Below are 288358 nucleotides of genomic sequence, written 5' to 3'. Positions count from 1 at the left end.
TCGAACAGGAAGAGGTTGGCTACCAAAACCCAGGGCCTGACCATGGGCCCCATTCTGGGTCTACTTGCGCTGGCCAGCACTATTGGGATCCTGGTGGTTTACATCACCCACGTAGAAGAATCCCTCCAAACGCGGCAGTCGGCCATTTCCATGTTCTACATTTACGGCATCGTCATGCTGGTGTTCATGTGCTCCGCCAGTGCTTCAGGTCTGCTCATTTATCGAGCGGACCACATGCCTCTGGACACCAACAAGAACCCGTCCAGACAGCTGGACACAGAGCTGCTGTTTGGGTCCTCTATCGGCTCCTGGCTCATGTCCTGGTGCAGCATAGTGGCTGTGTTAGGGGCCAACAGCAGCCCTCCTTACCGCTGGACCAATCTCATGTACTCTTTGCTTATTGTGCTGGAGAAGTACATCCAGAACCCGTTCATCGTAGAGTCCCTGTACCGCCAGCAAGAGAACGGAGAGAGGGAGGACCCTGAGTTACCAGCTTCTCCGGAAATCTTCTCTGTGACGTCCTCTTTGGCCCCGCCATACAACGGCATCATCAACCGAGCCTACGAGACTCCAGACAGAAACTGTGTTACCATGGAGAATGAACAGGAGGAGAGTGGGCAGGTGTACAGATGTCCCAGGAAGCCTTCTGAGGTGCCGCTGACTGTTGGAAACAAAGTGAACGAGCCCCCAAATATAAAGAGGCAAATCCTGAAGAATATCGCTGTCTTCCTGATAATGTGCAACATTTCGGTAAGCATTTGTCAATTTAATGTAAAAGAGATTAAATTAAGTAATCAAGTAAAGTAAATTTTGGTCATTTTATTAACTTAACTGTTAATAATTAGTTGTTGTAAATCTGTAAAGAGATTTCCTTGCATTCAACATATACTCCATATACTATACAGAGTCATGGACACAGCATAAAACTGTTGAGTTACCAGGTCAAAGAGTTGGAGGAAATCAAAGCAGAGCTAAGACACACTTTCCACGCTCCATTTCTGGTAGATGTGTAAAAAGCCAACTGTTTACAAACCACTTTATAATAATATGTCAGTGTTGTGTGTACAGCTTGTTGTGCTGCCCCCAAGTGGCCAAAAAAAAGAAATCAATGAAAGTTTTTTCTTTCTTTCTTTCTTTCTTTCTTTCTTTCTTTCTTTCTTTCTTTCTTTCAGCTGTGGATTCTTCCTGCTTTTGGCTGCCGGCCGCAGTACGACAACGGGTTGGAACAGGAGACATTTGGCTTCAGCATATGGACCACAGTTCTCAATTTCGCCATTCCTTTGAACCTTTTCTACCGCATGCACTCAGTCGCCTCCCTCTTTGAGGTGTTCCGCCGGGTCTGACAGAGTAGCAGATGACTGACATTGCCAGATAAGATGCACAAAAACACTTGTCACCATCGGCTCTCGAGAGTGTCTCACAGCGCAGGTCAGCCATTCAGGAGGCAGTCTGGGTCGCACTCCAACAGACTTGAAAACAAGCTGCGGAGACAAACAAAACATAGATCCCCCGGTGTGGGGATTACAGAGGAAGACAAACCTGTTAGCCTGCGTTCCTTGAAGAATTACCTTGTACAACGAGAGGCTTATTAAAAATGGTGATGGAAAGGACCTTTGGTTTCAAGAATTTCAAAAGGGCCCATTGTACCTTTGGTTCTATAGTTGCATTTCAGTAGATTTTGCTCACTGGCTCATCATGTTAAATGTGTATGCTGTATCTGACGCTCATATTTTGTACTTTTTCATATTAGTAGCTGAAACTATATAATAGACTACTCACAGCCACTGAGATGCCTTTTAGTCTCGAACATCTAATAGTACTGTATTCAACGGAGCCACAAGTGCATTGGTGTACCACTTAACCCATATTTTATCTGCATGTGAAATGTTCCTACTGTATATGGATATGGTTCTCATTAACTTCTCTTAGTAGTCCAAGTTTAATGGAACTTTATGCAACACTTGAGCTACAAAGACACTATATTTTTAAGAATCTCTATGAGTTGGACTATAGTTCTCTGCCTATCTTGGTCATTTAAGGTTCATCATTGTCCTTTCATATGATTCTCTGTACTGTCAAGTTGAATGGTAAGTTATGTGCAAAATTATGTTACTAGGTAGCACTCTTTTGATTGTACTGGGGTAGCTGTAATTACATTATATTAAAAAAGTGAGAGGTGAGAAAACAAATCTAATGGCCAAAATATGTTTCCCCACCATACACTGGTGACAAAGACTTCATATACAATATGTCAACATGAAAACATAAAAAGATAAATGTTGTTCAAATCAGGTGCATTTACATTGTTAAGTGATATTCTTGCATTAAAATATTCCTAGGTCTATTAAACCAATACAAAATTAATGATGCTGTGATGACAGCCGCTATACCTGACCAGAGATTGTATGTTTACACATTAAAAATCAGTAATAGAAACCACCCCATAGACATACTGTATACTTGTACTGTATAATTTTATATTTTATCAATAAATAATTTCAGTCAGTTCTCAACCTGGTGCTATCCACTGTACGTGTTCTCACTAAGTGCCAACCTGTGCTATAATCCTTGTTTTTAGGTGCAAACTGCAATATGATAATAATCTTTGTAAATATTGTCATACTGATCAAAATCATCATTCATCAATGTGATATGATTTTGTTAAATTCCAATAAAATGGTGCTCATATAAAATAATATGTACGATAGTGATGAATGTATATCTTTTGCCTATTGAAATAAAGAATACTTTTTTCGACGTCTCATGTTTATTTTTCTTCAAACCGAGGACCTCTTTGCTGACTCAACTTCTGAATGGGCAGCAGTTGTTGTGCACAATTTAACCGCAAGGTGGCGCCACTTATTTGTTTTAAGCGAGTTTGATGGGAAAGTCCAAAAGCAGTTGAAGTATGGGCAACTACAGCTTGGATTATTGCGCCATCACATCTTCTTAAATGCCCACTTCTTATATAAATCTTAATAAAACATATAAAGTATTTTACATTTCCAGGAAAACAAAAGTATACATAATAATAAATGACCAAATTTCGGACAAAACATCAGATTAATTATAAATTACTAATCCATTAACCATCTAGAATTTAAGTATGGACACTAAATAAATTAAACATTTTCTGTAATTTCCCCCCCTTTAAAGCAGCAATGATATTCTAAACAATATCCTATGTTATTTGTATAATAATATATAATATTCTATGACAATTCACTGGCCAAAACATCTTTATAACGCTTGTATGTGAGGAATTAAATGTTGTGCCGGACACAAGTTGCCTTCTGACATCCAGAGATTATAGGTTACTCCAGAGAATCTGGCATCGGGCGTCTGGGGGGATTATTTTGACGTAGTGTCACAACGATTTGACAGGCACGCAGACACGTCTAAAAATATCCGTGACGTAGCAAAGCCGGAAACGGCGCTGCTGCTGTTGCTGTTACACGGACGAAGCGTAGCGCGCGCTCGGAGCTCGTGGCTCGACGTGACCGCTGAGAGTGTGAATGTGACTCACCTGTTCAGGGGAGAAACTCTGAAAAGAAGGTGAGCTCTGACCTCCAGTCAGCTGCTGCAAGATGACAAACAACCACCAGTCTAGTGATTGATTTGTCAATTTAAAAACGTGTTTGTTTTTTTTAATCCTTCTGTTTCTTTCATTAAGACGCATTAAATTACACTGTAGCTTTTCATATCAGGCTGAAATGTGTTATAAAGAGTTTTGGTGGTTTTAGTATTCACTGAAGTGCTACTTTGAGCCAGGGCAGGATGGGTAATTATGATGCTTGTAATAAAAGAATGAATCAAATTCAGGCTCATTCATTCTTTGAAAGATAGGTAGGTAGATAGATAGATAGATAGATAGATAGATAGATAGATAGATAGATAGATAGATAGAGAGAGAGAGAGAGAGAGAGAGAAAGAGAGTTACTTCTTGCTGAGGGACTATTAAGGTGTTTGCTTTTTCAGCACCATGGACAGCTCCGTCAGTGCCAGACTGCAATCTGACTTTATTTGTATAGCACTTTTCATACAAAAGAGATGCAACACAAAGTGCTTCACATAAAAAAAGGAGAAAGTAATAATAATAATAATAAAAATAGCAAAACATAGAAACAAGCAAACACCCTCCGCCCATCCCCCTCCACCCCTGACCCTCATATCCCATCCATCCTATTAAACACAAAGCACAAACTAGACCCAGTGCACCCAGTAACTGTTTATTAGCAAGTTTGTATATGTAGTCCACACTCCATTTGTCCGTCCTGTCACTGCAGTGTGCGCGTGGACAGGAAAGACTGTCTATAATTGGCAGACAGCTGATTGACTGTCTGATTCCCAGTTTGTCATAACGCACTTGGGATTTCATCAGAATGTTTAGGGCTCCCTCACACTCCTTCTCTAACGCAGTGCCATGTTGTGCGTAACACCACCCACAAAGGAGGCGTGATGCTGTGCGCGCCCGGCCCTGGTTAGTTTGGAGTGCGTTAGGCTGTAGGGACTCCCTCCTCGCCCACACTGCGCTCAGGATTCCTCGGGCTGAGAGATTCACAGAGGCAGCCAGGTCAGACGGACCGGCAAGGTTTGCAACATGTGCTCGCCACTGCTTGCTGCGTCCCAGCCCCTCAGCGCACCTGGCACGTCGCTCGGCTCGGTTTTAAGGCGATCACTTCTCTCTTTCCGTCTGCTTTGCACTCCACATCAGGCTGGCAGCCGCGCGGGTCAATGGGGACAGTACGGTGAATGGCTTCAGACTGCGCCAGTCCCCGCGCGCGGAGCAATGGACTGCAGTTTTACTTGAAGAGGCACATGGAGAACCCAGCCAAGTATCTCTCAGCGGTGCAGGGGATTGACTCTGTGCCGGCACCCCTCGGAGAGATTATGTGGAACAGCACCGAGGCGACAAAGAACGGGGGGAAGGATATGGTGGTGCGTACGGTGACAGGGTGTCTGCTGTCCCTGCTCATCCTCTGGACCTTGCTGGGGAACATCCTGGTCTGCGCCGCGGTGCTGCGCTTTCGCCACCTGCGGACCAAAGTCACCAACATTTTCATCGTCTCCTTGGCGCTATCGGATTTATTCGTGGCCGTGCTGGTGATGCCCTGGAAAGCTGTAGCAGAGGTGGCGGGTTACTGGCCGTTTGGCACTTTCTGTAACGTCTGGGTCGCTTTTGACATTATGTGCTCCACCGCCTCCATCCTCAACCTCTGCATCATCAGCGTGGATAGATACTGGGCCATCTCGAGCCCCTTCCGCTACGAGAGGAAAATGACCCAGCGAGTTGCCTTTGTTATGATCAGCATCACTTGGACGTTGTCTGTGCTCATTTCATTCATACCGGTCCAGCTGAACTGGCACAAAGCCAACGGTGACGACATGGCTGGGACGCACAACTCCTCCACGAGCCGGCAGATAGAAGAGAACTGCGACTCCAGCCTGAGCAGGGAGTATGCCATCTCCTCCTCTTTGATAAGTTTCTATATTCCCGTGGCAATAATGATTGTGACTTACACTAGAATATACCGGATCGCACAAATACAAATTAGAAGAATAGCATCCCTGGAGAGAGCGGCAGAGCACGCGCAAAGTTGCAGGACAAACAGAATAGAGTGCCAACACCACAACACCTTGAAAACGTCCATCAAACGGGAAACCAAAGTGTTCAAAACTCTCTCGGTGATTATGGGTGTCTTTGTGTGTTGCTGGCTACCTTTCTTCGTCCTAAACTGCATGGTCCCGTTCTGCGACAGACCCGCCACAGACCGGGACGCGGGTCTGCCGTGCGTAAGCGAGACCACCTTCGACGTTTTCGTGTGGTTCGGATGGACCAACTCCTCCCTGAACCCCATCATTTACGCCTTCAACGCAGAGTTCAGGAAGGCCTTTGCCAGCTTATTGGGCTGCCGCAATTTCTGCTCCAACACACAAGTGGAAACAGTTAACATCAGCAACGAGCTGGTCTCTTATAACCAGGACACCCTCATCCACAAGGAAATCGCGAACGCGTATGTCAACATGATACCAAACGTGGTTGAATGTATCGAGCATGAGGAGACTTTTGACAGGATTTCACAGTTTTCTCACAACAATGAAAACGCCACCGACTCGGTTTGTGACTTGGAGGACTGCGAGGCAGATATTAGTCTTGACAGGATGTCACCCTTTACACCCAATGGATTACACTGACTCCAACTTTGTATCTCCCCTCCTCCCGTACGTATTTGGATGTAAATGTCATTGTTCAATCACCTCCTCAGCCCCCCTCCCCAGAGGCTCCTCTCCACAAGAAGCCCACAGGTCAGGGTCTACTGAGCAGCGCCCTTTGCAGCTGCTGACTTGCTCGTGGACACTTGGAGCAGGGCGCCTGCCCCTGTGAGCCACCCTGCCACTGCTTTGCGTCATATATGACATGTGATGTTGTTGTCCTGTTCTTAAAAAGTGATGTGTAGGTGTTATTTACATGGCAAGTGAAGTCTGTTCATTTGTTCAAAGGTTCGGTGTAGTTGGAGCTGTTTACTGGAAGGCTTTACTCTCCGTGTCTCATGTCCATCCACTTGGAGAGGAAAAATGTTTGTGAAGGAATCATAATGGAAACCTTTTGCTGCTTTAAAACCTCGTGTATCCAGTGCCCGCCTTTCCACTGAGTATGAAAACTGAGGGAGGCCTTACAGACAGTGCAACCGAGATAGTTCTACTCCAAAAAATGCAGTCATTTCAGCGCCTTATCTTATTTAAGGAAGAGTTCTGTTGAAAGGAATGTGTCCTATGAAGTTACATGATGCCAAAATGCAGTATTAAAGTGTTTACCCACCCTCCTCCAGCACACCTTCTCTGCACCATATGGACTGTTATGCAGTTAGATTGAGGTTTAGATGGCTGAGGGGCTTTGATGGAGCAAAAATATGATGTAAAATGCACACAACCTAATGCTATAAACATGTAAATGTGAACCTGTTTACACTGGAATCATTAATACAAACCATCATACTAGAAACATCTTTCAGTAGTACAAAGTCTTACTTTTTTGTGCGCTTTCATTTCTCATTGAGGCCAAAACTACTGGATGGTTGTGTTTTATCAACCACAGTGGGCTCTGACTGACCTAACAAGAGAAAAGAAAGATCAAGGCTGTCCTGAACGACCAAAGATTTCAAGGAGCGAATCAATAACTCAGACACAATAAGGCTACAGCGTTATGTCAGCTAGAGGAATTGTTGCTACAGAAAGCCTACACACACACACACACACACACATACACACACACACACACGGCCACTGGGCCAACACAACTGGATGTCATACATCACCTCTCCAACACCTCTCTCTATCTTTGTACTGTACAGATGACCTGATCTGAATGTAAACTACTGTCCTTTAAACAGTGAAGTGTGTCATCATTTGTCTAATAAAATGCTGTCATGCTCAGAGGAACAGAGTGCTCTGGTTGGTATCTTCCTGAAGGTGACATTACACTGTTTCACAGATGGACAAACTTTGCAGGCTCAGAGGGTTTTCACCTTTAGTTTAACTTTCTATTCAGCGACTTTGCTCTCATGCATATACGCCTCTGACCTTCAGTCTTTTAAAACTTTATTGGCAGCTCGCCTTCTTGACAGAGAGTGACAGGAAATTTTGGCAGAGAAACGAATTCTCAGAGGCCCCCCGGGCCTTCACATTCAACATGTTAGACGAAGAGATATGTACTGACCATGAAGAGATGATGACCAACAATAAACAAACAACTACAAAGAGACACAGATGACAAAATGACACAAAATGACTAAAAAAAAGTAATGAAATCAATACAATAAACACAAAACTACTTAAAAGAGACACAAACACAAAAACGGCTAAAATTGCTAATTAATAGATACATAATGACTCAAAAATAGGCGCAAAATGACTATTAAGAGCCAGAAACCACAAGGAGACACAAATGACTACAAATAATCACAAAAAACTATGACAAGACACATAGCTACCATAAAAGGCACAAAATGACTAAAAAGGCACACAAAATAATGACAAAGAGACAACCAAAACCACAAAGAGACACAAAACCACTGAAAGATTTAGAACGACAAAAAGAGGAAAAAATAAACAAGAAAAAAAGAGGACAAACCCCAAAGTCTGTCTTGCACAATGTAAGAGAGCTGGTGGTACACTGCAGCGGGCTCAGTCTGACTCACATAGTCTCATGTTTAGGTGATGTGGATTGTATAGGTTGTGGTGGGCCGTATAGGCTGCATCTTCAGACTGACCTGTCTTCCACAGCTTCAGACAGCTGATATATTTCTTCTGACAGGGACAGAGAAGCTTTAATCCTGCTCACAAGAGACTCTCTGTATAGTAATAAGAAGAGCACACGTCTGGTCTTCACGATGGCTTCTTCTCCTTGGCCCGTATGTAGCATAATTTCTTTGAACCGATATCAATACTTTCATATAAAACCCAACTGGTACCTAAGCCAGTGAAAGACTAAGACACAATACCTCGACTCTTTGTTAAACTGCCAACAGCATCTGTCAGTTCTCTCTTTCTGTCAGATAAAAAACAAAATCCACTGTGTTGCAACTCTCTGCACTGTGTTAATCTTTAATAGGTCTCGGCACACATGGGTTAACTCACAAAATATGCAGCTTTTTTGATGCAAGTCAATACATAAATGTCTAAATATTACATTAATCTCATTTTACATGTTCTAATCCTGCTGTAATTTTATTTTCTGCTGGCTACTTCAGCATCCTCGGGCTCAAAGCTTTCTTTAAATGTAGACATGAGTGACATGTATTGGGAGTATTGTTGACAGGATTAACAATTCACTTCTTGACTGAGGGCAAACAGATACATAGTGCACCCTTAATAATGAATAAAGAAGAATAAAGCATGTGCCAATCATCTCAGCATCCCTGTCACATATATTATATCGGAATGCGATAAGGAAGAATTTGCTGCATTGTGTTCATGAACAGCATAACAAACAAGATAAATAAGCCGGGACAATATAACCCGATTTGCATTTCTATAACCGTGTACTTTCTCTGAACCCAAGTTTTCCTGTTAACTCATGCATTGCCTTCTGCTGTGTTCATTCACTGGACGTACACAAGAAGTGTTGAGAGCCTTTACTTAGAGAAGAACTTTGTATAAAGTCATTTGTGGCTCCAGATGGCTGCTGCATAAATTCTTATATATATTACCTCAGGTGATGTCACTTGGAGACTACAAATTTGAAAATTTTTGAAATATGGTGGCGTGGAGTCAGAAAGAAGTGACTTTACCAGACCTCTGCATCCCGCTACTCATCTCCCCGAGGCTAGCAACTCGACGCTACATTAGCTGCTACTAGCATAACATATCCAAACTGAGGATTTAACTGTTTGTGACTGAGTTGCTTTGTAAAGTGTAAGGTGTAAAGGTGTAAACAAATAAGAAGAATGTGTAGAATAAAAAGGACGATATCTCTGGTTTAGCAGTATCAATAGTCATTGCTATGCATTATTATAGGGATGCAATGTTAAATAAGTGGATAATTATTTCATTTAAAATTACCAGTACAACAATGTAAATAAATACTCTATTACAAGTAAAATCATGCATAAAAACATACTTAAAGGTGCAGTATGGGATTCTGGGGAAAGATAGTTTATTGCTGAGAAGAACTAATGCTTTGGGTTGTTGTTCTGCCATGTTATCAACCCAAAAAATCAGTATTTGATAACCTGATGCTCAAAAAGCCTCTATCTCGAGAAACACATACCTTTAAGTAAACGTGTAAAAGTATTACAAGCAAAGTTAAACTTCTTGTTATGTAGAAAATGCCATCTGTGAGTGATATGTTATTACACATTATAATCAAAGAATATCAACACTGAAGAGTTTGTGCTAAAGGTGAAATTAATTTAAAAGACTTAATTGTGACGCCCTTACTGTTTTATCTTGGTAACCTTCAGCAGGCTCGGGAGGATTCTCAGTTGTTTAAGCTCATCTATAAAGCTGGAAGGCCCAGGTCTGACATCTAAAATACAGCCTCTTCATTGATTTGCACCATCAAAACTTCTGACAGCACACATTTCCAAATTCTGTTGTTCATCTGTGTTTGCCTTTTTAATAAATTATACTTGTTTCAAGCAAATCTTTTGTGTGGACTCCCTTCTTGTCACATTCCCTGAGTCAGTTTGTGACATGACAGTATATACTGTCAGGATGTTTAATCCAAACAAAATACTGACAGCAGAGATTCAAGCTTAGTACTGTTATCAAACATGCTTACTATAATTTATTTTAATGGTGTATTGTTGTATATCTGACTATAATATATGAAAGGATAATTGTTGCTTTCGTGGTAATTTTACAGCATATGCCAGCAAGTTGCTGCTTATTTGCAGAGAAATAAAATCAGCTAATTTTGAGTTTAATTCCCCACAAATATACAAAAAAGAGAATACACATTCAATAATGTACCTGGAGTTTATTACAAGTATCATTTGTACTGGCTTTGTAAAACATTTGAAACACTCGTATATAAGACTAACAATGTTGTGCATTACTGTGTTTGGAAGAAACTGTCTCCAATACATTTGTTAATGAAAGGCTTTACTGAACTCATGAGCATAACTCCAAGCTCTCTGGGTGTTGTTTGTTTATTATCTGCTCTAGCTTTTCCACATTTTTGTATACAGATATGGAAATAATAATGACTCCAAATGATGTGAAATTGCATATTTTTAAATTGCAAAACAAGCAATTTCCTTGGTGGAGGACAGCTACATTTGCCCCCAAATATTTCATGCCATGAGTCTTCCACAAACTTTAAATTATCTCCTTGCAAACATAAGGGTCCTATTATGTCCTTTTTTCAGAATATGGAGTTTTTATATTTTATTTTTTGTGATAGCCTGCCAATGACTCTTATCTGGAAGAAAATGTAACGATTATTAACAATTTATTAAATAAAATCACCTGGCTGGCGTCAGTTAGTTTACGTCACATGATGACCTGCGGCAGGTGAAAGGTCATCATGTGACGTGGCCTCTGTTTTGCTAACGTGCAGCTGTGACGCAGGACGCTGCAGATACACAGCGGCAACTTCAGATGGTGAGTTTTATGTGATTGATTATCACGTTTTATTTGCAGTCTCAGCGCTACGCAGCGTCATTACGCAACATAATATCGGTCCTGACTGCTGGATCTTCTGCTAGATAGTTCGGACTCACAGTGACGATCTCCTGTATTTAACTCGTTGCTGTGCAGTGGTTGATGTTATATTATGGTTTGTCTGTACAGTAAAGCTGTTGTGTTACTGCTGATGTTTCAGTGAGCAGGGACAGAGTCTGGAGAATCATGTCGTGGTTGTTTAGTCTCCTGTTGATGTGGTGAGTCTGTGCAGGTATGCTGGTAGCTTTAAGGATTTTAAGTGAAGTTTTGCTGTATAATGAGACTATAGCTGTAATAAGACCATGCATTTGATACATACATACATTGATTGTAATTTGTTGTTGTGGACAGAACTTTAAATCTGCTTTTTGTGTTAAATCTTTTCAGTATGTAGTACTGATGTGTACAGTTGAAACCAGAAGTTTACATACACTATATAAAAAGACACATATGCTTTTTTTCATCACTGTCTGACATTAAATCAGGCAATCACTTTTCCTGTTTTAGGTCCGTTAGGACAAAAACAGCCAGATTACAGTTTTGTCAGACCACAGGACATTTCTCCAAAAATTAAGGTCTTTGTCCCTGTGTGCATTTGCAAACTGTAATTTGGCTGTTTTATGTTTCTTTTGGAGTAATGGCTTCTTCCTGGCAGAGTGGCCTTTTAGTCCATGTTGGTACAGTACTCGTTTCACTGTGGATAATGACACTCTTACCAGCTTCAGCCAGCATCTTCACAAGGTCTTTTGCTTTTGTTCTTGGATTGATATGCACATTTTGGACCAAAGCAAGTTCATCTCTGGGACACAGAGCCCGTCTCCTTCCTGAGCGCTATGATGGCTGGACATTCCCATGGTGTTCATACTTGGGTATAATTATTTGAACAGATGAATGTGGCACCTTCAGGCATCTGGAAATTGCACCCAAGGGTGAACCAGACTTTCACAATTCTCTTCCTGATATCTTGGTTGATTTCTTTTGACTTTCCCATGATGTTACACAAAGAAGTAGCATGTTTCAGGTGTGCCTTAAAATACATCCACAGGTGTGTCTCTAATTAACTCAAATGTTGTCAATAAACCTATCAGAAGCTTCCAACATGACATGACAGCATCATCTGGGCTTTCCCAAATTGTTTCAAGGCATAATGATGTTAGTGTATGTAAACTTCTGACTTTGAAGAAAGTAATAAAAAATTGTCTAAAAAAATCCATCTCTCATTATTCTGGCATTTAGCAAATAGAAATAATTTTGGTAATCCTAACGGACCTAAAACAGGAAAAGTGATTGTCTGATTTCATGACAGACAGTGAGAAAAAAAGCATATGTGTCTTTTTATATAGTTTTAGTTAGGTCATGTGTCTATAATATGTGCATCATATGAAAAACCATGTTAACGTTTCTAATTGATGTGTTGGTGATGGTGTTTTCCACAATGTTGTCATACTTCGATATTTGACTAATAAGAATGCAGTTGACTAATAACTGTCAGAGATCAGGTTTTAAGGTTTAGGATATAATTTAAATAAGTCATTGAATTATTCCCATTTTACCAGTGCCTCCTTAACTGAGTTGAGTTTAGAGTCTATTGGTGTAGTGCAGGAAGGTGTTAAGTAACCTCTGTAGGTACTGAGTCTGGACTTCTAATTATGTCAAACTTACTAATATTTTGGATTTTAAATTATATTAGCATATATTATCATAAGGGCGCAGAGCAGCTACCAGGATGTTTTAGTTTTGAGTGGAGGTAAAGAAATGTATGCTTTATTTTCCAAAATATTAACTTGATAAGCCATTAACATATGATATAATGGTGTGTATTGCTTTAGTTACTTATAATCAGTTGTTTTTGTTTACGATTATTATTATTGTTAAAAACTTACTTATCATCTCCAGTTCAAGTCAGATTAACATAAGCACTACAAATAGTCTTACTATTAAAGTTTTAAAAGTCTTAAAATATTCTTCCAAATCCCTTTTTAGAAACCGGCCCCTCGAATGTCTCTGTCCGGTCTAGACGTAGACATGGAAATGAACTGTAACTCTAAATGACACCTCCTTTAAAGTGTCTCTCTTGATGCTTTCTTCCGTCAGAAATGAGTACAATTTGTTATTTTCCTCTCTTCAGAGGCAAAATCCTCACAGCTGCTGTGGGAATCAGATTAAATGACAACGAGACAAAAGCCTGTTAACTGAAACCCTGAGGCGGTGCTTCATTGTCGCTCAACTCCCACCTCCGTCCTGTTGCTGATCACTATTCCCCTCCCACGAGATGAAAGATGGGCGAGGACGGGATGATCTGTGGATCAGGTTGTGTCACACCTGAAACGAGGTGATATCTCATCGACAACTTTTCGAACTGTAATTAAACTTGAGATCACAGACGGTGCTGCTGCAATTTTGATCAAACGTGAAAGACGGATGCTCTTTGACACTGCATTTTAAAAAGTTGGCCTCATATGGAGGATTAAATTGAAGGTCAGCATTTCAAATATCTAACACCATAACTTATGCATGCAGTTGCACGTGTACTTGCACTGAATCTGAAGTGATGACACCAAGTATTATATGCATTTTCCACATTTTATTAAAGAGGCATTTGCACGGAGGCATTTTTTGGAGCTAAATGAGCAAACAATGAGAAAGCATGCAGCATTCCCAGCAGATGAGGTGTTTACTTGTTCTCTGTGTTTTGTCCTTGCACTGTGGAGCTGATATGAAAGGTGGTTTGACCTCGATATTCAGCTGTGACAGGAGGGCTGGAGAGGAAGCGGAGGCAGGCTTAGGGGGGTTACACCATCCGTCAGGACACATTCATCAAAATCACTCTCTTCCCTGCTGCACACACAAACACATACATGCACATACAACACGCATTAAAAACACATAGATGCACTTCTCTTACGAGAGATTTTCTCAGAATCTTTTTTTCCTCTGTCTCTCTCTCTCTCTCTCACACACACACACACACACACACACACACACACATTTTGTGCTTGTTTCGCTGTCTCCTCTCAGTTCTCAGCATGCTTCCTTCCTTCTGTATCTTCAAATGATTTCAATCATCTAAGGAAAAGCACAGCGGCACTTTAGCTTCCTGTTTCCTTTACCTCTCAGAGGAGCCACACAGTGAGTGACACCACTTCAAGCTTATCGTAGTGGAGTAAATGAACCCTGTAATTACTGTAAATCAAGCTTGACCTGTATTATCAGATAGTGCACGACCGACCTGGGAATAACCTCATTAATATTAGGGTCACACGCCTACACTCCCATGTTCAACTTTACACAGTAACTTTTAAAACTCATTTTAATGAATGTGTGTTTTATTCTCATGATAAAAGACACTGTCTGACTGAGGCTGTCTTTGGACCTCATTAAGATTGCCAATATCTGTATAAGAACAATTCAGCTTTGAAGATCAGACGTTTTTGCTTTGAAACTCCTTCTTTCACCTCTCAGTGCCATCCCATCCGCTTCCTATCTCTGACGCAGTCTGTAGTGTTGAGTTACTTTCAGCGAGTTGGAACGGGGAGAAATACTGGTGTCTCTTTCCCCTAAAGGCCACCGGTCCACTCCGTATGTTAGCCCAGAGGCATGCACAATCTCTCACATGGGCAGAATAAAACCTTCTGCTCACGTAGGATACCCTTTCTGTCATATTCTCTGTTTATTTAGCTGTTAAATAATGCAACATATATATATATATATATATATGTATATGGATCCCAGCTCCAGTGTGCATTATATATAATATACATACATACATACTTCATAGAGTTTATTTGCTTCAATTTGTTACATTTTCAATAGTCAACCCATGTACAGTTACATGGCAAAAAAAAAAGAGAAAAGTCAAGGAGAGACGAGAAGGGGGTGGGGTGGGGGGTAGAGATGTGGAGAGCTACTGATCTAAGGTGGTTGCATCAAATTCACTTATAAAAGTATTCTATTATATAAAGTATTCTAAAAGTTGCACCAAGTTTTTTTTTAACCTTTTTACAGAGCCCTGAATTGTGCATCTGATTTTTCTAGCTTAAGAAACGGCATCACCTCACAAACCCAATGTGAATGGGATGGAGGTGTGGTCGATTTCCAACCAAAAAGGATAAGTTGGCGGGCTAGTAATGCTGAGAATGCTATAAAGTCTAAATTATGTTTTGATAGCCTGCTGTTGCTAGGGGTAACCCCCGAATACTGAGATAACTGGATCTGGCTCGATACTTTTTTTTTTTTTTTAATTTACAAATATAAGAGAATATATTGAAAATCTCTGACCAGGATGTGTGTAGTTTTGAGCATGTCCAAAACATGTGTCCCAGAGTGGCAGGGGCCTGATGGCATCTGATGCAGTTTGGATCTGAGCCGGGGTATATCTCGGCCAGTCTGACTCCACAGAGGTGCAGGTGGTTGAGTATCTTAAATTGAACCAATCCACACCTAACACAAATTGTGTTATGTCCTCTTTTGATAGCTCTTTGCCAGGTTTCCTCAGAAAGCTCCATGCTCAAGTCTTCACCCCACCGTTCTTTCAGATGGTGGAGAGAGTTACCTTCCATGTCCTGTAAAATACTATATAACTGAGACACACAGCCTGGTATGTGGAGCTTAAGCTTCAGACACTCATCAAGTGGGCAGGCTGGAGGTTTGTGCGGGAATGATGGAAAATATGTACGAGTGAAATTGCGTATTTGAAGGTACCTGAAGAAGTGGGACTTTGGTAGGTTGTAGCCTTTCACAAACTGGTCAAAAGAGCCAAACAGTCCATTAATGAATAGATCCCCTACACAATGAAGTCCCTTCCCAAACCAGGTCTGAAAAGCTGCATCTAACAAAGAGGGTCTAAAAAGGCGATTGGTAATAAAAGGCATTGACACCAAAGCTTGCGTAAGGCCAAAGTGCTTACGAAATTGGATCCATATACGTAAAATGCGAGTAAGTGCAGTTTAGACTTTAAAAACAACAGCAGAGAACCACCATTTAACAAACTGACATCAGTGCTGCAAGACAGTAAAAATGTACTTAAACGGCAGTAAAATAATAGTTCAATAAAAAACGAATGAAATAATTAAATTAAACTAAATTGAATAAAATTGTACAACTTAAATGAATTAAAGTCTATGAAGCTACCTTAATTAAATGCTTGACAATATATATTGTTGAGGTGATAAAATGCAAATTTGGTTGATATATCCCACATGAGCCTTGAAGTTTAAAGATTTCTTGATTTTCCGGCTTTGGGTTAGTCATAGGGAAATACATGCTGCTTGTGGTTTGTTTTAAGGTTAAAAAGATGTCATTATTATAATGTCAACGTTCACATTGTCTTAAATTTCTAGGATTATTCAAATCGAAATTATATTCTGGTCTGCATGAAATGTCCCCATAGTTGTCTCTTGTCTCTCAAGTCCTTTATGTAATTATGAGATGCCAAGTCTTAAAAACGAGATGCTCAGCTCAAGTCACAGTCTGAAGTGTCGTTTTCTTCAGTGAATACAATGTTCTCCTGTAGACATTCAATTCTACTCTGTTCCATCGTATAAAAAGTAATCACATAGGCAATGTTGAACAAAGCCAAGGCTGAAAATGGTGTGCCCAGCCCTTAATAGCCTGTCAGTGAATTGTTTCATCAGGAGCACCACTGGGCAAATTACCTGCACAGACTCGATATGAGACCGAAGGTAATGAGGCAAGAGTTATATAGTTTTATGGGGAGGATGAAATCATTTTGTGTATAAGATATAAAGAGCTCCCCGCTGACCAATAAAGGCTACAGTAGAGAGCGAAACAATACCTGAATACCTACAGAAGAGCTGCAGATCACCAACTTTTACACTGCCTGTGGGTGTTAATCAATCACCCAGAGATCTTTTTTTTAGTGACCCAGCATGACTCGACTTTTCGAGACCATCGTGTGTCAGGCAGTGATAATAGATTGCAGCGCTGCAGGAAGTTAGAGTTCATATGACGGGGTCATGTGCTTGTTTGTGGCACTCAGGAGCTGAACAGCAAGATGCCTGTTTGTCAGCACTGACTAATTGCTAATTAGGGACAGTTATTTATATAATATTTATCTAATCTGTGTCTCAAAATGCCATGCATCTTTATGAAAATAAAATGTAAAATCATCTAGATTTTTTACCCATTGAATTTTTGATTCCTCATTGGGGTATATTCTCTTCTTGTTTGTTGAAAGCAAATGCGTAAAACTAACTGGCTGTATCCTGAAGAAATTATAGGTCAGTGTTAGATAAATTTCTTAGTTAATATATCCCATAGGGTATGGTAGGGCAACAGAAAATACATTACGAAAAGGACAAAAAAGTGCTTGTTCCTATATAATTCCTGTGAGGCGTGGAACCCAAACATTTTTTTAAAAATTGGAAAAAGGAATGAAGATTTAAGAAGTTAAAGGCACTCTTAGTTTAGGATGTCCCGGCATAATAAAATGAGTATACAAGTGGAGATATACAAAGATAAAAGAATATACTTAATAAGATCCAACCATACCTTGTATGGGACAGTCAGAATGAGTGTGAACTGGGTATGAATTATAAGCTTATTAAAGAGTCAGTTGATAACAAAATGAAGGTAAAAAGCAAGTGAAAATGTAGATGTGTAAATTAGGTTTTCTTTTTTGAGGGATTCTACAGTAAAGTAAATACAAGTTTTTGTTTCGAGTTTTGTTGAGGGTGAGAGAATGTGTAAGAAAAAGCTGTAAAAATACCTGTATTACAGTTGGTACCACATAACATTTGTTGCAACACTGGAAAATAAAGATCAGAAAATGTGATAAATAAGAAAAATGTAAAGGAAAACACATGTAAAAGGGACAATAGTGGTGGATACATCAGTCATTCAGATGTTAACCATGTGTCTTGACTTGCATAGCATGAGGTGTTCACATGAACAGCAGCAGTAGAAACACGTGGACAGACATAAAAACATAACACAACAGGGTGCCCGACATGACCATAAGAGCACAAACTCCCTGCCCTCAGAACATGTCTCCTACTCCTCATCGAAGGGATCTAACCCAAATATTTCCCACATCAGCCGCCAACTTGTCAAAGGCAACGACTTTGCACTGGCAGACAGCTCATCCTCTTGGGATTAACCGCAAACAAACAGACGCTGCATTCCTGAAATGAGACAATGACAAAGGTGACAGCAATTACTGCCATGAAGTACAATGATTCATTATCATAAAAGCTATTATTCCGAAACATCCGCGTACGAGTCGTCGTCTCTGGTCTGATTTCACCTTGTGATGATGGACGAAGTTGATTTGTGAGCAAAAGACTGAGACTTTGTTACAGCTGCTTTAAAAAAGACCAAACTTAGAGCTGCTCAGTTGAGTGTTTGAAAGACAATTGGCTTTGTAAACAATATGGCAGCTTCCAGAATGATTATATGCTTGGCTGGAGTTAATAAATTAGTCCTTTGGTTCTAATATAAATCATAATTCACAAAGTGCTTGGAAGTTTTTATTTAGTTTCAGCCTCTCACACACACACACACACACACACACACACACACACTCTCTCAGTCGATCAGTTATTCTTTAGCAACATCTATTCTGGCTGCAGCAGGCTTGTTGTAAATATTTTAGCAGTCTTTTATTACCATTTGGGAGATCTGTTCATGGAACCTGCCGAGAGTATTATTTCATTATGCTTTAAAGTGGAAATATTTCATTTCAATTCAACTTTTCAATTCAATTTTTATAATTGTAGTTTGGGTTTGTACTAGCACCCAAAATACTTCAAAGATATCAAGACATTAATTTCCTTACACTCTCTTTGATAATATCCCTGTATTCATCCGCTGTCTGAAACTCTGTTTAGCACCTGTCTATTTAAACCAGCCTGCTGTCAGAGCCCATTCTGCTCTGGTTGGCTTGAGAGGAAAATATGCACACCATTAAAAAGGTAGTTCTTTAGCTGGGGGTGGAGTTGTGAGGGGGGTAAATCTGAACCGCTTGTTGAATCCCATATTTTCTGATCCAGGTAGCCCATAAAAAGAGTCACTGGCAGGCTCGGACTGGCAATCCTGCACTTCTGTTAATTGCCAACAGCAACACAGAGATGTTCTGTTACTGCCATAAACCGTATAAATAATGGACGTAGTCATCGTGTTGTCACCCATTGGTATGTGGACTGCACGTTTGAGGCATAGAGTTCAGCGTTACACTCTTCGCCATCTTGTGTCGCCATCTTTTTTTCGGAAACGGGGAGCAGACTAGACTGTAGAGGTGCGAGAGGGATCTGACGACACTGCACCATACACCTCTCTACACCGGCAACCCGACTGAGGGAAGTCGCTGCTAATTCATGTTAGCATTAACTGGGATTCTCTCTCTTTGGAGTGTCTTTTAGTCCAATAGAACAAGACAAGTGAAAATATAGTGTGAAAGGGTCAAAGTTATGACACCAAACCGGTAAACTTTTTACATTTTTTTATAACTTTATTGATACGTTGCCGTGGATATGCATTATTCTACTCTACTTCTGATGATGCCTTGTTAGTGAACTGTCAATCAAAGGTAGCCACGCCCCAAATCATACAGTTCTTTATCTTCTATTTTCTTCTAAATGGGGCCATTATTTCAACTATTAATATTGTCTTGAAGATTTTTCACAACTGATTGAGACCATAGCGTTGTCCTAAAAAAAAAATGAGGTAAGCAATCAAGTGAGAAGTTTTCTCATTTTGTATTCAAATTAATGAAGCCAAATACTTCTGCAACCTTCATCAGCACCCCCTGCTGGAATATTCGGTAGGATGCAGCTTAAGGCACTTTCTGATTTGCCTCACTGCTCAGCCCCGGAGGTTGCCGCCTGGTTACTGCACATTGATGGCAAATACCAAATCATGCAACACTTCAACTTTGTTGACTCCATTCCCCAGACTTGAGATGAAGGTTTTTGATCCACATCTGCTTTAAAAAAAAAAAAGAACTTCTTTCCTCTTCATGTACTAATATTTTGGGCTCAAAGTAGTCCTTGCTTTTACCAATGGTATTGATTGGAGAGCACTAAATACTGCAAAATCAAAGGCATTTGTGCAGTATCAGTAGCCTCAAAACCTGCCCCCAGCTGGCTGCCCTCCATCTGGACTATTTGTAATGTTTGTAGTTGTGGTGTTGCTCATTTCAGCATGCGATCATCATGCATAAAGGAACCTGAAAGTGCTTAAAAAACATATTTTTCTCCCCCCTGCAGATCTATTTGCAGGTATTTCCAATGACAAAAGAGTGAAAGATGGTGCTCTTAATAAGCCGACAATATATTCCTCCCACCACAACAGTCTGTCCTCCTGCTTATTGTGCTCTTTAGTCTCTTCCTCTGAAAAGGAACTCAGGGAAAAACATTAGGAATTACATCTTAATGGGACGTTACTGCGAAGGAAATATAATTCAAATAACATACTTGAATAATGAGGGTGCACTTTAGTGCGATGAAGAGCCAAACCCCTGCAATGGATAACCTTCTGTTTAAGATATGTTATGTGGAATTGTCAACATATTGCTTGTGTGAGTAAAGTGGAAATTGACATTGCCTTTCATTCTTTATTACAACATACATCACAATTTGAAATATGTGAATATGAAATGAGTCATTTCCCTATACGTCAATGTTTGTATGGACTTGCACATCCAGCTGACTTGCAACAATGAAGAGAAAGTTGCATATTGTTTTGCATATTCACTCTCGACAGGAACAGGTTGGCTATGATACCATCAACACTGTTGGAATAATTGTATGCCTCACAGAGCACGAGCAGCTTATTCAGAACGACATGCTGCTATTGGATTGCCGACTTTTCAACCCAGCTTTGGTGCTGATAACAAAGAGCATTTGTGCCAGCATGTTTCTCAAAGCTTCACAAATACTTTTTCCTGGTTCAACGCTCGACTCCTGAGCTGAGGTGAGCAGATGCTGCTGTACACCTCGTCTCACGCTCATAACTGAGCCAGCCGTCTGTGTGGTGGACCTCAGCTGTTACAGCTGCTCCTGAACAATCACACAGAATCCGAAGATGAACAAGCTCTGAGATGTATAGAGATCTTACAGAAACAGCCATCCTGCTAAAAACCTCACCTGCCATCAAATTCCGTTCACACACTGATTGTTTAGATCGGCGTTCTAATCAAACGACTGATTAGTCTGCAGCTTATGCCGTATGCATGCATGCAATTATAATCCTAGATATTTTCCTGCCAGTTGATAATTGCTCTTCAGTCCCACTGGACCACATTTGATGACGTCATTGTTGAATCAGGGAACCAAGCGTGCAGTTTCTAAACGCGGGAGGTTAACAATCACATTGTATCCTGTCTGTCCCCACAGAGATCGGGTAATTGCTATCAAGTTTTGATCTACTGACAAACAACTCAACATTTCCGGATGTAATTACATTAAATCCGATAACAACTGGATCGTTCATTCGTCGAAGTTCACTAGGGTGAGGTACAAAATGTAAAATCATCCAGCTGCCAACAAACAATCACAGGCAAACTACTTTCTTTTATAACATAGAACATATTATGTATAAAATACAGGTGATCTTTAAAAAAACATATATTGGAAATACTGGATATACTCCATCATTCCTTTCTCTTTCTTTAACTGAAGATGGAATAATTGACATAGTTTTTTAGAGGAAGAAGGTGCAGGTCCTCCACCACATACGTCAGAGAGGCTGTTGTGAAAGTCCTTGCTACACCTTCAAGAATATGACAAAGACAGCAGTTGAAAAAAAGTATCCTGTATTTTTTATGAAATGGTCCTGAGTATAAATAATTCAATCGGGCCTGCAGCTCTGGAGAAAATTAAATATCCGATGGGGAATAAATCTCAGAGAATCCCCTCAGAAAAATGAGCAGGGGCCTCTTTCTCATACCGTGACATCATTTGAAGCAGTGACCGGGTGGTGTAGGAGCGGACAGAGAGTGGAGGCGGTGTAACCGAATCCGTAGTGCTGTGCTGTCTCTCTGACTGCTGACCTGCGACGACACAGGAATCAGACATGTTTTATCAGTGGCACGTAGGTGGGAATTGGCCAACCCTTTGCTACCTTCTCAAACTGAGGAATCAGGTTGCGAGCTATATCAACTGACACAGCAGCAGCTATTTACACCCCTTTCCAATGTTATCACACACTTGAATGACTGTTATCAGCGGCTATCATTCCCATAAGTAAGGCCTGCTTAGGGTTGCCAACTCCCCGAAAAATAAATAAGGGACACTTCATTGGCAGGGCCGGCCGACCCGATTGCCTTCACCCATCCTGGTGTGGGGAAATTTTTTAGCCCCTTTTTTGTAAGTAAAATGATTTTTTTAACAATTTGAGTCGAACCTGAATTGAATTAGATGCATATTTTTGTGTGACATGAATACATGGAAAACAAATGATTATCCAGCAATTCACTTTAACACAAAATAACAATTAGGCTCTGTTCTTCAAAGATGTAGTGGAGTTTGCTGATAACAATTTGATTCACTCCTTTTGTTGGCTTTTAAAATGCAGCATGTATGCAATTGAATTGCCATTTTGGAATATTATAGCATTCCATAATTCCAAATTGGTTCAGTAAAAAGGCATTAAATTCATGTAATGAACACATGGGGACCTGGTCTTCAAGAATGCACTGGAGTTTGCTGATAACAAATTGATGTATTTATTTTATTGGAGCAGCATGAATACAATTGAATGGCTATTTTGGAGTCATGCAGCTGACAAACGGGCCGTAAAGTGCAATGTAATTGCGCACTAAAATTTAAAGTGCAGATGGCGTGACCACAGTACTGGAAGCATGTTGTTTCAGATCAGTCAGTCCACCATGGACTAAGGAAAAAGTGCGCCGGCACAACGTGCAGTGTGCTTTATAGATGTTATCACGCACTTTTTCCACCCAGGTGCTTCCTTTTACCCATTCTTCAGTATTTTTGCATCCTTTTCTGTTTTTTTCTCAGAGGGGTACTAGACACATTGCTGCTCGAAGGTGTAGCGCCCCGTAAAGCAGTGTCGGGCCGGCGTCTGTGTCACTTTCATCTACGCATGCTGCTTTGTTGTCTTCTGCTATCTTCTCCTCGACCAATGGGATTAGCGTATTCTGTATCATCATACTCGTGTGTGAATATGCTGTCAGCTCATTGGTCACAGAGCAGGAGGGCCTTGGAACAAGTTTACCGTAAGTTTACATATAAAGCGCCCTGTTATTAAATTTTCATTGGCATTTACTGACTATTTTTTGACTGTCACAATAATACGGGACAAAGTGCGTCCCTTTTCACCTCAATACGGGACGGGTGCTTTTGTTTCTAAATACGGGACGATTCCGTTTTTCAAGGGACGGTTGGCAACCCTAGGCCTGCTCCACCTGCTAGTAGATTGAGAAGGTTGTTATTAGTGCATGCAATGGCTGGTCGCTGAAAACTAAGCGGGTGTGCTTCAGATCTACTTATTTAAGGTTAGGGCAAACAAGTTCATGGTAAGGCCTTATCCCTCGCAATGTCCTCCTCATTGCCATACACCTTTTGTCCTCTGGGGTCCAAAATGACCCTGTCTGGTTTGGCTGTTATTTAAAGCATATAGTGTAAATTGTCTATCAATTCTGTTCCAAGCCATTACCACACATTTTTCCATTCGTTTTGGAATTTAGAGCCAACAGACCTTGTTTACGTGAAAGTATACCCTTGTATAGGGTTAACCGTTGTGTTGTCCTTGGGGTCAGAATGAAAAATATAAAAGAATATAGAATATAGAAGAACATCAAAGAGTTAAAAAATGTAAATAACTACATCTCAATGTGATGAACCCACAGAGAATTATCCCCCGACTCTGCCGTTCCCATCAGGAACAAACTGCTGTTTTTGTTCACTTTCAGCTCTCTAATAATGCTGTTTTCAGTAGAAAAGCTCTTAAACTCACCGTACAATACCTGTTCAGAACCAAAACAGCAGACAGACACAGTCAGTGACTGTGATGGAACATTTAGAGGCTACAAAGACCGATATTTCCCTGAGGAGTTGATGGAGATGAACTTAGAGGAGAGTCAATATTACGACTCCAAATGAATGCTAATGTTGCTCTTGTCTGCTGCCTGTTCAAATAGGCAACCACTAGTAATTGTACCACATCATAGCGTGTTAATGTTTTCATAGCTTGTTCTATGAAAACTCTGCTCTCAAGTGGCTGGAAAATTGCATTTTGTATGTTCAAGTACAATTTTGAGGTGCAAATTTTCTGCTACTATATGCGTCACTACATTTCAGAGGATAATATTTTTGCCTTTTGCTCCACTTTATTTATTGACAACAGCTTTTTAGATTTAGATTTCACACACAATTTGGATTAACTTTTAAAGTGCAACGTGTTGTTGAAGGTTGCCATAAGCCACGTGACACTTTGTTGTTGGCAGTTCCAGCGAGTGATTTCACCTCTAGACTTCTGAAATGTTTTTATTCAAATAAATGCTTCAGGCCCAAAGAGTTCAAACTCAAGCCTCCAAGCCTTCCCTCAAAAAAAGTTTTCACATTTTCATTCCCCATTTACATCTCAAGGACCCTCGCATTTATTGTGTGACCCTTTAAAGGGACCACAGACTAAACTACGTAAAGTCGTTAAAACTAGCTCCACCTCAAGCTGCTATAGTAAAATGTTGCTTGCATCAGTTTTTTAAGTTCACCTGTTAATTGATTTCAGTAGACAAATACGTCATTTGCCCTTCAGTAGTAGTAGTATTTTTCCCCTAAATCTTTACTGAAACTGTGATCATTAATGGAACCATTTAGACTATTTAAATAATCTTGTGTGATTTTTTTTTTTTTGTCCAGAAGTATAGGGGGGCGTGAAATGTAAGAGGATAAGTCGTTAGAAGCAGCAGAGGGAAAAAAACAAAGGAGAAGGAAATTAGATGTGAAAGAACTGTTCCAGTGTTTCCTTGTTTCTTATCCCCTATACAAATACAAATTGCATGCTCGGTAGTGCAAATCATTTCCTTGATATTACTTTGCCACAGTGCAGTTTTTCCATCAAGCTGTCAAGTGAATTTTATGTTAACTATAGATATGACAAAGAAATGTGAAGTGCATTTCCATCAGGAGGAGATGAAAGCAAATAAATAGACTCCCTGAACACCAGAAACAAACACATCGATTTAACCAACAGAGCAGTCTGAGAAGCTGATTAGTAGGTTGTTTCTCTTTAATGTCAGATAATGTAGGCCATGACACCTTCATTCAAAGACAAGAAATGCATTTAATACTACTCTAATGCAACAACTAATGGCCAAACAAACATTATATGCCCAGAATAAATGAGAGCGAGAGCCGGTTTGACATGGATGTCAGATTATGTTTCACAGAGAAACATGAGGATGTCTGATAAGAATTTTGAACCTCTGTGAGGCCCATAATACCAAGACTGTCACCATGTATCTGACAAATTAATTTAATTGCAATGTACATTTGCAGACAAATGATGTATTTCTTCTATACAGATGTATTCAGTTGTCAATCATGGCAATAACACAGTTGTATGGTTATAGTTTAATAATCTTGAAAAATGCACGTCGGTGTGACAGTTGCTCGATTCTTTTCCTGGCACACAAAGTACATAAAACATTGGATTAAATCAGGATGAAGGTGAGGGAAAATTGCAGTCAGTGCACTGCTCTTCCATATTCGAGCAGCAAATCTAATCAGAAATCCAGAGCAGAAATAGAAGTGCATGTATAGTGATGGTGTTATATTAACAATCTCAGTAGTTCGTCCCTCAAGGCCACTAAATCATACCTAATGGTCTCGAGTTTCAGGAACTGGATCCTGTCAAAATAAAAAAGTAAGAAGAAAAACAGCTTTTGGTAATAATAGTCTCTGCATTTTATTTCTTCACTTTGACTCTGAGGAAAGTGGATCTGCTTACAGAAATAGAGGGCAAACAAAACAACGTATTTTTGAGGCCAACCTGCAAGTAGGATTGCCATGGGTTCTGTTGAGAATTCTCCTATGGGATTTTTGCATTAGATTGTGGATCATTGCCGAAAATAAGCTCTGTGGCAAACGTTTCTGATGCTTACTCGTTTTGTTCAGCAGGATAATCTTCACAAATGAACACCACTTTTATTATGTTTAAAGCATTAATGCAGCCGACAGAAGTAAAAAACTAACGTTATGCTATAGTGAACTAAACCACAGTCGCATGACTTGAACGCTACTACCGCTATGCTTCAGACGATCTCTGACAAGCTAACCAGTGGTTATGAGAAGCTAGCGAATCTGTAGCCTAATTAATTGTTTATTTCCATAATCTACAATCTACAAGAGTTTGCAAGAGCACTGAACAACACAACTAGAGCTTGTGAGGTGGACTAGTGAGAGAGTTTCCATTTATGTCCAACGCGATGACATTTCATGTCCCCGACAACCACTGTAAGTCTCATTTAGCCACTTGTTAACAACTGCCTTTCAAAAGGACTCGTAAAAACTCACAAATTTCACAAAATTCACAAGTGGAGGTATTTACTTATGTATTTTATGTCGTACATCAAAATGCAAACATCTCTTAAGCTTGTGTTAACCACAGAACTTATTTCAGGCATCTGATCAAAAACCCATCAAAATCCACAATGAGTTTGAGAGGTTAGACAAACTGACAAACATCAGAAAAATACAGTATACAGTACATAAAAATATTTATAGAATAAAAAGTGCTATATACAGAAGTATGTGAAGGATGTGAGTTTGGGGTGTGCTGTCTGTCTTTTCGCCCTTATAAAACAAAAATTACAGGAGCAGAAGTGTGTATAATTGATTATTTAGTGTGTTTATCTGCCTAAATGACTGGCTAGCTCCTTAAAGCAATGAGAACTACTTCCAAAGAAAAGGGCTCAGACACACAAAACATCAAAGAACTAGCCTTGTCATCGTGTCATTCATGAAAAAGACTTAACTACGACTATTCAAACAGTTGTTGTGATATATGAATAAAACAAAGCAGAATATTTATTCCATTTTCATACCACTCTCACTCTCATTGCTATTTTTAACCAATTGCTATGATAAGAAGTTGCAGATGACAGCTGCTGATAGGATGAAAATGAAAGAGCCTTCGTGTGCCCTCTTGACTTAGGTTGTTTGCTTGCTTTCCTCACTTTGTTTTTCTTCTTGTGCATTGATGAAGCTGAAAAGCTGTTGAGAGTGATCTCTCTCTCTCTGTCTGGCTCAGCTGCCAATTCAATGTTCAATCAGCCTAAAAGCCATCAACAAGGGCCAACAAAGGCCAACTAGTGCCAATGATGCAGGACACAACATAAAAACTAAGGTCACAGATGCTCGCTGATGGCCAGACATGTGTCAGGGCCTTAAGGAGAACATCATAAACTAACTCCATTAGTCTGTGGCTACAGCATTACGAAAAATCCTGGTTCACAACTAGCGCACCAGCTGTGTAGTATCCACTGTGTGGAAGCTGGTTTTAGATGCTGTCACAGTTTAGGGTAACAGTAGCAGGTCTGTCCTTTTCTTTACTGGGGAAGTTTACTCTCCAGCAGGTGTTACAAATACAATGAATGTTATTTTTACCAAGCACATTACATAGTCCTCATAGTTAAAGTCTTTGCTCGTATAATGTCGAAAATGAATGCCAAACTAGTGTTTACAAATAGAAATGTGATATGAAAGCTTAGCAGCTTAACAGATAAGATGGAATAAAATGGCCTTGACTGCAGATTTTGACTTATTAAACCATGAGGCCTAATGAGCTCTACAGTTGAAGCACCGTTCCTTTATTTACATTTGTTTTACATGGATCATCAACTGGTGACTCAGTCCGTTAGCACAATATCATGTATGCAGGCATTAATATGTCAGTCAGAGTTTTAATCCAACTCATGTAGTGATGAAGAACTGTAGAATTTCAAGTTGTGAGTCTGCCACTTTTATGTAAACTGCATCTCTGAACTTGTAGCGGTAACTAAGTGAACCAGAGTTAGCTAATGGTCAATATTTTTTTTTCTCACTCACTAGATCCTAAGCCAAAATCTCACTTGTAAATCTGTGAACTATTAAAGTCTACTCAGTTCGCCTGTTAAGTGTTTTTCTACCTTAAAATTTGATGAATAAATAAAGCTTCTCACTTTTTTGCAAAAAACTAAATACAATTTGCCTCACCTAGGCACCTGTAGATTGCATCACTTCCTCAATATGACCCAATATGAGTCTTGTCTCACCAGCAGATCATCCAACATGCAGCATCTTCCCAGTTCTGGCTTCATTTATTTTTTCAAACATTGTACGAATTGGCGCCCTTTTGTATCTTGGATCTCTTCCGACTATCATTTCACCTCCAAAAATGAGATACTGTGCCAATTAGTTTGCAGTCCTTGTCTTTCCACGTTTTGAGTCTTATCATGAGGAGTCCATTACATTTGTCATTATAATGTACATTAAGCTTCTCTGGACAACATTAAGGTCAACATTATCTGTTTTAAACTGTGCTTTATAATTAAATTGACTTGGCAATTTGCAGTATTCACTCCTCATTCTCTTCCTGTCAGTTCAACTGTCTACACTGGGTTTCTCATCAACTGCCAATTTTTGTCAGAGAGATTCAATTATCTGGCCAATCAAAAATCTATTTCCAATCTTCACCTAGGGGGTTAAGGGATCATTACTGAACAATGGCCCTCTCTTGTATAAGGATAATCTTCTACCTTTTCTCAAGGGCACATTTGAATTAGCTGAAACCATTATCAAGAGCAGGCTGTTGGGAAGGTTAACGTGTCTTGCCCCAGAAGATTATGGCAGGATGTACAGGTACATCTCAAAAAATTATAATATTGTGAAAAAGTTCAATATTTTTTGCCAATTATTTCAGAAAGTGAAACTCATATATTATATAGTTTGACTACACATAGAGTGAAATATTTCAAGCCTCTAATTATTGTAATTTTGATGATTATGGCTTACAGATAATGAAAACACAAAACTCAGTGTCTCAGAAAATTAGAATATTACATAGGATCAATAAAAAAGGATATTTTAAACACAAATGTCAGGCTTCTGAAAGGTATGTTCATTTCTATACACTCAATATTGGTTGGGCCTCCTTTTGCTAGAATTACTGCATTAATACAGTGTGGCATGGAGGCGATTAGCCTGAGGCACTGCTGAGGTGTAACGGAAGCCCAAGTTGCTTTGGTAGCAGCCGTCAGGTTATCTGCATTGTTGGTCTGGTGTCTCTCACCTTCCTCTTGACAAAAGCCCATAGACTCCTATGGGGTTCGGGTCAGCTGAGTTTACTGGGCAGTCCAGCCCAGTAACACCATGGTCATTGAACCAGCTTTTGGTACCTTTGCCAGTGTGGGCAGGTGCCAAGTCCTGCTGGAAAATGAAATCAGCATCTCCAAAGAGCTTGTGGAAGCGTGAAGTGCTCTAAAATTTCCTGGTAGATGGCTGCTATGTTGACTGTGGACTTCAGAAAACACAGTGGACCAACACCAGCAGATGAAATGGCACCCCAAATCACCACTCTGGACTCTGGACTCTGGACTTCTAGCAACATGGATTTTGTGCCTCTCTACTCTTCCTCCAGACTCTGGGACCTTGATTTCCAAATTAAATGCAAAATTTACTTTCATATGAAAAGTAGAAGTAAACAATGTTTTTTTTAACCTAATGAAACTGCGAATGTTTTACAATGTTAACGACATGTTTCATATAACGGCATGTTGAGATCCTGTGCTAATTTTTTGAAAGGCTCCGATTAGAGAGGAGGAACAAACTACTTATGAGGTCATATTGAGTCCCCAAGAAGGGTTTTTAATACTCACCATGTTCATTTTTTCTAACCAGCCAGGTGTTTTAATTCCTAAACCCAACCGTTTTACAACATTAATAACGTATTTAAAATGACGATTGTGATTTATTTAAAACCTTTGTCACATATTAACATGTTGAAATTTTCATGTGTTAACAATATGTTTTAAACAACGATCGAAACCTAATGATTCATAGGGTATATCATACTAAATAAGAATATGTTGGGTTTAATGGCTAATTCTTCTCAGAACTAGTGAATGTTTAAAACACAGACAGTTTAATCAGACTTCTCATCCCACATTTGGCAAGAAGGTAAATAAGCATATTATCAAAAATGTTAAACTATTCCCCTAAATAAATATTTATTCAGTCATTTTACATGTGTGTGTTAGTTACTATCTTTTGTTTGTCTGGCATATTGAATCGAGGCTTTACAATCTCAACCAGTCTTTCAGTGAATCAGCATTTTGCCATGTAATTCTATAACATTTCTTCCAGGTACCAGCATTCGTTTTTAACAACTAACCCTAACCCTTAAACAAAAGCTTTAGCTTCAATGTGACCCTGAGCCTTCACGTTATCGATTAAAATCTTCCCATCTGAGAAACCGAAGGAACTTTTTTGCCCAAGTGGTTTTTAGTAACAAGTGAAACTTGAAATATCTCTATGGCAGCGGGCACACTTCAATATCATATTCACAGACCTGCCGCCTTTCTGACAGTTTGAGCTATTCCTGCTCTCCAAGGTTCTATTTTCAGTTTGAATCACCGTTTTGTCTGCATTCTCCACAATGGCTATTCTAGGTGTTACCATTGATCCTCTTGTTTTTCCATGTTGATGTTGTGTTCCTTGACATTGGATACTTTGATAAGCTTTGAGCCTTTATTCTTTCAATCCCTTTAGATTGTTTTGTCTCTGACCTACGCCAAACAATCTCCAAAGCTTTACCAGAGGTTTTTATATAATTAGATTTTTTCTGATATAACACTCAAACGAGGCTCTCACACAAGGCTAAGCCCTTTCTATCAAACAGCGAAGGTGAATAGAACATACAACTCATACATGAAATTTGAAGTAAATCCTGTTGGTTGATGGACAAACTACTTCTTTTTTAAAAGGTTTGCTTGGAGTTCTTTTTGCTTCAGTGAAATCGTTAGGAGAATTTATGTCCCATGTATTGCCTACCATGTGACTGCAATTAGGGAAACTCCCGCCCTCTACAGCAATTCCCAAGAGACACACTTGTGCTGCACAGTGACCTAACATGACACCATCCTCTTGTGTCTGTGTGTGTGTCCAATTCAAGCATGAGGATGTGTGAACAGACACACGTGTGCATGTACTGTATGTGTAAACACTTAACAGATCTTGTTTCGTGCAGCCTGTAATTAGATGAAGACTGACCCACCGTGCAACAGTGACTAATGTTCTCCAGCGTGTCGGTGGTAACACTCAATCCCAAGGAGCCAGGCGTAAATAAAGTGTCTGCATGTGTGAGAATGGGATCATGGTATCAGGGGGTTAGTATATAACAATTTATGGTCCTGGCAAATAATGTACCTCGGAAGAAACTGGGGGTTTTTAATCAGTTTACTTGGCACCATCTGAAAACAAATTTGTCTTAGTAGTTAAACATTTTGGGAAATGTTGTTTTCCTTTTGTTACTCAGAGTTGGATGAGAAAGGTGATACCACTGACAGATTTGTTGGAGCTGGAGCCAGGAGCCGATTATCTTAGCTCAGCATAAAGACTGAAGGCACACAGAAACAGTTTGCATGGCTCTGTCCAAAGTTAAAAAAAAAAGTGCCTGCCAGCACCTCTTTAGTCTATTAATGGTTTGTATATCATATATTCTGTGCACGTAATGCGTTTTGTTTTAGAGGGAGTTACATAGTGTTACTCTAAATTAAGTTTTGATGTACTTTTACTTTACTTGAGTATTTCCAATTTATGCTACTGTATTCAACTCCAGTACTTATTTTAGGGAAATATGGCATGCTTTTAGATGACGCTACACAAAAGAATAGAAGAATAAAAGAAGTAGTTTAAATGAGCTGAACTTTGACCGACTTGAGAGAACGTTTTCCTTGTTAAGTGAATTTTCCCAGTATGGAGCTCATCTTTCAGACTATTCTGACACACCTAAAAAACCTAAAAGCAGCACAAATACACAAAAAGTGTGTGTGTGTGTGTATATATATATATATATATATATATATATATATATATGTATATATGTCTATATGTATATATATATATATATATATGTGACTTTTCCTTTTATTGAATTGTTTTCAAAGTATGCCATTGTTTCTTTTACCTGAGTAAATGTGCAGAATATTTCTTTTACCACTGTTTTTTCACCACACGTCTATAGTGCATTGTTTGGGAATTCTTTCTTCGTATGTCTAAAAGAAACCCATTTGAAATAGATCTTTGTATAATCAGTAAAGACAAGAATGTACATTGCTTTTTTAATGTACTTTAAGTGACACCCCTCATCTAAAATCAATACAGGTTGATTACTCTAAACCTAAAAAAAACCCTAAAGGTAATCAATAGACTGAATAATCACCAGGCATCATAATCAGGTTTTGTTTTGTTTTGACCTTTAAAGCCTCATCACTACCAACCTAATGACCTTCAGCTGCTCAAAGATCCCTACATAACCTACAGTCAGCAAGAAGAACAACAACTGTTTACAGCTGCTGCTCTAACTGATGTGAAGGTGGTTTGTCATGTCACCTTTATCAGTCTGTTCCACATGGTTTGTCTTTACAATGGTTCAGGCGGTCTTTGTCAAGGATGACTCTCGCCTCTTCCACCCTTAAAGCAGCTACGTGTGAACATTTACTGCTTTTCTTTAGTGCTGATGCTGCTTTTCCTCCAGTGTACTCTGTCAAGTCCATTGTTTGCTGCTGCTTTTATGAGAAATGTATTTTGATGAACACCCAGGTGTGAACAGCCGTGTTTGGTAGAATATGACGATTCAGCAACAAGGTGCCGTGCTCTTATCAGCACCTTGAGAAAACTGTTGAAGAAGCAGCCATCCTGTTCTCCCACTTTGATGATTTTCAGCAAAGGTTTGTTTAAAATGTGCACATATTTGATGAAAAACTAATCAAAATCAGACAAAACATGCAGGGTTGAACATTATACTAAAGACTTAAGCACTCATGGTCACCAGACAGTTACTGTGATGATGAAACATTCAGCTGTTCACCACTAACACCAGCTTCTGTCAAAAAGCCAGCTCTCAATCACACAACGGCAGCCCCAAAAATCCAGCCTATATGTTCCTTGTTTTATATGGACATTTGTGATGTAACCATGTGCAACATCCCATTCACTGGCTTTGAAGTCCACCTCCTGTATACAATCCAACCAGAGAGGCGGCGTCATTTTCTGTCTCACTGAAAGTAGGCCACAAGTTAACGGAGAGCAGGAATATCCTGAGCGCTGTGTCTGCGGTCGTTATTTCATCTCTGCATCCTGCAGTCTTACAGGGTTACTGGTAACAGGCTGCAGGAGGCACTCCACTCAAATTACACTTGCAGAAGCATATTATTTCCCAATTGTCCACTGTAAAGATCAGATGGCCTACAAGGCAAATGAACAGCTCAAGTAAGTAACCCTGACCCACATAGCGGCCCAGAAGTGATAAGTGAACAGTGGGAATATGTGCATAAGTCTTGTGGATGAGGCATTAAAGAACAGATGAGGAGAATTCACCATCAGATTTTAAATGAATGTCCAGAAAGAGTTGATATCATGAGTCAAAGCAGGCCTGGATTTACATCATCACAGTGGTCGTCGTTTGAGGCAGGATCTGACATAAATGATTTAAGAAAGAAAGATAGAATAGTGAGAAATAAGACAAATCTTGCTGAAAACCTTTCTGTGTGTGTGTGTGTGTGTGTGTGTGTGTGTGTAGTAGTAGTCAAGCCAAATCATTTCAGTGTGGATGACATAAAGCCTCTTCAAAACCTCTTCATGCAGCTCTTCATGTGAGGGCTTTGTATTGACAGAGATAAGAACTCTCATCAGATGAAGCGTCTGGAGGGTCAGTGAAGTGTCACATCAGTCAGAGGACGTCAGCAGGACATCAGACTCAACTATATCAGTCACCAGACAAACAGCTTCAGACTAGACTGTGCTGACCTCCCTCAGGGTCAGGCCTTATCTTGCAATGTTAAATGGGACCTATTATGCTTTCCCTTATTTTTTCCCGTTGAGCAAAAACCTCAGGTTTCCCTCTGTCCATTTCCAACAGTTTTTTCTACTCTCTGCTCAAGCTGGTGTAAGCACATGCTGGGCTTCTGTTTGTCATCTGCTCCAGGCTATTTACTGCTTTGTTTACATTACATCCACTGCTACATGCTAACGTAAGGGAATTTTATAATCTAGGTGGTTTTTAATTTCTCATCAATTGTGAGTCATATTCGTGCTGGAATTAGGGCTGGGCGATATGGACCAAAAGTCATATCCCGATATATTTAGGCTGAATATTGATATACGATTTATATCCCGATATTTTTATCGCAAAGTGAGAGCAAATGTTCATTCAAAGTCAAAGCGAAATATGACATGTCACAAGTAGTTTTATTGAAATCGTCTATTTAAGTGAACATAAATACTGTATAACAACAGGAGTACCTTTTCTAAATAAAAAAAATCAAAGCTCTATAAAGTGCACATTTAAATACAAAAATATCTTAAACAAAAATAGCCTATGAAATAAAATAGGCCAGTATTTTTCTGAAATAAATATATTTCTATGAGAAATAATGAACATTACAAAATAACTAAATATGACAAACTCTAGTAAGGGCACCATGTATATATAAAGAAAGGAAAAATGTATATCAATATATGCAATATGGTCTAATTCCATATCACATTTAAAAATATATCAATATATTTTTTGTATATCGATATATATCGCCCAGCCCTAGCTGGAATACAATTCCACAAACATGAACCTGGAAATGAAGCATAATAGGTCTCCTTTAAGGAAGTGGAAAATATTTTCTGTATCCACCCTGTGTCTCAGATCTGCTCCAAAATTTGATTGGGCTCTTTGTTAGTACACGTACAAGTTTCATGAAAACTGGGCCAGTCATTTTTCTCTAATCCTGCTGAAAAGCAGACACACAAATAGACAAACTAACAAACATAACCTCCTTTGTGAAAGAAATTATGTTTGGAAATATGACATAATTCATACAATAGTTGTTCTACAGCAGAGGCTCACAAACAAGTCAGTTATGTCCCAGTTGTTTTAAAAATATTCTGTTTCTCTGTTTCCACTTGGGAACATATTGTTTTACTTTCTTCCTTTGAATGTAGTTTATTGTCAGTCTGCACATTTTTTTCATGAAGTGAGAAGTTAATATTAAAAGTACTTTTGGAAAAAACAAACAAAATGGTTACTTATCTTTAGTGCCCAGCTAATTGCATGAAAATCAATTTATTTTATAAATATATTTAATGCCTACTTTGTAGTTCAATCTCATTTATTACTTTCAGGGACTCTGGATTCATTTTCTCTTCAGGTTTTATCAGTGGATGTATATTATGAGTCTTTAGTTTTTCAGTGTGTAGGTTGCTACAGTGTGGGTAAAAATCAGTATACAGTTACTAAATGTAACATATTGTTCTGAGATAATTGGTACAAAATCAAGACAATGACCCTTACATCACAGAACACCACTTTCTTACTGCTGACAATGTTTTCTTTCAGAATCACTTTTCTGCTTTACTGATCTTAACCCCAGTCAACATCTGGCTGCTGTGCTCGTCTATGCTACACTAACAGGGAAACAGCTGTTAGAGAGTGAACTGCCTCTTCATTGCTGTAAACTAACATTGTGTTCATGTTGGCTTATTTCTTATGTACAGAAGCCCTGAAAGTCAGGGTCACGGGCCAAAAGAAAAGTTTCTCATGTATGCAGGAGGCAATACAGTCATGGAAAAAATGATTAGACCACCCTTGTTTTCTTCATTTTCTTGTTCATTTTAATGCCTGGTACAACTGAAGGTACATTTGTTTGGACAAATATAATGATAACAACAGAGTTTAATTTAAGAGCTGATATCTAACCATTTTCCATGGTTTTCTTGATAATGATTTTGGTTATTATGCCTGGCACTTTCCAGTAGGATGACATGGCACTGCCACATGGAAACCAGCATGTGATCCACTGGCGAGCAGCAGTGACAGTTCATAGACACATTATATAATATTATATATTCTCTTGTACACCATAACATCCCTTATGATGACATTTGTCTCATAAGAAGGAAATATTATTTCATGAATTGACCAGGTTCTGGCCAATTGTCAAAATAATTATTTTCTCCCTCGCTTTTCAGGGTTTCTGCACAAATGTGTCTGTTTTCTTTTATTGTTCTTCTTCTTTTAATAATAAACATAAATCTGTTTTTTGTTACACAATCCAGGCTCATAGAAAGTTTAGGGCTGGGCCTCGGACTCACACCCTGTCAATTTGTGGCAGATTAGATTATGAGAGTCTCTTTTCTGCTGTGCAGGCACACACTAACAGTGCTTAATTGCTGCTCTTTAAAAGCCAAATTTAACCACACAGTTCTAACTAATTTGAACTCTGTCTCTTAACTTTATGCTGAAGCACATTGACAGAAGTGCAACGTGTGAAGAAATGTTTTCCCAAAGCTAATCAATCACTCTGTGGTGCTAAATTGCTGTTTGCTAAGCATTAATGAGGACAACATTTCTCTTCGGGCACTACTGCATTAAGGCAGGTAACGGTGCAAAGATAAATACACACAGCTTAGCCGAGCACAGCGGGGAAAAAACATTGGAGAAAACTTGGAGGAAGAGAGAAATACAGTCCAAAATTTTGATTGACTGTTGCAGCATGTTTGGGATGCCTCTCTGCAGTAATTGTCTCTAAGAATATGTGAGAAAGAAGTTCAGCGGCAGCCTTCTTGGCAGCTCGGAGACACTTTTTTGCTCTGTGTGCTGTGAGAGATCCTTCCTGCTGCACTGAATGCAGAGTTAAGGGTGAACTGCAAATCAAACCCCTCTTTAATCTACTTGGAAAAAAAAAACCCTGAACCCACAGTATATGTGAATATGTCCACATACTCACCTTGACATTCATGCCTCTTGGCCTGTAATGGAATATTAATATTCCTCCTATCCTGGAGAATGTGCAAAATATTGAATGGTGAGGGAAGTTTATTTATTTTTGCGCCCTGAAAGGTTTATGATGTTTGTGGATTTCAGCAATAGCGCTGGGTACACTGGAGTTTCTATTAATAATGCAAACTAATTGGAATTTTATCACTGCAGTTGAATTAAAGCGACATCCGGCGATTACAGTGCCAGAGTGTCTGAGGCGAAAGAGCCAGGTGCTCTGAAAAGCCAGCCGAAGGCCAAATAAATGAGAGCGTGAATACAATTTTAATCCGTGCACGCTGATTGTGTGTGTCCTTCACAGTCGTGTCACTGGATCCCGTGGTGGAAATCTGCATTGCAAATCTGGGTGTCAAGTGTGTTCTCTTCACTATAGAGGTCAATCTCATGTTTACTGTGCAGGGTTGAAATAGCTCTCGGGCACCAAGCATGGGATAAAAGAGATGGATTTTCAGGAGGAATTTAGCCCCAAGTATCAGTCCATCTCAGAATATATTAGATAGTGTGTTTGTGTGTTATGAAAAAAACAAAAAAACATGTTAAAGTGTGGTCCAGCAGGGACAAAAATATTATTTTATTTTCCAGCTTATTTTGCTTTTGTTAATAAGAATACAAAAGGCTTGTTTGTGCCATCCTTTCAACAGTAACCCATTTTGAAATAGAGAATTGTTCCCTTGAATTCACTGTTTGATTGTGGATTGTGTAAGATCATTGTGTGGCAGCGTGTTTGCGTGTGTGTACATGTAAATCGCATGTAAAGCGACAGCAGGCATTTGGCCTTTGTTCATGGCGTTCTGAGCCAGCATATAACGCATTGTGCCAGCATAAACACATGAATAAAGTGACATAAAATTAGCATCTCACACAAAGAGACTGTAATAAATCAGAGGAGCAATTAAAAACCAAATATATGTTCGAATTCAAACCCCCAACTGTTGTTCTGTTGATATGTCTGAAATCTCAGGCTGTTTTTGCCCAACAACAGCTCATTCTTTGCTCTAACTTTAGTATTCATTGTCAGTGAGATGCCTACCACGTTAAACATTCATGAATAACATCCCATTTGATCAAAGAAACATAAATGGAATATTTTTCCTTTTGGCTTCCCTTTGTCTTCTTGTAACTCTTTGACAACTGATGCAATTTCCCCAAAAACTTATGGGATAATGAGGCAGCTGGAGTGACAAAAAGTAGCACTGAGTTTAGCTCAACAGCAAAGATCCTTTTCTTAAATGTATGATCAATAAAAAACTCAAGACTGATATTAGCATTATTTTAAAAAAGTAACACATTTAAGTTTTACTAAGGAGCTAGAGTTCATGTGAGTGAGTCTAAATTTGCGCTGTGTGCCAGCAGAGAGTGGCAGCAGTCCCATGATGAAACAAATCTCTCCACTTTCTGCCACAGTATGTGTCTTAGCAGCCCCCCGAGGAATTTTTTTGGTTCACTATGAGTTTCAGTTTGTCAGAACGTTCTTCAAAAAGCACCTAGTGGGTGTTAATCCTGCATCTCGGAATAACTTCAAGAATTAATCTCAAGAATTTGATGGACAGTCTGCAACAGTTGAGAGAAATCTCCGGCTTATTATTTTTGGTAGACTGAGCTATTATGCTTTTTTGGGTTAATACATAGACAGACAGAGAGAGAGAGAGAGAGAGAGAGACAGACAGAGAGAGATTTTCCCTCGAGTCACATGAGCACTTATTTCTGTACTAATATTTTAAATCATCTGACTGTGTTTTAGACGGACAGGTGGCTTTTAGGTATAACCTAGAAAACCATGGCCTAAATCCCTGGCTTATCATCTCCCAGAGATGCACACACACACACACACACACACACACACACACAGATCAAAAGGGCTGCATATAGTATGATGCCTGTGGTGCAAGTTTTCTCTGGTTATCGCTCGCTCTAAAGTAACCCTTCACATTTTTTTCCCTCTCACTCCAGCACCAGGAAACCGTAGAGGCCGAGGAATTATGCGCTCTGAACATTTTGTCTGAGTGTACTGCATCAATGTGACAGCTCCTTGGGATGCTGGAGGCTAGTTTGTGTCCTCTTTTTTTATCCACTGTAAGCCCTCAGCCCAACATGGTGGAACGTCATTTCATAATCGCCGTTTTCTGTTTGCTCTGAACGACTCACTTTATGCTCAGTCACACGAATGAAATCCATATTTCACACAGAAAAAGAAGCCATTTACGGCTCTGTTCTTCTGTATGCACCTGTTGTGGGTGGGAATTAAAGATTGGCCCCTTGTTAATTTATTCCAACCAGTATTGCTGTGCTCACAGACACACCTTCAGGCGTGCCTGTGGACATTTTATGGATTTGTTCTCTTTAATCACCTGGCTTTGATCCCCATGTAAGGATTAGGAAAATATGACATTTGGGAGGCGGAAAATGACTGTAGCTTTAGGCTAACAACATCAGACAATAAACTGATCGGACAGTTGTCTTTTTATAGAAATGGTCGACAAATTAAAGGGAAAAATCAGCTCAAAAGTATCTTGGGACACAGAATAAAAGCTCACAAACAGCTTTAGTGCTTGTTGGCATTAACAAGCCTCTACTCACACTGAGTCCCATGTGGAGCCTCTCACATATTCTGTAGCTCTCTCACAGTCCAATAACTAACTCACATAGTGAAATGCATTATACTAAACAGAGAGATTCACCTGGATGCTCACGCAACTCCATGCATGGGTTTACTGATTCATATTTGAATGTGGTGACCTTGAATTATATAGTTCATCATAATCAAATGCTGCTAATATTAACCCTTTGCCTACCATACAGTATGGCTGCCTGGGCCAAATGTGACATAGACGAGCGGTGCAACGTTTATGCATATCTAAAAACTGCTAGAAAAATCAGTGTGCAGCGCTATAGAGGTGCTCATGCCAGCCCATACCTCATTTTGATCACCACTGTAAAAAAGAAAAGTTATTTTCAAATGCCATAAAAAAGGTAAATTACTTTTTAATTCAAATATTTACCATGAATTGGAAGTTTGTTAAATTGATCATGTTTTTTCATGTAACTGTCAAAGTAACTGTCAGCTAAATGTAGTGGAGTAAAAAGCACAAAAAAAGTATAAAGTTACATATATGGAAATACAAATGACATTTTTTTTCCTTTTTCTGCTTACTCGAGAAAAACAGGGTTTTGTCGGGATCAGGTTGTATGTGCAGGCGTGTCTGAACATAAACATGGCGGCTGCCATTCAAAGTATTGTTTATCACAGCCACCAGAGTGTGTTTTCTTAATTTCATTACTGCACGACCCCTAGATGTTAAACCATGGTCGACATGTGAACACAGCACCGACCAGTGAAAACGTCGTTTACTACTATGAAGTTCGTATTCTGAATTGTTGAAATTAAATCCGTGTTGACTAGCGTGTGGCGATACCATGCACATGGGATCTTGTCTGCACTAAGGGGAAGCTCAGACTTGAAACAGCGCTTGCTTGGTGTGCTGACACCACGGTTTCTTTTGCTGGTTACTGTTGTTATTAACACAAGTTTGTTGATCACAATGTATCGTTCTTCATGGAAAAAATGAGATGCATCCCTAGGAGTTTTTGCGTCCTTTTCAAATTGTAATGAGTCAATCATACAGGACACAGAGTAAATACAGATATTTACTGTGTATATTATCCATATTTCCAAATACATTATTTGTAAAATATCTTACGGTTGTTTTTTGTTATTTGATCAGAATTTAAAATGTTTGGGAACTTTTGCTGCAAGACTGGAAAGTTTTTTTTTACAGAGAAAAACACCATCCATCCATAGAATATTACCTCATTTAGTGTTTTGGTGAAGGTAGTAGAGAGCACTCACATCTCTGCAAACTCACTTACATGTGACCATTTTAGCATCCAAACCCCTCACCTCACCATGCAATTACCTAATCATAGCTTCGCAACCATATCGGCACGGCAGTATTGTAAAACTGTGGATTTTCTCATGTGTATGGTCATGGCCCCCTTTTTTTTAGCCTCACACAAAAGCTAAAACTCAAGATGATAGGTGTTGGTGTTATTTTTTAAGCCAAGAAGCCTTTCTTTAGCACTTTCCTCATTACTTTGTGATTTAACATGTTACAGTAAGTGAGGAAAAACACTCTGTGGAGTCCACAGTCCACTAGGATCCTAAATGAGGACACTGCCTAAGAACCTAAAGCATTTACTACTAAACCCTTTCAATGAAGTAAATGCAAGGATTAGATATTCACTGGAATGTATTGCTTTTAAAGAAGGAATGCTAATTGGTACATAATGGATGTGCTGCTTTTGCTTATGAACTATAACATTATAAAATGCATCTCTAAAATACTTTCTATTATTATTCAGTTATCATTACTTGAATGTTTTTTCCAGCACTCCTCAAAACAACACTAGTTTTCTTAAAGTGTCCCCCAGTAGCACAAATTACCATTAGATAACTTTGAACAGCCTGTGCAGCAGAATCTAGGTGTGCCAAAGGCAAATGACTGCACAGTGGTTCCAGAGGTGCAATATTTACCCCATTACTGCTTCCACAGGATGGATATTCTTTTAGGTGATGACCCAGATAGTACAGCTGCTTCTCTTCTAAAGACTTTAACATCAGTAGATTCTACGGGGAATATTAGTGATTTGAAGGCTTATTTTTCAGAGCATTATCAGACCATACCCAGTCACCAGAATCCTTTATGGCAGAGGCTCCCAGTCTCTTTTCAGGCAGGGACCCCAGAATACATCAGGGACCCCCTCATGTCTGTCTCTTATAAATAATTGGACATCATGTCAAATATTTTTTACACATCTATAGTCTTAGTTATGTGAAAGAACAACACAAGAGTAATGTATTAGAGACATATTAGACATGTATTAAACATATTTGCAGATTGTAAGAGTTATAGCTCTGTTAAATTAGAATGCACTCTGCCTGCCTGACAGCAAGAGGGTCACAGGTTCGACTCCGGCCTGCAGCTCTTCTTTGTGGAGTTTGCAAGTTCTCCCTGTGTCAGCGGGGGTTCTCACCGGGTACTCTGGCTTCCTCCCACAGTTCAAAAATATGCAGCTTAGGTTTAATTGGTGACTCTAAATTGCCCGTAGGAGTGAATGACAGTGTGAATGGCTTGTCCGTCTCTATATGTCTGCCCAACAAGATCTCCAACCGACAAAACGACAAAAAAAATGTTTCTCAGTATCACCCATAACGACGCATATGAGCGTTTGTCAAAAAGAGCTTTTCACGGCTCACAGTACCACGGAGCATTCTTAAAATAGCACACAAGTCATTATCCCCTAAAAAACGGTTATAAAAGACAGTTTCAACAGTAAATAAATGTATGTGAATGCAGGAAGTGAAGTAGTTACGATGGTGAGCCACGGAACTTATGTAAAAAACGTAATGGAGGACAGTCTAAAACGTAAATGTGAGTCATATTTTGCTGCATGTATAAACACTTTGTACTGACGTTTTTGGGGGGAGACCAGTCTCATCAGCCCTGTGATAGTCTGGAGACCTGTCCAGGGTGTACCTTGCCTCTTGCCCAGTGTCAGCTGGGATCAGCTCCAGGTCCTCGTGATCCTCGTATGTATAATCGGTTAAGGATGATGGATGAATAAATGAATGAATATTTCTTGGACTATGAGGTCTTTCGTAAAAAATTAAATAAAATAAAACGGGGGAGATTGAGTGCCACGGACCCCACTTTCAGAATCACTGCTACACGGTGTCATTGTTTACTTGAACTTCATGTTCCTGTTTCAGATGTCATTCATCGACAGGAAAATATGCAGTTAGACATTTTGGGAAATGCCAAATTAATAAATGCCGAGCCTTGCGTAGAAATGAGCGTGCGCCCACTTTACGCTCACTTTCTGTCATACGCTCGTTTGATAAATGAGGGCCACTATGTGCTGTTTTTGAACACATGTATTCATTTCACAGGATCTCCCCATTAAGAATATTTTCTTACTTTCCTTAAAGTTGTTGTTTGTTTTTTCTGTACATCCAGAATGAACACAGCTGTAATTTTCTCATGGCCTCCATCAACAGATCTCTTTCCCGTCTGCCAGCTAAAAGCCTTCAAGCGCTGCAAAGCAATCTTTTCCCATCGCTGCAAATCCTACTCGACTGTAACATTTTTTTCACTTTGCACTCAGAGGACTTAATCGAGGTCAAGGTGCACGACTTCTAAGTGTAAAACTTCAAACGACTTCCATCTCAAGTCTCTGTGCCTTGGGCTTGTTCTAGATGAGCTCCCGATGAGACTGAAGGAGGATGTGAGTAAGAAAGTGGCCTCCAGGAATACCTGTGGGAGGAAGACCTGAGTTTAACTCGTCTTAACCGTAAACCTTCCTGCTTATTTATAGATGCCCTATTTTGGTCTTAGAACTGCAAGACAATAGGGGGGTAACAAAAAAGCATTGCAGAGGGAGCTCTTTAGACGCAGAAGAGGATTATTTCAATTTAATTATCTGTCATAAACTCTCATAAGATGCACAGTTAATTTGGAGCTGCGACAGAACAGAAATAGAAAGTGGAAACTTCAAATTTTTGGATACTTCATTGTGATGATGGATACGACATCAGAAAGAAGACAGAGCAAATGAAGGTAAAGGGGAATCTGATGCTTTATTAGTCTGCTGTCAGGCCCTTCTCTCTGAATCTTCTGACAGCAGAGCTCTTCTTCTATTTCCCTTTTTGCCAGTAGTAGACAGGATTTGTGTGCTTCGTAGCATCAATGAATCATTCTCTTCTGAGAAAAGTGAGAGGTTAACGACCTTCTTCTCTTCTCCTCTCCCACATTGTTAGCTGCAGGCATATAACTAACTGTCAATCATTCTTTGCCGAACATGAATTCCACTGACCTTGAGCAGTTTAAGCTCAGACGGAGGGTTGGACCCTGGCAGGATATGCAAGGATTTTTTTCTTTCTTAAAGAATGTTCTATTCTTCTCTCTTCACTTGTATTTAGAGTTTACTGAGGGATCTAAAGATAAACCAGGCTTATCAAAGTAGATCAATAACGGCGTTAATTTGTTAGCCAGCTCATCACTTGGGAATTTACTGGGCACTCTCATCAATGAATGGTGATTTATTCATTGCAGGGACCCCCATCATGGTTTACTGAGATGCAGGCGGGAGATGTACTGATAACAACAGCCACTGACCTGGATCATTTTCTTTTAGTCCTTATCTGCATCCACGTCTGGTCTCCACGTGATTCTGCTAAACGTGGATAGCTATATTTGGAGTCTTTCCACTTTAGGGAATGCCAACATGTTTTTTGTGGCCACCTCTTGAGCTAACATTAGCATGGGGTTGCTTTTTCTCTGCCGACCACTGCAAAAGCATGTGTAATTGCTGCTATCTTTCTTCTAGAACAAAGCCAGAAATACAGTTCATCTATTATTCATCACTGCTATAGACTCTCAAGACACCTTCCAGTAAAAGATTTTCCCTTGTACACTTTAAAACTGACATCGTGCACCAGGAGAGCTCCAGCAAAGAGAATATAAAGACTTGTGTTTCCTTTCCAGCACTGCATTCTTTAAAAGAAAAGAAAACACACTTGGACATGAAATGGCAAGACAAGAAAAGTTACATAATGAAAAAAAGTTTTATTTCGCGCAGCACGTCAGGAAGCTGTTTACAAAAGGCACTTTATTGAGTTTAGAGCAAGTACCTTCTCGTTTTTACTGTATTGGGGCCAGGTTTTAAAGAACACTCATTTTCGAGGTAAAACAATCCCAGCGAGGCCCCTGAGCTGCTTGTGTCAGCATTTCTCTGGGGTTAAGAGAAGAGACATTTCTCATTATAGCTGCGCAGGGACCAGTGAGGCAGAATTAACTGCGAGAAAGTCTTCAAATAGACCATTTATCCTGCAGCACAGTGCATAATACTAGCTATCACTTTTAAATATGTAACACTATATACAAAATGTAATACAAATAAAGGTGCAGGCGATGTTGGTCGGGAGTGCAGCTGCTGTAATGATCTCTCTGGTTGCCTTCATTCATGTCAAAATGTATTTTTCAATCTTACAATTGCCTCATGTAGCAGGACCGTGTTGAGCCCCCGCCACAGTGTTTGGTAAATGAAAACTGTTTTCCTTTAATCCCTCAGAAGGGCCAGCGACAGGCCTGAGCACCCAGAGAGACATGATGCATTTTGTTAGAACAGAACTGCTCAGTTCAGTTTACAACATTTGAGAAGAAATAGGCTGCAAAGGCCAATGCAACATAAACGCTCAATCAATACCCGACGTGGGTATTATATAAAGACTACTACCTTATAATTGGATACAACCTACCACACATCGGTAACATGACACACAAGTCAGTATTAGAAATGCAAACTGAGGTGACTGGGCGATGACCTCTTTACCTCTTGGGTCAAAGATGAAATTTTCGCCAGCAGTGCTAATATGTACCCATAAGAATATTAGAAAATAATTACCTGTTCTCTGTACCTGATATGATAGCTTTTAAGATCAAAATGTTTTTTTGAACCAGGCTGTAAACATGTTTATTTCTCCTGTAAAGTTTGGCATTATAACATTATAACTCATCCAGAAAGCAGCTGCTTGGTTGGTCTTCAATCTTCCCAAATTTGCACACACAACACCACTACTTCCCTCCCTCCACTGGTTACCAGTGGCTGCGCGGATCTGCGCTTCTGCCACAGGCTGGCCTACCTCTTCCAACAATACCTTGGTTAAGTCATGGTCGCTAATAATAATAATAATAATGATAATAAAAATGTATCTCTTCTTCTTTAGCACATTGAGTTATATAGCTTATATAGCGCTCCTGTAGCGGCTACAGATGGCTCTTAAAAGTTATGCACTTACTTGATTCCTGTGGTCTGAGGCTCGTACCATCAGGTTGAATGCACTTATTGTAAATCGCTTTGGACAAAACCGTCTGCTAAATGACATGTAATGTAAAACATGGCAGTCTATCGGAATTAAGGCGCATTTGGAGCCAGCCTCTCAAGTGGCCATTCAAGGAACTACAGTTTTATACACTTCCGCATGCTGCTTGGTGTGTGGTTAATCATTTACAGGATTTAAAACAATGTTCAGGGTAATGGTTAATGCTTAAGAGTCATATTGACTTGGAAATGTCAGTTAAACAACTGTAATCTATCTGAAATTTGCAAAAAACATTAGCCAGCATAAGCTACCCCGGGCACAGTAATGTGCAGCCCACTGCTTCTTGCATGGTGTGTGAAAAAAAGGATGGGTTAAAGGCAGAGGTTGAATTTCCCCATTGTGGGATTAATAAAGGATAAGTCTTGAATCTTGAAATCTATTGGTCATACCAGACCAAGTATGACTGCAGCAGCAAAACACCTGAAAGAAAAGTGTTGAAACTGAGGAAACACACTTGAATGGTTTGAATAAATCCCTGCAGGTAAGGAGAGCATCTGCTCTCATGAAACACAATCAGAACGTGGTGAAAAGCAATCTTGGTGATATAGTCCCTTCTTTGAAAGGAAACCCCTGCAGCAAATTCTTAGCTAGACCTTCGGGCAGGATCTATTTTCAAAGATCCCTCTGTTATTCTTCTGGAGAAGAGACATTTTGTCAATACTCTTGAGTGTCTGTGAGACTTTTATTTGCAACATCCAACACAGCAAAAAAACTTTTTTTGAGAACAGAATGGTATTTATTGGAGGAATGACCAAAATACATTGTAGAGAATTTAAAACATGTGCCTCAAAATGTCACATTTACACTCAAGTGGCTATGATGGCCATGGTAATTAGACCGGAGAAATCGGGCGCGAGAGCATGGACAGATGACATGTTTTGCCATTTAAACATGAGGATATGTTCCATTTAGCTCAAAGCAGATTTGCCTTGTATGGCTATATACTCTACATGTGCTTCAGTGTGCTACTGACAGCATTTTTCTTGAATGGGTGGATTAATGTCCTCAAACCCACAGAGGAAGTGTGGTTTCCTTGGATTGTCTACTACTACATCAACTGAATGGCCTGAAGGTAATTGTAGGCTCTTACTGAGAGGTGGTTTCACATATTTCATCTATAGCAACATCAAGACATGGAAAGACAAAATGTTAGTAAACCTTATAACATTTTGAGTTCAGAAGGCTTTTTTTTGTAAAATAAAATAAAATATATATGGTAAATGGACCTGCACTTGTTTAGCGCTTTTCTAGTCGCTTTGCGACCACTCAAAGCGCTTTACACTACAGACTGTGCTCATTCACCCTTTCACACACACATTCATACTGGTGGCAGAGGCTACCCTAAACGGTCCCACCTGCCACCATTAGGAATTCATTCACACACCGATGAACACAGCATCGGGAGCAATTTGGGGTTCAGTATCTTGCTCAAGGATACTTCGACATGTAGGCTGCGACGGTCAGGGATCGAACCACCAACCCTTCGGTTGGGGGCCAATAAATATATATACATATATATATATATACATATATATACATATATATATATATATATATATATATATATATATATATATATATATAAAATAAATTACCACAAACCTCTTAAAGCAGAGAATATGACATGGAAGAGTATCCTGCTGGATAGGAAAGACAGTACAGGGAGGAGTAATTCATACATAAGTATTCTGTTGGAGCAGCTGAGCTCACACAGGGCAGTATCAAAGACCAATATTCACCATTTCAGTCACCATTTCAAGTCCTAGGCTTTAAATCCCAAACCACATTTTATTTTTAGCAGGAAATTGTTTTTTTGAAAGGGATAATTTCTTCATATTGGGTGTAAAAATGCAAATATTAAGACTTCAAAATAAGGATTTAAAATGTTCTATTGATAATAACTTGCAAAAGACATGTTTTGAATGTTTCTGCTAATTCTTTTAAATATCTAATCGTAGACTAAAACTGTAAAATGTAAGCCTACGTAGCATATGTGCAACTCATAATAACTTCCTTGTAATTGAAACCATGTTCCTACACAATAAAACCAACAAATAAATAACTAGACTAGATCAAAACCTCGTATACGGCTGACCACGGTTGGGCAATCTGATTTTGTGGGCAATGTGTTACAGGAATAGTTAATGGTGGTGTGTATGAACTACGAATATCTTTGATATTAGTAGTTAGTATGCTTTTGTCCCTTTACATACAAACAAGTTATAATATGCTTAATGATTTAATAAACCCATCTTCTGTCACTCATGTGTCGCACAGATCAAATCCATTCAGTTAAATGTGTCAATCCACATTAAGGGACGGAGCGTGTTTTTACACATCAAGTCTATTTTTTGGCATGTTTTGTGAAGCGCTTCTTTTGCATAGTCAGCTGTTTAAATCACACAGATATCCCGCTGTATAAGTGTTTAAAACATGCACATTCCCCTCACTCGCTTCAGCGGGCAGGGAAATAAAATCAATCAATCAATAAATACAAACAAACTGTCCAAAACTTAATTTAACAAGACGGAAGAGAGCGTTACTGTGGGTTGCGGGATAGAATGTATTATAAATACCGCTCACATCCTGCTTGCAGTGGGGATTCCCAGTTCGAGGAACAATATCGCTTTTGCACCAGTCAGTGCTTGTGCCCTAATAATTACCTTTGATATGAAATTAGTGAAGTAAAAGCATCGCCCTTATGAGGCTAAGGACATTGTTTGAAAACAGGCACACACTGCAAAGGTAGAAGAGAACATTGGACGAGCAGCCTCCAGCAGCCCCGCCCCCCGAACAAAGTCAGATAACTCACTCACTCAGGCAGGGACATCCACACCCGTGTGTAGGGCTGACCTCCTGTGGTCAAACAGGGATGAAAAATGTAACTTTAAAGGTACCCCGTGGATTTTTTGACCACTAGTATTGCTATAGAGCAATGTTATCATGATAAGGTCCTGTGCATAAAGGAGCTTGACACAATCATTTGGTAACTCCAGTCATTTCAGTTAAGGGAAGGCAGCAGCGAGAGAGTGGTTTTCACTAGGGCGGAAGGATAATTAAGTGGTTTGCACACAGGTAAATGTAATTAATCTTAATCTAAATCTTAAATGCTTAATTCTTTAATGGACGCCTAATAGACTTTGCTCTGCAATGCAGAGTTCACCATCCTTAACCGACAGGCAACAATAGCAACTTCTTAAAATGTCTTTAATGGGGAAGCTCTGGCAGGTAGGTGGTTGTCAGGATGGTTGCTGCGTGGCCATGTGAAGGATCCACAGTCACATACACATTTCAGCTGAATGTTTAATGCTTTTTCACTGACTTTTACTAGTATGGATATGGTACCATGGCAAGAAAATGCACCAGCATAGAGAGGGAAGAAGGGCAAAACCTAAACTACAAACTGCTGCAAACTAAAAACCTGCAATATCTGATTGTTTCAGCCACATGGGGGAAAAGTTGTGAACACCACACTGACATATTATCACCATAGACTGTATAAAATAAGTGGGGGAGGTTGACGCTCAGTGTGGCTCCGGGCTGTTCCCTCTTGGCAGTACTTGACTTTTTCGTAAATGTCTGAGTCACTTGTTGAGCCAGCCTCAAGTGGCCATTCCAGGAACTGCAGTTTTTGACACTTTCACATTGGCTTTTCAGTTGATATTGTTTAGCAACTGTTACTCATTCACACACCCAGCACTGACGGAACAACGTTCATATTCATCACGAGTCGTGTTTTTGGTCACCTAGTTAATGAAAGTTTAATATTAATTTGTGAGAACTAAACAATGAGCCGGCTGGTGATAATTCTCTGTAGGTTCCTCGCTATAAGCTATTCCTTTCAAATTGTCAAATTATTTTCATGTTCTCATCTCATATAATGGGATTATAGTGACTGAAAATGCATATTTTTACAAAGTAATTTACCCAGTGTCGGATGTTTTAAAAGATGCATTTATCAGCGTAAATGTCTTGTTAAATCATATACTCTCAACTCAGAGAGCTGTACAAAACCAGTTACTGAGTCATTTTTTATCAAGCTCACAGAATATTGAACCCAATCATTGTCATTTTAGGCACGTAACATGCTGAAGGGATTTAGCGTGTAGACAAAGGCTAATCCAGTGTAATTACTGTGAGAGCTCCCAGTCAGATGGCGCTCCAGCAGGCAAATAATGCTCATCTGTTACAATTAGGGACTTTTAAATCAAGATGTTTTCGCATTTGGACAATTTATGATCATTATCGCTTTAATATACTTTAAACAGGATGAAATCCTTCCACTTTGTCTCAAGACAAAAGTCCATTTGGACGGGTAAAAATGAGACAGCATCTGGAGATTTCAGCAGGGAGTGTTAGTGAAAGGCTCCCAGTGACTGAACATCAGCCAGTCTATTTGTGGACCTGGAAGGAAAAGATGTGGCCCAGTTCCACATTAACCTTCTGTTTTGTAGGTTGCCGCAATCAGCAGCTGTACAGATGGTGTACTGGCACACTGTCATTTGAAACTTTTTCAAGAGATGAACGGTATTTTTCTCTCCCATTAGGCCGGCCGACCCCCACGCTGACCTACATGCATTAGCCTGTGTATAAGTGTATAATTACAATCACTACTTAAGAGTTGGTGCGTCAGGATTATTTTAGTGAATATTCCTGAATTATTTTTCATATAGAAGTGTCTTCTGCAGAAACATTGTCACTAATTAATTGCATTTAAGATGCTTATCTTCAGGAATTCACAGTGTGAGACTGATAGTGTCTGGCAGCTGAGCATTAATTAAAATTTAAGTGCTTGTTTGCATTATGTCTCAAAAGTTGATGTAAAATTAATCTAATTTTCTCTCTTCAAGTAAATACAAGCAATTAAAAAAAAACTTTAAGAACAGCAGAAGACAAGTACAATCACACTACAAGAACATTATCAGTGGACGAGATCAAACTGAAAGTCGGTCTAACCAACAGTTGAGGTTCCCAGGGTCCTTGCTTAAATTTTGAATATGTTTTTATAGAACTCTTGAAATGAAATAAGTGCCTGCTCAAAGGGTTATGTCTTGTGGTGGCCCTGAAGACAGAAATAAATAGCTCATGAGAGAAAGACGGGCCTGATGGCTGTTCCCTTAATGTAGAATGGTCTCAATGAAATGATCTTTCATATTTGCTCCCCCCTTAAAGAATGGGGCAGGAAGATTAAATTGACAATGTCAGCAAGGGTAAGGTGACTTTGCTCATCTAATGCTCATATTATTCTGTAAAATGTTTATATATCACAGAACCTAGAGAAAAAGTATGTAGTACATCTCATCTGCGGGATTGGAGCCAGTCTGCAGTGGAAATATGGATAACTGAGGTCAATTACAAAAAGCCAAAATTAACTATTAAACCACGGGGCTTCTAGAAGCTTCCACTTATTCCTATTAAAGCTGAAACACCTACTGAACATTAACTAGTCTTTTAGGACTGTTTTATGATACCATACCCACATTTCCTGTCGGCAGCAACTAACCTTAATGCAGCTAAGATCAATATTTCTACATTATCAATATTTCTACATTACTAATGGGTCATATGATTATGGGCTGATGTCACTCAAATGACAAACCTACAGAGGGGGAACACAGTAACATTTTGACACAGACAGATACAGCATTTCCTTAAGAAGTTGGTGAAGACCAAACCGGAGCTAAAATGAATGAATATTGGACTTGACACAAACTCCAAATGAGGAACTGATTGCTAAAACATTAGTCCCAACGAGTGTGAAGGTCATTGAAACACATGGGTTGCCATGGTGGCAACCCATGTGGCAACCCAATCAATCCTAAGGTATCCACGTCTAAAGCATACCCAGCTTTTTCATCTACTTTACTCTAAATTGGACCATACTTTACTAAATGAACCTCATGTAGAATTGAAGAGGACTTAACACGTGCAATCGAGACCATACACTTGTTATGAAAATGTTTACTGAGTTAATAAATCAAGTGATAAGTACGGTCATATTCCCATTGAATTACATACAAACTTCTTTTGATAGTGTCGCCCCCTGCTGATCATTAGAGAGAATGCAGGTTTTAGGCACTTCCACGTTTGCTTCACTTTACAGGCTTGGAGTTTGCTGCTTGCCCCCAACACATAGGTAGGCAATTTTTTCTACTCTCTTATCTGAACAACAGAAGTGCTTCCTAAGTTTTTGCCCCATGCTAGGGGCATTAGATCAACACGTTCTCATACCTAAATTTTACACTCACAGTTTTAAACACATGATTGACGATGTGTATGGTCGCAGTTTGCTGAGGTTTAGTAAAACAGAACTATCTGGTTAGGGTGTATACAAATATTTTTTAAATATTTGCGTTTGTTAAGCAAAAACTGTAAGTTACTCTATGTTACATACAGTATATGACATAAGTTAATGACATTATGTGTTGAGTCAACTTAAGTACATAACAACTCAACATTGACTTTTGTGTGCCCCCCTCCCTATTATATGTGGAATTTGTTGCTTATTATATTAGAACTTTATGTGATTTCTTGCTTTTCTCCTTTATTATAAATGACTACAGGTCTTACTGGTCACCGCCTATTAGCAATTATAAATATGGGATGTAATAAGCTGCTTGTACTGACATATGGGAGCTTTCTTAAGAGTAGGATTGTTCTCTTTTGTCGTGCAATGATGTTGATTATGATGATATTGTTTTTAATAACTGTGTCGTTAGGAAGATATTTTTTTCCATCATGTGAAACAGTGTTTGCAGACCACCCTCGAAGTCTGCATCTGCTCAGTTCCCCTTGCAGATTTTTGTGGATATTGTGTTTTGAGGGGGGTTTTTTTATAAAGAAAATAAGCTCTGTAGCAAATGAACCTTATTATGATTTAGGTTCATTAGGTTCAATATGATAATCATGATAATCTCCACAAACAATGTTTGAAAGATAATAATGCGTAGCTTATAATTTCACAGATGAGATATTAATGCCAGTCATTTTTTATCACAGTAGGTTCAGTATGGGCTTATATGAACTGAAATCCCCATATCAGCATACATTAAAATTCCTGCTTGGAGGAAAGCTTTTGAAATCAGGTGACAGCAGCCATAGTACAAGAATTTCTGAATTTAAGGACTACGGATGGTGATGTTCTATTTCAGCGCTCATCTGAGCCATGTCTGTGTAATCCTCCTTACTTACAATGTGTCAGCAGCTTTTGGCTGTATGAACAGGCTTTTTCTTCCTGCAGCTACAGTCCACCTGCTTCACCCCCCACTGCTCCAACTCTGAAAGTACAGGATACACAGAAATCACTTCCCCGAGCTTCAGACATTGAGTTCCTGGTGCCGTGCTGGGCTGGGCTGCTGCTCACAACAATTTAAACAGATCTGCAACATGTAATTTCCGCCTCTGGATCTCACATTTCAGCTTTTCATACTCCTCTCTACTCTTCTTTCCTGTTTTCCACGGCAGATTCTCACGGCAACAAATATAAATAAGAACCTCACAGTTTTTACATGAGGTCAAGTGATGATTAAGGGCCTGTGGTGGAATTATGTGATACCAAACATGTAGGTCATTTGTCTGTGCAAGAAAAACAACAGAGCAGGAGCCATGATTATGATGACATCACTGTGCCTAGAGGTTAGCTGCGTGAGTGAAGAGAAAGAAACAAAGATGTCAGCAGAGATTAATTCAGTAATGACAAAATGCTCAAAGTATACGTTGTTTGATTTTCATTACTACATGTCAAGACACAAGGCTTTGTTATGACAGGTGATCAAGCTGCTGAGAGCCCTTTTAAAGTTGTTTGTGCTAGAGGAAGAAAGTCCTTGATGTGACGGAGCACCAGGTATCTCTCTCAGTGTGAGTTCTGACTGTACTAGAACTGTTATTGCTTTCAAACATGACAAGAAGATTGAGAGAGCTCCTGCCTGTCTTCTACACCAGTAACTTTTGAGCTCATTTGTTTTGAGTGGTGACATTTAGGTCGGCAAGGGTCACTGTTCCAATCCAAATCAGAAATGAACTGCCACCGTCCTGCAATTCATCAGCATCTATCAGAGCACACTCTAACAATAACTCATAGAAAAACCACTCGCTCACACAGACACACACCTGCTCTAGACACGTCGCTCAAGCATCGATTCAGTTCAGCCACAGGCGTTGATTCGGTCTTTTTTTTAATGAGCTCCAGCACTCCGGTCCTGTCAGTTCTGCAGCTCTGGGACAGTGTTGACTGATTGAGACAACGGAGAAATAGAAATCAGATGTACTTATTGCAAGAGGCAGATGGGATGAAAAGACGCAACGAGAAGGAAACAAAAGTACTTAAAAATAAATTGAGGTAATGACATCACACATCTGCTGGAATCGGCTGTATTGTCAAATACTTTGGTGAGATTTATTTAAAAAATTGATGAAACAGAAAATATTGTGCATGCAGTCTGTCACGACACAGGCAAAGGCAAATTTAAAAAATAATTTATTTAACAAAGAGAATAATAATTAATCAAAACATAAACTAAAGATATGATGAGGTACCAGGTATCTGCTGCAATAAACAAACAAACAAACAAACAAATAAATAAATAAATAGATAACCAGCCAGGGGACCGTCACAAGTCACAAGAACATTTTGTGATATTTATTGTACAAAGAATGTCTATGTCAGTTTTGGTAGCATTTAGACTTACTTAGAGATAGACTGTCAATTTTAAATAAGTTGAAATATATAGTGATGGACTAATGAATTGACATGGGGCACTTTTTCACAACATAGCAGATGTGTTGAAAAATTGTTAGCTTGTTAGAACTTAGTTTGATTTTTTGTATGTTGGAATGTGAAATGTCAAAATTTAGATTTGTTGCAAGATGCCAGCCACACTTTAATCAATCATTTCCAAATTTGATGCATCATAAATCATGACACACAATTCCGTAAAGCCAGACAGGAAATGTATAGGCGTGGAGGTGGAATGTAATGCAATTTATACCTAAGCTTAGTGGCAACTTCTGAACTTCTGAACTGTTCACTGGACACGCATTTTGCAATCATGAGTTATTACAGATTTTTGGGAAGAAGAAGAAGAAGAAGAAAGTAGTGAGTGTCTCAGCTTGGGCCGCTAATTATAGTTAAAGATCATGGATCAGAGGTATGAAGTTGATGTTGCTGTCAAGAGAGGACATTGCAGCTCTCTGATTCCATGACTCTGTCATAATCTTTTTTCTTATCATAAGAATGCACCAGGAGTATTTCATCATGATAAATGAATACCTTTGTTATCTTTATAGAACAAGCTGTCAAAACTGTGTTTTTGATGCTGAAGTATGTTGTGATCACAAGAGAGGTGACATGAAAATAGAAATCTTTCATTTTGTTGTTGGAGGGAGACTGTAATTAGTTTTCATCTCCTCTCCTGTTTGCCTTGATATCAGTGAATATATACCAGCTATTCTTCATCAGCTTTCCTCATTATAACACCAGTGTGAAACAAACAGCTTGAACTCTCAGGACTCCAGTGGTGTGTACAGAGAAGGCTTCTGTCTGCCCGGTTTGAAATACAAACAACTTTAAGTACAAGTCACCTTAGTTTATTTTAAACACAAAGTTATTGACAGTTTGACTCACGGACAAGGGGAAGTGTAATTGTTATAATGGGTATTTTTAGCCATGCAAGTGGCAGAGCTCAGGGGCGGCAATGTCGGTCAGTCTACTTTGGTCCAGACAGAAATATGTCAACAACTATTGGCTGGATTGTCATGAATTTTGGTACAGATATCCATGTTGCCCGAGGGATAAATAATAATGACTTTAGGGATTCCCTGAATTTTCTGTTGTGCCTCATGAGATTCACATTTGTGGATGGCATTGGATACAAACATTCATGTTTCTCATGGGATGAATTGTAGCTTTGGTGAGCCCATCTGTAGTGCTGTCATCAGGGCAAAATGTACAATTTGTCCAGTAATTTGAGCATCACCTCTGCTGGGTTTTGTGTTTAGTACTAATTAGCAACTGTTAGCATGGTAGTACACTACAATATGCTGAACAAGTTATATTTACACAGGTTGACGAATTGATGTTATGAGTATGTTAGCGTGAGGATGTTAGCATGCTGATGCTAGCTGCGTTCATGTCCATTTGTAATTATCGTTATTACAAGGTTCTGGCTTGCAAAACACATAAATATGTAAAGTGTAAAAACCACGGCTGTCTTGAAATAGAAATTTCAATCTCTTTAGCATGTCCTGTTTAAATGAAAGTAAATTCAAATAGAAGTACAATTTAAATCATTAAAGGCAGACCGGATAATGTGCACAGGGCATTAAAACATGTCCATATAGTTAATATGATGAATGTTCAACTCTGGATGTGGACAGATGCGATGAACATGACCACAAGCCATCAAGGTCAGTGGGTGGGTTCTAGGTAATTCTGACTTTGATTGACGGTTGAACTTGACTCAATTCTTTTTTCGAGATTTTTGTCATTAGAAAAGGGATTATCTCTATCATTAGATTAGGTATTCGTCTAACGGGAGCAACATTAGTCTAAGGGTTTGTATGTTCTCCAACTAATCACTAGTCCTGTTTCCATCAATTAATTTATCTGCACATTTTTAAGATTCGCATGAGAAAAGCTTGATGGAAACATCGAAATTTGAAAATGCGCAAAAAAGTTTTTACGCATTTTCGCAAAATAGTTAATGCATTAAACTGGAAGTGGAAAAACTTTTCCAGACTAAATTCTGGCAACATTTAACTTGCATGACTCATCAGCTGTTTCCGCTCTGCCGCTTTTGCCCAATTTAATCCAATTCCTGAAGACTTCTCTTCATTTTCTCTTGTGGGTGGCCAAAGTTGTCTGATTAGCAGCCTCTTTATTGTTATTTTTTATCTCTTCTCCTTCTACTGTTTACTGATGGATTAGCCTACAGCAAAACATTACACTGCCATCTTCTGATGAAAGTATGTTTATGGAGCTTTGTTTATTTGCTCCAAAGCAGTTGATGGAAACGACCCTAATTCATATTTTTTGAATGCAACTTTTTCAAAAGTTTAGCTTAGACTAATGGAAACATCGCTACAGTTTTGCTGGACAGGATGCAGTAATGGTGTCTGCAAAATAGATAGCGGAAGGAACAAAGGCAGCCAATGGCAAGCTTATCCCAACAGTCTACATCTGGTGAGTGAGGGTAGCAATATATATGTTCACAGTTCACAGACAATACCAACAGTCCTCTCTGTGGAACTGGATAGAAAACTCAACACTCAAAACAAGCAACACTTTCACTTCCTTACCCTTTTTACAATTCCTGCCAAATCTATTGAACATTATGTGCCATGTGGCTTGGGAACTTGCGAAATAAGTAACCCAGAATAACTGTGGAGAGACCTGAAATTATCCATCTGCTGATCCATCATGATTGTTTGATTTTTTCACGCACTGTCAAGAGGAAATTTATTGCACAAAAAGTAATTGAGACAACAGCTTGTGAGTTTCTCTGGGAGGCTGCTGTTTGTCTGTTTACATGCTGTCTTAAACTTAGTTGCTGAATTGATCTCCTTTTCTTGACAAATAGATTTGTGACAACGTTTTCTATTTAAAGAGTTGTTTTCTGTGTTTCAGGAACAATATTATATAATCTATTATACTTGGTCCCTTGACATATGAATGCATTTAGAATTTGTTACATAGAAAACCATCAAAAGGTGAATATTTTCATCGCAATATTTCATCAATATTTCATAGTTGACAGTGATTCATAAAACTGCCACTTTTGTTTGATTGACACACAGGGGAGTGAATTATTATCTCACTATCTGTCCATTTCGTTCAATTTCATACAGGCTTGGTCTTCTAATGGGCTTTATGAGCTTGATCTTGACAGATTGGTGGTTCCTTTAAGATATGGCCAACCCAGACAATGTATTCTCAGCCCTCAGTTTCTCACTATATTGCAGAGCAGATGGACTTTACCTGGTACTTTGAGAAAAAAAGGATTGACTGACTGTCTTGTTCAATCAGCTCTAAGCCTGAAAACATTAGATGTGAGATGGCTCGGCTGAATACCTTTCCCCCTTCGTAAAATACGCCACGAAGAGAGAGGTGGAATTGCATCACTGCGTCTTGTGCATGTCTCGGCATACTAAGTGGAACCACACAGGCTCTCTGAGGTGCCCACAGCAGCTGTTCATCTATTACAACAATGGGGCTCATGGCATGCTCCTTCCTAAACAGTGGGTGGTACATTGACTCTGTTCAAGATCTTCACAGTTCTATGAGCAGATTGGCTGAGATTCTCTGAGCACACTTCACAGTGTTCGAGTTGGTCTTTACCTTGACTTGTAAGTTATTATCACCTTGGATGTTTCTGGAGAGGTCAGAGCTGAACTGCAGCTAAGCTTTGCCCTCCATTAGCTGATGGTCAGGAGTGAGGTTTGATAGTTTTTGACCTAGCTCATCTACAGTATGTTTGTACATCTTTTTTTGGTGCCCAGTTTTCTTTTGATTTTCTTTTGAAATCCAGTGCCAATTATTTTTTAATGGCTTCTTTCCACAATATATGGTTATGGCGGATAACATAGAGTGTAGTTTTAGTTAGGGTTGGGCAACTAGAATATTTCCATTTATTCATTATCCTTAACCGCTTATCCAATCTCGGGTCGCAGGGGGCTGGAGCCAATTCCAGCTGACATTGGGCAATAGGGGGGGGAGGGGGGGGGGGGGGGGGGGGGGGGGGGGGTAGCTGCATGTCATTGGACTGTGGGAGGAAGCCAGACGACCCGGAGTCGAACCTGCGACCCTCTTGCTGTGAGTGCAACCCTGTGTTACAACCCTGTGTAGCTCCCTTGAAGACTTGGTTATGGTTAATAAAAAGGTAAACTTTAATTGCAGATCTGGAACTGCAGTTAATTGCAACTTGTTACACAAATTTGGTGCAAAATTTGACAATTTCTGACCACTTGAATGAATTGATAGAAATGGTAAACAATTAAAAAAAAACCTTGAAATGGCCACATTAAAACAATAAAACCTTGAGGAACAACATAGAAAAATCCATGCTGTGTCATAAAGTTGGCATGTCTGTAAAGGAGAGACTTGTGGGCATCCATAGAACCAATATTCATTCATCTTGAGGGACTCTTTGAAAATGTCAGATTTTCTACAGGTCTTTTTTCTAAATTAAGATTAAATTTGTAGATATCCCTACATTATACCAATGGATTATTTAGATCTTCCCATTTGATATGGTACCAGTATTGTACCTGTGTGTCACAAGAGGTGATGAGGACGGTTTGGGACTGTTTAGACACCTCAAACTTTGGTTTGCAAAAATCATGCAATGGCAACATTTATTCTGGCGACTGGGTTGCTTATTGTTCAAATGAACAAATGTTTTCTTTCCACTTCGCTGCAGGACACTACACTACACTGCCTTCTGCACTGGCACTGAACATTAGCATTGGACGTCCGTCAAATATTGAAATAATCTCTCCAGATTCCCTGGCTGCTTTGTCTACATGATCCACTGTGTGAGGTGGATGTTGGGTTACAGAGGCTGGCAGTCATCCATGCTGAATGTAGGTTGAACCTACAGACTTGGATTAGTTGCTGGCCGGAGGTCTCTGTACAATAAGAGCAGCAGTGCTGTCTGCCACTAGCTGCATGCTCATTAGCGTGACGGCCCCCTCCTCCTTCCATCGCAGTGGTGAGAGGTGGTGTATTGCTGCCTGACTGAGTTGCCTCTCCGTGTACTGTACAAGGTCAATCAGGCATGAACTGGAGCAGCGGATCCTGCCTTCCTGCCCCAGGTTGTTGGGTCCTGGAATGGTGGCCTGTTGCCATGGTGACTGATGCATACATGTTTCCTGCTGTCTGCTTTGTTATCGAGCTCATTAGAGGGTGAAGACTCTGAAGCAGCTTACTTATGGAGCCCACTCACCCTGTCATACTGCCACCCTGTCGGTCAAGAAGCAAGCCGAATGAGATGGTATGTTTGAAAAACAGACTTTACTGAGAAGAGTGGTGGTGCCTATCGAAGCTACTTAATACACTCATAATCAGACTGAACTGCTGCCACTTTGTGACATCACTCATTCATCATTCAGGGCTTTGTTAGTAATGGTGGGGACTTTGAAGTGGATACGCTGAGGGATGGGGAGCTAGTGTAGGTTTGGAAGGATGGGGTTTAAATGAATTGGTCACATACAGTGGGTGTGCACCTTCGACATGACCTGCTGCCGGCTCGCAATTTACAGCGATTGTTTTGACGTTTGATTTATTTTCTCTATTTTGGCAATTAGGCAAGAAAACCCACTGTTAATCTATTATAACTCATATAAGGATATATTATTCTGATTATTGATAACATTTTCACACCATTTGTCTTTATATACAGTCTATAGTCCTTGCTGACACTATTTTCTGCTCCTCTCCCTGCTACACTGTGGACAAGTCGACAGACAGTGACAGAAAATTACGATTTTTTTCTGATTACAAAACAGCAAAAGAGCAGAGTTGCTTGTTGTCCAACGTAGAGAAACAAATTCTGGTATCTGGTACAGCCACTGCTCACGTAAGAATTGACTTATTTCTGGACTTTGTGGTATTTTAGCTGGCAGTGTGTTATTATTTTTTCCCATGTATTCACATTTTTAGTTTAATGAAGCGACGCCTGCGAGCTAGTTCAGGCAGGCAACTCGAGTTGCGCTTCCATACATAGGCATGCCTCACTCCTCATACATCCTCAACCAAATCACACCCTCCAATCTATCTGGCGGCCTATTTAAGGTGAGGTAATCTGCCAGCGCTCCCTCCGCATGCCTATGCTACTGCCTATGCCGCTTCCGCACCGCAGCTTCCGCATCACCGCTTCACCGCTTGCCTTCTCTCTGAAATCTAAGTTTGCGCTAAGTTCATATGCGATCATTACTTTACTTCGTGGCTGTATTGGTCGTTATGTCTTTTGCCGTCTCTGACTCTGAGAGCGAGTCTCAGACCTCCGGCGAGGAATGCGACTTTATTCCTGTAACCCAAGCTCAACCTGGCGAGTCGCACTCCGGGCTCGAAGCGGAAGCGTCTCTGCCGCGCCGCAGCTCACGCTCCAATCGCAAGCGGCTTGCCGGGTGGCCCGTGCACCGCATTCTAGAGACATTGTATGCTCGAAATATTTCAGTTCCATCTGGTCTTAATCATGAAGAGCTTTTCAATTACCTTCAGTCGCAAGAAGCTACCGCCAGTGCCCAAGAGTTCAACGGGAGCGATTGTAACACTGGCACCGCTCCTACCAAAGGCAAAGCGGCAGCAAAGAAGCGCGGCGCTTCCCAAACAGCACCTGTCAAATCGGCGATCAACGTACCTCCTAAAAGAACAAAGCGATCAGCACCCAGCACTGCCGAAGCATCAATCATGTCCTCTCTGGATGAAATGAAATCAGCACTCAACGTAATGAATGCTAGAATTCACTCTCTGGAAGAAAATGCCAACTCTGCCTTCACTGTAAACATCCCGGGTCCGTCGACGTCATCCGACGTGCCTCGCGCTGCAGCGCTTCCGGCAGACGTCACACCGCACAGGACTCTGGGAACTGCAGTCCCAGCTACACCCATGGGTTCCAGGTTCCTGCCACCTGCTGCAGCAATTCCTGATTCCCTCAGGAATCAAATTTTGTCAGGTATGCATAAAGGATTTCATAAGCAATTGAGGAATAATAATTTCAAACAAGCATAAATTAATAATCATAGTAAGAGCTTGGATGCATATATCTGCCATTGCATAAGGGCATCACATATAAATCAATAATTATTTGAATACAATAATTAATAGATAATCATATAGTTTAATGTATATACCTCTATGGGAAAAACTCTGCTTTTATTTCGACAGGCCAGGACATAAATCTGGTGAAGATTCTTTTGTGTGGCTCGGAATCGGCTGAGAAAAGATTTGTGGATTGTGGGGATTTTTCTGTTGTCCTTAAAGACAGCGATCCAAGGTTGTCAAAAACTCTTAATCTGGCTGAATTCAACGTGGCTTTCGGTGTTTTTAGAGACACAATATGCGAAGTGTACCCCCAGCGTAGAGAGGAGCTTGACACTTATTTGGCAATTATTTCGGACCTTGCCCTATCTTATGGTGGATCCCTGTTTTACGAGTACCACAAGTCCTTTTCCTCGAAGGCAGCTATGTATATCCAGAAATTTAATCAAAAACTAGATTGGTCTGTAGTTGATCTGGCCCTGATTAGCAGGAATTTCACTGGGCATAAAACTATAGCTTGTTCCATTTGTGGTTCTTTCTCTCACACCTCTTCCCTCTGTCCGAGAACTGCTCGGCAAGAGCTGTCCACTTCAAAAACTCAGCTCCAGCCAAAAAATCCAGCTCCGTTTCCTGTAGGATATCTTGCTAAGAGTCAGGTACCGTTTGCATTGAATCAAAAGTCACCTATTTGTAACAACTTCAACAATAATGTCTGTAGTTTTCCTAACTGTAAATTCATGCATGTGTGTAGCTGGTGCGGGGACAGCCATCCAAGATCTGTGTGTCCCAGGAGGCTACGTCCTGCAAAATCAGGGAAATAAACAGCAATCATCCCTCGACTCCAGTGAATGTTCCAGCGCTTTCCAAGGCTCTCTTTAATCATCCAAACAGATGCTTCGTCAACTATCTCATCACCGGGTTAATGCAAGGTTTCCTAGCAGGGCTATGCTGGCTCCCAAAAGTGACACATATTTCAAAAAATCTGCAGTCTGCTCTGAAGGAGCCAAAAGTAGTAGACGAGCTCCTGTCTAAAGAGGTTAAAAAAGGATACATGATAGGTCCGTTTACTAAATCTCCATTTTCCATTTTTAGAGTAAGCCCTATAGGTGTGGCTACCAGAAAGTATTCAGATAAAAAACGTCTCATCATCGACCTTTCAGCTCCTCACGACTCTACCATTCCAAGCATCAACAGCTTAGTCCCTCAAGAGCCTTTTTCTCTGTTCTATGCTTCTGTCGATAATGCCATCCAAATGATTAAGTCTGCTGGTGTCGGTGCATGGCTAGGGAAAGCAGACATTACTGATGCTTTTAAAGTCATGCCACTCCACCCTTCTCAGTGGCACCTTTTCGGTGTGAAATGGCGTTCCAAATTGTACTATTCCGTTAAACTGCCATTTGGTTGCCGCAGTAGTCCCCGCATTTTCGACACATTGTCCGAAGCATTATGCTGGATCCTGTATAACGCCTGTAAGCTTCCTTTCGTCTTGCATCTTTTAGATGATTTTTTAGTGGTTGACTTTCCTTCGTCCCCACCCGCTCGCAGCATATCCGAAGTTAGGAGCCTTTTTCATGAGTTAGGCGTCCCTCTTTCAGAAGAGAAAACAGTAGGTCCGTCCACACGTCTTGATTTCTTAGGCATTACCCTAGATAGCGTGCTAATGCAGGCGTCTCTGCCTCAAGACAAGCTGACTCGCATTAGAGCAGCTATTAAATTTTGGTCAGAGACAAACATCCTCTCTAAAAGAGACCTTCTATCTCTTCTAGGTCACCTTAACTTCGCTATGCGCATCATTCCTCATGGCCGCTCCTTTGTTTCACGTTTACTAGTACTGGCTAAATCTGTCCAAAATCTTAAAGATAAAGTGACGCTAGATGAAGGGTGTCGTTCAGATTTGCGCTTCTGGTCCCTGCTGTGTGACAAATGGAATGGCATTTCGTTCTTTTACAATGACCATGTCGAGTCTTCAGATTCTCTTCAGCTCTTTACCGATGCAGCTCCTTCAGTTGGTTTTGGGGGATTCTTGAATAATGAGTGGTTTGCAGAGGCATGGCCAATTGAAATTCAGTCCCTCTGCGACCACTCTAAATCCACTGCTCTTTATGAGCTGTACCCCATTGTCGTGGCATGTTTATTGTGGGGTAAGAGATGGTCTAGGAAGCAGATCATGGTGTTTTGTGACAATGCTGCTACAGTGGAGATAATCAACAAAGGTCGATCTAATGTTCCTATTGTAAACAGCCTCATGCGACGTTTAACATGGACAAGCATTCTCGATAACTTTATTTTGCGAGCGACCTTCATTCCTGGCCATGAAAATCGTGTAGCTGATGCTCTCTCTCGTTTCAAATTTCAGGAGTTCAAAGCTATGTGCCCCCAGGCCAAGCCCTCCAGCATGCCCTGCCCTCCATTCAGTCAGATGACGCTCGATTAAGTACTTTCAAGCCTCTGAAGGATCTCTTGTGTTCTGCCGAAAATTACATGAGACTTGGTTTGGCCAAAAGTACCATTAAATCCTATGATTCAGCCTGGTATTTCTTCTCTTCCTTCTGCGCCAGCCTCCTCATTAGTCCTCTACCTATAAGGATCTCTGTAATCTGTGCATTTATTGTATTTTCATTTGAGTCACGCAATATTCAAGTGCAAAGTCTTAAAGCCATGCTAGCAGGGATTCAGTTCCACATTAGATGCCAAGACCCAGCATCCCAAAGCCTTCTCGGGAATCCTTCTGTTCAGCTACTTCTCAACGGCCTTAAAAAGGCACGTCCTTCAGGCAATGACAAAAGACTGCCGTTAACTATTTCACTGGTGCATAGGTTGGTGACAAGGTTAAGGGAAGGTCGTTTTTCACCATATATTGATAAGATGTTGGAAGCAGTTCTTCTAATGGCTTTTTATGGGTTTCTAAGGTGTGGTGAATATACAACTAGATCTAATTCTTTCAACCCTCAGCATGATCTCACCTTTTCTGATCTAACTGTAGAAGAACACATGTATACAATAGCCCTGAAACATTCTAAGACTGATCGTTCCAACCAAGGTACCCAAATTATCATTGCCAGAACTAACACCTCTTTTTGTCCCTTTTCTTCTATGATGAAATACCTGAGTCATCACCTCTCGACGCATCCCTCAGCACCATTGTTCATCACTGATGGATGCAAACCTCTGTCAAGATCATGGTTCTCTTCGAAGCTGCGGGACCTATGCCTCAACTGTGGCCTACCTCCAGAACAATACACCCCTCACTCTCTAAGAATCGGCGCTGCAACAACTGCAGCACTCCATCTGCCCATCTCAACGTTGAAGTCCATGGGCCGATGGTCATCCTCCGCCTACCAACGATACATCAGGGTCAACAAGAATGAAATTTTGTCGGCTCAAAAGATCTTGAGTTCCTGCACCCCTTAACATATTTAAATAAATATTTGCAGCTACTCCCCTGCCTTTTTAATTACTGCATATCAGGTGATTTGCTGGTTGTAATGACGTCATAGTAGTGTGGGTGCTGATTATGCCTTCAGGAGCTTACCTACAGATAGTATTAGTACCAGGTCACACATGGTAAGTTCAATAGACAGCATGTTCCCCTTGCAGCCGCTGAGCTCTTGGGGAACGGCCTCACGGCGGCGGTGCCAGGTCACACATAGTAGTTTCACTAGATAGCATGTTCCCCTTGCAGCCGCTGAGCTCTTGGGGAACGGCCTCACGGCGTCGGTGCCAGGTCACACATACTAGTTTCACTAGATAGCATGTTCCCCTTGCAGCCGCTGAGCTCTTGGGTAACGGCCTCACGGCGGCGGTGCCAGGTCACACATAGTAGTTTCACTAGATAGCATGTTCCCCTTGCAGCCGCTGAGCTCTTGGGGAACGGCCTCACGGCGGCGGTGCCAGGTCACACATAGTAGTTTCACTAGATAGCATGTTCCCCTTGCAGCCGCTGAGCTCTTGGGGAACGGCCTCACGGCAGCGGTGCCAGGTCACACATAGTAGTTTCACTAGATAGCATGTTCCCCTTGCAGCCGCTGTGCTCTCGGGGAACGGCCTCACGGCGGCTGGTGCCAGGTCACACATAGGATATCAGCGCTAGGCTCTGAATCATTTGGTTTTGGGGGATTTGTACATCACTCCTCAAACCCCATGTAACTGCTGAGGAGTGATGAGGTCGGAGCCTAGACGCCAAATCTAACATGTGCATGGTCAATAAACATATTATACCTTACGTGAGTTGTTTGACTGAAATGAAGCGACGCCTGCGAGCTAGTTCAGGCAGGCAACTCGAGTTGCGCTTCCATACATAGGCATGCCTCACTCCTCATACATCCTCAACCAAATCACACCCTCCAATCTATCTGGCGGCCTATTTAAGGTGAGGTAATCTGCCAGCGCTCCCTCCGCATGCCTATGCTACTGCCTATGCCGCTTCCGCACCGCAGATTGCTTCTCAGCCCACCGCCTCCCCAGCATCCACCTGTAGGTTCCGACGGGGGGATTTGTACATCACTCCTCAAACCCCATGTAACTGCTGAGGAGTGATGAGGTCGGAGCCTAGACGCCAAATCTAACATGTGCATGGTCAATAAACATATTATACCTTACGTGAGTTGTTTGACTGAAATGTGAGTTTTGTTTCAGTCGATCCCCACTGTGTGAACTGTCTGTATTCGTATGAAACATTTAATGAGATGATTTTGTAACAAGGGGCAAGGTTTAAGAATTGAATTGGGCTGTTGCACTGTGAGTCATTTATTTTAACACTGACTCACATCACACCACACACAGTGAAGTTATAAAGGTGTACAGGAGTTAACACTGTGTCTGAGCTCCATTAAAATAATGAGAGCAAAAATCTGGAAACAAATCAGCTCATAGTTGTCAAATGACTTATGGTACTTTTTTTGTTTCAGAAAGAAAGCTATTAACAAAAAGTTTCTCTTGCTGCCACATTCATCAATGAAGGGATACTTTGTATACACCTTTTTCCATTTAGCCTGTCTAACTGTAATGAAACAGTGAAATAAATACCCTCCTCACCTGTCTCCAGCTCCCTTAGATGCTTGAACACAAACAAACAGGCAAACTCCCAGACACATCTACTGTCTCAATATTTACCCGAGGGTGTCTAAAGTACTCAAGCTCACTTGCGGTAAACTAAGACTGAGACTGAAGGAGAAAGTGGGTGCTTCAGGGCCACAGCAGCCTTCTAATGGAACTGCCAGTTGAAGGGCCCTTTAGCCAAATCACTGTTTTATTAAGTGCAAATGTCAACACAGGTCTTGAAGCTACAGTCACCACAACAAACTTCAAATTCCACGTATAAAAAATACCCCCAAACCCCTCTGCCGGGTGACAGGGTTCAAATGATCAGCTCTCAGGTCAGTCTGCTAAAGAGGATGAGAAGATGAATATACCACGCAAACAGCGCAGAGCCTCCAGACGCAGGTGTGGGAGGCAACAGGTCAGTGTTACTGTTCTGAAAGAGCAGCGCAGTAAAAGACTCCATTGTGCTGCAGAATATGAGTCAGGCACTGATTATGCTTTCATGCATTCTGCATATTAACAAGATGCAGACAGAGGAAAAAAAACAGTCATGACAAGTAACATCATGATGATTTACACACCGAAGTGAAGTTACAGATCTGACACTGGTAATTTGGATGATAAACTGATTATTGCTTGTCACTCCCCCTCCCATTACTGCTGATCAGACGGAGAAGCCAAATCCAGCAGAGTGGTGAATGCAGCAGGAAGCGAGAAACCAAACTGGGTTAATCCTGCACCGCTGAGGCAACTCTGTCAGTGCAGAAATGACTGAGTGGCAGGGATGTTGAGGAGTCTAATCTGCGAAGTGCGGAGTCTAAAATGCCTGCACACACTGAGGCGATTAAAAATATAGATAATGTCAAAATCATGCATGCAGGGAGATGAATAACCAGGTTCCAAGTAAACATTATATGCTGAATATGATCCAAACATGGATAGGAGGCTTAGCTGTGACATTAGTTTGCATGTAAATATATGAGGAAAGCATGCCAATGAATAAGTTAAAGATGAATTGCACTTATTAATCATGTTGCATCCCGTAGGCGGCATGATAAAATGCTTTTAGGTAATGGAGCATAAATAATGTTTATGGTTTTGATGACTGTACAGGGAAAGAAAAACACTCTTCTGTACTTTGCATGCACATTATGGGGTCGACTCAGACAGACAGACAGACAGACAGACAGCCAGCCTTTGGCATAATGAAGAGAGCAAACACACCTGTATTCATGTTGACATGCTGAGACAGACTATGTGGAGGGGGAGAAATCACAGAACAAAATGGCCTATTCATCACTGCAGTGACACACCTGCAGAGTAAAGAGCCAGTCTGCTGTCAGTGCACAGCACGGGAACATTGTAGATAACCTCAAGGCTCCAGGAAATCATTCACAGGCATAGTCTGAGCTAATATAATCCCGGGAGTGGGACCTGAGATGACCTTGGGTTGGACAGACAGCTTGTGTGTTACGGACATTAGACCTGACCATCTTTCCCACATAGGAGCAAGACACACAGATTTTGTGTGTTTTTGTTGTTTAGTTTTGTTTGTAGTCATACAAACCTCTGTTGTTTTGTATCAGTTTATGGTGATTTTGTGTCTCTTTTTAGTCATTTTTTAAATCTGACTCACTGGATGTAGACTGTTGGGATACGCTTGCCATTGGCCACCTATTTCAGAAAAACAACCAAGAAATACAAACATGCCAGAGTATCTTTCTCCTGATCCCAGAATGATAAATGTGCAGCCAGACCTTTCTCCAGCATTGGCACAGGGCTGTGGAGAGAGGACTAGCTATGTGAGACTAGTTGTTATGAATGTTTTGTGCTTTTGTGTCTCTTTGTGGTCATTTTGTGTCTCTGCTGTGTTTTTGTGACTCTTGTTGATTACAATATGTCTCTGTGGTCTTTTTGTATATCTTTTTGGACACTTTGTCCGACTTTGTGGCTGTTTACATCTCTTTGTGGTCTTTTTGTGTCCCTTTTATTGCTGTTTTCCACCGTCTTGTTGATATTTTGTGTCTCTTCCGTGTTACTTTGCATCTCTTTTTTGTTTCGGTTTATCTCTCTCTCTATGAACATATTTGTCTACACTCTTTTTTGTCATTTTGTGTCTGCAGTCTTTATGTGACTTTTGTTGTTTAGAATGTGTCTCTTTGTGGTCTTTTTATGTCTCTGTGGTTGCTTTATCTCAGTTGTTGGTATTTTTTGTGCTACTGCAGTCTTTTTGTGACTCTTGTTGGTTATTAGGTGTCTCTGTTGTCTTTTTGTGACTCTCCTGTCTTTTTTCCACCTTTTTGTAGATATTGTGTGTCTCTTTGGTGTTGCTTTACGTCTCTTTTGAGGCATTTTTTTTCGTTTTTTGCACTGACTAAACTATCATTTGGACCGCCACTGTAAACTTGGACCCACATAGACAATATTCCTGTTTCTTCAGCTCTCCTGACCTACTTTAGGGTTCGATAGACACACTTAATTTAGGTGGAATTAGCCTGGCAGAGATACTGGACACAACCAGTGACTGTTCAGTGTGTCATCACATCAAATGATGGCTGGTTACCACTTTTAAAATTAAATTAAACAATTGCAACCTTGGTTTTAAATAAATCTGCTAAGGGTTTGTGATTTTTATTCTTTGCACACAGAGGAATTCTAAAAGACAGTATGTGTGAAATGAAACCATCCTTCTCTTGCTTCTGTAACCTTTTGATAACTTGTAACTTTAAGAAAGCCTTGATTCTTTTAAAAAGGTTTGAAGGAACAGTTTATTGAAAAATATAAGAAGTTTCTTTGATTTATTCTTAATGCCTGATGAAAAATATTTTTACTCAAGCAGTAACTCCTTAAGATTCCACACATTTCTTTCTGCCCTCCTCAGAGCTATTGGAAGCAGACTGTACACTGCTCCTTCCACTGCACCTACTTCTTACTTTGCATAATGGGAAGTAGTTTTAACAACATTTCCTGAGAGGATATCTAAGAGGTTGGACAAACAGTAATTTATAAAACACATCATTACTCTACAGTGCTTCTAATTAAACATACGTTATTTATATCTTTGCTGCTACGAGGTCTCATAATCACCGGCCCACCAGCAATCACCAGCATATCTTTGCCAATTATCCACTGACTGATACTGCTACTCCTCAAGAGTAACACGCTGGAACACAACTGACAGCAAAACACTTCCAATTATTATTCTCAACAGTTCCCTGCCTGCTTTTCCGCCAGTTGGCGAATCTAATCTGTGGCAGCTCACCGGATATGATCAGGAATTAAACTCAAAGTCCTGACGCACTAAAATCTCTCCACCTCTCTTTTCAACAATGCTGTTTGAATACACGGACCCTGTTTATCATCACATCACACACTCCTTTGTATCCATGTGTGCCTGTAGCCCTACCAGCAGTGGACTTTAGATTGTGAGTACATCCTACTGTGGAGCAAACTGTGACTGCTATCCAACGCCACGCTTGTCTGCCTCTGTTCAGATCACCTCCTCCGCTGGCTCCCGCCATCTGGTGGGACGTAGCCTTAGCTCCTTTTTAGATTTGGAGAGGTTCCAAAAAATTGTCCCCATCAGCTTTAGTGTGCTCTCTGGGTTCTCTCTTTCTTGTTGTCTGTGTTGGGAAGTTAACCAAGACATCAGCATTAGGATTATAATCCTGCAAAATATGTCTCTCCTCGGACACACGTCTGCCCCCCTCTCATCATGAATCAGCTCAGAGAGGTCGACAAAGATGAAATCTGACCAGGGTGTATTTGCTGCAGCTCGTCTGGTTCAATAAGAGAATAATAAGCTATCAGTTTTTCATTGACACCTCAGTCTGGTCGGGCAACTTTTGAACTGGTTATAAAAACAGTTTTAAATTAGTTCTGACGCCTGTATATGACCAACATGAGCAAATAAGCCAAACCATTTCTATATAGTTAATTTAATGCCCGTCAAAGGTTCAGTTTCCTTGCTAAATCAGATGAAATGATTTCTGACAAGCAGACTGGAAGAACCTATGTCTACTTTTTCTCAAGCATAGTGTGGCAGTAAGTACAACATTATTAACTCCAGGTTAAATGAAGCAGAAGAAGATTTTTCTTTAGAGAAGTTATTTTTTATGTTATGTTTTGTGGTGAAGGCTGACACTGGGGCAGGGTCAGCAAAGAAAAAAGAAAAGAATTGACTGAAGAACATGAAAAGGCTAAAAGGGACGGTGACAGAGCACGGGCAAAGACATGAGTCAACCTTGGTCAGTGAGTCAACAGATGGAGAGAATTGTGGGATTTGAACTGGCCCTTATAGACCATTTTTTTGTAATATGTCTATTTTATTTCTGAATACCTTGTGGGACCTGGTTTTAGCTCAATATGAATTTACCTTGGAGGCTAAAACAAAGTTTACTTTGTTTCACCATCCTCATGTTACAGTTATCATTTTTTAATAGCCACAAATAGATACATGACCTCATTGTTGTGAATCCTTACTTTAAACACAGGTGGTGCTCATAGAAACCACTTTTGTTGGTCGCCAAAATCAATACACAATATAATATAATCAATACCCTTCATGAATGAGTGGAGAACAAAACAAAGAGGTAAAAGAGTAAATATTGGACATACATTTGGCTCGGAATCAATGTTGATGTTTCCATATCTGCTGGATGTGTAAATAAGCTACTGCACTCTATGTGAGATGATAATACAGTATTTCAGTGTTGTGTTAACCGCATCTTTTTTTACTACAAAAGATTGTCAAACAATCACTTAATGCAGCTTTAGGTTTAATTGTGCATACAATAATATTTTCTGCAAGACCCCTTCAGCCCAGTTATTATCCTCTTTATAACTGTTGAAGGACCTCAACAATCTAGGGTTTCTGTAATTTATATTTGTTTTATACTGTATATTAAGTTGTAAACAAAAAATAAATTCCCATTGGTTTGTTTCATTGTAATAAAAGACATAAACCAAAAAATTGCCGTAAACTAATCTTTTCTAAATATTACAGATATACAATACATATACAGAATACAAAAATGCATTGAAACAAAAGCACTGATTTTCATTTCATTGACCACATTCATTCAATAAATATGTATAAACAACTTATACTTTCAGTTTATATTCAACCAAGCCTATCTAAAATAAGTGTAGTTTGTTCAGCTAGAAGGAACTCTCCATCTTGGTGACATCTTGGACTTTTCCATTGACGCCAGGCTTAGTGGACAGAACCAGCTCCATTTCCTGGCCAGGGGAGGGGACAGGGATTTTGTTGATCTTGGCAAAGCTCTGACTGATGTCCATAAATGTTTTATTTTTGGTCTCAGGAAGGACAATATAGAGGTAGATTGATCCCAAGATGCAGACCACTACGAACACCAGGAAGGCAAAGGACTGCAGCCTCTCCTACACAAACAGAAAACACACAGGCAGGAGTTAGACTGATCCAATTGCCAAGATACAGCGTACATGTTTTTAAAGAACTCTGAAAAAGGAATGAAAATATGTCATTCAATCACCAAGAATCAACATAACGCCAAGAGTTAAAATAACTGACGGGACACAATTTCATTCCATTCATTTAGATTTTCCTATTTCAGCTTTTCAACCATTAGATGATTACTGTTCTCCCTCACATCCTGCCACTTTTCAGCTATCCTAAACTGTTGCCAACTCCAGAGAGACATCGTCTGTTTTGTCATCTGTGTGTCATGCTGGGGACACCATAATGTCCTCGCAATTTTCCCACAGACTTGTGTCGAAGGTATGCTCAAGTCAGAGGGCAAGGTCAATATATGTGTGCTTGTGTGTCGAAAAAATGTCAAAGTACCCAAAGTCTGGAAGCTAACCTTGTCCAGTGTGTTATGCCAATAATAGAGATTAGTGACAGATTTAAAAATACACACTGACTGATTACCCAGAGGGAGATTTAGAGTTGGAGAGAGGGTTTGTTTGTGTGTTTGTGTGTGTGAGAGAGAGACAGGAAGAGAGGGGAGATTTTGCATGAGGCAGACTTGACCCTCGCCAGTGTGTCACTGCGCTATAATACCTTACTCATGAGAGGACGGAACTCAAATGCAATGCTATGTAACTGGTATTAGAAATGCAGTGTCCAAACAACCATGACCTCAATGAAGAACTATTTACTGCTTTGGTTTCAGCTGTTATATCATCCCTGCTGTTAGTCTCTGACACAGTTTTTCTCTGTTGAGTGTATTTCATAATAGCACAAAAAAAAACAGAGCATCGTGCAAATGGCCTGACCCAGTTTCCTGCCACCTCTGTGACGTAACGTTCATCTGCAAAGTTAGCAAGTTCCTAAGAAAACACCGTCTTTCTCTCCCGGTTGTCATGCGAGATGAGTCATGCTACAAACAGGGCATTTCTGTGTTCACTCCGTCTGTCAATAATTACATTTTAGCAAGCTCTGTGGATTGAGGAGAATGAGACTGTCCCGTCTTTGATGCAGGGATAAGCCTTTGATCTGCTGTGGTGGCTCAGCTGGGTTCAGCTTGGTGCACACACACATACGCCCACACACCCTCAATTAGGCATGTGCATAAAGACAAAATGAGAAATATATTTTTTATCTTTGATGTTTACATGCAAGTTGCAGCCAGAGTGACATGAAAAGAAAAGATGGCACTTGGGTGTTAGGGAATCCTAAGAGGGGAGGTCACAGGATAATGTGCAGGACTGGATGGAGTAGGACAACACCGGACAGCACAGGACAATTACATTGCCATACAGGACTGTACAGTTTAGGAAAGGTCACTGCTGGATGGGACAGTATATCCTAACAGGACAGGACTGGACATAACAGTGCAAAATGAAGCAGTCTAGGAAAGAGCAATGCAAGTCAAGTTGGGACAGAACAGAACAGTGGTGGATAGGTAAGACCAATACAAGACAAGATGGGATAGACCAGTACTGTGCATGATGGGACAAGACAGAAAAGGACAGGGTGGGATGGGATAACACCAGAAATATACCATAGAACAAAACAATGCAAGACAAGACGGGATAGGACGAACCAGCAAAGGATGGGACAGAACAGGGACAGTCTAGGACAGGGTGGGTTGGTATAGGACCGAACAGTGCAGGCTAGGACAGAAAGGTATTGACGGGATAGGGCAGAGCAGAACAGAACAGCACAAAGTGGGACAGGCTAGGACAGAACAATTCAAGGCAGGACAGGATAGGTCACATCTGTGCAGGATGGAACAAGTCAAGACAGAATGGGACTAGACAGAAAAAGAAGAACCAGACGGCTAGGACAGAACAATTCAAGACAGGACTAGATAGGGCAGGAGAGTGTAGGATGGGACAGGAAGGAACAGTGTAGGACAGCACAGAAAAGGATGGGACATGGCCCAACAGTTCAGGATTGGATGAAACATGACAGAAAAGGACAGGATGGTGAAGAACATGACAGAAACATGAAGGAAAGCACAGGAAAAAAACTGTTTCAGGTAAGACGGGGCAAGGTTAGCCTGGGTATACCCAGACTGCCTTGCGCGCTCGAATTTAATTTCGAACCTCCAGACGGTCTGGCAACTAAGCCAGTTTCGTAGCCCTGTTTTAGGGATCCAATCACAGAGCGGGGAGGGACGGTGAGACGATGACGCGTACTACTCGGCACTTGGAAGCTTTCCGGATCCAACATGGCTGCTGCAGACGCGAAACTCTCTATAGCTGCAGATGGTGTTTTAAATAGTTTAGAGCGAAAGTTGAAAGGCGAAAGGTCTCTCGGCGGCTCCGCTGAGATCACCGGCGTTATGGTAGCGGGGCTATTAGCGTCGCTAGCGGCTATTAGCGCCACTAGCGGCTATTAGCGCCACTAGCGGCTAATAGCTATTAGCGGCTAATAGCTATTAGCCGCTAATAGCTATTAGCGTCGCTAGCGGCTAATAGCCCCGCTACCGCGGACAGCGGAGCTGCCGAGAGGCCCGCAGCAGCTTGTTTATTGCCCATAAAATCAGTGGATGTGTGTGGCAGAATGACATGAGGGGGAATAAAGCGTGAAAATAAATAATCTTGCAGAAAGCGAGAACTGGAGAAGCAAAGCAGCAAGCAACACTCTCTCACAGACACACACACAACAAACATCCATCTCTGTTGCTCTACTACGTCATCTGGTATAACTGATCTGATTGGCTAAGAGCTACCTACAGACGCTTTAATAGACATTCTAAGCGTCCAATAAACGGCTCTGGAGGATCGTAAACCACACCTCCTCTACGGAGAAATAAACAGCAGGTGTCCAGACCTAATCTCCAATGAGATTTGGTCTGGTGTTAGCCAGGCTAGGGCAAGGTGGTATAGGACAGAAAAATGCAGGACAGCACAGACTACGTTAAAACAATGTCATTCAGAATGGAATACTGTAGGGCAGACCAGAACGAGAAGGGATAGGACAGAAAAGTGTAGGAGGGGACAGTCTTTGACAAAACAGTGCAAGACGAGTCAGATAGCACAGCCACATTAGGACACTACAGGATGGGATTGGATAGGACAGGAAAGGATAGAACTGTGTAGGACAGGACAGCCTAAGATAGACAGACGGACCAGGACCAGATGGGACATATCACAAGGGTATGGAATAGGACAGGACAGGGGTACAAGGAAAAACACTGTTGCGGTCACTGGTTTCTGGGGCACCAGTGAGTCATCATCTGCAGCAGGGGTATAAACTGTGCTGTGGTGGTGGGGAGGTCATTTGCATGTGTGTGGGTTTTTATAGATTTGGATGAACCTTCCTCATTAGAGGCAAAATCAAGATCAGTGTAGGGGACTGAGTTGTACATAAGATCGCTCTGCAGATGTCCACCTTGGGGTGCTTAGAGATTTTATAGATTGCCATATGTCAATGCTGTCACATGTGGGAGCACAACAATGGAAAGAAATACATTAATTTAACACAACAAGCATAGATCATGATCTGATTATCCCAAATCAATAGCACATACAAAAGCATTACAAAGTCAAAGTGTACTATCGAATGGCATTGGATTAGATGGCTCATTAGAGTTTACAGATGACAACAGTGTGATGTTATCACATTACGAAAAACAGGCTTTTCCTGAAAGCAACTGGGGTAGCACATTAAATGCAAACAAGTCACTTAAAAGTTAACACTCGCCATGTTTCCATTCAAGTGGAAGCGAATTTTGGGGGAGTTTTGAATTGTAGCATTAAATAAAATGCAAATTAAGGATGTTTCCATCGACTGGCTTAGAGCAAATAAACAAAGCTTCATTAACTTACTTTGGTCAGAAGATGGCAGTGTAATGTAATACTGTAGGCTAATCCATCAGTAAACAGTAGAAGAAGTAGAGAGTAAACAACAACAAAAAGAGGTTGCTAATCGGACAACTCTGGCCACCTACAAGAGAAAAATGGAGAGAAAAGCGGAAACAGCTTCTTCTTCTTTTGGGTTTTCCAGCAGAGAGGAAGTTAAATGTTCACTATGTCAGAACTTATTCCAAAAGATAGTTTCCATCTCCTGTTTAGCGCATTAACTATTTTTCGAAAGAGACAAAAAAACAACACAAGCGAGCATGAAAACTTTTCTCATGCAAATCTTTAAATGCACATAGAAATTATTTGATGGAAACACAACTTATGACCCTCCACACCAAACAATACACTGCCACAGATAATTCTCATACATTAATTTCATATGTATCTCTAAAATATCAACTACTTTCATGCAATATCCACTATTTTTTGATATTTCAAAAGTGTTTGTTAAGTCTAAAGTAAGTATCTCGAAAGTTTCTGTTTCATTCCCTTTGGCACATATGGTGATAGACAGTTTTAGCAGGTGTTTCTTTGGATCTCACTTTTAAAAAAAAGTTGTATTGTCTGTAGTCCTTTAACTTTTTCATGTTTGTTTGGGCATAGTACATGTTAACTTGCAACACTACAGTAGCAGAGATTGAAACCAGTACTCTGCTTCACACACAAGTGAGCTAAAGAGTAACTAAACCTACCATTTTTTCCTGCTGAAACAAAACTATGTTTGTTAGTTGTGTTGTTGATTGATCCATGCCCAAACCTTGACATTTTAGCACAAAGTATTTGAATTCCGCAAATTTGATTTGCATATTGACTTCCCTCTATTGGTTGAAACCTGGCTATTGCAATTCAATTTCTATTGGCTGATCTGGAGGCAGGTTTTTATGAATGGAGGCAGCCTCCGTCAACAATGGTCAACGATGGGGCCTCCCCGTTGGCACACGCATGTCTTCCCCTCTGTCTCCCCCGTTCACACTCTCCCACCCTGTCAATAAAGCCTTAAAAAATATATCTTAAAAAAAAAAAAGGTCGACGGTCTGTTGTGTTAGCTCCCCCTACCCTCTCCACTATCCCTGCTGGTGGTTTTTCCCAGGAATGACATGGCAAACACCCAGTCTGTAATATTGCTAATGCAAGGGCTTTCATCAGTGGGCCATGGACTCAACATTCGTTAATAGATAGTAACTTGTAACTGTAATCTTTAAGATAAGTAATTTAAGCGGAAGAATTTTCTTAACCCACATCTTAAAATATCAATCCTTATTTGAAAAAAATATACATGATTTCACAGGACAGCACACTCTGTTACAGGAAATCTTGTGTTTTCTCTTCATCTTTTAATTCAGCTCTCTAAATGGGTAATTAGTCCTTTCAAAACTATGTTTGATCTGGGATTTCCTTGCAACCCCGGAGCATTACAATGCTTGACATTATCTTGGCAGAATTTGCAGATCAAAGCATAATTCAAAGCTTCAAAAGAGGGGAGGCAATACATCACTTAATCAGTTTGAAATCAGTTTAATGAAAAGTAGTCACAAATATTTATTATTGTATGATTTAAAGGTCTCATATTGTAAAAAGTAAGATTTCCATGTTTTTTTTTTAATGATACAGCAGATCTGGGTGATTTATAAATACTTTGAGAGAGTCAAAACACCTAATCCACAGAGAAATGCACACCGGACTTCCTGTAACCTTGTGATGTCACACTGTACTATAATAGTAAGTACCACTAGAGTTCTGTTTCAGTCTTTCCCTGCTGCAATGACAGTGCAGACACTGAGGGTTGTGTGTTATAATGATATCATCAAAACCAAATAAAATGGTATATTTATTTTCTGGAATTTTCCTGTTAGAAAATATCGACTAGACCTGTTTAAAGTTGTTTATTTGGCATTTATCTATTAGAACGATACATGCATTATATATAATGTAATATATAATACATATAGAAACCAAGAATTAGGGCTTTAACTATGCTCCAGTCTGCCTGCCCTCCATTCAAAGGTTTCTAAACGCACACCTGCAGAACTCAGAGTGTCACCATGTCAGTGGCCTGTCTTGGAGGTAAAGGGATGTGACAGTGTAGCAGTGTGTTGTCTGAACAGGTCAGAGCTGGTTTCAGGTGCCAGTCACTAACCAGTGAGTCACTGCTGTGATCCAGTATGTGCCTGGGAGTAAGTGAGCCCAGCAAAAACAACAAAAACAACACTGCAGAGTTTGTGGCACTTGCTGGCTAAAAATAACCATGTGTCGTTTTCTCCCGCTCCTTCCTCACCTTGGTAAGCCTTATCTCCCTGCTCTTTTCTTTGCCTTTTCAAATCCATTTCTACATGTCTCCTGTGGCATCACTCTTTGCTCTATTGTCTATCTTATTACATATTCAGCTCCACTTCCCCTTGCCCTTCCACTGACTGACACCTATTGCCACCAGTCTCATTGAACATCCATCAAATTGAAGGAGGCATCTATTTTATCATCACATTACATTGCACCTCTTTGTCTTACTATCTGTCCATGACACACTCAGGCAGACATGCTCAGATGTTCATATAAATAAATATATTAGCTCACTAGTTCCAATCAGGTATCGGGAATGAGGTGACAGTGGAGCAAGACAATGGTGAAATGCATAATTGGTGTCCTGTGGATCTGCTGGCACTCTACAGATGAGCACACCACCTTCCTGACAACACAGCGAGGCCCCTCTGATCGTTAAAACTAATGAACACTGATAAGCTTATAGGATTACACATGTCATATGTCTCTGACATGTTGAAACAGTGGACTACAAAATAACTTCTGCAATCACACTAGTATTTTTCACCCTTGTAGACAGATATCTCCTTTTTGGCAAAAGAGTTAAGAGCATTAATTAGGTACATAAAACGATGAGTTTGTAACAGAAAAGAGGACACAAAGCTGGTGGAGGGATTCGATGACACATGATACATTTTTAAATATTACACAAAATGTTATTACCAAAAAACAAGAAAAGAGAACACTGTATTAGTGAATTATGCCACAGTTAAACAATGCATAATTCTTAAAAATAAATTTGAGTAAATTTTATGTTTACACAGGAAAAGCATCTAGAACGCTCAAGCAAACCTTGTTTGTTTTTTGTTGTTTTTTTTTTTTTTACCACATTTTACTGTAAATGGATGACTGCAGTGCACAGAAATACCTGTTTGAAGTCTTTGTTTTAGTTTTTAGAAACACTAGCAACCTGGTTCCATTTCTATGCCCATTTTTGGATTAGCTGGGAGTTAGGAGGAGTCAGGCGCTGTCAAGATGGCACCACACTGAGCTTCACAGCTCATCAGAGTACGTCTACATTTTCTACAGTATGAACACCAGATTTTTTTCATCACCCACAGAACGGACAGCTTGTAGACCTTGAGGAAACATTCGCTGGACATGACGAAAAGATTGGATCAGAATCATAGACTTCACTTCACTTTTAAGCCTACTGGCTTTGGTAATCCCCTGAGCTTTCCTCTGAAATGACTATGAGTTGGCACTTGTCGTCTGGAGTAAAGTATCTTGACAACTATTCGATGGACTGCTGTGGAGCATTAACAGCACCTGGAGGTCAGCGACTTTGGTGATCTGTATTTCATCACACATGTAATTAAAACACCTATATACACTCACCAGCCACTTTATTAGCTAGCAAGGTGTACCTAATAAAGTGGTGTCCTTGCTGCTGTAGCCCATCTGCTTCAAGGATGGACATGTTGTGCATTCAGAAATGCTCTTCTGCATACCTTGGTTGTAACGAGTAGTTATTTGAGTTACTGCCTTTTCTACCATTCTCCTCTGACCTCTGACCTCTGGCAACAACAAGGCATTTTGGCCCAGAGAACTGCCGCTCACTGGATATTTATCTTTTTTTCGACTGCTGTCTGTAAACTCTAGGTTGTGTGTGAGAATCCCAGTAGATCAGCAGTTTCTGAAATACTCAGATCAGCCCGCCTGGCACCAACAACCACGGCACTTTCAAAATCACTTAAATCACATTTCTTCTACATTCTGCTTGCTTTGAGCTTCAGCATGCCGTCTTGAACATGTCTACATACCTAAATGCATTGAGTTTCTGCCATGTAAATGGCTGATTAAATAGTTGCGTTAACGAGCAGTTGAACAAGTGTACATATTAAAGTTGCACTATTGGACTGACGCCTGTGAGCTACTTCAGGCAGTAAGAGGTAACATAACACATAACATCCATGTACCATAGCAGCATTAATTTAAGAGCTGATGTCTAGACATTTTCCATGGCATTCTTGATAATGATTTTAGTTATTATCAAAAGTACTAGGAAAATGGCTAGATATTTTTTTATTAAATATCTTAATATCTTAAATTATGAAGACATTAACAAGAAAATGAAGGGAACAAAGGTTGTCTAATAATTTTTTCCATGACTGTATCTGAACAGGGGGGCTTGGTGGTGCAGTGGTTAGCACTGTCTCCTCACAGCAACAGGGTTCCTTGTCAGAATGGGTTTTCTCCAGGTTCTCTGGCTCCCACAGGCCTGTGATTAGCTCCAGATGCCTTAGTTATGATAATAAATGAATTAATAATATCTAAGTATCTAAGTATTCAAATGTAGTGTGTTTAACCTTAGTGATGAAACCTTTTCCAAATGTGCTAAAAGCTGTGTTGTTTACATTTGCTTATGGTCTTTTACATGTCCACTTTTATAGCCTCTTCAGTCTGCAGAAATGTGTCGTATGTACTTGTGGCAGAACAGCCCATACAGGATCTCCTTCAAAGTGTTGTACAGCACCACAAGTGGTCAGAAAGTCCACAGGGTACCTGTAAATGTTTGTATCTTGACAAAGGCTTTAGAAATAACACATCACCTGTTCCTCCTGTGAAAGCTGATCACAGGTCTCTGTTATGGGTTAGCTCCACAGTGTGAAAGTGTAGGTTTGTGTTGCCCATAATACTCTGATCTGTTTTCTTGTTGTGTTTTTTGTACCCGGCTCCTCTAAGAAACCACTCTCTGTATGTGTTTGACATGCCCTTTTTGGCTATTTTAGTCCACTCTTTTCCTCCCACGCATGACACACTGGTGCAGCTGACAGAAAGGACAAAATTAGGTTTGTCTGCAGGGGCTGCAGAGAAAACAGGCAGAAAACATTTGACGGAAGGTCAACCCAACGTCAGTACGATGTCCAGCACCCCGTGGGCAAAGATTCACTATAATCTCAAACTTCTGTGGTGACTTTTGTCTAACTCTGTTTCTCTCTAGTAACATGTCCTTGAAGTTCGAGCAAGAGTAACGTTGCCTTTGTGTGCATGTATGTGTGTGTGTTTGGCTAGAACAATGCATTTTATCAGTTTAAAAAAGGTTTCTGCAGCAGCAGTGAGCATGGCATTGTTTGTACTGCAAGATGCATAAATCTATCACCAGTACAGTGCTAGATGTGTTAATTGTGGTCCAAGCCCATTTCACCTTTTAGTTATTTGTTCACCATGACCATGTTTCAAACAGCTTACAAAAAGTATAATTTATGGTGGTTTAGCATTTTGTATATGACGTCAGTATTATTAGGTATGATGAGGTGTAATGTGAAAACATTGCATGTGCACTTGTGCATGAACAGAAATTAAGCTGTAACTGAGATAGGTGTACTGTAATACAACTTAATTAGAATTTCCTGTGTAGTTCCATCACATTAGCTTTATTGTTGGATACAGCATAGTGGTTTGTTAATGAATTTCCTGAGTCCCTGCTCCTGTTTTTAGAACTTAACAAGGTTACATCCTGTGCTCATGTCGTCAGTGCTTATCCTCAGCAGAGTGTGACTGTAACTGAATCCTTTTTGCAAATGCCTGCATCCAGCTGCATTGACAAGACACATAAACAGCCATGATGCTCACGGACGCACAGCTAACGCACACAAGCTGGCAAAAGCCTCCTGATTAAATAGATTCCCAGCAGAAAGAATCATTTAAGACTCATACAGGCACAAGAACTGGTGACACATACTGGGCTTCATGTAAAATGCATCTATAATCCTGTGTATGATAACCATGAACATGTGAGTGCACCAGCGCACCGAGGAGTATCTGTAAATCTTTACCTATTATATGTCTTCTGGTGCTTCAGTTCTGATTATGCAGCAAATTACACGCAATTACTCAAAGTATGATTGTTAAGCTGACACATGCAGTGTGCATGTGCAGATTTGTCGGAATTGAATTTTCTGCCTCCTGCGTGAATGTGTCAGCCAGTGATCTAGGGGGAGTAGTTGTGGAAAGATTGCTTTTCAACAAGGCAATCTTCTCTAAGTATGTCCCCAAGATCTGACTTATAAGGTATGTAATAAAGCATGCAAGCACATTATTTGTTTACCTTATGTATATATTCAATGTAATGTAATGTAATCATATTACGATTTTTCTATCTTCAGAGTATTTTATTGTTGTATTCAACACCATTGTTATGTTATAGACTGTGAAATAACTTTCATAATAATAAAAACAATATCTCTCTTTATAATTTTCTTCTCTCTGAGAGATGAAGGCCTTCAGCAAAAAATCCCACCCAGCAAACAGGTACTTTCATTACCAGTAAATTGCTGTTTGTAAGCAGATAAAAAAGCCCTGAGTTCTTTCTGTAAAGGGTGCAATGAATAAGTGAAGGAGTGCTTGAATAGGTTGAGATAACTGTAGGTTTAAGAGGGCAAGAACCTCATACATATCAGTATTTTTTTCAGCTCACATAGATTGAAATGTCAAATGCTATTAGGGTCTAATGAGGGACAAGTGGGACATTATGACCCAGGGCAAAGTTCTGTCTCTAAAAAAAGCAGCGCTGAACTATGTCATCTGCACAGAGGGCAATTATACGGCAGACAGTTGGACTTCGCTCATACTGCGAAATATAGAATTGAATATGTTAAATTTGATCTACTGTCCGGTGCATAGGTAACAATTATAGTCTAAATGGTATTTTTCAAATGTTTCCCTAAAACTTTTTCAAATACTTTCCAGATAATGACACATTGTCTTTAGTAAAGGTAAGATTCCACCGTACCAGAACAAAAACAACAAATCAGAGCCAAGTCGTCTAGTTGAGCACAGCTGTCAATCATTTCACTGACTGATTGTGAGCTGCGGTCAAACTGTCAAGTGCTAGGAAAACTGCTAGGCAGCGCTAGGCAGTGACACACTCCCCATCAGTGTCTCCCCAATGGCTAACAGAAACACCAAGCCAATTTTTTTTATCTTTCTATAAGTATCCAGTCAGGCATTTCCCCTATATACTTCCATGAGTCCAACAACAAGGCGAGTGTCTGTGGTAAATCCACATCAATCAATCAATCAATCAAACTTTATTTATATAGCGCTTTTCATACATATAAATGCAACTCAAAGTGCTCACATGTCTCTAATAACAACAGGACAGCCCAGCGTTTGTTATCTTAACAGCTGAAGTCAGTTGAACAGGTTAAGCAAAGAAAGCGTAGTGAACATCACATGCTGACATATTGACTGATTGGGTGTTTTTGTGTTTTTAGCTGAGCTAGACAAGAGTATAGTCGGTGATGCTGTTTGTTTGCTGGAAGACCTAATGTAACACTCCCAGTGCGTATTATGTGGACGACAATGCATCTGCCCCCATTTAAAAAAAAAAAAAAGCCATTTAAACACAAAGCCAATTTGGAGTCAATTTGGCCTTGTGTGCTCCAAATAATTTGGCATGCAGTTAACACAGCAGTCATAATTCTGTTTTAATGGAAAACCCAACAGACTCTGGATTGCTCGTGGGTGTGAATGTGATCATGAGCGGTTGTCCGATAGTCTGGCAACCTGTCTAGGCTGTACACCGGATTCTCTCTGGTGCCTCTGTGACCCTAGTTGGGATATGGATAATGAATGACTGAAAAATCTCAACCAATGGCCATCATTACTGGTGTCCTTATCACAGCAGTAACATGCAAAACAGCTTTAAAAGTGGAATATTAAAAAAAAAAAAAAGATATATATGTTATGTGGGACCTTGAAAGTAAAATGTAAGAGAGAAGGTGGCACTAAGACAAAGGCAATATTTAGGGTTGCTTGGAAATGTAAAAGAGGTCAAAGAAACATCTGATGAAGTCAATCACTGAGCTAGTCCTTGGGAGAAAGATGTGAGAGCACTGCAGAGGAACAGAAAGGAGGAGGACGTGAGTCGGAGAGAAAAAGAAGATATAAAATGAAAACGGCTGATGTGTAAGTGCGTGGGCAGTAAAACCAAGAGCCAGACTATTCAGATGTGACCATTTCAAACTAAATTGTTCAGTGATTTCTCATGCCTGTAATTCAATAACAACCTCTATTCCTGTCTATGGTAGCATTTACTTTATATTTACAGATAGAGCTGATGTATGCTATAGGTCAAAGTATCCATAAAAATGTCACATTGAGTCTATAAAGTGATGATTCATCGGATCGTTAATACAGATATGTGACCTGTATTCATCACCTATTGGACGAAATGAATGTCAAGCTGTGACACGCAGAGATGAAACAGATCTGTGAAAGATGATTAATGAAGCATCAGAGTACATTGCAGCCAGTTGGACAAAACTTGGTGCGGTTAGGATGAAAAGTGTACTAATTTAAGATGCCTGCTGAGACATTAGAAGACATCAAAGAGAGGAAGTACAAGGCAGTAAACACAGGATACACATACAGGTTACGGTACATTTTCCCCTCCAACAAAATTTTTTTCTCCTTCTCCTCTCCTTCGGCCCAATAAAACCCTCCGTAACGAGGAAATGCACGTCATCAGGCTCATTATCTAGTCTTCACATTCCTGCAGATAAATCCTCCAGGCTGTTTGTGGCTAGTAATTCCCTAACTTTGCATTAGTCCTGTCTTCTTCTATCCGTCTTCACAGCTCGTCCAATTAATTTACAGTAGCTCACTAAAAAGTGTTTTAGTTTCTTTCTGGAGCCAGCACTTATAGTCCCTCAATGTGTCTTGGGGGCCATGGGATTGTTTACAAAGTAAATCTACCATGAAACAAGATTTTCGTCAATAAAGTCAAGAAGCTATTATTCATGTAACTGAAATTAATTTGCAGTATGTCAATACATATGATATTAAATTATATCATAACAGATTTGAGGGAATTGTAATGTACTGGACAAGCCAGCAAGTCCTCCAACCTATGCAGCCATATATAGGTCATATATAGGTCAAATACAACCCACAGGAGAGTTCTCTAAATTATCATTCTTACTGTAGCAGATCAACACATCATGCCTAAATATAATGTTAACTGTTTTAACATGCAGTTAACATTATGAAACAGTTTGTTTAATTTAAGGACACAAAACGACATGGTTACAGTTAGGAAAAGATAGTTTGGCATAACGTAACTACTATCGGACGTGAGGTAGTTGGGATTGCCACAGTAGTTACATGAATGACCTAAAATGTGACTACAACGTAACGTAGCAACGCACTAAGGCTAAAATACATATGAAACTTAAATACCGACATTTGCTTTTGCCTTTACTGTGGACACGACGGCAGTCTTCTGGGTGAAACCAGAAGACCCATCCACCATCCCTCCTGCTAACCTGAAGCGGACTTTGCTGTTCTTTATAGAGGATGCCACAAATATGGTTCGTAATAATCTGCCGTACAAACAAGATACAGTACATAACAGGCATGCTATATGGGAATTATTAATTAATAATAAATCTTTACTCAGGAAGTATTTGTCAAAAGTTATGGTGAGTAATCTCATTGCAGCAAGCAAAATAGTTTTGATTTTTCTGGCATGATTGCCAAACAAAGGAGAGCTGTGCATGTGGTCGCACAGTAAGAAACTGTTGTATTCTGTTAAGAACAGGTAAGGCTGAGTGTTTCTTTGTTTTACATTCAAAAGTTTATTCACCGCAGTTTGGTGTAAACAAAGTCCTCCTGAAAGCACAACTCCGAAAATGCCAATAATAATAAAAGTGGAGAAAAAAATAAGGACGAAACACGGATGAGCCGCTATTTATGTACCAGAGTGCCTCAAACCAATTTAAAAGGCAAACTGTCACACTAAGAGTGCCGCGAATTGCGTTTTGTAATCATATTTTTGCAGAATTTTAATTAGATCGTCCCACATTTGGTCAATAATCTTGAATATAAATTCACAGATATGGAGGGAAAATAAAATCCAGAAATAATGAGTCCTAACAACAGGTTACATCACCTTGGCAGCTTGTATCACCCACCCTGAGGAGCAGAAGCACGGTGGCAGACCTCATGTTCAGGGCGCATCCTTTGAACCCACAGACTGTCACAGCCAGGTTTCGGCAGAGATACTGTGGGTGCAAGCTACTTTACGATAACTTTCCTCACAAACAAACTCATAATGCCTTCCTGTCTGATAGAAAATTATTTCACCGGTGGCCAGACTCTCCTCTCAGCCTCCTGCCCTCAGCTCAGCCAGAGTGACACAGTTTGTATTCAAGGCACATGGAGGAATTTAACATTCATAGTCTGTGGTCAGCCCTCTGGGGCCTGGCTTGTGAAGGGATAAATAGGATGCTGCCAGTCTGCCCACCAGCATGATGGAAACCATTCAAAGTATACTCACAAAGTGGCAAATGCTTATAATTGGTGTAACAGCAGGCAAATGATTGTTCTGATGTGTTTTTCTCCCTGCAGGATATGCCAGATGAAGGGAAAGTCTTCTCCGCTGTGCTAGGGAGACATCGTACACTCATATTCTCTAACCCCCTGGTACTGACGTCTGATCCGACCTTGATGTTGTTGTACACACTCACTCAACATCCTTTGAAATACGTGTTGAAGCTGAAGACAGCTTTGCTCTCGGTCTTGGCCAGCAAACATCAAATTGTGTCAGTCCACCAGTTTGTCTCAGAGGCAAGCTAAGCCTCCTAGTGCCAGCGGTGAGGACTTCTTCACATTTCTGCATGTCAATGACATGGTTCACCTCTGGTCTCAGTTATCTTCTGACAATTAATGTAAATAAGCGCCTATCCACTCAGTGTGTTGGTGTTAATGGACCAGGGAAAGGCTAAGCTCTGTGACTCTCCCACTGGTTTGTGGACAATGCTGGTTTGTTTTGTAGGTGTCAAAGAGAGTGAATCCTCATGGGCTGATCCTATTCTACACAGAGCAATGCCACATCTCAGAGCCAATTACCTGGGGTAGTTAATCTATATGAGGTTGTCTGTCTGGATAGTCAGGTTGGCTTCAGGACACGGGAGTTGTCCCTATCTCCTATAGACACTGAATTAATCTAGACAACAGCTTCCTGTGTGCTCTTTTCCACTGTTTGGCAGATTCTACTTGTTGTTACCCTGTACATGCATTGAAATATACTAACCAATAATCCTGCAAGGAGGCAATGAATACATTTTGTTAAAAGCACGGCTACGTATTTTCGGGGTGTTCTTTAATGTTTTGTCACATCAATTACAAATAGGCAGCAGAGGCCTGGGGCACATTAATGGGATAAGAAGACGGCACCAAAGGCCCAGGACATTTACCTTGAACTAGCTTTAATTCTTATAGAGCAAGTGGGAAATCTGCACGCTCCCTCAGACATGTCTCACTATCAGTGGTACAAGCACCCCTGTAGCAAGGGGCCACAGCTACAACAACAAGATAATACTGTGCCATCTGACCTCACAGACAGGTTTGTACTCATATTGATTCCACCTACTTGTGCTCTAATTTAAAATGTGGAATTAAACTATTGTCAAAAACTATTTTTTTCATGCATTCCTACATTAGTCTTTCATGTTTCCCTAATGTGGTTTTGCTTTTTTTCTTGACAGCTAGGTCGGGGTGTGGGAGTGATAAGGAGGAAATGGACAATTGGGGCAGAAACAGATAAGAGAATGGCAGAGATATGTCATGTATTGTATTGCTTCTTTACAATTTTCTGTTAAATCTAATCAAAACAAAAACTATGCTGCTCGATCAATATACTGTATTTAACCAACTGTGTGTTTGTATTTGGGGATAAACTTCCTTTTATTTTATTAGAGTGTGTTAAAAAAATGATGATGCTTTTCCTTTAAAATGCAGCAAACTGTGCTAATGTCCTCAGTTGCTGTTCTGAGCTGTATACCAATATTTAGAGTAATGCCATCTAATAGCACCCTGTGGGTGGAAATAAGTTTAATTTATACTTGAAATTGAATTGCTGACCTTGAATAATTGAATTGAAAAAACTGTAAGTGCTTGAATTTTTTGTTTAGTGTAAGTAACCTCACTGAAAAGGTTTAATAAAATCACATTCCTCCCCCACAATAAATATCTCTAGCATGACAACTCCTAAATATCACTTGTTGTCCTCTTGCCCTCCTGTATATCATTTTCTATTATCACTCCTACGCAAACGTACACAACCTGAATAACTGATGTTGGGAAATTCACTACCACCTAAATTAAGTGATACAAACTAATTAGTTAACTCCATATGGAGCGGAGAGAAACTCTGGGACATTTATGAAATGAAACATCATAATCTCACACTGGTCATTTTCTATAAAATGTAACACGCTTATATAAATGAGTGGACAGTAATTATACGGACACTGGGATAATTTCAGACCCAGCCTTCAGGTCTGAATGGAGAGTGAAGGATACACACTAAAAACCTGACTTCCTCATTAGTAATGCACAGGCCAGCTGACAGAGTTGCTCAGTCCCAAGAAAGGATTCTCTCAGAGCCATTCATCATCTTCCCCTTCACCTCTTTTTAAGAGTCATTTTTAATAAACCCTCTTCCCTGTTTATTTTGGCTTGCTCTGTTTCTTTTCTGTTTTCATTTTTCCACACCTGATTTCATCCAACTGGCAATTTCATCCCACAGACCATAAAACTGCTGAACTCTTCTCTCACTGGACTCTTAACTTGCACTGCACCGGTACACTTTATCTTTATACTACTTCTCCTACAGCTTGTACCTGCTCACACCACATTTTACATCTACATTTATTTTATCCTGTCTGTATTACAGTTCCGTCACTAATAAACACCTGCCTATCTCAGTTTTATATTCATATTATAAAACGTTATTCCTTTATTTTAATTTCTGCACTGTTTTAGGTTTTATGTCTTTTATAGCATTCTTGAAGGGAACCCGCAAACAAGATTTTTATTTCTGATAACTGCTCCTTTGTAATTGTTTTGCTTATGACAAAATAAAGATTTGAAACTTAAAACTGAAACAAAAGGGTCAGTGTCCTCTCATACCACCAAGCCAAAATCTAAATTGCTCAAACATGATGCTTTCAGTGCTGTAGGAAGGAGATTATAAAGTGGAAAACTCTAAAGTTAGAGGATACAAAGCGAGACAGTAAGAGGGAAAAAACCTTGCTGTGAGGCCAAAGAAAGAGAGAGGGGGGCACAGAGAGAAAGAAACAGAACTGGTAAAATGAGAGGAGGCAGCGATGTGGAGCCGCCTGGAGCAACAGTCAGGTTTTAGAAGTTGAAAGAAGACCCTGCAGTTTCTAGGAAACACATTCCAGTTCAGATAGTAATAGGCTCTTCTGTCTTAAACTACTGTAGCCCATTTATTATACTACTTATATTACTAAACTTTTTTTAAATTGCCCTCTTGACAGTCATTCTCTCCTGGGTCCCACATGAAGCACTTCAAAAAGATTCATAATATGTAACAAACAAGGGCAAGGTTACTATTAGGAAATATTTAGCAATTTAATACCAGAAAGAAGAACATTAAAAGTTTCACTCACTTCCATGTTAGCCTCTCTATCACTGCCTTTCATTGCTCAGCAAAATTTGTCATAAAAGGTTTCTTTCATCAGGTCTTTTTGAAAAGCTGAACTCTTCTAAAATAGAAGAATAACAGGTTGTACTGGCTGGAAAACCACCTGAACATATTCAGCTTTCCTGCCATGTTTCACGTTTCACTTATAACAAGTTGCTAACACGGCAGAGCAGTCAAAAAACATCCAATGAGGTAATGCCGAGAGGAGACTTTGCATGCTCCAACTAACTATAGACTAGTCTTTGCATCTGAAGGAACCAAGTTTCTGTTCCATCTGCAGACTCTAACTGGACTAATGTTGAACACTATCAAGCCACAATTACATGAGACAGATCTGCTGACTGCAACCAGCACCACCAGACTGTTGAACCATAACCCCAGGGCCCCTTGTGCTTATGTGTAAATCAAACATGCCTTTTAATCAAAAATCAAAAACAGTTTTTTACTGCATATCAACAGGCATGTTACAGACTGACATGTTGAAAACAGTTGGCTCTACCTAAAACCGGATGCTCCACATGTTTAATAATAATACAAGTAGATTTTTAGCTGTGATGAGCAACATGATCCGATAGAGATTTTTTTTTAGTATAGTATGATGGGGAGGGCTCTGTGTTACAGTAGTGAATTTAGTCATGTCTTTAACAGCTTTTAATGCAACCTATGATGCATGATGCATTCTTTGTGATCACACCTGTGCACAAGTGTGCCACAAGTGCAAGAGAGGTGTCTCTTGCGTGAGTCTGTGCATGCCAGTTGACAGCCCTTGTATTGACTAAGTCCAGCAAAAGTCTGTTTTTTCCCTGCTAACCATAAAGGCACCCCCGGTATCTGTTATTGTTGGTCAGGTCTGAAGTTGAAAGCAATGCTGACAGCTGTTTTGTAGTAATATTATTATAATTTACCAAAAAGGAACAAAAGGTAAAGTGCATGTTAAGTCAGGAACTCTCGGATCATTAAATTAGAATCATCATTGTGAAAAGCTTGTAAATTAGTTGCCGACCTTTCCAAGGACAGCCATCAGAGCTCAGTATTTGCATATAATTAGGATATAAAATACATGGTGTTATATGATAGGACTACAGAAACATCAAATAGCTAGAATGGAGAAGAGGTGGACACAGATGTAGGTGTGACAGGCTGAACAACCACTTGACAACATGGTGATAGAAAACTACTGCAGGGATTACTGAGCTGCTGACGTCTTAAATGGGCCACGAAAGGCTGAAGTGACAAATAAGATGGTGTAAACTGGGTTTAACTGAAGACTTGGTCTGTGTGTGTGTGTGTGTGTGTGTGTAAAGCTTTATTTGTGTCTCCTGTCTAACTCACTTGAATGAATGGAAACAGGAGGCCCACAGCAAAGTTGGACAGCCAGTTAACGGTGCCAGCAATCACAAAGGCAGCAGGTCTGTAGGACTGTTCAAACAGCTCGCCGGTCAGGACGAAGGGGATTCCACCTGACAGAAAAGGAAAAGACGACACCATGAGTGACAACAAACCAAACAACAGAAAGAAACAGCTTATCCGAGCATCATTCTGTGGTTTCAAACTCATAAAGTGGACAAACACTGCTCAGGTGAATATTTGTTTAATTTGGAAAAAATGTGAGAAGTGATAATATTTTCTGCCCTCTCTTCTCACATTTTGTAATGGATAGTAGTGCATGACTGGACACCATGTACCATCCTCCTGTTTATTTCTCACAACACATAATCCCTTTTATCAGAAAACTTCAGCGGGAGCTCATATTACCGTTTCATGGCCACTTATATTGCCAAGATACAATCAGCAATTTATTTGACTGAACTGAAATCTCGCATCCAAGTTTGACTTATAAAATCCAAATAAATACTTTTCAAACTTTCTTTGACTGTTTGAATACATCTGTACTTCAGAGTACTTCAAGTTGAAATAACTTAATACACAAGAAAAAGATGTAAAAAATGTCTTTCAAGTGCCACAAGCCTTTAAAATAAAATTACATTTTGAAAAAGCAAAGGAACAATTCATTTTACAAATAAAGCCATGCATTTTGTTGCTATATTTCAATAAGGATATAGTCAGAGACTCCTCCAGTCTCCCCCAGAGTACAATGTGCAGCCAACATCTCCAAACCTCCGAGAGCAGATGTTGACATTTGGATGTGTTGGTGGGCGATGACGTCAAAGGAGGAGGCAGAAATCGAAAAACTTGGCCCACTGAGTTCACATGTAAAAGGTAGTAATTCATCCTGACAGATTATTGCAAACTCAGTGGAGAACATTGGGGAGCAATTCAACACACACACACACAGTCTAAAAAGCTGCTGCTGCAGAGTAAGTCTTCATTCATCTGTCTCATTAAAAATAAAAATAAAACACTGATAGATTTATTTCCCATTTTGCCTCCTCCTGCTAATTTTGTTTTTGTTAGTTTACTTTTGAAAATGAAGCTATTTTTTGTCAACACAAACCCACAAGTCTACTAGAATATTACTTTTTTTTCATAATAGTTAATTTGGATTTAGTCTGGTTTGTCAAACAGCTGAATTCAATAACAGAAATCAGTTATTGGATAGAAAACAACTATATAAGCTGCTGTGTCTTCAAAGTCTCCTTTATATCTCACACAATTCCCAGCTGAGTCTGAAAGAAAGAGTAATTAGTTGTAGGGGAAGTTTAAAAGGACTGCGGAGGAACATTTTGGGCCTTTTTAGGTATTTTTTGGATATTTGCAAGCCCTAGAGCTCCTTTGGGGAGAGGAGCTGGGTGTTTCTTACCTCTACCTACCTAGTAACGGTAGCGTTACGGCGTTAGCGGGGCTATTAGCTATTAGCCCCGCTATTGTAACGCCGGTGATCTCGCTACGAGCTGGGGGACAGCGGAGCCCCCAGAGGCCCGCAGCAGCTTGTTTATTGCCCATAAAATCAGTGGATGTGTGTGGCAGAATGACATGAGGGGGAATAAAGCGTGAAAATAAATAATCTTGCAGAAAGCGAGAACTGGAGAAGCAAAGCAGCAAGCAACACTCTCACAGACACACACACAACAAACATCCATTTCTGTTGCTCTACTGCGTCATCTGGTATAACTGATACGATTGGCTAAGAGCTACCTACAGACGCTTTTGATAGACATTCTAAGCGCCCAATAAACGGCTCCGGAGGATCGTAAACCACACCTCCTCTACGGAGAAATGAACGGTTGGTTCCCAGACTAGATCTCATTTGAGATTAGTCTGGTGTTAGCCAGGCTAGCAATTTCCCCCTTTTCCGTTAAAATAGAGAGGGCGACCTCTTAGCCCACTGCTCTTCGATTTAGCTATTGAGCCACTGGCCCAAACTGTAAGACAGACTGCTCTCATATCTGGTGTTCTCATCGGAGAACTTGGCTTTGTCTATTTAGGAGTACACATAACAACTACTTACGGCCAGCTATACAAGTCTAATTTTCCCCCTCTTCTGGATGCATTGAAGGCTGATTTAGAACGTTGGGCTGCCCTACCTCTTTCATCGCTAGGCAGAATTGCTCTTATTAAAATGAATGTCCTACCCAGACTCCTATATCCACTGCAGATGATCCCAGTATTGTTGTCTAACAGGGTTATTAAGGTTCTTGAAGGTTTTTATTTGGAGCAAAAGAAAGCCTCGTCTGAAGATGGTTAAACTCCAGATGACTGGTGATGAAGGTGGTTTGGATGTGCCAAATGTGAGACTCTACCAGTCAGCATCACATCTCCGGGTTATATCAGAATGGTTTAAAGGTGACCCTGCCTCTGTTTGGTTTGACGTTGAATCCTCTCAGTCCAAATGTCCTCTGTGGAATCTTCTGTTTGTAAAAAGACAAGTCTGTTAGAGACCACTGCACTAACCCCATCACTTTAATTGCAGTCAAAGCCTGGAGGTCCACTCGCACCATGGAGGGTCGCCGCTCGCTTACTTCCCCTCTTACTCCTATCATAGGTGGTCCAGATTTTATCCCAGGTTGTCAGGACAGAGGCTTTAGACTGTGGCATAGCCAAGGCTTAACAAAGCTCGGGGATTTATTTAATGGTCAGACCCTTTTGTCCTTTCCTCAGCTGCAGGAGCAATATGGCCTAAGTAAAGGTGAATTCTTCAGATACTTGCAAATCCGATATTTCATCATCAAGGACACCACACTGACCACTGATTCTTCCACCTCTCATATAGAGAAGGCCCTGTCCTTAAGCATCTCCAAGAAACGCATAACTTTATTCCACAAGGCCTTGGGCTCTAGTTTTACTTTGATCTCCCAAGGCACCAAAGAGGCCTGGGAGAGGGACCTGGGTACCTCTATTGATGATGCTGACTGGTGGGAAATATCGGTTTATGCCAGGGTAATATCTGTTTGTAACTGAACCAAATCCATCCGAAATAGGATCCTACATCGCACACACATAACTCCTGCTCTTAAAAACAAGATGGCTAGTACTGTATCTCCGCTCTGTTGTAAGTGTAAATGTGATATCGGTAACTATGTTCACTGTCTCTGGAGCTGTGTGAAACTGCAGGGATATTGGTCCGGTGTTGTGGATGAGCTGTCTCTTAGTTTTGGTGTTCCAATAGATTTTAACCCGGTGTGTCTTATACTTGGACTTCCGGACTGTCATATTGAGAGTGTCAAACACAGGAGGCTGTTCAATATGTTGACTTTTGCTGCCAGAAAAAACATTTTGCTCTTCTGGATCAAGGACACTGCCCCATCCAAAAAATCGTGGCACAATCTCATTATGGACTGCATCCCCAGTGAATACATGTATGTATGCTACACTCTTCTGTGGACACTTTCTATAAAGCATGTGGCCCTTATCTGGAACATATTGGACCTGTTCTCTCATCCTCCGTACTACGAGGGTTCCCCCTAAGGACCTAGATACTATCTACCTTCCAGACTGGTTTCTCTATAACCCTGTTTTGCATTGTTTTCTACTGGTGCCTCTCTGCTATTGGGGTTTGAGGTATTGTGACTGCTTTAATGTATTGGCCACTCTTTATTTATTTTTTATTATTTTATTTTCATTTTTTTTCCCCATACATCGACTCGTACCTTGCAATGTCTTACCTGAGCTGTGTTATTGTCTGTTCTGTATATAAAATCAAAATTAAAAATATTAATAAAAAAAAAAAGAAAACAGCACACGCACACACACAGTATTAAAATGAGAAAAAAAAGAGCTTTCTACAATCACAACATTATTATGCATCCCTTGTTAGAGGGTAATACCTCCGTCTGACTTTACTTGTGCAGTTTTTACACTTTTCCTAGACACACAAGACTTATCTGGAAAGGCTTTCCAAATTTCCCCCTCGATTACAAATGCAAGAGAAATGCCACTGTTGAGAATGTAATATACAGTGACATTTTCAACCATATTTCATTAGAGGATAACCCTTCTGGCAGAATTATATGAACCCCTGCTGCAGAGGTTATGCAAGAACAAGCTGCTCAAGTTAGCCGGCCACCTTCTGCACACCTTCTGTCAGTTGTGTGAGAAAAAGAGTGGTTCGGGGCTGCTGGTGACTTGTGCAGGGCGTGCATACAGTATTTTGTGCATCCAAACACAAGGTCTATGTTGTTGTGAAGTTTTTGTGTGAATATAAAAAGTTTGAATTGATCAGTAATATTTTTACAAAACTGCAAAAACAAGATAAAAGTGATTGAAAAGAGACACGAACAAAAGGAAACATTATTCTCAGCCCAGGCACACTTGATAATATTATAAATTGTGTCTTATCTGTATTATGTGGTATCTGGCCCCTTCTGAATAAGCCGCAGCCCTACACAATTTGGTATATGGCTGTAGATAGTGTTCACTGTAGGGCAAGGCATGCTGTCAAAAGGTGTACAGTATGTAAGCAATTTACGGGAGCTGGCTCGCCATGTAGACCCATATTTCACAGTTTTCCCCACAGTGCTCTTTGCTAAAGTGAGATATACCTACCAGTTTCACCTCATTGTAAATGTTATAAAAGTAAAAAATAAATTAGTTTTGTAGCATTATGTACTTTGCATGTAGCTGTAGGCTGCCGTCTATCATTTAAAATGTGCACAAAAACATCAACAGAGGCTACAGAATTGCACACTGCATACTTCTAAATCTGTGGTTGTTGCATTTTACCCACACAGCAGGTTATTTGTTGTCACATAATTGCTTGTGAGAAGGCAGTTAATGAGCTACAAGCCACAGGAGCACTTTCATTTAAAACAGAATAAAGGACAGCATTGCTCACATTAGCCCGTAGCACCCTCTTAGATTTAACGGCTGCCATAATAAACCACCTCATTATTTAACTCAAATGAAACGAGTCTCTGTGTCTGTCTGTCTCTATCTGGCCTTCGGGTTTCTTGACAGCCGCTCATCCAATCGACTTTACACTTGGTTGGTGCATTAATAGTTCTTGAGACCTACGGGACATATTTATCAGTAGTGCATTATGTATACACTATTAGTAGGGTAGGGAATCACCAGATAACCCACTGTATGAAATTATCACGACAATTACGTAATAGTGTTTGACTTTTGTCACCTGTGCTCACCATTATGCACGGGTGCATCACAATGAAAATGTGTTGGAAAGTTGTGTCTAAACAGGTGACAAGTGCTTATGGTTTTGCCAAAAGAGTGATTGATTCAATCAGTGGGTTCAGGCAACTGAGCATTTGGTTCAGACAATAGGGTTTAGTGTTTTAGCAATTGAGAAAAACTGTAATGTGACCAATAAACATTTCTCCATGAGCTACATGCCTTTTTCAAAAATTTTTGGTGTAGTGTGTAATGACAGCTCAGCAGTTTCTCTATTTTGACCAATTAGTTCAAGATCTGACAACATTGTTTAGTTTTGAGAACAGATAAAACTATTTTGAGGTGATGGTATGGTTTTGCTAAAAGAATCAGAGGTTTTGTGAATGTTGTGTGAGAAAAGAGTTTGGTGTTTACAATCCTGAGAAAAGGACAGGAGGATTCGAAAAATGTGTTTTAGCAATTGAGAAAAACTGTAACATAAAACATCCCACTTAGCACCATCTAGTGGACTGAAAAAGCCATTTGTTTTATATTAACAAAAGTTTATATTGTAATTTTATGATTAATTATTTTATTTAATGAGGTACTGGATTTGCTTTGGGTATCGGTACAATATTGCCAAACAAAATAGTATACTATACTGTCTCTCTTTTTCTTGCCTACCTTTTTAGACCCCTTATGGTGTGTTCACTCCAAAGAAAAAGTGAATTTTCGTCTTCAAGTTTGACTGCTGGATCAATTCTGTTTTTAATTTGCTTTACTTGGTGAGACGAGCTGGTATACACAATCCCCCCATCTCTGTCCATCACCAAATTTACCACTACTGCTGTTTTTTCTCTGTTGTCCCAGATGTGTCGGCAAAAAAAAACCTTCCATAATTTCATACCATCATCCAGAGGTGCACACAGCTCGGTGAATTTCAGCATCTCCTCCTGGACCTGTGTGCTGCTACAGCAGTATGAACCTTAAAAATTGTTTTGATTTAACTGCAATAAATGGATCAGAAGGATACCAGAGTAACTATAACATGATACCGATTTACAAAAAGTCATGCCTTGTCACGTCTCTCTGCAAGGCAGAAAATCTAACCACTAAGGGGAAACAATTGCGTCACTGCAGGTGTACGAAAGCCAGTGTCTAGTGTGATGTCGTTGGGATAAGTGCTTCTTGAGAAAGCCGTGATCAGCAATAGCAGAAGCCGATCAACCAGTCCTTTATGCATGTTTTCATATCATGTTTCAGACAAGCATTACACTAGTTTCAAGAAGATGCCTTGCTGTTTCCAGTGACCAGTTAATGACTAGTGACTGTGTGTGTGTGTGTGTGTGTGTGTGTGTGTGTGTGTGTGTGTGTGTGTGTATTCATGCACGGACAGAGTTGGCTAGTTTGCCCACAGCCATTATGTTCATATTCAGAAACATTACATTTTCGGAGACGTTTTTCCTTAGTGGAACAGCAAAGCGAAATGAAAATGGCTAATCTTTTATTTTCCCACCGTTTCTGTTTGGCTAAATCCAGAACTGTGCATTATAGTGCAGACAAGGCCTGGTTAATCTCCTCACAAAGAATGTTAGAGGTGATAGGAATGTCTTCTCTTCACTTTATCGCTACAGTGCATCAGCAGAACACATGCACCACATCAGATCAACTAGTCTTTGCACTTACACTTGATATTATGACATTTATCACTTTCCCAATGCATCTAAATGATGTCTTAACCTCATGGCTCATTTCTCACCCACTCAGTTTCTTTTAAGGTCAGTTTTCATGTGAACAAAACAACAAAACCGAAAAAAGATATATTTTCAATTTCAGCTGGCTTGAAGGGAACTGGAGCGAACAGACAGCTGCAAAAGATAGCAAGGAAAAAACCTGAACATTGGAGCTTCTGATATTAGCCAAAGGTATTTCAAGAATCATCTGCAAGGATTTCCTTAAATCCCTCAAAATATGAACACATACTGTTCTGCACAAAAGTTATGAACAGGTGATGTTTTTCTCCAATTTTGTCAATTAAATAAATATATGTTAAAGTTTAAATGGCAGCAGCAGTTGTTATTGACACAGTACTGCTTAAATGGAGGTTTTTTACATTATGTACATCAAATATAACACATGCATTGCGTGGGCACCATCTGTGAGAGGGGAGCAGCTACATCCTGTTAGGAATCCTTCTTAACAAAGGAAATGCAGCTTTAATCAATAATAATGTAATACGTTTCTAATGTCGAGAGCAGGGTGAGCAAACAGCAGGACACATGAGAAAGAGATTTCTCTGGATGCAGCTACAACCACACAGAGCAGAGGACAAATCTGCTTCACACATGATGCAGGAAGGGAGGGAGGGGGGCTGCCTGCCAACATGGGTATTTTGCGCGTGTGTGTGTGTGCGTGCGTGCATGCGTGCGTGTGTGCGTGCGCGGTTTGTGAGAGTGTTCGGTTTAGATCTGTTCCGAGATAATCCGCTCAGCACAAAATAGTGTTTTCCAGGGACTTGGGCGCCTAATAATATGTGAAGCCTGTGTGTGTGTGTGTGTGTGTGTGTGTGTGTGTGTGTGGGTGTGAGACAATAGAGAGAAGAGAAAAGGTCAAGTGGAAAATAAATTGATGGTTCGAGAAATGCTCAACAATCTACATTTGTCACTTTTATTCTAAGCACCAATAAATCAGGCCTTATTGTCTTCATAATATTTCACATTGTTCCTACATATCTATGATATTATAAGGGCATGTCCAGTCTTAAAACTGAGTTGAGTGCACTTGTTGCCACAGCATGTTTCATGTCAAACCAAATGTATCTTGCTAGGGTGAGCCCAGGGACTGTACTCCACTAATTGGGCCATGTATGCTATTTGGCCAGCATATGTTTGTGGAGAGCCTCAGAGGAGACAGCATGTGTTGAATCATGTTGGATGAAAGCATGCAGGTTTGCCTTCCAGCCAAACACCACAGCAGCACACAGAAGAACATTCAAGCAGAGAAAATGAATAATTAAACGAATAGCCTGCTTTATTACTAAAATCAAACCAATAAAAATCCAACACTATTATGTAGAAATTATAAGCCTAGATTTGCATAAATATGTGCCCGCTTATATTACAACTCAAAGTGTGAGGATTTTCACCAAAACCTCATGTTTAGAGGTGGCGCTGATAAATGTATTTATTTATGTATGTTTTTCCTGCTGGGGGGATATACATATGTATAATCCATGTATAATCCATTAACCTCATAACACTGACAGCTCACTAGCTGGCCTGGGCAACATCACTGTCTCTAAGAGTTTATAAGGGGCTCAGTTTACTGGTTACATATGAAACCAGAAGACTTTAGGAATCCTTTGGTCACATGTTGTGATATCTTTAGGCAAAATTTTGGTGAAGAAAAAACTGGCATGGCCACTGACCTCAATAAATCTTAATTAATTGGTTCTTTCAATTAGCCCAAGTTTAGACATGTGTGATGCTGTTAGTCTCCATTGCAGCGTTTCATTGTTGTAAGATTTTTTTAAACTTGACCTCACTGTATAAAATTACCTTTTGTGACCTTTAGGATATTCACAGCATTATGAAACTTCACCACCACAAACAAGAGACCTAGAGCATTCACAGGATGTATGGCTTTCCTAGATATATTTAAAATAAGGTGGTTTTCTCAGCATTTCTCAGCATTTTCCAGTGCTCGCCATGAATTCATTTTTTACTTTTGATTTATGACTAGAATAACTTGACACACAGTGCAAAGCTACATCTGAAATTAATTCACGAAACTCATATTATGTACACTTCCATTGGGCATCTACTGTCGTGTCCTGAACAACTGAAACTGAAACTATAAAAAAAGGTAATTACAACTCAAACATATAAATGGTGCTTTGCTGTAACAAAGTTTGACATCCACATCACAAAAGTAGTGAAAAAGTAAAACTTTTCCCTCAAAATCAATATTTGTAGCCTGTTTGAATACTCAGAGCTAACTCTGGAAATGGATTAATTACAGTCTTTAAATCAGTAATAAAAATAACTAATCAACAGGACCATTCCTTTTCTGGGGTTTGAGAACCAGCATTAGATGATTATTTGTGGCAACAGATTTAAAAGCCCAAAAAGAGAAAATCTGAATAACATGTGCATCCCCAAATCACATAATAACCCAAATTTGATCTGACAGAAATGAAAAAAGGATTCTATTTGGTTTGGATTTGTGACAAGAGTTTATACGCTGCCTTCTGTCTCAGCTTGACCTCCTGAGACATCACATTTACTGAGGGGGTCAGCAACAGTCGACCAGTGCCAGAACCTTGATCTGTTGTGCCTCAGGCAGAGAGCCACAGATGATAAGACAGTGGTGAGAAGGCAGCACCAGAGGCCACCCCTTTTTTCACTCTCATTGGTACTGACAGGGGTTTTAACTAGCTCATCTGTGTAGTTTATCAGTGTACCAACAATCCTATTTCATGGCTGAAAGGTTAGGATTATAAACCATTATTCTGATACCCTAAACAGAAATATTAATGATTACATTTTTATTTTCTGGCACATTTCTCTCACAGCAATGAATAGTTGATGGTGTTTACCCTAATCTAAAAGGATTTTCTAGTAGCACTACCTATGCCCTTGTAGTGACTCATTTGATTTGCTCCACTGCTCACAGATGGATGCTTGCGATATTACCCAATAACAGTAGACACGCTATAAATAAATACTAATTACATAATAGGATAATACTGTCACTAGCAAAATTCTGCCCTCCCACACAAACACATGGAACATCCATGTCACACACACACTTTGACATTCATACAAAAAAACATGTGCAGTGTGTATGCGTGCAAACACACAACAAGCATACAAGGTTTGGCATGAAGTACATTTGCAGCACCATTGTATTTATTTGATTTTAGACTTCACATATTCTAAAATCATTATTTTTCTTAACAAACAGCATTTAAATAATTAGGACGTATTACAACAGGATCAGTGGTGCAAAGTAAAGTTAACTAAGTCATTTTATTTTACTCAATCACTATCTTTTTTGATAATCCTTCCTATACATGCAGAGTTCCTTTATTTTCACTCCAGAAAGTTGTCTTGAACGCTTTTTCACTGCTCATCCACTACCATGGTCTCTCCCCCCTTCCTGCCTCCTCTAGCTCTGGCTGTCTGACATAAAAACATCACTTTCGGTGCACCAGCACAGGAAAGTAACCACCGACACCAAACACCTGTGACAGGCCTAGGCTGTCTGAATGGCAGGGGCCAAAAAAAGGGCACTAGTTGCAGTAGGGCCCACAGAAAGTTTGTAGGCCAGCCTGTATGGCACTGCATCATGTCTTCTTAATTATAAGACTGGAAGGGCAACCAAGAGGGCACTTCATCATGCATTCTGTTCTGGAGGGGCACCCATGATGACTTGAGCATGTTTACTCCACTGGAAGGGCATCCTAGAGGGCAGTTCAACATGTTTTATTTACCATAGGGGCATCCAAGAAGGCATATTTGTGGTAGGCACCAAGGGGTTGGCTCACCCAGCCACTATTTTTGCGCACCAGTGAAGAGAATGCAAGGGGCTTGAATCTAACGGACATTCATGTTTATGTTAAAAGTCCTGCCTTCCGGCTTTAAAACTCCCAGAGAGAATAGCCACTTCTTATTTTGATGTGATAAAGTGTGATAAGCAGAACAACAGTTACACACTAGCGATGATAAGAGAGGGGAACTTACAATTTGAGAAACTGTGCTGACAGCCAGGTTCGATAGCAGCCGTCTCAGTGCTGCACTCACTGCACTTCATTTCAGAAGATGAATAATGTCATTACAGTGGATCAGCTTCTGTGGACCAGCACTCCGTATAAACAGAGTTATAAGTCATCCCCAGGCAAATATATGTGGATATAAAGCAAAGCTGCAGGAATCACAAGCTATGTATAAACCCATTAAGTGTTTGCTTTAGAGGTTTATGAGCTGTATAAACTGTCTGACAAACGACAGATTAGAAAACACTCATTGAGCTGGATCACATTCAGATGTGCTAACACATGTTTTGGGAGGGATGAGTAGGCTTCTACTGCCATGTTGAAATAATAATAATATTAATAATTCAACATTGCTTGGGAAAGGGACTTCTGGAATACCTTGCTTAGTCTGCTGCCCCTGCGACCCAGCCCTGGATAAGTGAAAGAAAATATATGAATGGATGGATGGATGGATGGCACTGCCATATGCCTTATGATACTATTTCAGTCTTGTTTCTCTTTTTTGTTGGTTTTGTTGGTTGTTTTTTTTGTCAGCCAGAACTCTTGTTCTATTCATCTTCATTGGCTCAGTTGTATAGAATGGTTTAGTTAATTTAGGTTCATTTGTATCTATATATTTATATCTATACATACTAAACAGTATACCAGTTCATCTAATATAATATAATAGTTTGATATATTACATACATGTTGCTCTTAAAGTCTCTTTCCATAAAATGATTGTGACAATGCGATTTATTCTTGACAGATAAAGTGTATATCTTCTCAAAACTTTATTAATCAATTTATTCCAATTTATTATTTAAACATATCACAATGCAAATTAAACCACAATTAACAGAGGACTGTGACTGAAAACAAAATGATTCCAACTTCATGGGCGACCGTGTAGTATAATTCTTTCTTCACCAAATGTTAACACTGAGCGGAAGACCTCATGGTGGTAGCCATATCTTCATCAACATGCCTATGAACAACAGAGTATACCTGACCTATTGTGGCAGAGACAAAAACTCACCAAGGGTTAACAACAGCACTCAGACCACCTTGTTTTCTCTGAGACCTGTGACAGAAAACTGACGAGAGTCCAGCTCACATTCTGCCCAGACCAGCAAAACACTGGCTGTTGAAACACTGCAGCAGTGCTCTTTCAGCCTAGAGACTGCAAATGGAAACGAGAGGAGATTGGTGTTGTATTGCCCAGAGAGCAGACTCACACACACATTCTTAGCCCTGATTAGAAACAATATTACACGGCAGCCCATGGAGACAGAAAATATCATGCTGGGTGTTTGACTTGTTGATGGTCATTTGGGCTGTGGGATAAAAAGAGAAGCCTTCAAGATCCTGTCAGCACAACGAGCGTGATAGTGGGGTTAACAGCAGATGGAAGGCCAGGATTAAAATCCACTGACAATGAGAGCAAAGCTTTCTGGGGATCATGAGACAGTAAGGCAGAAGGATAGTGTCTGAAGGACTGTTATTGAGTACATTTGGAGCTCGCAGTCACAAAGGAATAATGGTCCCACTTCAGAGGCGTCCTCCAGTATAAATGAGTGTGGAGGGTCAGGGATACTCAGTACAGGGGCAATGACAAACCTGCACTTTAATTCTTAAATTGCCCATTCAGCTTTTGTGCTGAGTTTAAAATTAGCATTCCTCTATAGTAAAAGCACTAGTGCAGCTGAAATTAATCTGAGGCAGTCGTTTGCAAAAACCAAAGTGTTTCTGCTTAATGGTCCAGAGTTTTTGAGCAATTAAAGCACATTGTAAACATGTTCCTGAGAGCACGAAAAAATAATTAATTACAATGACAAAAACAAATCTCGGATGGGGTAATATTCATCAAAGCCTAGAAAGCAGATGACGTCTAATGCCATCGGCACGTACACATGTTCACAGGTGTGGCCAGGAGATACTTATGCAAAGTCATACTGTTGTGATTTGATAGCAGGGCTGCGTTCAGCTCGCAGTAAATTTAAACTTGTAACTGATTAAATGTGGTTTGGAGTTAATTAGACTCCTATGTTCATGTTCATAATTTATATGATGCTACTGTTTACTGATAGAGTTGTGTTAAGTTACTGCAAATTGAACATTTCCTGCTGCTTCATGCACAATTAACTAGCAGGAAGCTTAAATAAGATATGCAATGTGTTTATCAGAGAGTTAATGGAACTTGGTTTGCAGTGCTATTCTTCATGCACTGTAAAGTAGAAAGATATGGACATGTCTAACCACTGATTGAAGTGGGCCAATATGCAATAGGCATTCGTACATTTTACTCTTTGGCGTACGATGACTTTATCGTACAATCTTCTCACAATCTTCACTGCTTTTATCCTGTCCTCTCTATATCAGGCTCCTTGGGTGATTTACAATAGCACTAAATACTGCAGTGTTTCACCTTTATACACTTCGCAGTGGCGTACCACCCTGCTGTAGAATTTTATGAAATTTTATGAAATGTCATGACGTTGCAGTTACACGACTCTACGGAGCTGTTTGCTCCTCTGAACTCAAACAAATGTTCCTCTGCTCTCTTTTCACCTCGATGATGAGCAACTGGAACATTGACAGGACATCAATCGCGCGCAGAGTCATGAAAACCAAATAAACAACAGTGCAAGTAGAGTATTTTCTCAGGCACAGTTGGTGGATGCCAACCACTGTAAAGTGAAGTGAGCATGCACGTTATTGTGTATTTGCTGTGCTGTGTCCTTACTCCACAGTACAGTTAGCCACCAGCTAACAACACAGGTTTGCTTCAAGGGTATAACGTATTTTATTTATAATCAATTGATTGACTCATCTAACAACACAGTTGTGTCTTCTGATATTCATAGATAACCATTTATGTGCCTCATCAAGACATTAATGTTGTTTTACCCTGCAGTGCTGTGGAAAATCATTTGCAACATGTTCTTGTCTTCAAACATTGCTGTTCAGCTTTAAAAAAAAAAAAAAAAAAGATAAACTGTTTTAGTGCCTTGTTGGTGGTTTCAAGCCTTTTTAAGGTTGTAGCCATTCAAAATGTGTAGTCTGGTGAATAAAGTGGTGCCAATTAGATGTTCAATAGGTAAAACTGGTTCAGGGGACTTCAGTTCTCAAGTGGTATATTGTGTAAAAGCTGACAGTAAACACAAGAGCAGAGACCCCAGTCTTTCTTTCCAACAAAAGAAAAATCTGCTCCAACTGGGAAATGGAGCAAGGGATGAATCCTTAAGTGAGGACACCTCAAGTATACTCTTGTAGCGAATGGCTCAGGACCCCAAGGAGAATGAATCCTTCCCTGTGGAGCACAGGCTCTTGGCAGAAGATCAATGTCACATCCATAAAAAGTGTGTGAAGAAAACTTGTTTCCTGCTTTTTAGTAAACACGTCTCAGGGGTCTGTGTACACGAGGAGAATATTACATGAGTCAGTCTCATTACAGACATCAACCATGGGCATCACAATATTTCTGGGGACGGGGAATGATAACAATCAGGACTCTGCTCCTCAGGAGGATATAATATTTTTGATTATTATTTATGGGTTTTTAATGCTTTCATGCTAATAGGTGCTTGATGTTTTCACGAATAAAAATTATGATAATTCAAACCACTTACAGTATGGCAAGATAGAGCAGCCGTAGTTTTGAGTGCTATAAAGATATTATACATATCATATGAAGTGGGAAACACAAAGATGATTAGAGGCTGAATACACACCCACGTGCAAATACATTCAGGTGTTCATAGATAATTTCTCTCTCACAATGTTTAATCCATCAGCCTTTACCTCTTTCGTTCTTCTAATTAAGTCTTGATCTAATACTGGCTGCCACACATCATCAAGTTTCACCTTGGCCTGTGTTCAGTCTCCTCTCATCACTTCTACCCTAGTACATTTTTCTTGTGGCTCCTAAAGACCAGCAGATACCTAATTTGTCACAAACATAGACAGGTTACTTAACAGGCCTACTGGATGCAGGCCAGGGGGGGCCCTTCAAGAAACACAAACAACTAAGAAAAGACACAAAACAATCAAAAAGACACCAAATGGCACAAAAGAGACACAAAGTGACTGCAAAGGGACAAAAGAAGACAGCAGAGAGACATATAATACAACAAAAAAGGTACAAATGACAACAATAAAACTCAAAATATTAATTATGAGACACAAATGACTACAAAGAGACACAAAATGACAAAACAGACACAATACAATCGCTCATTCATAAATAAAAATGCTCTTAATTAGAAAGAAAGACATAAAACTACTACAAAGAGACACAAAATTACAAAAAAAAGAACACACAACAACCACAAAAGACAAACTGACTACAATGTAAGATGATGTCTGTGAAGGAGACATGGTGGGGACTTAGGGATTTCTGTCTTCATTCGTCTCATAGTCTCATGTTCACATCTCTACACTGGTACCTCTCATTATCTTCTAACTCTCACAACTGCAAGTGTGGCTGCCCAACACGTTCCCAGGTGAAAGGTGATTCATCTTGTTCAGTGGTCTTCTGTCTTATCCTCTATGGTCTTTCTGTCAACCCCTCTCTCTTTCTTTTTCCACCTATATGGACTTCTCCCTTCCCAGGAGGATTGAGTGGATACCATCCAACTATTTGATGAGACCATAGTGTCGGCTTCACCGTGCTGTGTGCACAATGGCTACAAACTCGTATCTCTTGAAGAAAACTTCACTTGAATAAAAGGATGAACTTGAAGTTGTTGCACAATTGATGGGTTTATCCTAACTTTATATTATAATGCCCAAGCAGTACCATTATTATTACATTAGTAGAAAATGGAAACCCTTGATGCACTTCATTAAATTTAATGATTTGCTACTACATGTGCTGGTTGTGCACTAAAGAGTATACATATGATATTTATTTAATTGTTAATTGTCATCCAAAGGGACTTACAATAAATGGATTCAACTTCAGGGGAACAACCCAAAAATCAAGCAAGATCATGAACTTTATTTTATTTTTTAAGAGGCCATGGTGAAGTCTGAACCAATATATGTCAACAACCTTCCAGCCTGAAAAGTAAAATCAATGCGATAGTGCCTTAAACCTGCATTCTCTCTAATGGTCAGCAGGGGGTGACTGCACTGGTTACAAATAGAGGACAGACTGTACAAAAGTCAATGAGAAAATTATCCTACTCCCACTTGTCTTGATCCTTAAGTCTGAGTGAGAGGCAGCAGTAAATAATTTGCAAGAATGACTAAGCTTTTTCTTGCAACAATATAAAACATCCTTTAACTTTCAGAACTAATTAAGAGCATTTTTATTTATGCATGAGCATTTTATTTAAATGAGGGGACACATATTTTTATTTAAAAAAATGCGTTCAAGAAAAAAAACGGGGGAAAAAAACGATGGGAACATTTGTGTTTCGTGACCAAGCCATTTTCTAATGTTGTCACACAATTTACATGAGGACAATGAAGGGGTCAGTGTGATTTGACAGGGAGCAACAATTATCTCACTGAACAATGTGTACCTATAATGACTGCCTCAGTTGCTTTTCCAGATTTAACTCTAGACAATGTCTCATCCAAGTGAACAAAAGAATATAATTTGCATTTTATCTCACAAACAATGTTTTAATGTATGTACTGAATACAGCAAATGTTTTGTTGAAATTCTGATTATCAATTGTCAAGATGGTGAAGGAAAAACATCTGAGATTCCTCATCATGATCTCAAAAGAAACAAGCAGTACTGAACGGGCCCTCGCAGTCCACGCGTGTCGGGGCATGCTGCCGTCGGGGTGTCTGCGTTACAGGGGCCAGTCTATACCACCCCTATGAATTTCATTGCCTTAAGTCTTATAGTGTGGCCACGGTACCAAATATGAAATTAGACTGCCACCACAGTGCCACTTAGGGGCCGATCAATAAAACCTTAAAGGGTTATCCTCAGGAGGGCATTGACAATAATTGTAAATTGAAAGTAACTATGTACATTTACTCAAGTACTGGACTTGAAGTACAATTTTGAGGTACTTTTATGTACATTTCATGTAACTTTATACTTCTACTCCACTACATTTTGAGGCATATATTGTACTTTTTATTCCTCTACATTTAGCTGACAGCTTAAGTTACTTTTCAGGTCAAGATTTAAAATGAAAAACATGATACATTTAAAATTATTACCCATTTTTATAAATTAAACCACTTAAAAGTTTATTAGGTAGTTTAAATGAGCGGAGTGGAGTCATTTCACAGTGTGGTATTAGTACTTTTACTGAAGTAAAGGATCTGAATACTTCTTCCACCACTGTCCTTTTTACTTCTTTACTTCTTTTTTTTTATTATTATAATTTTTTAAATTATTATAATATTTTTTTAATTTTCTTTTTTTTAATTTCTTAAATTAAAAAATAAAAATAAAAATAAAAATAAAAATAAAAATAAAAATAAAAATAAAAATAAAAAATAAAAAATAAACCACTCCGCTCATTTAAACTACCTAATAAACTTTTAAGTGGTTTAATTTATAAAAATGGGTAATCATTTTAAATGTATCATGTTTTTCATGCCCTTTACAGTTCCAACTGTGCAAGCTGTGCATAAAATTACTCAATAAGTGATCTGAGGAAACAAACACAGATAAACATAATTTATTCTGAAGAGCATGTATGCCTTCACATTTTTCATGCATCAGTTCATTGTTCTTTTTCTGTTTTCTCTTAGTTGTGTGTCTCTTCAGCACCCTAGCACCCAGAGGGCTTATTGCCAGACAGAAATTAGTCCCAATCGCGAAGTAGCAGATCGGACATATTACCTTGTATCTTGAAAGGGGTGTATTCGGTTTCAAGTAAAAAGTTTCTGAATATTGAATATAAAAAGGTGGCAGAACAAACTTCATTTTTACTTTAATTCATATAAACCCAAGAAAGTAATATCCTGTCTATTTTTATTCCTTTCAAGCAATTCTCTGAATCGAGTGGAAAGGAGGCAGGGGTCAGACACTGTGGGTGTTTTATAGCAAAAGCAAAAAACCGACATAAAAAGTAATTTCAACTTTATATCCAAATCGTGAAGTTTTCTGTTTGCGGATCTTGTGCTTTCATCGTGTCATGGTTCGTTTACAATTGTGTCCTTGATGGCCAAAATGAGGACAGGCTCACAGTATCTTATTATTCTAATCAGGGACAGACGAAAAACAGCCCTAATTGATAAGGAAATGAGAACTGCTTCACAGAATAACTCAAACAATGCTTGGCCACATTAAATGTTCATTGACTAATGTTTTACTGACATTGCTGACCCCACTGCCTGTCCTGTTACAGCACTTAAAAGAGTCATTTTTTTTCTTTTCTTTTTTTTTTTTTTAGGAATAAATGCTGTCTTCTGCTTGAACAGTTAACTGTGACAACACTTTCTTTTCTAGCTCAATTTCAGCTTCTATTGAACCCCTAACCCCTGCTGTCTTGCTGAAGATCAGAAACTTTAAGAAGACGTAAAGGAAGTGAGACGAGGATAAAAATAAGAAGAAGGTGCAAGTTTGTAGTATACACAAAGTGAGAGAGGTTATGAGCTTTTGTAATGCTGGAAAATCTATTACAGCAAATTGCACACGACAAACCTACAACACACGGTGCTCAGTGTAAGGGGTCGCAGTATGGGTGTGAAGTTTATTTTCATCCTCAGCAACAGTCTGATCTGTTTTACAGAAGCATGTGTCACAGTGCCTTTACACTGTGCGATAACGATGATCATGGGAGTTTAGTGCATGTCTCAGGGTCTGGCATGGTTACAATAAAATCTTGGTTTCAATCTGTATCAGATTCTACCAATTCAAATCGAGGCTGTCAGATTGTGTGATGACTGTGTGGTGAATTGTAGCTCCATTATGTAAACAGAAATGAGCAGAGGCACGTCATCAGCTTGCATCATTCATCTGACTTATGTTTCATTTTGCCGCCATGATTTACGTTAGTGTGTGTGTGTGTGTGTGTGTGTTTGTTTGTTTTCCAGAATTGCATTCAAAAATGACACTTTACAGATGGTGTGCCAGCCAGTGTGTATTCTGCAAAAATGTATGTTAGATTCTGATTGGTTGGTTTGTAGATGTGAGTTATAGCAGCAGTCCCATTGTAAGAATATGGTCCTTAATCACAGATACTGTCAGAATGTAAGGCTGCTTTTGATTGAACAGCCGACTCCTTCCAGTGTCTATCAGTCCAACCGAACACTGACAAGGACATTTTTTGAGACCAAAATATCACAATAAACTTGAAACACAGTGTGAGAGGGTAGTCTAAAGACACAGTGTGCTGTGGTAGTGACCTGTCAATAATAAAGTAACCACCAATCATAATTAAAACTAGAAAATTTCCTCTGGGGGAAATTTTGAAAGGGCCACGGGGGCTACTGCCGGTGTGTGTACACTATGATGAGATTCTTCAGAGATTTCAAACAATTAATACTAGTAATGTTATGATACTATTCCTCTTCAAGTATTTATTTATACAGCAACCTATGCCCTTTAACCTCAAAATGTGTGTGTGAAACATTTGTATCTGGAGGAGTGTGCGCGCTTACGCGCGCATATGTGTGTGTGTGTGTGTGTGTGCGTGCGTGTATCTTTCACTGTTATTACATTAAATGACCATTGTGTGTGTGCGTGCGTGTATCTTTATCTGTTATTACATTAAATGACCAGTGTGTGTGTGTGCGTGTGCGTGTATCTTTAACTGATATTACATTAAATGACCAGTGTGTGTGTGCGTGCGTGTATCTTTAACTGTTATTACATTAAATGACCAGTGTGTGTGTGCGTGTGTGTATCTTTATCTGTTATTACATTAAATGACCAGTGTGTGTGTGCGTGCGTGTATCTTTAACTGTTATTACATTAAATGACCAGTGTGTGTGTGCGTGCGTGTATCTTTAACTGTTATTACATTAAATGACCAGTGTGTGTGTGCGTGCGTGTATCTTTAACTGTTATTACATTAAATGACCAGTGTGTGTGTGTGTGTGTGTGTGTGTGCGTGCGTGTATCTGTAACTGTAATCACATCAAAACATCAAAGCGTGGGGTCGACCAATCAGAGCAGAGCAATCAACGGAATTAACAGCTGTGGAATCTTCTGGCAGAGTGAAAGCAGCCAGAGGTGGGCAGAGTGAAATTTCTGGCCTCGAACAGAAAGCATTTTTGGCAAAACCATAATACCTATTATTGATCCGACTTCACTTTGAGCGTCCTGAGTTCTTCCTGAACCTCTACATATGTTTTTTTTAAGAAAAATGAAAAAATAGCTTTGTTAGAGCGATCTAAAAAAACAGTTCAATCTCACTTTTTCCGAAATCTTCCTGCGTTTTTAATATGGGACCCAATGAGGCTGTTGGTGGTTTTGGTGGCGCATCTTTGCGTCGTACGCCCAAACTATAACTCTGACAGCTTTACCAGAGGATTGTGAGGGAGAAGACAAATTTTCCTACATTTCTATGTATAAATTATTTCTGTAGAGTGGAATTTGCGGCCTGGAGTGCAGTTTTCAAATGTATTTTTTGACAGTTTTACCTCTCTCTCTACACTCTGAGCGATGACATCACACACTCTGACACGAACATTCCGTGCAATACACACCCATTATAATCTCAGAATTTCTCCCAAAATTATCATGGTCGTTGAACAGGGATTGATAAAAAACTATATGACCTATCGAAACGTGGATTAATACACCGATACACAAGACTTGCGTCTACTGTTTAAAGTTTAAATGGAGTCTCTAGGTGAAATTATGCCGGAGAAGTAGACGTTTAAAAATCTCCAATTATTGTTCTTTTTCGCTAATTTTTTGTCGGCCGTCCTTTTCATTTCAATGCAAAATTTTGGGCAGTTTTTCGCGATTTACGTCGCGAAAAATTCGTATTCTGTAGAGAAAAGTAATAGCACTCCGATCCCGATCAAACCGCACGTTTTGATATATAATTTGTCCTGCAACTCTTTAAGTTGTAGGACTAGTAGCGGGACGAAATTGCGTCCGGAAGAGGAATAAGAAGAAATCCACAGTATAACAGTAGTGCTCGGTGCGATTGCCCCGAGGCCCTAATAAATCAAGTGAGACTTTTTGCAACCAGTGGAGTCTCCCCCTGCTGGCCATTAGAAAGAATGCAGGTTTAAGCCACAGGTATTGGCTGACATACCAGATCTTCCATTCTAACCTCCACAATAAAAGCCCTAGACATATACAATGCCAAACTGATCACTAGAGGAAACTCAAATTTACTCAGAGCATTTTGATAATAAGGGAACAAAGTAAAATAGCCTAGAGTAGCTTCGGCTCAGACAGACTGCCAGATGCCGTTCAGGGTTAATAGAATCGCAGTAGTTAGTGTTCTGCCTGCTTTAATCTATTGAAATCATTTATTGAAATGTTGAGACTGTTGCAAATTCACGTCTCTGTTGGTGTGGATAGATTTTGAAGTGAAATCAAATACAGTGCATTCTTAAGTTGTTTATCTGTCACCCCTTGGCGTGCCTTTACTCCAACTGGACTTCCTAGTTTTATATCATTCATTCACCTATAACTTAAACAACATGCACTCACCAAAGCAGCCTTCTTGACTGTTTAAACAAAGGGCTATTTTCACCGCTTATGGGGGAAGAAATTCACAGCATGGAGCAACTCCCAGTTACTTCAACTTGCAGCTGAGTCACATCACTGCTGCAGGATCATGATGTAGCTGCACCATGTTGAGGGAGACAATAGTTGAGAATGTATTTTGCTTCAATGAGATGTCCAACACAGAAATACATTGTGAATACATTTGGATATAAAAATTTTACGTTAAAGTCACGCTGGATGCATCTTATATTCATAAGAACTGGGTTTATAATTGCATCTATTCCGCATATAGTGATGACACCCACATAAATGGGAAGAACATTGATTTCCACTGCCACAGAAACATCACAATACAAAAACTACCACCACCATTTTCAAAATGTTGAGAACAAGATTACACCAGAGAAAGCCTTTTTTTTATATATATATATTATAAAAACCTGAACATATGGAGGGAGACCACACTGGAGGTGTTTGTCATTAAACCCTTGCTGTATATAGTGGTGGGAACAGTAGTTCTTTTCAGTTTACTGAATCACTAGAATCCATTCATTAGAAAGTACAAAAGATTTGTTCACCGAATCATTCAGTGCTATGACTGCATATCAGTCCTCACTGAGCTTAAAAAACGGCAGAGCGTTCAGTTCTGCCACTAAGTGAACTAAGAACAGCCATTCGTGAAAAAGCCAATGAGCTGAGCATTTAGTTGGATAAAGATATATATATTGTTTTTTTTCACAAATATAATACAATAGTTGGCAGTTCTTCCTACCTCGAGACATAAGAGAGGGAGAGAGGGGATGAGCCTGAACGATGGCAACTCTCACATGGCTCCCGTTCACAGTACTAGTACATTCAGTGAACGTCTCACAGACTGCTGCCGAAGCAGAGAGCCAATCAGGATTCCCGTTCACTGTAGTTCCTTCAGTACACAAACCGAAACATTGACGGACCATGCATAGAGGGAATGGCAGTTCCTTGGAGAGGGCGAGGGGGAGCTGGTTGGTTGCCAACTGCCGGCAAAACACAAAAAGAAGAAAAAGAAAAAGAAAAAAGAAGAAGAAGTCTGGAGTAAGGGGTGGGCTTGAGCAACTCCATGCTCACACTACTGGCACTTACGGTCTAGAGAGACACCAGACGGACGAGTTCATCTGAAGTTGAGAAAAAACAAGAAGTGATCCAGAACGGTTCGTTCACCTAAGCGTTTTTTCGAAAGAATCCTTCATGATCGAGTCATCACTAGTGAAAAAGGTTAAATAAAAATTGCTTGATATCAAAGGGTCACACAGCATGCAACTTAAAAGAAACATCAGCACTTTGGGGAAAACGGTTAATCTCAAACTAATAAACACATCAGTGCTTCTTTATGTTAAGTGTTGGTGTCTGTTGTCCCACATGGGAACAGTGACAACGTGCTCAGTGTTGATGCTATTGACAGGATGGAAGAGACAGCCCTCGGAGGACCATATTTCTCTTCACTTTTCATGAGGTTAATATTTATTGACTTCTCCTTCTTCTACATCGACATCTCCAGCTGCAGTAATGTATACAATGCTTATCAAAATGCCAGCTGTCATCCTGTTCCCCATGCAGAATGCAAAAACAGGTCTTGTTAGTTTGTTATATCTGGTCTTGTTAGTTTTCCATATACAGGCACCAGCATTACAAGGGGTTGTGAAACAGCTCTGGGAGAGCTGTTTTCTCTGGTTTGACAAGAAGGCAGAATCTGACACACTCAACAGGAGAGTCAGAAAGAGAAAATCAACAATTTCTAGTTAATGAGATGACAGTGCCAGCCTGCTGGAAGAAGAAGGAAAAAAAAGGAGCACAGAACCTTTGAATTGAATTCTAATCGCAAATTCCTTTGTTTTAAAGGCAACTCAACTCAATGTCAGCTTTCAAAAAAATACTGTATAAGAACTTTGGAAAGTGCATTTTGACCACAAATTAAGAAAATGGAAAAAGAGGAATGGACATTTCCCTTAACGTTTTACCATGCACTAAAAAGCATGAAGTTACTCCATCCTATTTGCTTTGCATTGGTGAGAGCTGAACAAAATGGTGAGCTTCAGGAAGCTGTACAGTGACTCCCTGGTCCAGCCTGCAGCAGTGAAAGGACCCAATTAACCTTGACTAGATATTTGCACCGTGGGCATTCCTCACTAGTTCTGGTGTTTGGCAGACGAATAGATTTGTCTTAGCAGAGGGCAGTTTCACTTGTCAATCAAACCTGAAAATCTGTCTACTTGTGAAAGATTTGCTTAACATTTTTTCAACTTGGAACTCCAGCAGCTGTTCACGCCAATTAAAAGTGGGGTGCATGTCAGAAACAGCACATACAGGCCTGTGCATCCCAATGACCGAAAGATGTGAGAAAAATATATAAGGTGTAAAAGGAAAGCTGTCAAAAGGTGTTGTACATATATGCACTTCATTTTTCATGCTGAGGCAAGAGTCTGAATTTCACTGCTGCAGTGGAAGAACTATGACAGTGACTTCCAGAATTTGAAGTGAGCATCAATAATCCCCCCTCCCACTCTTGATTTCATGTTAGTTCCAACAGTCCAAGCCTGATCTACTGCCCTGCTGTCCCTTTCTGTACAACTGTTCAATGTTCTCTCCAGTTACCTCCATTTCCTTCCTCACAACTATAGTCAGTGTTTTGTCAGACTGATCTGTCTATAGTCATTTGCATGTCATCTGCATATTTATTTGCAGGAGGAGCCGAGGCATGGTTGGTGGCTCGTGCATGTGCGCTCAGTTCCACGCTGAACCTGGTGTAAGCACAGTTTGATACACGTGGAGGTGAGTTTGCGTAGGTACTTTTCTAGTTTTGGGAGTACGCCATCTTTCAGTATGAAAGCTACGCACTCTTTGATTCATGAGGTCCCTGGAGTTTAAAGACCTTGAGGAAAGTGCAGGTGGGGCGAGAAGCCAATTTAGTTTTCAATATTAGACTATATATCCCTTTTTGAGCAGAGATATGTAACTGGTTTTGCCTTTATAATGATACTCAGTTGTTTTTGATATATTAATAACACTGGCCCTTTCCTTTGGTATTAAACTAGATTTATGTCAATAATGTCATAAGTGATTGACTTTTGAGTTAAATTGTTAATATGTTTCTAATGTGTTCCTATCTTTCCCATTTTCCTAGTAATGTTATCAACTATTTCACACTATTGCATTATATTGTAAAATTGAACGTTTTTGACAAAAAAAAGCCAACTCTACAGATGGAAACTGTTTGACTGAGTATCATTTGGAGAGTTTATGTGTTCCTTTCAAACTAATGTATGCTGACTGGAAGAAACCTATTCCAAATTAATAAGAACATTTCAATACGTTCAAAAGGCTCTTTTCCTGAGTGATATGACCCAAAGTCATCTAAAATTCCATTATATAGCATTACAATGAGTCAGCTAGTGTTTATTCTGAAATAACACTGATTTGCATTATAATGAAGGAAAATGTCACCTGAGATTTCGACTTTGAACTGTTTCTTTTTTTTATTGGGTTGGTTCATTACATTGAAAGTTGTCATCTGTTGCACAGAGGATTAAAGCTACACAAACAATAGAAAGCACTTACTGTTGGTTTTGTTGATAATAAAAATGTGAAATAACACAGGTTTACCATATTTTTAATAGTTGACATTAATATTTGCAGTAATTTGTTGCACTGGTGCTGGTGGATACAGGCTGTGTTTGGTTTAATAGGGCTTTACTTTCTCACTGTCTAACCAGTATCTGAAATAACAAGCAGACCAACTAATAAACTACAGCCTGTAATACAAAATGTCTGTCGCATCAGTAAATTACTGCTGAAAAACCAATTTCTAAGGACTTATGGATTCCATTAAACATTCACTCCACCGCAGCTTTATGAGTCATCAATTTTCCATTTTGACTAACATCTTGTTGCATCTCACTCTGCCATTAAACAAACGAGTCTGCTAGTTCGCTTCATAACAGTTCTACCATCTGAGTGGTTTGTCTGCTCTCTCCGGCTTCAGCATCATCCATCATCCAGTGACTGCTGTGGCAGCCTGTGATATTACGCCTCAGGTGCAGAGGCCTTCAACAGAGCCCGTCCACCCTCAGGTGTTTTGTATTTGTCTCAACCCATGACTTCTATTGGATATTCAGAATATTTACGATTGAAACCTGGCTCTATTGTACTGGTCCTACTATTTCTAAAAAGACATTTGGTCAATTAGACACTGATCCCTAAATTCATGAACAAATCATATATTATATATCCATGTGTAGTGGTTTGCTACGATGGCCCTGAGAGCTCACAGCGCTGCAACTTAAGAAAACACATCTTCATCAATTTGACAACACAAGCACATCATTTAGAAAACGCGCTGCAAAGACCACAACACAACAGAAGTGTTTCCAGAGGACACTTAAAAGTGATGGACATGTTTGGACATGCATGCGATATTATCACGTTATTTCAAGAAAATGATAATTTCACGTAATAATGTTAGAACGTGAAATCATCACGGAGCCCGGAGCACTACTGTTATACTGTGGATTTCTTCTTATTCCTCTTCCGGACGCAATTTCGTCCCGCTACTAGTCCTGCAACTCGAAGAGTTGCAGGAGTAGTACTCGAAGAGTTGCAGGACAAATTATATATCAAGGCGTGCGGTTTGATCGGGATCGGTGTGCTATTACTTTTCTCTACGGAATATGAATTTTTCGCGACGTAAGTCGCGAAAAAATGCCCAAAATTTTGCATTGAAATGAATGGGACGGCCGAAAGAAAATGAGCAAAAAAGAACATTAATTGAAGATTTTCAGACGTCTACTTCTCCGGCATAATTTCACCTAGAGACTCCATTTAAACTTTAAACAGTAGACACAAGTCTTGTGTATTGGTGTATTACTTTGCGTTTCGATAGGTCATATAGTTTTTTATCAATCCCTGTTCAATGACCATGATCATTTTTGGAGAAATTCTGAGATTATAATGGGTGTGTATTGCACGGAATGTTCGTGTCAGAGTGTGTGATGTCATCGCTCAGAGTGTAGAGGGTGAGGTAAAACTGTCAAAAAATAAATTTGAAAACTGCACTCCAGGCCGCAAATTCCACTCTACAGAAATAATTTATACATAGAAATGTAGGAAAATTTGTCTTCTCACTCACAATCCTCTGGTAAAGCTGTCAGAGTTATAATTTGGGCATACGACGCAAAGATGCGCCACCAAAACCACCAACAGCCTCATTGGGTCCCATATTAAAAACGCAGGAAGATTTCGGAAAAAGTGAGATTGAACTGTTTTTTTAGATCGCTCTAACAAAGCTATTTTTTCATTTTTCTTAAAAAAAAAACATATGTAGAGGTTCAGGAAGAACTCAGGACGCTCAAAGTGAAGTCGGATCAATGATAGGTATTATGGTTTTGCCAAAAATGCTTTCTGTTCGAGGCCAGAAATTTCACTCTGCCCACCTCTGGCTGCTTTCACTCTGCCAGAAGATTCCACAGCTGTTAATTCCGTTGATTGCTCTGCTCTGATTGGTCGACCCCACGCTTTGATGTTTTGATGTGATTACAGTTACAGATACACGCACGCACACACACACACTGGTCATTTAATGTAATAACAGTTAAAGATACACGCACGCACACACACACTGGTCATTTAATGTAATAACAGTTAAAGATACACGCACGCACACACACAATGGTCATTTAATGTAATATCAGTTAAAGATACACGCACGCACACACACACACACACACACACACATATGCGCGCGTAAGCGCGCACACTCCTCCAGATACAAATGTTTCACACACACACATTTTGAGGTTAAAGGGCATAGGTTGCTGTATAAATAAATACTTGAAGAGGAATAGTATCAAAACATTACTAGTATTAATTGTTTGAAATCTCTGAAGAATCTCATCATAGTGTACACACACCGGCAGTAGCCCCCGTGGCCCTTTCAAAATTTCCCCCAGAGGAAATTTTCTAGTTATTATTATTATTATGATTATTATTATTGATAATAATAATATTATATTAATAGTATATTGGAGACATATAGTTGCGTTGCGTTGCGTTGCGTTGCGTTGCGTTGCGTCGTGTCGTGTCGTGTTGCGTTGTGGTGTGTTGTGTTGTGGTGTGTTGTGGTGTGTTAGTGTGAATGGTTTAAGAGAGAGATATGGTGCAGATGTTGCAGAAACATATTCATGATATATCTTATAAATATGTTAGCTAAAGGGATTTTATGGGTCTCTGGAAAGTCAATAAAAGGAAAAAGAAAAGTTTCATATAATAACAGTCATTATTACAATAAATACTAACATTACTTTAGTTGTTCTGAATTGTAGGTTGTGCACATATTGCAGCAGCCCTTTAAATAAAAGCCAGATTTATATATTTTGTTGAGTGTTACGCCTTACTGTCATTCACAGGTTGCCTTCTCTGAAATCTCTCTGTAAAAAACGTGGGATTTCCTGCCAATTGAAAAGTGTAATTGCCTACTCTGAACATTGCTACAGGTCATTGACTGTTTACAGAGATCTCTATTTCAACATGATTAATCCCACGCAGTACTGACAGTGTTTTATCTCTCAGCCTATTTGTAGTTGGGTAAAGACACAGATCATCATCTCCCTCTAGGAAAGGCAAGAAAATAAAAAATGTGTAGGCAGTGTCTGAATGGCGAAAATGCACAAAGGAAGCCCTGTGTATAAATACAGTGATAATAGCAATAGTCTTTAATCCATTATCCACTGTATCCATTTTAATCTGGCCTTATTTCACATTAAAAAGTGGAAACTTTTTGCACTAATTGCTTTTATTTTTAAACGTTTTAAAACATTTTTGTAAATGCCCCAGTTATTTTAACCTAAATTGCTCCCAATCGCTTTCATAGAGCCACAAAATCTTTGTATTCTCATCAAACTTTGATATATCTAGGCCACCTCTGTTTCCATGGCGAAATGACTAGAGAGGAATTGTGGCTCCTCATTTATCCACTCACAAGCTCAAAACACCACTGGGGTCATCCCTCATGTGAATTTTCTCCTCTTTCCCTCCCAGTCATTCACCATCCCCATAATGAGGGACTTCATTTGTTTCAATAGGCTATAAATCATGCTGTGTGGTGGAAATAAATGAGAATTGATCTCTCTTCCGTCGGCGATTCCCACACGAGCGCACCTGAGCAAGCCACCGGGCGATTAGAAGCTGCTGTTACAGTAATGGGGGCGAGAAAGACTGCTGAGGAGCCTGCAGTTGTGTGGATTCTTCGACGTTTTATAGCCTCCTTTATGTCTCTTTATTAAAGAACACGTTGAATATGTGTCTGTATTTGATAGCTTGGTAAAGTCCTCACTTTTCCACATTTTCACTGTTCTCTTTCTATCATGATACGCTGAGGCACTTCATTGGATCCCTGGAGACATTATTATTCAAAAGGGGATGTATATGTGTGGTGACAGCGATAGCCTCACCTTGAAACTCAAAGTCAACCTCCCATCGAGAGCCACTCACACTGTCCCTTGTGCGTCTGCAGTGCTGTGCCATATACATATGTACGGCTCCTATTAAGTGTGCCAACACATGACAGTACCTCCGACTGTGATTCTAATTACCGGCACACACACCTCAGCTGATTATTCCAATTGTTTGAGTATAAAAAGCACTGCAGATACAGCTTTGTGTCCTTTTGGCAGGTTTTAAAGTGAGGGCCAGTGTTGGGTCACTCATATATTATTAAGCAACTACTTCACTGAATTACAGCCAAATATGAATAACACAATCTAGACCAGATCTTCTTTTAAGTGCTTTTTAAAATTAAGTGGAGCATTGATGAAGGATTGCAGAGCAGGAAATGAAAAACTAAGAAAGACAGGAATAAAAATTAGAAATCGTTCATAATATGTAGATAAGTAGTTTTACCTGGTCCAGAGCAAAAGGACGCAATCACAGCCAGTATACAGACATAACTGAGGTAGGGCATCCACTCCAGACTGTCCTGGGATAAGAGAGTGGGAGAAATATTATTGGAATGACCGTAATCATTGTGTTGGCGGAAAAAAATTCAAAGTTATAAGTCAGTTCTGAGAAGGAATGTTACAACAAATATATCTGGGAAATTAATAAATAACAGCAACATCCTGTATTTTATTTTGCTTTTGTTAAAGCAGGCAACAAAAACATCAGGTCAAATGTAATCAGTACATTTGTATGATAATGTCAGAGATATTATATATAATATCATACACACGTAGTGGTGATGTACAGTATAATAACCTAATTTCCTGACAGTAGGAATCCTGATGGCAGGTTGTTCACAGTATAAGTAGCCTGTACAGAGCACCTATGTGCATTGAGAGGGCTTTTCTCTTACAGTATGTCTGGAATGAGGTCAGTGAAGAAGATTGGAAGTGGCTCACCTGGAAATTGAGAAACACTGTGAGTAGGCTGAAGAATGCGGCCATAGCAGAGAAACCGAAGATGAGGAGGGGTTTCCTGCCGGTTCGTTCTATCACTAAGCCCTGGGAACAGGGGGAAAAAATAACAGTGTTATATTAGAAGCATTTCATTATAAACCTATTTTTTCCCAGTAGCGTGGCTCCAAGGATCGCAATGTTTGTTTGTAGCTCGGGGAACCATGTTGGTCCAGACTGAAATATCTAAACAACTATTGAAATTTGGAGATGAATCCTAACTTTAGCGACCTGCCAACTTTACTTGTAGCACAACTCTGAATTTGCCTGTTTTTGGTTAAATATCTTGACAAAATGTAATGGATTGCCTCAAACTTTGATCGATGGTCATGGTATCCTGAGGATTAATCGTAGTGACCTTACACAACATAATTTGCAGTTACTTTTTTTGTTTCAGTTGGTTAAAATGTTTTTGCACACCTATGTTTAGTTTAAATCAAATCATTTGGTCACTAACTTTAATAACCTTGCTCTGAACATGTTTGTATTGCTGGCATTAGCATTCAACTCATAGCACTCCTATGCAAATACAACCTCACAGAGCTGGTCACTTAGCTGTACACCCAACCCAACTTTAACCCTGGATGAGAAAACGCAGCGCTCTCACTTATGTGAATGACAACAGTCTGGTGAAACAGGATGTGTCAATGCATCGGGTTCTGGCAGAAAATAAGCTGACACAGGTTTAATTCATCCAGCAAGGCCCTTTATCAATCAAATGTGTCAAAACACATATTCCTAGCAGGCGACAACCTGCCAGGTCTGAGCAGTGAGGCACACCAGAAAGTGACTTAAGCTGCATTCTACCAAAAATTCCAGTCGCTGACGGCGACTGCAAAAGCGTTTCGGTACATTCATTTCAATACAAAATGAGAAAACTTCTCACTTGATTTATTGTCTCAGATTTTTTCTTAGGACAACACTACGGTCTCAAACTCGCTAGTAAAAAAAATCTTCTTTAAGACAATTTGATGTTAATAGTGTAAATAATGGCCACATTTAGAAGAAAATAGAGGAATCGTGTGATTTGGGGCATGACTACCTTTGATTGACAGGTCACTAAAAAGGAATATAAGAATAGAAGCAGAACAATGCATATCCACGGCAACGTATCAATAAAGTTATATATATAAAAAAAGGCTGTTTACCAGTTTGGTCTCACACTGTAATTTCACTTAATGATAGTTTATTTGAATGTTTTGTTCATTAAAGATGTCTTGTTCAGCATTTGGTTGGACTAACAGACACTCCAAGGAGTCACTGTTCATTTTTCTGAGGTAAGTAACGTACATTTTGTTTTTGTTTTTTGCTAGCCAAAATGAACATCCCAGTTAATGCTAACATGAAATATCAGCAACTTCGCGCAGACAGGTTGCCGGTGTGGAGAGGAATATAGTTAGTGTCGTCAGATCCCTCTCGCTCCTCCACAGTCCAAATTAGTCTGCTCCCCCATTCCAAAAAAAAAATGGCTACACAAGATGGTGACGAGTGTAACGCTGAACTTGATGCCTCAAACGGGCCGTCTACAAACCAATGGATGACATCACCATCACTACACCCATAATTTAAACAGTCTATGATTCTTAGTAGATACTTTGTAAAGTAAAATTATTTATACTAATTGATTTGGTATTGTTGTGACGAAAAATAAAATTGTTTTATCACGCAGTGTAATGTGTTGTTGAGTCCTTTCTCTATTACATACAGTGTCATCAGAACCCTAAAAGATAATCTCTTGCACCAATTGGTTTTCTTAGATGATATTCAGTGTCTCACCAGTACTTAAAAACACCAACACAGCCGCTATATAGCTGTTCTCAGTCTGAACGCCCACTTAGTCCTGTAACAACATATTGAATTGTTTCCTTGTAGCAGATGAAACAATGAAACATGTATGATCTATATGTTACAAACTATAGGACAGTTTGTGCATTTTCTCAGCTTTGTATATCACACTGTGTGTGCCATATGGTAACATTCATAGACATGACAGATATAAAAACAGAAACTCATTTGAAAGCAAAGATTTGCTTAAGGAAGAGGAGCATATCACAGTTATTTGCTTAACCCTTCAAATCACCAATTCCAGTAGTTGGTGCTGGAGAATACACCATACATAATGCATCACAGGGTACAATACTGATACAAAACATTGATTTACTCATAACCAACACTGCATGTGGCTCATCAATAATTACACAGGCACCTCTCGCTCTCCACCAAGGTGTCTTTCTACTTGAGTCGCATTGTGGGACACGAGATGTGGGCCACACTCACGCCTCGACTGAGCCTTCTTCCATCGAAGCCTCAGAGCATTAGAGTATTCATGACACTGCCCTCAAACTCACCTAACCTGGGGAATTTCACCAAGTTGTTGAAAAAAAGGTCACTGGTATTGGTTTAGTATGCATACACTGAAGAGGAGACAGGGTGAAAATTAACTTGAGGTGTTTTTCCATGTGTATGACTGTGTGGTGTAGGAGAGGTGCTGGGCTGGCTTACCACAATAAAGTTAGACTTTTCCACTGCTCTGAAAGTTTACATTGGCAATTATCTCCTTATTTTGGACAGTTTCCCGTTAGCAGGAGATTCTGTCGCAGAATACTTTAGACTTGAGTTGCCCCCAAAAGCATTGGAATTTAATCTGTGTGTGTGAGTGTTTATCTGGGAATGATGTCTTTGCATCCCACCACAGATCCCTGAGGACAGGCATGTGTTCAGGGCATGGCCTGGAGTGATATAGCCCTCCCCTGAAATCTGATGGGCCACCCCATTATCCTAAAATATGGCCAACTTTACTGACTTTAGGAAGCTGTGTGCTGTTTTAAAGGTCATTTAAAAATTTGGTAAGTTTTTGTCATGCAATGATTTTTGTTATTTCTGCCTATTGTGTTTGAATATTTCTGCATATTGGGGCCCCTTAGTGGCTTTTTCTTTGCATAAAAAAGATAGGACTTGAAAGCTGAGTCTCTTGTGGATTCAATGATTGGGTTGACCTGTCAGTCCTGGGACTGGAACCGATGACACGTTACAAGCCCGATCTATAATCACAGCCTCATGAAACTTTATAACCACACACTGCAGATCTAGGGTACTAAGATGATGTATCACTTTTTCAGGTATATTGACAATAAGGGGGTTTCTTTGCAGCCTTTAGAACATAAGTGCTCACTATACAAACACCAAAAAATGGGATTCTTGCAAAAAATCTTCATAACAAAAAATATTTTTTATATCACAGTATCAATTTTTCTATGGTTTCTTAATGTGGTATTTTGGAGGGATTTTTGACCATATTGATATTGATATTTTCAAGTGGTCAAAAAGTATGTACATTTGGCAAAAAGTCTTATTAAAAGTCTTTAAAAGATTATTGAGCATTAAAATGGTCATCATGTACTGCAATCATACTGCAAGTCCAATAACGTTTAAAAATAAACAGACCCCTAACTAAAACACAGATATGCGACTAGAACCACTTGACACACAGGGCTGAGCTCCATCTCTAATTAATCTCCAGGTCCCCAGCTTTCTGATGGTGTTCACTACTTCTATGTGCCATCTACTGTTGACCTGCTAAAAGTCCCCTGTCCACTGCTTAAAAAGACTAAAATAGGTCTATGTTGGGCCTGTAAGAGTAGTCATTTTAAATTTTTATCTTCAATAATCTCAGTAGATGTGGGCCACACTATTCAAAAAAGTCTGAACATGTTGCTGCCCTGAAGGCATGGGATGTGTCTGTGTAGCCACACACAAACAAAAGAACACACACACACACACACACACACACACACTGCATCCACCAGCAAAGCCACAGCTCATTAAGGTCCCCCGAACGTATAAGAGGCTGAATATTTATAAGCCTGTGTGTCTGAATATGCGTGTGTGTAAACGTGGATGACAAAGAGCGAAGAGAGAAAGACTTTTGAGAAAAAAATTGTGACTCTCATTTACAGGCTTTCAATCATTGTTTCATGACAATATGTGCAAACACATCTCTGCTATGACTTCTGGCTGTTAAGGGGCAATCTGGTATCATCAGATGCCATATGATTATCACAGCCATATCACAGGATTTTGAGTGCTATGATAGGAGTTCTTAAAACACATTTTCTTTGATTTTTGCATGCCATTGCACACCGCAGTGATAAGCTGAGCTCAGAGCAAGTGCTACAGAAATAGGTATTGGAGTATAAAGTGCGACGCAGCCCTTTTCAGGCAGACAGTTGGCCTAGTGGAGTGGTCAAATAAACACAAGACTTTCAGCCATGAGACTGTGGTAATGTCCTGTGTGCAGGGAAAACCCAATGTTAATTTTTTTAATTTTAATTTCTAGTTTTATAAATGAACTTTTGGTTTTGTTACATTGCGTGTTTATGTTACTTGTTTAGATCATGTGACATCACATAACGTTACAACATCACAAAGTATATGTTTCCTTTACAAAACCAAGCAGTTTTGTTGGTTAAACATAATCAAGTAGTTTCGTTTCCCTTTCAGACTGCTGTTTCAAGCCGCAAAATTTACGCCTCTGTTTTTTCGCCTGCAATCTGAATGCGCCAGAGGCTGTGTCCCGCCTTCGGATGTAGTAACAGAGACGTTAAACTGGAGAGACTGTTTGAAGTAGGATCAATATGAACCAGTGGAGCCGGCAAGACAAAAAATACATGGCATATGTTATTTCTGCGACCAACACCCGGATAATAGAAAAAGAAGTGGACAGTAATATCAGAAACACGCCTGTCACTTCTCCGACAGTAATCGAATCATGTTTAGCAAATTGCAGAACAATTTTGCTTGAGTATGTACAATCTGTACTGTGAGAAACCGCACGACATGCAGTTCTTCCGCTATTATTGTTTTATCTGTGAGACGAGACATGCATTGGTTCCTTTTCATTTATAAAGGCGACATGCCACCATACCTCAGCACTTTATTAAACTGGTCACATTGTAATTATCCAACACGCTCTAGTGATTGCTTAATGCTAAATGTTATACAAAAAATACAAATAGACAAATACTGAATTCGGAAAAACTGCTTTCAGTTTTTCTGCTGCATCGAACTGGAACATCTTACAACATTTACTCAAACTCAACACAATTATAACTAAGGGCCAGTTTAAAAGTTTGATAACCAATAACTCTGTGCTGTTTTGTGTTTTCTCTGTACTCTGTTTTGTGTTTTCTCTGTACTCTGTTTTGTGTTTTCTCTGTACTCTGTTTTGTGTTTTCTCTGTACTCTATTGTAAATTGGTCAATGATTCCTCGAGAAAATAAATAAAGGATAAATGAAATGAAATGAATGCACTTGCCGCTGCTGTTGCTCATTGTACATATACAGCAAATACATACTGTGCTGTGCTACTGTGCTGCATTTCCACTGCTCTGTTACACGGCACTACCGTCTCTCCCACTTCGTTCCACGATGCCAGATTGCAATGTGAATGGACGCCAATATTACACCATTGTGCAATAAGTATGAATGTCCTAAGGTGAAATGCCAGCAGAGGGAATGGGCTAATGTTAACCACGGCGATGTGATGGTAATTGTCACTGCCACATGTTTAAAACAGAGATCATGCCAATGTTTCATATCATTTTAAAGCCACTTAACTGGGAGTTAAAAGATAAAAGCTTAAAATTAATAAAATTGACGTGCAAAATGTGGTACACCTTCCTATGAGATCACATTGCAAGGGGGGTTAAAAGATCTCCTATTAAAGCACTCACTTATGTATTTATTACAGTAAGGTGAGTAAGTCGTACCACATTCTGACAAAAAACAAAACTTTTAGGAATTGCAATTACACAAGCAATAATATGTGTAGAGGTTTGGTTCTATTTGTCTACATAAATAACACTATGACCTACAGATGAAAGTGGAATAAATGATCGCTCTCTTTCACAATAATTAACACATCAAACTTCTGGGCAGACTCAGAGGTCAGACATGGTGATTGTCGCATGATTGTTTTCGCCCTGTTGATGATCAACGCAAAAATTACCTTGTAGGACAGTGATGTTAGAGGAGAATATTAATATGTTTGCTTCTTAGATTGTGTGAACCATCTATGTAGGCTGCTGCTCTGCTTTACTGCTGATGTCTGCAGTCTGAGCTGAAGATATTGAGGCTCGTGTTCCTGCCTGCACACAAAGGCATTAGAAGATAATCATATTTTAAGAGCATGGAAAATAACTTGTACACACAGAATGAGTCAGGCTAGAAAATCCATCACAATAAACGCAAACCATTAATTTAGTTTGTCAGTACGACTATTAGAACCCTGTCACTTCTTCCCGTTTGTATTCAACGTTTTTTTTATTTGTGTTTAGACTTTAAGTAGCCATAGGGCTACAGAGTGTGACGACACAGCCGGATGTGCTTGATTTAATGTGGGGAGGCACACACTCCACAGTTTTTGTGTTTGCCAGCCGCATGGTGACAAGTGTGGTGCAGTGAAAGGGCGATGTCCCAGCAGGGCACTAGAAAAGAGGGCAGGGGGTCAGTGGAGAGCATTTTGCATTAAGTAATCATACATTGTGAATTCGTTTAGAATATACAATGTGACAAAAAAATATATAAAAAGGAATACATTTGTTGCTCAGAGATTTCAAAAAGCAGAGTAAACAAGTATTTAGCTGATGCCTAATAATGTATTCAGGTTTAATGAGATGCAAAATTCAAAGGCAGCATGAATGCAAACAAGGCCAAATGAAACATATGAACAGATGCAAAGAGACATGATTGGATTAAAATTTTACTCCAGGCTGCATGAACTATGGTGAAGATGCTTAATTTGTAGACATCTTAACACAAAAAATAATAATAATTGTAACTTGTATAGCGTCACTGCTTTAACGCACATGGGAGCACACAAGGAGAGGGCCAGGAGGGGAAAAAAATGAAAAAGATGCACGTATGTCTGGTTTTAAAAAATAAAGATGCACGTATGTCTGGTTCTGTTTCATAAATCTCTATCATTGTGGAACTGGGAGCACATGCATGAGCCTTTTTTCTACACCCACTAAATTAATGGATACAGCCATTTGCATATTGATACTTGTGCCTGTTTTGCACTCATTACACCTGTTGATGTAAATAAAGGCAAAGATGAAATACAACTTCACCATGTTGTGTGTGCACTGTTTTTGTGTACGTATCATGGTCATAAATATGAAAAGTCTTAGTCTCAGTCTTAGTGTCACATACATACACACTCACAGAAATAAGAGCATGTAAGCAAAACTCTGTACTTCAATCATATAGTTCCTTCGTGCACCTCAGGAGCTCAGCCAATTTCAAATAAGGAGGCAGATTATTCCAGAGCCTTGGCCTGACTGTGGCAAGAGCACCGACTCTTGTCCAAGTCCGTCACAAGGGATTACCAGAAGCCTTTTTTTATAAAGATTTGAGGGTCTAGTAGATATGAGAGCAAGAAATTCTGTATGCATAGCATATAAACGTCTAGTTATGCAAAACACTGTTGACAACTGTGGCATGAGTAAGAGGCTAATGAAAGACATTTGATGTCTTTTTCAAAAATACATTTTAATGGCTCTTTACTAGAAATTTGAGAGGTGCAAAGAAAAAGAAAAAAAGAGAAGTTTCTATTATGGGTCAGATGAGGGTTACATGGTATCTAGACCACCAGGAAATACAGAAACCACTGTTTCTTAAAGGTAGCTTCCTGCAGCTTTTACTATTAGTTACCTTCCCCTACCTACAGGTGCTAACACTGCTGAAATATACAGTAATTCAATAAAAAGGCTGTCTTGACTCATGCACCCTGTACATTTTCTACACCCACTTATTATGTTGTTGTTGGTTGCTGGAGCCTACAATATCCCAGCATGCATTGTTACAGCACACAAAAACACATTTCTAGTGTGTCACAGGGCCAACACACATACACACACACACACACACACACACACACACTGTAGTCAAAGACATTTAGAGTTTCTATTACAAAGCCCTTAAAAACCTGTGCTATTCATTTTCCTCTGATAATGAAAGGATATGGTACGATTCCACCATACCCGCAACAAGAAACTAATGTCCTTGCATTAGAGGTTCAAAATTGCTGCAGGCAACTATAAGATTCCCTTAATAGGCTGCCGAAGACAGAAGGTGTTAAATTAGCTCGGGAGCAGATAACACATTTGGTTGTCCTGGTCCGAGGACAAGACATCGCCGGAATGTACAGTTCAAACGATGTCACATTTCAGGAAGGTGATTATCGAATTAAAGCATAAATGTCGATCAATTATCACATAAACCAATTATTGCAAAAACCTGTGAAGGACGTTTTCATGGTGCATAGAGACAAACTGGAAGTCATCAACCACACGTTGTTTGTGTGCGCGTGTGTGTGTGTGTGTGGCAATACATGTAAGAAATTACATGTAATGTGATCTATGACAAAATACACAGGGATAGTGGGTCAGATGGGTCAGTACTTATTAATTAATAATTCCTAAATGTTCACTTCCACTGCTGAATGGAAATTCTATTAGAACATATTTACATGCTTTAATGTGCACAAAACATGTTATCTTTAGTCTGTCTGAATATACCTCTGTTCACATTTTAGCACCTGTGCCTTAAAGCCGATCTCCCAAAGAGGTCCAGTCTGTTCTGATTGGTCAGTGTTTCCGGGGGGGTTTGTATCTGCACCGTCATTGCAGCCAGAGAACAACTGTAAAAGCACTGTAGCAGCACTTTCTACCTGTATATAGTATCGCTGTGACATCACAACCTTACAGAAGTCCTCATGGCTCGTTTAAAGGTTTTAATTTTAAAGGTCTTAATACAGGCTGTGAGTATTTCTCAATGAATCGAGTGTTTTGATACTTTTCACAGTATTTAAAAAGTGTCTCGACTTGCTTTATAATCAAAAAGACATGGAGATCTCACCTTCTACAATATATGACCTTTAAAGCCAGGTGTAGACTTTGATTTGAATATCATAAATATTTTAATCTCCTGAAACCATGAATTAAATTAATCTTTCTCACCTGGAATTGATTGTGAACACCAGGCTCATGGTTCAGTGACAATTAAATATTAATACACGTCTGTGAAACTCTAAAGGTTGCTCTGAGAAAGAAAGACGTCAAATACTTTGCTTTTTCCCCAAAGGCCATTCTGTCTCTCTGCTTGCTTTTTCCTGACAGTGGCATAGATACTATTAAAACCTCTTCACTCGTATATTCTTTGGAAAAAGCACCTTTCCTGTGTGTCTGTATGCGTGTGTGTTCGACCTTTCGGATGTGTAGAAGAACATAGAGCCTTTTTTAAAATTAGATTCTGTCAGTGTGTCTGTGACAGTGGAGATTTAAAAATGATGCCCATATTGTTTCTATTATCTCTTAAGATGCACTTTTTGTTTCTGCTGCAGGTTAAATAAGCCCAAGTCTTACCTGAGCCCGGCCCACTAAAAATAAATATAGCCCGAGCTCGACCCAGATTGACTCAATGTCTCTGGGCAGACCTCTAGTAAGCATCCGCTCGGGAGGATATTTGGGGCTTACAACTTCTCTGTATAAGCCAGTTAAACAGGCTCATCATTATCAGCAATATAAGAAGGTGGTGTTCAGTGATGGTGTTACGGCCCCAGCCGTATAGTCTGTAGTTGTGCGTGTGTCTGTGCGCATGCGTGCGTGTGTGTGTTTGCTCCCTCCCCTCAGACTGCTGGAGAAGGATGATTGGAGCGTTCCGGCGACCACGGGAGCCAATCAGATTCGGCAATTAGTGAGCCACATCTTTCAAAAGGCTGGATGGAGCTTCAGTCAGGAGCGGCTGGATCTGTTGTGAACCGTCGCCCAAACCCTTGTCTGTGCTCGGCATTTCGTAGTATTGAATACTGTGTTTAGTTGTAGTCGTTCTTTTGTACTGTGTAACAGTTAAACTGACCCTGATCTTTGTTGTTATATTATTTTGTTAAACCTTTGGCCTGAAGGGTCCTTTTTGTTTGTATATCTTACTGCTATTTTATTTCTTATTAAAACACCTCTGTTAAAACCACTACATCTGGTTTATGTTATCTCCTTTTACCCCTTTAAGAGCTGGTGGACGTAACAGATGGCGGTTTGGGGTGATTGGCTGCAGCTGATGGGGAGATGCTGTGGGGCTGCAGAGGAAACTGATATCTAGGTACACACTTGTTTGAAGATGGTCATCTGGCAGCTAAGTCTCAGTGGAATCCTCTCACTGCTACAAATAAAAGATACAGTTTGATGTGCTTGTGCTGAGAGGAATAAATATAATAGGTATTGAAGCCCCAAACATTATAATGCTTATTAAATGAAGAGAGTGGGCAGTGTACATTTCTAATTTGCATTTTTGCCAAAAAGTAACTTGTGCTGCTCAGTTAACGCATCCTGATGAATAAAAGTGTTATTAAACTGCTAAACTTTTGGCCATTTTTGACCCAAAGGTCTCAGGAAGAGGTTTGTTTTTAAGAACAAAATTTCAGAAGTGTAATTTTCTTTAGTTCATTTGTGATGCATTCACATTAAATCTCAAGGGCTCAAAGGCAACTTAGATCAATAACAAATTAAACAGTTACAGATTTTACTATTTTTATTTATTTATTTATTTTTTACTATTTTTGGTGTTGTTTTGTTGTTTGAAATTTACTGTTAAGTGAGCTCGGAGATGAAAATAAACAGAGGCAAGTCAGTAGTCTGCAATCCATTAGCAGAGTTACAGCTGTTCAAATCAATACATTTATATTGATAATTGATCAGATGACAATGTTCGGATGTAAATGTGGTCACCCTCAATGAGAAACCCACAGACAATTATCACCTGCTCTGCAGTTCCCTTCAGCTAAATGGACCTTTTTTATCGTCTTTCAGCTCAATGTTTTGGTTTTTATGACCAGACAGTTTACTGACTTAGTTCACTTGGTGCCATCATCTTTTTTAAAGCAAGCATCTTTTTACTTATAAAGTTCTGATAAGCTGTATACACTCTGCTCTTCAAAGTTAGAACACAGAAGAGAATTTTGCAGCTTAAGACCCAGATATTTTTTTCTGGGTAGGTGGAAACCAAACGGGACTCTAAATGGATGTTAATTTTGCCTCATGTTTAGCTTGCTCTACAGTATAATTCACAATATCACAAGATCACCTGAGGATAATCTAAGGTCACAAGATCACAAGTTTACTCAAAAATCCATCTGGTCAGACTTAAAGTAATGTGTTTGTGACCAATCAACGTCCTGTGACGCTATTGAGAGGCGACTCATTGTTCAAAACAATAATGGTGGTTCCTAAAGTTGTTAGCATAGATGTTGACATAGCACCAGAAATATCCAGAAATCCAAGTATTTCTTCATTAAAAGAAGTGTAAAAAAAACAGCACTAAAAGCTTTTTTGATGAAAAAATGGATTCTCCTGAGTTTGATGCCTTTGCTGCTCTGATTGGTTAAAATTTTAACTTTTTTTGTAATTTTCTGAACAGTTTTCAATGAAAGCTTCTGTGTATGAACTGTATATCTTTAGATTGAATAAGAAGTGTTTTATTTGTGGTAAAGTCTTTTTGGCGTGTTTTAATTTGTGAGACAGTCAGAGGAATATCAGCTGAAGGTCACCCAAGAGTTGAAAGCCATTTGTACTGAGCAAGGCCTTACATGTAGTGATTAACTGGGAATCCTTGGTGGGAGCGAGACGTGAGCTGTGTGTAAACATTCTGTCATGCAATCCACACTGACTCTGTCGTGTTGAGTGAATTTTTCATAATGCAATAAAGCTTACCACATACCGCAGCCTACACAGTTCACCATTCAATGTCATCTGAATCAAAACTGCATCAGTAGGGCAGCAGTTAACATGATTTAAATTAAATACAGCATATCCTATATTACTTTCTCTTGTGTGAACACCTTGTGTCAAAGCACTTTGTTGCTTGGAAATGGAAGCTGTAATGTAAGACATAAGTTAGGATGTACAATAAATGTTAGAAAAGCAGCTTTGTTTGTGTTTTTCTTCTATTATGGTTTGCATATTTTCTATTTTTATCAGTATGTTATGTATATTCATTACTGCACAAAAAATGATGACATATTGCTTTGGAGTGGAATGCCGCATTATCTTCAACAATAAGATGCCAACAGAGACATTCCCACCTAATTAATAACTAATTTCTCTGCTGAACTCTTCCATGCAAAGTGCTCTGTGCTCCATCATTTAGCTTCAGATCTGCTGCCAGAGAGGGAATGCACTCCTGCTCACAGCAGCACCTTTTCATCTCAGCTGAGCTGGTGATGTTAGAACGGCTTTGCAGTTGCAACATTCCTTCACATTAAACACTGATAACAGAGCTTTTGTCAAGAGCATTAGAACTGCAGCCCGGCAACTAAACATTTAGGCTTGGGAAAAACTTAATTTAAGGAGGGGATATATTTGGTTTCAGATTAGTAAAACTTCTGTCTATACAGTATTTACTGTGTAAGATAATGTCCATTCATTACAGCACCACACTCACCATGGTATTTCAACGTCTACTGCCTACTTACAGTTGTATCCTCATCATGATAATTCTATGTTGGAGAAAGACAATCTTTTCCTGTTTATGAAAAGATTGGGGGGTACTGAGGTCCAGCCAGCTACTTTATTAGACATATATTAATTTTTTCAGGATTTTCCCTCTCATTTTTACACTCGGGCGCAGCTGCTCATTTTTCACAGTGCCTCACCAAATGAAAAGAAGAAGAAAAGCCTCTCCTCTGCTCCGACAGACACGCAAACACAGACATGGAACGGAGAGAGGGGCCCTTAATTGAGAAATTGAACCAAATGAGCCGAAGATAATGTTTTATTAATTAAAAAGGACAAAAGCGATATTTCCACCTGCTTTGTCCTCACTGTAGTTTAACTGAACCACAGCCCACTTGTAAGCTGTGAATAATGACGAGCAAGCTAAAACAAAAACTTTCTTTGTGCAATCTGTTTATCTTAGTTGTGCAGCCTTTGCCTCAGCGTCAAACTTTAATTTAACAGTTTTAAATGTCCTATAAATGCTTTTGTATTTTTTAACTATTGGATTACCATTCATCAAACTAATGTCAGATGCCCCAGGGGTTACCCCTCATAGGGGGGTGCCAGAGATAACAGGGGGTGGACCAAACTTTGAGTTTATGAGGTTGTCAAAATAATATTTGTGTATGTTGAATTAAAAAAAATGTCTGTTGGACCTACATATTTTGGTTTGCTTTTTTCAAATATTAGGCTGTTTTGCAGTCCACACGTCTATGTCCTCTATCTTTGTAAGGAGTTCAGATATGTACGGTGGCCCTGAGAGCTCACAGCGCTGAAACTTAAGAAAACACATGCAAATACACAAAACACAAGGAAATTGAGAAAACTTCTTAATCAATTTGACAACACAAGCACAGCATTTAGAAAACGCGCTGCAAAGACGATATTTCAAGATAATGAAAATTTCAATGTTCAATGTGCTAACCATAGACTGTATAAATAAGGTGCTAACGTTAGCGGCTGATGATAGCATGCTAATGTTAGGAACAGATCATTGCATGCTAACGTTAGCAGCTGATCATAGCTTGCTAACGTAGTAAGCCGGCAATCGATAGTGTGTTAGCGTAATTGGGCTAGTTAGACCAAGACAAACTCGCTGCCGTTGAGAGAGACCAACTCAAATGTGTATCATTAATTTATTTTATTTGTTTATCTCTATCTTATATTTTATCAATGTCCTTGAGGGCTTGGCTTGTCATAGACATAAGTAGGGGGTGTTCCAAGGAAAAAAGGTTGGAAACCACTGCCCTAAATCATGTTTTATATTTAAAAAAAAATACTATGTAATGGAACCTCCTGTAGTAATACTTTTTAATGGATGCTATTTTTTTGAGCCACGAGAAAAGGCCAGAACATGGCCTGGAACTGAGCTCAGGCTTCTTTTTAGCCTTTTGCAGTGTAATTGATTTCTATAAATTAGGTTTTTCAAAAATCATGAACCAGGTCCTTGAGCACACAGTCAGAAATTCACACAAAAAATATTAGACTGATGATTTCAGTAATATGTAAAATTAGTTGCAGAAGGACACACACACACACACACACACACACACACACACACACACACTCTATGTCTGGCAGCGTAATCATCTAATATCAAAAAGAGGCTGATTGCATCCTTTTATATTAAAAGAAAACAGTTAAAATGAGGTGAAACTGAAGAGGGTTTATAACATTTAGAGATCACCCCTGAAACTAAACAGAATGGTGTGATTAAGGGCAGATTTACTTTGGTTTGGTATCTTTAAAGCAGCTATACTCACTGAGATGATAGCAGACAGTGTCTCTATGGCCCCGGTGCTCAGTGTGATGTAGGGAAGAATGTCCTCAGCAAAGCCTGCCGCCCGAAGGATCCCGCTGGTGTAGTACCATATCTATGAAATATAATATTTATGAATGCATTTCATAAGTGAGCACTCATAAACTGATGACCTGAAGCACTGTTGCTGTGACACAGCTTGCAGTAACATGTCTCAGCTGTCAGCAGTTAGTTTCACTGAGACACAATAAGCCTGAATAACATCATCAAGTCACTGTCACACTCTCATATTTACTGGACTCTTGTGACAGGTCTGATGGTGATGGTGGATGGAAATAAAGACTTTGAGAATGATCTAAATTAAATTTCTGTCTTCTTGGAATGAAAATGTATGTAAATGAAGTCATGGTCATATCTATGATAATTCAGATAAGCTTTGTTATTTCTATCTTTGCATTATATTATTGAAAAGTCTATCAACCTATCAAATGTAAAAAGAAATTTAGCACAAATATTGTATTTTATTATGCTCATCCTGAATATTAATTTGAAGATAAGCTAAGAATCCATTTGCATACATTACATACACAGTCATACATGTCAGTCAAAGAATAAATGTGTTTGCCCACTTTAATTCAGAAATTTCAAAATTACCAATTTTTGCTGCATTATTTTTTTGTTTGTAGCGCCTGAATAGGCATATGGCATTTTAAATTGCAATTTAAAGCTAGTTAAGTTTCTAATTGTTAGGTTATTTTACAGTATTCCTCATGGAGATGGAATTTACCGATCTAAAGTCAGTTTGTCTTTGTTTACTGTTGACATTCCCTCTATTTAAAGTATCAGATGGCAGTAATAAGCAGCAACTGTTCTCTTCATGCAGGAGTGTTCCTGCATCTCGACCGAGAAAGTCGGTCCTGTAATTGGACAAGTCCCATGGGAATACCTGCAAGGTTTTGTTCTATCATCACAGATCAACAAGCAAGGAGCAGCTATTAATGATAACAAGATGTAGAAGATTATACCTTGCATTGAAGAGCCAGTTTTGTTCACAATGAAAACCTGGGTTTTTTGGTTTGGGAACACACTTTTCAGGTTCCGAATCATTTTATTTTTCAGTTTACCATTAGGTGCGCAAACCAGAACGGAACCCATTCAACGTTAGAGAACAATGCCAAACAGTGACTTGTCCATGCCCATGGTCTCATACACAATGGTACTGGGTACAAACCTAAAGAGAAACATCCATTCTAACTGAAGAAACTGGATTCACAAGACCCCTATTATGATGAATGATAATATTTTAACATTATTCTTTTATAACAAAAAAGCAACAAAAACAATTTAAAACAGAATGTGATTTGCAAGCATAACCTTTGAAAATAAGCAGAGGAACTTATTTTTAAAGAGACCACACATATGGGGTCACACCTGTGCATGCAGAGACCCATGGGGCACTGCTATGTGCTGCTACACCTGAGCCACTGACAAGCAGTCACTTTGTCACTGATAAGTCTGCCATTAACTGTTAGTCTTTGCCCTACAATCATACTGCCTGGCAGACTTTCTGTCTTTCACAAGTTGTAGATATAGATAAAACTAGAAGACTGAAGAAATGCATTGGCACCAGCCATGTGTATGGACCACAGTAATTAGTCCATTTGTGAACCTTGAAATTAATTTTTCTTAACCTCAGCCCTCTTAACCTCAAAATGGCAGATGGAACTCCTTTTGCCCAGCAGACCAGTCCAGACTGGAAATCTGCCAATTCTGGCAAATGCCAGATGGGCCTGCCCACCTAGAGGGCCTCAAAGCTACCACTAGCACTATGGGGAGAAACACATTCTGGAAAGAAAAATGACCTGCTGGCAGCAGCCACTTGTTGTTGAAACAGCCCATCTGATCAGGGGTTACACAGTTCCAAATTGTCAATAAGATACCAATAATGTAAGGCAGGCAGTGGTGCCAACTTTCGTCACATCTGTCGTCAATCTCGACACTTTCTAGAACAGAAGTGCTCAACATCCAATCTTGGAAAAATGCTATTCTTGCAGAAATCTCCAAAATGTCAAAACACCAAATTCATAACCCATAAACCATATTTTTTTATGTTCCAAAAGGTCTTGGTATCTTAATGTGGTATATTGGAGGGAATTCCCAAGTGGTCAAAAATGGCTGAATTTAGCAGCAAAGTCTCTGGAATAAATGGTTTCTCCCCAAAATTCACATCAACCAGTGAGACACAATTGAGCATGGGCATGGCCACTTTTATAAATAACTTGAATTAATTACATAATAAATATTAAAATTGTATTTCCGATTTATGACTAGAACAACTTAACACACGCTGGATCTTAAATTAAACTTCAGGTTCCTAGCTCTCAGATGATGTACACCATCTTTATGTGTTATATATTGTAGACCTTTTTATCTACTCCTGAATATCCCCTGTCCTGCACCCTTCTAATGAAAAGGAGGCAGAATGGTTGGGAATTTAACTGAAAGGGTGAGAATTGCTTTGACTAGGTCACTCAAGGACAAGAGAAGACACTTTCACTTTCCTGCCATGGATCTGTCCACTTGGCACAAAACTGATTGACATTCTTCAGGTGTGATTTGAGGCAAGACAGCGCAACTACAAGAAGGTCTCCTGCTGATATCCAGCCTGTTGCTCATGTACTTTGGTTGAAAGGATGTATATCTATATATACGACCACAAATTAATTTTTGGAATGTAAAATTAGAAATTTCTGAATTTTTAGATAGAAAATAAAATAACAACAATAATGTTTCCTCAGTATATAACACACTGTGAAACATGAAAAGGTTCCAATAACAATCTGAGGAAAAGTGATATAAGAACTGCATCTTACCGCATTGAGGCCACAGAGCTGATAGCAGGCCATGGTAATGATGATGGTGATGAGCTGCCAGCGAACAGCTGGGCTCCTCAGCAGCTGTAACACAGAGGCAGTGTGTAGGTTGTCCTGAGCCCGAGCCTCCGCATGGACCTCTTCCAGCTCCTGGGACACATCTTTCTTCCCCAAAAACCTCTGGAAGGCTAACACACATACACACACACACGCACACACACACACGCGCGCGCACACACACACACACACACACACACACACACACACACACACACACACATACACACAAGATCCACATTTATCCCCCAGCAAATGAGGTCATATTCTCATAAATGGTGCAATTTGTTAACAACTGAACGCCCACTTAGATTAAACTGGAATCTACATTTTGTAGCTTTACCGAGTGAGTGAATTCCTGTATCTGTGAGATGTATTTTCTGTTTTCGAACTGTGAATTATGCCTATTTACATTTGCCCCCATGATTGTTAAGGGTCATTCAGCCTTGCAGCCTCCAGGTGATATGCGATAGGTGAAGCTATCAAAAAGACTTTGTTTGTTTCTATGTCTAAGTTTATGTTGCTAAAATGTTTGTTGTTTTTAAGCCAATTTTTTTTTCACTTAAAGTGGACATATTATGCTCATTTTCAGGTACTTATTTGTGTTTTGGGTTTCTACTGGAACATTTCAACATACTTTAATTTTGAGATTAAACCTGCATTCCGCTCTCTCTGAGACGTTCCATTTTAGTACCTGTCTCTTTAAGAAACAATCACGCAAAACTACAGTCTGGTCTGATTGGCTTGCAAGAAAAAATATTGCATAATATGGTAGTTCTCAAGGCTTCCCATGGCTTGAGATACCCAGATGGTAGGGGATTCTATTATAATGAGCCTTCATGTGAAGAGGAGCAAAATCTGAACAGCTTGTTGAATGCAATGTTTTCTTATCTAGAAAGCTCACAAAAAATGACTTGTGAAAACTGGGTTGTTTTGTTTCCAGTAAGTTTTTTTTATAACATGCCAAAAAAAAAACATCTGTGCGAGCAACTTTGTTTCAAAGGTTCTGTGTGGTGGTATCAACCTACACTGGAGTTAAAAGACAATGTTTTGAGCAGGTCTCAGTTATGTTTATATATTGTGATTTTTCACTTTCTTTCAAAGAATTGACTTTGTAAATTTTTGTTGAAGATTATAATGCATCCAACACATTGGTTGGGCCTCAGGGATACGCACACAATCCATGTTGATGGGAACAATAAATATAACCTTAACTTCATAAACAAAAAAAGATGACAGGATCTATAAGTGTAGTTAAACACATTTGTGGCGTACCTCAAGGCTACAGTCTGGGCCTGTCATATTCTCAATTCAATCTTATTGTTATCTATATCTACCAACCACAGTGATTAAAAAAAAGTCTTATTATTAAGCTTAATGTAAAAGAAGTTGTCTTTATGGGTCACAGGCACAAATTATCCTACAGTACACATGGCAAGTGTCATGATAACAATAACTTTCATTAAAAACCCTGCCCTACTTATTGTACTTTTTTTGTACAAAAGATATAAATTGGAATATATTCTTCTCTCAGTCAACGGCAGAAAAAACTCAAATATACACACATTGCATGTGTGCAGAGCTTAGCTGGTTTCAGGCAGTTTTTTTTGTTGTTGCAGCATGGCTAGTTGAAGGTTGTTTGGACTTTGGAACTTGAATGTGATGAACTGGAGGGAAAAGGTTGGTATAAAGGGACCTTCCCCACTTTAATCCTCTCTCTCTCAAGGTAAGTCCCCGGGGTTCTGGGAATTTGAGGTGGAAACAGGCTAAGGACACCACCCAGAATAGCACATCTGTATACACTGACAGGGACTAAAAGCAGGCCGCAGCAGCCGTATGTGGGGGTGGTAAGCTACACAGTGTGAGCAGTGACCATAAAGAAGGCAGGAAGATCTGACAAGCCAAGCTAAAGTCTCCAGGGTGGCATGTTGCAGGCATGAAGAGTGTGTAGGAGCAAACACACACTGCTGCAGTACACCAGACAAGACTCTGATATTAAACGTCTCAGACAAGATCATGCATGTATTTTTGTGACACACAGAGCAGGAAACGGATCAGGTGAACCATAAAATATGTTCGGGGGGCATTCTGGTGGATCATTGGTAGAGCGCATACCACAAAGGCTGAGTCCTTGTCTCAGTGGACCCAGATTCGAGTCTAGCCCGAGGTCCCTTTGCTGCATGTCAGCCCCTCTGTATCCCCCATTCATTTTCTCTGTCACTATGAAAATGCCCCAAAAATCTCACAATCTTTAACAAATATGACCAGGAACCAATTTATCATATAATTCCAATTGGAGGTGAATACAGCACAGAAAATATGTGTATCCACCCGGTGACTCTGATATGCTCCTAAATGTAATGGGTTGTTCCTTGGCCCATGCTGTACCTTTTCACCGGGTTTTATTTTTTTAAAAAAAGGTCAGTAGTTTTTCCATCCTGTATGGAGGCGAGGATGGAAAGGACGGATCCAGAGAAGAAAAGAAAAAGGCATCATGCTGAAATGACCCTCTGTTACCAGAATATGCTGCCCACCATGAGATCTTACCTAAACACAATTATCCTCCAGATTACTACATGCAAATGAGCATTAATTTGCCTCTCCCTGCTGATAGAAACTATGGAAACCTGCTTTAATCCAGAATCATACTGGGCCCGTCACTGTCAGTGTCATGACATGATATTAATGTTCGGTGATGTGCAGTGAAGCATTGACTTTGTCCCCAAGGAGGCAACCCATTTTATTTTCCCTGTAGGAGGACAGCAGGGCTCCACTCCATGTCACTGTTGTGGCCTGAGTACTCACAGCACACAGCAGCCTGACTGACAGACTGCTCGAGGAATCATTCTACAACACTGCCGTGCTTATAAGAACACCAAAACTGGTGTTTAATATTTAAAGAGTCTAACAGGGGCTGGAGGAGGGGTTAATGTGGAGGCATTTTTGCTGGAATTTAAATGGAAAGAATTATTCTATAATTTTGTTCCTGTCAACAAGTCCCACGAGAAGACCCTAGCAATAATGCAAAGTCAATAATTTCAGCCCCAAGGCCACTATTTCCCACTTTGATTTTATTTTTTAAAGGTTACAGATATAATCAATCAGCTCCGGTTTAAAAAAAGGCTAAGAAATGTTCTGAAAACTGCTGAGCGCTGTAGTTTTTAGTGTATTTTACTCATATATAGGAGTAGTGTATTTGTACACTAAACATGTTGTGCAATAATAAGTTGTCATGGGCACCTGGACTGTGTATGACTCACTGATTGACCCAAAATGAACTCCAGTGGCCATCTGTGTAGCAATGATAAAGCAATGGTGGTATGATAATATTTGGTCCCAGTACTAGCAGCATTATAATCATGACATTAATTAAGAGACCACAGTTTTATTTTTATTTTAGATGCTCAGGTGAGGGGCTTTGCCCAACTAAGTAATTTAATAAAGCTGTGTGTGTGTGTGTGTGTGTGTGTGTGTGTGTGTGTGTGTGTGTGTGTGTGTGTGTGTGTGTGTGTGTGGGTGATCTTCAAAGTCACTTTGAGCCTGATCAGGCATTACTAATAGTTCCAAAATCTCTAATTTAAAGATGACCGGGCCTTTGCTGTAGAACTCCCTGCCCCAGGAGGACAGACTTACTCTTTTCCTAGAATTCCTTTTATTGTTTGGCTTTTTCTTAAGTGAAAGTGTTTATTGTAACTATTTAAACTTTAGTTATTATTTTATAATGTGAACATTTCACTTTGAAAGATGCTGTATGAATGACGTTATTATTCTGATTATGTGATTCCTTATTTACATTTTTTTTAAACAGATGTCTTGAGCCACACTTGAATGTGTGATTGTGAAGAAAAAAAATGGGCTGCAGTTCTGACACAAAGGTTTGCAAAATGCAAGACTTTCTTAAATCAGATGCGATTTATCATTAGCATAGAGCCGTTTACAATACCAACCCTTTAATGACAAATGCCATCAGTGGCAGGTCATATAGCTGGACCTGGTGCTAGTTAATGCTGATTCCATGAATAAGTTGATGGCAGGCCAAAATTAAAATCAGTTGTTGTTTGGTTGAATTGCTCTGTGGACAGTTTTTATACATAGCTGCAGCTATGCAGTGACCTCTCCGTGAGGTCGCAGAACCACATGGATTTCTTCCAACTAATCAGCGAAGATCAGTCTACGTCACAGATAGTGACACCATGTCTAATCCAAACACCTGACCAATCAGTATAATAAAAAATATAATCATAGTAATATATAATACATATACTCATAATAATACATATAATCATAATAATAACTCAATTGACCTTGATTTGCAAAATAAAAAAGTCACAAAAGTAAGAGTTTTGTAATATCCTCCACACTTCAGGGTTGAAATGTTCAATGTCTAAGTATTTCAATGAGTGCCCTATAAAGGGCTTCTAAACATTAAGGTAAATGCTGTATACGTATTGGATCAGACTGGTTATGGGCAGATACTTTTTTAATAGGTCTCAGTTTAGGATTGGAGCCAAAAAAAACTTTCTGACATAAATGGAACTGATTTCACTGCTGATTTTGGCCTTTTTATCAGGGTTTGTTTAATACAAATTTGAAAAATATCACCAACCTTCTCATTTAATTAGCTGGTTGATTCTTATATTTCTGCACAATGACTCTTAAAGGTTTTCTCCAACAATAGGTAGCAATGGTGAGGGAATTTGATAAGACAATAATGGGGGAAATGACGGCAAAATAAATGTCACAGGGAGTCGGTTATTTCTGAAACTGCAAAAGAAAAAAGAAAATTGGCATCCTGCCTTGAGCCACTCTGACAAAAACTATAGAGAGAACAGAAACAAGCACACACTGTAATGCACGAAGAGCTGCGGTTGAATTAGTGTGCCGGAGTGAAGCCTCCTGAAATTAAGCACATTTTGGCAATCACGCTCACAGCGTTTAGTGAACTAAACTATCTCATCTTCAACCTTTGTGACCTTTAAATGGAGGCCATGACCACTACGGATATACGACATGACACAAGATGAAAAGGGGGGGGGGCAAGTGAACATGCTGTTCCTGTCTCACACTGTATGATGATGATAGGACACAACAGGCCCACCCCTCAAGATCTGTTTATGTCGACAACAATTCCCCAACACAGCCCTGTAACACGAGCCAACAACATGGATCTGCAACAATGTGCAGACTCGAGCCAGCAAAATATTGGCTGGCAGTAGTGGGAAATATGTGTCTGGGTACAATGCCTTTTAAATCAAACACTCATCTCTTCCTCAAGGAGCTTTCACACAACCAGTCACATTCACTAGTTGTCTAACCACAGACAAACATGTTTTCAAGCACATACCAACGCAGCCCGACAGCAGTTAAATATATTCAGAAGTCAGAAGAACAGACTTGTTATAGTTGTCAACTTGATGTGGTTGATTTATAAAGTTCTCTTCTTGCCTACTTCACTTTTTCTTTCTTTTGTTAGTTATAAAAGAAAAGAGAAATGATGCAAATTTCTTTATTCCTAATTTGTTGAACAGACTCAAGGTTGGAATAATTTATTTGGCAAGAGCAGCTATAAACAAAGACAGATGGCATAACGAGAGAAGGAGCTAAAAATAAAAGTGCTCCATCAAGAGAAGGAGAAGCACAGTCCTTGAATTCCAAACCCTTAGCAATAAAGTTTGAAGATTAACTAAGTTCGAGTTCGTTTCATTACAGATATTTATCATAAAAAGCATCGTTAAGCGTGAGTGATAACTTTCCACACTTCATGTCATAAAATCATGTCAGTGTTATCAGCGTTGTATTGTGATTTTTGGCATCTGATAAGCCTTTAAACCAACAAGTCCTGTAACCCCTACGCCCCCTAATATGGTCACCAGGTGTATTTAATAAATTAGTTCGACACGCCCTCCTACCTAAATGTAATTATCAAAGATTTAAACATGTGGTTAACGGTTACTACTTCCCCATGAGCCCCTGAGGCTCTGTGCAAAATTTTGGCCGATGACCACTCGGTGGCGCTCTTTAAATTGAAGTATTTTATATCTCCAAATCGGTTGGTCAGATTAACACCAAACTTGGTATACTTATTGTCAATGTCCTCCTGAGGATAACCCTTGAAGGTTTTATTGATCAGCCCCTAGGTGGCGCTCTGGTGGCAGTCTAATTTAATATTTGGCACTGTGCCCAGACCATAAGACTTAAGGCAATGAAATTCATAGGGGTGGTATAGACTGGCCCCTTCGCGGTGCGCATGCGCGAGTCTCTGCGTCGTGCGCATGGGCGAGTTGCACGCACCCCGACGGCAGCATACCCCGACACGCGTGTACTGCAAGGGCCCGTTCAGTACTGCTTGTTTAATTTTGTTTTCACACGGGACACAAGCCCGTTCTCCTGGGTGAATAATCTGACCCATCCACCTCCCTCCTGCCCCGAGTGTGACATCCGCCATTTAAACTCTGCATTGTTGACAAGCATGTACACAAGAATTATATTGACGTTTTTGAGGGGAGACAAGTCTGGTATGAGATGCATGAGAGGCTTTCCATGAACTCCAATGCAATCCTTACATTTGGGTCATAATAAGTTGCTTATACAAAGAATCTATGGCAGTGTTTAAGTCATAGATCTGTTAATTAAACTAGATTAAATTAGATCTTATTTCACATCTCACCGTTACCTGAAGCGACCCCTTATCAATGCAGACTTTTGCCTTGCTTTTTTGTCTTGTTTTCTGTCTGAATATCAATAATAACATCTTTAATATATTTCTACTCCCACACACAAAAGAAAGGATTACGTTTTAAGTCCAATTTCGTGCTTTCTAATATATGGGCACTGCCCCCGAGCAGTTCTTAGGCAAAAACTTTCCCCCCTTAATTCAGTTTAGTGGGCGATGTGCTAAAATTCACCCTGAAGGGGATATCAGTGGTGTAATCACCATGTATCATTCTTGACATTTTATGATGTTTCTATCAGATATTGTTTTGAAGTGTGACATCATTATGAGACATCATAATGTCTCACATGTGTGGTGAATACAATTTCATCAATTGTATTTAAATGTCAAGAATGTTTTCCCTTTTTGTTTTTTATCATGAGAAAGCCCGTCTATTGCATGAGAAGTTACAGAAAGTTGCAGAACATACATAAGTAGTAAGGTAAAAAAAACCATCAGATTTTTTAATTCTAAAATCTTCAAAACTGCAAAATATCAGCCTTCCTTTCAAATGGATTTCATCACTTTATCATGGATTCTATGTATGGTATAAAATAAGAAACAGGATGTTCCACATTACAGAGAACACAAACAACCAAACCTTAAGAGATTACCCATCTATAATGTACATCAACATCAAAGATCTCAAACCACCCCAGAGTGGAAGCAGATCAAAGTCACAACTGACGTCACATTTCTGCTACATGCCTCGCTAACACAATGTGGTTTGAGCTGTGCCTCTGCTCACATGACTCACATGAAGTCTCTCAAGTACAATTTTTAGTTTCAAGACTGCATAAAAGCTAATTCAGCATACTTTTAGTCGAACCACTGTCCAAAACAGAGAGTTCAGAAGAGAATACCTTGCTGACATTACAAATGCCAATCTGATGAGCTTTTAAGAAGTCTTGTTTTCCCCGTGGCATTTTTTTCTGTCAAAAACCTGGTTCCCAAATCAGCCTTTCAGCCTCTGTTTCAACAACAAAGTTTTTTTTTTTTGTTTTTTTACATACAACAACAATCATGGTAAACCCACACAGTTGATACATACTGTATAAATTAGAGCTGATAACACTTTATTTTTATTGATTAAGTAAGTAAGTAAGTAAGTAAGTAAGTAAAGCAAGTAAGTTCATTTATGGAGCACTTTTCACAGATAAAATCACAAAGTGCTTTACAGAAGGAGGAAGCAGAGGTCCAGTCAGTCGAAATAACTCCCAACACTGTGGGTGTGCAAAACCTGTAATCATGTATGTATCTGTAATCATCATGTATATCATGTAATCATCATAAATAGAGGAAGCTAAACACTATAATGCTGCAAAGCATACAACAAAATGTACTTTACACTGCTGTGAAAGCCACTGAATACATTGCAATATTTTGAAATCTCTTTTCTTTAAAAAAAAAAAAAAAGAATTTATTTTTAATGTTTTTTTACATATGAAATGTAATGTAAATGAGAAAGGCAGATGTATTCAGAGGACTGCGCATGGATTTTATATATATACTGTTATATGCTGTCGGGACAAGATTTAAAAGGTAAAAAACAAAAGCAGTAAAACCTTCAAAGAGTGCCCATTTATAATGTATGGACATAGACATCAAAGAGTTTAAATCACCCCAGAGACGAAACAGATCAAAGTCATCAAATGTTTCTATATGCTTCGTTAACACATGCAGTTTGAGTTACGCCCAGACCCCATGCTGTTCCTTCTTATATCCCAGCATTTTAACATTCAACAACATCACACAGTAATGTAGTTACTCCAACAAAGTCTCTGAAACTAATTATGTTGTTTGAGCGACAGGAATTCTTGAGTTTCAAAACTTCCAAAGACGAGACTGAGGACACTGTAAGAACTGTGACTAGAGTCATAAAACATGGAAAGATGATTGGTCCTTCACTTTTCATTTTTTAAAAGTCTTCACACCAAACACTGAACTTAAAATCTTAAAGCACACGCAGTTAGAGTAGTTGCTCTGAGAAAAATTGGGACAAGAGCCTAAGAAAAAAGGGACCCAAATGTTTCTGCCGAGCATGCTTTTTGAGATTAATGGCAAGGAGAGCATATTTAATCACACTTAAAGAGACAGGATCCAGGGTTAACAGAGGGCTACATTAGAGCATACATTGTAATGAATTGGCGAGGGATCTAATCCCTGAAAAGGGGACAAACTGCTAAAATGTTTATTAAAAGCTAACTCTTTATGGTCAGACATAAACAGTCACTGACCTAGATCTGGGCAGGAATTGAGGAAAAGTTATTAGAATTATTAGATTGCATAGCCTTCCAAAACTAAAAAATACTCAATGCAGATTTGGTTTTCTCAACAGACATGTGCTTGTGTTTCTGAACTGCATGTCTGAAAGAATAATCCTCAGTCAAGATTGAACATTTACAAGCCAGAAGTTTGATCTATTATTTATTTATTTATAATTTAAGACTCTAAAACTTTTGAACCTGCCTTTAAGAGTTTTGCACACTGAATCTCTGTTGAGAAAACTGAACCAAAGCAAGTGTGAAAAACTGTTAAAGCCACACATCTCAGAGATGGGAAGGTAATGGAAGGAAGGTAATAAATGAGTCTGTGGTCTTGATAAACAACTCTGCTAATCCCCTGCAGATATACTTTGGTAAATTATTCAATACAGTGTCACTCTTATCCCTGAAATCCTTTTTGGGGGATGGGATTGGTATAGACCAGAAAGTTGCTTTGGAACATTACAACATGTATTTAAGACATTAAAGTTTGGTGCAGCAGCCTGTTAGCAGCCTGCAGATGCATTTGAGTGAGAGGAATGCCATCTGTTTGTGCATAGAGTACCTCTTTCTGCTCCAGCCTCGTCCCTCCTCTCTATCAGCAGGTAGCGAGGACTCTCCGGGAGGAAGGGCAGCACAGCCAGCTGCAGCATGGCTGGAAACGCCAGGAAGGAAAACAGGTAGCACCATCTGGTTTCCTGCAGACAAAACATGCACAAAAGAAATACATCAAAGCTGCAGAAATGGTATGTGATATATACAATGTGATAAAAAGAAGCCAGACAAAACTGATGCTCCAGGAACGAGTGGATGCACCTCATTCCTGGAAGCGTGATGATTATCATTTTAATGCAACAGAACAATGAGTTACACTGCTGATGGAAAATAGGGCATATGCTACAGGCAAAGCTTTGTGAAAGCCTAATGTAAGACTTCAAAATTATGCATTTATTCATGCATATGTTTCCTTAAGAAATCTAAAGAAGGATTGGGTCTCTGAGCTAAGGGCTGCATTAACCAGTTACTATTTGTTGGTTGTGGACAGTGGATGTTTACGGGGAGATAGCAGGTCAACAATAAATGCCACATGGAAGTGGTGGACATCATCTGAAAGCTGTGAACCAGCTCAGCACTGTGTGTCAAGTTGTTCTGGTCAAAACGTCGGACGACAGAGGACACATTACCGCTTTGAAAATTGCCAAATTAGCCTAGCCCGTTTTTTCTTGTTAGATGTTTCAAAGTCACTTAGACATAGTGGCCAAATGGTTGAATAAACATTTAAAAACATATTTTAGTTTCACTTTTACAAAAAAAGGGAAATGCATTGTTTTTTCCAAATTTTACACCCTACCTCAGGAATAAATAAAAATCTTATCTGATTATGAGACCAATGCTGTTTAAATATATTCTGATCCAAACATCTTCAGATTTAGGAATGCAGGAAAAATGTCTTTTGTTTCCGTATTACAACTATGTTATGAAGGGATAAAGACCGCACACTGCAGAGCAGACAAATAGCCAAAAATAAGTGCACTTCTAGGGATGCTGTTAGTCTTCCAGGTTCTCTTAGTTTCATTGTTGAAAACGAAATGCCTTAAAGACTTAATATTTATCAAAGCCTAATAGGTTAATGAAAGCTGCTATTAAACATGGTCTTTTTGGTGTTTTTCTGCAGCAACAACAACAACAACAACAACAGACCACTTGAGTCATTCAAGATAACTTTGTATTCTGAATCAACGTTCCTGAAAAATACAAGTTACCTGTTTTGTTTCTCCAAAATGTTCTGCCTTAAAAAATAAAATCCCATTTGATATTTGAAGTATTCCTTGAATCAACCAAAATAAAAATCAGACTGTGTAGTCATCATTCTCTTGGGCTTTTTATCAAATCTAAGAGGAGCGTGAGGAGCAGTCTGTGTGGATTAATGTCACCACCAGTATGGTGATGTGACTTTTGCACTAGGTGTGGATCTGTGCATTTTGGCTTTAAGTAGGTTTTATTTTTATTTTTAAACATTAACGTCAGTATTTCTTTTGTCACAGAAAAATTCAATCTTGTGTTTTTTCATTGTCATACTATCAGTGTGTCGGTGTGTTGGCCCACTGCTTCTGCATGGAGCTCGCCACTAACCACTTGTAGACAGTAACCTTGTGTTTTTAGATTACTTAAATATATCTGACTTCAGGAATATGTAGGACAATTTTGTAATCTTGCAACGACAGCTGTTGCTACTAACTAAGAAAATTAAGAAAAATATCAAAATGATAACAAACCAGGAAAACATCCTCCCAAGCTAGTGTTTCACCAACATAATCCAGCATACAGTCCCCCAATTGGGCAGAAAACTCACCAAATCTACCAACACCAAAAGAAATGTCACCCCAGATCCAGTAATTTTCAGCATGCTGTGCTAACCAATCAGGGGCCTGCAGGAAAATCTGACCATATTCCACACAAAGTCGGCTGCTGACTGTAGGCAGCGCTTTGCGTTAGTTATTATATGTATATGGAATAATGTATGATATATGAGATTTACAATTGAAATGAATACACACACATACACAAGACTACAGTAAGTATTATGATTTTTCATAACTGAAATTGCAGACCACATGGCACTGGTCACCACCATCACACACCGTAAAGGATTCTTAACTTATACACGACAAAAACCCACAACTTACTGTGCATGTGGGCCGCATACAAAGCATTTGGGAAGATGACAGTACCTACAGCACAGCCCCATCTATATGGCAGATCTATGCTTCATGATCGCAATTGAGCAAACAGGAGGCAGACATTTGTAGTAATGCAGAGTCAGTGAAAAGAAGGTGCCCTTTGGAGAGAAAATGTCAGCTCTCAACCCATAAGCAGTCTGTTGGGGATTCAGCTGCCTAACCTTTACTATGTGAAAAAATCAGATCAGACTGTCAAACTTTCTAAAAATAAAAAAAAATGGAATTAACTTTTCATTAACAAAGCTGACATATTCAGCTTGAGCTATAATTTAACTGCACATTTGCAAGGTACACCGTGTGCAGGTCGGATCCACCAAAAAGTCATTATACTTTAAGGAGTAAAATATGTTCTGAACTGCAGTGCCGGAGTGGAACTAATTTTCAGCCAAAGTGTCATGCCTCAGGCCATCTCACAGTTCACAACCTATGAGATATATTATTATAGCTAGTATAGCTATTATTATTTTTACTATGGATAGTAAGTCCACTATAGTGAACTCCACATTGCTGTTCAGTGTATTCTTTTAACACATCATCCCTAATACAGTGCAAATAAATGTAGCTTCACAACATTGATTTATTTTTCTATTCTATTTCTTTCACATCTTCCAGTGTTTTTTCCTAGCTGAAAATACCAGGTGCTCCTCTGAAAACAACTGAGATTCACAGTTTTTTCTCAGTGGTTGTGCCTGTTGAGATTACTTGTGTGCTGCTCATCTTGATTGCTATGAATGGCGATTATGTTCTTATTAACACTGAATGTAAGATGTTCATGCTTGCCTTTGTTGTAACCTAACGCTAGCCCAATGACACTAGCCTGTATCTCACACTGCAGTTACACAAATAAAATAAAAATGAATGATACATGTTTTAGTTGGTCTTTTTGGTCACGAAAATCCTGCCCCCAGCCCCTGATATAAGTTCGAGACCAGCAAAGAGTCAGTGCCACTCTGGAACCAGTTTTCCTGGCCAAGAGCCAGTTCTTTGGCTGTCGAAACATGAGGAACTGGTTAAAAATTAAGCACCAGCTCCAAACCGGACCTGGCACTGCCTTGGTCAAAAAGGCTTATTAGAGTTTCTCCAGTTAGCCACCCAATCTCTGTTATACTGTACAATATAATACACCTTATGTACTCATCTAACAAACATGGAGAAACATTGTTGTTTATTTGAAATCTTGTTTCTGTCAACCTGACAAATGTAAGTCTACTATTCACTCTCCTCTTGGCTCTGGTTTTGGTCTCCACCACCAACTCTTATGAGGATCGAAGGTCCAAATGAAAGAACATACTCCCTCCATACTATTTTCATGTGGACCTCTACCTCCATGTTTGTTACTCAGCTCTTAAGCACATACATCTTGAAAGAAAAGCTGGGGGGTCCACAATCCAATGCCTAATAATCAGGTTGGACTTCTTTTCTTCACACTCACAAAAACAGTCTCAGCCCGTTGGAACTAAATGTACGCCTTATGGTGTCTACCAATCACTGTTTTTAACTGGGGCAAGCTGGGTGAGCCAGGCTGTGTGTCCCTCCTGGCCCCTAATCCCCTCATCCCTAGTGATAAAATACATCACAGCTCAGAAATCCCTGCTATGACCTGGAGTGATACTCATTTCCAGTAAACTAAACAAAGCAGACAAATGGTTTACTGCTGTATTCCAAGGGCCTTGCAGTTTCCCTTTTAGTTATCTCCACAGAGAATGGGTGAGGCTGCAGGGTGTACATCGTAATTCTGTGATTGTACAAAAGGATGAAACACAGTTCATCTTAATAATAGAGCTGAGAGGAACGAAAAAGACAATAATGTTCACTACATAAAGCTTCGGCTGACCAATGAGAGGGTTAGTGTGAACAGGTGACCTCTCAGATAGACGTAATGGAAGTGTCAGGATGATGTATCCAATTATCCAAGCTAATATTACCTGTGTTGGGTCAGTCTAATTGACTTTACCTTTCCAGACCATTCCCAGAATAAGAAGATGAAATGAACCTGCTCCGTAGAATATTTTACTTAGTTTGGCACAGACAGCAACGGTTTATCCCCAATCTTTATTTATGTAGAGGGCAGTGAGATCTAATTGGCTGTCACTTACTATTGGCTGGTTAATGTGTGATGGATACCAAGGAGCATTACAGGTGGGAACAAACTGATGTGTTTTTTGATGGGAAAGAACTGATTACCTGATATTGATATTTAAATGCCCTGTTTTCCTGGAAGAGTATTTAAACAATAAGTGGAGAATGAATAGGAATCCAGTGAGGCATATGGCATACCAAATGAGTTGGACCTTCTCAAATGGCATCTGCACAGATAGTTAAACATGACACCTCTTCCTCCTTCAGACTTCACAAAATGAAAACTTGGGGAAAAAACCATGTCAACAGAATCTATATATACCTTTATATACTGTATATAATATTACTTTATGGATGGGGATCTGTCAGGATCCTGCTTATCAAGCCTCTGCCTGTAGCTGTTTGTGATGGATGTCACCTCCTCTATAAGCCTATTTTCCTGACAAACTGTCAGAAAAGCAAATTGACATTAGACCATGCAGGTATGTGCTGTGGTCCTTTAGCTTGGGGAACTGGTATTCCACTAGGATTCACACTTTGCAGGATGGCTCAACATACTAACTAATTTAAATAAGCTGTGATAACAACGTATAAAATGACACTTGCAGCTCTGCAGATTTAAGGCCTTTGCATTGCTAGTCCATATTTTTGTTTGCGTCTTTTTAGTCTGTCATCCGAAACAAAACATGTTGCACAGAAACCTTGAACACTGAGTCCGATGCATTTTTTTTCTGTTCATTGAAGAAATGTGCAATATACTATAGGATATGCAGATGATATAGGTCTATGACATAATGTCAACATTTCTGAAGAAAGGTACAGACTTTGTGTGAAAAGACCTTTACAGTATGGCCTACACTCGCCTACACTTTTTAACACAAAAGCTCTAAAAAATCCTGTGCAGCACTCTGTTTTCCAGTCTTTGTGCAAAGCCAGCCACTCTAATTTCACACTCCCTGCTTGCACTCTTGTAGAAGCATATATGTTGACACCATACGAAACAATTTTCATTTCATTTTCAACAATGCCTTAATGAAAGGAATTAATTCATTCATTCATTATCCTTAACAGCTTATCTGAAGTCAGGTCACGGGGGGCTGGAGCTGATCCCAGCTGGAGAGAGGCGGGTTACACCCTGGATAGTTCACCAGACTGTTTCAGGGCTGACACATAGAGACAGACAACCACTCACACTTTTGGACTGTGAGAGGAAGCTGGAGGACCTGGCGAGAACACACCTTGACAACATGCAAACTCCACACAGCAGAACTGCAGGCTGGAGCCAATTACCCTCATGCAGTAAGTGCAACATTGCTAACCACTACACGACCATGTGTGTGTGTGTGTGTGTGTGTGTGTGTGTGTGTGTGTGTGTGTGTGAATGTACAGAATAGTGTGCAATGCATTGTTACACTGCAGTGAGCCTAAATCAAACACATACTGTCCACATGTGGCAACTACTGTTATATCAAAGTGATTTAGAATCCCTATTACTCTGCTGTGTGATAGCTTGTGTGAGTACCAACGAAAATGAATTGAAATTGAAAAATTGAAAAATGAATTCAGTGACCATCCCTACATCTAACAATCCATCCTTTTTGCTCATTTAAACAACCCTCTAAGGCCAAACGCAAGTGTGATGATAGATATGGAGTATAGATAAGGGCTCATTACGGTGACAGAGACTAACCTTATTGGTGTAGGCTGCATTTCACGCGTGATGACAGCGACTCGGGGGAGTTTACCGACAGGCCGGCTAAGAGCTGTAATGCTGTAATAAACATGTTTCCCTGCTGGGAGAAGGTCAGTGGCTAAGCATGACGGTTATAGTAATTATCATTTGTCAAAGCGTATCACCACTTTGCACCCAACAACCAGTGACATCTCAGACCATTACGCATTAAAGATGCGATGAGAGGAAACCTGTGTGAGTCTCATAACTGAAGAGCATGGTGGCATTATCACCGGATATGTCACATATGTCCGTGATACTCGTGGTCTTGAAGGCTGGGACAGAGGTGACATGAATACATAACATTGTCTGCATGAAGACTCCATATGATATTTATGAAGGTGGTCTTCGGTTAAAAATGATGGATTGGACAAGCCAATACTTATAAATTAAAAATGAGTTTGTGTTTTGCTAGCAGCTTGGACACCATGCCCATGTGTAAATGTCAGAGGAGAAATAGGAAAAGAGAATTTAGTTCAATATTTTGAAAATACCACCAAGAACGAGGGGATTTGCAGCTCGAGACATATTTTAGTTCCCAAAAATATTATTTTCCTCACAATACACATTGATTTGGGGAGCAGTACATATACCTTGAAAGATTTAACCATCTATTTTTAAATGTCAGATATCAAAGTCAAGTGGCTTAAAAGGTGACAGTCATGTTTAATCCACAGCAAAAGAACCTGGCATGGAAATGCATGATATTTCTTCTCTCCATTAAATTAGATACAATGGGAAATCATAGAAAATAGAGTGTAAAAAATGACACGAAATAGATTAATTACAATAATAAGCTTTCATGCAGTATACGCACGATCCTACAGAGATTATGTAAAAAGGGAGCTTCATGCAAAATTCACTAGCTTACAAATATGTTAGCTGCTCTGAAATCAGTGTTGGAATAAAAGCACAGCTGGATATGTGGAATATGGTTACGCACATATGTTACGGCGCAAAGTATAAGCCCCAAACAAAACAGGATTTGGATGCAGCCTACTTGTTTGTGGCTTTGAAGTATGTTATAGCATGCAAATAATTTCACATACAAATTCCAATGCTGTACAGTCCCATGCTGTCTTGTTTCAGTCAGTATGCAGAAACAGCTGTTGATATGCAAACATATCCAGCGAGCATGTGCTGATGTTGGTACTCTGCACACACTGACTGAACGTGTTGATGCAGTATATGAATGTAATAGCTTAACACTCAATGTTACTAAAATATCTGATTTGTCACACAAACTATAACACCGAGCATCATTTGACACACTTCATGCTGACTTGTGCTATAATTAGCTAATAAGAGCCAGGTTCACAATCACAATCACTGTTGCTCTGACCTGTCATGTCAAAAAAACAAAAAAAATCCAAATTGCTGTTATAAGTTGTAGGAGCGTCAAGTTTCTCAGGAGCCACAATTTGGACTTACTATTAGGACTTTGGATTTTAAGGTCATTATTTAAAACAACCTTTTTTTGTCAGCACTGACAGGTATGCCATCGTAAGACTGTTAGATTATTGGTTTTATTTCCTAACATCAGTCATTTACTTTAAGTGTTTCACATGATGTGTGATAGTGTGATATCACACATCATGTGTGATATACACAAGTGTGATATAACTGCCATCTTTCTGGAATGAGAGGCCTTATGGTTAAATTTTTGTTTTTACCAATCCTGCTTTTGATTTTGAACTTCTTTGTTTCATAAATTGTGACACCTATAATGAGTTGAAATAAAGCAAATGTCCAAAGTTATAGCCATAAGCGTTTTTCCCCCTGCAAACCTGGGGCTTATAAAAAAAAAGTTTGTTCAAGTCTTCATACTTTAATAAAAGAAAAAGTTAGGCATGCCTTATAATGATAAAGTAATACATTTTGGGTGATGTGGGGATTTAATGTAGTGTTACTTTAGTAATTATAAGATACTTTACTTTACTTTTTGACTACTACCTAGCCAAATGGAAAGTTGCTCAGGCAGGTCTTGTGCATCTCTCTGTATCTTTCATTAGAGAACACAAAAATAGAATTGTGAAATGTGTCTATAATTTACTGACTCACTTTTTTCACGATTAGGCCAGTATATACGTAAGCCCTGAAATGCAAGTGAAAAAAAGGCAATGAGATACTATCTCGTACATACAAGATAAACTTTTTTGGTTTAGGCTGGAAAAACACTGAGGCTTAATTAGGCTGTTTTGAGGGAAGTTCCTGACGCACGATACAAGGGGAAGTAAAAGTTCAGCAAAATGCAGCATAAACAAAATGTTTTACCTTATTAGTTAACTACAAATGTCTGTAAAACATAATGGGACTGTGCACAGGTGCCAACTTGGGTTAAACCGTGTAGATATAAGGTCTGATGGAATCATATTCTGAAGAGACTGCCACATGGCTACTTAATATTCGGGTCGATGGTTCCACATGGGTACATAATATTCATGTGATGTGATCATGGTGTCTGCAGGCAGGGTAAATCTACCTAATGTGTTTATGATGCACCTGGATGCAAGAAATGCCATATATAAAATAAATGTAACAACAAATAGCAAGTTAAGTACACACCTGGGCATTTGTACATTACAGCTGACGCGTAATGAACTGTATGTTCATGAAAAATTATGCACAGAGCTGGGAATTGGCTGTGAGCGGCTCACTTCACTACATGCAGTTTAGTTTAAGTTTAATTGCACTTATATTGTAACGTGTTAGTTGTCAAGTCAGATGTGTGTGTGTGTGTGTGTGTGTGTGTGTGTGTGTCTGCGTGTGTCTGCGAGACTGTCAACATGTCTTCAATTTCTGACAGGAGCTGATGTTGACTGTGTGGACAAAATAAGCATAGTGTGCATGTCCGGGCCACGCAGACACACACCGCGATGAAGTCAACGTGACAGCTAACGTTACAAGATACGAAGCCCCAAAGTGAAAAAAACATTTCTTTGGGCCAAGTTTATCTTGTAAGTAAGAGATAAACTTGCCAACAGTGCCCAAAAAAAAAAAAGAAAAATCACTTGCCTTTCAGGGCTTCAGTAAGTATATAAATTCTATTGTGTATATTTCTGTGTCAGTTTGGCGCCCAATGTGTTTCGTTTGACAGGAATTATAGCTTTCAAACTGTTTACCTTTGATAAAAAACCCAGTACTCTGCAGCCACTATTGCCACTGTTTTGTTTGATTTTTAACACTAAAATCAGAGCATTTAACTTACCATCCAAATACAGTCCTGTTCAGAAATACATACATTTGGCCTGACCGTAAAGCAGAAAAACAGGAATGTGAGTTCACCCTCAGCTAATAAGTCACGTTTATGGCACAATAGATGCATGCTTTGAATTAGGGAGTGCAGTTTAGAGGAAATAAATTCAGTCATTAGGGCCAAGGGGCAATCGCACCGAGCACTATTGTTATACTGTGGATTTTTTCTTCTTCCTCTTCCGGACACAATTTCGTCCCGCTACATATTATCTATGAAAATGTGTGGTTTGATACAAATATTTTTTGTACAAATTTTTTGTGATGTAAGTCACGAAGAACTGCCCAAAATTTTGCATTGAAGTGAATGTGACTGCCAAAAAATGAGCAAAAAAGAACAATAACTGGAGATTTTCAAACGTCTACTTCTCCGGCATAATTTCACCTACAGACTCCATTTAAACTTTAAACAGTAGACAGAAGTCTTGTGTATTGGTGTATTAATCCACGTTTCGATAGGTCATATAGTTTTTTATCAATCCGTGTCCGAGTGTGTGATGTCATCGCTCAGAGTGTAGAGGGTCTGTCAAAAAAAAAATTGAAAACTGCGCTCCAGGCCGCAAATTCCACTCTACAGAAATAATTTATACATAGAAACGTAGGAAAACTTGTCTTCTCCCTCACAATCCTCTGGTAAAGCTGTCAGAGTTATAGTTTGAGCGTAAGACGCACAGATGCGCCACCATCACGCACCAACAGCCTCATTGGCTCCCATATTAAAAACGCAGGAAGATTTCTGAAAAAAGGAGACGTAACAGTTTCTTTAGATCGCTCTAACAAAGTTATTTCTTCATATTTCTTTAAAAAAAACACATTCCAGTCTGTCCACCTCTGGCTGCTATCACTGTTCCGGGACATTTGACAGCTGCAGTTAATTCTGTTGATTGCTCTGCTCTGATTGCCTTTGATCTTTGATGTGATTACAGTTACAGATACACACATGTGCGTGTAAGCACGCACACTCCTTTTCAAATACTTGAAGAGGAGTGCTTGTTGTAGGTGTGCTCTTTGTATATAGTATAGTATCATAACATTACTAGTATTAATTGTTTGAAATCTCTAAAGAATCTCATCATAGTGTACACATACCGGCAGTAGCCCCCGTGGCCCTTTCAGAATTTCCCCAGAGGAAATTTTCTAGTTTATTTCTTAATACAGTGAGCTAAAGTCAACAGATTATGCCAGGAGTAGAGTGCTTTATATAATTAGCTTTCTGTTCACATTACACAACTGAATTTGGCTTGTGAGGCATGAGCGCCTCAGGCTAATGTCTGTTTTCATCCCCAAAAGATAAACTGAAACTCTAGCACAAGAATAATCAAGTGTGAAGATGAAGACTGGATCTGTGTCATGGAAACTCAGCAGTGGGCAGAGTCATTATTGTTAAACTTTTGGACATTACGGCGAGAAGGGGAAAATGGATAACGCTCCCTCTAGGGTAAACGAGGTGTGATTGGGGATGCCTGCTGCTATCGTATTGAAACAAGGGACAGATGGAAGCAATCAAATACTGTGCGGGGTAAAGCGTGATTTCATTACTGAAGCAGTTGAGGAGGACATGCATTATTTATCTGCCCAGAAATAAAATTGATGGTAAATAAAGTGTGAGTAAAAGGAGTCTTTTCTTAGTAAGAGCTCACATTAGGATGTCAATTCAAAATCAAACGATCAGCTGGACTGCAGAGTTAAAGAAGTCTGCCACTCATCCATGAGGTTTCCTCTGCTCTACTGACAGATGAGAAGGTCATTGGCCTTTAAATCTTATTACACCTTGATGTCACACCAGAGTTACAGAGGTTGTTAAGATCAAGTGGGAGATCATGTGAGAGTCACAGAAGTTACAAGAATTAAGGTGAAAATTGGGGTGAAACCTGGAGGGTGTCAGGGTGGCCACATATAGCTGATTAGGGATGAAGGACATGTCGGCAATCCAAGACCGTGTTGGAGAAATACAAAGGAAGTGATGTCAAAGAGAGAGTTATTAACAGTGTCTGTTGGGCAGCAGTGTGCCAGCAAAACACAGGGAGGAAGAGCACACGCCAGCAAGCACCACAGGCTCCCCAAATAAAGCAATAAATAGATTAACTGATAATATATTCATCCTTAATCCCGGTCCTTCCCCAAAGTTAGCAATTTATGTTCCAACATTAATTTTTCCATCATCCAGCGTGTAGTAATGTAAAGACTTCCTGACATATAATGTACTCACATGTGCAGATATTTTATCAAAGGCTTTACCAAACAGGATTACAATATTTATTATTTCTATCACTTAAGTCTCCTGAAATTATAGTTATGAGTTGATTGTATAATTTTCACCATATTCACTTTTTAACTTGATACCAAAATAAATGCTTTAACTGAACAGCAGATGCAAGATTGATTCCTCATGATCATTACAAAAATAATACATGAGAAGTGTTGTTTAAGGCTTCTGATATGCAGCATATATTGGGTGGTTAAGAACCTATATGATATCTGTATTGATGTATGATTGCATATTGACTGGGGACTTCCAGACCCAGCGGCAGATATTAATCTGTGGTCAGGCTTTTGATCTCCTGGGCAGACCTAATGTAAATATAACAAGGTGTGCCAGCATGTGAGTGAATAATCAGGATGATTATACATTGAGCACATCCTCCCTCTATATGTAGCATATAATTTGTATTCCATTATCTGTGCTAACTGCTTACTTGTGTGGAAACACGGAATAAGTCATTAAAAGTTAATATATATTTAGCTATTCAGTGGTCAGATATTTCTAGAGTCAGATATATCTAGAGTGCTGCCAAGATGTTGGAACATCTTCAGAGCAGCAGTGAAGGCTCATATATACTCCACAAGAACAGAGACATTTTTATCTCTCTCCCAGGGCTGCAAGAACAGAATGACGTCATTTTTTTCTTGCAGCCCTGGAGAGAGAACACATTTCTTTGTTCTTGACAAATCATCTGGGCAGAACTTTTTTCTTGTGTGGTGTCCATAAATTTTGTGTCACGGGTCAGAAATATGAATTTGAATTTGACATGTGCTGCAGTGGAGGGCCCTATGAAGACTTCCCATGAGTTCTGCACTTGAGTTTCTTGTAAAGTATGAAATTTCCTGTCCATAACTCACTTTTTTCTTGTTCTTGCCACCTCGAGAAAACAAACAAATGTCTCTGTTCTTGCAAGTATGTGTGCCTTTAAGTCATTACAATCTACAATGTCATTTAGCAGACGCTTCTATCCAAAGCAACGTATAAATAAGAGTTAACAACACAAGCAAGGATGAAGTCAAGAAACATAGCAAGAGTAAGTGCCGTGGGTTAAGTTTGAGTCCATTAGGAAGCAAGTGCTTTTAGGTCGTAAACATGGCATACACATTGTGGCTCTGGAGTGAGTCCTACCTCTGGAAATGTTTTGGTCAAAAGGTCTATTTTGATGCATATTTCTATGTAACCTGGTCTCATCAATCTGCATATAAATAACACGACTTTATGGAAATACTGGAAGGACTTGCATTTCATATGCACGAAAAAAAAAGAAAAAACGTCATGTTATTTGTACACAGATTGATGAGGTTGGGTGACCTAAACTGTGTGTGGCTGTAATATCCATTACATTTAGCTGACATTTAGCTGACACACAGGAGCTCAATGGGCGATCGCGCCCCCCCACGCCACCGGGACTAGAGACACAGAAGGATGAATTATGGATGAGATCTCCAGAAACACGTTCGCCCATAAAGTTGGAATATTTTTGTTTTCAGACACAATCCTCTGTAAATTGTAGTTTAATTTTCATTGTGATATGTTTGGAAGAGATTGATTAATAAAGTTTTGAGAAGATATACACATATACAATAATTTCATGGAAATAGGTAAAAAAAAATATATATATATTATTAAAACTTTATAGGCGACCATGTATATGATAATTTTATTGTATTCTTTATAGACCATATAGTTGGGGTAATTTTGGAAAGTCCTGAATGTGTTATTATTATTATTCAAGTCATTAATAAATAAAATGTTTTTATTTAAACATTATTTGTTGTGAGATAGTGTCTTACATCCTGAACATTGTGTAAAACAAACACATGATGCATGAAATTCAGAATTCAGAGTATATTTGGACATAAAATTGTCTTTTACAGTTTTCAGTTGAAAATATGTCAGAAGAAAATTATCACATTCTGTTTTACCAACTTTTTTGGAATCGGGTTTAACTATAAAGAATCGGTAAATGGTCAGATGTAATTCGGCTGGTATTCCATTAAGGCCTGTGCTTTTAAGAGCTGTAAAATAGCTCTGTGCCAAGGACAGTTCTCCCTAGTTATCAGTCCTTCACATTAACATTCTTCTTTAGATGTTAATATTGGCTGTATAGTTGGGAGGAGGAAAGAGTCTGTATCAAGAAGGAAAACATGCAAGAAAAATCTGAATGTTCTGAAAATGTCTGTAAAATAGTATTATTTATTTTAAGGGGGGGACTGTGGCTGTTATCTATGCTCTCTTCAAGGCCACCAGACTCCCTTGACAAAATGGTAGATTTATTTCACAGATCACAAGAGTTTAGTTAGTTTGTTTGTGTTATTGTCTGATAGCTTCAGCTTAACGTTTAAGACGTTTAATGTGCAGTTTTTCTTTTTTCATGCATATTTTAGGAATGCAGGCTGTGTTCTATTTGTTTAGTGTATCTGTATGTTTCTTTCAATTATTCATTGGGAGTAAAATTATAATTTTTGTAAATGAAGTCTTGTAGCTTTGATGTGATTCAGTTCACCCTGTGTAAACCTTAATAGGGTTGTCTGACATAAGGGTTAAGTGGTGAAAATATTCTCACTATAACATACACTGATATAAATTGATACATTTTCTATGCCGTGCTGTTCCAATGTGTTGTTTTCCATTAATTTGAACTCTCATGTGACCTCCAGTTTGACAATGTTGAAATGTTAAACACCACAAACTTCCCAGCAATTAACTTCTTGTCGCAACATTCTCCCACCTGAATGAATGAGGTGAATGAACAAAGGCTCAAGCTTGAATCTTACAATATACCCAAGTCTAAATGCATGACTTACAGCTCTTTAATGTGTGAACTACAGTTTAAATAAAATGGCCACTACATGTATTGATTGTGACCCATCACTGCAAGGGTCCAGTGTTGCCCTCCGTAAATGTCATTCAGCACAGTTAATGGGACAGTTAAAGATTTAACACCAGCAACAGTCAATGAGTGTGTGCTCATATGACCCCCAATTACAAGAAGTATTGTGATTAGTTGAAAAATGCAAATGGGGGTGAGGAACAACTGAGATATACGTTATATTTTACAACATCTTTTCATTTATTAATTAATTAATTTGCTATTATTTGTTAGTCTATTTATATCTCTCTCTCTCTCTCTCTCTCTCTCTCTCTCTATCTCTCTCTCTCTCTCTATATATATATATATATATATATATATATATATATATATGGGCTGTGGGTGTTGGGGTGGAGGGTTGGGCATGGGTGGAAGGTGTTTGCTTGTTTTTATGTTTGTTTTTGTTTTTTCATTCTTTATGTGAAGCACTTTGTGTTACATTTATTTTGTATGAAAAGCTATACAAATACATTTTGATTGATAACTTGATTGATTGATTGATTGATTGATTGATTGATTGATTGATTGATTGATTGATTGATTGATTGATTAATTCTCAATCATATAAAATGCCTGTCTGATGTTTTCCTATCACAGTAATAACATCACTTTAGACCTCATCCACCCCACAGCAAGGGAAACGAAAAAACTAACGAAATAACGAAAACTAGAATTGAAAAAACATTTTCATTAACTGAAATAGAAATGAAAACGAGATTTTTGGAAAAAACGATAACTAACTGAAACTGTATTGTGTGGTTACAAAACTAACTAAAGTGAAAATGTCCTTTGTTGTCATCTTTGTCAACTTTTTCTGTGCCACTGAGTGTTTTGTATTCCTGTTTTGTGGGCTTTCAGGAGAAGCGTGAGTGAAATTATCGTAATGGCACAATATAGGCTGTAAAGAGCAACTTCTCAGCTTTCAGAAAACATTGGAATTAACCGTTTAGTTATTATGGTAAAAGTGTCGCCGGCGTAACACTTGGTAAACTTTGTGTGTTGTGCTTTGGCTGTTTGCAAGTGAAAGTCTTCAATTTGGCCATGATATTACAAATCACATTTTTTGCGGCGGCACTGAAAATCCAGCAGCGTTTAGGGGCAACACTGCATAATCCTTTTTGGTTGATATGAAATTTATTTATTTAGCTCCGACCAAACAGCTGCTGGTTAGTGAACCTGCAGGAACACACTGGTAAATGTGTTTACTGAGACTGGGATGTCTACACTCGAACCAAGATTCAAAACACCTGGAACTGTAACAGTTAATAACCTTATTGGAGCTAAGCTGGATAAGGCAAAGGAAATTAAGGCAAAAAATGATTATGACCTCTTTGAATCTCGCACCCAACACATAGCCCGTTACAAAACTAAAACTAACACGAAAACTAATAAAAACTAAACTAAAACTAAGCATTTTCAAAAAATAAAAACTAAACTAAAACTAGCATACTCACTCTAAAAACTAATTAAAACTAACTGAATTGGAAAACGAAAATTAAACGAAATTAAGACCAAAGCTATTATAACCTTGCCCCACAGCCTGAGGAAAGCTTGAGTGTAGATTTGGTTTACATGAAATAGAACAGGAGAGACGTCAGATAGATAAGACAGCCCTGTGACACTATATTATGTCTTTAAACGTTACAGATATGGCTGAAAATGTCAACATAAACAAACAAGTTGCCAGTTTCACACATCTCTGCATTGTAAATCAACTGCCTGTTGTCTGCTCTGATGTACTTGTTACATCGACATCACAGTGAGTCATGTTTTCTTGAAGGAATTTTGGTTGAAGTGCCAACAACATATATCTAGTACTGTAACTAATGAACCTAACAAATTACCAGTCTTGACAGATTTACATCTTACTGCTAGTAGCTTCAAATTCAACATATACCGTTAAGTCAATACAAATCAGAGTCCACATTGGCTGACTGCCTAAAGATAAACAGCTCCTATGTGATTGTCAGACACTGGCTCTACAGCAAATCTACACTTTATTAAAGTAAAGAGGAAGCACTAAATTCTCTCCTGACACACAAAATCAATAAATCATTCCACAATCTTTCCTCCGCTCCAGCCAGGCTCCACTTTGTTGTTCCGATTTGGATTTTCTGACTCCATAGAGAGAAGAGAATATAATCCATGAGGCTTAATCTAAACTTCTAGCCTTCAAAATGTCCCTTCAAAAACAAGTAAATCCATAACATCACAAATATCACTTCAATATTCCACTATCATCTCTCAGAACACTGACCTGACCCAGCAGCTCGGGCAGCCCCAGCACTTGTCCTGTGAATACTCCCAAGCAGATCAGGATGGAGTTGAACTGGCCAATGGAACCTCGGATGTGTCGTGGCGTAATTTCTCCCAGGTACATGGGGAGGGCGCTGAGAGCAATGCCTGTCAAAAAACATGTTAAAACCTAGCTATGGAAAGGACAAAAAACTCATACTCAATGATGTTAAACTCTAAAAAACTCTTGCAAACCAAATTGTGCTGTGTACAGTCAACTGCTGTACACCAACTGTTTTACACTATACACATCTTGTATTGTTTGATAGACCTCACTGTTTATAATGTAAATTATGTTTATGTTTTTTTGGCCTAAAACAGAGATTTAAGTTGTTAAAACTTGTAAATATAAATTATTCACATTTAGGGCAATTATGTAAGTTAGCACAACAAAGGAAGCCAGTTGTCTGCTCAAAAACAAGTTGGTGAGTTGTTGTTACTTATATCTTTAAGTTGGGGTTCACAACAACGGACAATAGTTCTGCTAACTCTTATTTCTTTGTTGTGAAATGCGGGAAAGCGGTGAAATTCGGTCATTAGTGAAAGCTAGCGGCTAACTGATGCTAGCGGCTAACTGAAGCTAGCGGCTAACTGATGCTAGCGGCGCTGCTTGTTACAGCTACAAGAGTAGCCATTAGCGTATCAATGCTAACTCAAAATTGTGGTCACAACATTAGCTGACATTTCATAGCGGCGTTACAATCGTGCCAATTCAGCACATGGCAGAAGTTAGCAGAAGTAAGGATTAAAAGTTATTACTTGTTGTGCAAACTTAAAAACAAAACTTAAAATATTTAGTTTAATTGTCCAACTTAAAAATGTATCGAAGTTTGTTGCCTTGAAATTTTGAGTTAATCCAACTTTTCTTTTTTTGCAGTGTACCTCTATGTTTCTGTTCTGAGCAGTTTCTCAATCTGCTTTTCTAGAAATGTACAAACCAACAGCCTTAAACCCAGATGGACAATATTCATCATCCACTATGAGCAATGATCTATGCGGATCCTCGTATGAATGGCCTATGCATTAGACTGTCCCTCAGGCTTTTTGCCCAAATCAGTTTCCATGGTTTAGAAATTGAATATGAGTGTGTTTCTTCTTTCTTTCTAGCAGAAATCGGTACTGAGCTGGATAATATTAACATCATGGCCTCAGCCTTACTTGAGGATGCAGGTAGCACTTGTTTTCACCAAGGTATCAAGTGTTTATGAGACTGCTATTGATCTCCTGGTAAATATGCGTCTGCAAGTAACAAAACCCACAATCACAAGGATGTTAAGCTCAAATCCTGCGTGATTGAAGACGTTCTCTCAGAAGGGAAAGTTAGACCTGCAATCAAAGTCACTGGCCATCAGTGCATTCAGCTTTTCAAGTAAAACACCCCTAATATCTGCCAGGTAAATCCCATAGAGGTTTGTTTTTCTGTCAGGTGGAGTCACAACGTATGAATATTATCTTTATGTAGCTTTATGAATTATTGGTAAATTTTTTTCTTTCACTTGATTTTCTTTTATTTAGATTATGTTTTTCTCTGACATTGTGTTTAGCAACTCAGGTAACCACTTGGTTGCCAGAGTAAATGTTAGCACTGTACATTTCTGCAAACCATAGATATGTTAAATCTTTTGTGATTCTGAACCAGTTGTGCCACACTGGGTCACAATTTTAAACACATGGTTATTGTTGTGAATTCAAGCCAAAAGTACTTGGTTATGACAGTTTGGGGAAAGAATAGGGTTTGGTTAAAAAAGAAAAAATGTCTGTATACTACTGTGTAAATGTGGTAAAGGTAACTGGTAAAGGTCATATATATATATATATATATATATATATATGACCTTTACCAGTTTGGTCTCATAACTTTGACCCTTTCACACTGTATTTTCAATTAATGGCAGTTTATTTGAACGATTGGTTCACTGAACATACTAATAAAGTGACGGATAGCTCTGTGAGAGTCACCATCGCTCAGGCTCAGCCCCTCTCCCCCTCTCTTATGTCTCAAAGTAGTAAGTACTGCCAACTATTATATTAATAATCAGATGTTGTGAAAATATGATTGTTATAGCTGCTTTCAGTTTGCAAACATTAGCTTTATCCAACTAAATTCTCAGCTCAGCAAGCTCAGCCGTGTTTCAGCTCAGTGAGTACTGATACGCAGTCATAGCTCCGGTTAAGCACTGGATGATTGGTGAATAAATCTTTAGTACACCCATCTCCTGGGTGTTCAGGTGTTTCATATGAGCATATCGGTGGTTTGCAGAAACATCACGTTTTTCTCTGATGTCTGGGCAATAGGTAACCTTGTTTGACTGCTGTTAAAAGCTTAAAAGTAAATTCAGTTTAATCTGATAAAGATTGTTACCAACTTTATATCTAAGGTCTTGGAACTTTAATATGTGGCTATCCTTCAAACACAATAAAATACAAGTGCTTGAATTACAATGTCAGGCCTCTGAAATGAAGCACTTACCAGAATCCACCCCAATTATGAGGCGGCCAATAATGAGCATCTCAAAAGATTTGGCTCTTTCACCCAGGGTCAGCAGCAAAACAGCTATTATAGCGAAGCTGTTATTCACCAGCAAGGTTCCCTTTCTAAAGAAGAGAATACAAAAAAAAGAAACATGACTTATAGGAACAGTTTAAAATTATCCTACACACATATCCCTCCTATCTGTTGTAGTTCAGTTTGCCACAATGATCACAATAACCAATGTTATTTATAAAACATTTACGAAATAACTAGAATTATAATAACCTTCATTAATATAGCACTGCACACTTACACAGATGTGAATGAAAACAACATGACAATCATAAAATACAGGGGGGTTAAATAAAGTTTAAAAAAATGAAATGGCTTAATGATGAACCCCGCAATACATATGAAGACAGTTTAAGAAGGAACCTTTCAACAAGGTGCTTAGCAGCAGTGGTTAGAAGAGAATTTATGAAGAAAAAAAAAGATTAAGACTGGCGTTCCAGGCTTCAAGAGGATTAAAAAATGAGTTGAGGGTTTCTTTTCTTTAGAGCCAGCAGAGCAGAATAATCAATGTGTTACTGCAAAGGAGGCTGATGGTGAGCAGTCAAGCTTAAGGTTTTATGTCATGTGTTTGCTTGTATGTTGCAGAACAACACTTAAAGAGCTGGAAATGTTATTTTTATATGAAACTATAAATTACTTTACACATCTATGTGTACATTTCATAAGAGAAAGGGGGATGAGCCCAATGTTTGGGCTGACATAAATAATTAAAATTACCACTTGACAGTTTAATGCTTCCACCAAACAGTTTCAGTTTACATCCATGTTAGACTCATGTAGTGTTTCTTGTGTCTGGCTGCATCTATTACCAGTCTGCTATAGGGGAAAACATGTTCTGGCCTAATAAGGGTGATACAAGTGTTTCTGCAGAGCATTGTGTCACAGTGAAGTTGACCTTTTGGTCATAAAATCTAATCAGTTCATCTTTAGGTCAGAATTGAGTAACAAAGTCGCTAACTTTCCTCAAGACTGAGATATTGAGTTCAAGAGAATGGGTGCGGTCTGAGGGCACAGTGGTCTTGACCTTTGACCTTTGACCACCAGAATATAATCACTTCATCCTCAAGTCCAAGTGGGCATTTGTGCCAAGTTTGAAGAAATACCCTCAAGGCGTTCCTGACAGACAGACAAACCCGACTGCCAGCATCTTTTATCGTCTTATTCCTTTTTTTTTTTACTTTTGCAGGTGAACATTCATCTGAGGAAGCAACATTAATTGCCACAGAAGTTCAAAATGAAAGAGGCAGGGTAGAGACTCTGCCTGCATGAAGAGAAAGCTAAAAAGTTTCCAGGGTGTTTTGACATTGCTCTCCTTATTCAGATAAATAAACAGCAGAATGACAGTGTGAGGCAAAGGAGATATTAAATGTGTTGAATTACAAATTGCAAACAGAAAACAATCAGCTGACAAAAAGCTCACAAAACTTCACCCCTCTATGGCCGACTGAAGCTCATAATGCAACACTGAACAACTTCACCTTGTTGTCTGCTAAAACAAAAAAAGCTGAGACTGCTCTTGAAAGAAAATGAAAGAAAACAAGTAGCAGGACATGCTCCTAAATTTAACCCTGGGAAAGGGCAACCTTTTGGAAGAGAACAGACAACTGGCCAAATAATTGCACATACTGACTGTGTCGAGCACGCTTCACACCAGTGGCGGTTCTACACAGGGGCCTCCAGGGGCCACTGCCCCTGTGAAGAAGCCCTTGGCCCCTGCTGTGGCCCCTGTGTCAAATTAATAATAAAATGATCACTTTATAACGATGAACAATGGAACAATTCTAACTTTGTTTTTGTTCAAACAGTATCTCATTGTACACAAAAGAAACCCAGAATGTTACATTGTATAATAGTTTAACTCCATGGAGTCTTATAGGGATATTTTGTCCATTTTTGAATCCCTTTCATGTCTTTATGTGTCTTTGTAAGTCATTTTGTGTCTTTTTTTGTGGTAATTTTGTGTCTGATCTGTCTTTTTTTTAGTTATTTTGTGTCTTTTTTGTCATTGGTGTCATTTATTTGTCTTTTTTGTGTCTGTTTTAGTTATTTTGTGTCTTTTTTGGTCATTTTGTGTCTATTTTTTATCATTTTTATGTCTTCTGTGGGGTTTTTTTGGTTATTCTGTCTTCTCATTTTGTGTCTTTTTTTGGTTATTTTGTGTCTTTTTTTTGTCATTTTGTGTCTTTTTCAAGATATTCAAAGATTTTGAATTCTTAAATATCATCTTTGCCATTTGTCAATGTGCTAATGTGCCCCTCTGATTAAACACTGGCCCCTCCTTGGCCCCCACAGTAAAACTGGTCTAGAACCGCCACTGCTTCACACTTCATTCTGTCTTCATTCCTTAAAATCAACAAATCATTGGTGTTATGCTCTGACAACTGTCATTCACATGTACTCAATCCAATCCAACTTTATTCTTTTACACAAGTGTGGTATCAAGTGTGATATGAGCACCATATTTTCATTTTTGTTCTCATTTACAAATATGATTTTCTTGCTTTTGATTTCAACAGTGGGATGTGAAAGCTCATTTCGACCACTTTTCAATTCATAACTGAAATCATGACACTGCCAGTGTCTTGACATGGAGGTGACCTGGCTTTTGTTTTGAATGCTGAAGGACAGGCATTCCTGAGCAACAAGTACGGTGGCCCAGAGAGCTCACAGTGCTGCAACTTAAGAAAACACATGCAAATACACAAAACACAAGCAAATTAAGAAAACATCTTCATCAATTTGACAACACAAGCGCATTATTTAGAAAACGTGCTGCAAAGACCACAACACAACAAAACAAGAGAACGCACTGCAAATAGAAATATGTTGTTTCCAGAGGACATTAAAAGTGATGCACACAGCTTATTCCTATGTGTGTTGTGGTCTATTTGCAGCGCTTTTTCTTTTTTTATATAGTTTTCTAAATGCTGCACTTGTGTTGTCAAATTGATGAAGATGTTTTCTCAATTTGCTTGTGTTTTGTGTATTTGTGTTTTCTTAAGGTGCAGCGCTGTGACCTCTCAGGGCCACCGTAATCAAGTCCTTTTTATAACAGCACCTTCATGAAAACTTCCACTCGGCATGAATCAAGTTGCAGGACATGGTGAACATCTGGGTTAATGGCAATAGAATTCCCTCAGATAAAATTAACCGGAAACATCTGGAGCCTAACAACTTTACAGTATGGCCTCCTGGGACAAAGACGAGACAGGACTGTGTGGTCATTGTCCCCCAGAGACATTGGTTAAACTCCTGGGATGGCACTCTTTGTGGTGGTCCCAAGTGAGAGAGCTTCATGACATCAGAAATCCTTAGTTGAACCCAAAGTTACCTAATTCACTGCCTTTGGGATTCAGATCCCAGACAACTGACACAGTTACATGACAAACACATCTGTGTTATAGGAGTAAGCTTTGATTATGAGTGCAAATGAATCAACTCACCTTCCCAGTACTTTGAGGATTACAGAGGCGGACAGCGCTCCGAGAAGGCCACCGATAGCAAATATGGACACTGTGACGGACCAGAGGAGGGTGGCTGTCTCTGCTGAAAGAGGCTCCCCATATCTCTCAATCCAGGTCTTATTGTAAAAAGCTTTAATGTACTGCAATACAAGAGAGATACGGGAGAAAGACACATATTTAATATATTACTCATTTGAAAGCAGAATTATTAAACTGTTCCCATTTCTTTTATTTTAATGCAAAAACCCATGATCCAAATCTGCTACAACAACTTTAAACATAAGATTGGATTGTACCATCATGCTGAACAGAATGTGAATCTGAATGTGAACTGTTTTATAAGTGTATATTACTGTGAGCCTGAGGGGAATGTACATAGAGTTGTCTTAATTTTTCAAAGTAATCTCAATCATTCATTAAAAGTTAAAAGTATCAAAAAAAGACTCACAAAATGAGTGCTAAATTATCTTACAAGCTTGTGCCCTACTTCACAAGTGCAGGGAAATTAGTGTTTAAATATGTCTGTTTAACAGTCTTAATGTACTGTTGGTTCAGTGCTTACAGTTTGCCCTCTGCCTTGGAAAATTGCATGTAATAGCGAGAGATTATCTTTGCTGTTTTGTGTTAAAATACCGAAGAGAGCGGAGCAACCGCATTAAATGAATAAATTACAGTAATTTTACAGTGAGTGCATAATATGGTGTCTCAAAGAACTGAAGCTTTGACTAATGTGTCCTTTTCATGGGAAATCTATCAGTTCAAAGGCATACAGTACAGAGCAAAATGACATTCTTTATCTCTTTAACCTTGAGTTGTACATTTGAGAGCCATGTTATGTTTTCTTTGCTGGCAGCTAATGGTTATGAAATTCAAATCTAATTTATTTTATGAAAAACCAAATGCAATACAAACCGTATAAACCTTATTGTAAAAGGCTGATGCACAGAACTTTTGACAGTGCTGAAAGCAGAGGTGGCACTACTAAAAAACATTTCTATACTGTGACTAACTGTCCTTGCCAGCGTTGGATGCAACAGCTTTTAGTGCCTCTCTTATTTAGCAGTAGACTAAAGATTAACTTTGGATATGATGTTGATGTGACTTCTGAAAACACCATTATCCTTTTTTTTTTGTTGGGATGAAGAGAAGGTTTCTACAAGGTTTTTAATCATCCTTCTCCCTGTACTCATTGCAGTCAGGTAGCGACACTCAAATGGAACTGAATAATAACTAGAAAACTTCTAAAGAAATTTTGTGTGAGGAGTAGTCGACCAAAAAAACATGGAAGAATAAATAGGAAGAAGTCCGGTGAATAGTTTATAGTGTGCTCTCTCAAGCACACTCAGTTATAAAGGATTCGACCTAAACATATACCAAGCTCAGTCTTTAGGAGTTCAGCAAATGCAAATGGCAATGCAGTAACAAAATGTATATTTGATCAGCGCTCTACTCTTACTTTCTCCAAACTAGCGTGCAGATCTTTTGGTATTACACTGAAGATGGACGAGTACCTCAAACAACCCCACCTCAAAAACTCTTAACTGTATCCTTCATAATAGAAATATCTGTTTGTCACTGTGTCATGGGTCTTGAGTTTTCTATGATACTTATGTCACTGGAAATCAAAGGTGTGCTTGAAAAATGTCATCCAAATCGCCTAATGTTTTTATGCATGATGAAGTCCACATCACAAGGAAATCTAATAACAGTACAGAACAACAGGAGATTTGCCGGCATCTTTGGTATCCCCCTAATAAAGAGAAATATTTGTTCATTGTCATCCCCAAAAAATGACATAAAATATCTGTGCTTGTTTGTTTTCATCACCGCTGTCACAACAACACTTGTCTGTACGGATCTTTTTTCAGGCACATATGAAAAAGCTAGATGCCCGGCTAAAGCAAAGAAACCGGATTGGGTTAATCTGGATCCTCTCATCACCCTTCAACTCTAAAATGAATATAAGCTTTTCATCTGATTACATATTTGATGTCGTAGGTCTTAAGAACTGAAGAGTTTAATAGAATTTAATGGGAATTGGGTTTTTTAACACATCTTTTAATATTACTTAATTGTAAAAGGCATGAAACTGGAGCTTGATTTACATGCTGTGTGTGGCAATTGATGCTAACATTGGCATTTCGGTGAACTTTTATTTTTCATCATTTATTTACAGAGGAAGGATAAGTTGAAAGCATACAGTAGGTTCTTTACATTTATTCACAGCTTGAGAACATACATTAAAAGATGGAAGCTACCAGTTGATTTATTTTGTATGAATCAGTATATTAGGACACAGAGCAATAATGGAGAGGAGCTAACACTGTGATCAGCATGTGCTCCTGCTGTGCGCAAGCTATAAAGAGAATAAAACATAAGCAACAGCTCAACATACATGATGTGGAGAATTAACTGCAATGGCAGACACAGAGGATTGACTGAATTAATGAGAAATGACTTGAACAAATAAGTGGCCTATTCCCCTACAGAGTTGTGCAGATGGATTTTGGAGGTTGCCGTAATGAACATTTAACCAAACTGAAAGGAAATGTAATGGAATATTTGAGCTTCTTCAGACCTTGAATGCTTAAACAACTTGATTCTTCTCATACATAACTGGAACATAGATTCATTGAATTAAAAAAAATTGTTATGTGTCAGAAACATTGGCCCTGTTTCCCAATAACGATTCAAATACCACCTGAGTTTCATAAAGACATACTGAAGCAAGTGCACGTACACAAGCACAAGCACCGCTAAGTGCTTCTCAAGGATGGCTGTCCGTGGTGCTGAAGATGATGCTGGATAACTTTAAAGTAATTTTCATAAATTAGCTTGCTGCTATAGTGAATGCTATTTTTCAAAAATTCAGTACAATGCAGACGAACTGTAAATGGCTCAATAAATGTTCTATACTAACTAAAGGCTGATGTGCAGTAAAAGGTCTGCAGCTTGTTGTTTGCTGCCCTATATAATTAATGTAACTATAGTGAAATCAGTTTAAAACCATAGTTTAAAACAGGAAACTTTGATTGATTTGCTGCAGAAGCAGATTTAGCTATGGCAATTTCTATAATTTTTGTGAATAGGTCATATCATCCTCTGTAAATGCTCTTTCTGAATCAAATGTGCTGTATATTAAAACATATATTTTTTGGTCTTTTTATACACCCAGAATAAAAAGAAAAGAGAGGCTAAAAATATATAATATATACCATCAGAAGGGTGGCATTTCAATCAGAAGAGATGAATTCATCAGGCAGGAAAAGAAAGAGGATATCACAACAGAAACTGTTTGATTAACTGTTAGCATCACAGGAAGTGAAGCTAACAGCATGATGGTGACATGTGAGTCAGTCCTTTAGGTAAAAAAAATACACCTGTTTCAGTTTGTAATACAGTCCAGGGCTCCTGTGAAATGTTTATATTCAACAATAGAGAGAGCTAAGGTCACAGAGAGAGCAGCGGACTAATGCAGTAGCATTGAGAGCTTTTAGGTTGTCACAGAGCAATTTAGTGGATCTCTAAAAGGTCATATATGTACAGTATTAACCCACACTGATATGGGTGCATACGGTGCGACTGAAGAGAAATGGGTGTATTTTGCAGCAACAAGACCTCATCATTGGATCCTTTCAGAAATAATAAAAGGCCAGGGCCAAATGTAGAGAGGGGCACTTTAGTGAGGCCACTGGGGACTTGGTTTATTAGTGTATTTGTGTCTGTGTGTGTGTGTGTGTGTGTGTGTGTGTGTGTGTGTGTGTGTGTGTGTGTGTGTGTCTGTGTGTGTGTGTGTGTGTGTGTATACTTCCTACATAGTGAGGACCGGTACACATTTTTAACCAACAGAGTGAGGACATTTTTGTTAAGTGAGGACATTTCTGGTCGTCAGACTTCAGAGTTCGGACTTTGTTTTAGGGTTAAGGTTACAATTAGGTTTATGTTAGGGTTAGGATTGGCCATTTAGTTGTGATGGTGAAGGTTAGGGTGAGGGTAAGGGGCTAGGGAATTCACTATTCCAATGTGGGCCCTCACAAAGAGAGAAGTACATGGATGTGTGCATGTGTGTGTGTGTGTGTGTGTGTGTGTGTGTGTGTGTGTGTGTGTGTGTGTGTGTGTGTGTGTGTGTGTGTTAAATGCGCCGGACAGCCGGTGATGGGTTGTGGGCAAATAATAGATAATAGGTATTACAATGATGAGAAAATGTATTTTTCTCTATACACATCTGCCCTGTAGATAGTGTGCAGATACAACAATTAGACCCACAGGTCGGAGCAGACAGGTCTCATGTCTCCTGTTTCTCCCTTTCATCCACCTATTGATCACTGAGCCTTGTGATGTGTAGTTCACTCCACTCACAAATACAACACCCAATTAAAAGAAGAACCCTGCTGTTCTGTGACCGAATTGTTCCCTCGCGTTTTTTTTATTTTTTATGGACCTTTACGTCAACAGCGTTCAAACTTGTTGTAAGCTTTGCACATAATTAGCTCTCTGTACAGGGGATGGAGACCTCCTTACTTATTTTTCCATTTCCCTTTGTCAAATGAGGTCGCAATTACTGCAATTAGAGTGCATACAACATATAGTGACCATATCTATTCCTGTTAGTCCAATATACCTCTTCTTTTAGCTCTGTTTTGGTATCCTCCAACTCCTGAGAGAAATGGCGGGCTATGTCTACTTTTTGATGCTGATAAGATGTGTACAGTATACAGTCGGTTTCCACAGCTCTTTGGCAATATTATTTTGAAGTAACTACTTGTGTTTACATTTAATCACTGAATCAATCACAACTCTAGACAAAAGCAGTAAATGGGGCCCCACCTCAGTCTTTTAATTAAAGTGGAAGCTGTCAAAAGTCAAACTTTTCTGTATTTTTATTGGCAGCTGCAGGGTTGAGGGTTATAATGTTTTAGTTTTAATTAAATGACCTGCAGGGCATTTAATTACCTCCAAACAAAGGCAAGATTAAAAATGCTGTTTCTCACCCAAAAGTGGTACCACTCTTTAAGCAATTGCAGTTTCAGTTTTACAGACTGTGGAAATATCTCATCTAGTGCCACACATTGTGTGGCACTAGATGAGATGAGGCACTAGGCGTGTCTCCCCGCCTGATGTCTGCCTGTACTAACGATGGTCCCCTCAGTAAACACATTCACTTTAATTACACTTCTCCATCCTGAGAATAACAATGTGATCACAAAATACTGTAATGACTCAAACCCCAAAAGCAGAAACAAACATTTTGAAGTGATCGAATGTCAAAAGCAACTAAATATAATATTCAATGAGTTATATCCAACCACAGAATATGAGCTTGCTCTGTAACTCATGGGTGGGCCATTTCATCTGAACTGATATGACTCTCTGGTAGCATATTTTTGTATGCATGTTTTTTAATATAACTAAAGTACAGGTGCATCTCAATACATTAGAATATGATGGAAAAGTTCATTTCCAGTAGTTCAAGTCTTTTAGCCCCAACCAAGTATTGAGTCATATAGATGGACAGACTTTTCAGAGGCCAACATTTCCATATTGAACATACTTTTTAAAATTGGTCTTTTATAATATTAAATATTTTTTGATACACTGAATTTAGGTGTCCATTAAATCTAAGCCATAATAATTATAATTAGAAGAAAATATAAATAAAATAAATTAAGACATGAAACATTTCATCTATGTGTAATAGATCTATATAATGTGTTATTTCTACTTTTTGAATTGGATTACTGACATGAATAAACTTTTCTATGATATTGTAATTTATTTAGATGCACCTGTAAATTAATTTGGTTTGTAACAAAAATGAGTAACCATAAAACCATTTACCCATCAGAACAAGGGTCTCCATATATATTGTACATCATACAATGTGGAAGTAAACACAGAGTCCAGTAAATAGATGACAAATGAAAAACAACTCTCAGCAATGAATAGACTCCGTAACGGGGTTTAGTACAACAATGCAGATCTATAAACGTGGGCCACTTTTGGCTCTGAAGCACTGTCTAAATGAATGTTTATTGATTTTCTAGTAGTGCTAACAAATGGAGAGAAATCAATGGTGCCTCTCCAAGCAGACTCACCAAAGCGGGAGCGTTGACCACAGAGAGGTTGTAGCCATAAATGAAAGACGAGCCCAGGGCACCAAAGAAGGCGGCGCTGAATAGACAGGCTGTGACCGGCGGCTGAAGAGAGAGCACACATAACAACAAAGGTTCATACTAAGCACACAAACATGAACATGTTAGAGGTCTTGTCAGTGACAGTTACATTGATAAGTCAGCACAGGATGTTGAAATAGAGGCCGAGGTATGTGGGCCAGAAAACTGGGTCATTCCATTCACTTTGACCTTGTCACTGCATGTAACATGTACACACAGCATGCGTGATCTGTTTCACATAGAATTTCATTGATTGATCAGATGTATTTCAAATGCAGATTTGGATATAACATGTAATTACATACATTTATTAAAATATATTTATGTGATTAAAATACAATAAAGCTGGAAGGCTTTTTCCCAATGGGGTACTCCGGTGTGACACTGAAAACATCAATTCAATCAGCACATAAGTAGTAGGTGGCAGACTAGCAATGTCATCATGCTCTTATTTTATAGGAAAAGTTACAACATTAAAAATGATATTTGCAACATGGTACTTGTACTACAAACATTTATTTTACACTCTGAACCCCCGAAATCTGCCAGTGGAATGGAAAAGCTGGAAAACATGTAATTGCCAAAAATACTTTGTTTATTATAGACAGAAAATGTATTTAAAAAAAAAAAAAAATAAAAAAAAAAAGCATTATCATTTGGATTACACCTTTCTGTCTGCCCTTAAGCGTACAAGCTTACAATTTTAGGCTTACAAGCTTAAAGTTGGGATATTTTCAAAATCACATTAGCTTACAAAATCAACCGATCAACCAGATCTCTTTTTTATTTCTTTTATACTGTGCTCCCCAGCAGAAACTATGAATGACTTGGCTGAGACCAATAGTCATGTGATAAAAATTCACTGAAACGTTGATCGAACTGCAGGCTGTTTACACAGAGCAGAGAGGAGAGGACAAGAGGGGTTAGAAGTACAGGTTGTAAAATGTAAATAGTTCAGTGTATAGAATTAAAAGGATCAAGATGTGAATGTGGGTGAACTTTTAATACAGCAGAAATCAATTTATTTTGAGCCGTTTTGTAGTTTGCTTAAAAAATGTTGTGATAATCTGGTATGCCAGGAGGTGGCAGCACATTCAAAATAACTTTATCTAGACCTACAGCTACTGTCTGGGGAGTTTGGCTGTCCAGAAAGGTAGCTTTTCTGGCTTAATGCTTTGATTTATCTTGTTGAGGGCTTTAAAGCCATATTCTCCACTGATAAAAAAAAATTCTAAAATGCAGTCAGAAAAGGTTATACTGTCATATGTAACTATTCAACTTTGACTCTTAAGCCCGGTGACCTTGCTGTTTCTATTTTATAACCAAAAAGAGTGGCTCAAGTTCCTCCTAAGTGTAGGAATATATTTCTATTAATGTTTCTATTTTCTAATATTATTTGCCACATATTTTACAGTCTTCACATTCAGTATTTCTGCCCACTTTTCTTTAAGTGCTTCCAATAAGGGAGAGCAAAGAAAAAACACTTGATGGAGAATGGCAAAGACATCTTCATACAAGGTCTTTTAATGGAGTAAGAACTAAACTATAATGTACAATATGCTGTAGCTGTCATCAAAACCATTGTGACTAAATGATCAACTAGAAAAAGTGAATGACTTTGCCAAGACACAGTTCTATTGTACGATTTAAAGATGCTGTGAATAGTACAGAAATAAATCAGAGGAAGACTTAAAGTGTAAAGTCCCACAGGCTGCTAACTGGACCCCATTATGCAGAAGAGCCAGACAGAAGAAAAACCATAATGCACATTTTGCTACTTAGACAGCCTCACCATTAAACAGGCTAAAATTATAAAGTTCTGTCCTATCAGTGGCACAAGAGAAAGGCCACAGTGTCATGAAATTGAACTCATTTATACTCTTGGGGACAATGACTGTGCTGAAATTGCATGGAACTGTGCCAATTAGATTATGAGATATCCTGTGTACAATTTTGACATTTAAGCCAGAATGGTGCTGAGTATTAATATAGTGGGTTCATACTCAGGGGAGCATAAATGTTTGAAGTTTGAGGGAATATGAATATCCATAATATCCACACATAATGGCCATGTGGTGGTCAGTATGTTGTTTCTTACTTTGAACTAAAGTATTGGATAGATGTCATAATCCCCACTCCTGAAACAAAAACATTGTGAATGCCTGTGCAATGTTATTAAAAATGATTAACGAACAAACGTCTGACTTTTACCCAGGAGATTGGGGCTCGTTTCCCATGTGAAAACAAAAGTAAACGGTGTGATTTAAACATTACTGAACATGCGTGCATCACGTTTTGTGCATCATGTTTTTTTTACGCAACTATGTAGTTTCAGATAGTCACAATGTCACCGTAAATACTTCACTTCTGGCATTTAGGCACATTCATTTACTTTTTAAACTGTCTTTTATAACGCCTAACCAGGAGTTTTTTTGCCCTAAACCTTGATCATTGGTTTTGTAGCCTAAATTCAACGAAAATGCAGCATTTTTTACAACCATGAACTTTACGTGTTTGTATAATGCAGGCAGCAACCTCTGGGTCTGATCAGTGAGGCAAACCAAGAAGTGCCTTAAGCTGCGTTCTACTGGGGGTGCTGACAAAGGTTGCAGAAACATTTCGGTCCATTAATTTCAATACAAAATGAGAAAACTTCTCACTTGATTTATTTCCTCAGAAATTTATATATGTATATATATATATATATATATATATATATATATATATATATATATATATATATATATATATATATATATATATATTATATATATATATTCACTTAATGAGACTTTATTTGAGCGTTTTGCTCATTAAAAATATCTTGTTCAGCGTTTGGTTGGACATTCATTTTTCTGAGGTATACATTTTGTTTTTGTTTTTTGCTAGCCAAAAAGTCGAGGTGTAGAGAGGTGTGTAGTCAGTGATCAGTTCCCTCTTGCTCCTCAACAGTCCAAATATGTTCTGACCCCATATTGGAAACAAGATGCCGGCACAAGATGGCAAAGAGTGTAACGATGAACTCGATGCTTCGAACGGGCAGTCCACAAACCAACGGGTGATGTCGTGGTGACTACGTCCATTATTTATACAATCTATGGTATAATGACTTTTAATGACTATTTTTAGAACGTTACACTCCGTTCCGCTCCGCTCTATACCACAGACCGTGAAATGCTCGTATAGGTTGTTATGGGTGGTATTGACAAACGGCCTATTCTGTCGTTTAGGTTGGAGATCTTGTTGCGACAATGCTAAACAATGATAAATATTTAAATTAGCATGTTAGCTTTGTCATGGTGAGCACATTAGCACCTCACAGAGCTACTGCATGCACAATCTTAGTGTTATTACACAATAAAAAAAAATTATTAAAAAACAATATATTATTTTATTTTCTGGACAAAATGTGAGTGAGGTTGGATTATTAAGACTGCCTGACAAACCAACACTGTTAGGAGAAGAAAAAAGAATGAATGTATGCACAGCATCAACATACACACCAGGTCTGAGTGATATGGAGAAAATCAAATATCACAATACTGTTGAACAAATACCTCAGTATCGATAGAGATAGAGAAATATTTACACAATGATATTTCTGGCAAAAAATCATCAGTAAGTGGGTAAAGAATAGAGCAGCTAGTCTTTACGGTGCAGGCTATAAAAGCAGGGACATACAAGATTGAATTTAAACAAAATTACTTGGTTTGATTTTTTGGGGGGGTTACGTACATTTGTTATGCAACTTAAATTATGTACATAAGTTACAGGAAGTCAGTGTTGACTTGGGACACAGGGGGTAAAAGTCCCCTGTTCGTCACCATGACCTCTCTACACAGACTTTGAAAAGAAACATATTTGCATTGCCTCAAAAACAAACATAATCCATTAGAAAATGTATTTCCCTCAAAAACCGAGAATGCAGTGTTATTGTATGGAGCAGGACTGAGCAACAGCCTGGAGGCACAGCTACCTGATCCAGCATGTGGGGATAAGACACAGCAGGAGTGATCAGAGGAAGAGTTAGAAAGGAGAGGGTGGTGGGGTGGGGATAAGGCTAGAAGGAGACGGTGAATGAAAATCAAAGGATCCAGGTGTTATCTGCTAAAATGTTGTGAAGGAAAGCAAAAGAAGGTGCAGTTCATTCAAAGTGTCTTCCTGTTCACTTATTCAGATTTGTGATCAGATGAGACTGCAGCTATCAGCAATAAGTGATTAAATTTCAAGTGTTAAAAAACTAAATTAGGTACTTATGGCCATGAGCAGGCTTTGTATGGTGGTTTAGCATATGGCCTGCTCTGTAAAGCCTATAAAATTTGATTTGATCTGATAAATTACTTCCTGAAGATTCAAAGTAAAAGGAAGCACATTAGTACAAAAAGAAATGTCTTTATCAGGATGGAAACAAGAACCAACTGAGCAAAAGCAAGATGAATATGACAGTGAAGAAAACATGTTCGTTATTTTTAACAGCTTGTCTTTATTTATCTCTAAAAATGAGTAAACTTGGAAGCAACACACTAACAGCGCCTGGGGAGTAGTACTATGTAGGAGGTGTGAAATCCACGTTGTCTCGGCTCATATATACCCTTTATTCCATTATACAAGCTCACTGATACAATCAGGCTTACAATATGCTGCAATATGTATCCCAGTAGAGCTCTCCCCTGTGGAATCTTCCTTACATTTGCATACATGTCACCACTTATGCAACGGCATCACCTTCACCACACTCGTTCTGCATAATAATTGACTCCCAAGAGTTGTCTTCAAATTTGATCTTCTAGAATTTAAAAATATCATCGCCAAGAGTATGCTGTCGATAGGCTAAAAGGTCCCGATTTCAAAGGTTTGCAATGAAGTGCTGTAGAAAAAAAAAATCAACAACACCTTTGCTATGCAGGACCAAGCCTTCATGGATAAATGTAGGAGGTTATTTACCAGTCGATCAGCCTCACAATGGCTGTTTTTGTAGCACGCCAAGCTTCACTGTTTTAGCCTGTATATCATCTACAGAGCAGTAAGGGTACATTTCCTGCAATCTGAGGCTCAAATGGAAAAACAAACATTGTTGAAATCTGCACACACTGATTGCTAAACTAAGCACAAACACAAGTAGAAATCTGTTTCTGGGGCTGCACATAATATCATAACAATCAGCCAGTCAGAGCTGACTTTAAGTGATACACTATACAATTACTTTTCATTACTCATGCACAGATGATTCCCCACAATACTGCTCCCCATGCTCAGTCAACCCAGTCAAACATGGTTCAGGAATATAATTATATACAATATTACATCCTGTATTCTTTTTCCTGTACAATCTTTTTGCTGCCAACACACACATAACTTCACAGATACAGTTTTCTCATTAGTTTATATAATGATCTACACAAGCAAATTTGTAACAGTAAGAAAAAGTCATATCAAAATACATATTATTTTGCTTCCAATCACCCATGTGCTCAGTTAAGCAATCACTTTGTGAGCCTTGCACATGTGCATGGACTTCCACATTATTACTATTTTTAAATCTTCTATCATGTGACCCTTTAAAGGGGCTCCATGCATGTGAAGGGGTTAAGGAGAGAAGTTGCTGTCTTAACTTGAAAGTATCTTATGGAGAAAAAAATCCTCACACATCTCACACATGCATTTCTTACATGACAGTTTATGCATCATTGCATCTTATTCATCATACTCTTGAATATAAACCTGTCTGATTACATTTAAATGTACGTGTTAGTGCTGATTCTTAGGGAAAATAACCCTTTGTCAAGAAAACCAAAAGATGAGACAACAATGAGAGTACCAGGTACCACTTACACCAGCAATAATAAAACCTGACTGTTGTTTTCAGGAGCTTGTGGTGAAAAGACAGGGCAGTAATTGAACAGATGAAGCTGTATAGAAACAATTCTGCTGGGACTTTGCTCAGCTGGCAAAACTCAAAGCTGCTGTCCAGGATAAGGCTTTGAAAGATTAGAAACCAATTATCTTTGAGTGTTTATTGTTCAGCAGTAGGAGGCTGTCAATAACCCGCCATTGCCTGGGCAACTATCAAAGCTGTAACTCCATGTTTTTCATGAAATTTTCATTAATGTTTCGCAAACATTTTCTTATTTGAGACTTGATTATTTTTTCCAATTATATAGTTGTTTCTTTAAAATAATTTTAATTTAACAAAGAAAAATGGTCTTTTAAATTAAGTAAACAATAATTGTATACTTTAATTGACATCAGTTATGTTAATTAAGAACCATGCCAATATTTAGTGATTCGTCACACAAAAACAGGCCTGTTTTTTGTTGTATTAAAGTTTGGGGTTTTTTTAGGCCCTTTTTTTGGCTCTTTTTTTGTGTTATTGGATTGTTCAGCCAAAGGTTAACAAAACAGGGGCGAGAGGAATTGAATGACACCCAGCAGATGGCCGAAGGTCAGGATCAAACCCAGGCCACCGCAGTGAGAACTCAGCCTCAGCACACTGGGTTCACACTGTACCAAGTGAGCCTTCATTACATACCATAACCCAGTGTGTTCTGTGTGTTATTTTATATCCACTACTGAAGATACGCCCACGTTTTCTTTCCAGTTTCTGTGTGTGCACACAACCCTGCAGTCTCGTGAACTTTTTATGGACTGGTGGGGCGTTTGCAGATGCTGATTAGGATCAACTGGCATGCACTTTCAACTTACAAGGAAAGGAGAATAGAATTCCCCAATATAAAAACACAGGTACAGTTCTGCAGTTTAAGAAAACTTCATGAATCTGACATAGACTTTTCTTAGGATCTTTCTTAAGAACACATTGAAGCAAAAACTTGGAGCATATTGTTGAATGAGGCCTATCAACTTGATTACACATGGGACACAGACACCGGTCTCCTGGGCCACTGCAGAACCCCAGCAGAAGAGCTTTTACCTACACACACTATAGTGCAAGTTTTGATGGCTGATTTTGATGTTTTTACAGAATTTATTATAGCACTTAGACCTGATTTATAATCAATAAAAGATATGGTTATCAAACAGTGAAGATGGCCTCTGGTTCATCAGCAGATTAAAACCTCACAAACCCACAACAGGACTGTTATATGTTAATATGTACATTACAAAGTTCATGTACATATTTACTGAAGTGCAGTTTGCTCATCCTGTTACGACTTCCATCATAACTTATAACTAATACATGACATAACAGGCAGAAAATGTCATGTCAAATATGACAAAACACTGTGAGCTTGGCCATTGTGTGTTCAGTGAGGTAATGACACTAACCTGTCCAGAGGTCTTCTCAGACTCCTTCATCTTGTTGTCTGCTGGCTGGTCCTTCTGTGGTTGGTCCATCCTAACGTTTCAGCAATCTTAAATAAGAAAGTCAACCATATTAGACATCAAGCTCATATGGGAAACCCATACAAGGACAAGACATGTTTCACAACAAAGAGGGGGAAGTGGAATTTATTATAGAAACTACTGAGTGAAACATCTGCTAGAAAGGAAATAGCAGTGCCTCAATATGCTGACATGCACATGCAGACTTGCACATATAGGACCCTGGTACAAAACGTTACAGGATTATAGCTCAAAACTTGGTCACAAGTTTGGGATTTACCCGTAAGACAAATGCATCAAGTCAAATCACCAATTCCAACATGAAAAAAAACATTTGTCATATAAAAGTTTGAAGTATTGGATTTGCACCCAAAAAACAAGCATAGATTTGCACTGCAATACAGAATAGATTACCACAAAGATGGCAGTATATAGCATATTAAAAGCTAGAGACTACCACCTTGTGGTCATAAAGACAATATATGAAATTACCAAAAACATTGGTAGAATTAAATGTTTTATGCCCTTTGTGTGTGTGTGTGTGTGTGTGTGTGTGTGTGTGTGTGTGTGTGTGTGTGTGTGTGTGTGTGTGTGCGCGCGGGGGGGCATTGTAATAAACTGATTGGAGTCAGTGGCCTGTACTACTGCTGATTTCCACTTCTGCCAAATCATTTAATAGCATTCGGTCAGCTCCAGAATGTGAATGAGTTGCTAATTGAATGACTGGAATAACAAGCAACATGACTCTGTGTCCTGAGGTGCAGGATTAAAAGCCACAGCTGTGAACTGCATTCACAAGAATCACTCAAGGCATTCCCTTACTATAACTATTTGATTAATGCTTTGATTTGTGCCAGTCATTCTAATACCAGTTAAAACTGAATTGCTATTTCTATTCCTCAGTACAGTACATTAGGAACACATGGTTCATTTTAACAATTTGTCCTCACTACTGAGCCTCCACAGTCACCAAATGTGTTATACTTGAGTAGGAATTTGTATCCTTGACTTTAAAATGCAGACAATTTGGTTGTGTATGAAAGCCACTTTAATCCTCTGTTTAGGGTATCTATAGTCTGACGACTGTATTTGAGAACATAGCAGAAAATAAAGGTTCATTCAAGTGCAGCAGAAGAGTCAACTGTGAGCTGTCGTTTATCTAATATGCAGAGTGGGCTGGTTGGTTATCAGGAACTGTTGCTGTTGACTTTGGGGTACTTTTTTTCTATGATCAGTCCATTACCCTGATGTTACCTCTAAGGATCTCTGACCTTGCTTGGGGAATGGAAAGGCTTGTTTACACTGCCACTCCCAGGTGATCACCGAGTATGATTATTGAAACTAAGTTAAAAACCCACAATAGAAGCTTTTTTTTTAGCTAGTCGCATTGGTTGACAATTTCCTTTTTCTGTGCATTGAATGATTTATTCTCCTATGTGTTTCAAAATGACAACTAAGTGTAAGATTCTGAACAGCTCTGACGCTGCAGCACAGATGGCTCTGAAAATATTTTAGCTCGCTCCTTAGGGAGAATAGCTTGGAGTTGCAGCAACTGTATCAAAGCATCTATTGAATGTTCACAAACCACTGCTGCAGTACAATCCACCTGTCCTCTTCTGAACTTTTCAGAGCCATTTTTTATCTGTTAGATTAATGAAGTACATTTTCAGTGGACTACTCCTTCAGTGGCACAACCTATCACAACAATCAACCCAACAATGAAGACAAAAACTGACTGGACAACAACTAAATCCAAGTTACTACTGTTCTTTTATGCAACTGGATGTTTATTACATGATTTATGTAATAGAGAGCAACAAATCCCTAATTCGAATAATCAAACTTATGTCCAAAGCAGTTTACTGTGTTCTAGCACAATGCATTGCACAAGATCAAACTCGTGCAGTGCACAAACTTGAGTTTGGACAGCTAAAACTCATAAACTGATAAGCTGATAAGATATGAGACAATATGTTTTAGCTGGAATGGATGATCAATAAAACACTGAACTATTGTCAACCCAACAATACACTTCAACTGTACACTATTATTACATTATTAGATAATGGTTGGCAGATGGTTATAGTTAGTGATGATGAGAAATGTACTGTATTTGCAGTCACAATCATGCTCAACTACCCTAACACAATAAAGCAAGCTGTTTAAAACATTCTAACAACTAGTAACTTGCAAGAGCCTTCAAATACAAAATATACATACATCCCACATGTATAAAAATAACAGTTTAAAGAAGAAGCATCAGCCCTCTTCACTTAACTCCCACAGCTCTGTGGATAATATCCAAGAATATAGTTTGTTAGAATACCAGCAGACCATGACAATGAGGATAAGAATAAATGCCACATTTCTCACAAGACTGAATGAGAAAACTTACCAACGGTGAATCTGTGTATCCACTGCTTTCAGCGTGACTAATGACATAACATTACCAGACAGATAGTGACAAAGACACTGAGGAATTATTAACTTTGAGTAGTCCCTCCCTTTTCCTCAGTCATGACCTGGCTCTGAGAATCATGGCAATAAAGGGAGTCCACACCATGTACATTGGTTTCAACAATTCTTAATTTAATCAAATTAAACCAAATTAGGCCAAATTAAACAATCATAAAGGATTTGAAGTTATGGAGTCTGTAGAAGCAGTGTAGGGTGTGCATGAGTGAGAAGTGTGAGTGTGCAAGTGTTGATAGTGTGGAACAAAGGCAAAGAGCAACCTAAAGCATCGAGCTAAACCAAGCTAAACCAACACTTACTGGGGACATAGGAGCCCAGAACAGGGCAGAGCCGCAGAGTGACTAGAAAGGAGAAAGCACCTGGCTGCAGCGGCATAAATACTCTAATCCAAAATAATATAATGGAAGACACTTGCAGACAGTGAAACCACACCCAGAAAAGGGGAGGAAGAAATAGACTACACCCAGGAGAGGAGGAGGAAGGGACACTTGCCACATGGGGCATCACAGCCTCTATGTCACTTTTTTTTTTTACTATAATTGTCAGGTGCATTACACTGCAGGGCAGAGGCACACACAACAGAAGCACTGCTCTCCTGAGGAAAACAAGAACCTCTGTCCTACTTTAATAACAATTGTACGAAACATAACTTGTTACACTAATGAGGGCATTATGTAAGCAATTAATCAAGTTTAATTAATTTGCAAAAATGTACTTACTCCTGCTTACAGAGCCAAGCGTGGCTTTGATATTAAAAAATAGCATCATTAATAATAATAATGATAATAATAATAATAATACATTGAATTTATATAGCACTTTTCTAGACACTCAAAGAAGCTTAACAGGGAATAAATATAAAAATAAAAAAAATGATTTTTATTTTTAAAAGGTAGATTTACTTGGTAAAGTCATCAGAAATGTTCTATGCACACTTTAATAGCATATGATATTAAAGAGCAACTAAAAATCCCCTGTGACACTCATTCTCCTGCCCTGGTTGTGATGGTTTGTTTTCGTTGTTGATAGTTTGTTCTCCCTTGTTTTTTTATCCTTTTAGTTTTGTTGCAGGCACATTGTCCGTGGTGTGAGCATTGCAGTTTTATTTTAGTTTTGTTTTTCTTCTAATATGCACACTACAACATTTACACACCATATCTTCTCTCATGCACACCCTACACCACTGATTTAACTGATTATCAGGCCCCATGATTTGTTTATATTTAGTTTAAACATTTAATTAATTTGCTGTTTCTGTTAATAAATTACTTTTGGAGGGAGTAGCTGAGAGGCTTGGTTAGTTAGTTACTTAGTTGGTTTGGTTAGAAAGGTGCATTCATGTTAACTCTGATATTAACCGGAATGCTATAGCAGGCTTAAAACTAAATATATAAACACAATGAAAAGCTGTCTCCTTTGAGTGTCTTTTAGTACATCCAGATTCTGAACAAACATTTGTATATGACCAAAATGAATCAACTTTCATGAACTGAAAACACAGGCAGGAAAAGGGTCAAAAACACAGAAAAAATTAATTGGTATTTAAATGAACAACGTCAGGGTAGCAACTTGTCAATAACAAGGTCGCCAAGCCCTAAAATATACTTTGCTTTATTGTTTATTTTACTTTTAAATGGGACCATGTTTTTACAAAATGAACATCATGCTGGATTAAGGAACTCTTGAAACTAATGACTGAGACTATAAACCCATTAGGAAAATGTTTGTAGAGAAGGAGAAGTAGGGTCATTTTGTCATAGACCTATATGGAATCTGACTTCTTTTTTTTAGCCAGCAGAATGCAGGTTTAAGACACTTATGCATTGTGTTAGAATAATTTGATTATTCTGTTTCTTTTTTCTGTCTCTCTTTCTGTCTCTGTTGTCTGTCTCTGTGCGTGACAAAGGTCATTATCAAATGCATGCGTACGTGTGTGTGCTCTCTCTCTCTCTATGCATTGATATATTAATCATGCAATATGATTTTGATTCAATGATTATGTTTGTGTGTTAATATTGGTTTAGAAACTGTGATTACTTTGAATACATATATTCCATTTGCTTAAACTGATTAAGATTCTATAATCTGTGTCTCCAAATTATATCTGTAAGACATAACAAGGCAGGAGGTTTTGTTGAATGCTTTGCAGAACAGGACAGGTCAGGACACAGTGTGAAGGGCAGAGATGATTGTTGCCCGGTGACATGACGTGTCCCTGTATCGATTAAAACTGACGAATCGGCGGATCAAGGAGGCGGCACTTCCTGGAAGAAATCTACCTTCATGATTTGTAAATCTGTAGAGGATAAATAATGGGTTCGAGGGAAAGGAGAGGGGTTCAGACTTCACAATCTGAAACCCGTCTTTGTGTATCAGGGACATGTAGAGTGAACCCCAGTCTCTGTAACTGTACATTTCTTGACGTATTGTAATAAAATTATGTTAAACTGAGAACTTGGTCGTCTCCTGCTCATCATACCCCATCAAACGATCTGCGCAGAGAAATATGCGAGGATTTTCGGTTGGTGTCAGATAATTCCATTTTCAAGGTTTCCTCTATTAGCTATTTTTCTAACATTGGCTTCACTTTTCAGACACATGGGTCTCCATCTTGAACAAAGCACATTTCCAACCCGAGGAGGCTGTAAAGGGCAGAAGTCAGAGGGTCACATGGCGTCATTTCATTGGGCTTTAGCACATGTGATAAGGGGTTACAGCCGATGATAATAGAAAGAAAGTGATTTCCACTCAGGTACTTTTTGGCCTGACAGAACCAAGCTGTTCTATGATTTTGCGCCACCTATTGAGGTTTTTGAGCCCGATTTTACACCTGTTGTACCCCAATTTGAGCCCTTGTTTTATTCTCTTTTTAGCCCAGTCACACCCAGGAGGTGAAAGAGACTGATTTTCAACCACAGCTGCAGTTAACAATCAAACCCCAGTCAACATTGTCTACAGACAGTTTATTTAAGCTAGACAGTTGCAACCTCAACAAATTTGAGAAAAGTAAAAGACAGCTTTACTTTGTGTTACTCTGTTATGAATGGAAATTAAGAATAAAAAGGGAAAAGTTGAAGCCTCAGGCTGGAAAGATACAACAAGCAGTCTGTTCTGTTTTGCTCCGAAGTTTCAAATCACAGAAGTCGAAATCTAGACTCTAAGCCTCATCATGTCAAATACTACTCCAGTGACATCGAAACAAGCTCACTGTAGTTTACAATGGGTCTTTTACAGGAGCCAAGAAGGATAATTCAAGCCATGAAACTATTTGAAATTTAGAGAGATTTTAAAATGAACAGCTGAGACCAAATCAGGGCACAAACCAGGTTGAATGTGTATAGTCTGCCAGGCAAATAATCAATAGTCATGCTAAAAACTCTGTTAGTCTCAAGGCTGTACTTAACAGAGATGAATGCTAATGTCAGCGTGCTAATATACTCTCACTGACAGAAGTGCTGATGCTCAGATACAAAGTTCAGCATGTTCAACATAGTGTAGTGTGTCATTAGCTTATTAGTACTAAACCCAAAGTAAAACATTGACATAAACACCAAAGTCATAAGGATTCATCCTCTGGGAACCATGAATGTCCAAACACAACTTAGTGCCAATTAATTGAGTAAATGTTGATATAGTGCCACCACATAAAAAAGGTTCAACAAAATATGTTGCAGAAGATATTAACAGAGTATTTATTTTCTGTATGTATTACTAGTTAGTTTCCTTTCTAAATTTTACAAATCAGTTATTCCAAAGCAAAATACTCGAGAAACAAAATCAATTACCAAGACAAGCACTTAAGTATTATATATGATTCATAGATATTACAGCTGCTGATATTTTAATAAACACAAAGGTAAATGTTTTAAATCTGCCTCTAATCATATCAGATACAGTGCTCACTGTAGTAAACTTAACACAACACCTTTCATTGGTCTCTCTTTCATAGCCTACCATTACTATCACTATTTAAATTAATTTTTATTTTAACACAAGTAGTGCCATCTATTTTCTGCCTTTTACTGCACAATGGCACTCAGTAAAACTTGATGAAGGACAGTTTGACGGGGTATTGTGAAGAATTAAACCCCTTAAAACAGAGCAGAGGGTCAGTCACAGGCCAGATGTGGCCGAGTTAAGTAAAAAAGCAAACAAACAAAAAAACAGTACTATTTGGGGAGAAGACACTTCTTTTAGAAAGTCTCTCATAACATCTTGAGTCATATTTTTATAAGTTATTATAGTAATGTTGTAATTATCTTTAAAATCATCACAACTGCAACTCTGTTTGCTCAAAATTTAGTTAAAAAATAAAACCTCATGATACAATTAAATCTTGTGTGGTCTGGATCGTATTAAACAATGGAAAACAATGTTTTGTGGCAACAAGCACTCTTCTGCTGTCAGACATCAAGACAAGTTGGAGCAAGGGTCGTCACAGTCACTATGTAAGAGTAATAATAATAATAATAATAATAATAATAATACATTCAATTTTTATAGCGCTTTTAAAGGTACTCAAAGAGTAAGGAAATCCTGGTACTTACCTTGAATACTGTTTGGATACATCATAGCAGTGAGTCAGAGTTGAAATTGTAAAGTTTGAATCCTGATTTACAGGAATCATATTGGAAGAAAAGTTCTGTTTCTCATAAGAACAATGGAGAGTGCCCTTCCAGCATAGCCATGCTCCATTGTGCAGCAGCATTCCTTGCAGCACCCCCCACCCCCTACCAATCAACACAACTGGCCAATGTCCAAAGACGTCCCAAGATCACAGCATCAGCAGGATGTAGTATAATCTATTGTTGAGACAGGCAACACGTGCTGGATAAACATGTAGCGTTGAATGCTAATTTCCTGACAAATGGAGCAACAGCCAACATTCTAGGCGAAGAGGAAGAACAAAAAGTTTCTGCTACTGGTGGATCTGTTGCAGACAAACCGCAGTTTGTTACATAAAAGCAGCACAAGAGCTTCAATCCCCTAAAAAAAACCTCTCCTCGGGCTGATTCTTCACTGATCAATGGGCGCTTTATTCTCCCTTGGCTTCACATTAATTATATTGTTGAAAATACTGCCTGCCAGCTATCTATATTACAAACATGTGAGCCACATTTCTGCCACGTGGAAAGAAACTGCCCAACTGTATCGTGAAAAGAAGTAAAGCACACGACAGAGTTTGTCAAACTGCAGATGATTGAGCAAGTGGAACGTGTGTATGAGGCTTGTGCTAGGGACTGCCATGGGGAAGAGATACAGCCACGTAATGAAAGCCAGGCTTGTAAGATGAACACTCCCTTAGGGACATCTTTCCTCAGCCCTGGAGTCTAGGTAACAGAAGGATTAGGTTGCCCAGGGTGTGGATAGACATTTCAGTGGGAAAGGAATCCATGCAGACCGAACCTTTGAAAGTATTACATAAATTACCAAAAAAGGTTAAATTTATATGTATTTATATTTCAATTTCACACATACATTTTGAACAAGATTAAAAAATATAGCAGACATGATCTTGATGAACATTTATTTTTAAACCCCTTTAAGATTTTAAGATTTTTCAGATGTTTATTCTCTTTAGGATGCTGTAGCAGACTCACTTTTAAGGCTAGATACTGATATCATGTGAAACAAAAATACCTCATATCATGATATCTTGTAGGGAATATTGAAGATTAATGACGCTTTCAGACGTTGTACACCACTTCTATGTGACATCTACTGTTGACCTGCTATCTCCCCCTAAAAATCCACCAATTCCTTGTTCAATTTAGTGGAAAGCTAAGGGGTTAAACTGCATATTTCCAAAACTATGCAGACTGCATTATTACAGCTTCTGCATATGCTCCTCTGACCTGTTATGCACAGCTAAAGACTACTCAATAATATAATATTAATAATAGTATTATTATTATTATTGTTATTACAGCATTGCATATTCGTAGTCTGTTGTCATTTCATACAACACTATCCACTCTGTAACCTTTACTGTCACTCTACTATTGATTCTGCCAGCAATGCAAAGTTTTTTCACAGCTCTTGTCCTAGATTTGTGTTATCTTACAGATCACTTTTTTCTGCCGATGTGCATGGCCCCTAAAACTGATGTCAGCAGCTGCGTTAAACATTGACTTTCCCACTGAGTCATTGCCACTCACAGAGAAACATTTGTTATTCTGCAACTCTGAACACAACACTTACTGTGATGAGCAGAAAAATCAAAATACCACAAACATGCACTTGGTATAGCAGGATTATTCAAAAAGGGAAAAGGGAAAAAAATACACATTTAAAGAAGAAAACTTACCAACCACACAGAAAACTCTCGTCCACACAAAATTCTTGCGATCCCACTACCAAAGTAACTGCAGGCATATAATTAAAGAAACACCATTATCACATGAGAACTAGCTGGCTAACTTAATTTACTGTGTTGCTGGACTTGAACCAAAAGGGGCTGGAGCCACAGTGTAGACCGCTGCTAAAGGAGGCAACCTTTCTTTCTCATCAGTAAATCATCTACGCTGTGCATTTTGCCTTTAGAAGTTAATAAATGATTTAAATGTATTCTCCAAAATCTTTTTTTTTTTAATGCAGTCCAAGGAATAACAATCAAATTGGTCTGTGCATTTAGGCAAAAATTGATCAAAATGGTAATGGTTTATAAATGTAAACAATTGCTTCACCCGTTCTTGCAAATTATCTCTCCATTTATATTTTTCAAGTTTGGAAAAACCAAATAAGAAGTTTCCAACATAATGCATTACTACTGCCATATGAAATCCCTGTACATGTAGTTTTGGTAATTTCCATGTCAAAACAATTAAAACCCTTGAAATGTTTACATGCAGTTCCTTTATAATCTGAGAAATGTTGTGACTGTAAAAGTTTGCCAACCCTGTCATGTCCCTTTGAGATACACTAAAAACAGACAGAGGTCAGGCTGAAATAGGGTTTCTCAGTTCTTTTAGCTAACATTCACGGTATTTTTCACCTCAGTGTTGCACTTTCAAACCATTTACATTTAACAACTACAAGGGTCGACGTTCCACATACCTTTTTATCTTTCCTTACACGTCTCTCTGACAAACCCAGCTGAACTTTTCCATTCCAACAGCAACTGTTTACTGTTTGACCCACTAACCTGTGGTGGTGTGTGCAGAGGAATGGCTCCTCTGTTAACCCTCATCAGGGTCCTTACGGTAGCAAACTGTGTGCATAAACATTGTGAAAGAAATACGGTCCTCCTGATTATTTTTCCATGTAGCCGTTTCCCCAGATATTTTATACACCCCACTATTCCCTGGAGCAACAGGGCTGTAAAGAAACTGGACTTGAGAATACACTTTTTTGGTCCTCTTTCCTCTTTCTGTCAATCTAGAGAACCAAGAAAAGTTAGTGCTAGAGGAAACATAAAAAAGACATACTTTGGCTATTGTTAACCTCTGTGGTCTGCTTATATAATTACATCTCGTATTCTGCACTTTTATACCTCTGTAAACTATATGACCTCAATTAAAGTCATGATTTTTTGTTTTTACTGCATTAATAATTAATCTGGGACCACATAAGTGAAGGTAAGATACTTCTCTCACTCATCTCTGCTTGATTAGCCAGTTTACAATACAAGGAGGCAGATCAGATGGAGACATTGATAAACCTGGGTTGAACATTATCATTTCAATTACATAATGGCTTACTGAGTCACAGGGAAATCCTGCTTTGTTTCTTTAGTAGCGCCTATACTGTCAGCTCCTGGTAATAATACATAATGGCACATGTCAAACGGAGGCCACTCGGAGAGCAGAGTGAAAGTGGGCAGAGGATTTAAATGGAATACACCTGTCCTTGGACATTTTCAGTCCAAACTATCATGGATCGAGCTTAATGCTATTTTGTTTTTTGCCATTTAAGTCTAAACAGACATAATTATGGCAGTATGTCCCTGTTTTTATTTTATTCTATATATTTCTATGCCATGCAATTACAGCTTATTGTAAAGCACTTTGCATGTGAAAGGTGTTATGTAAATATTATTACTGCTAAACAGAAACACCAGCAGAATCATTTCGATGAGGCTTGGCAAATAGCTGCACTAGGTTAGGATTTGGAAAATTTGTGTTTGTGCTCTGTACCATGATTATCATAACTGATACTGCTATGGGTATGACACCTTGCAAAAAAGCATTTTTCCTTGTGTTTACAGCTAAACAGTACAATTTTCTGAATAAATATTTAAATAATAAATGTATTAAATTTTTTTTGCAGCAAAATATCATGCTATAATGTAGGTTTAAAGAAACTTTTTGCATAGATTAAATGCTTAGATAAATAGATTAAATGTATTTAGTTCTATTTATTCTTTGTATGTAATCAACCAGTTCTGCAGCCCCACCATGTATGCATTGACTTGCATATTAACCGATAGTTGCAATGCATTGATTGATCCACGGGTTGATCTAACCAAATTCATTTCAGATCTTCAGACAAATGGATTGGGATTCCCGAGGGAAAGTGTTGAGGGCAAGTGAACAAGGGCATGCTGAACAAAGGAGTTTTTCTACCCTGCACCTCTCAGTGTTTGCATGGATGTAGAGAGACCCCTACTGGTGTCATCACTGTGTGCCTTAACACCAGGAAATGGTAATGAAGATCTCAACTATAAAATCTTCGCAATCTGAAAAAGCAGAAAGAGTGCATGAAAGGGAAAATGCATAAAAAGTTTTTTTTTATTATTATTATTAATGAATCACCTCCATCTTGGAAGCAAATGCATAAAGACATGGGAAAAAAACAAGTGTGACAAGCATAGTGGGCCCAAACAAACACACAGCAACAATACGGGACCTTCGACTGAACAAACAGCATCTTGATTGTATACAAACTTTGTTGTTTCAGTTCCTATTATTGCTCCCCAGTCCAACAGGAGGAGTTGTAAAACATAAAAAGTATGAAAGACAAAGCAAAAACACCCAGCGCCTTTAAACCTTGAAAATTAAAAGTGACAGTTTTAACTGCAGTGATCTTCATTTACTTATCATTTCAGGAATGTAACCAGATGGTTTCATTTCTTTCAAACACGATTTTGTTGGTTTAAGAAAACAAAAACGTTCAGTTAGGATGCATTGAGCCTAACCACAGACAAGGTTTCACTTTAATCTGAGAGAAAGCTATTACCTATGGAATGTTGAGCTTACAAATATTATTGTGGGTCCATAAAGCTCAAAAGAGATGTAAAAGCACTCATGTTACATTGTTGATTTCTGCAGTTTGTCTCTCTGTAGGTTATTCGCATTTCAGAGACGTATCTTTGATCATTTTTATCTCAGTTTTCCCCAGCCAGAACCATTTACACTTCAGATGTTTACAGACCGCATAGAACACCGTGTAGATAATGAAATACAGTAAAAAAAAAAAAAAAAAAAAAGAAAAAGAAAAGAAAGTAAAGATAGGATTTTACAGTAGTCCTTGTCCCTGGAGATGTGGATGTAGGTCTGCTTGCAGCTCAGTATGTAATAGTCCACTGCTTGATGCTGGCGTCGGGGGACGTGGTCACTAGAGTGTGCTCATCTACCCAGGCCAGGCCACTAACGTGGTGCAACCGGTGACAGTCTGCAGAAATTAAAGCATCAAACAACCTTGTTACAAAAGATGTAAGAGGCAAGCGTTACATTAAAATACAAATATTTAAACAATTAATACATACTAAGTCATGACTTGAAGTTATCATTTTTAACAGAATACTATGCTTTATCTTCCTAAAAACAAATCCAAACTCAATGCATGACTTATGATTCGGGTTGTCAAAAGTATCGATACTCAAAAAAGTATCGATACTAAAACGTTGTATCCGGATACGATACTCATTTTCAAAAGTATCGAGTATCTGAAGCTTGTTATCATAGTTGCAGATTATTTTTGCACAACTGTTTTTTATTATAAATATTTAACCTGTGGTTCTGTTCATTTTTACATGTTGCATTTTTCTTGTTAAAAAAAATATTTCTGTTAAAATTTGGGCTCTTTGTTTTTATCCTTGTTGTATCGAAAATGGTATTGAATATCGAATATTTTCCCGAGTATCGGTATCAAGTTGAACATTTTTGCATCGTGACAACCATACTTATGATGTACTAAAAGTGTCTACAGCTCTAAAAATAGCAGACACAGTGCCAAGAAAAAACAGCAAATATAGTGAGGTGAAACACCAAGCAGATGAAGCTTCTTCCAAAATTTTACTTTCACTTCTGTTGAGCCAGGGAGAAGGGTTTGATTTGTGTGTAACAAATGGTATAAGAAACAATCCCTATACTGTAGAATATTAGAATTCATCCAAAAATGAATCCTTTAATAAAAAACCAGAAGACACCTCTGAAGTGCAGCGTTTTCATTTCAGCTCAGTGCGAGTCTTTACTTCAACTGAGCAGCAAGGACTCAGAAGTCCACTAACTTGTTACTAATAGCTTCCCTGTTTTACAATGCTGGATGGAAAAAGATGTGCTTGCAGGCTTAAATTTAATTGTGGTGTTGTGTTAGGATTAAAGAGAAACTCACCCTGGTCTCTCCATGCTGCAGCACACAGAGCTCTTTGACTGCTGCGAGTTCTTAACAGCAGCTGAGCACAAAAATTGGATATCCAGCCTCTATAACTCCCTGATCGTTTTGTAGATATCCAAAATGCTTGCACACTGCTGATTTAAGGCACTTTCTGGCAGATATAATGGTGGAATTTCTAGATTTTTTCTGTTTTCTTGGTTTAACCAAAGAGTGAAGATATTATTAACTAAAACCTTTCAGTTAACTTTGCTGAAGCCACCGCACGACCAAGATCTTAAAATTTACTTAAATTTTAAGCCAAGTTACAGGCTCTAAATGCATAATTCAGCTCAGCTCAGCTCAAATGTCCTTTGTTTGAATATTGCTGCAGGGTATGGCTCAAACACAGCAACTTCCAAGTACATCAGTGTAAACCTGTGTGAAAGCCAGCCATGAGTATGTGCAACTGTATGGCCTACCTGGGATCTTGATCTTCTTATCCTCATCAAGAACTGTCCAGACATAAACCATCATGTCCATACCACCAGTAGCAAAGTGCTCATTGTCAGGTGCCCAGGCCAAAGTTACTGGTTTGGCGTGGTGTCCGTAAAAATGTTTTGTGCCCTGGTGAGAAGAAGAGAGAGAAATATTCATTAAAAAAACAAAAAACAGTGACTATAATTTATACAAAACTGTACGCACTGGATACTGAGTATTTTATTTTTTATTTTTTTTAAAAAGGAAAAAAAGATGCATATGGGACTTATAAATGTTTACCGAGTAGTCGTCAGCCACATTAAAAACTGTGGCAACTTTCATTTCGTCGAGCACAGCCAGATGGGCTCCATCATTAGAGTAAGCCATGTCTGTGACAGGCCCTTTAACCTCGAGAGTTCTGCCATCGTCCTTCAAAGTGTTGCCCTGAATGGAGTACAGGTGGACTTTCCCATCCTAAGGAGAAAATAGGGAATCAATCTTAAGTGTGTCGTTTCCTTTAATGGCTACTGAAAATAAATGATTACACACCAAGACACTTGCATGTTATTTTCAAAATCAGAACAAAGCTGACTAAACTTACTGCTCCTCCCACTGCAGCAGTGGTGCCCCCAGGGTGGAGAGATGCAACCGTTGCCTCATAGTCCAGATTGTCCAATGCAAAGACTTTCTTCTTGTCCTTCAGCAGGACAATCTAGAAAAAGCGAGAGATGATGAATGACGCCGGCTAAACGGAGGCTTTACATATCAGGTGCGTGACATAAAACCTTGGAAATAAAAAAAAAAAAAAGGGTAACGCTTTATAATAAGGTCCTTAATAATCATTAATTAACAAGTAATAAGGCATTGTTCTCGCTTTAGATCCGGTAGTTGCAAAAAGCATAGTTAACTTATAGTTAACTTATAATAGATGAGCAATAAAGTATATTTTAATATCAATAAGCAACCAAAATAAGATTAATAAAAGGCATGGCAAAGACATAATGGGTGGGTCATGGGTGTTTGTAATGCCATTATCAACACTTATAAGCTTATAAACACACAGTAATGTTAATAACCATCTTGTAAGGACTTACAAGGGCCTTAATACTTGTTAATTAATGGTTATTACAAGGACCTTAATATAAAGCGTTACCAAAAAATGTGTTTAACAGGGAAACATTAAACTGAGAGCTAAGCTAGGCAATAATCACAAGGGAAAACGAATTACCTGCCCAATGCACACAGCCATTGACAGCCCTCCTGCTGCTACAGAAACAGTTTTGGGCTGGAAATCCATCTTCGCCACATCACAGGCACTGAAAACCACCAGTTGGGTTATCAATATGATAATTAAGGTGGAAACATAACAGAATTATGAAAGCCATTAATCAGTTAAAGAAAAAAAGAAGATATTTCAATAACATCTAACACTTAAATATGCTGAAATATAATAGACTCATACTGATGCTTAAATTATAATTCTGCTGTGGGGCTGTTTATCAATTCATTTTTATAATTGTATTTGTTAATTGCCATTTCTCATCCATGTTATACTCAAATATTCACTTTGATGCACGCTAAAACATGTTTTTTGGGATTCTGAATGCATACATTTGTTACAGACAGGAACACCATTACTGGTTTTCTATGTGAGGGATCATGAGGCAAAGGCAGGCAAAGGCGGGCACAGCCACACGTAACGACCCCTACCTGTGCTCTGACTTGCTGATGTTGGTGTAGCGCAGCGTATCGTCCATGCTGCACGACACCAGCTGGTCGGCTTCATCCACCATCATCTTGCTCACCTGGTTGGTGTGGCCCTTACCGGAGAAACAGTCGTTCTCACCAGTTTCTGCATCCCAGTAATGTGAGGCAATTGTTAAGGGGAAGAAAAAAAAATGAAAAAAGTGTAGACATGGCTATTTAATACGACAAACAAGTGGGGACAGAGTGCAACACACACACACACACACGCTCACTCACTGCGGAGCAGCAAACTCAAATCATCTCAACTGTTTTTTTGTTTTTTTCTCAACATGATAATGGGTTCACTGTATTCAAATGGCCTCTGTAGTCAACAAATCTCAATCAAACAAAGCACATTTGGGCTGTGGAGGAGCAGGAGATTTGCATGATGTGTGCAGCTGACAAAACCCAGCATATGCTATCATGTCAATAGAGACCAACATCTCTGATGAATGTTTCCAGCAACTTGTTGAATGTATACCACAAAAAAATTAAGAAGCTGTAAAGGCAAGCAAGTACTAGCGAGGTGTAACAAGGTGTAATAAAGTGGCTGGTAAGTACATCTGCCAGAGCAGCTCTAAATGATCAAAGGTAATCTACATGCTGTATAAAAGGCTTTTTTTTCACTTTTGAGTGAGTTTGACATTAATCATTGGTACCACGTAACCAGTGAAAGGATATTGATATGTCCATCATGACTCCCCGAGTAGATGTATGGTCGGCCGTCCTTTTTGTGAACTGTCACACACTGGATGGATTTGCTGTGACCCTGTAGGAGGAGGAACAACAACAAGTTTTCAGATATACTTATAAGGGCACATAATAACAGTTGCTGTAGAATACAAAACCAATGTTACTACAGAAATGTGGCAGTACATTCATTCCAGTAAAAGTCACATGCGTCTGTAGTAACTTGCTAGACACAAATACACATTTCTTTATCAGTGTCAAGGAAAACTATTGATACTATCCAGAAACAGACTTTGTTAGAGCTCATTGTTATTCATTTTTGCTTTGTCTCAGCTTAGCCAGTTACTAGAGACGGGTATCAACAGTTTGGTGCAGATGGAGACGCCTACAAGAGACAGTTCAACGGCTTAATACTTATCTAAGCCAGAGAATTTAACTTTGCTTAACATTTTATTTGAGTTTTCCCTCTTTGATTTGGTATGGTTTTGATTTTTGTGTCTCCTGGTAAGACAGCCAAACAAGTCATCACAACTGTGAGTGAAGTTAGTCAAATAATGTTAAAAGATGACTTATTGACATGAAATGTCTACATCTAAAAATGTCTACAGTCTTAGTGGCCCTTCAGAAAAAATAAGAAAAAAATCTAAAAAAAAAAGCCTAGGCAGACAGTGGGAACTTATATAATCAATGCATTATCTCTGAGTTGGTCAATGGAAAGTCAGGGTCATGTGTCAAAAGGGTCATGCAAGACTTGAAAGCCATCTGTACTGAGTAAGGCCTTACATGTAATGATTACAAATTACAAACAAATGAAGGACTGATTGAAGCAACTTTGTCATGAACTCGGTTATGAATAAGTGAATAACCTTTTTCCTGTAGGATTTGACTTGTAATTCTTCAGGGAACGAGCAACTCTCAATACTTCAGAAGAACTTCTCTAACAAGAGTCTGACCTTGATGGTGCGAATAGGCCGGTCAGGGTTGTTCTTGTCCAGGTAGTTGATGTATCCTGACAAGGAGATGGAGAGGAGGTGGTTATTCTGCCACAGGCAGCCCAGCTGCTGGTCCGTCACCTCAGAGCCCATGTTGAAGGTGGTGACGGCCGTGCCTGCACCAACATCCCAGAGTTTCACCGTCTTGTCCCCTGAGGCAGAGATCAGTTGGGTGCTGTCAGGGCTCCAGCTGATCTGGACAATTTAAAGTAGGGGGCATTGAACAAAAAGAGTTATGTTATTAATATTCATGTAACAACAGTGTATAAAGAAACTTTAATTGTTCCCTACAATGTTGACTCAGCAACAGATAGCAAAGCACTATGTGGACAACAAAGAAATAAATGGAAAAGTCTAATCAGTAATAGAGGAAAGGAGGAGGCAGCTTTCAGAAAACATCATCTCCAATTTGAATAGATAAAGAGGCGCTCTCTGTGCCAAGACTCTAGGCGGACTGCATGCCAACTCTGTTCATTGCTGGCTCTCCTGATAATCAAAGCCTATTTAGCTTACCAATATGTACCAAAAATACTTACAGCATAGATTCCCCCATTGTGGCTCTTCTCTCCACCCAATGAGCCAAGTTTTTCACCAGTTTTTCCATCAAAGACGAACATCTATGGAAATTAGACTTATTAGGATGAGAAACATTTGTTTGTTTAAGCCTACAGTTTGAGAATGTTTTCTATATAAACCTCCCACTTAGACTGAGACATCCCCTGGGTTAGGTACTGAACTCTGCACTTTGAAGGGTAACAACTAAATTTATTCAGTCCCGATTCATGTTAACTCAAGTATTGTCATATTTCGGTACCTGAGAGTGCATCTCTTGCATATAATTGAGCTGCATGACATCCAAGCCCTTGTTAGATGAGTTCACACTATGTGGATTAAAACAAAAAGCTCTCTATGGTGTCTGTGGAGACATTCCCAGAGAAAATGCTGTGGTTGAATTGCAATTCTAGTGAAGTAAGGACTTAATTATATACCTAAAGTTCCTGTACTGTGATAGTGATAACAATGTTGAAATTAAGAAGTTTTGACTAATTGTTTACAACAGAATTATTTTTTTATTACACAGAGTAAAGTACCAACTAGAATGCGTTCACAATAAATGGACAGATGTGAGGTCACAGTGACCTTTGACCTTTCAAAATGTAGTCAGTTTATCCTTGAGTCTAAGTGGACATTTGTGCCACATCTGAAGATATCACATTCATATGATTGGGAAGGACGGACAGATAGAGGGACAATCCGACTACACAATGTCCCCGTCATAGCGGTCAACAGCATTGAGGCATAAAAATGGTACCGTTGGATTAGGGTACCAAATTTCAGGTACCAGTACCGCTATTATTGCTAAAGTAGCGGTACCCAACCCTGGACACCCCTAGATTATATTTGTGTTATTTCAGTAAATGTCATAGTGATAGTTACTAAAATGACCCAATACTCACCTTGCCGGCAGCGGAAGCTGTGACAAATTTACTTCCATCTGGAGCGAAACGAACACAGTTGACAAACTGGCTGTGGTCCTTTAGCAGTCACCAGGGGGTGAGGGGGGGAGAACAATACAGAGAAATTAGCCATGAGGAATGATTGTGCACATTTATACCTACATTCAAGATTAGTGTTTTATATTTGGCACAATGTTAGACTTTCAATCTGTCATGATCTGATATGAATCAAACTGGCAACAAGTTAAACAAATAAGTGCATTTATCATATTATTGACAGACAGTCCCTCCTCATTTTAGACCATCGGGGCTGTGCAAGGCCATGTTTAATAACACAATAACTCAATTTCACAGAAAATGCACTGCACAGCACATTGCAGGAAGAGTCAGATCATGCTATATGTAATGTATGGTTTACACTACTATCCATATAGGAGCTGTTGAATTAGTGAGTTCATGAGCAGAATAAGATAGCAAGACTAAAAGAAAAGTGCATGTGCTGCTTCACTTTCAAAAACCTTAATGCTTTAAAGCAAATAGAAAAATGTCGACCTTACAGAACATACATCTGTATAAGGTAAAACCAACTGCTGACTGAAATTTGAGAACAGACCACAAGGAATTTTAAGCAGCAAAATGTGGTGTTCGAACATGTTTGTCAAGGGAAGGCCTGGATTGGGCTTTTCTCTGAGGAAGTGAGTTATGCAACACTGGAACCGACAAACAAGGCAACACTGTCAAAAACCACCAGGGTGTGATAGACTAAAGATCCCCAACGGGGCTTTCTTTTATTTATTTTTTTATTCATCAATTTATTACTCTTTATACATTTGTTGAAGGCCAAATGTTGTTACTAGCAAGCCTACAGGTTAAAGCTGACGGTTTAGACACTGGTTAATCAGATAGTTCCAGCAAAAAAAATGTGGCTCCCATCTCCCAAAAGATGCACAAATGAAAAACAGGAAAAAAGTAGATGTCTGCAACTCACTCTTATAGTGAACTTGAACGTGAATGGGGGCCCCTCGTAGAAGGACGCAGTGGTGTCATCACTGGCAGTGACGAGGCGGAAAGGGCGGCTCGGCTTTATGTCTACACTGTTGACTAATTTGGAGTGGCCGAACAGGTCCCCCACAGAGGAGCCACTGTCCCACAAGAACACTGATGCAAACCTGCAGCAAGAAAAGAACAGGTCTTAAAGGGGTAGTTCAGAGTTTGCTTATTTGGAGTTTTTTTTAAATTGGGTTGTATGCAGGACTCCATTGATGCTGGTCTTTAAGTTTAATGAGGCGAACACACTTATTAAACATGTAATAAAATCCCTCCTACTCACTTCTCTCGTCCTTCCCCAACAACAGCAATTCTCTGGTTATCGAAAGTCCATGCAATGTCCTTGATCTTGCCTGAAAGAGGGGTGTACTCGTACTTGAGAAGGTGCTCCTTCTGGGTGGTGTCCCAGATACGGATCTTTCCTGTCACATCTAAAGGATTCAAAAAACAATTATTTTATTATCGTATTAACATCACTGTGGCAACTATATACATGCACTCAATTTGTTAACATGTTGATAGGCGATAGCTCGATAGGTTACCTCCAGATGCAATGTAGAATCCGCTGGGGCAATACTTGGCAACAACAGCATTTTGGGCATGTTCGGTGTAAATGTCTGCTATAGCCGGGTTCTATAAAAGGCAGGAAATGTGAGACATCACCAGGTCTGCGACTTACAAATGGTACAATAGGCGGTTTCCCTTCCAAATCAAAGGGAAAACCATTTTAATTATTAAAATTGACCTTATTTCAGGGTTTCGGCCATGATATTTTACTAATTAGATTAAGTGAGATAATTTAAGTGACACAGCATCTCAACTTGGCAACTCTTTGACTGAGTGCACTGGAACAGCAAGTGTGATCACACACATTTTAAAACATTTTCAGTTAAACCACCAATCAAAAAGAAACTTAACTCTCAACGGTCACTTGAAAATGTTTAATATCATTTTGGAAGACTGCTTCCTGGTTAAAGGGTAACTAAATACCAGCTGAAAATATGATTCATGTTAACCTGTTGCTCTGCATTTGAAGACATCATCTTGCTATTGTACTCAGTGTTAAATAAATCCTGGCATCTCACAAAGGTGTGGTTTCACCGTGCCATTGTGCTTGAGATGTTGTTCATTGTATAGTCTAACCCAGAAAACATCCAGGTGTTAATTCACTGCATAAGTCTTTAAATGAAAAATGGTTCAACTCGCTGCCATAATCTGCCATATTTTTGATACATTTCTGTCCTGATTTCTCATTTCTGAATTGAATAATTGCTCGGGGATGAATTGTGACTTTCTCTCAGGTGTGTCCTATGTTTACATTTCTAATAGTATTTTGCCTCTTTTCTATGTCTTTTTTCTCTTCTGTATCACAATGACACCATCTGTCAACAAATTAAAGTACACAAAGTAAAGATGTAAATGTGAATCCTGTGTCTCAAATACTGTTGTGTAACTTTGCACAGTTTAAACTGACATGTGCCATCCACAAAAGCAGCTTTCTACATATTAATTTGCTTCAATCAGACATCAAACCTTCACCATTATTTATCTTAATATATTTGCAAAGTACACTGTTATATTGCCCACATGACTAAACATTTTGAACACTTAATTTGTAAACATATAAAAACACTCATTATGAGTTCAATACATTCTGTTTTTATTAATGTTTTATACAGTGTCCCAACACAGTTTCTGTTTGGCAATTGTTATGGATTTTATGACAAATGTGCCAAAGTGACTGAAAGAAATTGTAAACTAGAAATAGCCAAGTGTTAGTTAGTGTTTAATTCTAAACACACCGATGCAACAGATTCTAATAGCATTGCAGCCAAACTTTAATTTACTCTTTCAACGGTTTGTGACTGTTGGCAGACAGTACAACACAATTTCAAGTAATGCAAACTGGAATAATCCCAGCTGGATTTTGGAGAGCACCAAGACCACACTGGTTACCACACTTAACAGGGGTGCTTTTAAAGTTGGTGTTAACTTGCTTTTAAAATTTGCCTCACAGAATTCAGTACAACTAAAGCAATTCACTGCGAGTGAGTAAAATGTCATCATGACTAATGTATAATTATAAACAAGACCCAGCTTGGTATAAATAAATAAGCAACGCTTGATAAAAATGATGAACATTACCTCAATGTTCCTGATGATGACACTCTTCCCGTTGGTATACAGGAAGTTCTTGCCTTTGGGATCGCCACCGATCACTTTTGCAGCACCCCTCTCCATCTGCGGGAGACTGGCGAATACATGCTCTAAAAAAGTAGACAGAAGACGAGACATGACAGAAAATGTAAGGTTAAGGTTAATACAACTACAATTGAAACACACTGAAAAAAGTATTAAACTGAACACGGGTCAAACCATTCTGCATCACCAATGGCTGACAGTAATCGACCACTGAGCTGGACATTGTTTGTTTAGATACGTGTGTGTGTGTGTGTGTGTGTGTGTGTGTGTGTGTGTGTGTGTGTGTGTGTGTGTGTGTGTGTGTGTTTATTTTTACAGACTCATTTCCGACAAAAGATTGACATGTTTGATAAGATAGCAGACATCCTTAAACTGTTATTGTGAATAAAGCTTCTGTAGCAGATCTGTGCTCCTATGATTTAACCCCTTAGTGGGCTGTCTGAACTTTTTCTTCCAAGGGCTGTAGCGGAGAAGACATTGGAATCTGATTCCAGCAATGTAGTTTACGTTCTTTATTAATAATTGTGAGGACTTGATGTGTTTAACATGGCCTCTGTCCAAACACTGACTCAACAGCCAGGCCTGTCCTTATCGTTCAAGTCTGCACTCAGTTTAGTACAGAGCACATATAATAGGGTCCATACAACGTTATTTTTTAAGATGGCAGAAGATGTAGCTGCCTGCAAAAAACAAAATACCAATACGACAAAGGTGGTATTATTTCAATGTATATGCAATTTTTATATGGAAAAAAATATACATATTATTAATAATCAAGAAGTGTAGGAATACACTTCCTGAAACTGTACCCCACATTGATTGCTATTGTTACCATATTGTATTAATGTTAACGTGAGGTAAATATGCTTTTTGTATAGATATGTAGTGTTCAGGTCTTAACTTAGCCTATAACAAAACACACATACCATGACTCTAAAGATAATTTCTAATGTTTAATGTTAAATTTACCAAAAAACTCCTATTTTCTTCTGTTTGCCACAATGAAATGGAGCAGTAATTGAAGACCATTTATTAATGTAATAGACTAACAATAAAGCTGTAACAAGGTTGGGCGATATATTGATATAAAAGATATATCGATATATTTTTAAATGTGATATGGAATTAGACCATATCACACATATCGATATAGTTCAAATTTGCGCAATTTTACATACAAATCACTTACGGGATTAAAATTCAGAAAATAAATTACAATAATATTTGATATTTATGATTAGGACTGGTGTTGATTAAAAAAGATACATTATGAAACGAGAAAAATAATATTAATGTACAATATTTCTAAAGCTTGATTTTGGAAAGCACTTGGTTGTATGAGTGTGTTTAAGTGAAACCAGAGTCAAATTACTTTTGATTTAAGATATTTTTTTATTTAAATGTGCACTTTATTGAGCTTTGATTTTGAAAAAAATGTCCTCCTGTTTTTATACACTATTTATGTTCACTTAAATAAACAATAAAACTACTTGTGACACATCATATTTGACTTTGACTGAACATTTGCTCTCATTTTGAGATAAAAAAATATCAGGATATATGTCGTATATCGATATTCAGCCTAAATATATCGGGATATGACATGAACTCTAAAATCACAGTTATCTTACAGATGATTGTTAGCTCTCATCTCAAACAGCTGGACATAGAAATGAACAGTCAAAAGTCTTCACATCAGCCACAAACCACGTTCATGTGATCTACTTCCCCAGCAGAAGGAGCTGACAGCCAGCCAGCCTCTCTGTCCGGGCATGTCATAACAATGCGATGTGAGCATTTCCTCCTACTGACGTTAGCTCAACTAGCTAACGCTAACTTCAACCAACAGCCTGCAATGAGCTGCATATATGGCGAACCCGTCTTTACAACAAGCCAGTGTCAATCAGACACATGTTAACGTGAATAAACCATTGCCAATGTCCGGATTTTATCGTTCGTATGCAAAATGAAGTTTCAAAATCATGCAGCTATGGGCGAGGCTAGCTAGCTGCGGCTACCTGCCTGACTAGCTCGTTCTGCTGAATAATGTCGCCAGAAATAGAAGTTAATACGTATTTTCTCGCTAACTTAGTCATTAAAAAGAATCAGACTCACTCAGTTCATACGGCATTGTCCCTGCTGGTCACTTGCTTTACGTTACTCTTCGCAAATGAATGAAACAGTGAAGCTCCCCCGGCTGTGCACTCCCTGATCACACAAACACGGAAGCGAGTGCAGCTCTCCTTCTGCCTGGCTTTGCCCATATATAGTAAACTCACATATACTACGCTGCGGCTGTCAGCCACTAGCCATGCACAGCCTCATATGGGACGATTTGTCCCGAAAAGCTGTCTTTCAGGGGACAAAGCAATTATTGCATTCCTTAGATCCAACAATCAAATAGGACAGGTTAGCATAAATTCCTATGACCAAAAACAGTAAATATGACACGGAATAAATGAGTCAATAAAAATATAATATACAAATTAATGTAAATAAACATGTATAAATAAGTAGACATAGTTGGGTTTTTTTTTTAGAATATTTTATTTTTCAGTTTTCAATTCAACAAGATATACATGAAAACACAAACACACAACTCCAAACCCCTTCCCCAACCCACCCACAAACTGAAAAGCGAGAGAGAGAAAATAAATAGATAAATAAAATTAAAAAATTAAAATATTAATGATATGAAATTAATTTAAAAATAAATAAAATAAAAATAATAATAATAAAATAAAATAAAAAAACGGTCGAGAGGCAAGGAAGACAAGAGTAAGCTCTGACAACAAAGAGAATGCAAAAACTACAACCCGTCCACCATAGAAGCTGGCAATGTGTCTATAGATGCTAAATAGGGCTGCCACATCTCTGTAAAAGTATTATAATCATTCCTGAGTGTATATGTAATTTTTTCAAGTGGAACAGAGCTATTCATTTCTGAAACCCATCTTCCTATAGAAAGTTGGGAATCAGATTTCCACGTGATGGCAATGCAGTTCCTGGCAACGCACAAGGCCAGTGAGAGAAACCTCTTTTGAGCTTTTTTTAATCGTGCATCAATATTTGTAGTATCTCCTCATAAGCAGGTTTGAGGATCTAATGGGAAATGTAGTCCTAGGAGTTTTGTCATGATGTCAATAAGTAGACATAGTTGAATAAATAAATGTGTTTTTATTTAAAGCCAATGCTTTAATACACAGGATCACTTTAATCAATTTCAGGAAAATAAAGGTGGCATTATGAAATAGAAGTTCCTTGATTTAAATCAGTATGGAATTGTAAGATAAAATACGCCTAAAATAAATAAATGTGGCATAATGTAGTAAAAGTTCCCTGATGAGGCCTGACTTGCGGTTCAATTTGCTGCTATTGTCGGATTCCCCACTTTGCCCCAAAAATTATGCTAACATGAATAACCAAATGAATTGCCCAACAAGGTAATGGGGGACTATTTAAGTGTCAAAGGTTAGCCTGCTGATCTATGAGGTGATTTTAAAATCCAGTGTCATCTTGTGTGTCAGCAGAGAGCATCACTCTCCTGGAATAGGTTTGGGAATCCCCTGACCTATTTAGGATGCAGCCATTTCAGAGGGTGGGGCCATGGCAGGAATAAATATAATATAATGTGACAGTCTGTTGCACCCGACTATAGACTATGGCTCAACATTATCGGTGATATTCAAACAATTGAGAGACTCACATATAGACTAAAAACTAAGGAAGACTCATTTTCTAAAGGCTGGGATAAATGGTTGCTGTACATGTCAAAAAATGAAGAAATGTAAAATATTGTTAATATGTAATGTGGAGTGCCCCCCAACAGGTACTGTTCCTCTTTATTTTCCCACTTTATATCTTTCTCTCTAACTTTCTTTCTCTGACTATACTCTACATAAAACCAATAAAAGAAAGTTAAAAAAAAAAAGGTATAATATTGACAAACATGAGTGAGTGTGAGAATGTGCTTTCTCAGCTGTTCTCATAAAGATAAACACAGGGGCACCACGAGACATTTTGGGCCCCATGAGTTGAGCTTAACAACAGCTCTGACACAACAAATACCTGTAATCCCGAGCATGTTCCAGGGGCCCTGTCTAGCTCTGGGCCCCCTGAATCATTCACCATAAACAGTATGACAAAGATGGCATTTATTGCAACATTGTTATATTGCATATTATTGTTAGATTTCCCTGTTTCCTATTGCGTGTGGATCCCCTCATTCTCTACCATGCGTTTACTGTCTACGTCATCCTGTCTTCAGATTCAGTAACAAGCCTCATTTAACCCATAAGAACCTATGGTGACACCCCTGTAACAAACACTTTAAATATTCTAGAATCTAAGATTAAACCCATTTAACAATTCTAACCCATTAATAGGGTGTCCTGTATTGCATTTCACTTCTTCTGACCATATTTCCTGTCACAATTTTGATATATGTATATATGTATTAGATGCAAACAAAAAGGCAAATGTTTTTTTACATTTTTTTATTATTAAATTGTTACTTAAAAACAAATCTGAAAAATAATTTGTTGTTTAACAGCACTATTAATGTCACAATTTTGATATGTTGTGGAGATGCAAAGAAAAAAAAAGTTGTGTTTCTGTAAGCAGAAAATGTCTAGTTTATTTATTTAAAAAAATAAATATTATGAACACAAATACCATAAACACCCAATGTAACGTTTATGTCACATCACAGATCTTTGACATTTAGGGGTAGTATTTTTTTAAAAACATGATAAATGTGTTCTATGTGGTCCACTTGGTCTTTAATGTATATCCCTCATAATTTTCCTTTAAGGATATTTGGGTCTGGGTTCTTATGGGTTAAGCTTTTCAACCTCTTCATGACTCATGAAGACCTTTAAAATGAGCAAATGAGCACAACTCTTTACAGCTGTGTGTGTTCAATGACAGTTTTCCTGTTTAAGTTGTTTTGTTCTAACACTGGGCAGCAGAGCTGAGCATTCCGTCTTGTTTATTTCTTTATCCATCCTAACATAATTTAATACTTATAATAGTGGTGCCTCTGATTATAACCAGAATCAGTTTATCCAGTTTACTCCACTAAATAACTATGTTTAACTCCCTGACAGCCCTTACACTCACGCTCTTGTTTTTCTGTTACATTTTTGATTGGTTTTGGTTTGTTTCTTAGTTTTTTAACCCATAAGAACCCAGACCTATTTATCCTTAAAGGAAAATTATGGGGGATATACCTTAGACCAAGTGGACCACATAGAACACATTTATGATGTTTTAATAAAAAAATACTACCCCTAAATGTCAAAGATCTGTGATATGACATATATGTTACATTGGGCGTTTATGGAAGGTATGTTTATGATATTTCTTATTTTAAAATACTAGAAAACTAAAAAACTAGACACCTTTTCTGCTTACAGAAACACAAATTTGCCTTTTTCTTTGCATCTCCACCACATATACCAAAATTGTGACAGGATAGGATTATTTTTTGTTTATATTTCGTCAAATGTACTTAGATTAGAATTAGAATTGTTAAATGGGTTCAAACAAAAATAGGCTTTTTGAAATTAGCTACTTTTTAACATTTCTGTTTCCAGTCACACACATATTTTGGAAAAGTCACTTCTTGTCACAGTCACACAGTCTTGCTAAGGGACTTAATGAGTGAATGTGAAGCCTAAAGCTGAATATGGGAGATTATAGAACATTTAAAGTGTTTGTTACACGGGTGTCACCATGGGTTCTTATGGGTTAATCTTCCTTTTTTTTTCTTTTACAACTTCTTGACTTGTGGTGTTATACTGTAGTTACAGTCAAAGTAAAGTAAAATAGCAATATGTTATTGTATACAAATGTTATTCCTCTTCCACCTCCACCAATGAAAATAATAATAGAAAAATAATTATATCAATATAATAAATACATTTTGTTTTGATGTGATTTTGTAGGCCTTGTGTTTCAAAACTGCTATGTGATATGACTGTGTCATCATGTAATTTGGGGATCTATTTGCAAGTCCTGTTGGCTACCTATCATTTGGTCTGGAGATTTTTTTATAGGAAGTATTCTAAATCATTTATTTATGAACTAAACAGGGCTTATATTTGCCTGCTACAATGAATATATTTTCCCATAAGTGTTTTTTTTTCTTAAATTGTCTATATAAAAAATATAACTAATTCCAATTTACCTTAAGTGGTGATCAACTTTTTATATCGTCACCCTGTTAAAATAATCGCCTAACCCATTTTTTTTCCCAAGTTTTGCAGGAAACACAAAAACACTTCACCAAAAGTGTAACATATGACATTTATTGATAATTTCACTCAAAAAGGATGTAACAAAGGATGGCAATTGGCATAGTAATAACACTGTGTGTAAATTATGTAACTCAAGTCTGTCACACAGTCACACAAGTCTGTCAGAAACATGACATGACAAGTATCATGAGCATTAATGTTACTTCAAAGTGTCATTAATGTTTATGACACATCCCATGTCATGTTAATGACACGCTCATGTCACTCGTATGTAGACATCTTCAAAATAAAGTGTTACCATATCTCGCTTAAGTCACAAAGGCATGTTCAAAAAATTGCCTAAGTCACATTTTGTTTTGACTTAGGCATGATAAATCCGCTTAAGTCACGCACTTGACATAGGCCATTATCTTAAAGGGGTAAAATCACATGATCTGATCAACTGAGGATGGAGGCGATTTTACCATAGGTGGCTATGAGGAGATGATTTAGGCAAAAAAACAACAACAATTTTGACAAAAAATGACTTGATTATTTTAACAGTGTGACGATATATAAGAGAATACAGTTCTCAATATCAAAACATGAATGGATCTTTCAAATGCAAGACTTAAAAAAAAAGTGATACAGTCCCAAGTGTTCTTGTAGGGAACAAAAAGATCTTCACATGGAAAGGTAACCAATATAATTGTAAGGATATACATGGAATGTGCTGTTACTGTCAGGTTACAAATAACACTAATAATTCTATCAGACATTTTTGGTCTTACAACACTGACTATAACAAAATTTTTAAGATATGTAAGTCTGGTGCTATACTGTGTCAACAAATCCAATGAAAAGAGCATAACCAACAATAAATGAATCCTTAAACCCAGATTCCAAAAGTTGGGATGTTGTCTTAAATGTAAATAAAATATAGTGCAATCATTTGCTGGTAAAAGGCGATTATTTTACTGTGACGATATTTAGGTCTTCTGGTCTGTCAAGTGTCCTGGAGCTAGACAGTCCCCGGTGCCTTACAACAGCGGTTCTCAACCTTGGGGTCGCGAGATGATTTCTGGGGGTCGCCAAATCATTTTGGAAGTCAGCTCTGTCTCCACTGTGTTAAAGTGTTCATGTGTTAATGTGTTTTAGTCTTTTTGGTCATTTTGTGTGTCTTTTGTTGTCATTTTGTGTCTTTTTTGTCATTTTGTGTCTTTTTTTGGTCATTTTGTGTCTTTTTGTTATTATTTTGTGGTCAATTTGTGCCTTTTTTGGGCATTTTGTGTCTTTTTTTGGTCATTTTGTGTCTTTTTTTGGTAATTTTATGTCTTTTTTGGTCATTTTGTGTCTTTTTTCAGTCATTTTGTCTCTTTTTTGGTCATTTTGTTTCTTTTTTGGGTGATCTGTGAGATTGTGTTCAGTGAGCGAGGGTCGCGGACAACATGCATGTTAAATTGGGGGGTGCCTTACAATACCTGTTCAGTCCACTGGGAGTCGCTGTTGAACTGTAGTGGTGCACCGTCACAGAAGAAGAGTCTCGTGCCAGTATCCTGTAACGATGGCGGCCGCCTTGAGAGGGAGCTTAGCAACATTGGTCAAGGTGAGTGTGTAAACGATGTTTCCAGGCTTGTGTTACATTTAAGTCGGCAGGAAAGGAGTGGCATTAGTTCAACCTGTATTTGTTAAAGTCAGACACCATGTTATCTTAAGCTGTTAAAGAAAACTCGGGCTGGTTTGTGTCATTAGTGTAGTGTTGCTAACTGTTAGCCCCGTTATGATTGACCGTTAGATTAACCCTGCTCTCTTCAAATAAATAAAAAGTGCTGCTGTGGCTCCATCTGGTTTTGTCAGCTGGACCAACGAGAAATAAAATATTTGCAGTCAGTGGATATTTTCTATAATAATCATTGAAATGTTTAAATAGGATAGGGCTGTGGATAATGGGCATTAGTAGCTAGTTGGCTAACTCACCTAACCCTGACATGATAACATCACTGTCCTTCAATAATAAGGTTAAAGAAGTATCTTTTAAGATAATTCACAGAATATACCCATCTAAAGTTTTTTTTTTTTTTTTTACAACGATTTAAAAAAGACGTAGACTTAAACTGCTCTTTCTGTGAAGGACACCCTGAAAATGTTTCATTTATTTTGGTCTTGTCCTTTCTCAACTAAATTATGGGAAGATATTTGTAACCTTATTTCTTTTTCGATTGAACCTCATTTGTCCCTGTGCTTTGAACATATACTATTTGGTTTCACTAACTTTCCTTTTGCAAAAGAAAAACAATACTATATATATATATATATCATCAATCTCATGATACAGTTAGCCAAATGGCATATCCATAAATGTCGTTACGTTAACCAAAAACCTCTCTTTCTTGTCTTTGAAAATGAAACCAAACAATATATTAAGTCTGTTAAGAAATCTCAATAGTGTTTTGTTGGTGTATTGTCTTGTATTGCATCATGTTGCTTTAATAAAGTTTAACCCATAAGAACCCACGGTGACACGGGTGTCACAAACATTTTAAATGTTTTAGTAATGTTCATGTATGTTTTTTCAAGTACATAAGTGTGTTTTTCAGTGTTCTACAGCCACATTAGCTTGTTGAGAAGCCATCAAATGATGCAGTGTTATTTATATTCACTTATTATTGATTTATTATTATTTTGTTACTTAAAACAAATCTGAAATGGAATTTGTAGTCTAACAACACTATTAATGTCACAATTTTTATATATGTTGTGGAGATGCAAAGAAAAAGGCAAATTTGTGTTTTTGTAAGTCAAGTCAAACTTTATTCATAGAGCACATTTAAAACAACCGGGGTTGACCAAAGTGCTGTACAGATATCACAGGAAGCAGAAAAGGTGTCTAGTTTATTCATTAAAAAATAAGAAATATCATAAACATAAATTCCATAAACGCCCAAATGTACCATATATGTCGGATCAAAGATCTTTGACATTTAGGGCTAGTATTTTTCTTTTTTTTTTTAAATATCATAAATGTGTTCTATGTGTTCTGTTGTATATTCCCCATAATTTTCCTTTAAGGATTACTGGGTCTGGGTTCTTATGGGTTAAAAAAAAAGTGAAAAATCAGTTACACACATAAGCACATAACTCATAGACGCTAACCACCGTTTGCTTCTTCACTTCAGAAAATATATATTAAATGATTGTGATGTAATAACTTTGTTTTAGTTGCAACCAAGAGATGTGCAGATGCCTAGATTATCACTTTAAAGCTGTAGGTGGCATGTTGTGTGTTTGACAGATAAAAGCTGAAGTGAATTGTTAATTTCATTTATTGCCTGTAGCTCCCATTTTGCTGCCAGCTCAGTGGCTGATGATGAGAGATTAAAAGAAAAAAGTCACACCCTTCCCTGCCCACCTCCAGATTATCTAATCAAATGTGCACCATTATGAAAAACAGTTGGTAACTGTTTATTGTAATATTGATGCATTTTTTTCATCTAGTACATTTTCGGGAAAAACTATGGATAAAATAACCCAGCAGGGATGTCTGTTTTTGGCAAATCCAGCCAATTCGGATATGTGGCATTGATGCCAAAATCATAAAAAAAAAGATCCATTATTTCCATAAATCATAATTTCTCATAGGATGTTATAAAGTTTGATCATGATACAATATACCTATTTGATTTAATACAGGGGCCTGCAATCAATATGAGATATCATGTGCCCATTTAACGCAATCCATTAAATTTATATAATCTCACTAAAAGCAACTAAAATATGATTTGACGATTTTATTACAGTAGTCTTCCAGACATTTTAATGAAAAACAGTCTGTTCTTAAGAGAGGGGAGTAAATATCCTTATTGTCTAGATCAGACCTGGGCATTGGGCGGCCCGCAGGCCACATCCGGCCCGTTGGCTGTCCTTGTCCGGCCCGTGTGAGGTTACCAAGAAATTAGAAATCAATATAACCGCAGTGCTTTTATTTTGAAAAAAATAGCAAACATTAGCACTAGCTAACAACACTTTTACTATAGTTAAGACAGCAAATATAGCCACTAATATATATGACAGAAGAAAATAAACTTTAACAAACCTTGTGTCCTGTCAGTCACTATAGAAGCCTTTAGATACTTTATATCAACTTTATATGAATTACGACGCTCTCGTTATTATTTACCGTTCGTTCGTTTTAACCGTTCTACCGGTTATTTCCTGTCACTATCTTTCAAAATGAAAGCACCCGTTTCACACTGGACGGCACTTTTTCAAAATAAAAGCACCTCAACATTGTTAAACACCTTGAAAATGTACAAACATGAAAAACAAGCTCTATAATACAAAAACACAAATAGGAAGCTTACTAAAGGACATTTACAGTTGTGTTTAAAATAAATGGACTAGTGATATAGTGATTGGAGTATTTACTACTTTTTACTGCTATATTTGATTTACTCCACATTAACAGTCTTATCATAACATGTGTTCCTATCAGTAGCAGCTCAAAACCAGATAATTTACTGTATTTTATAAAGCGATTAAATTAATATTGAGCAGAATTTAGTTCAGAGTTTTGGTCCGGCCCCTGCAACCTTCGTGGTATTGGTCATGTGGCCCCTTGGGAAAATGAATTGCCCACCCCTGGTCTAGATCAAGCTGCTAACTGCACTTGTTGTGACTGTGTCCTCTTGTCCGTCCTCAGGGCCTGAGCGGCCCCCGGTGGCAGCAGCTGGCGTCTCGACAGCTGAGTGTGTCTGCTGCTCTCTGTGGCCCAGAAGCCCCCCCAGCTCGTGCTGATGCTACCTTTAAGGTCACAATGGTGCCAGGGGACGGAGTGGGACCTGAACTCATGACTGCTGTCAAGGAGGTGTTCAAGGTACATTTTACAATAACAGAGGTGGAATATCCTTTTAGAAAACATATCATGGTGCACTACAGCTATATTTAACACTGTTATTTATCACTTATTCTGTTTTTATATAAGCTGATGGCATGCATTTTTAATATTTTTATGAGGAGCTTATTCTAAAGTAGACTTCTTTTCCTCTTGTCTCCAGGCTGGAGATGTCCCGGTAGAATTTGAGGAGTTTCACCTGAGCGAGGTGCAGAACATGGCCAGTGACGAGAAGTTGGAACAAGTCTTAACATCTATGAAGAACAACAAAGTGGCAATGAAAGGTAGCCTCACTTATTTCTATCTCTCCTATCGTAGTTCACCTCCATTTAATAACAATGAATATGACCTAACATGTATGTTCATGACATGCTTTGTTATTCAGGAAAGATTCACACACCAATGGAATTCAAAGGGGAGCTGGCTTCCTATGAAATGAGGCTGAGGTAAAAGCAGAAAGCAAATTATTTTATTTTGAACTTTTTATTGCCTTTTTTCCAGGTGCAGTCATACATTCACAAATTCAAAGAAACAGCACAGGTGTACATGGGGTAGAGGTAGTCCATGGAGTTTGGCATCCCAACAATATCCAGACAGAGTCCGTATTTGAAAGTTGGCAGTGGTGCTCATTAAGCGAGAAAATTAACATACAGTGTACAAACATTCATTATTCATATTTGAATGGCGAGGGAGGAAAAAATAAAATAGTTAAAGAATAAATAAATCAAACAAAAGCAAAACACACACATATAGAACACATCAATCAGATCAAAAGTCGGTAATTGGGGACCATTTAGTCAGGAATACATCAGTTTTCAAGTGTAACCTTGCGGTTATATTTTCCATATAGTAAACATCCTTAACTTTCTCTCTCCATTGTGCTACTGTGGGGGGCTGCGGTCTCAGCCAGGAGATTGTAATCATCTTCTTAGCAATTAGAAGAAAGATTCTCAGCAATACCCTCTGATTATTGTTAAAATTATTTGTTTTTAATGTGTGTTACGTCCACTGACTTAACCCAGTCAGCAGACAATAACATAACAATCAGAAAATTAAACAAAGTCAAAAGTGATGTGAACAAATGATGATTTATTTTATAATAACCAAACAAAGACACACTAAGGTGGGGGAGGATGAGACAAGTGATTGTGCCAAAAGAAAGGTGAAACAAATATAACAAAACAAGGCCTATCTAAACTAGCTCTGAAGAAAAACAAACAAACAAACAAAAGGCCTAACTAACTTATCTACAAAAAGGCTTTCAAAACAATACAGGGGTGGCACAACCAATAACCTAATGGAGTAACAGAGAATAATCTACGTGATGCAAAAATGTACAGGGTACCCCAAACTTACCTAGTCCCAACCTCCCACCACACAAACCAATTTTCTCAATCAAAGTCAGCAAATGCATCGAAAAACCAAGAGAGAATGAAGGCCCAAGATGTCCTCCATTTAAAAGGGTCTCTTCCATTGTGATTGGCCAGCTGGGGATGCAGGGAGCCAATAGACAGCACAGCCTGGTTCCACAGGTAGCAGCTCATCAGTAATCACCTGCAGGTTGTCATCCCAATCACTGACAGGAATCACCTGAAAACACAGGAAAAGGAGGCAGGAGAAATACAAAAACACACACATTGCTGTCTGACACGTAACAATGTGTGTATTTTGTGTTTCATTCTGTTGTTACAAAAAACTAAAACTCCACTTTGTTCATTCCCCAGGCGTAAACTGGACCTGTTTGCTAATGTGGTTCATGTGAACAGCCTGCCGGGCTACAGCACTCGCCACAACAACCTGGACCTGGTCATCATCCGCGAGCAGACTGAGGGGGAGTACAGCTCCCTGGAGCATGAGGTAAACAATACTCCTCTTCACTGTGTTCAGAAGATTAACAGTGGTTTGAAACCCACATGAAAAGGAAATGTTTTTTTCCTATGAAGACAGAGATTTCCCTTGAGCGCACAGAGATTTGGCTACCATTAAACCGGATATTAAAATAAGATGAATCACTCTGAAAAGGTGCTGAAATGGTTTACTGTGTGGCTTTAATTCAGATTTTTCACTCACTGGGGGGGGGCACAGTGCATTACTACTCACATAATGACTCTCTAGTGGTTGTGTAGACACAGTTTATTATTAAAGCTTGTTGGTAGTGTGACCATTTACAGCTTATTTTTAATTAACTACAAGCCTAACAGAATGTAGTAAGGCTACAAGTGACGACTATTTTCACTTATTTGATCTCCGAAAATGTCAGAAAATAGTAAAATATGTCCATCCCATCCCTTTTTTTAAATACTCTTATTATTGGTTTTTCATTTTTATAAGCACAAACGTTAGAAAAACAAAAACAAACCAGACAACAAAGCAAACAAACAAAAGAAATCTCGCCCCAAACTAACAGTGAGCGATGCACTATATATTTCTATTTATACATAAAATAAGTAAGTAAATAAAAAGACGACAGGAGACAGGTAAACGAAGAGCACATACAGTACAGGCCAAAAGTTTGGACACACACCTTCTCATTCAATGCGTTTTTCTTTATTTTCATGACTATTTACATTGTAGATTCTCACTGAAGGCATCAAAACTATGAATGAACACATGTGGAATTATGTACTTAACAAAAAAAGTGTGAAATAACTGAAAACATGTCTTATATTCTAGTAAGCAAAGGGTGGCTACTTTGAGGAATCTAAAATATAAGACATGTTTTCAGTTATTTCACACTTTTTTTGTTAAGTACATAATTCCACATGTGTTCATTAATAGTTTTGATGAATCTACAATGTAAATAGTCATGAAAATAAAGGAAACGCATTGAATGAGAAGGTGTGTCCAAACTTTTGGCCTGTACTGTACGTAAAATAAATGAAAGGGCAGACAGTCCTCGTCTTCCAGGGACAAATGAAGAGTTATAGCTTCTGTAAAAAGGAATGCAATGGTTCCCGGATTCTCCAGAACTTGTCCGATTTGTGATTAAGGTCATGAGTCAGCTTCTCCAGAGGAATAAGAGCAGAAATCTGTGATATCCACAATGTCAACTGTAGGGATCTGGAGAGTTGACCACTGCAGCAAGATACATTTTTTAGCCAAAAACAAAAGCTTTATCAACAGAGATTTGGTATCCGTGCCTAAGAAATTGTCTGGAGCATGATTAAGTAATAAAAACCTCCTGGATTGCAGAGTGAACCACCTTCCAGAAAGTCTGGATGTAGTCACATGACCAAAACAAGTGGATAAATGTACCTTTGTGTATATTATATTTATAACAAAAGTTTGCATATCTTATCCCAGTCTACAGAATTAAATGTCACCTCCAGGTCGCGCTCCCACAACAGCTTCAGAGAGCCTGAAGAATCAGAGTAAAGTAGCGAAGAATAGATCTTGGAAATCAGTCCTTTGGAGATTTGGCCAAACTATAGTGTTTTCCAGCTCTGACAGTGTCATGGGGATCACGCTTGTCCTCAAGAAAGACCCTATAAAGCAGGGGTGTCAAACTCTGGCCCGCGGGCCAAATTTGGCCCGCAGTGTAATTCTATTTGGCCCGCGAGGCAATACCAAATTATTATATTATTATTGTACTATAAAAGCTGACCCGCCGGTATTATACGGCGCATGTACCGCTAATACTAGATTTATTATTGTTATTTTATTTTTAAATGTATTAACCTGTTGAAAAACTATATTTTGATATTTAAATCAGAAGGATGGAAATAGAAAAGAGGCATACGATTTTTATTTAATTTTTATTTAATAAATGAATGACATTGATGTGTTTTTTATTTGTTTTTTTATTTGAAATTTGATTTTGCATGTCTGCACTATTTAGTTATATATTGTATGTTTATAAGCGTTGCTGGTTCCATATTTAATGTTAAAGCAAAACATGTTTGGTATATATTAAAAGGTTAATTTTTTCAATGTTGGCCCGCAATTTTATTCAAGTTTTAAATTTTGGCCCATTGTGTATTTGAGTTTGACACCCCTGCTATAAAGTGACAATTTTGGAGTTACTGATAAAAATCACCGATTTGCTCAAATGACTTGACAGAGTCGGAGATCAACAGGTCTATAAAGTTTGGCAGGCCTTAGATGCCCACTCCATCAAACCAATACTCCAAATCTATGCTGGTAAATCTGGATTCAGAGCCAGAGCCTATGTTGTTCTTGAGATGATTTAACTGATCTATATTATTGATAAAAGAAAGGGAGTTAAGCCTTCTGGGATAGCAAGATAGGGATTCAAGACCCAACCATGAGGAATCTTTCCTGTTCATAACATCCCGTCCCTTTTGAAAGTCCGAAGTGTCCATAGTTTTTCAGATAGAAAATTGAACAATCAATCTATTGTCAAAGTAATTACCGATTATTTCTCTCTAGATCAACTAATGGATCAGTAGAATATTCGTTGCAGCTCTAGCATGCAGTAATATACTGTATATAAAGTTATTAAAGATAGCTTCGTTATTTGAAATGTATGGTCATGAGATGAACAGCTGAAAAATGTATTTGTGTTTGATTCTTTTTGCATGGTATGTTCCCTTTGGTTGCTATGTAGAGTGTAACGGGTGTGATCGAGTGTTTGAAGATCATCACCAGAGATAAGTCACGGCGCATCGCTAAATTCGCTTTCGATTACGCCACCAAGAAGGGACGAAGCAAGGTCACAGCTGTTCACAAGGCCAACATCATGTAAGGATATAGCTTCCTCTTTGCTTTTTTTTTGCTTATTTAAGATCATATACTTCTGTTAAAGGGATAGTTTGGATTATTTTTGAAGTGGGGTTTTAAGGTAACTCTCAAAGTACAGACATGGAAGCTCGGCAATGTACACTGCAAAAAAGCCAACTTGTATTTTTTGGCCTAAAACAGTGATTTAATTTGGTAAAACTTGGAAATATAAATTACTGACATTTAGGGCAATAATGTAAGTTAGCACAACAAAGGAAGCCAGTTGTCTGCTCAAAAACAAGTTGGTGAGTTGTTGTTACTTCTATCTTTAAGTTAGGGTTCACAACAAGGGACAGTAGTTCTGATAACTCTTATTTCTTTGTTGTGATATTCGGTCATTAGCGAAAGCTAGCGGCTAACTGATGCTAGCGGCTAACCGATGCTAGCGGCTAACCGATGCTAGCGGCTAACTGATGCTAGCGGCGCTGCTTGTTACAGCTACAAGAGTAGCCATTAGCGTATCACTGCTAACTCAAAATTGTGGTCACAACATTAGCTGACATTCATAGCGGCGTTACAATCGTGCCAGAGAAATTCAGAGTTGAGCAAACTCAAAAACAAAACTTAAAATATTTAGTTTAATTGTCCAACTTAAAATTTTATCGAAGTTTGTTGCCTTGAAATTTTGAGTTCACCCAACTTTTCTTTTTTTGCAGTGTACTGATAATATACCAAAATTAATTTTTACATGTCTGTATATTGCTTATTTTAATTTATTTCACATTAAAAATCCAAACTATTCCTATTCTTGAACTGATGTTAATTTTGGTTGTGATTTTCTTTTTTTAATTCCACTTATCCTCATCTCCTGTCTTATTACAGGAAATTAGCTGATGGCCTGTTTCTGCAGAGCTGTGCGGAGGTGGCAGAACTGTACCCAAAAATCAAATATGAGAACATAATCATTGATAACTGTTGCATGCAGGTATATACCGTACAATTCTGACTTTATCAACAACGTATTTGATGATTACATTAAAGTGTTACTTTTCCATTTCTCATTTTAAACTTCTCATGGTCTGTGTTGCAGCTGGTCCAGAACCCGTACCAGTTTGATGTGCTGGTGATGCCCAACCTGTACGGGAACATTATTGATAACCTGGCAGCAGGGCTGGTTGGAGGAGCAGGAGTCGTTCCTGGGGAGAGCTACAGTGCAGAATATGCTGTGTTTGAGACTGTAAGTTTCCACTGAAAACCACTCATTGTTGTCATTGTTGTTTCATTCTGATTCCTCTGTTTAGAGTTTGTTTTTCATACTTTAGAACAGTAGTTCTCAACCTTTTTGAGTCGCGACCCCCAATTTAGCATGCATGTTGTCCGTGACCCCCGATCACTGAACACAATCTCACACACACAGTTCAGATCATACAAAAAAAGACACAAAATGACAAAAAAGACACAAAATGACCAAAAAAGGACACAAAATGACCAAAAAATGACGCAGAAAAGAAACAAAATGACCAAAAAAATACAAAATGACTAAAAAAAGACACAATTGACCACAAAATGACCAAAAGAGACACAAAATGACCAAAAAAGACAAATGACCAAAAAAGGAAACAAAATGACCAAAGAAGACACAAAATGACCAAAAAAAGACACAAAATGACAAAAAAAGACACAAAATGACAAAAAAAGACACAAAATGACCAAGAAAAGACACAAAATTACAAAAAAAGACACAAAATTACAAAAAAAAGACACAAAATGACCAAAAAAAACCCAAAATGACCAAAAAAAGACATGAAATGACCAAAAAGACTAAAACACATTAACACACGAACACTTTAACACAGTGGAGACAGAGCTGACTTCCAAAATGATTTGGCGACCCCCAGAAATCATCTCTCAACCCCAATTGGGGTCCCGACCCCAAGGTTGAGAACTACTGCTTTAGATGACACTACATGGTAGAAAATATTAATGGTGCACTTCGAGGACAAGAATGGCTGTTGATGTATTTTTACTATTTATTTAACTCAACCTTTCCCTTGTACTTGGTGATGGAGAGGACTTCTTGATCCCCTGTCTCTTCTCTCTTTCAGGGTGCACGCCACCCCTTTGCACAAGCTGTAGGAAGGAACATCGCCAACCCCACAGCCATGCTGCTCAGTGCTGCTAACATGCTCAAGCACCTCAAGTGAGTCTTGTTGTTACTTTTACCTCGAACTGTACCTTTTTTGTATGATTTAATGTGACAAGTAAACAGTTTCACTGTAAGAGGTACACCACATTACACACTGAAATGCATGACACAGGGACATGGCTCATCACATCTGCTGCATCAAGCCTACAACAGAGCTTGTTCATTATAATCAACTTTAGCTGTTACACTGAGCGCGGAAGCCAAGGACATTGTGGGCATCGCGCGGCTCAATTGAGATTTTCATAGAGCTTTTTTGTTCTCTACATACTGTTATGTTGCCCTCCAACAGGTAAAAACTACATATACTGTAGGGTGACCATATTTTGATTTCCTAAAAAGAGGACAATCGGCACGGCCTTGAGACACAAATTCAGACAGGCTTCTCAGAGGTTGATGAACATGCTTTATTATGCTTCAGTGGTGCAAAATTAACTTCTGTAATAAAATAAAATGAAATCTGTAAAAACTTGTGACAAAATAATAGCTCTCGTAGACTCTTTTCAAACAAATTAATAAATAATATGAAATAATGTTCTAAATATGAAGTCTTCTGTTAGAAAATCTAGCTTCAACAATATATCTCTTAATAACTGCAATAAGATAAATAATAGAAGAGTCTCACAAAGATCCTAACTCAACAAACAAAAAGGATCTATACTTTTCATCTTTAGTTGTCTTTGAGCTTTGAGATCTCCAGCACCTTTATTAGACACTGAGACATATGTGCCAGCTTTGCACACGGTGCACTCAGCCTCTCACCTGTCCCGACTGGGACGGTACGTCGGAAAATTTTTTTGCAGTTCATCTGTGAAGCTGCACTTACGCTTCGGCATTTCCCGTGCGATGTTGCTCCGCTGTTCGATCTGCCCTCTGTCTGCTCTGCTCTCTGTCTCTCTCTCTGTGTGTGCGCGGCGCTGACCCGTCCACTAGGCAGCCTCTTGGTAATTACGTCTCGCAAAATTGTGTGCAAAGCGCCGGTCAATTTACGTGCACGTGTACTGGTCCTATGAAAAACAGTGAACACCGGACATTTTCGTGAATTTATAAAACCCGGCCGGACGCCCCGGACAGGACGTAAAAAGTGGATATGTCCGGGCAAAAGAGGACGCTTGGTCACACTAATATACTGTATAAAAATAATTATTATCATTAAGGGAATGATCTCTTTTAAATATAGATTATTTGTATTCAAAAAAATACCTCTGTAAACAATTTAATTTAATAAATACCTCATTGTACCAGGACAATGCTACAGTATACTAATAGTGGATGTGCAGTATAGTGGACACCACCGATTGGTTTGTGGATTCCAGTTTTGAAACTTTGAGTGCGGCATTTTGGCTGTTAGCAACTTGTTTTTTTGTAACCAGAACAGATTGGATCACAAGCATCAATGATGCTATGTCAGCTAGCTAATGCTAGCTAGCTAGCTGGTCGATCATCTAAATGAACAGCTGGATCTTTAGAGCATAGTTTAGTCCAACCAAATGCTAAATAAGACATTTCTAAGCCACCAAAATGTCAGTTAACAATGAAGTAAATGTACACTGTGAAAGGGGAAAAGTTCAAAGACAAAAACACACATTGCACTGTGGTATAAACCTCTCAATCACATGGTAGCCTAGCCAATAATTTTACTCTAAATGGAAATAATTTACAAGCAACTTTAATTTATATTTAATTGATTAAATATATCAAGTAAAAAGTAATACATGGCTTCCAAATCCTGCATAACTAACTGTGTTATCACTTGTGTTATGCCCCAGTCTAGGGGGCCTAGAGCACAACATGAAAAGGCCCCATCTTCCCCATCTCCCAAGTAGCCACAAACAAAGATAAGTTTGAAGAATGGGTAAATATTTATTTACAAAGAGAACTTAGGTAAATACAAATATTCTTCAACTTAGGGGTAAACTAAAGCCAAAATAACAAACAAAACAATTCTATCTTAAAAAATAAGAAATTTACCTGAAAAACCAAAAGATACAAAATCTTACCTCCCTACCTACTTAAACAAGAGAAAACGAGAAACAAAACCTGGCAACCCACCCTTACTGCTCAAAACAAGGGAATTAAGTCCAAAACCACAAGTTAACTCAAAAGGTGTGAACCGGTTGGGAGAAGAGGAGGATGAGGAAAAAGCCTGCTGCCACCGACGGCCGCCATCTTGGCTCCATTTAAACCAGGTGGTTCCGGCTGCAGCCAATCACAGCCCAGGCGTGGAACCTCTCCACCAATCGCACCGTGGCTACGGCACACTCCAATCTGCATATAAAAAGGAAAACAAAAACACAGGGCACACATACAAATGCAGTTTGCTAGAAAATAACTATAAAATGACCACAGTCATAACACTTGGCAAAACTCACACATTCTGGCATGCAACCACATGCTACACAGATGAAGTCTGTGCACCCACTCCCCCTGCCTACATTGCGCATCACATCCTTGCATCATTGGTTTTGGCCTGCTCCATACCCCTCAAACTTTAGAAAACTGCCTTAGCTCCTTGTTTGTTTAAAAGTTGACTAGTGTATAAGAAAGTTCAGGCCACCTCTTACTTGTCACTTGATTGTGTTGCAGCCTGGAATATCACTCCCACATGGTGTCAGATGCTGTCAAGAGGGTCATCAAACAGGGCAAGGTAAGTGTGTGTCAGTGTGTGTGTCAGTGTGTTGTTAATTCTACCTAGTGTGCCCACTGGTGCATTCAGGCTGTGGATGTGGAGACGCCTGCCCTGACAACACTAACCGTATTAACACGCCAAGGAAGCGTTTTCCATTAATACCAGCAGTGCAAAATGGAAGAGCTGGTTCTGCTTCAGGAACGTGAAGCCGACAGGACTTGTGGGTCACAAACTGTAATCTCATATGTTCGTTGTCAAAATGCTGCAGACGCTGAAGAAATTTGAAATACAGCATAAATTGAAAAAGCTTTTTCCCATAAATCAGTCGTATTTGAGCAAAAACAGCAGCACATTGTGTAATGTAACAGTTCTTGCCCCACAAATGTCTGTATTTAACAACCTGCAAATTATACTTTGGTGTGTTAGAGAGCCTTTGATAACTGACTTGTGAGACTGTTTATATGCTTCTTACCTTCTGCACATATCTGCATAGCTGCATAACTCTTTTGCTCCTGGTCCATGTTAACACTAACATAAACTGACTCAAACAGCAACATGAGTCATTCAACTTCAGTTCCTAAAATGCATGATTGATTCAGCTCTAACGGGTCATTTTTAGCAACAACTTCATGAAAGATTTTAATTTTTCTCTTTGATTACTCATCTAAAAAGCGGTGGCAAAAGCTCTTCTTTCAGTTGGTTAAGCATTATAATTGAAGCAACTATGTGAATGTGAGAAAATGTCACTTTAACCCATAAGAACCCAGACCTATTTATCCTTGAAGGAAAATTATGAGAGATATACCACAGACCAGTGGAGCACATAGAATACATTTCTGATGTTTTAAAAAATAAAATACTGACCCTAAATGTCAAAGATCTGTGATGTGACATGAACATTACATTGGGCTTTTATGGAATTTATGTTAGTGATATTCTGCTTACAGAAACACAAATTTGCCTTTTTCTGACGAACACAGCTATATTTTTGTTACTTGTTTTATATTAATTTGTTCAGGAAATATGGTCAAAACAGGTTAAACGCAATACAGGACATTCACGGATTATAATTGTTAAATGGGTTTAAATTTAGCCTTGTAACAAAAAATAAGCTTTTTGAAATTAGCGACTTTTTCACATTTCTGTTTCCAGTCACACACATATTTTGGAGAAGTCACTTCTTGTCACAGTCTTGCTAAGGGACTTAATGAGTTAAGGTGAAGCATAAAGCTGTATATGGGAGATTCTACAACATTTCAAGTGTTTGTTACATGCATGTCACCATGGGTTCTTATAGGTTAAAAAAAAAAAAGCCTGTCATTTGAAAGCAGATTTTGCCTGCACGTTGTCTGAAGTGCCCTTCCTCTCCCTCTTCCCTTCCTTCAATTACCTCCTCTCCTTGTACCCCAATACCCTGTATGTATGTATGTGTGTGTGTTTATGTGTGTATCTGTGTGCACGTCCCAGGTACGGACACGAGACCTTGGCGGTTACTGTACCACCAGCGACTTTGTGGGTGCTGTTGTGGAAAACCTGCGTCACCGACCGGTTTACTAAGATGTTTCGTCAAACTCCTCACTGACATTTCCCTTAAATCTGGACATTGTTCTTAACATGACCTGGACGCATGTTAAGACTCGCCTCCCCTTTCATTACCAAATAACAGTTGTGCCACACAGTTTTGACAAACACCATGTATATGGTATATTTTGGGTTTGCTGATAGATCCAGTGGAATCAACTGTGCTTTATGTTGTACTTTACTAAAACATGTGCAGCTCATGAGCCTTCCTTTCATTTATTTGCACCATCTATCCCAAAGTTCATGTCCATCATTTTACTTTTCTTTCATTCTCTGACATCTTTTGGTCCCCCTATTATTTACTGTCCTTGTGCTTGTTGGCCATACAGACTACCTCCCTGCTACCACACACTGTTAGAAACTATCTGTAAAGCAACCACACTGCCTTTATCAACAGTTTGTCGGCTAATCTGCTTCAGCCTCACACTTCATACCAATATAGCTGGCTTTTATCTCATTTTCTGATATCCTCACCACCTTTAACTGAACCAGGCTGACTGCTACTGTAACTGAACATACAGTATGATAACACTGCTACATCATGATCCGTTAATACCGTAAATCTCCTGACCTATAAATGTGTTAATGTTTTTAATAAAACTCTGTTGTGCTAATGAATTGCTTGAAACTAAACTCTATAAAAAACACATCTGAATTGTTGTGCAGCATGTTACTGTATGGCAAACACAACTCCATCTTAATGCAAAAATTCTAAGGGAGGTACTGATACTGATATCAAATATGGGGCTGATACTGACTCAAGCCAATCTATTAATTCTTTATTGTAATAACAATTCAGAAGATTTGGATCTACAGTACAGGCCAAAAGTTTGGACACACCTTCTCATTCAATGCGTTTCCTTTATTTTCATGACTATTGACATTGTAGATTCATCAAAACTATGAATGAACACATGTGGAATTATGTACTTAACAAAAAAGTGTGAAATAACTGAAAACATGTCTTATATTCTAGTAAGCAAAGGGTGGTTACTTTGAGGAATCTAAAAATACAAGACATGTTTTCAGTTATTTCACACTTTTTTTGTTAAGTACATAATTCCACATGTGTTCATTCATAGTTTTGATGCCTTCAGTGAGAATCTACAATGTAAATAGTCATGAAAATAAAGAAAAACGCATTGAATGAGATGGGTGTGTCCAAACTTTTGGCCTGTACTGTATGTATTTATTTGTTAGATTAATTTTACAAAGTAATGAAATCAATGTTTAAGACAATCCTGATGTTGCCTTACACATAAAACAATGATCCCAGTCACTTTAACATACAGATTTTTAATTAAACACTGGTTTTGGATCGGTACTGGGATTGGCCCAGGTCTTAGTGTCAGGACTAAAAATGTCTGATGGGTTCATCCCTTAAAACAGTTGATATTTTCAACATTTTAAGATATCAAAAATACTGTCATGTATTCTGTTGACTATGAAATAACTTCCAGGTGTTAACTTCTCCTCAAAGAATTGTCACTAGCACTAATAGCTCTTATTGCACTATACCTTGATTGTTTGCTTTTACTCTTCCTGTAAGTCGCTTTGGATAAAAGCGTCTGCTAAATGACTAAATGTAAATGTAAATGTAGGTGTTGCAATAAAATGGGATTTTTAAAATAATTCTACACTTTATTATTCACACAAAATCTCATTTGATGGTCCTATATTTTGTCATAAGTGGAGCAGTGCACAACTTATTATTACAGGTCACGTTTTAGTCGTGATAAAAAAGTTAAATGAGTAGATATAATTTATAATAATGATAAAGTATCATTCCAAAGTATTGTTTTTGTATTAGATGGTGCTGTTTGTTACCACATCACTTTTCATGCCACTAATGCTGTAAGAATGTAAACCTTTATTTAAATCACCACTTCAGCAGGTAACCTTTTCGTCTCACTGCCAAAAATAAAGATTTCACAAGTTGTTAACCACGAGTAATAAAAGATAAAGTGATGTATTGTTCACTCCATTCCTGTTTTGACATTTTGGTTCAATGTTATTTTTTGAAATTTCTTGAGAATGTGTGCCACCAGTGTGAACAGAGTTTTTTTTTTTTTTTAAGGATCAAGAATCCTTTATGGAGATTTCATACCTGCATATTAACCCATAAGAACCCACGGTGACACCCGTGTAACAAACACTTTAAATCTTCTTGAACAGGGGTCTCAAACTGGAGGCAGTATCAAAATGACCAAAATTACAACAACAAAAAAAGACACAAAATGACAGAAAAAAATAAATTACTAAAAAAAGACACAAAATTACAAAAAAAAACCACTAAATTACTTTAAAAAGACACAAAAAAGACACAAAATCACCAAAAAAGACACAAAATGAGAAGACAGAATAACCAAAAAAAACCTAAGGAAGACACAAAATGACCAACAAAAGAAACAAAATAACAAAAAAAGACAACAACAGACGCACAAAGACTTAAAAAGACACAAATGACTAAAAAAGACACAAAATTACAAAATGACCAACAAAAGACACAAAATAACTAAAAAAGACACAACAACAGACACAAAATGACACAAATGACCAAAAAAGACACAAAATGACTTACAAAGACACGAAAATGATTCAAAAATGCACAAGTGTTTGTTACATGGGTTCTTATGGGTTAAAGCTTGTCGCACATCTGATGTCACATTGAATATTTAACATTCTGTCTTCTCATAAGTGAATGTTGGACTGAATGGTGTAACTATATATAAATACTAATTCGTAGATAAGACTAGAGGCGTGTTTTCTCATAGATTTTTTTAATTCTACATATAACATCCCTTAACTAGTACACAACCCCACAAATAAAACAAGACCAAGGAGAAAGAAGAAAGGCTTGCAGTTTATTGTTTACACTGAAAAGTGTTGATGCTGTAAATGTATGACTGGTATACACTACTGGTCAAAAGTTTTAGAACACACCAACTTTTCCAGAATTTAATTGAAAATGATGCAGTTTAATGTCTCAGTGTAGTCTGAAATGAATGCACATTTGCAACATTTAAAATTCTTTATTGAGCATGATAGTGTTTTGAAAGTAAAAAAAAAAAAAAAATGGACAAAATAGCCCAAGACTCCATAGAGTTAAGTTGTTAACCCATTTCTTGTTCCCTGAAAAAGGCCTACTTGTATAATTCTGAAATGTACATTATTTTTCAGTTTTGGTTAAGCTTACCTTTTTTTATTTACCTCTGGCAGTTCACCACTTACCTTTGTACCCTTTCAAGCTGTTCATTTGACTTGAACTGCTTGAATTTCAATAAAAAACTGGATTAAAATTAAAATTGGGGTGTTCTAAAACTTTTGACCGGTAGTGTATATATTTGAATTCTCAGCCTCAGGTAATGGTAAAAACAAAAATGTGAGAAAATGAAGAAAACACGTCTTTGTATTAGCTTGCTGAAAACACTAATTGTGTATTCTGTGAGTGCAGTTTTTAAAGGCTCTCTAACACGCAGGCTGTGATACTGTATGTGGACATGTGCTGCTGCAGCTGTGCATATAGTAACAATCTGTCCTTATGTTTGCAACAGGTGCGCACCGGAGACCTGGGGGGCTACGCCACAAGCGATGAGTTCACCCAGGCTGTCATTGCTAACCTGGCAGTGTAAGAGCTGTATTTGCAAATCTGTCAGCTGCTGAGACACGCACACGCTTTTTTATTTACATCCTGTTTAAACTGACCTCTTGGCTGATTGTATGCATACAGAATGTCGCATACAGCGACAGTTTGCACGCATTTTCACAGTGAAATGCAGATAAAATGCTCTGCTATAATATCCACAAACTTGTTTGCAGTTGAGCGTAACACATTAACTATGACATTCGTGTTAAGTTGGACATGCAAAGTCTTATAATCGGCACAAAATATGTTCTCATGCTGCTACACATTATCCTTTCATATTCTGTTCCCTGGCAAGATCCTGTACTTTCTACTTAATGGTTTGATGTCAGGACATTAACCAGCAGTTCAAACATGATGTGTATCTTTCATATTATTTATTAACTTCAAGTGTTTAGCTTTGTTGCTTCTTCATTTATGATGAGATGTGAATAATAAATGAGATAAGATATGTTGTGTGCTAAATCCTTGCGTGAATGTTAATAGAAGGCTGATGTAGTATTTAGTGTTTTTCGTGGCTGTTTTTTTTTTTTTATGTTTTATTAAAGGATCCCCATTAGCTTGTGCCATGGCAGTTCGCTAGTCTTCCTGGGGTCAAAACATTCCAACAAGTAATACTCAACAGTCCTACAACAACTTTAACAGTAAAAATACATTACAAAATACATTAGAAAAGTGCAGCACAAAAGTTCATTACAAAATGCAGCACAAATTTAAAAGACAGTTTGTAAAATCAAACCATTGAATTATAGCCATTTGGATTAAATGTTTAGGAATAATTGGTCAAATGCATTTGATCAGAAAACAAATAAAATACAAAAAAAACCAATACAGCTTTAACCAGTATCATTGATTGTAATCCTGGACATCATGAACCAGGCAAACATCGCTTCTATATAGAGGAGCGTCCTTTCAACCAAAATAAACAAAAAAAAATAATTAAACCCCCCCAAAAAATATAATAAGCCCAACACCTAACATTAACCACTGACAAAGTACATCTTTAATTTCTTTTTGAAGGATATTTAGCTTTTTTCTTGACGGATATCAAGTGGTAAATCATTCCATATATTACTCGCTCTATAAAGCACTGTTCTTTTCAGAGAATTAGTTCTTGGATGAGCTTTCACAATATCACCCTTGTCTGCCTTCCTGGTGTTATGTTTATGCACAGTATTACAAAAAACTATTTTATCTCATGAACTCAGGTCTGTGTGTTGTTAATGTGTTGCTCAGAAATGTCTCTGTGCATGAGGCCAGCCTCTTTTCAACATTGAGCCATGATAGGCTGCTGGTGGTTCAGTCAGCACGCATTACCTCTCAGCATGGAAAACTCAAATTCAAGCCAAGGCCTCTGTGTCCAAACATATGCACGTCAGGTGGACTGCAGAGTCTATAAAAAATGCTTGCTTGCAGCCTGCTGGTGCATTATCCAGATCCATGAAAAAAGAATTGTGTAAAGAAGAGGAAACAATACAAAGTTTGGGTAACACTTTACAATAACCATCTAAGTCAGGGGTGTCAAACTTAAATATACAATGGGCCAAAATGTAAAACTTGAATAAAATCGCAGGCCAACATTGAACAAATAAACCTTTTAATATATACCAAACATGTTTTGCTTCAACATTAAATATGGAACCAGCAACGCTGATAAACATACAATATATAACTAAATAGTGCAGACATGCAAAATCAAATTTCATATAAAAACACATCAATGTCATTAATTTACAATAATAAGATAATAATTTGGTATTGCCTCACGGGCCAAATAAAATTACACTGGGGGCCAAATTTGGCCTACGGGCCAGAGTTTGACACCCCTGATCTAAGTGATGTTTATAGATGGTTTATAAACCAATTATTAACCATTTACAAAATTCTATACATATTTCATCTTTAAATGTTTTCAAACGATTTCTTAAAGGTATATGAATCATTTTGTAATCATTTACATACTTAATATGGTGTTAAAATGTTATAATGAGTGCAAAACTGTTAATAAACTAATAATTATAATGTAATTGTTTGTTTATGATAAAGTAACTATCAACTTACATTAATATACCTTCTATTTGGCGTTTATAAATTATAGTTCAACATTAATACATTTTCTATTTACCATTCTAAATGGCCTATATACGGTTTATAAATGGTGATTAAACATTAATAAACTATCTGCTTACCATTTATAAATGGTCTATTTACCATCTATAAATGATGGTTATTGTAAAGTGTTACCAAAGTTTGTAATGGTCTTTTGCCAACATTATCTTTATTGAGTTTTCAAAATGTTTCCAAAATACATAAATATACAGAAATAAAAGTGCTCTCACAACAAAGGAGACATCAGGGGCAACTAAATTATTTTCCAGCATTCAGATTGTCCTTCCTTGAAAATCAGGAATTTATGAGATAACATAGAGCAACACTTAGGTGAAAATACAAATATAAAATACAAAAAACAAACAAAACAAAACAAAAACAAAAAAAAACAAGAAACAACAACCAGAATAATCCAAGAGTTTATCCATTTTATCACGAGTTAGCCCAGGTTACTTCACTATTTAGCATGGTTCAAAAATACAAATGCAGATGTACAATTCACACAGAATAAAGAAATCACATATCAAAATAAAAATGATTTTAGATCACTGCAAGGGATTACCCCTAACTACGCCTCGTCTGCTTCATTCCCCACATTACTTAAATCTACACTCTCCATATATTCCATGAAAGGACCCCAAATGTTTTTGAAATAGTGATAGTTTCCCTTTTATAATATATGTTATCTTCTCCATAGGTTTTGTAATGGTATGCAGATATTAGTTATCATCAATAGAGCGGCAAGTAATTATTTCCATTGGGGTTTAAGAAATTAATATTTGGTTCAGAAAATTATGAAAATTGTAAGTCATAAATTCCCTAAACCTACCAAAAATTTGTTTTATCCACCCAAGAGTCCAAAAAAAGACAGATATAAACATATCTGACAAACATAATTTCTAGAAGAACTTTACCACTAAAATCATCATTTTTTAAGGCAAAAGCCTTTTTCCTGCATGGTATATAGAGCACTGACAAAATACATAAATATTTAATAAGACCAATCTCGAACATAACTGAATACATCCATAAATAAGTTAGTTACATAATTAAATTTGTAAAAAAAGAAACTAAAAAACCCTAATCTGTTTATTTCAAAAAGGAAAAATATATAATGCTTAATATTTCTTTTTACAACATATTTTTAATGAATGCACTTTTTTTTTCAACATTTCAGTGCTCATGTCAGTTTCAAGGTTTCATACCTGAACCTGTTATTGTTACTTTTCTTCTATAATTCTCATATTTTTCTGATGATTCAAGCTTTTTTCTTAAGATCAGATATATGTTTTGTTTGCAATAATCTCTTAAAATAACTTTATTTATGAATGTGACACATTGTGACACACTTTAAAAACATTGAATGTCACATGCTGTGCCTTTATACTCCATTTGTTTATTTATCACAGAGGACATACTAATTACATTGATTATAAATGTATCAGATGCAGCTAATTTTGCAGTTTGTGAGTGGGTTCATGTATAGGCTTATTATGCTTCATATTAAACCTCTAAAGTCCAGAAGATTCTGGTTGAAATTTGTCAACTTCCTCTGCATTAATTTCTGTCTGTGTTTAGCATCTTTCAGTCTGTCCTTCACATGCATGGCTCCTTTTTCTGGACACAAACTTGGCTATCAGTCAGATTTTTCATTTTAATTTAATTAACAAAGTATAAAGCTGCCAGGAACCCAAAATACAAACAAAAGACACAGGTGTCTATGGAAATGTACCATTTTCTTTTCTTTTTTTCTAAACCATTTATACACACAAAAACAGCAGAAATGATAATAAATAATAGAACTACAAAACAGTCTATTTGCATGTAAATTAAAAATAGTAATAGTTTTCATTGTAGAAAGAAAATTCACTTTTTAAAAATTGGTCTAGAAACATAAATGGTACACTGTGAAAACTCCTATGATTGAACTTTCACTGGCTTTCTCAGCTTGTCTACATATCATATAGGCCTATAAAAAAAGCTATTACTGTAAATAAAACGTGTATTTTCAATAAATAGATGGACTCCAGAGGGTTAAAAAAACAAATAACAAATATAACTAGGACTGCAAGCAGTACTGAACGGGCCCTCGCTGTGTGCAAAGTTTGGTGCAAAACGATGAAATTGCCTAGGAGGAGTTCGAAAAAGTAGGTTTACGACATTTCGCGAATTTGCGGAAAAAAAAACTCTGGGCGAAAATGGGCGTGGTCTATATCACGAGACTCAGCTCAACTCAGTGAACGCGTGGATATAGGGTTAGTTAAGGTTAGTTTTTGAACTTGTGATAAAGTATGTGGAAGTTATTAGCCAAAACACACTTTCCTTTATTATAGCGCCACCTAGTGGTGGAAATTCAGGATGACAATAGATTATAATAATAATAATAATAATAATAGCCTAATAATACATTTTATTTGGAGGCGGCTTTCTTGGCACTCAAGGACACCATACAAAGGATAGAAAAGAAACAGCAATAAAATACAGTAAAATACACAGAATTAATAACAATACAATACAATTTTATATTGTATATAATTATTGTAAAATTTTTCGCCATGTGTGACTTATATTTAATGTTTCATGAGTTTTGGGGTATGTTCAGGCAGTGAAAAATGCGATCATTTGGGAAGAAGAAGAAAAAGAAAATCATTCGAAATACAATAGGGACCTCGCAGGTCGTTGCCTGCTCGGGCCCTAAAAAAGCAAAAGACAAAACAAGGTGCACCTCTGGTTCCTTATTAGCTGATATGTTGATAAACACTCAGTGGCGGTTCTAGACCAGTTTTACTGTGGGGGCCAAGGAGGGGCCAGTGTTTAATCAGAGGGGCACATTAGCACATTGACAAATGGCAAAGATGATATTTAAGAATTCAAAATCTTTGAATATCTTGAAAAAGACACAAAATGACAAAAAAAAAGACACAAAATAACCAAAAAAAGACACAAAATGAGAAGACAGAATAACCAAAAAAACCCCACAGAAGACATAAAAATGATCAAAAATAGACACAAAATGACCAAAAAAAGACACAAAATAACTAAAACAGACACAAAAAAGACAAATAAATGACACCAATGACAAAAAAAGACACAAAATAACTAAAAAAAAGACACATCGGACACAAAATTACCACAAAAAAAGACACAAAAAAAGACACAAAATGACTTACAAAGACACATAAAGACATGAAAGGGATTCAAAAATGGACAAAATATCCCTATAAGACTCCATGGTGTTAAACTATTATACAATGTAACATTCTGGGTTTCTTTTGTGTACAATGAGATATTGTTTGAACAAAAACAAAGTTAGAATTGTTCCATTGTTCATCGTTATAAAGTGATCATTTTATTATTAATTTGACACAGGGGCCACAGCAGGGGCCAAGGGCTTCTTCACAGGGGCAGGGGCCCCTGGAGGCCCCTGTGTAGAACCGCCACTGTAAACACTGAAACTGAGTCAGGGGCCCTTTATGGAGGCCCCCAGAGTGGGGGGCACTGATTCAGCTCGTTGCAGTGACTGTGTCTGCGCCATGTCGGCTCCAGCTCGGCCAGCAGGTGTCGCTGCGGGCTGCGGGGGAACCGAGTGGAGAAGAGACGGGGCCTGGCCTGGGAATTTGCTGTTCGCTTCCCATTCTTCCTATGCAGACAGACACACAACATGGCGGACTAGAATAGTCGGCCGACGCGCCCGGATACAGCGGATAAACCGTGGGATTTAACACCCAGGACGGCCACGAAAGTACACTCTGAAGGGACGATAAGTTAGGCCGAATCGAGGGTTTTTTGTGCTGCGCCGTCCTCGCCTGGATTTAGCAGATAAACTGATTGCGAAGTGTTGGCTGTGTGTCCCGGATCGTGCTTCCCTCCTCTGCTATCACCCAGGTCCCCCCACCCCGCTCACACTCTCGGTTCCTGGGGTGTGGAGACAGGGGCCGGGGTCGAAAAACGTGGAAGAGAAAGAGAGGATAAATTCCCGCTTGGCTTTTTTTCCCCTCCTCGGGTTTCCTCTGGGCGCTACAGGAGTTGTGGTGAGTTTTTCTTATTTTGTTGCGCAAATCACACTTGTTACAATGTCGCGGTAGCAGCATGTTTCCTCTCGCTGTAACATTGTGTCACCCACAAACAAGCACTTTATCCCCCACATTTAGCCTCAGTACATGATACCTGTAGGCTACCACCGCGGAGTTAAACCACCCGAGCTTATACTGCCTTTAATAGTTGTTCACCTCTTTGTAACGCTGGGACATTTCAGAAGTAGCTCGGAGGCAGGGAGGGAATTTTTTTGGCGAAGGGGGCTCTCAAGAAAAGGGGGCTTGGAGATGAAGTGCTCCAACATTTGAGAAGTGAGAGGTTGTAACTGGGTTTGTTGTGCCAGCACTGATGCTGTTGCGCTGGCAGTGGAACAAAGAGGGGCTCCAGGTCTGTGCTGCCTCGCTGGAAAGTCCACTTTATTGATCAACGCTTTGTTATTACACGTTCAGAGAGGGTGGGGAGCTGGCTGGCTGGGTGGGTGGGTGTGTGGGTGGGTGGGGGGGCTTCATGCGACCCACAACAGGAATTAGGTCGCCCAAACATTAACATGTATGCTCTGTCAAATCACAGCCTCTGCTTTGTGTTTCTTCTTCTGCACTCTGAGTCTCTGAAGAGTGCATTCCCCTTCACAACCTCTCCCAAAGTTTTTTTTTTTTTTTTTTTTCTAATGATTAATTTTCTCCTCTCTTTCTAGATGTTGGGTGTAACCGAGCATACCATTTTAATCTTGTGGGTGTTTTTTAATGCATTACTTAACTTTCACATGGACTGTAAGTTCAGCTCATTATAATGTGTATTATTCCTTTAATGGGTTGTTTGTCATTTGAAATGGCAACCAATATAAATAGAATATAAATCATTACAGCAGTTGCTGCTGCGGCTTAGTCGATTTATTGGTCGATTTGATTTTAGTTGACTGAAATGTTTCCATTTTTTGATGTTTTTTTCCCTGCTGAGTAACTTACTTGACAATATCTAAATTCATGCATTGGCATGAGTCATTTGGGAGAAACTCAGTTTGACAGATCTGTTGATAACAGCAACTCATCAATTAGTCAGCAAAATTGTTTGAGTGTTAGTCAACTCGATTTCTTTTGTCGAGGATGTCCCCAGTTGCTGAATCATTTGAGCCAAACTACAAGAACACTGCAGTTGGAAAAATAATTTTAAATGCTTTAAAAGTTGGAGCATCGTCCAGGCTGAGGTGCACGACAGAGCCTGCTTTGATATACACTACTGGTCAAAAGTTTTAGAACACACCAACTTTTCCAGAATTTAATTGAAAATGATGCAGTTTAATGTCTCAGTGTACTCTGAAATTAATGCACATTTGCAACATTTAAAATTCTTTATTGAGCATGATAGTGTTTTGAAAGTAAAAAAAAGATTCAAAATCACATTTTATGTTGAACTAAAGGACTAAAAAAAGACACAAAATGACAAAAAAAGACACCAAAAGACACAAAATGACTAAAAAAAGACACAAAATGACAAAAAAGACATGAAAATAATTCAAAAATGGACAAAATAGCCCAAGACTCCATAGAGTTAAGTTGTTAACCCATTTCTTGTTCCCTGAAAAAGGCCTACTTGTATAATTCTGAAATGTACATTATCTTTCAGTTTTGGTTAAGCTTACCTTTTTTTATTTACCTCTGGCAGTTCACCACTTACCTTTGTACCCTTTCAAGCTGTTCATTTGACTTGAACTGCTTGAATTTCAATAAAAAACTGGAAAAATTGGGGTGTTCTAAAACTTTTGACCGGTAGTGTATGTCTGCCTGGAGCTTGACTCACCAAGTCTGGACCGTTTCACTGAGCTGCAGCACCGGTATATCCACCAGTGCATTTCCACAACACGCTGTCCACTTGGCAGAGGTCACCATGTCATGTTAGGAGCATCCAAGTGCAAAAATACAGCTGCAACTCCTGCAAGCTTATGTGACTCCTCTGTGTGTGTGTGTGTGTGTGTGTGTGTGTGTGTGTGTGTGTGTACCTTGACCTCTGTTTGTCAGGCCTGGACACGTTTCTCAAAATGCTGTTGAACCATCCCTGGTTGTTAAGCAGCCACATCTCAGGAAAGTCGGGCTGGGAAAAAAAAAGTCATAGCTGTTATCATCTTGCTCTGTCCATATCTTCTGCAGCCTATTTTAAGAAAAATGAGTTATTTCTGTCTTGGGATCCTGAAAGGGTTTTAGCAGAGGAGCTTCAGCGATCCTCACACACTTCATGATTGGCCTAGATTCTAAAAATAAAGTATAGCTTGAAATCGCCTCGTTGAAACTTTGCGTGAAGTTTCGATGGGTGGGATCTTTGAAATTGCCTCCGTGTTGTGAAATATCACAATTTCAGGCAAGCTGACACAACATTATGAGTTGTCCTTTTGGGTGGGGCAGCAGGAGGTATATTTTAGTTTCCACCTGTGGGCCTACGTGTTTTACTGTCGAAGAGCACTGTAATTCTGCCTCTAACAGGATAAACACCGCTGCTTTTAGAGGATTATGAGACATTATGGGGCTTAATTTCAGCTATGTCATATGTCATTTGGCCTCAATTACATTTATTTCACAATACAGGAAATTAACCTGTGTGATCACGAACCATTCATAAACCCTATAAGTTGCCCGACTGGGAAGACTTCATCCAGTCATCCAGCTTTGTTCTGTCCCTCTGTAGATGCAGAGTAGTAATTATGTAATCCCTTAGAACTAGTGAGTAAATCTTTGTTTTACATCCTCCTGATGTGGGATGATTGATGTTTCTGGTTCACCACAGTAGTGATGGAGATTCATCATAGTTTATTTATGTCCAGTGGACTTGAAAGACAAGGTTGGATTTTGTATTTAAGTATTATAGATGTGTGAAAAGTTTCTTGTGATCTTGTTGCAAGCTCACATGTGATCCAGGTGAACAAAAAAAACTCCTGTTACTTCCTTATTTCTTCATTAGAGTTCGTTAGACCAGTAGTTCTCAACCTTTTTGAGTCGCGACCCCCAATGTAACATGTTGTCCGCGACCCTCGCTCACTGAACACAATCTCACAGATCACCCAAAAAAGAAACAAAATGACCAAAAAAAGAGACAAAATGACTAAAAAAAGAGACAAAATGACTAAAAAAGACACAAAATCACCAAAAAAAGACACAAAATCACCAAAAAAAGACACAAAATGACCAAAAAAGACACAAAATGACCAAAAAAAGACACAAAATCACCAAAAAAGACACAAAATCACCAAAAAAAGACACAAAATGACAAGAAAGGCACAAAATGACAAGAAAGGCACAAATTGACCACAAAAGAATAACAAAAAGACACAAAATGACCCAAAAGAGATACAAAACGACCAAAAAAAGACACAAATTGACCACAAAATGATCAAAAAAGACACAAAATGACAAAAAAGACACAAAATGACAAAAAAAAGACACAAAATGACAAAAAGGCACAAATTGACCACAAAATGATAACAAAAAGACACAAAATGACCCAAAAGAGATACAAAACAACCAAAAAAAGACACAAAATGACCAAAAAAGACTAAAACACATTAACACATGAACACTTTAACACAGTGGAGACAGAGCTGACTTCCAAAATGATTTGGCGACCCCCAGAAATCATCTCGCGACCCCAAGGTTGAGAATAGCTGCTTTAGACTGCTATGCTGTCACAATAAGGTGGGCTCATGGCACTAAATATTAGAGTTGTGAATGAAGGGGAGGCGAGTTTGGCTGAAACTGTGTTTTAAAGGAATACGGCAGCAGCGTTACTTGTCCAGACTTGGACGGACTCACAGTACGCCCGCGCAAGGCTGAGACTCTAGTGGCAGAAGTGTAATAATAAATAGAGCAAGACTGATATTTTTATTGGCTAAATGATAATGCAGAAAACAATGCTTAGGCTGATTTAGAAAGCAGAGCACTGGAAAAAATAAAGGGTTCTCCAATAGGTGGCTGAGAAACGAAACCAAACACACAACTCTGTTCTTCCCAAATAATAACATGAATTATCCTTTAGTATAATTATTTGTTTAACCCATTGACGCCTAAAACTTCCTGTAAAACCTCTGGGCGATTTTAAAATAAGCCCCTAAAACCTGAAGTTTTTCTGGAAATTCAACAGAAGTGTCAACGCTTCTACTAAATAATAGATTTTTCAGCCTCTGTAGCAGATAGAAATGAAATTCAAAAAGTATTTGAGAGCTTATACAAATACTACAAAACGACGTAAACGCTTTCCAGGCTTCAATGGGTTAAGAAAGCTGCATTCTGGGTACCCTTTGCAGAGTCACATCAGTGCACAATCCACAGAGAAAAGGTCATTTTTAATTTTGGCTCAAAGATTCATCATGGTGGCTACCATCTTAAAAGTTCCCCTTCAGTCGGACCCTAGTTTTAAAAAGAGAGATTTTGGCAAAAACTGCTTGTGTTTGGGAAGCAATGAACATATGACTTGATAAATCAGACTTAGGGGTGTGCCATATCTTATCGTTCACGATAATATCGATATATTTTTTTATGGTTAAAAAAAATGCATATCATGATATTGGCAACATTCCTACTTCTTGATGTAGTGGCGTAAGGTTGACACTTACACAATTGACTATACCGAGCTGCCCTCCAAACACACTGCTGCTTTATGCATTTCATTAGCCACAAGCTAACATTAACTAACAATTAAAGTTGTTTTAATCACAAAAAGCTACTTACTCTCTGTCGCTAAACACATGCAGCTTTCAAAATAAGAGCACGGTGTGTTAACAGAATCCACCACAGAACTTACAAGAAGACCGTCAAAATAAGATGCCTTAAATAAAACATATACAAGAACCTTTATTTCCTTTACAAAATGTCATTAAAATTTGCCCCGGGAACCCCTAAATGGTTAATTTTATTATTTGCTCATACTCAAGAGTCAATTTTTTAGTATTTGGCAACTGTTGAGATTTGCACTTCACACTACATTTTAGATTTTTATTTATTTATACAGACTAAAAAAAATCATATTTTCTATATATTTTTAAGTGTTTGGTAATATTGCCAAGAATATCGTTATTGCAAAAATAGCCTGAAATATTGACTTGGATTAAATAAAAAATGTGTTGTTTGAGAGTTTGATGTGATATAGTTTCGCTGCTGTCAAACCTGGCCTCCATTAACTTCACTTCATTGAGGATTTACTATGTTTTGGGATTCTCTGTCCATTGTGGAAGCATGTGAAAAAGGTTTTCATTAGGAGTTCCAACCAACAGTGGGTGAGAAATGAATAAACAAATTGTCATTTTAAGTGTGAGGTATTCCTCTAACACACTTACACATAAAGGATTACACCAGGCAGTGCCTCTTTACTTTAACTCAGTGTATATACATTCTTTGTTACCTATACACACTGTCTTTGCAGTGGAGACAGTGATGTTAATGTTGCCACTACTCACCCTATATCTTCTCATTTTGTTAAGGAAAAGCAGAGATTGTGAGCAAAATTAGATTAGATTTGACTTAATTAATCCCACAGCGGGGAAATTTCTTTGTTACAGCCGCAGAAAATCACACAATTTTAAGATAAGTTAAAAAACAATCTAAGAAAAGACATTTAACAATATATAAAATATACAAAATAATAATAATATACTATATACAATAATATACTATTGTCGTGTTATTGTCTTTTAGTCAGTTTGTCCTCTTGGAGAAAAACTCTGATGTGCTTTTTAAACAATGCTTTCACAGCCGAGGTCAAACTGAAGTCAGATTCAAAACCACTTGTGAGCCGTAGTTATAAATATTTAGATTTGCCCTTGGCATCGGCCTTCGAGCCAGCAAGACCTTTCTTGCCCTGCTGTGAAAAATGTCAAAAGAACATGTTAGCAAGCTTGAGTAGTCTTTGAATGCACCACCTAGAGATGGGCGTGGAGGAAAGGGGATTTCGAAGAAGCACTGTCATGGCGCTGCTGTGAAGTCCCAGATGATTGTCTCTTCATCTTGAAGGACTTCTTATCTTCTAGATCAGTAGTTCTCAATCTTTTTGAGTCGCGACCCCCAATTTAACATGCATGTTGTCAGGGACCCCCGCTCACTGAACACAATCTCACACGCACAGTTCAGATCACCCAAAAAAAGAAACAAAATGACCAAAAAAAGACAAAATTACCAAAAAAAGGAAACACAATTACCAAAAAAGACACAAAATGACCAGAAAAGACACAAAATGACAAAAAAAGACAAAATTACCAAAAAAAGGAAACACAATTACCAAAAAAGACACAAAATGACCAGAAAAGACACAAAATGACAAAAAAAGACACAATTACCAAAAAAGACAAAATGATAAAAGACACAAAATGACTAAAAAATAGACACAAATTGACCAGAAAAGACACAAAATGACAAAAAAAGACAAAATTACCAAAAAAGACACAAAATGATAATAAAGAGACAAAATGACACAAAATGACTAAAAAATAGACACAAAATTATCAAAAAAAGGAAACAAAATGACCAAAAAAGACACAAATTGACCAGAAAAGACAAAATGATTAAAAAAAAGGACATTAAGTGACCAAAAAGACTAAAACACATTAACACATGAATACTTTAACACAGTGGAGACAGAGCTGACTTCCAAAATGATTTGGCGACCCCCAGAAATCATCTCGCGACCCCAATTGGGGTCGGGACCCCAAGGTTGAGAACAGCTGTTCTAGAGGAAGAGGAGAGAATGAATGCAGCAGGATGGTCACTACTGATGGAGAACTTTGACTTTGGGTCCCCATTGTTCAAAACTTAAATGACCAAAGCAAAGATGGAAAGTGTGGCAGAGATACTAAGCAGTGCCTAATCTACCTTCTCTAAGCCAGTCTGGATATCATGTTAAAGGTTTCAATACAGTGATGGAATGTACATGGTCGCTCATAACGGGGCCCATTTCTCAATCACAAGCCCACAGCACACTGCTTACTGCAGGGCTACTGAGGCCACACCCCCTAGCTGCACTGTGCATTCCTCAATCACATGTTCATTTCACCATTTATTTACATTTTGAATGGGATTATTTTGAGGTAGAGGGGCTCTTGTCATTGAACATTTTGAGTGGGACTTTTGGGGAGTTTTTTTTTGGGGGGGGGGGTCATTTTACTTGGGGTCGTGGATGGGGTATTTAACTCAACACTCGTGTTTTTGTTGTTCAATGAAAGAATTGATCAGTAAAAGAATTATTAACTTTAACTTGATTAAGTTCTGCTTGTAAATAAATCTGTTGAAATGGCATGTTCTTAGATTTTTCCCCAGCTAAACTTCCCATGGAAAGTTTCTTGAAATTTACCGGATATGTTCCACCCCTTTGCAACCCTAGTGTCCTAGTCTTAATTAACTAAGATGTGTAGGACTTTTTTGTTTTTGCCATGATATTGGAAGTGGTATCGGGTATTGTTGGTTTTTTTTCTAGTATTGTATAAAGTTTAAAATGTGGATATTGTGACAATCTTGGCTTAAATGTGGCGCAAACAGCAGCAGCTCTATAAGTCTAAAATGTCAGGAAATGTAAAACAGGCATTGGCCCGAGGAATAAGCAGAAAAACCCTCATGCCAGCTTTGAGGGCTTGAAAGTTTTCATTACTCTGTGCTGCAGACATGTTTCAGTCAGTATCAAAAAGTATTAATGTTTGATGCCCAGCCTCAGCTGCACGCTGCATGTAGAAATCAGTTTTGGTACTTTAAGTTTCATGTGGCAGAAGTGATAATGAATCGGGTTTCATTGTGGCCCCTTGAGCCGGCCGTTTGGCCCCACACCATGCTTCAAGGTCACAGTGGCTTCTGTGGGGAGGCCATGCTTTGCGCCTCCACATCCTCTCTGTGTCCAATGTGGGAAAGCTTGAGAGGCCCCTGGCATGGTCTGTGAGAAACCCCACAATGAAGCAGACACAGAGCAGAGCTCCACTGACTCACCACTTTCACTCAATGAAACAAGTGAGTTTTCTTGATCCTTCCAGCCCGATGGAACCAAATCATCATTACTGGCTTAATAACAGACACAGCGGTCACTCTTGCCTGTATGATTAGCCAGGATAGTAATCCCTGGCTTCTTTCCGTCTTTTCATCAAGTCACCAGCCCGTGAATGAAGCCAACAGGAACACAAACCACACCAGCAGGGAGTAGTATCCCTCAGAAAGGGAAGTCCAGAGGATTGTGGCTGTTGTATGTGGCACTGGGGACATATAATCTGTGGTCTGTTTCAGGGCAAGAGTCCTCGCGGCCCTGGGTTAGGCCTACTTCAGTCTCCCGTGAAGAGAAGCATTCACAGTATTCCTGTTGCCCCGGACCCCCCCTCCCTTCTCTCAAGACATAGAAACAGTATTAATATGCCATGAATGGAGACAGACAGACAAGCATTATCTGGCGCTGCAGCGGCGAGAGAAGCAGGATGCCTTGTAGAAAGCCAGAGGGAAATTTTTCTCTGCATGAATGGTAAAGTCCCCTTGACCACCACTGCTGGTGTCATGTCAGCAAGGCCTGCAGGGTTTGTGTCTGTTGGTTTTCCAGCTCACTCATTTGCCTTGGGGGCATCTTCTTTGAATTATAAATGAGATTTGTTGATTTTAAGAATAATACTTGAGGATTCCTGCAGTGTTAGTGGTTGTGTCTGTTTGGCCGCAATCAAACAACACATATATAAACTGAGGAAACAGCTGCAACTATAAAGAATTATAGTCAAGTATTTCCTTCCTCCATCCTTTTGTAAACTCCGTCTTCATCTTGAGCTTTTCATTAATTCATGTCCGTGCAGGCTGAAAAGACACTCATTACTTCATCTCGGTTCGCAGGTAAATTCAAAAGCATGGGTGAAATACACACAAACCTGAGTGGGAACTCAACATATTAAATCACTACCTTGCATTGATCTGAACGTGTTGGCCTTTGGTTGTCATGGCGATGTAATTGGACTTCCTTTATATCCTACCTATAAGTGTTCCTTTCACTGTGTGAATGAAATGGCATGGGAACAGCCCAGCCCTTTCACAACTGTGTGATTGCACTCCTATGAGGTCTGCAGTTGGCCACAGGCAGAGAGGCAACTGTCTTCATTAGTTGGTCGCGCTCACCACTTGAATGCACATTATGCATGGAGCTCTGCTCCGCGGCACTGAGTTCAGCAAACATAACCTCAACAACATAGGAGGTTTTACAATTCAATATGCTGTTTTCTGAATAAATGGTAAATGGACCTGCACTTATATAGCGCTTTTTCTAGTCGCTTTGCGACCACTCAAAGCGCTTTACACTACAGACTGCGCTCATTCACCCTTTCACACACACATTCATACTGGTGGCAGAGGCTACCCTAAATGGTCCCACCTGCCACCATTGGGAATTCATTCACACACCGATGAACACAGCATCAGGAGCAATCTGGGGTTCAGTATCTTGCTCAAGGATACTTCGACATGTAGGCTGCCATGGTCAGGGATCGAACCACCAACCCTTCGGTTGGGGGCCAACCAACTACTTTCAGTAGCTTGAAATGTGACGTTAGCGCAGCACAAGAGACTGGCAGGCCGCCACAGTCTAGGTAATTAATAGGAAATCCTTACGCCACTATGTCAAGAAGTAGGGCATGTTGCCAATATCGTGAAATGCATTTTTTTTTACCCATTAAAAAAATATACCGGTATAATCGTGAACAATACGATATGGCACACCCCTATAACGGATGCTTTTATTTTGAAAGAGACTTGATCCTGTCAAGCTTAAAGCTAAACAAAAACATCCAAGAAAGCAGGTCGCAGTAGCCGGTCCCAGTACTGACTGCTAGAAGTGTCAAACCGAAGACAGGCTCCTGTTGTAGCCTTCCAACAGCACCATTCATCTTGTTGTTCTTGTTGTTTGAAAATGCCGGTTTCCCGCCTTTCTCCGTTTATTATGACATAATTGGTAACCCACTGAAACGACTCATATCACCACCTAGTGTTTAGGAGGAAGACAATTTCCCATCAATTATTAAATTTTCTCAGTTGCATGTAAACTAGGACAAGGACAGAAGTCCAATAAGACGCCCAAATCGAATTTTAAGCACACTGCAAAAAAAGAAAAGTTGGGTGAACTCAAAATTTCAAGGCAACAAACTTCGATAAAATTTTAAGTTGGACAATTAAACTAAATATTTTAAGTTTTGTTTTTGAGTTTGCTCAACTCTGAATTCTGATTTTTGTCAACTCAACTGTAAGTTGTACTAACTTATAATTTTACATTGTAATAACTTTTAATTCTTACATCTGCTAACTTCTGCAATGTGCTGAATTGGCACGATTGTAATGCTGCTATGAAATGTCAGCTAATGTTGCGACCACAATTTTGAGTTAGCATTGATACGCTAATGGCTACTCTTGTAGCTGTAACAAGCAGCGCCGCTAGCATCAGTTAGCCGCTAGCTTTCGCTAATGAATTTCACCGCTTTCCTGCATTTCCCAACAAAGAAATCAGATTTATCAGAACTTTTGTCCCTTGTTTTGAACCCCAACTTAAAGATATAAGTAACAACAACTCACCAACTTGTTTTTGAGCAGACAACTGGCTTCCTTTGTTGTGCTAACTTACATTATTGCCCTAAATGTCAATAATTTATATTTCCAAGTTTTAGCAACTTAAATCACTATTTTAGGCCAAAAAATACAAGTTGGCTTTTTTGCAGTGCATAGCTCGATTAAACTGTGCATGTAAACGCACTGAGTGAGGTTCATGTTCCAGGTAGAGTTAACGGGTGATGTAATATGAAGGATAAGCATTGTTGCTATAGTTATACACAGTTTAGCATAACTCATTTAGTTTGTTACTCATTTGGATTGTCACAGTGTCATTCAAGTTGGTGCAGTACTTTCTGATACTGTAAATAAACCTATAATGATACAAAGTGGAAATACAGTACAGAAAAAGACATCATAGTCATTGAAAAGCAAGCAAATGTCCTGTCACACTTGTGTTGTGTGTTCCTTATTCCCTCCAGTCAAATTATTGATTTTTGTTGCTTGTTGCTCTTCAACGTTTTAAGAGAGCTGTGGTGGTTTTGCACTCCGCCATAGGCCAGCTCATCCCAGTGGATCGCTCTATGTGCTCGTCCTTGTCTGAAAAATATTCACATGGTTGCACAAAACAAGGCCAAAGTCAGGAGAGCGTGAGTAGCATGACTACCTTCGAGTACATTCATTCACTAATAGATAGGCATGTGCGTGTTTCTTCTGCAGGGAATAGCGTGATGAAACTGTTAGAAAGATATTTACTCTCCTTCTTTTTCCCTCTTTTTTTTTATTTTTTTTACATTTGGCTTGTATCACTACAACGAGCAGGAGGCTGGATTCAAAGAAAACAGACAAAAGATGAAAAGTGCTTTATGAATTGAGTCTGTTTATGAAACATGAGACGAAATCAATGAAAGAAGGTTTTTCTTTCAGTTTGTTCTTTTGAGAAGAAGGTTGTCTCGGTCTGTCAATAAATGTGTTGCAAGAGCAAACTGAAAATGTTTATTAGACATCGAAGGAACATTCTTAGAGCCTGATCAGGACATTTAAGAGGAGTGATTTACTTAAAGGTTATTGTCCTGTATAATAATGTACTTACACATACAACCAAATAATTGGAAACGGTTTATTTATCTCAATGTCTCCTGCATCCTCCATCACCCAGTCTCTTTTTTTTTAACCCATAAGAACCCAGACCCAGTTATCCATAAAGGAAAGTTATGGGGGATATATCATCATATTCCAAGTGAACCACGCAGAACATATTTATGATGTGGGGTTTTTTTGTCATTCTGTGTCTTTTTTTTGTAATTTTGTGCGGGGTTTTGTGTCTTTTTTAAGTAAATTAGTTTTTTTCTGTCATTTTGTGTCTTTTTTTTTGTCATTTTGTGTCTTTTTTTTAAGTAATTTAGTGTTTTTTTCAGTCATTTTGTGTCTTTTTTGGTCATTTTGTGTCTCTTTTTTAGTAATTTTGTGTCTTTTTTAAGTAATTTAGTTTTTTTCTGTCATTTTGTGTCCTTTTTTTGTAATTTTGTGTCTTTTTTGGTCATTTTGTGTCTTTTTAAGTCATTTTGTCTGTCTTTTTTGTGTCTTTTTTTAAGTCATTTAGATTTTTTGGTCATTTTGATACTGCCTCCAGCGGCCCCCAGGTAATTTGAGTTTGAGACCCCTGCTCTAGAATATTTAAAGTGTTTGTTACATGGGTGTCACCGTGGGTTCTTATGGGTTAATAGAGAACAGTGACGGCACAAAACCTAAAAGTGGCACAAATAGAAGCACTTGCCCGGTACCTCTTAAATTAATGATGTCCTCTACCAACACATAAGTCTTTTGAAAAAGAATTGCATGCATTTGCACACACACACTGTGAGACTGCTGCTTCTCAGGAGGCCAAAACACATTAAGATGCATCTCTGGGGAGACATTCTCCCGTGTCCACAGTCTCTAGATAAAAACCTCTCGGGCTCCTGCAGCATCTGTGAAGTGAAGGTTAGCAACAGCAGCACCGGCTTATATCACTTACACCAACACAGCGACACGTCATCCAGCCTCTGGATGGCACGCAGAAAACAATGAGTCATGCTTCATTAAGAAAAGGTCACCCAAAAAAAAAAAAGCTTGTTGATGGGAACATACCTAGTTTACCTAATTTAGCCTAATACACATGCCAGATGCCTTGTAATGCTAACAGTCCTAATCACTGAGAGTGGCCATTATAGCTGAGTCACTGCTTTTAATGAGAAGTGGAGGGGAGGACATTAGAGGTAAGGGATTTAGGGTTGAGATGTAGTTTTTAGGTTTGCATGGGATTTATTTTATGTATTAATGAGCCAGGGGAAAGAAAGGAAGCAACATGCACTTTGATTTATGACGTAAAGCAGGGGAGTCAAACTCTGGCCCGCGGGCCAAATTTGGCCCGCAGTGTAATTTTATTTGGCCCGCGAGGCAATACCAAATTATTATATAATTATTGTACTATAAAAGCTGACCTGCCAGTATTATACAACGCATTTACCGCTAATACTACAAATCCCACAATGCCCTGCTGTTGTTTTGGCGCGTCAATCAGGACAGGACCCAGAAACGCTCCTCTGTGACAGTCGTCATAGCAACCTCAAGCTACAGCTGTCTCCCAGCTACCCCTTCCCAAAAATGGAGAAAAGAAAGGCAGAATTTATTAACCTGTTGAAAAAGTTTATTTTGATATTTAAATCAGAAGGATGCAAATAGAAAAGAGGCATATGATTTTTATTTAACTAATGACATTGATGTGTTTTTTATTTTAAATTTGATTTTGCATGTCTGCACTATTTAGTTATATATTGTATGTTTATAAGCGTTGCTGGTTCCATATTTAATGTTAAAGCAAAACATGTTTGGTATATATTAAAAGGTTTATTTGTTCAATGTTGGCCCGCGATTTTATTCAAGTTTTTTTTTTTCCCATTGTGTATTTGAGTTTGACATCCCTGCTGTAAAGGGATAGTTTGGATCATGTATGACTTATTTAGATAGTTATAGGTAATTATTAGAGATGCCAATTTCCAATATTTTTGACAGATGAGCAGTCTGCCGACCTCCATCTACTGTAGATAGTACACTAGCTAAAAGCACCTCAATAAACCCCAGTGCAAAAACTCTGAATATATCCCTTTAACAGAAGTCTGGACTAACTATAGATACAGAGACATAATGCAACTTTACTGCTTTTTTGCCACCTCCAGAATTTAAATGTTTGATATATAAATTTTAAATACTGTTTAGCCAGGATAACAATGTACCTGCATCTCATTGACTGTTAAAAGTGCCATGGCTGTATAAAGGCTGTTTTTCTGTTCTTGGGGATGTTTAGACATAATTAGAGCTGCAACAGTTTTGGTAGGGCTGTACTAAATAGTTCAATCATAACTTTGCCATTTTAATGCTGCACAGCTTTCTATTCTGTTTAAAGACAGTACTTCTGCATAGTTGTAGGTGTAGGATTGCAGCAACATAACTGACAAGTTATATTTATTAAAGAATATTGATTTAATAAAAGTGAATACCCTTATTTAATCCAATTAATGTATTTTAATGAAACTGTAGATTTAATTGGAGTTGTATAGGTTGAATATCTATAAAATATGAGATATGATATGAGAGAACTAGCTTCAAATTTAAGAAAATTACATTTGGTAGAACCTTAAATACTGCAAAAGACTTAGTTTTCTATAGAAAAATTACAAAATTCTCTAATTCCAGCTTCTCATATGTGAAAATGAGCAGGTCATTAGTCATTGACAGGCGTAAAGTGGACAAAATGGCATTTGATGACATCATCTTGGGCTTTAGATAACTGGGTGGACATTTCGGACCATTTTCATCATTATATAAATGAATGAGTTAATTTAGAAAATAATCAGCAGATTAATCAATAAGGTAAAAATAATAAATAGTATACCGCACGCTAACTGAATTCAGTTAGCCAGCTTTAAGGTAGAGTATGGAAGATGATTAGAGCCAGGTCGGAGAAAATATAATGAGAGGAGGATTTTTTTTTTTTTCACTTTGCAGTTCGAGATAAAGTCAATGACAAAAAAAAGTCCAAATGTCGAGGATAAAGTGAACTTTTTGAATTCAGTAAAGTTGGAAAGATAATTACGGATTGTTGTTCCCCAGTTATTAAATCATCAGAGGAACATTGTTTTAGAGAAACGACACTTCATTTAGGTAGACTCCAAGCTACAACCTGATTTTCATCAATGTCATAAAATTAGCAATAGCCACAATATTTAAAGGTGTCGTAATACTAAAATCTCCCTGTACATAAATGAGATATTCTTGGTAGGCTACCAAAACTATTGTTGTGAGAAAATCAGCTTTTTATGTCATTTATATGATTTTTTTTTTTTTAGAAAGATATTAGACTAATTGAGGAAAATCAAGTTATAGTCTGCAGTTTACTTTACCAAACTCAAAAAGTTGACGTTATTCTCGACATTTCATCTTTTTTCTCGACATTGTATTTCGACTTTATTCTCGTCATTTGGACTTTTTTGTGCATAACACCCACACAGGATAGATTAATTAAAAGGTGCAATAAAACGGACATGTGCAATATAATTGATATGTGCAAAACACTCAATTTACCTCATGTATAAATTATAGCATTTTAAGTAGCCATTTATTTATTTTATACTTATTTATTACATCACATGTCCTTGTTCTTGTTTTTGTCCTTGTTTAGCATTTTTAAAATGTTTTTACTCATGTTGTTTTGTGTTATGATTGTCATAACTATGCACCTTATGCAGTGGCACTTTCAATTTCGTTGTATAGTGAACTATATAATGACAATAAAGACTATTTGATTTGATTTGATTGATTTGATTTAATGAAAAAAAACTTCCTTATTATTTTGTTCTCCTACTTGGCCCTAATCCTCTTCTGCAGTAGAGAGACATTTACTCTTGACAAATTTAAAAACATGTCTATGTATAGGTTTTTCATTAAAGTGTGTCAAAAGAAACCATTCCAAAATACCAGTAGTGTGTACCAGAAAGGTCTTTGTAGCTTAACAATTGTACTAAAATCTGTGAACATGTTTTCTTGGATTTTTCCACTGTCCATTTTTCTGAAGGCATGACACTTTTTTTGGGGGGGGGGGCAGCCCTTTGCTGGCTCGATGGATGGTTGATGGAGAGAAAAAGAGGGATAGCAACAATTGGATTTGTAGGTTAATAGCATCGTCATTGACAACATAACTTGCTCATCATGCCCCATTTCAGCCTGCAGTCAGAGACAAACAGCTCTCTGCTGAAACCAGAGTGTAAGTACTGCAATGAATGAGCTTATGTCCAAAACAGCAGAAGATTGGCAACTGGCACTATTGGAGCTGTTAGCGCCCAATTTATCCTCTGCCCACTGATCCAATAATCCCTGATGTAAAGCATCAGTTTGTGTGTGGTAGCCCTGCTGTGTTTGGCTCAAGTATCCCTGTAAGCAGAGGCAGACGGCTGGATTATTCCAGGGTCAGGACCACGGGATTAGGTCCAGGGATTATCACAGGGAGACAACAGCCTTGTTGGCCTCTGGGATTATAGCAAAGACTGAGAGTCCACCCCTTTCTCCAAGTCTGTCTATCCTCCCTCCACTTGTCATCCCCATATCAGTGGGTGACCAGAGTCCTAAGTGCTGATTTGCTGTCACTGCTGGAATTTAAATGTGACACTAATCCTGTTTTGGTCATGCTCCTGGTGATGAATGCATCACATTTAACACACATAGTAGCACATTTGTAAGACGAAAAGCCTGTTGCAACCAAAAAAACAGATGGTTTAACCCATTGAAGCCTGGAAAGCGTTTACGTCATTTTGTAGTATTTTGTATAAGCTTTCATGAATTTCATTTCTATCTGCTACAGAGGCTGACAAATCTATTATTTAGTAGAAGAGTTCACACTTTTTTTTCCAGAATTTTTCCAGAATTTCCAGAAAATTAGAGGCTTATTTTAAAATCGCCCAGCGGTTTTTCAGGCCTCAATGGGTTAAGGCAGGGGTGTCAAACTCTGGCCCGCGGGCCAAATTTGGCCTGCAGTATAATTATATTTGGCCCAGAAAGGCAATACCAAATTATTATTTTCATACAGCGCAAATAATACTACAAATCCCAGAATGCTCTGCTGGTGTTTTGGCTTGAACACAGTAGATCAGTGTGTAGCAAACTGAGCAACAATTAAAGTTGTCTTTATGCACTTTTTCTTGCTAGCCCAAGGCTTGAATGGTTGCACATTCATTGAAGGATATTATTATTAGTCATTTGGTTTATTATTGTTATTTTATCCTTACATTTATTTTTAGCCTGTGGAAAAAGATTACTGTTAAATTTAAATTTAAAGAAGGCCGCATATAAAATAAAGGGACATACGATTTTTATTTAAATTTTAATTAAGAAATGAATGCCATTGATGTGTTTGTTTGTTTTATTTGATATTAAGTTTTGCATGTTTGCAATATTAAGTTATATCAAGCTTTGCTTGTTCCATTTCGTTTGAACTTGTTTAGGTCAATTTTTTCAATAAATATCAATGTTGGCCCGCGACTTTGTCCAAGTTTAAAATTTTGGCCCACTGTGTATTTGAGTTTGACACCACTGCTTTAAGGCTTAATTTATTGCAGAATTATTATTTTTTTCTCCAATTTTAACTAGCGTCTATAACCTCGACTTCCTTCAGTGCTGGAAATCCTTGAAAAACTTGGATTTTTGTGTTTTTAAGGGTTTTTTGAATTAGCTGCTTAAAAGTTTTGGTTATATGGGAAACATTTAGAAACATGAAACGTTGTGTTTAAATTTGTCACCCCTATGTAAAATACTGTCACAAAACATACTTTTGTATTGCAATAACATCTTATTTAATATGACATAAGTGAAATAATTGGTATACTCTATTATATCTACTGTACTGTATATTGAATTTGTCTTTGGAAAATGTGTAGGGACCCTGATAATCGAACTATGATTTAATTTCTAATTTGAACAACCAGATTTGTTAAAATGTAATGATATGAGCATATCAGCATGGTATGATTCCACTGAAAATTTCCAAATAATATAGAAGTATTTCCAAGTCCTAATAAAAAATGAAGGGAAAATACTTGGTGAGCTGTCTGTCTTCACACCTGTGTCTCTGAATAGACCACATATTTCTGTCTGCGCGTCTCAGAATAACGCTGTCCTGAATTATTCATTTTGACTGATCTTGAAAAACATTTTGCAAGGAGTAGGATTTAGGAAATAAATTATATATATTTGGAGACTTTTAAAGCACAAAAACATATTCAGGGTTCCATCATCAGGGAAATCATTGAAAGTGCGATATCTTTGAAAAATGCTTGGATTTTGAATTAGGTGCTTGAAAGTTACATAAGATGCCAAATTCACTTACAACACATTTTAAACATGAATCTTTGTTGTGTTTGAATCCGTCACCCTGTAAAACATTGTCATGAAACATAAGTATGCTTGTTTATAGCTTAATAACATCAAATGTGATGTGATCAAGAGGTGAAATAAGCTCTGAAATGCTTGAAAAGTGCTTGAATTTGTCTTTGAACCGTGAATAATGCTGTCCGTGTGTGTCTTCTAGGACCACGCTGTGCGAATGAGTGATTGATGCCAACTTCGCTTCTTCAGGTAAGCGTCATTAGTCACACACTGCCTAACCTTATGGTGCCTTATTTTAAATGTAAGAGTATTACCTCCCAAAAATGAGCATGTGGGATTGGGATAGAAGATTACAAAAATATATTGTGGATTATACCAGCTGTTCTCAACCTTGGGGTCGCGAGATGATTTCTGGGGGTCGCCAAATCATTTTGGAAGTCAGCTCTGTCTCCACTGTGTTAAAGTGTTGATGTGTTTTAGTCTTTTTGGTCATTTAATGTCTTTTTTTGTAATTTTGTGTCTTTTTTGGTCATTTTGTGTCTTTTTTGGTTATTTTGTTTCCTTTTTTTGGTCATTTTGTGTCTTTTTTTAGTCATTTTGTGTCTTTTTTTGGTCATTTTGTTTCTTTTTTGGGTCATTTTGTGTCTTTTTTTTATCATTGTCTTTTTTTATCATTTTGTGGTCAATTTGTGTCTTTTTTGGTAATTTTGTTTACTTTTTTGGTCATTTTGTGTCTTTTTTTGGTCATTTTGTTTCTTTTTTGGGTCATTTTGTGTCTTATTTTTTATCATTTTGTGTCTTTTCTGGTCATTTTGTGTCTTTTTTTTATCATTGTCTTTTTTTATCATTTTGTGGTCAATTTGTGTCTTTTTTGGTAATTTTGTTTACTTTTTTGGTCATTTTGTGTCTTTTTTTGGTCATTTTGTTTCTTTTTTGGGTCATTTTGTGTCTTATTTTTTATCATTTTGTGTCTTTTCTGGTCATTTTATGTCTTTTTTTAGTCATTTTGTGTCTTTTTTTGGTAATTTTGTTTCTTTTTTGGGTAATTTTGTGTCTTTTTTTGGTAATTTTGTGTTTTGTGATCTGAACTGTGCGTGTGAGATTGTGTTCAGTGAGCGGGGGTCGCAGACAACATGCATGTTAAATTGGGGGTCACAACTTAAAAAGGTTGAGAACTACTGGATTATACAACCCATAAACCCCAAATCTCATCCGGTTCAGTGACATTTTGTTTTATTGATTTCAATGAGTTTTGAGGTTGTTTTTGACTAATACCCTCTTGTTCTGCCTCCTTCTTGTAGGGCAGAATGGGTGTGTGTCCCCTGCTCCTGCTGCTCTGTGTGGCCCTCGGGGCCTCAGCCCAGGATGTCCCCATCACAAGTAAGTCCACTTTAACGTCTAATTCCTTTTCTTACTCACCTTCTTGGGTTAACCCATTAAGGCCTAAAGCGCCTGGGAAAAAGATGCAAACATGATATGACCACTGGAAGAACAAGACATAGTTCTCATTAGCCTACTGTAATAAAAAAAAAAAAATCATCATAATAATAATAAATAATAATAATACATTGTATATATTGCACTTTTCAGGGTACTCAAGGACGCATAAAGTAATATAAGACATAAACAACAACAATTAGCCTATTATTATTATTATTATTAATATTAATATATTATTAATAATATTATTATTATCTCCAGATGGCCACAAATCTGTCTGTTCTTTGGTGAAAATATGTCGTCTAAAAACATATTCCTCATCCATAAATGCCGGTCGATTGGTTCCGAGGGTTCAAAGTCCAGATCAGCAATAAAATCATCGGCGCTGTTTTCATCAGATCTCTTCCGTCACTTCCTGCTGAGCTCCTCCGCTATAGTCGTCTTCCTCCATGATTTAAAGTTCTGGAAAAGTCCCATGTTGCATTGCGACACTCCCGCATGTATTCTGATCATGATTCTGATGCATTTCATTGGCCAAGAGACCGAAAATAGGTGGAAAAAAATACAAATACTACAAAATGACATATCCGCTGTCCCGGCCTTAATGGTAGAGTGACACAACAGCGCTCCCGGCTTTAATGGTAGAAATGCGGTAATGCTTTCCCGGCGTCAATGGGTTAAAAGGCTCACAGTGACAACTCACGCCATACTTTGCTGTCTTCTTCTTTCCAGGTCCTCCAAATATCACTGCCAAACCAACAGACCCCCCCATCGCACCCTCCCTCAACTTTACAGTTGCACCAGCCCCCACGGGCCCACCCACAACGCTCGCCCCCACAGTCCCGGTGACGACAATAACAACAACAACAACAACCACAACCCCAAGCCCAGCTGCTGAGGAGGATGTTGGTGAGGCGCGTCCCAATGCCACAGGGCGTTTGTTACCCATCCCGGCTTCCTCACCTCCAGCTCCCACTGATGCCCCTCAGGCACCGCCAAGCACCGAGCCTCCCGCTCCTCCCACTCCGGCGGGGGGAGACAACGAGACCACAGCTTTCCCTCCAGATGAGCCAACGCCAGACTATGACGGCGATTTATACACTGTGGAGCCGGAGACCACAACAGAACCCGGGATGGGGTTCACCTCAGATACCAGCCCACAAGGTGAGTGATGGTGCACAGTCTAAAGTTTATTTAGTGTGAGAGTCTCTCATGACTCCTTTTGAAGTTAACATTAACATTTTTATACTGTATATTCATATTTATTTTGCACTGGAATTCTATTCTACTCCTTAATACATACTCCTTCTTTAGACACTTTATTTTTTATTGTATTTTATTGTTTTTTATATTTTATTGCTTGAAGTATGCCTAGGTTGTTCTTTTTATTTAATTGTGTTGTCATTGTCTCTGTGTGTAATGCTGCTGCTACACTGGAATTTCCCAGCTTGGGATAAATAAAGTCTATCTATCTATCTATCTATATCTATCTATCTATCTATCTATCTATCTATCTATCTATCTATCTATCTGTCTATCTGTCTATCTATCTATCTATCTATCTATCTATCCATCTTATCCATCTATCCATCTATCCAACCCCATGAAGCACAGGCAGTTTTAGGGCATTTTTTGTTCCTGTTTACTCACTTTGGATTGTTTTTCACTGCAATATACAAGTGCAGCGCCTCTATGAAAAAAGCACAATCATGGCTAGAAGTAGAACTCTCTTTTAGGCAGTGTAACACAGTTCATGTATCATAAAGCATAAAGAGGAAGGAAGGAGGAAAGAAGAATTAATGCAAGTTAAGTTTCTTTGATTAATTATTCAGCAGAAATTGGAATAAAATGGAATTTATATTCAACATTCAAGTGTTACAGAAAGTTTGGGGGGAAATTGTGGCACCACACATGATACATATTTGATTATTTACATTGCACTACCTCTCTTGTCCTCTCCTCTCTGCTCTGTGTCAATAGCCCACAGTTTCTTGGAAGATTTTCTGAATATTTGTCATGTGCCTGCTGGTGTCAGATGAGTCATTTGTGGCTCTCTGTGTTTATCACACATGATTTGCTCAAACACAATCAGGATTTTTGACACCCAACAATAATTTCAGCTTTTACAGTTATTGGCAATTATAAATGGTGCATTTTTTTAGCGAGTTTTTAAAATTAAAAGTTGTTTTAAATGAAAAATCTGCCTTTCAGATCCTCTGGCAGGTCTCAGTAGACCAGGATGCCATGAAGCAACACGGCATGTTGAGTTGTGATTAGAGAGGCTGTGACTCACTTTATCTTGAATGGAAAAACACCCACTTCCCACAGTGTGGGTATTACTATCACTCTGTTTGTCTGTGCATGAAATCTACAGCTGACCGACTGTTCTGTAGCGCTTGTTTTTATCCAAGCTGTCTGTCTCTGGCAGATTGACCGTATACAGCTGTGTCAGGAGGTTTTTCCTGCTTTGCTCACATTATAAAGATGACTGGGCCGTTCTTTAATACAGTAGTTCTCAACCTTTTCGAGTCGCGACCCCCAATTTAACATGCATGTTGTCCGTGACCCCCGCTCAGTGAACACAATCTCACACGCACAGTTCAAATCACCCAGAAAAGAAACACATTGACCAAAAAAGACACAAAATGACCAAAAAAGACACAAAATGACAAAAAAAAGACACAAAATGACAAAAAAAAGACACAAAATGACCAAAAAAAGACACAAAATGACCCCAAAAAGAAACAAAATGACCAAAAAGACACAAAATGACCAAAAAAAGACACAAATTGACCACAAAATTACCCAAAAAAAAAAGACACAAAATGATCAAAAAAGACACAAAATGATCAAAAAAAAGACACAAAATGATCAAAAAAAGACATAAAATGACCAAAAAAAGACACAAAATGATCAAAAAAAGACATAAAATGACCAAAAAAAGACACAAAATGACTTAAAAAAAGGACATTAAGTGACCAAAAAGACTAAAACACATTAACACATGAACACTTTAACACAGTGGAGACAGAGCTGACTTCCAAAATGATTTGGCGACCCCCAAAAATCATCTCGCGACCCCAATTGGGGTCCCGACCCCAAGGTTGAGAACCGCTGCTTTAATGTGTGCTTATGTGTCCCTGCTAAACCTGGTTGGAATCCTCAAAACAATTTTCGGTGCATTCAAGCATCTATTTAGAGGCGTCACTTGCCATCAGATCATCCAAACCACATTTTGAAGCTGTGTGTGAACAAGGCCTAACTAAAGTAACGGTTGAGGAACTTTGAATGCAGCAAAAAAAAACAAAGCTTCATGAAAATACATAAACAACAGAGATTGATGGTAAACTGTAGAACCACATAAGAGCGTCAGGGTGTTTTTGCCATCTAGCTGTGTTATTCATTCACAAAGCAGCAACAACAGCTAGAAAGAGCGAGCAAGTAAGTGAGCTTTCTGGTCAAGAGTCGACCTTTAATATTTTAGATCGTTGGACACTTTTAGACTCCATTGTAGCACCGCTGCTGGAAATACCCTGATGTGACATACCTGCATTTGACCAGTCATCCACAAGATTCAGAGTGCCACCACACTAGATGAACTAGAAAGCTTTTATTTTAACCCATAAGAACCCAGATCCAGTTATCCATAAAGGAAAGTTATGGGGGATATATCACAGACCAAGTGAACCACGCAGAACATATTTATGATCTGGGGTTTTTTTTGGTCATTCTGTGTCTTTTTTTAGTAATTTTGTGGGGTTTTTTGTGTCATTTTTAAGTAATTTATTTATTTTTCTGTCATTTTGTGTCTTTTTTGGTCATTTTGTGTCTCTTTTTTTTAGTAATTTTGTGTCTTTTTTAAGTAATTTGTGTCTTTTTTAGTAATTTTGTGTCTTTTTTAAGTAATTTAGTTTTTTTCTGTCATTTTGTGTCCTTTTTTTGTCATTTTGTGCCTTTTTTAGTAATTTTGTGTCTGTTTTGGTCATTTTGTTTTTTAAGTCATTTTGTCCGTCTTTTTTGTGTCATTTTTAAGTAATTTCGTTTTTTTCTGTCATTTTGTGTCTTTTTTTTGTCATTTTGTGCCTTTTTTAAGTAATTTAGTGTTTTTTCAGTCATTTTGTGTCTTTTTTGGTAATTTTGTGTCTCTTTTTTAGTAATTTTGTGTCTTTTTTGTGTCTTTTAAGTAATTTGTGTCTTTTTTTAGTAATTTTGTGTCTTTTTAAGTAATTTAGTTTTTTTCTGTCATTTTGTGTCCTTTTTTTGTAATTTTGTGTCTTTTTTGGTCATTTTGTGTCTTTTTAAGTCATTTTGTCTGTCTTTTTTGTGTCTTTTTTAAGTAATTTAGATTTTTTTGGTCATTTTGATACTACCTCCAGCGGCCCCCAGGTAATTTGAGTTTGAGACCCTGATCTAGAATATTTAAAGTGTTTGTTACATGGGTGTCACCGTGGGTTCTTATGGGTTAAAGTGAAAACAAACCTTGTTGAGTGAGGATTTCTAGGTATCCTCCTTATTTTGATTTTAGCCGTACAATTACCTTGAGCAGTTTGAAGCTGAAGAACATACTTTCACTAAATTTTAAATGTTATTTCATTTTTTTTAGCAGCTTTGTGTCTGCATACTGACCATCCTGTATTCTTGTAAGTGAAACATGACCCACACGCTTGTTTTTTTACATTAATTATTCATATTACATGATTATAGAGAAATAGAGAATATGTAGAGAATATGTTTTGTTTGTTGTCTGTGACCCCCGCTTCGTGAACAGAATCTCACACGCACAGTTCAAATCACCCAGAAATGAAACAAATTGACCAAAAAATACACAAAATGACCAAAAAAGAAACAAATTGACCAAAAAAGACACAAAATGACAAAAAAGACACAAAATGACCCCAAAAAGAAACAAAATGACCAAAAAACGACACAAATTGACCACAAAATGACCCAAAAAAAGACACAAAGTGATCAAAAAAAGACACAAAATGACCAAAAAAGACACAAAATGAAAAAAAAGACACAAAATGACCCCAAAAAGAAACAAAATTACAAAAAAGAGACAAAATGACCAAAAAAAGACACAAATTGACCACAAAATGACCCCAAAAAAGACACAAAATGATCAAAAAAAGACATAAAATGATAAAAAAAAGACATAAAATGACCAAAAAAAGACACAAAATGACCAAAAAAGACACAAAATGACTAAAAAAAGGACATTAAGTGACCAAAAAGACTAAAACACATTAACACATGAACACTTTAACACAGTGACATTATATAGACATTATATATTATAGAGAAATACACAAATCACGATCCAATGTCATTGATTGATTCGGAAAGATGGGTTTTATTATAAGGGGTAATAACAGCAGGTATGGTTAGTGATGTAAAAAACTGCTTTGCAAAAGTTCTTAAGAGAGTTTATTTAATGATTTTAGGCTGTAGAAGAAGTTCAGATGAGCACTATTCACTCCTGGTCAACATAAATGCAACAGATGTGCCTGCACTGCTAATATAGTCCATCCATTATGTAACATAATCACTTTGGGTTCGTAGGTGTTATGCAATTTCTCTATTGTCTCCCTCTGGCCGTCTATCTGTGGATCTTGTGTTGAGAGCTGTGAGCAGTTCTAGACGGCATTAGATCCGTCAAGGCTGCGTCAACTCCACATGATGCCCACAGCCTGTTGTGCTCCTGTTCTGTTCAATGTACACATTGTCCAAACACTGAAAAGTCCTGGGAATTGTGCCTGAAAATGCAACATAACTGGGCGCTGTTCCAAACTACTTCATATGGAGCATGAAGTCAAATGATGCATTTGTTCTTTGCAGCTTATTTTCTCTGTCACATTTAGAGCTTTCTTGAATTTTTTGAGTCGGCCAGTGGAACAGCTGATTTTGTCATTGCATTGTCACCAACACGGTGCAGTTTTTTCTAGAGAAATCTCTTCTTTTGTTGTGGCCTCATGAGTCTTACAGTCCGGTCACAAACAGCGCACAAACAACAGCCAGTTTTTTGTACACCAAACTCCTGTTGTTGTTCAGGCAAATCTCATGTATTTTGTGTTAACCCATTAAGGCCTAAAACGCCTGGAAAACCTCTGGGCGATTTTCAAATGACCCCCTAAAACCTGAAGTTTTTCTGGAAATTCAACACCTACTAAATAATAGCTTTTTTTAAAATCAACAAACTCAGCAAATGTTACATTTGTCTGAATAAAAAATCCTATGCATAATACTAATACATGCCCATTAGCAAGATGCAAACATGATATGACCACTGGAAGAACAAGACATAGTTCTCATTAGCCTACTGTAATAAAAAAAAATATATATCATAATAATAATAATAATAATAAATAATAATAATACATTTTATATATTGCACTTTTCAGGGTACTCAACGACGCATAAAGTAATATAAGACATAAACAGTCATGATTTCTTATATCATCATCACAATCAATTATTATTATTGTCAATATTAATACATTATTAATAATGTTAATATCCCCAGATGGCCACAAATCTGTCTGTTCTTTGGTGAAAATATGTCGTCTAAAAACATATTCCTCATCCATAAATCCCGGTCGATTGGTTACGAGGGTTCAAAGTCCAGATCAGCAATAAAATCATCGGCGCTGTTTTCATCAGATCTCTTCCGTCACTTCCTGCTGAGCTCCTCCGCTATAGTCGTCTTCCTCCATGATTTAAAGTTCTGGAAAAGTCCCATGTTGCATTGCGACACTCCCGCATGTATTCTGATCATGATTCTGATGCATTTCATTGGCCAAGAAACCAAAAATAGGTGGAAAAAAATACAAATACTACAAAATGACGTATCTGCTGTCCCGGCCTTAATGGTAGAGTGACACAACAGCGCTCCCGGTTTTAATGGTAGAAATGCGGTAATGCTTTCCCGGCGGCAATGGGTTAACTGCTGCAATGAAGGTCACCAGGAAGACCAAAGGGTTGCCTTCAGCTCATGGTGGAAAAATATACAAATTGGTCAGCTATTGTAATCTACAGGAGGCATCACAAATAGATAACTTGTGTAATATCTAATCTGTTGTGTTGAGCCTACGTGACCACGGTGCTTTTTCACCAGTCAGTAGCATCACATGCTTGCTGCTTTTTAACCCAAAGTGTGTAATATTTACACTCTAAATAATTCATCTGGAGTTCACAGCAGACGTCCTGAATGTTTCATCTCCGGGTAGAGCCAGCTCTAGCAGCAGAGGATCCAGCCTCAGTTAAACAGTGATTTATCTGCTCACTCCAAAGAAACAGCCTGTTGCGCTTTCTCTCCGCATCTCCAGTTGTGTTTGTGCCGTCTTTTTTCCTTATGAAATATTAACACGGATAACCATTATGGGAAGGAAAGATGGTGGGTGTTGTTGAAAGAGGCAAAGGTCACTTTACAACCAAGGTTATAATAGTTTTGGATGTTTCATTAGTTTTAGTTTTAATTTCGTTGTGAATTTTTGTTTTCAAATTCAGTTAGTTTTAGTTAGTTTTAAGAGTAAGTTTTCTAGTTTTAGTTTAGTTTTTAGTTTTTGAAAATGCTTAGTTTTAGTTTAGTTTTTATTGGTTTTAGTGTTAGTTTTAGTATTTTTTGTAATAGGCTATATGTTGGGTGCGAGATTCAAAGTGGTCATAATAAATTTTGCCTTTATTTCCTTTGGTGTATCATCTCAGCCCCAATAAGGTTATTAACTGTTTTGAATTTTGGTTCTAGTGTAAACATCCCAGTCTCAGTAAACATATTTACCATGTGTTGCATGTTCAAATAGAAACACTGAATTATGAATGAAAAAAGTTGACAAAAACGAAAACTAAGGACATTTCCACTATAATTTTAGTTAGTTTTAGTTAGTTTTGTAACCACAAAATACAGTTTTAGTTAGTTATCGTTTTTTTAAAAACTCTAGTTTTTATTTTTATTTCAGTTAACGAAAATGTTTTTTCAATTCTAGTTTTCGTTATTTCGTTAGTTTTCGTTAACTATAATAACCTTGTTTACAACCTTGGTTTGTTTGTTTTTTAGCTGAAAATCTGTCTTGAATTGAAATGTCTAATGTGTTTTTTAAAAACTCTAAGACAGCTGAGGCTAAAATTATGAATACATCAATTTGAAATATGCAACTGTTCATTATTTTAAAAAATTAAGCACTGTTATACTAACTGAATTTCCCCTTGGGGATAAATAAAGTAATTTTGATTATATTTGATTTTTGATTTGATATACACTACTGGTCAAAAGTTTTAGAACACACCAACTTTTCCAGAATTTAATTGAAAATGATGCAGTTTAATGTCTCAGTGTACTCTGAAATTAATGCACATTTGCAACATTTAAAATTCTTTATTGAGCATGATAGTGTTTTGAAAATAAAAAAAAGATTCAAAATCACATTTTATGTTGAACTAAAGGACTAAAAAAAGACAAAAAAAGACACCAAAAGACACAAAATGACTAAAAAAAGACACAAAATGACTTACAAAGACATGAAAAGAATTCAAAAATGGGCAAAATAGCCCAAGACTCTGAAATGTACATTATTTTTCAGTTTTGGTTAAGCTTACCTTTTTTTATTTACCTCTGGCAGTTCACCACTTACCTTTGTACCCTTTCAAGCTGTTCATTTGACTTGAACTGCTTGAATTTCAATAAAAAACTGGAAAAATTGGGGTGTTCTAAAACTTTTGACCGGTAGTGTATATTTTTTGTATTGTGTACTAACATTGTCCCAAATGTTTCCAGCAATTTTCAAACCTGGAGAAATCTGTAATTTTAATCATGATTAAAGTCTGTTTAATTTGGTCACCTGTCCCTTTGGCTCATGCATCAGCATTGTGGCTGACTGCTAGAAAACATAAATTCATAGTAAAAGTCATAAATTTACTTTTTATCCAGTTTTTGCCCACATTTTTACAATACACTTTTTAGATCTTGGTCGTTTTTAACTATATATTTTAACTTGTGAAAGGATTTTAGCCCCTGCTACATTAGTTTTGGGGAGGAGGAAACCTCTGAAGATAATCCGGCTCCTGAACTATGAACTTTAGAGCTAACTGGGAGAAGCTGACTGCAATGACAATGCAGTGGTGAACACAACAACTCATGATCATGATCCCACACAACACGAAAAAACAAAACTCCCTCTTTTGTTGTTGTTTTGATTGAGAGACCCCTAGTGGTGGAAAATTGTTGAATTGATGACTCCGAATAAGTAATGTGCATAAACCATTTTTATGTCTATACATTGAATGTAAGCCGCAGCCACTTAGCTTAGCTTAGCTTAGCATAAAGACTGAAAACAGGGAAGCTGTTAGCTACTTCCTGTCTGAATGTAGCAAATTAACCTAAGGACATGTCTAAAGCTCATTACTAAACAAGTTCTATCCTGTTCTGTTGTTTGATGGTGTGCAATGACCAAATTCAATAATTTTTTTTTATTGAATTTTATTTTTTTTGCACTATATAACATGTAAACTTTTTATATTTTTGGTTTTGTATATGTTCTTGATAAAGTGTGTCACATTAGCAAGGTACTAAAACATCCACATTTAACACACCCTATGTGGAATAGTGTGATAAAAGAATAATTTAGTAATGGAAATGGAATTTTTGGCACGAGTGTCAAACCAAAACACTGACTCACCTCAAGTATTGAGACACTCTTTATGCTCTCAAACCTTTTACTCTCCCTCTTCTCTCCGTCTCTGATGTAGACAACAGCGATGACATGCCAATCATAGCGGTCATGGTGGCCCTGTCCTCCCTGCTGGTCATCATCTTCATCATCATCATCCTCTACATGCTCAGGTTGGTGAAGCGCAGTCGATGTTGCACACTAGCTCGAGACCTGTGGCGAAGGCCCTAAGGTGCTTCTGTTACCATGGCGACGACTGATTGGCATTCAGCTCCGAGACTCGAGCAAAGTGTGTTTATTTGTGTGAGAGAGAGAGAGAGATGGTTGATTTTTTGTGTATCTCTGTGTATTAATATGCACTTTGATGTGTCTTTGATTGACAGGTTCAAGAAGTACAAGCAGGCGGGAAGCCATTCAAACTCCTTCAGACTGACTAATGGAAGATCAGATGATACAGGTAAAACACCCACGCATGCATTTGTGTTTGTTTGCGTATGTGTCGGCCGATGTGAACGCATACACACTCAGCTGTAATTTATTTGTTTTGGGTCGTATCTGTAAATATATTCAGCCGGCTTGACCAAACTTGTTACTCTGAGTTGATTCTGATAAGACTTGATTGATCTTGCTTCCCTAACTGATAACATGTCAGTGGGTGACTGCTGGCAGAAGGCTTTTGTTCACTGTGATTACCTAACCGGCAGAGCTGCAGTCAGCTCCCTCACACTGTTGAATTACAGCGCCCTCTGGCGGCCATCTTTAGAGGAGACAGCAACATGATGAAGTCAGTGTTGCTTGATGTAACACGGCTCCTTTCTCCCATGTCTTTATCTCCACCTGTCCCACCCGTCCCCTTCCTTCCCTCCTCTCCTCACTCCTGCCTCCTCCCTTCCTGCTCGTCGGCGTAGAACTTCAGAGCGTGCCGCTATTGGCCCGCTCGCCCAGCACAAACAGGAAGTACCCGCCGCTTCCCGTCGACAAACTGGAGGAAGAAATGAACCGTCGCATGGCTGATGACAACAAGCTCTTCAGGGAGGAGTTTAATGTACGGCACACTCGAGCACATACACGACCTCTGATAGCATACTGAGTCTGATTTAACCTTTAACCCACATCTCTATAGTTTAGTGAGTCCCAACCAGGGGCCAGGGAGGGATTTCAGTTGCCAGGGTGTACATGGAAAGATTAACCCATAAGAACCCATGGTGACACCTGTGTAACAAACACCTTAAATCTTCTATAATCTCCCATATTCAGCTTTATGCTTCACCTTAACTCATTAAATCCCTAAGAGACACATACTCTACACCAGGGGTCTCAAACTCAAATTACCTGGGGGCCGCTGGAGGAAGTATCAAAATAACCAAAAAAAGACACAAAATTACAGAAAAAGACAAAATGACTGAAAAAACACTACATTACGTTAAAAAAATTACGTTAAAAAGACACAAAATGACCAAAAAAATACACAAAATGACCCAAAAAAATACACAAAGTGACCAAAAAGACACAAAATGACAGAAAAATACGAAATTACTTAAAAAAGACACACAATTACCAAAAAAGACACACAATTACCAAAAAAGACACAAAATTATTAAAAAAAGACAAAATTATTTAAAAAAGACAAAATTACCCCAAAAAAGTAATAAAAGGGACCTTCCACACACAACACAGTAAAGTATCATTCATATAAAACTCACATTAAACTTTCATATCAAGGTGGGGGCCACAAAATATCGTGACGAGGGCCGCAATTGGCCCGCGGGCCTCAAGTTTGAGACCCCTGCTCTACACCCTGGTGTGGCGGTCATGTGACTTTGACAAGAAGTGACCAAAATGTGTGTGTGACTGGAAACAAAAATGTGAAAAAGTAGCTAATTTTAAAAAGCTTATATTTGTTACTAGGCTAAGTTTAAACCCATTTAACAATTCTAATCCGTTAATAGTTTGTCCTGTGTTGCATTTAACTTGTTCTGACCATATTTCTTGAACAAATTAAAGTCATACATTTGATAGGCCTATATGTTTTGGAGATGCAAAAGAAAAAGGCAAATTTGTGTCTCTCTCAGCAGAAAATGTGTCTAATTTTTTGCTATTTTAAAATAAGAAATATCATAAACATAAATACCATAAACGCCATTACACATCTTTAGGGGTAGTATTTTTTTTTTTAAAAGCATCAGAAATGTGTTCATGTGGTCCACTTATAGAACACATCCTTTAAGGATAACTGGGTCTGTGTTCTTATGGGTTAAGAAATATTTTTTAGTCGATGTTAAAAGTTTAACTAATTTGAAAACAATTGTATAATATGATTTGGTTTCAGCCACATATTTAAGTATCCAAAAGTTTACGAATCGATGTGATGCTGATCTTTAGTACATTTATAGTCATAATAACCAGTAAGCTTCAAGCAAGCTGAGAGCCTGGAACATACACTACTGGTCAAAAGTTTTAGAACACACCAACTTTTCCAGAATTGAATTGAAAATTATGCAGTTTAATGTCTCAGTGTACTCTGAAATTAATGCACATTTGCAACATTTAAAATTCTTTATTGAGCATGATAGTGTTTTGAAAGTAAAAAAAAGATTCAAAATCACATTTTGTGACATGTTGGACTAAAGGACTAAAAAAAGACACAAAATTACCAAAAAAAGACACCAAAAGACACAATATGACCAAAAAAAGACACAAGATGACCAAAAAAAGACACAAAATGACTTACAAAGACATGAAAATAATTCAAAAATGGACAAAATAGCCCAAGACTCCATAGAGTTAAGTTGTTAACCCATTTCTTGTTCCCTGAAAAAGGCCTATTTGTATAATTCTGAAATGTACATTATCTTTCAGTTTTGGTTAAGCTTACCTTTTTTTATTTACCTCTGGCAGTTCACCACTTACCTTTGTACCCTTTCAAGCTGTTCATTTGACTTGAACTGCTTGAATTTCAATAAAAAACTGGACCGGTAGTGTATCTCTCACCAATCTGACACAGCTGTAACACCTTAAGGCCATGTTATGTGGTGCAATTGAGAGTGCAGGTACTTTTCAATAGCTGGCTAAAAGCAGTGGATAAGTGGTTAAAATTGTATGTTAAAAAAGAAAATGAACATTTTTAAGGTAATGAAAAGAAAAGTTCAAATTGTTAAGCAAAAGTAAGGCTGCATTCAGACCAGATTAGGTGTTGTGCTAATTAGCCAATAATCCCATTCATTACTGTGGGGTAGTACATCTGGGCTGTGTGGTTGGCACTGCTGGAAAAACAGTAACAGTAAACATCTGAAAACCACTTTGGTACAAGAAATTTGTACTTTAACTTTATTTATAGAGCACATTTAAAACAACCGAGGTTGACCAAAGTGCTGTACAGATATTACAGTTGCAGGAAATACGGTAAAAACTAAAATACTAAAATACATAAACACAGTGCAACAATAGAATAAAATAAATAAAAATATAATAAAATAAATTAAAAGTTTGTGCACAAAAGGAACCCATAATGTGTACATTGTATAATAGTTTAATTGTGCAATAAAAGCTAAATATAAAGATCATTCTCACTGTACTGCACTTTCAAAATTATAAAAAAGTAATTGTGCACAAAAATTAGAAATGTCATTGTTGTACAAAAATAATTGTTAATGTTGGTAAGTGTCATTGCTTCAATCAATGTAGTTCTTCCAAATGTACTTAAATGAGACTTTTAGCTAAAATAAAGGTTTTGAATGCTTAAATATCATTTTTGACGTTTTTTAATGTGCCCCTCTGATTAAACACTGGCCCCTCCTTGGCCCCCACAGTAAAACTGGTCTAGAACCGCCACTGCTTCAAGTTCCATCGGAAATGTCCATATCATGACAACACGCTGATGAAAAGCAATAATTTTGAAATATAGTCTTCTTGTGCGACATTGTAGGGTTAAAGTTCACAACATAATGTGACACAAATGGGCCATTTAAGTGCGCTCCCACACTGCTGCACAACCCTGCGGCTAATCGTATGAACACGGCCAAAAGAATAAATGGTTTAATTAAAATAGGCTTACACAATGTTATTAGAAATTTGTGAGCTCTCTCCTTATTGCATTTATCAGATAATCGGCATAATTCTGCAGCACATTGACTCAAAAATACATGTGTGGTCTGTATCGGACACACGGCAGACATAAAGAAGAAGCCGACAGGAAATGATGTGCAGGGTCACACAGACCAAGGTTATTATAGTTAACGAAAACAAACCAACTAAATAGAATTGAAAAAACATTTTCGTTAACTGAAATAAAAATAAAAACTAGAGTTTTTAAAAAAGCGATAACTAACTGAAACGGTATTGTGTGGTTACAAAACTAAAACTAACTAAAATTATAGTGAAAATGTCCTTAGTTTTCGTTTTTGTCAACTTTTTTCATTCATAATTCAGTGTTTCTATTTGAACATGCAACACATGGTGAATATGTTTACTGAGACTGGGATGTTTACACTAGAACCAAAATTCAAAACACCCAGAACTGTAAGAGTTAATAACCTTATTGGGGCTGAGATGGATAAAATGGCAAAAAATGTATTATGACCTCTTTGAATCTGGCAGCCAACACATAGCCCATTACAAAAAAACTAAAACTAACACTAAAACTAATAAAAACTAAGCATTTTCAAAAAATAAAAACTAAACTACAACTAGAAAACTCACTCTAAAAACTAACTAAAACTAACTGAATTTGAAAACAAAAATTCACAACGAAATTTAAACTAAAACTAATGAAAAATCCAAAACTATTATAACCTTGACACAGACATCTTAAACCGATATGCATCTGTCTCCCTGTTAACTGAATGCTTTTTATTTTGTGTGTGTTTAGGCGCTGCCAGTCTGCCCTATCCAGGCATCATGCGATGCTGCTTCCAAGGAAGAGAATAAAGAAAAGAACAGATACGTCAACATCCTGCCATGTGAGCCACAACAGAACCCCGACACTGTGACACTGACTGACATTAATAAAACGGCAGTTCTTATCCGCTATTTCAAGCTTTTATCACATTTATCAGTACAACTGTAGTAAATACCAGAACAGCTGACCATCAAAGACAGAAGTGTTTTTCTGAGTTATATTGAAGTGGCGAGGATGGAAAAACTTTAGTGTATGATGTATCATTAAAAATGACTCTTAATTATCTCCTCTGCTTCCTCCCTCAGATGATCACTCCAGGGTGCATCTCTCATCTCTGGAGGGAGTCCCAGATTCTGACTTCATTAACGCCTCCTTTATAAATGTTTGTAAAAGCGCAACAGAGACAATTCTGCTCTATATATATATTTTTTCTGGCCTCCTAACACGTTTTCTCTGCCTTTCTTTTGCAGGGTTACCAAGAGAAGAATAAATTTATTGCTGCTCAAGGTAAAGTTGTTTTCATTGGCAGCAGAAAAATAGTTCATTTACGAAAGGAACGACCTGATTATTGGCCTTTTCCTCTGACTTTCTGTCTCTGTCTCTCAGGGCCTAAGGAGGAAACAGTAAATGACTTCTGGCGGATGATCTGGGAGCAGAACACAGCCACCATTGTCATGGTGACCAATCTGAAGGAGAGAAAAGAGGTAGGAGAGCTGCAGGGATGATGATGCATGTGTTTCATAAGACCATGTTACAACTTCAAAGGACACATGTATGCATTCTCCATAGTATATACGTACACAGTTGAGATGTGAAAGAGTGGATAACCCTGTTTAAAAGCACAAGGGAACAAAATCTCCTTAAATCCTTTTTAGTGCATTGGGTTTTATGTTTAACATGTCTTTATTTGCTAAGTACATTTTTATCTTTAAAGGAAGTTAAACTGTACTTTTTATGACTACTCTTCAAATCAGTAGTTTGTCTCAATCTCTCTTGGCTTTTTACATAGCATCTTGATATTTTTAGGCTAAAAATAAATCAAATTTTCTCTAAAAAACATAACTGTTTGTGTTAGCCCTTGGAGACATACGCATTATCATAAATCCTGCAGGTGTTTAACTGATGAAACTGATCCATGGTACTTTAGCAGCAAACATTTTTATGGTATATTTTGCAGAGGATAGTAATCTGTTCAACATCTGCCTTCCAGAACCAGAACCACCTCCAGGTAATTCAAAGGGGAGCTGGGAGCCTATTTTGAATAAACATGAACTCAGGACAGTGATTGATTTTTAAACTGGTGGGCGTGGTAGATCATTTGGGCTGTCTGTTCCACACAGCTTCGGTCATATTAAATCTCTTTCTGTGTTCCAGTGTAAGTGTGCCCAGTACTGGCCGGACCAGGGCTGTTGGACATACGGGAACATCCGCGTGTCTGTAGAAGACACGATGGTTCTAGTGGACTACACCATCCGCAAGTTCTGCATCCAACAGGTAATATCTTAAGGTCTTTTTATAAAGTATCCGGGCACACACTTGAGACTAAAAATACATTTTAAGCTTTGAAAACTTTGTGCCTCAGGTGGGAGATGTGTCTGGGAAGAAGCCTCAGAGGCTCGTCACCCAGTTCCACTTCACCAGCTGGCCAGACTTCGGGGTGCCCTTCACCCCGATTGGCATGCTCAAGTTCCTCAAGAAAGTCAAGAATTATAACCCTCAGTATGCCGGGGCCATTGTGGTCCATTGTAGGTAAGTGGATTAAAGCTTACACTTTCACTTTCTGCTATTAAGTTGTGTGTGTTTGTCTGAATATCACACACAATTCACAACATGATGTGTTTCTGTGTGTCAGTGCGGGCGTGGGGAGGACCGGTACATTCATCGTGATCGACGCCATGTTGGACATGATGAACTCTGAGAGGAAGGTGGACGTGTTTGGCTTCGTCACCAGGATCAGAGCCCAGCGCTGTCAGATGGTCCAGACGGATGTAGGTCCCCTGCTGACGCACCCTCTTCCCCATTAATATCTTCGCTATTTATTATATATTTATTTACTTTTTAGGTATTAGGGCTACGTGCAAGGCACTTTATATTCTTAAAAATGGGTACTCCCAATATCATAAAATTACCATTGCTGGTATTTAATAAATTTAATGTGTATTGATTATTGTGCATTTAAAATAGCACTTTATATTTACTGTAAAATCGGGCAATCTGCAATATAATTACGCACCTAACACTTTAACACTACAGCACTCCGCACTTCAATCAACCCTTTGATATAATAAACATAGCGTTTAACACTACGCCTGTATGTTCCATGATCCACTATACTTTTCATTGTTCTTGCTTCTCTTTTTCTTTTCTGTTCTATTGTGCTCAACGACACATTTTCTCTCCTCCGGCTCATTCTGGCCATGAGGGCCAACTGCCAACTTGTTGTTATCGATGTTTTATTGATTTTATTGTTATGGTTATGGTATTGACATCAACCTGCCAAAGGGACTAAATATGGAAATTAGCTGTTGGCTATAATCTTGCATATTTACATGTATATGTTCATTAATATGTATTGTCCCTGTTTTAAATAAATAAACTCTAAACTCTAAACTTTATTTCAGTCTCTGTCCAATGATGCAATGATTTCACTTGTTTAATACCTTCTTCTCTGTGTCCCACAGATGCAGTATGTCTTCATCTTCCAGGCGTTGTTAGAGCACTACCTGTATGGAGACACAGAGCTGGAGGTGACTTCTCTGGAGTCTCACCTGGCCAAACTCTACGCCCCCTCACCTGGAGCTGGCTGCAGTGGTCTGGAGGCTGAGTTCAAGGTATGTTTGTGTTGTTTTCTCCCAAAGACACAATTATCATACATATGCATCTTAATTACTTCATTCCAGTAAGATAAAAACAATTCTAAAGTTTATCTGACAAATGTTATCTACAAATGTCTCGAGGCTTGAATTGTTATTCTCATAATTCCTAGAAACTGACATCCATCAAGATACAGAATGACAAGATGAGAACAGGCAACCTGCCTGCCAACATGAAGAAGAACAGAGTCCTGCAGATCATTCCATGTGAGTGATGTAGTTAAAGGTGTGGGCTGTGGGTTCATACAGTATCACTGTGGCTACACTATGGACTGTATACAAGAAGTGGACGTAGCCGTTGGGACATCTCCCATTTTGAAGCCATTTTGGAGTTTTGCATTTTTGTCCATGGAGAGGAGCAGGGCTACCAGCCCAGCAACAAATGACTTCCTTTTTGTGTTTTTCCAAGTAGGTTTGGCACCTTAACCCATAAGAACCCAGACCCAGTTATCCATAAAGGAAAGTTATGGGGGATATATCACAGACCAAGTGAACCACACAGAACATTTTTATGATGTGGGGTTTTTTTGGTCATTCTGTGTCTTTTTATAGTAATTTTGTGGGTTTTTTTGTCATTTTTAAGTAATTTAGTTTTTTTTCAGTCATTTTGTGTCATTTTTGTTCATTTTGTGTCTCTTTGTTAGTAATTTTGTGTCTTTTTTGTGTCTTTTTTAAGTAATTTAGTTTTTTGTCATTTTGTGTCCTTTTTTTTTTTAGTAATTTTGTGTCTTTTTTGGTCATTTTGTTTCTTTTTAAGTCATTTTGTCTGTCTTTTTTGTGTCTTTTTTTAAGTAATTTAGATTTTTTTGGTCATTTTGATACTGCCTCCAGCGGCCCCCAGGTAATTTGAGTTTGAGACCCCTGTCCTAGAATATTTAAAGTGTTTGTTACATGGATGTCACCGTGGGTTCTTATGGGTTAACCTAAGCGAACTGCAACTTGTTTTGTGTGTCCTGTTGTATTGTGCATCCGCAGATAGATCTACTTGAGCCCAGTACGGTCAGGTTTTATTAGCTTAGAAGTGCTAGGTTGGTTAGCAAGTTGCATCTGTCATTAATGTTACCTTTGATATTGGTTAGGATGCTAATTGTGGGTAGTAAAAAACAGGCTTAGAACAAAATGACAGTTATTTGTACACAGTGTTATGGAAAGGCATTACTTCACCTCTATCTCTATTGACCATTTGCTGTGGTAGCAGCTTGTCAATCACACCATAAATCATAACAGCTTTATCAACTATTTTGCTCTAAACCATATTTTACCAAATTAACATCATGCTGTATTGAGGAAGGCTTGAAAATAACAGTGGATACCATAAATGCTTTAGGAAAATGTTTACTGAGGTAATAATGAAGTGAGAAGTATGGTAGTTTTCTCATGGACTTCTATACAGTCAGACTTTTATCGCAGCCAGTGGCATTGCCCTCTCCTGGCCATTAGAAAGAATGCAGGTTTAAGGCACTTCCAAACTGGCTTCAGATTCAGACTGGGAGGCTATGCTCATTTTTTGTTTCTAGTCTGTAGGCTACATACACCAGGGTGGGAATTTCACGACGGCCACAACGGCCATGGCAGTCGTTGCCCCACACTCTGGCCTTGATGCCCTGTGAAAAAATGTTCAATTTACGGCCAAGGTGGCCTTTGCGCCCCTGTCAAAGTTCCAGTAAACACAACGCTAACCCGACCCACTCCCCGTCCTTCAAGATGTGTGTGCATCAACACATGGCTCATTTGAATATTCTAATGAGCCATGTGTTGATGCAGCACAGGTAAGCTAGCAGGACAAGCTGTTTTGATATGTTGTGACTGAAGTATGTGGTAGTATTTGACAGGACTTAACATATAGAAAGTACTATTGATGGGTAATTACCATTGTATTTGCCTATTTAAAGTCGACTCGTTAACGTTACATTTTTGCGTCATGAAAACTAGCGATAGCTAGCTAGTTGGGATATCGCTAACATCTTCCCTAGCTCAGGGACAAGGGCTCGACATTTAGCTGATGTAGATTTCACCTCAGCAGGTTCCTTTTTTATGGCAGGAGGAGGCATTTCTCTTTCCTTACTCTTAGATGAACTCAGGCAGGAGATTCATTTTGCCATCTTTTCAAAATATATGCATTTGCCGTCTTTTCAAAACGGGTTAATTTGTCATTTTCCAAAAAGGTCCTTTCTAATATATTTAATATATTGTGCATTAATGTTTCTTGGTGAATGAGAATGTTAAGGTATTAATCTGAAAGGTAAAACCAGCGTAATTTAACCAAACGGCCTTTATGCCCTGTCATGTGGCCTTTGTGCCCTTAAAATAAGTGTGAACAGGAAGGCCAGTTGGCCTTGCCCCTAAAATGACGAAATTCCAAGCCTGACATACACTGTAATGCACATGATGAAATTGCATGATTCATAGTTTGCATATCATCTCTTAAAGCTTTTCATCAACCAAGGTTATTGTTTCTCCTTGCTTCTAACAGACGAGTTCAACAGAGTGATCATTCCAGTCAAGCGAGGAGAGGAGAACACCGACTATGTCAATGCCTCTTTCATTGACGTGAGTGTAAAAGCACATGGACCAGAGTGGATCATTTCATTTCCTTAATACAAGCAATCGATCGGGTGTTTAAAGTCTGCCTCTCTCCCTTCTGCTGTTTATTTTTGTCTCCTCCATTAATCCATCCTTTCCCCCCATGGACATCACTTCCTGTCATTTCCTGCAGGGCTACCGTCAAAAGGACTCCTACATGGCGAGCCAGGGCCCCCTGCAGCACACCATAGAGGACTTCTGGAGGATGATCTGGGAGTGGAGGAGCTGCTCAATAGTCATGCTCACTGAGCTGGAGGAGAGAGGGCAGGTGTGTGTGGATGTGTGCAGATTCAAACGCTAGTATTAGATATCAAGTCAATAACTGGCTAAAATAGAATATTGATATAAGATAACTTACTCAATGCTAACTTGACGCCACCGGTCCTGTATAACATGATAATAATCTGAGCAAAATGTCTTGATCTTTTAGCGATTTTTCATCTTCTCTTCATGTCAAATCTTCAATAAAATGTGATACAAAGTATTAGTGTGCAGATGGTTTAAAGCTGCAACAGAGAGGAAAATTAATTTTTGTTCATTATTGCACCTATTCTCAACCTTGGGGTCGGGACCCCAATTGGGGTCGCGAGATGATTTCTGGGGGTCGCCAAATCATTTTGGAAGTCAACTCTGTCTCCAAGTGTTCATGTGTTTTAGTCTGTTTGGTCATTTTGTCAATTTGTGTCTTTTTTGGGTCATTTTGTGTCTTTTTTTTTTTTTTATCATTTTGTGGTCAATTTGTGCCTTTTTTGGTCATTTTGTGTCTTTTTTTTATCATTTTGTGGTCAATTTGTGTCTTTTTTGGGTCATTTTGTGTCTTTTTAATCATTTTGTGGTCAATTTGTGCCTTTTTTGGTCATTTCGTGTCTTTTTTTAGTCATTTTGTGTCTTTTTTTGGTCATTTCGTTTCTTTTTTGGGTGATCTGTGAGATTGTGTTCAGTGAGCGGGGGTCGCGGACAACGTGCATGTTAAATTGGGGGTCGCGACTCAAAAAGGTTGAGAACTACTGCATTATTGAAGCTGAAAAATCATATCGAATGGTCAGAAATGGAAGTTTAGTTATTTCCACCAAACATGGTGCTCTGACAATAATGTAGTTAATGATCAATGTAATTTGTTTCTGTCTCGTACTGAGAATTTGAAAAATGACTATCCAGTGATTTAGACATTAACATTTTAGATTTCCTAGACATGTTCAGAGTCTTAGCATGTCGTTAAGCGTCGTAATTCGACCATCTCCATTATGGGTCCTGCAGGAAAAGTGTGCTCAGTATTGGCCCAGTGATGGAGTGGTGGTCTATGGGGACATCGCCATTGAGATTAAAAGGGAGGAGGAGAGTGAGAGCTACACGGTGCGTGACCTCCTGGTCACCAACAACAGGGTAGGAAGGAGTGGATGAAGCAAGAAATTATTACATCATTATTATATCATTCACATGTCCTCATCTCTTCCTTTCTGCCATTTTTTCCAGGAGAACAAGGCTCGGGCTGTGCGTCAGTTCCATTTCCATGGCTGGCCAGAGGTGGGCATCCCCACCGACGGTAAAGGCATGATCAACATAATCGCTGCGGTGCAGAAACAACAGCAGCAGTCTGGCAACCACCCCATTACTGTGCACTGCAGGTAACACACACACACACACACACACACACACACACACACTCACCAAGCCTTTTCCACTCAGTATGTTGCTGTTTTTTTTTAAACTTAAATTTTATTTCAATTTTTGCAGCATATACTAACATATATATACAAATTCACATTTAGTCTGCTGTTTTTCATTTGTGATCTGCTTCATACAGCATTAAAGCATATACATCAAGTCAAATATGTATAAATGACATGGTTAAACCAAAGTAACACAAACAAACAATAAGTAATTAAATAATAAACTGTGTTAATGGAAATAAATCAAATTTAAATTAAGTGAAATAAAGTAAAATAAAATAAAGGTAACATGAGATTATTGCATTAGTATGGTCATGGCAGGTGTCCATCTGTTAACAAATATATCTTTTTGAAGCCTCAAGGAGTGTATGTTGCTGTTTTAACCTGTAGGTACCAGTGTAAGAACAAATGCTTGACATTAAGATCATTTGATAGTTTTCTTTGTATTATTGTTGTACATGGAAATGCTTTGGGCAATCAAGTGTGTGATTGTGTGTCTGGGAAATTGTTGCAGCTATTAAATCACAGGAAAAAACAGCTCAGGAGAATTGTTCTCTTCTTCCTTGTGACATTTTAACTGCTCCCAGAAATACTGCTACGTTGCTTCTCTTAACATGTGCTCTCCCAACAAAGACTCTGCACGTGTTTACTGCAGGGTGTACACTGAGCTTTACGTTTTTGCTTGTGTGTGTGTGTGTGTGTGTGTGTGTGCGTGTGCGCACAGTGCTGGTGCTGGCCGGACGGGGACTTTCTGTGCGTTGAGTACAGTCCTGGAGAGGGTGAAGGCAGAGGGCATCCTGGATGTCTTTCAGACAGTCAAGAGCCTCAGACTGCAGAGACCACACATGGTGCAGACACTGGTAAGGGCCCTTTCTCAAAAAGCAACTAGTAAATCTCTGAAGATTTACTTATTTTTTTTACTGCTGCAGAGGATTCAATTTCATCACTGAGCTAATAAGGAGGAGAATGCCATGACAGGAAGTCATAGATATGTTTCCTGAGGTTACACCAAAAATGGCAATAAGGGGGCAGGGAGTAACAAATTTATAATACATATATATACACTACCGGTCAAAAGTTTTAGAACACCCCAATTTTTCCATTTTTTTATTGAAATTCAAGCAGTTCAAGTCAAATGAACAGCTTGAAAGGGTACAAAGGTAAGTGGTGAACTGCCAGAGGTAAATAAAAAAAGGTAAGCTTAACCAAAACTGAAAAATAATGTACATTTCAGAATTATACAAGTAGGCCTTTTTCAGGGAATAAGAAATGGGTTAACAACTTAACTCTATGGAGTCTTGGGCTATTTTGTCCATTTTTGAATTCTTTTCATGCCTTTGTAAGTCATTTTGTGTCTTTCTTTGGTTATTTTGTGTCTTTTTTTTGTCATTTTGTGTCTTTTGGTGTCTTTTTTTGTCATTTTGTGTCTTTTTTTAGTCCTTTAGTCCAACATAAAATGTGATTTTGAATCTTTTTTTTTACTTTCAAAACACTATCATGCTCAATAAAGAATTTTAAATTTGCAAATGTGCGTTAATTTCAGAGTACACTGAGACATTAAACTGCATAATTTTCAATTCAATTCTGGAAAAGTTGGTGTGTTCTAAAACTTTTGACCAGTAGTGTATATATATATATATATATATACACTCAATAGTTTAGAGAAAAGGAAATAGGAAAATATTCACTGCAAATTAAGTTTGTACCCTGAGATGGCCCCAAAACTGTTGAGCAGAGATAGGACATGGGGGGGAGTGGTATTAGGGTTTGAGAGAAAGAGAAGAAGGTTATCTGCATAAAGGGAAACCTTATGTGTCTGACCACCTCAAATAATTTCATCTACCCTATCATCTTGTCTCAAAGCTATGGCAAATAGTCCGATAGTCGATAGTTAGTAAGTACAGGAGCCATGGGTGAAACATATGATCCAAGAAATAAAATTGTGACCGATTTATGATATTTAACGGTTTAATAACTGGAACCAATAGATGATGCTTCCCAAAGCAGTTAAAGGAAAAGTTCAACATTATGAGGAACACACTTCCTTGCATGAGATGATTCAATGAATACCACTTTCATGTCTGTATGGTACATATGTAACTAGAGCAGGCAGCTGGTTAGCTTAGCTTAGCATTAAAACGGGAATCAGGAAAACAACTGGCCTGGTTCTCATTAACAAATGCTATTTATTCTTTATAATGTTTAAACCTGGTAATACCGCAGAGTTGCAGATTAGGCTACACTAATATTATGAATATACTATTTGTATGATTAGATTCCATTGGTGGCTGTGCAGAATTGTTTCTTACTCTTGTGATCCTAACATTTCTAATGACCCTGGAGCGTTGTAAAATCCAAAAGTAAATATTTATTGAAAAATAAATGGCTGTAATCATTTCCAAAACCCACATCATGTTTTTATCCATAGAAAGAGTCTGCTTCAGTCCATCTTTGCTGGCATTTAGCCTTTCAAAATTTTTTGCTGCCAACAATGGAAGGCACACATCTAAAAGCACCATATTAAATTTATATTGCCAAAAGAACAAAAAATGTAGCACAAGCAGAGATTACTGGTCTAGGAAAGTAGTTCTCAACCTTGGGGTCGGGACCCAATTGGGGTCGCGAGATGATTTCTGGGGGTCACCAAATCATTTTGGAAAGTAGCTCTGTCTCCACTGTGTTAAAGTGTTCATGTGTTAATGTGTTTTAGTCTTTTTGGTCACTTAATGTCTTTTTTTTTGTGATATTGTGTCTTTTTGTGTCTTTTTTTGATAATTTTGAGGTCAATTTGTGTATTTTTTTTGTCATTTTGTTTCCTTTTTTTGGTCATTTTCTGTCTTTTTTTGTCATTTTCTGTCTTTTTGGTCATTTTGTTTCCTTTTTTTGGTCATTTTCTGTCTTTTTTTTGTCATTTTCTGTCTTTTTGGTCATTTTGTTTCCTTTCTTTTGGTCATTTTCTGTCTTTTTTTAGTCATTTTCTGTCTTTTTGGTCATTTTGTTTCCTTTTTTTTGGTCATTTTCTGTCTTTTTTTAGTCATTTTCTGTCTTTTTGGTCATTTTGTTTTCTATTTTTTGGTCATTTTCTGTCTTTTTTTTAGTCATTTTCTGTCTTTTTGGTCATTTTGTTTCTTTTTTTTGGTCATTTTCTGTCTTTTTTTTTAGTCATTTTCTGTCTTTTTGGTCATTTTGTTTCCTTTTTTGTCATTTTCTGTCTTTTTTTAGTCATTTTCTGTCTTTTTGGTCATTTTGTTTCCTTTTTTTGGTCATTTTCTGTCTTTTTTTGGTCATTTTCTGTCTTTTTTTAGTCATTTTCTGTCTTTTTGGTCATTTTGTTTCCTTTTTTTGGGTCATTTTCTGTCTTTTTTTAGTCATTTTCTGTCTTTTTGGTCATTTTGTTTCCTTTTTTTTGGTCATTTTCTGTCTTTTTTTTAGTCATTTTTTGTCTTTTTGGTCATTTTGTTTCTTTTTTGGGTGATCTGAACTTTGCGTGTGAGATTGTGTTCAGTGAGTGGGGGTCACGGACAACATGCATGTTAAATTGGGGGTCGCGACTCAAAAAGGTTGAGAACTACTGGTCTAGGAGACTGCTCCAAGAGATATAACATGTTAATTAGTCAGCTTTCGAAAGTGGTGGGTGGAGTTTCTTTTTTTTCAGTTTAGGGTATATTCTTCTAATATAACTACAACTGTGTGACTGTTGCTTTGAAGTTTTCTAGCTGACATGCCTGTTTCTCCTGCCCTCTCCCTCTCCTCAGGAGCAGTACGAGTTCTGCTACAAGGTGGTCCAGGAGTACATTGATGCCTTTTCTGACTATGCCAACTTCAAGTAGGGACCTGTCGTGGAGGAAAAGATGGATGTCCGCCTACACGTCACACGAGCATATGCACGCACCAGAACACACACACATACATTACCATGCAGAAAGCTGCATATTCCCATCTGATGGATTTTTTTTTAAAAAGAAAAAAAAAACACTCATCACAACTTGATCTGTGGATGGGATGAACTGCCCGCAGGAAAAGGGAACAGAGGCTTCGGCCCGGAGGACAGGGCAGCGCAGTGGGACAGAAAATAACTGAGATGCCTTCTTGAATATTTTGTAATATTGGTCTTGTTAATACAGCCCTTCACCCCTATTTGCTTCCCATCCCCCCCACCCCCCCCATATGTATATATACTTACTGTGTTGCATCTTATTACTTTGGTTTCAGACACAGTTTTGAGTTTGGCTGCATTTTCGGGTGGCACCTATAATGTATTTTATTGGTATATAAATATATATAAATATATAAATATATTTGAATATAAAGCTTATGCTTTGGAGGCTAATGTAAAAATCCAGAGTCAAGGTAATGATGTTCGGATTTTTTTTTTTTTTTTTTACTTTTTAGACACGGAAAACTTAAAAAAATGTTGGCTTGGCCAGAGCCATGCTGTAGCTGCAGATACAGGCCTGGTTTAGGTGTGTGTAATGGCGAGGAGAGGCAACTGCTAGTTGTAAACAACAATGAAGAGGTTAGCTTAGATCAGGCATGTCCAAACTATTCCACAAAGGGCCGTGTGGCTGCAGGTTTTCGTTTCAATCAAGCAAAAGCACACAGTTTGACCAATCAACTGTCTGAATACTGAGATCAGCTGATTAACTGAGTCAAGTCTGGTGTGCTGCTGCTTGGTTGGAACGAAAACCTGCAGCCACACGGCCCTTTGTGGAATAGTTTGGACATGCCTGGCTTAGATGCTGCAATAGCATCAGTAATATCAGAACAGGCGTTTTTCTTTGTTAAATGGAAAGCAGAGAGCAGATCTTCTCCTGAAAGAAGCATGGACGGTGATAGACTGATCCAATAATGTGACAGGTATTTTTTTGAATGACCATCAGGCAGCGTCAAGTTAATTTAGCTTCACTTGTTGAGCCAATTACTTTAAGTTTCAGGGGTTCAAAGGTCAGTTGGAGATCAGAAACTTTATGATGTAGCTTCGACTCAGATTGACACAAACACACACACTAAAAACCAGGAGCCATTCTTTTTCTCTTTCTTTTTTTGTTTGAGCGTATTTGTTCAAAGAAGACACATGTTTTCACATCACTGTCTTCTACCTGCAGGGTGCCAAAGTCCTTCACTTCTTTGCAGCTCCAGAAACCATGTTTAAAGATTCAGGACAAGAAATCTGGGTAACACTTTCTATGAAGACTACATCTATAGTGCATTATGAGCGCATTCATAGTGAATTATAATGCTCATTATAATCAATCATAATGCATTATGACTGCATTCATAAACATATAAAGCTTCATGATGCATTATATCAACAGTTATAAATATAGCTTATAATGACTTATAAATCCAAGTGTCTTATGAGTGCTCTTGACTGGTTATAAACTACAGGCTGACTGATGAGGCTTATAATACATTACAACTACTCATACCCCTCTATACACACACCTCAACAATCAATTGTTATAAGGACTCATAGGATGCCATAGGTATAAATAAATGATCAATGTATGCTTTAAGTAAAGTGAGGTTCATATAGACGCATCTATAATGCAGTATAGCTAATCATGATGTTTCATTGTTGGCATGATTAGCTATACTGCATTATAGATGCGTCTATATGAACCTGCATACATTGATCATTTATTTATACTTATGGCATCCTATGAGTCCTTATAACAATTGATTGTTGAGGTGTGTGTATAGAGGGGTATGAGTAGTTGTAATGTATTATAAGCCTCATCAGTCAGCCTGTAGTTTATAACCAGTCAAGAGCACTCATAAGACACTTGGATTTATAAGTCATTATAAGCTATATTTATAACTGTTGATATAATGCATCATGAAGCTTTATATGTGTTTATGAATGCAGTCATAATGCATTATGATTGATTATAATGAACATTATAATTCACTATGAATGCGCTCATAATCCACTATAGATGTAGTCTTCATAGAAAGTGTTACCGAAATCTGTTTCACTGTTCAAGGATCTGTGACACACTCTGCTGGATTACAACACATTGGGGAAATTATAGACACAAATATACATTTTTTTTACAGTAAAGAAATTTGGTCAACTGGTCAAACTTTTTGTTGAACTTTATTTTAGGGTCTGTTACAGTATCTGCAGCAATGTGGATCATGTTGACAAGCCAAGTGGCAAACAAAACAATCACAAGTAACTCCATTATTACATCAGCAAATGTTATATACCCAGCATGTTTCTTTTTTTGTTTACAGACGCACGTCAGTATTTCTTGTAGATTTTATTGATTGATTATTTTCTGTATTGGTTTCCCTTGAGTCTGCCTGAATTAACGCTTTCTTTTTTTTTTTATATCGGCCTCACATCACTACGCTGTACTGTCACACTTTTAAAGAATGATTTTTTTTTTTCCCACCATGAACACTGATGCCCGAAGAATGTCTCTTTTAATTCGAATGCTGTTGCTAACATATTCCTCAAAAATGGATACATTGTTACTTAAATAGTGGAGGTGTGCCATGCCATGTTAGCTCAGATTTGTTTTTAATGACCGTCCTGTGAGGACACTAAGACTTGAATTACAGTGTTTGTTTGTTTTTCTCAGATGAGGTCACAATTGAGGCTATGCACTCACTTGTAACGAATGATGTCAGTTAACCGCAGGGCTTCAGGTCAGTCATAATGTCAACTCGGTCAGCTCAGGAGATGACTGATGCCACGATTGTTTAAATTTGCAAATTGAACAAATTCAGCTTGAATTTCTGACAAGCGTTTCAATGGTTTTAACCCCCACCAAAGGAGCATTCTGATATTATGCCTCACCTGGATTTTAACATATTTTAATGCAATGATATTAAAAATTCTATTTCTTTTTTCAAGCTATTTTTAAATGTAGATTTTAACTGAAAACAGCCTCATCAGTCTAAATCACACTAACAGTCCCATATTTAATTTCCTTTCTTAATAAAAAGGAGCACAATCAAGTCCTAATTTATTGATAGTGGAATGAAAAGTACATGCTGAATTGCTTAAAAAGGGTGATGGCGTCAATGTTGATTGTTTGAACACTCCTGCACTATTTGCACCAAAAGCAAAGCCCTTAAAAATACAGAACCAAATGAGAGAAAAGGTCAGAATGATGATTTGAATGATGATATTGGACTGAAGCTCTTTCGGTTCTCAAAGCCCCTTCTGTAAGGCCCCTGTAGGGACTTAAAGTAGCAGGTATTTTAATCGACCGGTCACTGAAATGTTGGCTGTTTGTGCTTCGTCATTGTCATTTCAGGTCTTCTTTCGTTCCAAAGCATCACAAGTGCCCGCACTATTAGTTAGGTGCCATTATGTTCTTCGTTTATTTACTTATTGGGCCCTTAATTAGTAGAGGAGGGTATGCTTTTTGTTTTGCTATTCTGTCTGTGCTTCAATTACACGGTTGTATTGCGTGTCTGTTTGGATCATGTGACTTTGTCTCACTGCAATTTGACAGCAAAACATGACACTGTGCCAACCCACCATACCCACTATTTTGCTATTATAATGAACTTTAAAAAGTGCCTCACTGGTAGGTAGGTTTTCAAAAAAAACTAAACTTAACATACAAAATGTGATGCAACTCTTCTCATTCTAAAAGTTGCCCTTTGTATTTTCCCAACTTGCATGTTTTTCCTCAACTGTCACCTTTAAACGGATGACGAGCCTCTTTGTATGACAAATCAATAGGGCCAAAACCAAGACTGAGTCAGTCATCCTCTCACATTCCCTTTAGTTGCATATACAGTACAGGCCAAAAGTTTGGACACATCTCATTCAATGCGTTTTTCTTTATTTTCATGACTATTTACATTGTAGATCCTCACTGAAGGCATCAAAACTATGAATGAACACATATGGAATTATGTACTTAACAAAAAAAGTGTGAAATAACTGAAAACATGTCTTGTATTTTAGATTCCTCAAAGTAACCACCCTTTGTTTCCTAGAATATAAGACATGTTTTCAGTTACTTCACACTTTTTTGTTAAGTACATAATTCCACATGTGTTCATTAATAGTTTTGATGAATTTACAATGTAAATAGTCATGAAAAAAAGGAAACACATTGAATGAGAAGGTGTGTCCAAACTTTTGGCCTGTACTGTACGTAGTTTCCTTGATTGTTCAGGTTAAACTAACATCAAGGTCCCTTTTTGAATAAATTCCATCTTGATTTAATGGCTTCATTTCATTCCATATCACCGAGATGTGGTATCCATGACAAGTAATCAATTATGGGTACCCAAATATTCAACAAAAATTCATAACCCCCCACACTTTAATGCATAATCCCCAAGGGAACCAAACAGTTGTCCCTGTTTTAAATCCATTTTCACCAGAAGAGCGTTTTGAATGCCCCCGAGAATTAAAATACGTCTTCATTTTGGACTGGAGGACAACTAGAGTCCAACTTTGCTCTTCTTCTTTCCACCTTTTATATGTCATTCATGTCTCCTGTCCACTTATCTCTTTCACTTTGTCCTTGGACCATTTCCCCCCCCCCAGTGGTCACTGCCCACTCCCTTTTGTACATAATGTAAGGTTATTTATATTTCATTCCTGTCTGCTGCCTTGCTTATTATATTTTCTTCTTCACCCCCTTCTTTTTTGAAGATTAAAAAAAGATGTATATTGAACTGTATCGGGACCATTTTGAAATGTATTAGAGATGTTTTTGTTTTGGCCATTTTTAATTTGGTATAATTGTCTTAAGCAAATCCTATTTTTTAATTTGCCAATGTTTGTTTCTAGTGTTTTGTTATTCAACATTTGAATATATGTATATATAATTATATATATGATAAAATTATATATAATTATATAATGCCAAATGGCCTTTCTAAGCAAGATACTGTTCAAACCTAATAAAGTGCTTGAGATTTTATCAGTTGGGTGTATTTCTTATTTCTTTAAATGTTTTGTCACACACGTCAGAAACAAAGATGTCAGGTCAACCTGATGCTCATTACAGCTCACTTCTCAATGAAGACTAATGGTACAGTGGTGCAAAATAATTGCCAATCGTTCATGTGCCTTATAGATCAGACGGTCCTCTTGAGTGTTGCTCTTGAAGGGTTTTCGATCAGGTTTAACCCTTCACCCCCCATCAAATATTAATGTGCTTTTTGCACTGATAAATAATTGAACAGGGAAACATTTAGGCTTACGGTTAAAATGTGAGTGTGGACAGTAATACCTGGAATACATTTTAGGAAACATTATTTTTACATTCAGGCAGTACCATCATTCTACCGGCCGGTCTTACTATTATTATTATATATTATATATCATATTATTTTACTTAAAATTACTTTATTTATATTTTTCATTTTATTTATTTTTA

The 288358-nt window shown here is 38.4% G+C and overlaps 7 protein-coding genes and 1 long non-coding RNA gene across 13 annotated transcripts in view; 6 read left to right on the top strand and 2 right to left on the bottom strand.

The window, feature by feature from the left end:
• Nucleotides 1-1393, top strand: part of otop1 (otopetrin 1) — a 5230-nt gene extending 3837 nt beyond the window's left edge. Inside the window, exons 5-6 of the mRNA XM_059328579.1 lie at nt 1-750; nt 1173-1393. The exon at nt 1-750 is cut by the window's left edge and continues 158 nt beyond it. Of these exons, the coding sequence (XP_059184562.1) occupies nt 1-750; nt 1173-1343 (921 nt within the window). The 3' untranslated portion in view covers nt 1344-1393. The remainder of the gene's footprint in view (nt 751-1172) is intronic.
• A 3103-nt stretch (nt 1394-4496) lies between these two features.
• Nucleotides 4497-7704, top strand: drd5a (dopamine receptor D5a). The gene has a single exon (XM_059328585.1). The coding sequence runs from the start codon at nt 4753-4755 to the stop codon at nt 6193-6195; it is 1443 nt and encodes a 480-aa protein (XP_059184568.1). The 5' UTR covers nt 4497-4752; the 3' UTR covers nt 6196-7704.
• Nucleotides 7705-11046: 3342 nt separating this feature from the next.
• LOC131966985 (uncharacterized) lies at nt 11047-13749 on the top strand. The gene is made up of 3 exons (XR_009393643.1): nt 11047-11106; nt 11327-11384; nt 13295-13749. It is a non-coding gene; the product is annotated as an uncharacterized LOC131966985 (long non-coding RNA).
• A 47193-nt stretch (nt 13750-60942) lies between these two features.
• LOC131966552 (uncharacterized) lies at nt 60943-62771 on the top strand. The gene is made up of 2 exons (XM_059328584.1): nt 60943-61785; nt 61998-62771. Exons 1-2 carry the CDS (start codon nt 61032-61034, stop codon nt 62690-62692), a joined length of 1449 nt encoding a protein of 482 aa, XP_059184567.1. The 5' UTR covers nt 60943-61031; the 3' UTR covers nt 62693-62771.
• An 8266-nt stretch (nt 62772-71037) lies between these two features.
• Nucleotides 71038-193935, bottom strand: slc2a9l2 (solute carrier family 2 member 9, like 2). 3 transcript variants are annotated; one of them, XM_059328582.1, is made up of 13 exons: nt 193838-193935; nt 184250-184335; nt 176888-176989; nt 170772-170932; nt 167254-167378; nt 164746-164891; nt 148115-148247; nt 138517-138704; nt 135648-135758; nt 121283-121384; nt 120786-120861; nt 91318-91445; nt 71038-72314 (listed from the first exon to the last, which is right to left on the bottom strand). In XM_059328582.1, the coding sequence occupies exons 2-13, from the start codon at nt 184316-184318 to the stop codon at nt 72072-72074; spliced, it is 1584 nt and encodes a 527-aa protein (XP_059184565.1). In that variant the 5' UTR covers nt 184319-184335; nt 193838-193935; the 3' UTR covers nt 71038-72071. The 3 variants fall into 3 exon arrangements, with proteins under 3 accessions (XP_059184565.1, XP_059184566.1, XP_059184564.1); XM_059328583.1 differs by lacking the exon at nt 193838-193935 and adding an exon at nt 193089-193141; XM_059328581.1 differs by lacking the exon at nt 193838-193935 and adding an exon at nt 186702-186744.
• A 1557-nt stretch (nt 193936-195492) lies between these two features.
• wdr1 (WD repeat domain 1) lies at nt 195493-208178 on the bottom strand. The gene is made up of 15 exons (XM_059328578.1): nt 208044-208178; nt 205872-205993; nt 204269-204359; nt 204010-204157; nt 203668-203848; nt 202680-202757; nt 201759-201839; nt 201184-201417; nt 200217-200309; nt 199505-199656; nt 199023-199110; nt 198396-198506; nt 198095-198268; nt 197797-197941; nt 195493-196393 (listed from the first exon to the last, which is right to left on the bottom strand). The coding sequence occupies exons 1-15, from the start codon at nt 208057-208059 to the stop codon at nt 196287-196289; spliced, it is 1821 nt and encodes a 606-aa protein (XP_059184561.1). The 5' UTR covers nt 208060-208178; the 3' UTR covers nt 195493-196286.
• Nucleotides 208179-213659: 5481 nt separating this feature from the next.
• On the top strand, nt 213660-232245 carry idh3b (isocitrate dehydrogenase (NAD(+)) 3 non-catalytic subunit beta). Of its 2 annotated transcripts, none has more exons than XM_059328590.1 (11): nt 213660-213773; nt 216867-217040; nt 217222-217342; nt 217444-217504; nt 218783-218915; nt 221626-221759; nt 222621-222723; nt 222829-222975; nt 223844-223938; nt 226528-226588; nt 231706-232245. In XM_059328590.1, the coding sequence occupies exons 1-11, from the start codon at nt 213732-213734 to the stop codon at nt 231781-231783; spliced, it is 1149 nt and encodes a 382-aa protein (XP_059184573.1). In that variant the 5' UTR covers nt 213660-213731; the 3' UTR covers nt 231784-232245. The 2 variants fall into 2 exon arrangements, with proteins under 2 accessions (XP_059184573.1, XP_059184572.1); XM_059328589.1 differs by lacking the exon at nt 231706-232245 and adding an exon at nt 228038-228769.
• A 4823-nt stretch (nt 232246-237068) lies between these two features.
• ptpra (protein tyrosine phosphatase receptor type A) lies at nt 237069-284218 on the top strand. Of its 3 annotated transcripts, none has more exons than XM_059328569.1 (23): nt 237069-237934; nt 256074-256120; nt 257173-257251; nt 258044-258475; nt 267053-267146; nt 267357-267430; nt 267882-268018; nt 271841-271931; nt 272176-272252; nt 272341-272377; nt 272477-272574; nt 273081-273098; nt 273245-273364; nt 273453-273619; nt 273723-273858; nt 274552-274701; nt 274857-274950; nt 277217-277293; nt 277460-277594; nt 278584-278709; nt 278800-278951; nt 279721-279856; nt 282752-284218. In XM_059328569.1, the coding sequence occupies exons 2-23, from the start codon at nt 256100-256102 to the stop codon at nt 282824-282826; spliced, it is 2526 nt and encodes an 841-aa protein (XP_059184552.1). In that variant the 5' UTR covers nt 237069-237934; nt 256074-256099; the 3' UTR covers nt 282827-284218. The 3 variants fall into 3 exon arrangements, with proteins under 3 accessions (XP_059184552.1, XP_059184551.1, XP_059184553.1); XM_059328568.1 differs by having other exon boundaries at nt 273048-273098; XM_059328570.1 differs by lacking the exon at nt 273081-273098.
• Nucleotides 284219-288358: the final 4140 nt, after the last annotated feature.

This window comes from Centropristis striata, chromosome 3 (assembly GCF_030273125.1).
Source record: "Centropristis striata isolate RG_2023a ecotype Rhode Island chromosome 3, C.striata_1.0, whole genome shotgun sequence".
Lineage (NCBI taxonomy): Eukaryota > Metazoa > Chordata > Actinopteri > Perciformes > Serranidae > Centropristis > Centropristis striata.
This window is presented reverse-complemented; position numbering and strand designations above follow the sequence as displayed.

Excerpts from the sequence above, each read along its gene's own strand:
- wdr1 (XM_059328578.1), bottom strand. Across the intron at positions 204,158-204,268 it reads ATTCTACATTGCATCTGGAG|ATGTGACAGGAAAGATCCGT; the intron begins GTAACCTATCGA and ends TGAATCCTTTAG. Across the intron at positions 199,657-200,216 it reads ATGATGGACATATCAATATC|TGGGATGCAGAAACTGGTGA; the intron begins CTTTCACTGGTT and ends GCCTCACATTAC.
- idh3b (XM_059328589.1), top strand. The coding sequence starts at position 213,732 with ATGGCGGCCGCCTTGAGAGGGAGCTTAGCAACATTGGTCAAG. Across the intron at positions 218,916-221,625 it reads ACAGCTCCCTGGAGCATGAG|AGTGTAACGGGTGTGATCGA; the intron begins GTAAACAATACT and ends GTTGCTATGTAG. Across the intron at positions 223,939-226,527 it reads AACATGCTCAAGCACCTCAA|CCTGGAATATCACTCCCACA; the intron begins GTGAGTCTTGTT and ends ATTGTGTTGCAG.
- slc2a9l2 (XM_059328582.1), bottom strand. The coding sequence starts at position 184,318 with ATGGACCAACCACAGAAGGACCAGCCAGCAGACAACAAGATGAAGGAG. Across the intron at positions 170,933-176,887 it reads TGGTCAACGCTCCCGCTTTG|TACATTAAAGCTTTTTACAA; the intron begins GTGAGTCTGCTT and ends CTTGTATTGCAG. Across the intron at positions 135,759-138,516 it reads AGCTCTGTGGCCTCAATGCG|ATATGGTACTACACCAGCGG; the intron begins GTAAGATGCAGT and ends TATATTTCATAG.
- LOC131966552 (XM_059328584.1), top strand. The coding sequence starts at position 61,032 with ATGCGATCATTACTTTACTTCGTGGCTGTATTGGTCGTTATGTCTTTT. Across the intron at positions 61,786-61,997 it reads CAGGAATCAAATTTTGTCAG|GCCAGGACATAAATCTGGTG; the intron begins GTATGCATAAAG and ends TTATTTCGACAG.
- drd5a (XM_059328585.1), top strand. The coding sequence starts at position 4,753 with ATGGCTTCAGACTGCGCCAGTCCCCGCGCGCGGAGCAATGGACTGCAG.
- ptpra (XM_059328568.1), top strand. The coding sequence starts at position 256,100 with ATGCCAACTTCGCTTCTTCAG. Across the intron at positions 256,121-257,172 it reads TGCCAACTTCGCTTCTTCAG|GGCAGAATGGGTGTGTGTCC; the intron begins GTAAGCGTCATT and ends TCCTTCTTGTAG. Across the intron at positions 273,859-274,551 it reads GTCAGATGGTCCAGACGGAT|ATGCAGTATGTCTTCATCTT; the intron begins GTAGGTCCCCTG and ends TGTGTCCCACAG.